The sequence below is a fragment of the Trichosurus vulpecula genome, chromosome 5, assembly GCF_011100635.1.
Source record: "Trichosurus vulpecula isolate mTriVul1 chromosome 5, mTriVul1.pri, whole genome shotgun sequence".
NCBI classification, from domain to species: Eukaryota; Metazoa; Chordata; class Mammalia; order Diprotodontia; family Phalangeridae; genus Trichosurus; species Trichosurus vulpecula.
In genome coordinates, this window is record NC_050577.1 from 194878759 (window position 1) to 195167116 (window position 288358).

The 288358-nt window shown below is 37.3% G+C and overlaps 1 protein-coding gene across 7 annotated transcripts; it reads right to left on the reverse strand.

Annotated features, from left to right (window-relative positions):
- Window positions 1-8373: 8373 nt before the first annotated feature.
- Window positions 8374-177497, reverse strand: LOC118852159 (activating transcription factor 7 interacting protein). Of its 7 annotated transcripts, none has more exons than XM_036761819.1 (15): window positions 177291-177497; window positions 87409-88451; window positions 81240-81317; window positions 80795-80943; window positions 77346-77483; window positions 63992-64057; window positions 47975-48051; window positions 47358-47446; window positions 45647-46285; window positions 42472-42536; window positions 32573-32651; window positions 26291-26446; window positions 23779-23967; window positions 20194-20306; window positions 8374-13745 (listed from the first exon to the last, which is right to left on the reverse strand). In XM_036761819.1, exons 2-15 carry the CDS (start codon window positions 88442-88444, stop codon window positions 13329-13331), a joined length of 3291 nt encoding a protein of 1096 aa, XP_036617714.1. In that variant the 5' UTR covers window positions 88445-88451; window positions 177291-177497; the 3' UTR covers window positions 8374-13328. The 7 variants fall into 7 exon arrangements, with proteins under 7 accessions (XP_036617714.1, XP_036617716.1, XP_036617713.1 ...); XM_036761821.1 differs by lacking the exon at window positions 177291-177497 and adding an exon at window positions 163340-163487; XM_036761818.1 differs by lacking the exon at window positions 177291-177497 and adding an exon at window positions 103492-103512.
- Between the last annotated feature and the right edge of the window lie 110861 nt (window positions 177498-288358).

Consider the following 288358-nt stretch of genomic DNA (forward strand, 5'->3'; position numbering starts at 1 on the left):
AAAGGAAAAGAAAAATCTTCAAGCTGTCCTCTCCCCTCTTATAGGGTTTTTGACATCATCAAGCTCCGCCCGAATGACCAGGGCCGATTGGTTCCTGAGTTGGCCCCTCCCCCTAGGGTAGAGGTTAACACCTCCCCTCAGCCAGCCCCATGACTCATCACACAGGAAGTTCTGGTCCTGCCCCGGAAGAGCAAGCCCCAGCGTCCAGGGAAGCTCAATGAGGCAAGCTGAGTCATTCAAAGAAAACAAAGGCCATTCTGGTTACACTCCACCCCTTGTTATAGGATACATAATCTAATCAGCCATGTATCCTAGAACATACATTGTGATTCAATTACAAAGGAAACTAAAACATATCATTCACAATAAAGCAAAACATATCATTCAGTGACATTCCCAAACATTGGTTAACGATTCAAATGCGATCCACCCCTAGATCCCAGCAAAATAATCTCTTCAATCAATCATCCCCAAAATAATTATTAATAATTCAAATGTCCACCCCTAAATCCTTGTATCCATTACATAGGATCAATAATATCATAACAATAAAACAACACAGCAAGGATAACACAAAATAAGTAAACAGAACACTATCATCATTTCCACCCCCTTTGAACGATTGGGGCTCAAAATCTTGGGGTGAGGGGTGAAGGTCTCATTTTCCATAGCTTCTTCATGCTGAAATTGGATGTAGAGATGGCCCTGCCCCCAAAAAGTCCCATTCCAGAGGTCATTTCTTTAACAAGCTGGCAGGAATTCCAAGAATGCTACATGCTTAGGCAGTCACCGGAAAGTGCAGGGTGCTTAAGCCTGAAGGAAACAAAACTAGCAACAAGGTTAGCCAAAACAAAGGACAAAAAGAATAGTCTGTGAATCTATTATTATAACCTATTCACGGTAAAATATATGGTTCAGGGGTACGATTTGGTAATTATTTTCCCCTGAATAGACAACTGTTACAGTGTTGTCCTTCCCATGGGCTATAACTTCTGCAGCCTTTGGAATATCATCTGGCTTCCGTTTTACCCATACCTTAGCTCCTGACTTTATTCTATCAATGGAGCAAGACCCTTTTGCCCCTCTAGTAGTTATTTTGGGAGGAGGGTCAGTTTTCACAAAGGGTATTTTTTCACAGGGGATAATAATGACTTGAACCATCCTATCATTTCTACAAAATTGTACAGGTTTTTTACCCATATTCTGGAGTGTCACAACAATTTCTTTTTGATAATTAGAATCTATCACTCCAGCCAATACATGTATTCCTTGAGCCGCTAATCCTGGTTTAGGTAATATCCGTCCAAGATGATTCTTGGGGATTCTCATACATACTCCAGTAGGGGTTTTTCTTATCTCTTTCCTATTTAACCTAAAATTCTCTATACAATGTAAATCATATCCTGCTGAACCAGGTGTTCCTGGACTTGGTAGTGGGACATCTTCCCTCACAGTCCAAAATTCAATGTTTTGGATCTCACATGTTTGCTGTTCTCTGATCTGCAGATTTGGGGTCATCATTCTGGCTAGAGGTGTACTCCCCCCTAAGGGCCTATTATTCAAATTACGTAAGGCAATAGACAAATTATCCTTCCAATGTCGATATGAATTATTTGAGCTTAATTTTCTCAGCTGTTCTTTCAACAATCCATTCATTCTTTCAATTAGCCCAGATGCTTGTGGGTAATATGGAATATGATATATCCATTCTATATTATTCAACACACAATATCTTTTCACTTCTTTGCCCTTGAAATGTGACCCATTGTCACTTTGAATCTGCATTGGGGTTCCATAATATAAACTTACAATATCTAGAGTTTTACAGGTGTTTTTCTGAGTTGCGTCTTTATAAGGACAAGCCACTAGTACACCGGAATAGGTGTCAACACACGTACATACATATTTACATCCTTTATCCTGGGGTAGTGGGCCAATATAATCTATCTGCCAAATTTGGGCTGGAACTTTTCCCCTTGCTATTTCTCCAGTAACTATCCTAGGAAGAGTTCGTTCTTTTTCTAATTGGCATATACAACACTCCTCTGTTATTTGTTTTAACAACGCATGAGAAATACTGATACCTCGATCCTGTGCCCATCGATGGGTGGCCTGGACCCCTAAATGGCCAGCAGTCTGGTGGACCCATCTTGCTAAGGCTGGGTCATCAGTTGGAGTCGGAGTAGGGACAATACATTCAGTAGCAATCTTTGCTAGTCGATCCGCATGTGCATTGTACTCACGTTCTGGTGTGGTCAGGGTTGCATGAGCATCAACATGAAAAACTGACAGATCTGTAACCAAAGACATGTCCCATATATTTTCCCATAACTCTTTACCCCAAACTTGTTTGCCATGAATCTCCCAATTCTGATTCCTCCATATAGGCATCCACGTAGCTAATCCATTAGCTACCGCCCACGAGTCAGTAAATATATGACATTGTCCTCCTTTCTCTGCTCTGATGGCCTGATGCACTGCCATCAGTTCAGCATATTGGCTACTTCCACCTATCCCAGAACTTTCCAGAGTTCTCCTTGTACAGGGGTTATAGGCTACTGCTTTCCAATGTCTCTTCTGTCCTAAATATTTTGCTGTCCCATCAGTAAACCAAGCATGTTTCTTCTGTTCTTCATTTAGTCCGTCATATCCATTATTCCATTTCACTAAGGATGGTACCATCTGTTGCTTAGATTCAAGGGGCTTTTCATTGCTCTCAGTATCAATGTTCGCCACAGATTCATGTAGAGCAGAAACTCCATTTTTGCCTGCTCTGGACCTATTCTGAATATACCACTTCCATTTGATTATGCTTGCCTCTTGTGCATGTCCAATTCTGTGAGAAGCTGGGGTACTCATTACCCAAGTCATAATTGGAATTCCAGGCCTTAATACCACTTCATGACCCAGAGTTAGTTGCTCAGTTTCTACTAAAGCCCAATATGCAGCTAACAGCTGCTTCTCAAAAGGTGTATATTGCACTCCAGATGAGGGCAGTTTCCTTGACCAAAAGCCTAAAGGTACACTTCGGCTTTGTTGTTTTTGCCACAGACTCCAATTTGCATAGTCATCTTGTACAGTCACTTGTAACTCCACTGGCCCATTTTGCATAGGCCATAAGTCTAGAGCTAATTGAATAGCAGCCTTTGCTTCCTCAAAAGCTCTACTTTGTTCAAGTCCCCAGTCAAATTCATATTTCTTTCTGGTGATTTTATACAAGGGTTTTAAAATCTGTCCCAAATGTGGGATGTGGTGTCTCCAATAACCAAACAGCCCTATGAACTTTTGGGCCTCTTTCTTATTGGTAGGGGTGGGAAAATCCTGGATTTTTTGTCGAGCTTGTGGGAGAATTTCTCGCAGTCCTCTATTCCACTGTATCCCCAAGAATTTTACAGTTTGAGCTGGCCCTTGAACCTTTGCGGGGTTGATTTCCCATCCTTTGCTTTTCATATGGTCAATTAATAATGCTAAACTCTCCTCCACCTCCTTTATATTCTTTCCCTGTATCATGATGTCATCTATGTAATGTGTAAGCTGTACACCAGGTAACTTTAATTCATCCAAATGTTCAGCTACAATCCTGTGGCAAATAGTTGGGCTATGAATATATCCTTGCGGCAGGCGTGTAAATGTATACTGTCGGCCTTGCCAAGTAAAAGCAAACTGATTCCATTGCTTGGGGTCTATTGGGATTGTAAAGAAGGCATTGGCCAAATCAATAACTGCATACCAAGTCCCTTCACGTTTTTGTATTCTCTCTATTAAAGTAACCGTGTCTGGGACAGCAGCATACAAGGGAGGAGTCACTTTGTTCAGCTGTCTATAATCTACTGTCATCCTCCATGTTCCATCTAACTTTCGGACTGGCCAGACAGGGTTGTTCCATTGAGTAGTTGTAGGGACTAACACTCCTGCCTCAACACATTCTCTTATAGTGTTGGCAATTTCATCTTGCCCACCTGGCACACGATATTGCCTCAAAGTAATTATTTCAGAAGGTTCGGGCAAAGTGATTGGATCCATCTTGATTTTCCCCACTAAGACTGCATTAATGCCTATTTTCCTCACAGCAAATTGGTATTTCCCTTCAGGTAAATTTAAGGTCATACCCTTCAAAATGTCTATTCCAATGATGTATTCAGGAATAGGCACAATAACCACACTATATTCTTTCTTGGGCAACTGTCCAATTTTCATCATTAATTTAACTTGCCTGGCTGATATTTCAGTCCCTCCTAGTCCTGTAATGGTAATAGGAGTTCCATGGCTGAACTTGTCTGGATTTCCATAAATAAGGGTGGCCTCGGCCCCAGTATCTATTAATGCCTCAGTTACCGTACTTGACCCATTTTTCCAATATATGGTCAAGTTAATGTGAGGTCTACAATCCAGCCTGTGTATTTCCTTAATTTGGGCTGGGGCCTGGCCTGTTCCCTAGTATTCCCTTTCATGTGATTCACTTGGGTATGAAGGTTCAACATCTGTAGCATTTGCAGGAGCAGTTCTGATTTCCCTATCTCTCCTGTTATCAAGGCCTTTATCTCTGTACATTCTATATAATTCATTGGTTGGAATTCCATCTATCATTTCAAAACCTACTCCTGCTCTCAATAAAGCAGTAAACATTTCTTTCCTTGTTACTCTCCTTTGGCGCCAAGTTTGCTGGTTATTCACCCTTCTCTCTTGAGGAGATCTATCCCTTCCCCAGTCACCTAAGTCATATAACTGTAAAATCTTATTTATCACTGTTGTAAGACGGCTCCCTACTTCTCCAAGTAATAAATTCAAAATTAGTTGTTTATAAGCAGGGGGAGCTGTCCTAATTATTAAATTCCTATGAGGCAGTTCCATTGAATCATTGTAATATTTGTCTGCAGTTCCTGTCATAATGGCAGTCTTCATTACCTCCTCCTTTAGTCTCATGATACAATCTCTAAGTGAATACCAGGGTCTGTGCTCAGTGGGCCACATAGAATCAGTAGCATATCTCTTATTGCATCCCACAGCGGCTAATGCCAACAGAGTAGTCCTGCTATCACCATCTCCTTGCTGATGATGTTCCCTAAAAGCTTGTTGAACTAGAGGATCATGGCTGATACCTATGAATCTCATGCAGTCTGTCCCATCTACTGATATTCCACCGGCCCCTTGATCACTGAGTCTTACCATCCAAGATATCAATGGTTCTCCTATTCTTTGGCTGAATCTACTCAAAATATCTGTGACCTCTTGTGGTGAGAAATCTTCCTGAATTTCCCTTGTAACTGAATCTTCACCTCGGGTTTCTGTCTTCCTCCTTTGTATGGGTCGAGCCCTTGTCTGATCATTTAACCATCTCCTATTCTCTGTGTGAGGCACATCCTGAACCCCAGTAGTGTTTTGTGCCTCAGCCCCTAACATTGTCTCATTCTCTCCCCACTCACTTCCTCTGCCACCATGGCTAGGACGAAGCAGGCAGTCAGGCTCTTTCTGGGCTGGGTTGAAATGCACTCTGGGCTTTTTTGGTCTCCTGTTGCTCTTAGCCACATTAATAGAAAAGTTCTCATTTGAGTCAGTTTGGTCTCCTGCTATCTGAGATTCCTCTTCTTCCTGTGGGGTAGGAGTGCCCCCATGTCTTTCACTTAATCTCAATCTTTCGTATACTAGCCGGTAGGCTGATAACACTATCCAGCTTTGCCTAGATAGTGATGCCCCTGACTGAATCCCAACTTCTCGTAAACACTTTTCCAAATCCCTAGGATCTCCTCTCCGTAGCCTTGGTTCCCAGTTTTCACAGGGTCCAGCTTTTTTAGCCAATTCTTTTGCTAGGGAGGAATAAAATGGATCCTCCCATCCTGGGATATTCATCTCTTCCTCTGAAATTGTTCTGCTTCTAAATAGAGATCTTATACCTAGCGATCCTGTTCGTGACGCCAAATGTATTAGGAGTGCCGAGTTTATAATCTCAAAGAGGATCATAAACATGTCTGAAAGGTTCGGAACCGCCGGATATAAGAAACTCTCAAAGTAGAAGGCAGAAGAATCAAAACATTTATTTAGGCTCCACAGTAACCAACCCATGAACCAGAAGCCCCATTTTGATATGTTGATCAAAATCTTCCAGGCCCAATAAGTACGCCTTGCAAGAGTAACCAGGAGGCTACAGAGAAGCATGATTGCGTAAAGCAAAATCATGTTTCCCCCTCGATGGTAATAAGATTACCCACTGGCCTGAAGTCTTTGTTCAGCTTCCTCCCGTAGATCAGCTCTGCTACTGGCAGCTCCTGCCTCAGCTGTGTCTGTGTCTGTAACTGAAGCTACAACTGTAACTGACGATGTAACGGTCGCTGTAACTGACGATGTAACTGTCGCTGGCTCCAACCGGAAAAGGAAAAGAAAAATCTTCAAGCTGTCCTCTCCCCTCTTATAGGGTTTTTGACATCATCAAGCTCCGCCCGAATGACCAGGGCCGATTGGTTCCTGAGTTGGCCCCTCCCCCTAGGGTAGAGGTTAACACCTCCCCTCAGCCAGCCCCATGACTCATCACACAGGAAGTTCTGGTCCTGCCCCGGAAGAGCAAGCCCCAGCGTCCAGGGAAGCTCAATGAGGCAAGCTGAGTCATTCAAAGAAAACAAAGGCCATTCTGGTTACAGCTGTCAGTGGAGGTAGGAAAAGATTATGGGATCAGGAAGGGGAGGGGAAGTATAGGAACAAAGATTAGGTCTACGGAGGTGATGAGGGCAGTACTGACCCCTATTAATAGGTCTTCTTCATAAGGAAAAATAGATGTATTCACTTCCATTACTTTAGGAACCCATGTATTCCTAGATGCTGGCTGTAGAACACATTACCCCAGAAACGGTTCCATAGCTACTGTTTTGGACTTCTGCCAGGTCATTCGCTGAATTTGTGGCAATTACCACCATCTATATTGAGCATAAAGTAGAAAGATTTGGAATTTCGCCAGCTTTGCCCATCTCTTGCCACTCAAAAAATCCTTACACATTAGAATAACCATAGAGAGAAGTAGCTGGAGCATTAATTTATGTACGTTCATGGTCTATCCATGCACTGAGCATAGATTTGATGAAATCACAAAAAGGGAATAGAGATGGGCATTTGCAGATGATTTTCTACACCAGGCCAGATCCTTATGGTCACACCACTGTAAACAATGGTTAAGATCAAATGAAGTATAAGATAGGGAGGAGTATGCTCTCATAGAAAATTTCCTTCGAAGAATCTATACTTCTCCCTGGTGGAAAGCTGCAAGGTAGGCTTATCTAGACTGCAACATGCTGCCAAGTGTGACTTCCACGGGAGATATGACTTAAGAGGGCACAGGTGACCAGAAAGGGAAGTTTGGAGGATCATAGATCTCGGGCTAGAAGGCATCTCAGAGGACTTCTAGTCCAACCTCATTTTACAGATGAGGAAACTAAGGCCCTAGGAGGCCAAGTGTCTTACCAGAGTTGGTAAGCATTAGAGGCAACATTTACATCCACTTCACTCCCTCGATATTGGAGCCAGCCCTTTCTACTGTACCACACCGTGTCTAGCTGGGGATGAGACAACAAAAGGTCCACACGCTGGCATCTTTAACTTGCAGGATGAAACTAGGGAAAGGCTTCTAGGATGTGGACTCTATGGAAAATCAAACTAAAGCTCTGTAAGGTTGATGAAGTGTTTCACTTCTTATTGGATCCTGGTTACAACCAAGTGAAATCAATCACAAGATAGAGATCCTATCATAATAACCAAATTAACTGAATGCAAAGGTATATTAGAGTCCATTCTACAGAAATGGAAGCTGAAGAGGCTTAGAGTGGTTCAGAGATCCATGATCATGCAACTGAGATCTGAACCCAGGCCCTTCTTTACTTAGAATATATGGTTCTTCCATATACCACACGGCCTGTCAAGGACATGGACAAGGATCACACAAGATCAAGGATCCATCAAAGTATGATCCCAAGAGTCATTTGTTCACTAAAATTTGTCTAATCACACAAACTTTCTAGAAACGTATTTTAAATTCAGACACCAATTGTATTTGTCACGAACAAATTTCTAGCAAATGAATTGTTCAGTAAAAGAGAACTCCCATGTATCAAGAGGTTGTGTAAGCTATCAGCTAGATTTCTTTCTGATGGTCAGTCTGTACCATTTTGGTCTTTTCTTTATTATAAATTACTCCTTAAAGGCTGAAGTAGGGCATCAATTCTTAAATTATCAAGTTATGCAGTGGATGAAAGGCACTTACTGAGCTACTTGTACCAGTGAAGGATGGAGGGAGGGCACAGTGCGCTGAACAAATATGATCCTTACAAAGTGATTATTTTCAAAAGCAAGCAACACAATGGCTCAAGACAACCAGAACCAATCACAAGAGGACTCAATGTTAAAAACCCAGTAGTTTATTTCAAAGTATAAATTTCAGGCTTGTTGGACAAAACCCCACTACAGATAACACTTGTACAGACACTAATCTATCAAACATACAAAAACAAAACAAAAAAATCCCCAAACCTAATAAAAATAGGGACAGCTTGCAGAAGCCCAATTTACAGTGGGCTTTGGGTAGGTCCTACATTATATTATTTACACCTTCAGCTGCAAAAAAGAAAAAGAAGAAAAACAGGCTCCAAGTTTCCTACAAAGTATTTATTCTTATATTTAATTTTTAAATGGCTGATAAATTACTAAAGCCTGGATCCCCAAATGTAGGATGGTAGCCCAGAAACTTTATTTACAAACAAAATTCTTTAAAACCAGACAGCATTTAAATATAAAAAGTGAGTACTCAGCCTACATATACAACAAAAGAGAAAAACAAGGAGAAACTGATTTTAACATGATAATGACAAAATAATTTGAAAATGAGAAGACAAAACATTTCATTTCTGTTCTTGAGTTCATTTTTGTAGCACTTGGACTCCCCATCTGCTGGCTCGAGGGGATGAATATTGATTAACATGGCTGTCATACTAACAACCTCGTCTGAACTCCTTTAAGTTGCCAACACTTGTATTTACCCCAACACCCCACCAAAAGATAAAAAGACTTTACAGTTTCCTAAATGTAAATACTTAGGAAGGCAGGTTCATAGCTTTCTTTTGGGTAGTGTTATTTGCAATTATCTATCTAATACTGGGACATGGTTATTCTGGGAATTAGAGCAAAACTAGGTTCACACACAGATCTGCATCATAATGAGAAATCACAGGATAGATAGTGATAGAAATGGCCCAATGAGAAGGGAAGCTGGGAAGAGAACACTTGGAGGTTTGCAATAACTCTATGTAAAGATCACAGTGTGCAGAGAAGGTGAAGGATACCACAGGCATTACTTTTTTTTCTCTTAATTTTGTACAGTACTGGAAAACTTTCAGAGACCAAAGATGATGAGCACATTATAAAGATCATGCAGTACTACTAACACTACATAAATGGTAGTAGGTAGGACTTGCTATAATTTGCCTTTTCCATTGTAAATTACAGAAATTAAAAACCAAAACCTAAGTTAACACTTAATAGAATTGAGGAAATTGTATAAAGCAATCACGCCCCTTTTGGAGCAGCTTTGCATAAAGGACACATGTACCCTAAGATTGCAAATTATCTCAAGTTCCTTGGTTTAAGAGGTTTCTTCAGAGGTACTTATTACCAGCTATCATAAAAAGGGAAAAAATGAGTGAGGAAAAGAAAGGGTCACTCCCAGTGAACAGTCAGCTTCCAATAGAGAGGAAACTTTGCCACAACTCCACCATAAACAAATTTTTTGGAAAGTATCACAGTATGCTTCATATTAAGAAATGGAGGAGGGTTAAAATTATATTTATGAATAGATGGAGTCCATGTTCCATTTACATATTTACTGGCAAGAACAAAATTTTTGAAAGGAATAATCACACTTAAAACAGGGTGAACCGTTAATTAGACAAAGTACAAAATTAAAAAAAAAACAGCACTGCCACTTTAAAAGTCAACTAAACTTTTACTACATTTCAAGTTAAAATCCTTAAAATTCTCAAGATTTCCAACAGGGCAACACTAGGGAGATATTGTCATACTAAAAATGTAGCAAGCTTGCATTCCCATAATGTGAAAATCCAGCTTATAATACTCTGTGAAAAGGTACCATGGAGTAAAGAGGTATCATGGAGTGTAACTCTTAACCAGAGCAGAACTGTTCAAAGTGGCTACTTGTAGTCATTTGTGATCTCAGCTTTTCTCTAAAAGTAACATCAAAAGCCCAAACTCTCAAAGTGAGACTAGCCAAGAATGAGAAGTGCTCTAAGTTTTAGCCTCGACCCCTTTTTGCACATTCAATCAGCTGCTGCCTCCAGACCCCACAGGGGTACTAGTTTGAGGGATGGCTGCAGTTAACAGACTTAAATGTACTATCAATCCACTGGTTATGTCTAAACACTTGTAATCAGACCATTAATAATTAAAATAAAATTACACATATTGAATATTGTTCTACATGAGGACTAACCATAATTTGCCATCTCCAAGTTGTTGCAACTCTCTTTGCAACTTCCTTCCACTGTCTGGAACAAGAAAAAGCTCAAAGTATTATTTTTGCCCTATTTTATTAAGGGAGACAAAATTTTACAAAGTAATTTTCAGGATCACCATTTGAGATTTCCAATTGTTTTCCTCTGACAAAACACAAAATGGGAAAACAGGCTAAATAAAGAAATCTATTTTACTTGCTTGGCTTTGCTACCTGACTTCTATGTCTTTGTACTAGGAAGGCTTTCATCACAAATATTAGTGCTGATGAATGGAGAGTCATACTGATCACTCTAGGCAATGTATTTTTTCTAGCAAAGTCAGCAAATAGGTGGGTGTCACATAACCATTAAACAAGCCAATAAAGAACATTGTCAAAGATGGGCATGCTGTAGTCGGGAATCATCATGAAAACATAAGCAACTCTTCTTGATTGTTAAAATTTTTTGTATATACATGTAGAAATATGTATATATTTATATACATGTATAAAATAGGACATCTCTTCCAAATGAAATTTCTATCCCAATGTTTTGCGGTATGACATTGGTAACTGCTTTACCATCACCCTTAAAAAATGTTCTAGAATGACTACAAGGCCCATAGTTGGCAAGAACTGGCTCTACGCAGACTCACAATAAAAACAATAAAAGAACTGATTGGCTTTATCACAACACTAATTCTCGTTTAGTCTTATTCCTGGAAAGGGAAAGGAAGGCATCAGAGCATTACACTATTGGCAATCAGTAGTCAGAAAGGCTTTGTTCAGCACCAAGCCTATAATGTTCACACTAACACAGATTACATCAATCTGAAGTGTGAACTCTATCAGAAGATAATTTCCTTACAGGCCCAACTACAAACCATCAAAGATATACAAAAAAGGACAGGAAGAGAACAAAGTTAGCTCCCTCCTATGCTTTAAGAAAAGTTATAAATCTCAGAATTAGATTTTTGAAAATGAGATGGCAGGAATAAAGCCACCAACATTGCAAATTTAGAAAGCTATTTCACAGACTTCATAAGTCTTTTATAACCCTCTCCTACCTCTTCCAACTTATTCCAACCCTCCCATCCCCACCAACATATCTATTCCCAATACCTGTTGAATACCAATATGGTTAACATTTAAAAAACAAATAAATCATGATCTAAGGCTGAATCCCTTGGAGCTAAATTATGATTCCCAGAAGTTTAAATAAAAGTATGCTAAATAAAACAACACAGAAAGATACATCTTTAATTCTGACCAAAGTGTATGTAGAATTTTATGAGGGCAGGTCTAAGTGTTACCTTGGCACCATCAAAAGATAAAAAATCCTTTATTTGCATGACTGCTTAGAACAGATCCACAAGAATGATGTGAGAAAAGATGTGAACCATTCTCTACTTGATTTATTTTAACATAGCACACGGATTGCTCCAAACCACTGAAACAGTAAGATTAACAAGTTTATAAAGCTAACTTTGCCTTGGGTCTTAGTTATTGGAAAATGATTTTGCTACTCTAAAACTAAAAGAATATTAAAAATTTATGGTAATGGCAAGCTAGAATTGCCTTGTTAATCATTGTTGCAAGTAGGCAATGTCGATGCCAAAAGATGGCTGAAGGATGATGCTTTTAAAATATAACCTGGTAAAACTTCAGTCCACACACTGCACGCAGTCAGCTAAACTAGAAGTAACAATCAAAATTCTGGATATATTATAAGGAGGGAGAGGGAAGACAGCTTATTCATGAACTCTGAATAGACCTAATGATACCATGGGGTAAGAATCATAAAAGAGCCTAAGGTTTTGTTTCCCTTAACCTCAAAACTGTCTCATAGGAAAAAAAATCATGTTTTGAAGTTAGGGAGAAAATGAAGATATAAAATAAAAATTTCAAAGGGAAAAAAAGTAAACAGCAATAGAGATATGGCCATGTTTGTTTTTGTAGTTAATCTTTAAGGCACAAATAAATTTAAAAGAATTGGTAGGAAAGACAGGAAGGGCAGAGGGGGTCTGTTAGTTAAGCAGGTATTAAATGGCCTAGAGAACATATTCTCAAATCAGGCAGGAAAGTCTTTTTATCTTTACTATGTTCTTTCACTAAAACTGACCAGAAATAATGTCCTCTTCCTTCATTAATGTTTGCATTTTGAGAACATATCCTTAGCAAAGAGAGTGAGTAGTTCGGAAGAAAAATGTTTATTTTTTTTTCCAGTCAAAACTTAAGCAGATACTAGGAAAGGGACCCAAGTTAAGAAAACTATTAGGAAATCTATATATTTGAATTAGCCTACTGGAAAATTAGTTCGCGTGTGCTTTTTGTTTGATTGTTTCTTTGGGTTATGTTTAGCTTCAGTTGTGTAGTGCAAAGTATGAACCCACCCTCATTGAGAAGCAAAATCCTAACTGTCCATGCTCTTTTCTCCTTGACCTTTACACTCTATACTGGAACAGAGGTAAATTGGAGGATGTAAAGAGGAGACACTGCTGCAATGAATCAAATAAACAAACAAATAGGAAACAAACACACACACACATATACATTCTCTCACACTCACACGCACAAAATGTCCCCCAAATCTCAACACTAAAAGGAAGGTGCACATTTATATTTCAAAATCCTGAAGGTTGAAATGTCCAGGAAAATAGTTCTTGCTTTGTGGACTGAGAGTTTATTTTACTTCTGGATATAAATGTATGTAGTGTATTACACACATCTGTCCAAGAAATCTTGCAGAATGTGGATTTTACAGTGAATATCATGCACAAGATTAAAAACAGGACCAAAAAAAAAATGGAACTCTTAAAAGAAAGACAGATGTAAAGGCTCCGAGTGTTTAACTGCTCTGGGAAGAGATCACATCCGTTGACTGGGGATCACAGAAAGGTCCAAAACGTCCATAAATGTCCTTGGCTCGGACAGCAAAGTAGTATTTGCTGCCAGATACAAACTGAGTAAGAGTACATGCCATAGGCAGAGGAAGTGCTTTTACCTCCCCAATTTTCTTCCACTGTGATGGCATTGTGGCACTGGGATCCTCATGGTAAGCATAGAGGTGATAACTATCTACGCTGGCACAGCTACGGTCCACTTCCAGGACACTCCAAGACAGCACAATGCCATTCTGGCTTTGCACCCGAGCTAATTTCAAGTGTGGCTTCTGAGGAAGGGAGGTACTGGCAGCTTCTGGGGGCAGACGTTGTGGTTGAGGGGCTTCTGGTAGCGGTGCTGGGTGCACAGGGCGAGATGGCTCCTAAAACACAAAAGAAAGTAGAGACAAGATTAGAGTTGCAATAACCAAAAAAAAAAAAAGGGCTCAGGTTCATATTTTCAGAATTGGAATGGAGCTTAGAGATTAGCTAGTCTAACATGTTCTATCTGGTCTCACCTTAGAAGCAGGATTATTACAGCAGAAAGAACACTCACTCTGGAGTCAGAAGACCTGAGCTAAAATACTGCCTCTTTTAAAAAGCTTGGCAAGAGACTCCACTAAACAAAGTCATCCCCAAAACATTGAAGGATGAAAATGGAGGGATACTTGATAGAAGAAAAATGGGAAAAGATCTATAAAGATTTACCATTTACAACCTTTTTTCACCATAAAAGGTAGTGGAACTATTACACTTGGATCCTAACATCACAGTCCTGGATGTGCTTTTAGAAGAAGCAGAAATGACACTAAAAAGAATACAGATAGGAAGAGCACCCCATTGTGATTATCATCTGTTGATGAAGCATTGTATTCATTAGAGCAAAATGCTTCCTCAGTGATTCTTTTCTAATAAGATGCCTCTCATCCACACATCAAAATAATCAAGTATTCCTAAAAATCATGATAGAACCACATTCCAGAACTATAATTATAAAGATTACACACGACATAAAACGAAGATTTATGCTTGCCAAAGGAGTTCACTGTTGGGATGAAAGAAATTCAGTACAAAGTGCAAGTTGAAGAGGGTTTCTCTGTGTTTGATAAGATCTTCTAGTTGCTGCGGTTTTAAATGACAATATTCTGGTTGTATCAAGTCCCTGAACGTTACAGAGACCCATAGAAGAAATTTGTAACCACTCCAAGAGTGATAAGAGCTTGACCATCCATACAGGAAAGACTTTAGTGATTAAAGAATTTCTCTTCCTCAGATTATGCTATGCATTTGGAAAGAAAACAAGGAGGTTGGACTAGATAGATTTGAGGGCCCACTCTTCCAGCTTTAATCTTTGATCCTACAAACTTACTCATCTTATAAATGAGTAAATTAATTGTGTTACACACTTCAATACAAGTATACCTTATTCTGATTTTGAATTATTTAAAACGTCAGCATTGCTACTCCCTCCACTAACACAGATCTCTATCCCTCAACTTGACCCTTACAATCCTTTATGATATCGATTCCCCTGTTTACCCAATAAGCTGGATGCTTTTCTCCATTTTGTATGGATACCAGTATTAGCATTCTGGCTATCTAGTTTTTTTTCTATCATTCTAATTTAAAGACCAGACAGTATCTCTTTCAAGTCATAAATATACTTGATTAGTCTTTTTCTCTACTTATTATAAACATCATTGCAGCCTACTTATTCCTAACAATTATTTAAATTTATTATTGTTGTTTTTCAATATTCAGCCATTTCATCTCTCAGAATACTGGTGGCCCTCTTTCATGGTAAACAGTTTTAATTACTGAATTTTTAGGAGTACCTCTAGACTTCCAAAATTTGGAGGTTCTAGTCCACAATTTTATGCCCAACATTACTGCAGCCACCAGTAGGAATGTCTAATTGTCTCGACTACTTTACAGATAAACTACTAATTTGTTCATTGTTGTAGGAAACAAGTCATTCAGAGACACACTGCTGGAAATTCTTAGAAAACACTGAGGCAATATTTCACTGTTTTAAAAATGAATGGATATGGAGTACTATGATACTATAACAATTAACAAATATGAAGTAGAAAGGGAAATAGGAAAATACTTAATGAAAAAAAAATTTTTAAAAAGCGGAACCAAAAGAACTGAGGACACAATTATTACACAGAGGATAAAGAATGAAAATAAATGGGTAGAGAAAACTGATGGCAACTTAATGGAAGTGGCTCAAAAGTTAAGACAATTTATGAATCTGATTATATTGATATTTAATACTGCTAATAGTATGGTATTTTTAAAAACTGGAGATGTCAAGTTTTTAGATTTCTATTGGACCTCTGATCCCATGGATCTGGGAATTCTCTCAAACACAATGTAGATCACAATGCAAGCTTGGCTTTCCTGTGAAATTCTTGTCTATATCTTTCTATAAATCTAAAACAGAAGGTTCACCCAACATGCTTGTGGCCTTCCTTGCTTTTTCCTAATATTGCAGAACTATCAGGAGAGCACTCTACTGATCATCATCTCTTACTCTTGCCCACATGGCCTATCTTCTCTTCCTTCCTAATATACATTTCCTCAATAATAACTTTTATTCCTATTCTTCTTTGAGGTTTCTCATTGGTTATAGTCTATAGCCTACTCATTGTTAGAAAAGATGGACTTCTGTTTCCATGAGAGGTTATAGACGTGTTGCAATCTGCCAAAGGCAAGCCATCTGTTCTTTTCTTCCAGGCTAACCTGGGTCCAATTCATTGTCCATGTTATGTCTATCACACACATACATACTAATAGACAACCAATGTTTTCTTTCCAAATGCATAGCATAATCTGAGGAAGAGAAATTCTTTAATCACTAAAGTCTTTCCTGTATGGATGGTCAAGCTCTTATCACTCTTGGAGTGGTTACAAATTTCTTCTATGGGTCTCTGTAACGTTCAGGGACTTGATACAACCAGAATATTGTCATTTAAAACCGCAGCAACTAGAAGATCTTATCAAACACAGAGAAACCCTCTTCAACTTGCACTTTGTACTGAATTTCTTTCATCCCAACAGTGAACTCCTTTGGCAAGCATAAATCTTCGTTTTATGTCGTGTGTAATCTTTATAATTATAGTTCTGGAATGTGGTTCTATCATGATTTTTAGGAATACTTGATTATTTTGATGTGTGGATGAGAGGCATCTTATTAGAAAAGAATCACTGAGGAAGCATTTTGCTCTAATGAATACAATGCTTCATCAACAGATGATAATCACAATGGGGTGCTCTTCCTATCTGTATTCTTTTTAGTGTCATTTCTGCTTCTTCTAAAAGCACATCCAGGACTGTGATGTTAGGATCCAAGTGTAATAGTTCCACTACCTTTTACGGTGAAAAAAGGTTGTTAATGGTAAATCTTTATAGATCTTTTCCCATTTTTCTTCTATCAAGTATCCCTCCATTTTCATCCTTCAATGTTTTGGGGATGACTTTGTTTAGTGGAGTCTCTTGCCAAGCTTTTTAAAATGGGTTTTACCCTCCAGTGTTTCTGTTTACATTGCTTTTGATCACAACCTCTCTCTTCCTGGAAAAATAAGTCAAATGTTTGCTAACTAGAGTGCTTTTGGGATCCTGTTGGAGTAAAAATTTATAACAGCTAAATTATTATGTAAAAATATTGTCATCAGTATTGATGTCATTTCTGATGTCCATGTCCTATTATTGCTAAGATAACTCACTAAATAGTTAGGTACTAAGCTGTTTTCATCACATAAAGGCATGAGGTTTCTGTGCAGTCTCGACAAGTCTTTGGCTTCTCTCATTCCTTTTTCCTGAAACATGGTTTCCTATAGGTAGTATTATGCAGTGCAAAGACATCTAGAGCAAGGGATAATCTGTTTTTGTGACATGAACCACTCTGGCAGGTCCAAGTAGAACTTATGGATCCCTTATCAGGATAATGTTTTCAAATGCATAAAATAAAATACACAAAACTCATGACCAAGGAAAACAACTGTAATGAAATAAAGATTTTTTTTCCATCTAAGTTCACAGACGATCTGAAATTATCTGTGGAGCCCTACTCTATCCAAAGATCCTAGATTCAAATTCCACCTCTAATACTTACAAGTCACCTTGAACAATTCACTCATCTCCCTAGGATGCAATTTTTTCATCTGCAAAATGAGAAGTTAGAGGTGGGATCTGAATCTAGAGTACAGCTCTACAGATCATAGATTTCATACCACCATGCCGTATAGAAATGATGAAGGGTCAATTAAGGAGAATCAGACATAATTTCTGTAGGTAGTACATATGGAGGGGAAGAGGGTACACAACTGTTCTAACTGGATAAATATAAAGTCATTTTATCTAACTTCAGGAGGGTCTTCATTGCAGCAGGGAAAATATTTTTCAAAATTTGCCTTTTCTCCTCCAGCTTCCTACACATTCCTGTTCCCTGCTGTCTCTTTAGCTAAGGATCTCACCTCTTAATTTACTGAGCATATGGAGGCTATTCTGTATGAACTTCTCTCTTCTCTTTCTTTCATCCCCAAACCCTTTGAAATCATCCCTCATTCTCTCCTGTTTTACCCCAGTCTCAGGCAATGAGGTAGCCCTTCTTGCCAAGGTCAATCCCTCTATATATGCACTTGATCCCATTCCTTCTTGCTTTCTCCTGCAGGTTGTAACCTCAATCCCCATATTTTCTCTTTGGAATCTCCAACTGTCCCCTATCTACTGGTTCCTTATCTACTGCCTTCAAACCTGCTCAAGTCTCCCCCATCCCTAAAAAATCCCTTTACTATTGGTTATCAAGTCTTATCAATTCTGCCCTTCTAAGATCTCTCATAAACAACTCATTCTTTTCTCTGACACTGCTACCACCCTGGTGCCAGCCCTCATCACCTTGTGCGTTGATAACTGCAATAGTCTGCTGGTGGGTCTGCCTATCTCAAGTCTCTCCCCGCTACAGTCCACTCAGCTGTCCAAAGTGATCTTCCTAAAAAGTACTCATCTGACCAATGTCACTAATCCTCCTTCTGTCCCCTACCCTCATAAACTCCAGTGGCTTTCTATCACTTCTAGGATCAAATATAAAATGCTCTGGTTTTTAAAGGTCTTCATAATCTTGCCCCTTATGCCCTTTTTAGTCTTCCTATACCTTACTCCTCTCTATGAAGTCTATTACCCAATGACACTTGCTGTTTCTTGCAGAAGGCACTCCATATCCTGACTGGGCATTTTCCCTGATTATCTCCCATACCTGGAATTCTTCAAGTGCTACCTAAAACCTCATCTTCTGTAAGAAGCTTTTCCTGATCCCACTTAATGCTAGTGCCTTCCCTTTGTGGATTAGCTATAATTTATCCTATGTATACACTGTTACTCATCAGCTCTACTGGGTTTAATTATGATATTCATGCAATGACTCACAGATATTTCCTTCCAAATGCTCTACTCTTCTAAACATCCCTATTTCCTGTTAAAGGCACTATCATTCTTCTAGTCCCCAAGGTTGTTAACTAGATGCCATCTCAATTCCTCATTCTCCCTCACCCCACATATCCACTCAATTGCCAAAACATCTCTCACAGGTGAAATACCTGAGTTCAAGCCCTTGTTACCTCTTGTCTAGCTTACTGCAAGAGCCTTCTCGTTGATCTTCCTTTCCTACAGCTCTCTCTAACTCTAGTTAATTCTCAACACAACTACCAACGTGATTTTCCTTAAGCCCAGAATCTGAACAAGTTGCTCCCCTACTCCATAAACTCTAGTAGCCCCGTATTGCCACTAAGATCAAACATAAAATGAAACTCTTCTCAACCCAGCCCTAGTCTATCTTTTAAACCTCATTCTTCATTCTTTCTCTTCTCACATTCTAAGGTATAGCTTCATACATAGGACTCCATCCATCTTTAGACCTTTGCACTCTGCCAGATCCCTTCCCACCCTTATGAAAGGGATGTATGGACTCTTTCTTCAGAGAATCTTTCTCTTCATTTAAGACACAACTCAAGCACCAACTTCTACATGAAGCCTTTCTTGATCCTCCCTTCTGTTAGGCTAGTGTCCTTCCTCCCAAACTGCCTTGTATTTATTCTCTTTATATTAACTCTGTATATACTTAACATATGTACTTTTCTCTCATATTAGAATGTCTATTCAGTGTGAATAGATCATTTTTTAATTTGTATTTATGTCCCTAGTGCCAAGCATAATGCCTGGCATATAGTGGGCGCTTAATAATTGCCTGATTTCTTTACTGTATCAATGTGGTTATTAAATTCTTCCCCTAGCTACAGTATGTAGTATTAGTATACTTTAAATAGTATGTAATAGCAAATTCTTTAAATATAAACAAACTATCAAAAACTAAAGGGAAGTCATGTGCTACTTCCAAATTACAGAGCAAATGTGAAAGAAAAAATCGCTTTCTACTCCACCCTAAAGTAATGAAGGAAGAACCAAATTCAGTTCAGTGGAATTAAAAAAAAAACTGTCAAGACATAATTCAATTCTTAGGGTTTGAGGGTAGAAGATAAAATCAAATCCTAAGCATCTTTGTGTCACTCAAAGTATTTCATCTTCACCACTGATTGAATTTTCTCCTCATACAGCAAAGACAAATTATCAAAATTAGCCTCTATGATCTACACAATTCAATACCCATTGAAAAAAAAATAGTTCCAATAAGTTACAACTAGATGTGAGGCACAGTATGCTTCTCTCTTCACATATGCTTCAATATAACAATGTCTAAGAAACAAATGCTTTGTATAGCTAAACTTATCATTTGTATAGTTAACAGTCTACTAATGCCAAGAAATGACTTACAGGATGCACCTGTGGGGGTCGGTGATGCACCGTCAGCTGGGGCCCTGTTGATCCAAGGGTTAGTCCATTATTTACAACGTATGTAGCTGCTTGAGGCACTCGCACTGTGACCCCTACCAGAAAAAGAAAAATGCATAATCACCAATCTATTCTAACTTCAGGGGCACCTTGATAAATGTAGAGCCAGTGAATCATATTAAATTTTAATTCATCAAATATTTTTTAAAAGCCAGAGAAAAGAATGAGGCTGAGAATGCTTTGATTCCTTACATATATTTATAGAATTCTGAGAGTTAAAAGGAACTTCAGAGTTCTTGTAGTTAAACCTGTACTTGCAAAAGAGTCCGACATCACATCTGACTAGGGGTCATCCAGCTTTTATTTACAAACCTGTAGTGAGAGGGAAGGCATGATCTCATAAAGTAGTCCATTTCACTTTTAGATAGCTCTGCTATTAAGTTTTTTTCTCACATCAAGCTTACATCTGTCTTTTTACACTTTCTAGCCATCTCTAGTTAGTTTTGCCCTCTGGGGTCAAGAGCAAATCCAATTCCTCTTCCATGTGAAAACTTTTCAAATAACTTAGAGCTGAAAGATTGAGCTAGAAAGAGTCTTGGAGACCACCAACTCCAACTCACTCATTTTACAGGTTAAGGAAAAGCTCAGAAAGGTGAACTGACCAAATGCAGTCCCCAGCTTATCCTACTTGTCTCCTAAGGAACCTATATGCAGGCCAAGAAGCAACAGTAAGAACTAAACATGGTACAACTGACTGGTTTAAGATTGGTAAAGGAGTGTATATTGTTACCTCTCAACTTATATACAGAGTACATCCATGCAAACGCCAGGCTGGATGAATCAAAAGCCTGAATTAAGGTTGCCTGGTGAAATATCACCAATCTCAGATAAATAGATGATACCACTCTGATGGCAGAAAGAGAAGAACAATTAAGAAGCCTCTTGATGAAGGTGAAAGAGGAGAGTGTAAAAGTTGGTCTGAAGCTTAACATCAAAAAAACTAAGGTCTTGGCAACTGGTCCTAACACTTTTCGGGAAATGGAGGGAGAAAAATAACAGCAGTGTCAAATTTTATATTTCTGGACTCAAAGATCATTGCAGACAGTGACTGCAGCCATGAAATTAAAATACACTTGTTCCTGGGAAGGAGAGCAAATCTGGAAAGCATACTAAAAACCAGAGACATCGCTTTTGTTGACAAAGGGTCATACCAGTCAAAGCTATGGTTTTTCCAGTAGCAATGTATGGGTGTGAGAGTTGGACTATAAGGAAAGCTGAGTGCCAAGGAATTGACAGTTTTAAACTGTAATTGCTAGAGAAAACTTTTGAGAGTCCCTTGGAGAGCAAGGAGATCAAATCTGTCAATACTTAAAGAAATTAAATTCAAGCTATTCACTGGAAGATCAAATAGTGAAGCTGAAGCTTAAATACTTGGCCACATAATGAGAAGACAGGACTCACTGGAAAAGAGCTTAATGTTGGGATAGATTGAAGGCAAAAGGAAAAGGGAACTACAGAGAATGAAATGGATAGATAGTTTCATGGAAACAACAAACATGAACTTGGGACAGAGCTCAAGAAATAGTGGAGGAGAGAAGGGCCTGGCATATTATAGTCCATGGGGTCACGAAGAGTCAGACACAACTGAACAACAGGTCCCTAGAGTTGATATAATACTCTAGGTGAGAGATTCTTAACCTGAGATCTGTGAAATTCACCATACTGCCAAAGAGGTCCATTACACAAAAATGGTTAAGAAGTCCTGTTCTAGGTGCAGTGCGACCAGGGCAGAGGAGAGCAGAACTATCATCTCCCTAGTCTTGGGCACTATACTTCTCTTAATGTAGTCACATACTTTACTGGCTGTCTTATCACACAGCTGAGTCATATTGAGTATTTGACTTAACACTGAATCCATTAAAAGTCTCAGATTTTTTTGGGTGGTTTACTACCTAGCTTCCCATCTTGTAAGCAGATTTTTTTTGAACCAGTTGTAAAACACTGCACCTGGATAAAGGGATCTGTGGCATGCTTCTCAAATTTTCAGATGACACAAAGCTGTAAGGAATAGTAAATACATTTTAACAAATTAAAGACCCAAAAGAATGTAAGAACAAATTGAATGAAACTTCAGAAGGATACATGTAAACTCTTAAGCTTGAATTTTAAAAATTAACTGTACAAATATAAGATTGGGAAGGTATACTTAGAAAAAAGTGTGTCCTTAGAGTTTTATTGAACCCGCAATCTCAGTAAGTGAATAGTGTGATATGGCAGCCAAAGTAATGTAATCTTGGGCTTCATTAAGAGAGGAAAAGCAGCCAAGACTAGGCAGGTGAGTACACTGTTGTGCCCTGGTCTGGGATTACCTTAAGTAGTTTGTTTAGTTTTGTGCATCCCACTTGAGAAAGAACTTTAATTAGCTATAAAAGTATAGAGCACCCAGACAAAAGAAACCTAGATAGTGAAAAGTCTCCAGTTCAAGCCATATGTGGATAGGAGAACAGAAGATTTAGGGGGAGACTAAGAGTTGTCTTCAAGTATATGAAGTACTGTCACATGGAAGACGGGTTAGATTTGTTCATCAGATAGCCAGAGAATGGAACTAGAAGCGATGGGCAGAAGTTGCAAAGGGGCATGTTAGACTTGATACATGAAAAGAAAAATAACAACTTACTAACAGTGATCTAAAAAATAGAGCAGACTGTATTAGGACATCTTTTAAACAAATGCAGTCAGGAATGTTATAGAGGGGATGGATTCTTGTTCAGGTATGAGTCTGGCTAGATGGTCTATGAAGTCCCTTCCACTCTGAGGTTCTATGACTCTTTCTTTCTAAAACGAAGTTTTAATCCTAAAACCACATCTCACCAATGAATGAGAAACACGTGACCCTTCGTTTCCCATCCAGTACAAAACAAAAATATAGAGGAAAGAGGAGGAAGAAATGAAAAGTATAAGGAGAATTTCTTTAATATTTATTTAGAAAAAGCCTAACATCATGAAGCAATCCCAAACATTTGTTCAGGGAACCTGAGATATCTGGTTCTTGTTTCTTTTTTCCCCACCCCAGAAATCAATTAAGACTTAAAATGTAATATGGCTACCTAAGTCTTTTTCTATATCTCCTTCCTTCTCATTTACTATTTTTCTCTTGAGACTGCAGAATATCCTACATCTTATCAGAGACTGCCCCCTATCCACCACAACACTACATCTTCTTTTCTGAATGTGGAGAAAGAAAAGATACTTTTAGCAAGAATGATCTCTGACAGTAGAGTCAGGCATGAACAAGGATATTTTTAGGATAAATAATGGACATTTAAATTTTAGTTTTGTGGTTGAATTAACACATCACAAATCAGTTAACCCAAAACTGAGTGAAAGACAAGCATGCAAATAATGTAAAAGACCAAATTACCTGTAGTTTAGTTCCCTGTTGAAATGAAAATGCAATTATATTGGACTTTAAAAATGGAGGTAATTTTGCTGTTTCATTTCTAAACATGGTATTCTTTCTTAAACATCAGTTAAGTATCTGTAACCATTTTAAATAGTGCCCCTTACCATTTGGAGGGTTGACCTGTCGTATAGGTACAGTAGAGTTTTGCAAAACTGCTCCTCTTACTGGAGCTTGGGCTGGTGGTGCAGGAAGAGTGGTATAAACCACTTGGTGATTAGTAGGAACTCTTGGAACAGGGAGTCTTGTAGTAGCCTGAGTCACTGGTCGGTGTGTTACATTCACGGTAGTTGGAGCTGATGGGAAATGGAAAAAGACATAAACAAGCATGCAACAAACAAACCAAAAAAAAGGTTTTACTATTGAATGAAGACAGCTTTTTATGTTGTACAAACAGAATAAAAGCCAAAAATCTTGGTATGAAAACTAACTTAACAGCATTAAAATGAGAGCACAGATAAATATGATGTTGAATACTTAAGGAACATAATGCAAGAATGCCCGAGCTAACCAAAATTCACAATAACTTTACATCATGTCTTATGCTGCTGGGTCATATATAAGTTTACAGAGAAATTCCAAGTTCAGTATCTTCCCTATTTTGGAAGAAGGACAAACATAGAATAATGTAAAGAGAGAAGGGAAATACCTTCAATATTTGGAAAGAAATAAAAGAATAGCAACCCCCATTCAACAGTTGCACAAATAACTCTATTAGTAGGAGGGGTCCATGAAGGCTTGTTTCCTACCTTGTCATAAATTTAGGCTATGAGCTCTTCATCAAGGACTCAATAACTAGAAGTCTTGATCTCTCCACTAATCAAGTTTATAAAAAGATATGGTTGGATTCCTTTTTCTTTGCTACTCTAGTTTACCGTTTATTTTGAACAAGTAGATTTTTCGTCCCAAAGCCCAAGACAACTAGCAACTACAACCTTATCTCCCTTTAATGTCTCTGCTTCTTGTCCATTTCACTCTTTCAGTGACAGTTCTGCTGAATTTTTTACTCTCACTAATATCATTCCTCTTTCTTCCACCTCTTTACTGTTGTTCCCTTGTTATCAGTCACTCCAATAGCAAAAGAGGAATCCAAAAAGCAAAAAACTAAAAGCTTAGATTCAATAAAAATTAACTGATAATGAAAAGGAAGAGATCTTAGAATTTTCACTATTTCCCCAGAACTTGTTACATGAAGATAAATAATCACTCATCAGACTCTCTTTATTAAAGCACTTACTTATGGCAGGCACCTACTGTGTTTGTGAAGCACTGTGATGACAAAAGAAGAGATATAAATGTAACAAGCACAAGGGCCTTGCCCTCAGTTATTGCTCAATAACTATCATATCATTTAAACATACTGCAGCACTTAAGTGCAAAACAAAAACAGTGAGCTACAAGTGAATTGGAGTGATCATTCTCTTGCCTGACAGAAGTAAATACAGCCATTAAATATAGCTTATTTCATAAAAACCTGACAATGTAGAATTGTCAGGAATAACTAATAGCTGATTTTTCAGTAAGCAATTTACTATATACTATCGCATTCACATTTTAATAAGTTAATGTTATGGTCTAGTGAGTTGTAACAATACTGGAGGGATTATACTGGAACAGTGGTGGAAGTCATTTCATTTGTAATCAAATATGTAGCAGCAGGAACTGTTTTAAAAGTCATATTTTATGTGTTGGTACTGATGACCACAAATGAAAGTAAACCTACAGAAAATGAACCACCAGTTCCTTACTTGCAGAGCTAAGGAACTATGGGTACCAAACACTCAATACACAGTCACATTTATTTGATATGTTGTTTAGGTTTATTGAAGTGTTTTTTTAATTCCTCTCTATTATTTTTCTTTATTTCTGGTTTTAAAATAGGGAAGATATATTTGGAAATGAAGGTAATATTAAACAGAGATATTAAATCTGATAAAAACTCAAAAAAAAAATCTCATGTCAGCACACAATCTTTTGTAGCAGGATCACAAAAGAAATGCTCCCTTCTTGTGTGGCTTTCATTCAGGTCTGGGTAGGCAGGTAAAGATCTTAAAATCCTGAGTTAAGTTAAAGGTTTCTTGAGATAAGAGTTTTTGGCATTACTGAATACCTCCTCTGGGGAAATTAAAGCATCAAGATCGGTTCAACATGTGGATAGCATATTGCATACTCATATAAACTTTTAAAAAAATCATCTGGCATATTCTAGTTATACCTAGAACTTCTTCAGATTTGTGTTAGGCAGAGAACCTACTTTTGATTCATTATCAGGAAAAAAAATGAAAATGTACAGACTGGGGTGGGGGTGGGGGAGCGCATGCATACAGTTCTGCTAGCTATCTTTACCTCTATCTATGAGAATGAGGTGCTTGGTTCATGCAGATTTCTGCATTTATGGTGAATCAAAGATCTACTACTTCCAAAAAGACAGATATTAACCAAATGTAATACTGACTACCTCATTCTTTTCAACTTTCTGGTTATTCCCCCTAGGTCACATCCCTCTCCAAGATGACTTCAAATTCCCTAAAAACAAATAAACAAAACAAAAAAAAAAAACAAAACCAAGATTTTATTCCATCCAATTAAAATTTAGTAAAGCTACTAAGCATATAATACCTGTAGGTAGTAGGTGTATGGTCGTTTGGGATGGTCCACTTGTTGGCACCCCGGCCTGCTGCAAAGGGGCAGGCTGCAAGGGTTGTAATGGACGAGGAAGAGGCTGAGCAGACTGACTCATCGTTGATACAGGTGTATGATTTACTTTTTTGGGATCTGTTAATAAAAGATTATTCACTGTCAGAAAACCAGAAGGCAGGGACAAAGGTGAGTAATTTCTTTTTAGGTAACGAGAATATAAGAATTAATTTCCCTCTGAGAGGTAAACAATTGTTTTAAATCACAAGCTAGAAAGTATTAACTGTGTTACGACTTCCATTTTACTTAACTGAAAACCAAGCTGTGATGCGATTAAAACAATAATTCCATTTAAATTCAAGAGTAAATTCTATCTCTTTAGATTAAAGCCAAGAATCAAACTATTATGACTACAACCTCAAGTCGAATTAAATATGTCTACAAAATTCTCTTCAACAAACAAAATGAATATTTTCAGCTGTTAATAGTTTCCCCAAGGGTCTTGAGCTTCAAAAGCAGATGCTAAATCTTGCCAATTCTCTCTACACATCTCTCGCTCCTACCTATTCTATCTGGCCCTTATAATCTCTTACCTAGACTACTGTGAAAACTTTCTGCCCTTCCTAACAGTCCTTCCACTCTCCAACATACTCTCTAAACAAGTGCTAAAATGATCGTGTGAAGGCATAGGTTTGATAACATCAGTCTTCTACTCATGACAGTCAGTGGCTCCATATTTTTTCTAGACACAAACTCTTCAGGCTACACTTTGAACACTCTCCACAATCTGGCTCCAACTTATATTTCCAGACATTTTATTTTACTCTCCCCTTCAGGCAATCAAATTGTTCTGCTAGCCTGGCCTACTAGACATTTCCCAAACTCAACATTTCATCTCCTATCTCCCTATCTTTGCATGTTATGCCAGTACCCAAAATGCAATGCTTCCTCACCTGGACCTCTTATAAAACTTACTTTCCTTCAAGGATCAAGTTCAGATGCTACCTCCCACATAAAGCTTTTACTAATCCCCTTTCCTCTCAACTACTTTATATCTCCGAGTAGAATAATTAAGCTCCTTGAGGGCAGGATTTGTTTCTGTTTTAATCCTTGCATCCTATATGCCTGGTAGCTGATAAATGTGTTGAATTAAACAGAACTGAATGCTACAATCCCTGCAATGTTTTCACTATATGCTTAGGCTTATTAATTGGCACTGGTTCTAACTGTCTTTATCAATCATCTTCTTAAGGTACATACCTGCAATGAGGTAGCCAACTCTTCCAGTACATCATCCATGTAATCATCTGTCTGCCCCAGAAAGAAGGGCACAAGCTTATAACTAAACATGGTGCAAGCTATGTGGTATGATTTGAAATGAAAGGATTTCCAAAATTATCTGTTCTTTTCAAGTGTATGAAATTTAGTCAAGAGGTATTTTTTTTTTAAATAAAGGCTTTTACCTATTACAGATCCCAAAGTTATAAATGCAAACACTACTGACTGGTGAAACCTCAGTGAAACTCAGCTTGCATTCTCTCAAAAACACTCATACTTTCTTAAAATTTTTATGAAGCTAAAACTAGGGCATATTACTTTGAAAGTCAAGTTATTCTAAAAAATTTCAGGAAAAACCAAATTGTTTGATTCTAATCCTGTACTAATGTCCCAGTTTACAAGAGGGAGAGTACCAAATTGTTACGAAGCAAGCATGCAGGCATCTAATATATATCTAATATGTGCCAGGCACAATGTTAGGTAATGGGTATACAAACACAAAAAGTGCAACAATCCCTACCCTCAAAGTGCTAATATTCAACTGGGAGAGATACTATGGAGTTTGAAAACTGGAGTAATGGACAAGCAGTCCAGCCATACAGTTAAAGTTGAGGCAGGTTATTAAAGGTCGAACAGAAGAGTTTATATAGGATTTTAGAAGTAATAGGAGGGAGCAGAACTGCATTTGAAAAACACTTGGGCAGCTGTGGGGAAAAGCACAGACTGGAACAGGGAGAGGCCTGAGGCAGAAAGACCAAAAAGTATTATGGCAACTACTGCAAGAGGTGGTGAGGTCAGAATTGAGGTGGTGGCAAAATCTGGCAAGTGACTGGATATGTAGGGTGAGGAGCACTGAAGGAAAAACACTGTCTTCAACAGAAATGTGGGAATCTGGTACAAAGATCTGAGAGAGATGGGAGATGACTGCAGCTGCAGTCTGCTGGAGAAGACAGGAGAAGATGGGATCAAGGGCACATGTAGACAAGCTAGCTTAGGCAAGAAGGTCTACCTCAGAGGTTCCCAAACTTATTTGCCCTACTGCCCCTTAAAAAAAAATTTTACTCAGTCCCCCTTGCCCCCAGAAATCTTTAACATTTTTTTCAATTTGTGTAATTTCAAAAAAAAAATTTTTCTTTTGAAAAAGTGATGCATCTTAAATTTAATCATTTATTGTAAATTCGTGGGTTTTCTCCTCCATTGAAATTTTGATGATGTAATATTGCATCATGTAACCATATAGTCATGTATTATAAACAAGTCATTACATTCACGTATTCCTGCAGATGCATGCTGGACTTCCCAACGATGCACGATACGCTTGCTTGCCAACACTTGCTTGTTAAGACCTGTCAGCAGACTTGACCACTGATTGGTTATAACTTTGCATTTTGTGTGTTTATTTGGAAAATAATGTAATAACTATGATTTTAGCTGTTATATAACAGATGAAACATGTATGACAGGTTTTCAAAATTTTCCTTCTCTCCTTTTGCTTCCACAGCCCCCTTATTTTTATTCAATACCCCCCTCCCCAATTGTACATGAGGCTACTACTGCTCTCCTGGATCATTCAAGGATTCCCCCCTGGGGCAGGGATGGGGGGGGCAGTACCACCTACTTTGGGAACTTGTGGTCTACCTCATTATCAGAAACTCGAGAAAAGGAGGAAGGAGTGAAGAGGGGATGATGTAGGAATTCTGAGATGAAGAGAAGCTAGAAGGTTTGGAATAGCTTCTGTAGACCAATCGATGGAAGATGGTGGGAAAGAGAAAGAAAAGAGCTACACTTTTGCAGGAAGGCCCAGCTAATGACAGATAACCTATATCTGCAGTGTTCCCCAGTCAGTTTAATTTTATAAATTCCTCCAGCTTTGCTGGGCAGCACTTTAGTGCATGAGACAGAGAGGAAGGAGTAATCCAAGGATGGAGTTTAACAAGTAATAAGCAGTAACAGGACAGGGGGTGAGACATTCAGCAGTAGAGGACAATGTAGAATTGAATTATTAACTACAGTACTGAGCTTGAGAAGAGGGGGGGAAAGTAAAGTCAGAGCAGAAGTAATGAATGGTCTGAAAAAGTACTGAGAGTTGGAGGGATTAAGAGGTAACAATGAAGGGAAAAAATAGGTTTAATGGAAGTCTAGGGAGACCTGGAATAATAAGGAGGTTAGGGTCAGATCGAGGAATATCAATTTTTGATCAACTAAATGAAACATTAATAGGTAATGAATGGTAAATCCAGAATATGAGCACCCCTGTGTGTAACTGAGAAGAGAGGAAAGGAACAAAGGTAGGAGGAAGCATTTATTAAGTGCCTAGTATGTTCAGGCACTGTGGTTAGTGCTTTACAAATATTATATCATTTGATCCTCACAACAACTCTGTGAGCTACATGCTATTATTTTCCTTATTTTACAGTTGAATAAGCTGAGGCAAACAGAGGTTATTTGCCCAGGGTAACAACAATTGGTAATTGTCTGAGGCCAGACTTGAACTCAGTTCTTTCTGACTCCAGGCCCAGTACTCTATCCATTGTGCTACTTAGTTGCCTCTAGGTAGGGTGAAGAAGTAGGTCATGGGATCCGAAGCATCTGATGAGCTGAGAGGTTAAGGGGGTTTCTGAGGAAGCAACAACCTGTATTGCCAAAGTCCCCTAGTGTAAGGGACAAAATTCAGAAGGAATGAAAGATAATGTACTGAACTCTTTGAGAAAGGAGGAAGAATATCATGGGAGTCAATACGTATCAGTCTGACACATCAGACTATAGACAAGGGACTACACATCTATACTGGGTGAAAAATTTAAATAGCATGAACTTCAAAGGATAAGAGGGATTAGATGTCTGCAGAAGAGAGTCTCAAAGTGGCAGTGGGGAGGAAGGGATATTCTGACCTTCCAAGCCCGATATATTAAAGGGAGGTGGAATGTGAGAGAGAAGAGGAAGACTAGGAATGCAATGTCACATGAGGAAAACAGGGTCTCAGTGAGTTTCTAGTAGACGAAAGGAGTAACAAGTGAAGAAGATGGGTAGATGAAAGAGATCCAGAATTAAAGGAAGTTTGTTAATTTCTGAAATGGGAATTCTAGAAGGCACAGTGGAAAAGATGGAGATCTGAGGTGGGATATGGTTGGGGGAGTAGGGTTGAGGAAGATAAAGATGAGAGAACGAGAGGTGGGGACTAAGTAAAGTTTATTTGTAGGTAGCCAATGATTAAGTAACACTAGGATAGGGACAATACCAGATGATGGAAGTCTGCTAAGCACAGGGAGTAATAATGAATAGTAAATGAATTTGAATGCCCTATCTTTACAGAATGATGCTGCAGGCCGCTGAGAAAGCTTGAGTATGGAGTTATAGGTTGTTTTTAGGCATTTATATAGTAGTGAATGTAAGGTCCATGAAGGCAGACTGTTATTCTGCCTTTATATAGTAACCTCAATGCCTAACACATAGTAGGCACTCAATAAATGCTTGTTGGATTGGGTTGTGAGGAAACTGAGGGGAACAGGAAAGCAAGTGGTTAATTGTGGGAATTGAGTGAACCACAACTGAATTCATCTTGTGACTCAATTCTGAAGCTGGTTCAGTTCCCTTTCTATTCAATTATGGGTCTAGTTCAATTTCTGTCTTGTGAGAAACCTTTATTTAATTGTGTGAATTGGGAGAAAATCTTATTGCATTGTTTAGACTCAGCCCTCCACGGTTGGGAAGCTGAACCACTTCTACCTCAGTCTAGGGATGCTTAACTAAGGGCCTTCGTCACACTGACCAGAAATCCAGTCAGATCCAAAGACTGATGAAAGGAGTTTTCTCACAACTAGGACTCTCTAGCAACCCACAGGTCTTGTGTGAAAACTGGCCTAGTAATGGTTAACAAGTTAGTGTTTCCTTGTTCCTTTGATTAATTACAGACATTCCGGGGAAGTAGGACCTCTCTTTTTCTGATTTCAGAGAATTGCACCTGCTTGCTCCCCCGACTCAACTTGCAAAATCCCTAATCTCTCCTCCAATTAGAAATCAGATTACCTAATTTTGTATCCTGGTTAATTGTTTTCTTTTAATTAATTGGTCTTATTTGATTAATTGGTTTTAATGTATAAAATTCTGTCTCCCCTGTATTCAGGGTCCAGTGCCAAAGCTGAGGAAGGCCTGGTTCCAATTTGTTGGGCAACTGGTATGCACTGCTTAATAAATGTTCTGCTCTGAAGACTGAACCTTTGTTTTCTCAGTCATTTTATCTTTCACCTGCCACAGCTGTTAGGTGAATATTTATATGCACACATTTGTCAAATGGAAAAGAAGTTTCCAGATTGGAAGATGTGCTAGAAAAACACCCTTTACTGTTTTATCATGATATCTTTCACTTCCTATTTATTTAAATTTTGTTTGTTTAGCTCTGGCCTCATGAATGTTTAAATAACACATAATTTAACTTGCTACTTCTAAAATATCATTGAAATTTGCCTAACAATTTAAGCTTCATGCATCATACAACAAGGATTTCCATTCTTCTATCAGACAAGAAAACTGCATTAAAGAAGTAGTTGAAAAATCAGCTAAAACAAGTTTTCTCTTTTGAACAATTAGTTTCCAATGAACATCTAAAATGACGAATAAGTCAGTTTTTTAAGAAGAAAAAAAAACTGAGGAAATAAGCAGATACTGATACATTATAACAACTAATGATCCTGATATGCTAAAGATAAAAAGGTGTTTTTTTCATGTAAACTGCTAATGTACATTTGTAGAATCAGTTTTCTGGTAGCACACATATAAGTTAACTCATTTGCAATATAACATTTTTATAACTAAAGTGGAAGTGGCCAAAAAGCCAAGAATCATCACACTTTTGGGCAAATGGTTCTAAGAACACATTCGTTATGTAAAATCTTGAAATGAAAGATTTCCAAGACCTATCAACAGAGACTATTTTAGTTCATTACTAAAGTGAAACACTCTCTAGAAAATGGAACTTCTATGACTTACCTTGTGCAGTACCAACTTCTTCATCATCCAATGTGAGATCAATGACACCTCCTGAATCACTGCCTGTGGCTTTTCCACTCTGAAAGACAAAACTTCTGCATTTTGCAAAGGCAACTGGGGAGACATGAAAGAAGAGGAAAGGGGGGAAAGGGAATACTGGGCTGAAGCAAAAGGGGGAGGGGAGTTGGAAAAGTCTAGATTAGTTACTAAATGGAAGGTGTAGGAAACTGCGATGAGGCACTGAGGAGCGAGGAAAAGTAGGTAATATCCAGACTTTTAAATAAATTATAAACCTTTAAAAGATGTCTGAGGAAAGGTAGGGTACTGAAGATCATTTTTATGAGAAATGGATTGGTAACTGTAGAAAGGATAAATCAATGAGGTTAAATGTATGAACCACACAGAAATGTATTGTTATTGTGCTTCCTATTAATGTCCTATTCAGAAAAAAAATTAAGAATGGAAGAGTGAATTAACAATAAACAGTATTTCAACTCTTCAAAATCTTATTCATAAGGAAAGCTAGTGACATTTCATGTTTTTCCTGAAACATCCAGAAATTCATTCTGTGGCAATTCTGAAATAATTACAGCAATCTACCTTCTAATGGAATTTAACTCAGGAAGTTTTCTTTAGGTTCAAAATTTATAACTGATTCATTTTAATACAATGACAACTAATAAGTTAAAAGTTATTTTCCTGTCCCAGAACTACTTTTACCCCTTGGTGTGCCAGATAATTTCTGTAAAGGAACAGGGGGAAAGTCAGAGGAGCTAGTGTTAACAAAGTGATTGATTTTTAAAAGCCCTGCAAATCATAAGTTAGGATATTGGTTAGAAGGAGTAGATTCACATGAATACATAGACACTCATCCAATAGCAATTCCTATCACCACGATGAAGATTCCTAAGAATAATTGCAATACAATCCTTTTCTCTTCCAATAGCACGATTCAATTAAAGAAATACTCCATATACAAGAATGCCAAGAAAACAATGAAAACCAAACTTCAAACAAAACAAACAGCATCTCTTGCTAACTGAAGACACAATTTCTGAAAAGGATTCTTTGTTTTCAAGCTTAGAAAATTTTCAGAAAATAACCTTATTAAAAAATGCTTAAAATATTGATTAACTGTGAGAGGAACTTTTTAAAAACATCTGTGATATGAATTATAAGCTACATGATGGAAACCTGAGGTAGTAATTTAAAGATGTAATAATAGATAACACTAATAGTGTATCATTACTCTAACAAATTACAAATTTTAGCCCAATTTGATTTAACTTTATAACCAGTTTTATAAATTTACATTTACTCAGTTTTCTCATTATTGAACTGCTAATGGATTTGTATTGAGTCTCTCACTAGAGCTGTTTAGGGGGAAAAAGCAGACATTCTATTTTTCCTAGACCTATGTCAAATACATAACACATAGCAGAAATCAGTTCTTACTTTAGAAAAGTGAAAATATAATTTTATGTGAAGGAATTGAGGGGAATAGGAAGGCAAGTGGTTAATTGTGGGAATTGAGTGAACCACAACTGAATTCATCTTGTGACTCAATTCTGAAGCTGGTTCAGTTCCCTTTCTATTCAGTTATGGGTCTAGTCCAATTTCTGTCTTCTGAGAAACCTTTATTTAATTGTGTGAATTGGGAGAATATCTTAATGCATTATTTAAACCCAGCCCTCCATGGTTGGAAAGCTGAACCACTTCTACCTCAGCTTAGGGATGCTTAACTAAGGGCCTTGGTCACACTGACCAGAAATCTAGTCAGATCGAAAGACTGATGAAAGGAGTTTTCTCACAATTAGAACTCTCTAGCAACCCACAGGTCTTGTGTGAAAACTGGCCTAGTAATGGTTAACAAGTTAGTGTTTCCTTGTTCCTTTGATTAATTACAGACATTCCGGGGAAGTAGGACCTCTCTTTTTCTGATTTCAGAGAATTGCACCTGCTTGCTCCCCCGACTCAACTTGCAAAATCCCTATCTCTCCTCCAATTAGAAATCAGATTACCTAATTTTGTATCCTGGTTAATTGTTTTCTTTTAATTAATTGGTCTTATTGGATTAATTGGTTTTAATGTATAAAATTCTGTCTCCCCTGTATTCAGGGTCCAGTGCCAAAGTTGAGGAAGGCCTGGTCCCAATTTGCTGGGCAACTGGTACGCACTGCTTAATAAATGTTCTGCTCTGAAGAGTAAACCTTTGTTTCCTCAGGCATTTTATCTTTCGTCCTCTACAACTCCAAGTTTTCATTTCAAATGTTTTAATGCAACCCCAAACGTGTGTTTCTCAAACATCTCAGAAATAGAAAACAAACTTCTAAACATTTTATAGTCTTCTAAAAAAGGAGATCACAGCATTAAAATAATGATTCTGTAGGGAACCAGTATTACACAGCTCTTCATGTGGTTAAGTGAAGTTCTAAGCAAATATATTTTGCAAGGTTCCCACGTGAACTGCATAATTTATCAAGTTATCATCATGGAACAAATGTGGACATTTATAATTATAGGTTCTATCACAGCTTTATCTATATTTAAATCAGTAAGGTGTAGACTCACAAACTTTCTATGATTTTCAGGAAAAGGCCAGTCTAATTTTAGGAAAAGTAATAATTAATGGAATTTTTTTTAAAAATGTAGATACTACTTACCTCAATAATTAAAAGCGCTGCCAGGACATATCCCAAGTAAAGGGCTCAATATTCTTTAGTGAATTAAATAACTACAATTTGTAATTAGTTACATAGTACGCAAAAGGTTATCTTCCACTTAGCCCTAAGTTACCACAAATCCCCAATTAACGGGAGTCAGAATGAGATATTACTACTTGGGAAATCTCTCACGGGGGACTGGTGATTAGAGATAAATAGGCAATTCTGATTCCTCACCAGCAGAATAAAGACTACATTAGCTGGTTAGCAACCTCCTTCTCGGAGAACCCTGCCCCAATCTGCAAAATCCCAATAATACTCCTGAGTTCTTTTTCTTTTAAATCTGAAGATTTAAGAGAAAGAGAGAGACCCTAGTAAGTATATGTATTCAAAACCAAAAGACCATTGGTTCTATTTATGACTCTGCCATCAACCTTTTGCATGAGTCAATAAACCTGTCTGAAGTGATTAGCTTATCATAAGACCACTCCCCCCCCATTATGCTCCTTTAAGATAAAGTTTGTAATAGATAACTTACGACTATTCTTTAGAGACCTCAGAGTTTATAAAATTTACAGACATGTAAGAAGAAATATTAATTTGGGGGTTCAGCTTTAATATGCCTACATCTATATTTTGGAAAGCCTACATATATTCTCAAAATTGGTTATGAATGATGGTGCTAGCTTGTTACTATACAATACCATGTTTTATGTATTTAATTTCAATCATTAGTTATTGTATGCTTTTAATAAAGAAAGATGAAAACTTCCTTGAAAATTAGAATAACAGACTCTAATGACTCCATGAGACATTGATAAATAATAAAAAGTTAAGAGACTGGGGTAGAGCCAAGATGGCGGCTGGAAAGCGGGGACTAGAGTGAGCTCCCCGACGAGTCCCTCCAAAAACCTATATGAAATAGCTCTGAATTTTAGAACTGCAGAACCCACAAAACAGCAGAGGGAAGCAGGGCTCCAGCCCAGGACAGCCTGGATGGTCTCTGGGTGAGGTCTATCCCACATGGAGCTGGGAGCTGGGAACGGAGCAGAGCAGAGCCCAGCGTGAGCAGTTCAGACCAACCAGACCAGGAGCCGGGCGGAGCGGGCCCTAGTGCCCTGAATCAGTGAGCTGCAGCAGTTACCGGACTTCTCAACCCACAAACACCAAAGACAACAGAGAAGGTTAGTGGGAAAAGCTGTGGGAGTGGAAGGAGTTCCAGGTTCGGCCACCGCCCCTGGGGCAGCAGAGGTGGGGCAGCTACAACTGCTGTTGCTTCTGGCCCCAGGCCCACCTGGTGGGAGGAATTAAGTGACTGATCAGAGCAGGAGTGCACAGTCTGCTGAAGATCTAAGCCCAGTTCGGGTTGGGGGTTCTTGGGGAAGGAGGAGTGCTGGTGCGGCAGAGCTGGCGCATCCCCCCCAAACGTGGAACATAGAACTCTTTAGTCTACAAGCAGTCATAGCCTGCTGAAAAACTCAAGGGTCAAGTTGCTTGGGAATATGGCCAGGCAGCAAAAACACATCCAGATTCAGTCTCAGACTTTGGATTCTTTCTTTGGTGACAAAGAAGACCAAAACATACAGCCTGAAGAAGTCAACAAAGTGCAAGAGCCTACACCAAAAGCCTCCAAGAAAAACATGAACTGGTCCCAGGCCATGGAAGAGCTCAAAAAGGATTTGGAAAAGCAAATTAGAGAAGTAAAGGAAAAATTGGGAAGAGAAATGAGAAGGATATGAGAAAACTGTGGAAAACAAGTCAATGACTGGCTAAAGGAGACCCAAAAAAATACTGAAAAATATACTGAAGAAAACAACACCTTAAAAAACAGACTAACTCAAATGGCAAAAGAGTTCCAAAAAGCCAATAAGGAGAAGAATGCCTTGAAAGGCAGAATTAGCCAAATGGAAAAGGAGGTCCAACGGACCACTGAAGAAAATACTACCTTAAATATTAGATTGGAGCAAGAGGAAGCTAGTGACTTTATGAGAAATCAACAGAGCCAAAGGAACGAAAAAATGGAAGACAATGTGAAATATCTCACTGGAAAAACCACTGACCTGGAAAATAGATCCAGAAGAGATAATTTAAAAATTATTGGACTACCTGAAAGCCATGATCAAAAAAAGAGCCTAGATATCATCTTTCAAGAAATTATCAAGGAGAACTGCCCTGATATTCTAGAGCCAGAGGGTAAAATAGAAATGGAAAGAATCCACAGATCGCCTCCTCCAATACATCCCAAAAAGAAAACTCCTAGGAACATTGTCGCCAAATTCCAGAGCTCCCAGGTCAAGGAGAAAATACTGCTGTGGAAAAACAATCAGAATAAACCAAGATCTGGCAGCTTCTACATTAAGAGATCGAAGGGCTTGGAATATGATATTCCAGAGGTCAATGGAGCTAGGACTAAAACCTAGAATCACCTACCCAGCAAAACTGAGTATCATGCTCCAAGGCAAAATATGGACTTTCAATCTTTCTCAGTGAAAAGACCAGATCTGAATAGATAATTTGACTTTCAAACACAAGAATCAAGAGAAGCATGAAAAAGTAAACAAGAAAGAGAAATCATAAGGGACTTACTAAAGTTGAACTGTTTTGTTTACATTCCTACATAGATAGATGATGTGTATGATTCATGAGACCTCAATATCATAGTAGCTGAAAGGAATATGCATATATATGTTTATGTACATATATAAGTGAATGTGCATGTATGTATATATGTATGTGTGTGTGTACATATATATATGTATATATATACATATATATATATATATATATAGAGAGAGAGAGAGAGAGAGAGAGAGAGAGAGAGAGAGCAGATACAGGGTGAGTTGAAGATGAAGGGAAGATATCTAAAAGAAATAAAATCAAATTAAGGGATGAGAGAGGAATATATTGAGAGAGGGAGATAGAGAGAGATAGAATGGGGTGGATTATCTCACATAAAGGTGGCAAAAGGAAGCAGTTCTGTGGGAGGAGGGGAGAGGGCAGGTGAGGGGGGAATGAGTGAATCTTTCTCTCATCAAATTTGGCCTGAGGAGGGAATACCATACATACTCAATTGGGTATCTTGCCCCACAGGAAAGAAGAGGGAAGAAGATAAAAAAAAGGGGGGGATGATGGAGGGGAGGGCAGATGGGGGTGGAGGTAATCAAAAACAAACACTTTGGAAAGGGGACAGGGTCAAGGGAGAAAATTCAATAAAGGGGGATGGGTTGGGAAGGAGCAAAATATAGTTAGACTTTCACAACATGAGTATTGTGGAAGGGTTATACATAATGATACACATGTGGCCTATGTTGAATTACTTGACTTCTTAGGGAGGGTGGGTGGGAAGGGAAGAGGGGAGAGAATTTGGAAATCAAAGTTTTAAAAACAGATGTTCAAAAACAACAAAAAAAAGTTTTTGCATGCAACTAGAAAATAAGATACACAGGCAACGGGGCATAGAAATTTATCTTGCCCTACAAGAAAGGAAGGGAAAAGGGGATGGGAAGGGAGTGGGGTGACAGAAGGGAGGGCTGAATGGGGAACAGGGCAACCAGAATATACGTCATCTTGGAGTGGGGGGGAGGGCAGAAATGGGGAGAAAATTTGTAATTCAAACTCTTGTGAAAATCAATGCTGAAAACTAAGTATGTTAAATAAATAAATTTGAAAATTAAAAAAAAACAACAAAAAAAGTTAAGAGACTGAAAAAATGAAGAAAATGTGAAATATCCCATAGAAAAACAAAACTGATCTGGAAAACAGATCAGAGAGGTAATTTAATAATCATTAGACAATCTGAAACCCAAAAACAAAAACAGCCTAGACATGTTTGAGAAATCATAAAAGAAAAGTGCCTATATCTCTTAGAACCAGATAGCAAAGTAGTATCGAAAGAATCCACCAATCCAATAAAAACTCCCAGGAATATTTTAGCCAAAATCCAGAGCTCCCAAGTAAAGGAAACTATATACTTCAAGCAGCAAAAATAAAGAACTCAAGAACTAAGGAATCACAATGAGCATCACACAAGATTCATCATCCACAATAAAGGTGTAGAGAGCTTAGAATATGACATTCCAGAGGGTAAATGATATGTTGGCTTATAACTAAGAATAAATGGACCCTTAATGATAAAAAGTGTTCCAGAGATTTTTAAAATATTGCTTTCTCATGTAATAAGATATAAGCTTCTCTAGACTTGAAATTGTATTTGTTATTTTCTGTGAAAATATGCTACAAAAAGTCAGGTGTGGTGGTGTGTATCTATAATTTCAGGTATGAAGGAAGCTAAGACAGGTGCATTGCTCCAACTCAAGCAGGAGGCTACCAGGTTGCCTAAGAAGAAGCAAATCTGCTGAGGTAGGAAATGGAGTAGGTCAAAGCACCTGTACCAATCAGAGTGGGATCAGGCCCTGCATTTCTGTGAGATACAGAGATCTAGTCTTTTTCTCTTCCTTTTCCTTCTACTTCTTTATCTCTCTTTTTTCCTCTTTTTATGTCCTAATTTTATAGAAACCAAGGTCATTCTACCTTTCTCAATTTAGATATTGTAGATTCTTGCATATAATAACTAATAGTTGCACTATTGGTCTCCTTTTTTTGAAATAAAACTGTGCTGAGTAAGAAAGCAAAATGTTATTTCCTTCCTCTTTAAAGAATACTGCTGTTCACTGTAGCTTAACAAAATTACTGTTACTATTACTGTTAAAAACACTAGAAAGCATAGTAAAGAAAGCTTTCCTTTAAATGATAAGTAGTATCTATCCTAAAACTAAGAGCCAGCATTATATGTTAAAGGGATAGGCTAGAGAGGCCTTTCCAATAACATCAATGGTAAAGCAAGCATATTTATTACCACCATTACTATTTAAAATTGTACTAGAAATGGTAGCTATAACAATAAGGCAAGAAAAAGAAATGGAAAGAATAAGCATAGGCAAAGAAAAAAGGATATAAGGAGAAAACTGGACAACACTAGTTGTCTATTTTTTGCCCTCTCAAAGAATAAAGTTTTAAAAATTTCTCTCCATCATTTAGCAAAATGTAATTGCAAATCAAACCAAATCTTGTTTACCACTACAAGCAGGCTCTAGACAATATAATAATCAAATACACAGTGGCCATGGGTAGATAAGGATGTGTTTCATCTTTCCCCTACATGTGTTGTATCTTCAGAGCACTGACCAATACAGTATTTACACTGTCAAATTCTGTGTGTTTCATCAGGCTATGCATGGTAGCTTAAGGTGCTGATTCTAACCACCATGCATAAATTTATTACACTAATTATTTCCACTGTATACTCAGTACTGTTATTGGAACTAGTTCAAAGCTAGGATATTTGCTATTTTTGATCAGCTACTGCTTTAATAGGTTATATACCTAGCCAGTCTTTTCTTTTTCTAATATTTTTTGGCACATCCTCTTCCTCCACGTCAAAGACAACAAACCCAAAGAGAAGTTAAGATTGATTTGTTCTCTCATTTCTTTCTGATGAAATTTATTCCTGTTTAATCTGGTTTCAAAACAATTTATCAAAGTTGTGACACTGCAGATGCTACACATATAAAGCACAAAGCAAACTACTTTCAATTTGAATGATAAGAGGCAGCAAAGTGAAAAATGAGATTTTGAGTCCCTTATATACGAAATAAAAGTGGGTGGCATTAAATGGATAATAAAATTTTATAGTTATAAAGAACTATCAAAAACATTTATAGCAGTTTCTTTTCATTTATTGTGTAACCAATGTATTAAAACCTTTAATACAACAAAGAGGGACAAAGTAGTATACAGCTTTTCATTATTATTAGCTTTAAACATTTAAATTTTTTTTTCCTTTCCAGTCTCGAAAATGTTATTTAGCATGTTCATTAACAATGCTACGGGGAATGATTTTTTAGGTTCTTTGGTTCAAGGAACATGAAATTCTAAGTATATGTTAATTTTGTACAAATGTCATTTAAAATCCCTGAATATTACTTCAAAATATTCTATACTTTATCTATATTGCATTTCTACCTAAACATCTATTTTAAATGAAGCTATAATCCAGGAATTTTCAAGAAAAGTCTGATATTTCCCCCCTTGCTGTCCCCATCCAAATCTTTCCTTTTTAACAGCATGTAACATAGACTGTAGAATTTGTATACACACACACACATATATACATATTTTCTAATTATGGCTAGTATTTAAATAGATTCATAAAATGTCACGGCATATTATGTATTTGGCTGAAATTCTATAAAGTGAAGGTCACATGATAATGGAAAAATTGTGACTTGTAAACTGCAGTGCAGAAAAAGAAATGTGCAATAAACTAATCATAAAACTATTTTGGTTATTTGGCTATACTACAAAACAATATATGTTCACTTGATGCATTTTTTAAATTAAAAAAACCCTCATAAAACAAAAGAAAGCATGCTCTAATCTATCCCTAAAAATTGAACATAATTAAGATTGAATGTCATTATACATAAGACTGATGTCCTAATTTTTCAAACACATCTGCCAGTCATTCCTTCCTAAAATACCAAAGAATTTTTGTATTTTTAGTTGTAGATGTTTTTCAGTGTGGATAAGACCTATGATATGCAAGAAGGAGATGTGCATATGTAAAACATAATACAAGCCATGCTCAATCAGAACTTCAGAAGGTCATGTAATCTAGCCCCATGTTATACAATGACTTCACAAGAAGATGACTATGAAAGAGAGAGAGGGATCCCATACCAGGTTTTTACTTAGGGAATGAGGTAGAAAGCTCATGAGTTTCATCAAACTGCTAAAAAGCTCCTCATTATTCTCTTAATGACTTTTCCTTTAAGTTGCAGCTGATGAGCTCTTATGAAGATGAATGATTAAAAAGCTACAAGTTATCAAGAAAAGAATTATTTATGGCAGAAAGATAAAAACCAGGTATTTTTCCTTTATCAAAGAGAATTCTTAGTAGTAAATCATGGTACCCAATCAGACTGCTCTAAGAATTCATGTGTATAATCAAAGTAGAGATTAGGCAATACACTAAAACAAGTACTATCTATGATGGAAAACATTAGTAACAGTGCCACTACAGAAGAATATACACCTCTTGCCAACCATTTAAGAGATAAAAGAAAGCATTTGAATGAACAGCTGTGAAAACTAATTGGTTAAAAAAAGTCATGAGAATAATTGAAATCATACTCCTGTGGATTTTAACCAAGATTTTATGATGAAGAATAATCCTACCTGTGGTGTATTCTCAGCTGTTCTCTTATTCACAGAAGCATCTGTGATTTTGTTGGTCTGGTTCTCTGAGGAAACAAAAACAATTTTCCTTTCAATTAGAGCTGCACACAACAGAACAAATGTTCCAGCAGTTACAACACTTTACAGAAAATAAAGAATTTCTCTTAAAAAAAATATTAAATTTTAATCCTCCAGGGTGGAGCTGATAAAATCAAAGTCAATTTAAATAATGATGAATTGCTAATCAAATGAATCATTCTTCTGGTGTGAAATAACTTTAATGTTTCTCTAAATTCATAACTGAATTTAATTTCTCAATATTTCAGAGTGGGCATTTTGGTTCTTTAATTTAGTTTGTTAATTACCACGTAACAAGAAAACTGAATAAACACACAAATGCTGAAGGTTCTGAAATTAACTGAAATAATTCCTAGGTTCAGGTTTCACCTCACTCACACACTGGTTGTATGACCCAAGTTGGGTAATGACCCCTACGTATGCCAGGTAACTCTCTAAGTCAAGTTCCAGAGTAGATAAGCTCTGTATTGGTAGAGGAGGTTTCTCCAACTAGAGTTTCCTAAATCAGTGGTATCACAAATCCATCACTCTGCCTCAGCCTTTCCTGCCTCCAAAACCAATTTCCGTGAAAGTACATAGAGAGAGTGACCAATTGCATAGGTTAATCAAAGATATTTGGGGGATGGTTTTGCCATACTCTATTAATAAAATAATAACCAGAAAAAATAATGCAAACTTTTACTTAACTAACATAAGACAGTAATATATTAAGTTTTCTTGAAAATAGTTATGATGGCTAAGTCACAGAAGAAACTAAAATTAATGAATACAACAGCCAACTTCATCTGCACCTTTTTCCTTCTTTATTCCACAATCCTTTTGGAAAAAGGAAAAATGAGCAAGTAAGGGGAATAGAAATTTTCCTTTTTTTTAAATTTCCAAAATATTTCTAAACTGAGAATGAATTAGCTGAATTAAAGAATACATTCCATAAGCATTTACTTTTGTTAATTAAGGCACCTCCTAAAGATGAATTCAACAATCTCAGATGAACATAGGTACTTAAGGAGCTTCCATCAGAACTCCCTGGTGTGACTTATGAAACAATATGGTAATAGCAGAAAGTCTGTTACACTGGTAGTCAGCAAATATCTCAGCTCAACTTCTGATATGCGATCATGGGCATGTCATTTAATCTCTCTAAGCTGTGGTTTCCTCATCTGTACAATGAGGATAATAATGACTTGATACAAGGTTACTGTGAAGATCAAATAAGATCTAAAGTACGTTTCATTTCGTAGCAACAATCAATGAATGTGGATGCCGATATCACAACCAACTCTTCTTTAAGGTTCACACCCTGACATCCTGGTACTGAGAAAAATGTCAAGAAATAGAGGTTTGGCTGCATGATTACATAGTTGGAGAACAGAGCATCTTGGTGGGTCCAACGTTCTACTTAATAATGTTAAAAGATATACTATGCATGGATCACTAATTGTAAAGAATTTAATTACATTAAGATACATGAAAACAAAATCAAAGGGACACAATTTAATCTTTCTCTGATGATTCAAAGATATCTTTTTAGAAGGTTACATGTGCCTATGTTTGGAATAACACTGATATATATAAAAAATACACATACATATGTGAAGTATCATCAAGATTAAAGACATCCTGGACTATGGATCTGTTTACATAGAACAATTCCTGTACATTTAAACAACTTGTACTCCAAACCCATTTATGACTGTATTTGCGAACATGCTAGCAATACTGAAAGCGTTCACAAGATAGGGATGCTATATCATAGAAGTGAACTTTCTGAACCTTGAGATGAGAATTCCTACTCCTGTCTTCATATACTTTATAGAATAATAAGTTAGCTTTTTTCAGCTGAAAATCAAAGTTCAACAATGTCTTTGCTTGTAACCCAAAGGTAAGATTTTTAATACCTTTTTGTAATGAATTATCTCACACTCAAACACACACACACACACACACACACACACACACACTGTTTGACTAGCTTTGTGCACTGACTGAGTTGATGATGAGTCTTGGTCAAAAAATTTAAACCGTGATTAAACAAGTATTTGGATCTTGAAATATCATTGAGCTCTACCCCAGTTTGTGTATTCATCATTACTACAAAGTAATGGCTAACAATGCTTAAAGGTGCCAAGAAGTAGGCTACTAAATATAAATAGGTCAGGTCACATATGCCTATGTATGCTCAAGATATCATTACCATGGTTACTAAAAAAGCAGATTATGACAAAATGCTTGATATTTTATCATTTTCAAGAGGTAGCTTTTAATTTAGAATCTATTTGAAAAAGGGAAAACTTAAAAAAAAAGAAGAAAAGAAAAGAAAAAGGGAAAACTTTACAACCCTGGAATCTGCTGCTTGACATCTTTGTCTTTTCAAAATAGTTTAAGTAGAAGTAAGGTCAGAAACACCATTTAAACATGAAGATTAAAGCAAAAACGTGGCTTCTTGAGAGTAAGAAGGTGGATTTTAAAGATTTCAGACATAAGTTGATTATATTGTAAGCATTCAATAACCAAATACTTTTATATCTAAATATACACTCTTAAACATGGTTTTGTACTGCAAAAAATTCTCAAAATAGCTCATTTCCTTGTTTCTTCACTTTCTCCTTCCCCACAACCCCCCAAAACACCTCAATTGCACTATAAACACTAATTAAGATTTTAGAATAGCCTTCTTCTTGGAGATACCAAGGGAAATAGAGATAAAGAATATGGAATTTGAAAACTCAAATCCACATGGGTAGGGACTTGGTATTATTCCTCCTCCTAAGAGGATTATTTCCTTTATGCAAGATACTTGTTCCAGAATCATTTTTGAAAAAAGTTAAAATAATTGTTTGGTATGCATGGAAGGTATGTTATTATTTAAAAAAACACTTGTAGTACACAATCTCCTTACCCCCGAATAAAACTCATAGGTCATTTTTTGTCCTGTTTATAGATGTGAAGGATTAACTGATTCTAAGGGAATTCTATTTACCCTGTTTCTTTAAGCAAGTGGCTAAAAATTCTAGCCTAGTCACTGAAATAAAGTTTTATTTTCCAAAGTCTATCTCCCTCACTGCCATCACTAACACTAAAACCCATGATAACTTACCAACTCTAGATGGAACTGCAGTACTGCTAGGCTCAGCAGCAGCAGTAGTAGTACCAAATGCAGCAAGTGGAATTTTCATCTGTATGGAACTTCGATTGCTGGCTGGATTATACAGTCCTGAAGTACCTACTGCAGGCAAAGAAGTCCTTGTGGCTTGTGCAATAGAGTGTGCTGCCGAAACAGCCTGTACCGCAAGTGTTGTTGCTAATGATGCAGCACTGGCCGGAGAGTTCCTCTGAATACTAGGACTGGGTACAGATGGGCTATTGTTTGGTTTAGTGGGGTTTGTTGATGGCAAGGGCGCTGGATTTTTGGTAAGACCACTAACTGTAGACTGACTTTGCACAGAAATAAATTCAACATTGCCAGGCTGTTGATTAGTGACCAAAGTCCCTGTGTGGCCCTGTAGGAGCTGAGGCTGGGAGGATACTGCAACAGGTACATGTAAGATCACTGGCAAAGACTGCAAAGATATTGTGGGTTGCGAGTTTCCACTAGACACCTGGGTAGAAGCAACTACTGGAGCTGTAGTTGGTGCAGGAAGAACTGATGCCGTCAAGGAACCAGAGGTTACTGGAGTTTGAGATTTAGGTTGACCACTGACCACTGTCTGAGGGGTGGCAAGGCTGGCTGAAGATACTATAAATAGAGAGAAGATTATTATGAATTTCTGTGAGCCACTTCCATTTTTAGTTATCAACTGGGTTAAAGTAATATAAACCTTCAAATATTAGGTTAATTTGCAGATAATATAAAAACTTTTGTAAACCACATCTAGACTTAAGACAATTGAATATTCAAAATAATTTCTGAATAAAATTATATTGCATTCATCAGTACAAAGAGAGCTTGAAAATGATAATTAATGTGCAAAGAAATGTTGTTTGACTAATAAAAGCCTGTTCTCTTGGACACAATGCCAAGACTTAATTAACTTCTGAGCAATCTACTAGAAAAAATAAACAACAAAGAAATAATAATGATCTATAGATATTTATAAAAACAATATGTAAACCTATAATTCAAAAGCCATGAAAATAAGAAATTCATTTCAAAAATTACTATCACCATTAACCAATATGATGGAAGTTATGATAAAAACTATTTGAATATCAGAAATTTTATTATTAGGGAATATTTATTCCTTGCAACAAGTTTTTCCTGAGTTAGCTAGGAGAGATAGTTAATGAATGCATAGCCTAATCAGTCCAATCCTAACGAGAATGACTTGGACCAAAAAGAATAAATGCAGATTAACACGAATGTGGCAAATGAACTGAACAGTGGATGTGGAGATGAAAATGGGACCAAAACCCAAAGCAAAGCAAAAGAATCAGAATATTATTGGGGTTCAGCAGTTTCTTTGATTTCTATACTTCTTAGCTATCATACATTCCATTTAAATGCTTGGAATTTCTGACACCAAGGTAATCAGCACATGAGTACAACATTTAGACATTTATCTACAACATAAAACTAAGCCAAAATGATACCCAATCTGAGATTTACTCATCTAAAATTTTAAGATGACTGCCTTACAGTACTGCTGACAATAGCATAATTTTATTTGGCGCTCTAATATAGACAAATGTACTCATATTTCTTTTCAGTTTCATTTCTGCTTGTAAATGCTTAAAAAGAAAAAGGCAAAAACATAGATCCTAAAACTCATTAAAATTCATTTTTATTTTGGTGAGGGAAGCTTTGTTACCTGCATTGACAGGGGCTTGAAAAGGTGACGGTGTACTTTCTCCTATGCTTCTCTTAGACTCCAGCATCTGTCTCACTGTGCCAGCATTTCTATAGAATAATGTTAACATCAACACTCCCAATAGTGCACGTAGAACAGAGAGAAATAATAATAAATAAAAAGAGAAAAGTATCAAAAGGCTGCAGAAACTTAGTTTTGTAGTAAAAACAGGATACACTGAGGCAGAAATGTAGAAGAACAAGGAGATATTGACTAATTCCAAAAAACGGTGGCCAAAAAAGCTGGGGGAGTGATTGTTCTGTTATTGACTGGTCGTTTCAATGTGAAGGCAAAGACTAAGCAGCTTCAAAAAACACAATCTAACAAAAAAAGTTTTCCCAATCATTTCTAAGCTATTTTAAATAATACTCTTTCACCTGATTCTTTTTACAATGATTTTTGGGGTAAAATTATTTTGAATTCAAATATGAAATTTTAGCAGCAAAGAAACTGAAAATAGAGAAAACATAAAAGATTAATTCAGTATACATTATATATGATTAAATTTCGTGTCTTCCCTATCCAAACCGAACTTCCCTATAAATGTGAATATTAGGCATAATGCTTTTCGTTCTTACCTATAAGTTAAGTTATTAATGCTGACAACTTCATTTGCAGATGACTTCCCTGGTGACACAGGTGGATTTGGTGGATTCTGAAAAGAAAAATATGAAATCATAAAAGTTTTCATGTCTCACACAATAATATAACAAACAAGAACTTCAGATATGTTGTCAACATGTTTCTTTATATACTAATTTCAATTTGGTTTTATTCTTATTCTATCAAAATCAATTAAGGATCTAGGTAAAAAAAAGTCATCCCAGTTTTAAAAAATAATCTAGCAAATTTCCCGAAATTCTGTAAAAATTTCCCAAAATGAAGTCTAAACAATTTTATTAAAAAAAATAAGATAAAATATAGAGCTTTGAAGGGGAAGTTATTGTGAAATTAAACAAGTGAAATCAAGACACAATGAAACAATTAGAAGATGCTGAAACAGCAAAATGAAAACAGCAAGTAGAAGAAATCTAAAGTATAACAGCTGTATGTGAGATAAGAGAAGAGAAAGGAATAGGTAAAATGTAGATAGAAACTAGATTCCTACAAAAGAAGCTCTTCTAGACATCTAAGGTCAGTTTCAACTTAAATGAAGGCTTCGACAAGAATCTAAAATCCATCTTATTCAAGATGAGGTACCTTCTATAGCTCTAATAATAAACAAAAATGATTTGATTCTTTAACCACCTGCTAGGCCTACCATAAAGGGAACAACTAAACTGAGTGGCAAGTCAGACAAGATGACCACCAATGCTGCCAGGATTCATGTCTGAGGGTGCTGAGTTTGATTATTATTTGTCATAATTCAGTATAGTGGATAAAGGAAATGAGATGTGATTAACTCTTAGTTGCTTCATATCTACTTAAGAGCTATAAAAAAGATATGTCATTTTTCCCATATTCAAGGGCATGATGTTTCAAAGCAACAAGTGATAAAAGGAGAAAGGCATCTAGTACTAGAGAGAGAAAGAAGAGATAAGTACTGGTTGTCAGAGTTTATGGTTAAGATGCTTAACTTAAAAGTCTACTGTGTTCCCAGGCTATGCATCTAAGACATGATAAAGTCTCAGGACAACATCTGACAAACCAGACAACCACTAACCAATTAACTAACTAGCATTTGGAAAATGTTGCTACAGACTATGAAATTCTGGGCAAGAAATAGCAAGCTTCAGTGTCATAAGTGCTGTTTTCATCATTCTTGTCAAAAGTAGAGGCTCCAAAGAAAAGTATTTGGATTTCTGGATGATGGCTTAAATTATGGTTTCAAGACCAGTTAGGGAATGTACCTATGACCTGATAAAGATAAAGTTATTTCATGTATGGAAAATATGATGGGAGGCTTTAAACTAAAAATGGTATGGAGGAGAAAACTGCCTAAATATAGGGGCCAAACTGAATAGCACATAGAGCAAAAGTACAATAAAAGAAGTAGAGAAAACCATTAATTCTGAGATATATCCAAGAATAAATAGAAAAATAAATTCCACAACCACAAATTTTTTTTGCACAAGTGTATAAAACATGAATAAATTAAGACTAACCAAAGGAAGCAAAGGAAGCATGTATGACACATGTATCACTGAGATTTGGTGAGATGGAACTCAGGACCGGAATATGGCTACGGAAGCAAATACCATGTGAAAAGTGAAAACATGGTTTAAGAATACTTAACACACGTGAAGGAATCCACAAATAATGTGTAAGAAGAACCAGTTACTAAAGTAAAAAATGAAGGGAACCTAAGGAAGAACTTACTAGAACCCATCTTAAAATCTGTGATGGGCAAAACCTGTGCATAGTCAGAAAGACCCTAAATTTAGCTGATGTCAAAGTATTCGAAAGAAGGTGGGCAGGTCTCATGGCCTGAAAGCTCTGAAGAATAAATGTCTAATGAAATAAGCACAAATTATTCCACAGAGAAAGAGGAGGGAGAAAAGGGAAAGCCGAGTAATATGGATGCATTCAGTGAACTCACTAAGCAGCTTAAATTTCAAAACAACATGAAAAGAACATGGGAGCAAGAACAACTAGTGGAAGATGAATTTAAAAAAGAGGGCACGGTATAAAAGGATAGTATTAGGATGAGATGGAAGAAATGTTAGTACAATTAGGTAGATTCAGAAATAATTAAATGGTCAGAACCAAAGAGAGGTAAAAAATTAGAATCAAAATGGAGGTTGTACTCTGAAGGGTCTAAGGGATCTGTCCTTGTTATTTGATTGATAAAAATGTTCAATATTTTCATCAGAGATTTGAATGAAGTCTGACAAGCTTATCTAACTGGCAGATGGCATGAAGCTTGGAGGGACAACTAACACACTGGATAAGAGTGTCAGGATGGCAAAGATTTTTCTATGCTAGAACAATAAGCCGAACTGAATTAAGATAACAGGGATAATTCCAACATGTGGATTCTAAAAATAAACCACATGAGCACAAGACAGAGAAAACAAGGCTAAACCACAGCTTGTCTTGTCCTACACTTTGTTCTTTGCTTCTGTCAGACCACAAATGGAGTTTTACATTCGGTTCTGGGAACTATATTACAGAAAGAATAATGAAAAATATGAGAAAACCCTAAGGAGTGACCAAGAAATTAAGGAGACAAATCATATGCTAAGCAAGAATCAACTGAAGACACTGTTAGGTAAACACTTAGCCTATCACAACAGAAACCAAGGTACTCGGAGGCACAGTTCAACTCAATTTATTGACAAAGTACAAATTTGCTAATAAACAGGGTTGTAGCCTTCTTAGAAAAGTTAAGATCCCAAGTGAGAGGGATCAGCTCTTTTATACACAAAAGAAAAGAGCATTCAGAATAGAAGGCAGCATCAAAGATAAAACAGTATTATTGATTACAAAGTGTGCAGCATCACAGGCATGAGGAACAATATGACTGGCTGGAAAATGAGAACCTTTGATCCTGTAGCTAAGAAATATACACTGTTGGAATCTACCTGCAAGGACAGTTTAGTGATAGTGGACCAGACTACTCTGGATGACAGACCAGACCCCCCGATATCTAATTGCAATCTTTAAGGATGAGATTTCTTTGAGGCAAGAATAGAATAGTGATTAGCAGGAGAATGAATTTTTAAACTTCGCTCAGAAACAATAAGTAACTTACAGAAAAGCTGAATCTCCAAACTTAACTCCAAGACAAATGAAACATGACTTAGGCAGTTACAAAAATGTTGGCAGTGATACAGAATGAAATCAATAACAAAACAGAATCAATTTGACTTTACCAATTTTCAAGTCCTAAGAAAGAATGATAGTTATCTTCAAGTATTTGAGGGCTATCATGTAAAAGGAAGATTAGTCTTGATTCGCTTTGGCCCAGTGGTATAACTATGAGCAATGGCAGCAATCATAAGTTGCAGAGAGGCAGATTTAATTAAGATAGATGTAAGGGAAAACTTCCTAACAATTTTAGCTCTCTAAAAGTGGAATGGGTTGCTTCAAGATGCAGTGGGTTCCCCACTTCAATGGAGGTTTTTAGAGAAAGGTTAGAGGACTTCTTGCTGGAGATGCTGTAGAATAGTTTCCCGAAAAGGCAGAGATTGGAATGGAAAGTCTATGGAGTCGCCTCTACTGCTAGGACTCTGTGACACTCTGCTAAAACGCACAGGTTTATCATGACATGGACAAAAAGCAAGTTATACTCTGTATCTAGATGTCAAAGGGAACCTCAAGACTTAGCAAATCAGACCACCACCACCTATATGCCTAATGATCATGGAGGTGAAGGGAAGAGGGAGAAAAGAAAAAAGTGCTAAAATGAGGCTAAAATTAATTGCTATCAGGGTAGATCTGTGAAGTTAGCAGCTACTTAAGAAGATGGTCTCTGAGATTGGTACCACATCTTAAAAATGCCTATATATAAAAACGTATGTATATATGAATGTGTGTATGTGTGTATGTGTATGTTAAGGGGAAAATAAACCTGTAAGCTAATTACAAAATTTACAAATATTACAAAATTTAAACTGAAACTGGAGGAGGAAAATTGCAGAGATACTAACACCTAAGCCAAACATTGCAGAGTGGCAGATTTGAAAGAGGAAGAACAGTAGAAACCCAGAGGTTACCAGAAGAAAATATCAAAAGGGGGGAAGGCAGGGCAATTGGGTTAAGTGACTTGCCCAAGGTCACACAGCTAGTAAGTGTGTCAAGTGTCTCAGGACGCATTTGAACTCAGGTCCTCCTGACTCCAGGGCCGGTGCTCTACTCACTGTGCCACCTAGCTGCCCCAAAACCCATGGTCTTAAATGTTTACAATAATATTATTATATCATAGGCAATAAGCAAAATAAAATAGAATCTTATACAAAAATGCATATTCAAATGAATCATTGAGAAAGAATAGAATATGAGTCATGACTGGAACATCATAGAGGAAAGATATCTATGCTATAGAAGTAAGTCCATGTTGTTGAACAAAAATAATAACAAAACAGATAAATAAAGATGAGAAGATACAAAATGCAATTACTAAACCTCCAACAAAGCTAGTGATGCTGAAAAATCAGAAATGGAACAAGGAAAAGAAATCAATATGAACTATCACAATTTCCTACTGGGTTTAGCCCATGTAAAGGAACCAGCACAATGGGTTAGTGAAAGGGAATGGGATAAGAACTAGACCTAGGTTTTCACTGGTATATGGAACTCCTGAGTGAGGAGAGTTCTTCTACCAATGAAAATTGGAAGCTTTTCTGCAATTTATAATCTTAAGAGAGTCACCTAGAGCACTGACAGGTCAAGTGACTTGTCTAATAACACACAGTCAATATATATCAGATAGGATCTGAACCCAGGTCTTCCTGGCTTCAAGATCAGATCTCTATATAAAAATCCCAAAATGACAAAGTTATGAACCAAGAACATAGTCATCTGCAAATGACTTTATACCATACTCACTAAATTTTTTCTTATAGAGTTGTTATCTACAAGTTCCAACAAATAATCCCATCGTACTAATTCCTATGTGAAATAAAATGGGAAATTTAAAAAAAGAAGCAACAGAAAAGGAACATGGTCTTACAAAAACACACATAAAATATAGAATATAATGGTTCCCAACCTCTAGGGCCATGAAATTATCATAATGGAACCTCAAATCCATATGTGAGCCAAAAATTTTAATTTTAATCTCTATTTAGCTCCAAAAAATATGCAGTATAACTCAGAATAATAAATAAACCCATCACATCTAGGGTAAATAAAAAATATTTCTAATAAATTTGACATATTTTTCAAATGTATGTAGATGATGTGATTTTTTTTGAACCTATGATTTCATTGATGCATGGAACTCTCTCAATGAAGAGTTTCTAAAGCAGAGAAATATTTGCTCTGCAAGGCTAAGTGACCACCTTGGAGTAACAAAACCACTATATTTATGACATAGGACTTGAACCCAGGTCAATCAATTAATCAATAAGCCTTTATTAAGTTCCTACCATGTGCCAGGCACTGTGCTAAGCACTGGGCATGCAAAAAGAGATAAAAGACAGCCCCTGACCTAGTGATCTCACAGTCTGATAGTGGAGCCAACAAGCAACAAACACAAGCTATATAGAAAATAAATAGGAAATAATTAATGGGGAAGGCATTAAAATTAAGAGGGGTTAGGGAAGGCTACCTGTAGAAGGTGGGTTTTTAATTGGGACTCAAAAGAAACCACTGTTTTTCACACTGTTTTAATTAAAACAATTAGAAGATCCATAGCATTTCCCTTACTCCTATTTCTGAATGAACAGGTACTAGTAGTACAACTATTATTATATGGAAGAATCTATAAATTTTTTCTGATGTTAAAAGGGCTCAAAGGGGTTCCTGATCTTTGAAAAACTTGGCAACTTGGGGCAGCTAGGTGGCACAGTGAGTAGAGCACCGGCCCTGGAGTCAGGAGGACCTGAGTTCAAATCCGACCTCAGACAGCTTACTAGCTGTGTGCCCTTGGGCAAGCCACTTAACCCCAATTGCCCTGCCTTCCCCCTCCAGAAAAAAACAAACCAAAACAAAAAACAACAACAACAAAAAAGAAAAACTTGGCAACTTAAAATAAGATCCATCAAGCTAAAAATAATGCATGGATAGAGAAACTGGCCCTGGAGTCAGGAAGACCTGAGTTGAAATCCAGCCTCAGACACTCACTAGCTGTGTGACCCTGGGCAAGTCATTGAACCCTGATTACCACTGCTCCCACCCCACCCCAAATAGTTACAGATCTATGATTTCATCAATTATTCCACTTATTGATATAGATGTTCCCTCTAATGACACAGACGGCCATCCATCCATTCTTATCAATCCTGTGATACAACATAAATTAGCTAGTGAAGTCCAGACTACCCAATATGGGAAGGCCCTTTCTCTGTTAAATCAGTCAACAAACATTTATTAGATAGCTGTTGGGTTCCAGGCTCTAGAAATAAAAAAGATAAAAATAAAACAATCTCTACACTTAAGGAGCTTATATTTAATCTAAGGAGACAAAATATACATAAGTGTAAGTGAAATAAATAAAACAAATGCAAGGTAATATAGGGAAGAGTATAATAGCAGCTTGCTAGAACTGGAAAAACTTCATGAAGAAGGCAATGTTTGAGCTATGTTTGAAGGAAGCTAGGAATTTTAAGAGACAATTGGGGACTGTATTCCAGGGTCAGAGGACAGCCTTTAGAAAGGCAAAGAGATAGGAAAGAGAATATTGTGGTATTTGGAAAAAAAAAAAAGTTTGCTTGGATTACACAATGTGTGAAAAGAAAGCTTGAAAGTGTATTTTGGAGCCATTTTGTGAAAGATTTTAAATGCCAAACAGAAGTCTGGCTTTGATCCTTGTGTTAAAAGGGAGTCAGTGGAGTTTCTTGAATAATGGAACGACAGGGTCAGATCTGGAATAATTCTAGTAGCTGTTTGAAGGATAGATTAGAGACCTGAGGCAGGGAAACCAATTACAGAGTTACTGTAACTGCCTACATCAGAAAGATGAGTGCCTGAATTACAGTGGTAGTTGTTTGAGATTATATGGTGGAGGCAGCTGGGTGGCTCAGTGGATAAGAGCCCTGGGCCTGGAGTCATGAAGTCCTGAGTTCAAATCCAGCTTCAGACATTTACTAGCTGTGTAAATTACTTACTAGCTGTCACTTAACCTGTTTGCCATACCACTTCAGCGTCTCTGTCAAGAAAATCCCACGGACAGTACCGGTGTGCTATGGTCTATGAGGTCATGAAGAGTATAACACAACCGAACTACTAAACAACAACAATAAGGTTACTATGGTCTTTTACTGTGTGCTTAATCTATTCCACTGATCTACCACTCAATGTTTTAGCCAGTAATGCATTGTTTTCATGATTATCATTTTGTAATATAGTTTTAAAACTGGAACTGCTGGACATTGTAAAAAAATTTAATTCTCTTGATTCTTGACCTTTGTTCTTCCAAGAGAATATTGTTACTATTTTTTCTAGCTTTACAAAATAATTATTTGGTAATTAAATTGGTATAGCACTGAATAAGTAAATTAACTTAAGTACTGTCATTTTTATAACACTGGCTTGGCCCGTGAGCAATTAGTATTTTTCCAATTGTTTAGATCTGTATTTGTGTGAAAAGTGTTTTGAAATTGTGTCATATAATCTCTGGGTCTGCCTTGGCAAGTAGACTCCCAAGTATTTTATATTGTCAGCTGTCTGGAAATGGAGTTTCTCTTTCCATCCCTTCCTGCTGGGTTTTGTTGATACAGAAACATCGATTATTTATATGTTTCTATCCTGAAACTTTGCTGAAGTTGCTAATTATTTCAACTAGCTTTAAAATTGATTTTCTAGTGTTCTCTAAGTATACCATCATATCAGCTCCTAAGAGTGGTTTTATTTCCTCATTGCCTACTTTTATTCCTTCAATTTCTTTTTCTTGTCTTATTGCTATGGCTAGCATTCCTAGTACAATACTGAATATTATTAACAGTGGTAACAATGGACATCCTTACTTCACTTGCTTTTGGTCTTACATAAATACTACTTATCATTTTTAAAAAGTCTCCATTGACCCCTATATTTCCTAGTATTTTAAATATGAATGTATGTTGCATTTTGTCAATGGCTTTTTCTACATCTATTGATATAATCATATGAATTTTGTTGTTATTGGTATGGTCAATTATGCTGATAGTTTTCCTAATACTTATCTAGCCCTACACTCCTGGTATAAATCCCACTAGTCATAATATTTGATTTGTGGGATATATTGCTGTAATCTCTTTGCAAGTACTTTATTCAAAAGTTTTGCATCAATATACTCATTAAGGAAATTGGTCTGTAAGTTTTCTTTTTCTGTTTTAGCTCTTCCTGTCTAAAGTATGCAAACTATATTTATGTCATAAAGGGAATTTGGCAAGACTCCTTCCTTACCTACTTTTTCAATTAGTTTATAGAGTGGAATTAATTGTTCCTCAAGTGTTTGCTAGAATTCACTTGTGAATTCATCTGATCCTTGGGATTTATTCTTGGGGAGCTCATTAATGGCTTGTATAATAATTACTTTTTCTAAAATAGGGTTAAGGATTCTATTTCTTTTTCTGTTTATCTGGACACTTTATGTATCTGTAAATACCCATCTATTTCACTTAAATTGTCAATTTTGTTGGTATATAATTAGGCAAAATACCTTCTAATAATTGCTTTAATTTCGTCTTCATTGGTGGTATTTGCCCTTTTCATTTTTGGTAACAGTAATTTGGTTTGTTTTTTTTTTTAACCAACAATTCATCTATTTCATTTGTTTTTTCATTAAACCAGCTCCTAGTTTTATTCATTTTTTTTCTCTCAATTTTATTATTTTCTTCTTGACTTTCAGGATTTCCAATTTTGGTATTTAGTTGGGGTTTTTTAAATTGTTCTTTTTCTTGTAATTTTAGTTGCATGTCCAGTTCACTGATATGTCTTTTTCTTTTTTATTGATGTATGAATTTAGAGACATACATTTTCCCCCAAGTACTGCTTTGGCTGTATCCCACAAATTTTGGAATGTTTCTCATTGGTGTCATTGTCTTTAATAAAATTATTGTTTCTACAAGGAGCTTGCTGAGAGGAAAAGGAGTGTGTCACAGGAAATGCTGAAAGAGAGCAGTTACTACAGTTAGAGCCAAGGGAAGGAGAGCAGACGTGTGATAGCTGTGCTATGAGTTTGCTTGTTGGTAACAAGGCCCCAGCAGGGGGCAGAGCATTGTGTCTTAACGCTCCTTGCTGTTATGACAAAGTGGACTTACTGGTGTAGGAATAAAACTGTTATTATGTTGGGATGGACTTATTGGTTATGGAATCTGGTTATTTGGTGTCTGAATAAATGGTTTACTTTTTCTACCTTCTATGTGGAGAATCTTGCATATTTTGCGATACAGAACTACATAGGCACTTTGACAATTATCATCTAAATTGTGATTACTGCCTTGCTGATATACCAATTGAGTATTTATATATATTTTCCCTTTTTGAATCAATTTACATGTAAGGTATAACTGCTCCTACCATTTTCCCTTCTACTGTAAAAGGTCTTCCTTCAGTACCTCTTTTATAAGAGATAATTTCTTCCATTCTTCCTCTCCCTTCCCTTTCTCTCCTAGGGGATTTTTCTTTCTGGGCTATCCAGTTGTTTTTTTTTTTTTAAACATCTTTCCAGCATAACTGACTCACTGCCACACCCTCATTCTGCGTAGAATCCTTCTACCTTAATGATAAAAATCTTATCCTCATTTAGTCCCTTATGATTTGTTTTTCATGTTTACTTTTTTATGTTTCTCAAGTCTTATGTCTGAAAGTCAAATTTTCTATTCAGTTCTGGTCTTTTTACCAGGAATGCTTGAAAAGTCTTCTATTTCATTAAATTTCCATTTTTTCCCCACTTGAAAGATTATTGTTAATTTTGCTGAGCAGGTTATTCTTGATTGTAATCCTAACTCTTCTGCCTTCCAAATATCATATTCCAAGCCCTCCACTCCTTTAATGTGGTAACTGCTAAATCTTGTGTGATTCTGACCAAGGCTTCATGGTATTTGAATAGTTTCTTTCTGGCTGCTTGAAGACCTGGGAGCTCTGAAATTCGGCTAGAATGATCCTGGCAGTTTCACTTTGGGGATCTCTTTCAAGTGATGATTGGTGGATTTTTTCCATTTCCATTTTATCCTCTGGCTCTAGGATACTGAGGAAGTTTTCCATAAGAATTTCTTTAAATATGATATTTAGGCTCTTTGATCATGGCCTTCAGGTAATCCAATAATTATTAGTTTATCTCTCCTCAATCTTTTTTCTCGGTCAGTTGTTTTTCCAATGAGATAGTTTATATTTTCTTCTATTTTTTTCATTCTTTTGACTTTATTATATTGTTTCTTGATGTCTCATGGAGTCAATAGCTTCCAGTTGCCCAGTTCTAATTTTTGAGGACCTACTTTCCTGAGTGAACTTTTGTGCCTCCTTTTTTCATTTGTCAATGCTATTTTTTAAGGTTCTTCAATATTTTTTGTGCCTCTTTTTTTGGGGGGGGGGTACAATTCAGTTTATTTATTCATTCATTTATTTAGTGCCTCTTTTACCAAACTATTATCTTTTCATTATTTTCTTCCTTTCCTTTATTCTTTAGATAGTTTCCTGTACCACTCTTATTTAATTTTGAAAATAATTTCTTAGTTCTTCCAGGAATTCTTAGTGGGCTTGTGTCCAATTCACATTTCTCAATTTGAGGCTTTGCTTGTAGTTGTTTTGACTGTGTCTTGATCTTCTCTTTCACCACAGTGGCTTTTTATGGTTAAGTTCTTTTTTGTTGTTTGCTCATTTTTCTACCCTATTTCTTGATTTGGAACTTTATGTTAATGTTGGGCTCTGTTCCTAATGTGAGGGGAGACAGGGACTGTGTTTCAAGCTTCGGGCTTTTTTTTTCCATACTGTTGTTTTCAGAGCTAGTTCTGGGGGTTTGTAAGTTTTCAGTGCTTCCTAGGTGGTGTGATCTGGGGAGAGGTGTGGTCACTGCTCTTTTGGTCTGTACTTCTGTCCTCAACCAGGAAGAGCAATCAATAACTATTCTTCAGGGTCCCTTGTCCTTTGGAGCTATGATAATATCCTTTAGGACTTTCACTCCCCTCTTGATTGAAAATACTCTACTCTGCCCTTAAACTATGACCAATAAATGAAAATAGGCAATAGAGTTGCCAAAAAGTGTCTGGTCCTAAATCCAGTGTTAACACAGGAGTACCTGGAATCTCTGGCCAGTTATCAGGCCCCCTTACTATCTCTGGCTTGAGAACTCCTGAAACTGCTTCCTCTTCTTTTGTTGCCACCATCTCAACCCACTGTGGTGGTTCATCTATGTGGGCTCTGGGCTAACCTCCACCCCCATGTCACATGAACTGCCAAGTTGCCTCAGTTTTATCTTTTGTTGGCTCTGTGACTCCAGAATCTGATTTGAGGCAATATTTTAAAGTTGTTTGGAGGGGAATGTTGGGAGAGCTTGGCTGAGTCCTTCTCTACTCCTCCGTTTTGACTCCACCCCACCCCCCAGTCTTGCAAAATTTGGAAAGGCCTATCATCAAGGTGACTGTTTAGTGAAGTTTTTTTTCTTTTATTGCTAAATAATTTCATGAAAAGAGTCTACTAATGAGTGAAGAGGTGGGATCAATGTTGATAAAAGAACACACCCAAAGTAATCAAAAATACTTTAGGGTATTTAAGTAGTCACTTGTATATAGCTTTTAGTTTAACATGCTTTTATTTGTTTGTTATGTCTTTAGAATTAAATATTCAGGCACATTTCAGAGCACTATATAGAAAACAGGTACTCAAATGACTTTTTGGGCATAAGTTTTTAGGACTTTTAGAAAGTGGGTGTAGGGGTTATAATAAAAGCTACAAAGTCACCAAGTTCAGGGCAGTAAGTTTGCATAGAAAGGCTCAAGAAAAAAAAGAAGCAAACTTGAGTACTACACAAAAAGTCAGAGATATGGAGAGAAATCATTCCAAACATGTCCATGGTAGCAGACACTATTTCTGCTTCAAGAGATGGGCAAGATTGTACTTCCAGGAGAGGAAAACAGAATGTATTAAAAAAGAGAAATTAAAAAGTAAATCACAAAGAAGCTAAGAAATTTAAGATCTATAAAGAAAGGTAAACAGAAACTGAGATAATTCCTACTCAAAAGATTCCTTTCTATAAAATAAAGCTAAAGTTCCTATCAGGTCTATAAGTCTATGAATTCATAGCAATCAGTCCGTCAAGGAAGATGATTCTATTGGAACACCACATTTCACATAAAACCTTTCCTAACTCTCCCAACCACTAGTGCCTGCCTCCCTAACAAACTTGTGTTTAACTTCCTTGTACGTATCCCATATGGGTAGCTAGGTGGCGCAGTGGATAGAGTACCAGGCCTGGAGTCAGAAGACCCCAATTCAAGACACTTAGTAGCTGTGTGACCCTGGCCAAGTCACTTAGCTCTGTTTGCCTCAGTTTCTTCATCTACAAATTAAGCTGAAAAAGGAACTGGCAAACCACCCAAACCACTCCAATATCTTTGCCAAGAAAACTCCAAATGGGGAAATGAGTAGTTGGATACAACTGAAACAAGTGAACAACAAAAAAATCTATATATACTTCAGAACTCATTTGAAAAGCCTCCTAATGCATGAGCCCATTCTTGGTGTCTCACACACACACACACACACACACACACACACACAAGAGACAGAGAGAGACAGAGAGAGAACACAACAGAGAAGTATATACAAAACAACATACACAAATATATACAATGTTGTCTTCTCCATTACAATGCGAACTCCTTGAAAGGAGGAATTGTTTTATTTTGTCTTTTTCTATCTGGAGCCCGGCACAGTTTGTGGTATATAGTAAGGAGCTTAGTAAACATTTATTGGCTAATTAATCACCGAACAACCACCAACATGTGAAGGGTGACTGAAAAATAAATCCTACAAAAAAAGAAGGATCTTCGTACATAGTAAATTAAACTCTTCTCCCTTTCTTAAAATCAAAGAGAAAATAGACCTAAACACAGTAGACGTAGCACAAGGAATCTGAATCTATTATAAGGGAAATTCCACAAGTTTCAGGGCCACATTATGTACATTTTAAAAATTATAGTTATTTGTACATCATGTCTCCCTGCTATGGAACAAAAGGCTGCAAACAAGAAGGGACCCATCTTATTTGATTTTATATCTTCCCTACAGCTAGGCATAGAAGCAGGGAGGGTAAGGAATAAACATCTACTATGTGCCAGGCACTACTGCTAAGCACTTTACAAGTATTATCTCATTTGATCTTCACAATAACCCTGGGAGGTAGGTGTTATTCTCCCCATTTTATAGTTTAGGAAATGGGCAAAACAAATTATGTGACTTGCCTAGGGTCACACAATTAATTAGTAACTGATTTAAGGTCAGATTTAAACTTAAGTATTCCTGACTCTGGGCCCGGCACACTATCCACTGCACCACCTAGCTACCATAATACTTTTTGCACAAAGCAGGAACTTAAAGAGGAAAGAAACTAGCATTTATTAAGCACTTACTATATACTAGGCACTGTGCTAAGTACTTTACAAATATCTCACTCGATTAATTTCCGAATTTAATGAGGAATCAAAATCATTAATAGAAAATGATATAAAAACTTAAATCTCTATAAATATAGATAATATAAATGTGGAGAGACTATAATTTTGTATTATTCTCTAAATATCTCAGCTGACATAGCAAATGTCCCTAAAATCTTACCGCAAGAAAAAAGGCAAGGACTCTCTACTTACTTAGGCACTAAATCCAACAGAGTACCTGAGGTAGTCAAAGCAAGCTAATTTTCTAAAGAAAAAAAAATATTGTACTGTTCAACTGCAGGTCAAAGAGGGCCATCACAATCATTCTAAGGCCATCAAGAAAGGTATAGGTTTTGAACTGGAAGCACAGAAGTGTCAAGTAAGTCTGTTCTAACTTCTGTTTTTTGAATTTTCCTAATAAAAACAATTAAAATATTTAAGCTATAACACTTATGTTCCATGGTTTCATGTTTCTGTTTTGTGGAGGAAAAAGCTTGAATAACACATGCCTTATGTAAATCCTTTCCAATATAGGAAAAGCTTAAAGATATATCTGAGTATGGAACTTTCAACAGATATTGAATCACATTTGAATGTTTTTACACAGGCACATTTTAATGAATCTTGGGTCAAGATTTTTTGTTGTTCAGAAAGTTCAACTGGGCTGGTTATTAATATAGAGTTATTAACAGTCCATAATAATGGAGAGGACTTAGTAATATTGACACTTAGCAAACCTTCATGGGTTGCCCTTCTTCCAAGTATTATCTTATTTGGCTACTTCCCATAGGTATTTATTTGAGTCAAGTAATCCTCTGGAAGAACTACTTAATAACTGAAACACCTAACAATGAGTCATTAAAGGAATGGCCTGTTAAGTGAGAGAAGTCCTGATGGTGTTAATGTGATAAGAAGCAGTAGGGATGAAAGCTATAAAAATGATGTATACAGAAAACATGGTAACTGAACATATACCAGGGTTTAACAGGTTTTTAACCTAGTTTCCATGAACTTGTTTTTTTTAAGCTGATAGTTATATAATTATTAACAATTTTAAGAAAGCCTGCTCCAAATCACTGATAGAGAAAACTAAATTAGTATAATTCTAAAGTTTCACCAAATGCTCAGCAAGTTACCAAAACTGATAAAAGATGGAAATAATCTATACTGAAGGAGCCAGGGTAGACAGGTAAATGAATGTACTATTCATAATGTACTATTATAAACAAATTTGAATTATGAATTGGTCCAAACATTCTGGAAAGAAAAAATGGAATTATGCTTAGAAAGTAACTAAAATGTTCCAAATCCTCTGATCCAAAGGTCTTCCTCTACTCCTAGATATACATTCCAAAGACAGAATAGGTCTCAACTATATCAATATTTAGTTTTGCAAACTCTTCTTTCTTTTTAAAATTTGTTAGAAGGGAAGGCTTGCTGAATAGGGTAGGGAGGGATATATTAAGAAACAATGTGTTCTTAAAACAAAGGGCATCAATTTTTAAAAATCTGATAGGAAAAAGAAGTAAAGAAAATAGGTACAATGGGAAACAATTAAAAGATATAGAAGTGCTCACTTTTTCAGTTGAAAATACTGGATTAGAAATAATTAGTATACGGTAATTGACTGTAGGCTGAAGATGGAACATTACATTAAGAACTATATGTTTACAGTCAGTATTTGCTTACTAATAGCCAAGAGAATAAATGAACTTCCTAAATGAGGTTGCAAAGAATGGGTAATGGAGGAATTTCAGGATACATACCTATCAGGGAAGACAAACATGAAGAGAAAAGAAAGAGGAAATTTTTTTTTTAAGATATCAAGGGAGTAGTAAGACAGACAGTAGGACAGCCAAGAAGAGTACCTCTTAAACCAAAGATTAAAGGAGAAGAAAAGACACAATGAAGTAAAAGGCCACAGAGAGAAAGATATGACACTTCTAGATATGTAGTAACTTTATAAGACCATAATCTTAGTATAATAAAGACGATAAAGACAAATTGCAGTGAATCCAGAAGGAAGGAAAACGTGAACACACTGAAGGACTAAAAGTGTAAAATCAGAGAGAATAATACAGTAAAATAAAATCCAAAGTAGTTGATTTAAATATAGACAAAAACATTTGAAGGCCACAGAAAAGAACTAAACAAACTTAAAGTTATTGGTATGAAACTATGAAGTAGGTACCAAGTTTACTAAGATGAACAAAAAAAGAGAACTAAAGTACAAAAAGGGTTCAAATTTCTGGAAGAGAGATAGAGCTTGGTCAGAAAGGGGATAAATGGATTAAAAGGATGATAGGGGTGATTTTAAGACCTTTAGAAAAATAAAATTTCCCATTAAACCCATAATTTCCCCCTAAAAAATTACCATTTAGTTCCCAATATTAATTTATAAATACTAATTCTTACTTCTTGTCTTTTCTTAAGGTCCTCTTTGGCTGCTCCGAAGCGTTTGGTCAACCTGGCTATTTTAGCCTAAAGAAAACAATAATAAAACTGAAAACAGTTTGCATTATGACATTCAATTGAAAGTTAAAAAGAAGTTAACAAATAGTCTTTAAAGAAGCATGTCGTCTTTGAGGTTTCTACTTTACCTATCTCCATGAGCCAGCTCCCAAATGGAAGCATATGAAACAGTGTCAAGAAAAAAGTAAACAGGAAATGATGGCAAAAATTTTCTTTAAGCTTTCTCAAATATTAATTTCCTGTGGTTTGCTGGGGTGGTCATTGTAGTACTAATATGACTATATTATGACTATATTATAATATGACATTTTTTTCATTCAACTACATAACAACTTTAAAATATAAGAAGAAAATAACTAAGTTATATTATTGTTGAAGGAAATTTTATATGAAAATAACAGTTACATATAGATGCTTCATCCTATCACTTATTCAAAGTGTACCCAACTTTGAAATATCCAAAGAAATCACTGGTTTAGTAGTCTCTTCGCTGCATATGTTTGGCTGAAATTCAAATCCTCTAATTTAGTTATTTGATTTTACCTTCAAAGTAAAATTATTCACTAAAGAAAGGATTTTTAATTAAGTTAAATACTAAAAGGGATACCAAAAATATACACAAACACAAGCCCCAACAAATTTACCAGCTGAATGTCTGAGTAAAAAGTTGTTTGTTTGTTTTTTTAATCTAGTGGGGGAAGATCCTAAGCTGTAACTTATTAGTAGAAACAAAGAAGTACCTGAATCTGTTAATACATAAAAATTGCTTAACTGCATTAAATTAAATGAACTTACTGCTCATTTGATTAATTTTCCTGGAAAGGCTATGAAAATTCAATTAAATGCACATAACAGAGATAAAATTATTCTAAAGATGACAGTTCAGATTCTTCAAATGTGATTTTTATTATCTTTTAGGGAATATTTTTGACGTACGAATAACTTTGTAGAGATAATAGAACTAAATGGGGAAAACACTTCAATCAATTCTTTAACCTAGTTGCAAAGAAATTGTACTTTCTAACTACAGTCTCTCTTAGGTTCAACTCTGACTCTACTCACATGAAGACTGTCATAATTGAGGTCCACATCACTATTCTCCAACAACTGTGGTATAGATTATGTAAGTGCTGGCTTTGGAGTCAGGAAGATGTGAGTGCCAACCCTGCTTCCGACACTAATTAGTAAAGAAGTCAGGTAACCACAGTCTGCTTCAGTTTCCTCATCTGGAAAATGGGAATGATAATAATAGCTACCTCCCAGAGTTGTTATAAGGATAAAATGAGATTATATAAAGCACTTCGCAAAACTCGAAGCAGTATATAAAGACTAGCTATCATCCTCCTCCTCCTCCTAACTGATTTCTGTATTCAGGCTTTCCCCTCTCCAATCTAGCCTCCATAAAGCTATCAAAATAATCTTTCCTAAGGCCTAGGTCTGATAATGCGACTACACTGCTCAAGAGGCTTTTGGCGGTGAGGGGGGGGGGGGGGCGCTTCCTATTGCCCCTAACATAAAATACAAGCTGACTTCTTAGACATTTTAAAGTCCTAAATAATCTGGGTTCCAACTTATAGGATCAAAAAACTAATAAATGTGTGAGATAGGATTCAAACTCAGGATCACAGATTTAGAGCAAGAGGGAACATTAGAGGCCAGCCCCATCATTTTACAGAAAGAAAAGTCACCTGCCCACATTCATTGGGGTTAAGGGGTGAAGGTAGGATTTCAATCCAGGTAACCTTAACTACAAATCCAGTACTCTTTCCATTGCACCATACTGCCTACTCTCCCTTTGTATCTTAGTACCATTCATATTGCACTGAAGACGTGACTTGGTATATGAGGCCATTCCTGACCCCACTATTCCTTCCCTCTACAACTGTTAGAATTCTTCCACCAACCCCTCAAAATTACTCTATACTTACTTTGATATCTACTTATGTGTATGCCTGTAATGGTTCTCACTTTCTCATCTTATAAACCACATTTATTTCTTTCAGAAATCCATTTGTTAAAGATTAATGAAATAAAATTTGTTCTCTACTTGATCAATTCTAGAAGTGTCACCATTAATTCAGAAATCTAAATCTAATTATTACAATTCCTTCCTTTAAAGGTATACTTTTATCAATTTAAGAAACAATTTAAGTATTATTAAAATTTAGTCACTTAGAGGTTATGGAAACAAATTTACAAATGGAAAAAAATAATGCAGATCTGGTCTTCTGGCAAAGCACTGAATTAAATCTATTAAATTGAGGTCTATTATGCCATACCTAACATCTCTCCCAAGAGATGATTTCTGGGGGGACAAAGCTGCATAAAATATGAGCATATACACAGTAATATATTACTAAACAATGACTATTTCATGTATTTTATATTTCCTGGTGGAAAGGTTGGTTGCCTAGAGCACACAGAAAACAAAAGAAATACCCACCCCATTCATCAAAAATTATTGCCCTCATATATTCCACCCAACTTTTCATTTGGGTATAATAATATTCCTTTTGTTAACGTTAAGTGTTTTAACAATTAAAGGCAGGATGACATTATGAAATGAAAGCTAGATAGGGAGTCAAAGCCTAGGTCCACTACTTAATAGCCATGTAATTATAGGCAAGTTAATCATTCTGCACTTGTTTCCTCATCTGTAAAATACTAATTCTTATACTGCCTACAAGGGGTCACTGTAGGGCTTACTTACTTTCAAAGTAACATAATAAGGGAACTTCACCAACTACCATTTAATAAAAGCACCACTTATCTAAGATTACCTCAATATGTACTGTTAAAGGAGTAATAGAAAACTTGAGGCACTTAATGCACAACAAATCTGGTTGAAGAGTAGGACTTAATGGAATATACTTCTGCCACTAAGGAAAAAATAGGTTAATATTACTCTTCCTTCTTTGAGATTTACTCCTTAGCCACTATAACTCAGGTGCTACTGTTGCTGAATAATACTTCAGTTAAAAGAATTCTTAACTAAAAATAATTAATGAAATGAATTACAAATTGTTGAGGTGACACTTTCTCTGTAACAACACAAACTTTGAGAGACTTTGTGATAATACTGCTCTATATGTAATGTGGTTACATCTTGAGTCAGGAACCTTGAGTTTTACCTTTCACCATTACTTCAACTTTTTTCCAAACTCTGCAGATGCTGCCTCACAAGTCACAAATTTTGAGAAGTAGAAAGGACTTAAGCAGCCATCTAGTCCAACCCATACTCCCAAATAATCTACACTATAATACACCTGATTAAAATCCAGCCTCTGCCTGAAGACCTCCAGTGGGGGAACCCACCGCCTATGAAGGCAGCCTATTCCACTTTTGGCCAGCTATAATTGTAAGGGAGGTTTTCCGACATCAAGTTTAAAATGGCCTCTCTGCAATTTCCACCCAGTGCTCTAGTTTTGCTTTCTGGGGCCAAAAAAAAAGTCTAATCCTTCCTCTACATTACAACCCTTCAAGAAACTGAAGATAGCTATCTATCCTGGCTGAGGCTTCTCTTTTCTAGAATAAACAGCCTCAGTTACTTCAACCAATTCTAATATGACGCAGACTCAAGGTCCTTATCATCCCAGTTGTCTGCCTTTGTTTTCTGTTATCAATACCCTTTTGTAAACTATGGCACTGAACACAGTATTTAAAATGTAGTCTCACCAGGAGAGAGCCCAGAAGAACTATCAACTCCTCATTCTTGGAAACTATACCCCTCTTACTGAAGTCAGAGATTTCATCAGCATTTTTGGTTACCATACCATATGCTAATTCACAGTAAGCTTCCAGTCCACTAAAACCTTCAAATCTTTTTCAGACAAACTGCTCTCTCACCATGCCTCTCCATATTCTGTATCTAAAAAGTTGATTTTTGAACTAAAGCAAAAGTTTTACATTTATCACTAATGAATTTCATCTTATTAGGTTTTGCCCAATGCTCTAGTCTAGGCCATCAAGACCTTTTTGTATCCTGTGTTAAATATTCCTCCCTGCTTTTCACCATTTTGCAAATTTGATGAGCATGCTATATGCGTCCTTAAGTCATTAATAAATTAATAAAAGAAAAAACAACCACAGGGCCTAACACAGACCCCAAGGGCCCTGCACTGGACACATCTTGCCACAATGACCATTCTTTGATTTTGCCATCTAAGCAGTTCTGACTCCACCTAATTATATTATCATTATCTAGATCTCATCTCTAGTATCTTCTCCTTAAGAATGGTCATGAGATACTTTATCAAATTCTTTGCATTTTAAAATTTAAGTAAACTATATCCACAGAATTCCCCCCATCTACCAGTTTAGTGACCTTGTAAAAAAAAAAAAAAAAAGGTTAGTCTTGCATGATCTCTTCTGGCTGAAGCCATGCCAGTTCTTGGGAATCACCATTTCCTTTACTACATTTTCAATAACCATCTCTTTTATGATGCATTCTAGAAGTTTCCCAGAAATGGAGGTCAAACCTACTGGCCTATGGATTACAAACTGTTGTCTTTCATGAAAACTGGGACATTTGACCTCTGAAATAGTACTGACGGTGGCTCAGTTACAACCGGTAATTCTTTATATGAGAATTAGTTAATCTGAGCAAATGGGTACACTCTTATCTCCTTACTTATCTTAGGTATTAACTCTCAGCTAATTTTGTTCTGCCATTTCCTGTGCAAAGATCATTCTTCTTGACAAAAGAAACAGAAGCAAAACAAAAACTTAATAACACCTCCTTCACTACTATTAGTTATCATCACCCCATTTACCACAATCAGAGATCCTATTCCTATTTGGGGTTTCCCCCCAAGTGCTCCTTCTACCATTTACTACCTCTCCATCATTGGTCTTAAGTGAACACAATCTTTCACACAGAAACTGAGTCACTGTACTTCTCTGTCCCTCATTCACTCTCACCCAATTTACTCCCTTTTGATCTTGCCAGTGATCTCCCACATCCTCTCTGTAATTAATCTAACCAACCCATCGATCAATCATTTATTAAGAATTTGCTAGGTGCCAGACACTGTGCCAGGCAATAGGAAGACAAATATAAAAGTGAGACAGACTACTTTCAAGAAGCAGAAATTGTCTTTTTCTTTTTTTTTTGGGGGGGGGGGGGGAGCAGGGCAATTTGGGTTAAGTGACTTGCCCAAAGTCACACAGCTAGTACATGTGTCAAGTGTCTGAAGCTGGATTTGCCCCTCAGATCCTCCTGACTCCAGGGCCAGTGCTCTACTCACTGCGCCACCTAGCTGCCCAAGAAGTAGAAATTCTAATATATATTCTACCTCCATCTGAAAAAAAGAATCACCTCTTCTCCATTCCCCAATTTACAAATGGTCAAAAGATATGAACCAGTAGTTCTCAAGGGAAGAAATCCAAGATCCAAGATCAACAACCACATGAAAAAAAATGCTCCAAACCACTACTGAAGAAATATAAATTAAAACTCTAAGGTGCCATCTCACAGCTATCGGATTGGAAAAAGATGACAAAAACAGAAAATGACAAATTTTGGAAGGAATGTAGGACGACTTGCACACTAATATGCTGCTAGTGGAGCTTGAAAATTGGTACAGCTATAGTGGAAAACAACTGACAACTATGCCCCCAAAGTCACTGAAGTATAAATATTTTCTGACCCAACAATACTTCAATTTTGATATCTCAAAGATGTCAAAGAGGGAAAAGGACTTATGTACAAAAATATTTATAGCAGCTTTAGTGACGGCAAAGAACTGGAAACTTGGGGGGAGGAAAGGACCTATCATTTGGGTAATAGCTGAGCAAATTATGATATATTAATGTAACAAAATACTACTACTCCATAAGAGATTATTAATGGGATAGTTTGGAGAAACCCTGGAAGATTACTATGAACTGATGCAGAAGGTTAACCAGTAACACTGGCCTCCTTGTTGTCCTCCTACATAAAACACTACTGTCTCCAGACTCTGAGCAAAATTTTCTCCGTCTGTCACCCAAACCTAGAATGCTCTCCCTCTTCATTTCTGCCTCCTGCCTCCTTGGCTTCCTTCAAGTTTCAGCTAAAATTTCACCTTCTACAGGAAAGCTTTCCCCATTCTCTTTAATCTTAGTGCCTTCTGAAACTAACCCCAACTTTCTGCTATATATATATATCTTGTTTGTACAAAGCTGTTTAGACCGAGCACTCCTTCAGACCAGAGACTGTTGTTTGCCTTTTTTGTGCCCCTAGTACTTAGCACAGTGCCTAGAACAGAGCAGCTGCTGAATAAATGTAGGTTCACTGATTGCCTGAAATGAACAAACTATGAGAACAAGTTATACAATAACAACATTGTCAAGATATATAACTGACTTTAGAACTATCATCAACAACATTACCAACCACACACCCAAAGGTCATCACCCAAAGTGATGAATCACTACCTACCATCAATTATCTACCCTCCTAAGAGGTAATATGCTCTGGGTAGAGAATGAGATAGACTTTTTTGGACATCAATGCAGATATTTGTTTTGTTTGACTATGAAAAATCGTTACAAGTGTTCTTTCTTTTTTATTCTATGGTGAGAAAGCAGGAGGTAGGAGGAAGAAAAAAATGCTTCTGTTAGGTGAAAAAAAAATCATCACTTCTTGGAAGCTTTCCCCTTCAGATCACATATAACATTTTCTATTTTAACTGCCTAACATAATTATCATGTAATCTTAAACAATACAGTTATTTATATAGTTCTTTCTCTCTTAATGGATGGTCATGCATAAAAGCAGGAATTCAGCAAGAACTTTGTATTCCCTCTGTTATCACTCCCACCCAAGCCACCAACCAGCATCAAGCAAATGCTAAATATATATTGTTGTAAAAGACAAAAAATTCCAAGTTTACTTTAGAGTAAGAGAATCTGGAACAGCAATTTTAAGTCCAATATACACAGAATTATGTTCCTGACAAAGGTTTTACTAGTTAAGATTCATGCTATCAAAATGCTGGTAATTGTGGATATAAACAAGCGTAGAAGAAAAAAGTAAATCACCTTCATTCTATAATGCATCTGTTCTTTATGATTCTACTTTATCATTAACAACTACATCCTAACTATAAATTAAAATAATGATGCCCTTTCTAAAGTACAACTGCCTTAGTTGAAGTCAATCCCAAAACAAACTAAAGTTTTGATTCCAGCAAAACAACACTGCAAAGGATTCCAGGAACGACCTGGGAGTGGAGTCCTGGGTTGTAACAATAATTATTCCCCTAACCAAGTATTCTGATGTTAGACAAATCATTTACTGGACCTCATTCTTCTCGTTTATTCAATGAGATATAGGGGCTAGATGATTTCCAGATAATATTTCTGACAGTAAAATCTTTTTTCTCAATACTTCTATACAAAGTACACTTAGGAGGAAGCAGTGGGAAAAGTAATAAATTAAAACTTCTGTCTCCTATCTATACATTTTTCCAGCACCTACTTGGATAACCTTTCTTTCCAAAGATTATCATCTGTATTTTTCCAATTAACAAAAAGGGTTGATAGAAAACTACAGACAACTTGGAAAGAATTAAGCTATTAATGAGGGATACCATCTTGCTTGTTTGTATCTATGCTCAATGTTTAGTACAATATTTGGCACATAGTTAGAACTTAATATAAGTTCTCTCTCTCCAGATCCATGTATCATTCCATAAGCAAAAATAAGAAGAAAAAAAAAAGGAAACCTAATTCCATAATTACAGACTCCTAATGGTTGGAAACACAAATATGGGAATATTACTTTCAAAAATATGTGAAGGGAGGGGTAAGGATGACTTTTAGTGGAACTAGAACTCTAATTTCTATTGTTGAATAAATTTTAGAACTCAATCTGCTCCTTTAATTTACTATATGTGGAAAGAAAGATTATTTTTAAGATTCATTAAGGACTTATATTTTATTTAGAAAACTTGTAACAAATTCTTTAAGGTGAAAAAAAAATCCCTTTAAAATAAACACTGTTGATTCTTCACGACTTCCACAGGAAATTTTCCTCGCAAAAATACTGGAGTAATTTGCTATTTCCTTCTCCAGTGGATCAAGGCAAAAATAAGTTAAGTGATTTGCCCAGGATTGCAGAGCTAATGAGTGTCTGTGGCCACATTTGAATTCAGGTTTTCCTGACTTCAGGCCCAGTGCTCTAGCCAGTGAACCACCTAGCTGCCCCCAAACATTTGTTTTATAAATTTAGTCTTTCTTGTATGTTTCATTCAAAAGGATACACTTGGTGGTGGAGGATTTACTTCAAACTGCCTTTTTCTACTACATTAAAGCAACGATTTAATTCTAACTTAGCCAATGGACTGTGTGTAGCACACTTGGTGGAAAAAGAACTAGATTCAATATCAGAAAATGTAGGCTGAAACCTTGTGTTTGTGACTTCCTACCTGTATAACCTTGAGAAAGTTACTAATTCACAGGGAGCACGGTGCAGTGGACAGGAGATTACATCTGAAGTAAAAGTACATGTGTTTCAAAACTGGATTTTCTAGCTGCTGCCTACATGACTGGGGGAGGGCGAAGAAATCACTGTATATTTGAGCTTCATCTAAAAAATAGGAAGAGAGATGTAAGACAGGGGATGGACAAAATGATCTCCAAACTCACTTCTAGCACCAAAACCTGTGATTTCATGATTCAAAAATACCAAACACTATCTGTACTATGGAGATTATCACAACATTATAAGAAGACATGATATGCTAAAGCACAGAATTTGTTCTAAAATTATCCAAAGGGTTAGAAAAACCAGAAATAACAGAATCATCTCATTAACATCAAAGTCTTACTTTTAATATTGTTCAGTAATATAAACACAAAGAGCCATTGACCATTTTAAATTCTATTCCTAATCAGTATTGTGACCAGGAGCAAATTACATGTCCTTTCTCAAACACGCCAAGTTCGCAGAACTACAGAATTGGAAGAGACATGGTGGCCCTCTAATCCAATAAACTCCTAAAACCATTCACTGTTCAATAGAACTACGATGGTTATCCAGCTTTTGTTTTAATGCTGAAGTCATTAACCTGTAATCAGTGAATTAAAAAAAAACAACTTAAAACTCCTTCAATTTTTGGCTTCTTGCGTAATCCTAGCATTTCATTTTGTATATTTAAAAACTTTATATCTGGAGAAAGAGTCCAAGGGCTCACCAGAAGGCCAAAAGTTTCCATGACACACGTAAAAAGGTTAAGGACTTCTGCTTTATTCTTCCAGAGAGGGAACCCATTAACTCCGGAGGAAGCCCATTCCATTTTACATAGTTTGTTAGGAAGATTTTCCTTATTCCAAGTCTAAATTTTCCCCCACAACTTACCCCTAGTGCTATTAGTAAAATTCTATGGGACCAGAAAGAAAAGGTTTTATCCCTCTCGTCTAGGTTACAACTCTTCAAATACCTGATAATTATAATACCAATCTCTTCCCTACTCCAAGTATGTTCTTCTCCAACATAATAATCTGCAGGGTTCCTTTAATCATTCCTTATGTGGCAAAAATTCAAGGGTAATCATCATCCTGGTTGTCCTCATATCATCTACTAGTGGATCAATGCCTACCCCAAAATTGAAAACAGGCTCCAGATGAACACTGAATAGCCCAGAGTATAGCACCTCCTTCTTGTTTGAAACTATGTTGCCCTTAAAGCAGACTAAGATACAAGGGTGGGGAACCTGGGGCCTCATGGCTGCAGGTTCCACACCCCTTGCTAAAGTATCTCATTTTAGGCTCAAACTAATTTTATACTCAAGTTCACTAAAATCTAATATCTTTTTCAGATAAACTGCTTTCTATTCAAGCTGTCCATATTTTTAATCGTGATGATTTTTCTTTTCAAGTAAAACCATAAGAGTTTATGTTTATCTCTATTAAATTACATCTTACTCAATTGTGTTCAGTGTTCGTGGCCAGTCAAGATCTCTTTGAACCCTGAATCTGTCATTCCATGCATTATCTCTCTTCCCCAGCATAGTCACACTTCTAGCTTTGATTAAAAAGTTATTTCAATGCCTGACAATTAAACAGTATGGGACCAAGAATCACATTAGAAATTTTGATAAAAAAGAAAATAAGGTTTATATGACAAACTATTCTTGATAAAGCCAGGATGGCTCCTTGTGATTGCTTCTTTTTCTATCTCTCTGATAATATGCATCCAAAAATTTTCTAATAAAGTACATCCATAACCAAAGTCAAGATTTTACTTTTCAAGTCTTCCCTTTCTTTTTAAAACGTGAAGTAAGAATTTTATCAATGAAGCGATCAATCAATCACAATTCCAGAGAACAGATGATGAAGAATGCTACCTCCAAAAGGGGAGGCGATGGATTAATGTGCAGAATGAGACACTTATTTTTGGACATGCCTGATATGGGAATTTGTTTTGCTTGACTATACTTATTTATTATAGGGTTTCTTTTTTTCTTTTTCTTTCTTAGTAGGAGGGAGAAAAATAAATTGTTAAGTGAAAAAGAGAATAAAAAAGAAAAAAAAAACCTTCTGCACTTTAAGTCTATTAACTCTCTGTCAGGCCATGGAAAATGTTCTTTCTCCTAGGTTCTCTGGAGACATGGCTGGTCATTGCATCGATCCAATTTCTTAATTCCTTCAAAATTGTCTTTATAATGTTGTTGACCTTATAAAAACTCATTGGAACTTGAGCCCCTTCTTTCTGTATGCCTTAGTATATCATATCATCTTAACAGTACTAATTACTCTTCTTCCCCCACCTTCTTTACAGAGGTTATCAATATTAGTATTATAACATATACACCATGCAAATACGATACATAATATAGGGAGGCCATTAATAGCTTTTAATATTAAAGGTTGTCAATATTTACTTCTAAAGTCAAATTTCTCTTCGTGTTAGGATCTTTAGTTCATCATTTGTGCTGCTATAGATTTTGCATTTTCATATATATAACCATGTGGGGCTATGATTTTTGGTTACTGGTTCCTTTCTTGGATTTTCTCTCTCTCCTTGTTACAACTCTCTGTGGTATCTATTTTAGTGGTGATACACAAGCCGTTTTCTCTTTGTTTTCCTTAATTTTTAGTTTAAAGCTCTTAAAACATTTATAGGACTCCAGGCCAAAAATAAATAAACTTTTAATTTATAATTTTGTTTATTCTGAATTTAATGAACACCTTTAGTCCTCCAAAAAGAACAGTTCGATTTACAAAGCAGAATGGAAAAAAGAGAATTATATATGGGAAACACCAAATGTCTATCACTTACAGACTGCTTTTTTAAATAGTGTATAATAAATTTCCCCATTTTACTTTTAAAGCTGTCCTGCTTGCCTATTTCCCCCCAATTTTCTTGTATTTTATTCTGAGCATTTTATTAGATGCTTTAATGACTTTCTTTTTATTTCTTTTCACAGACAATTCTTTTGTTAGCTTTCCCATCACTTCCAAATCTCTCCTCTTAAAATAAAATGGGAAAAAATGCAATCCTTGTAAACAAATTAGCATAGTCAAGTAAAACAAATCCACATATCTTAGGCCAAGTACATTGTTACAAGGTGTCATTAGGTACAATCCATTACTTTAAGCTGTCATTGTGAAATCCAAATCCCATTCTTAGATGCCATCTTCCTAACTTGCTGTTCACTTCCCAAATGGACTTCTTTTCTGAATTCCCTTTCCTCCAATAGACATCAGTGCTAAAACCATCACATGAGCCTTTATAGTATTCATTCAGTTTCTTGCGCTAAACTTTAACATCTTTAGGAATGCTTGCTATGGTCTTCTTGAGAACATCCTTTACAACAATGTAGGTCATCAGAAGCTAATAGTAATCATTTTTTTTGACAAGTATTGCAAAGTCCTTTGTCAGTTCAAAACACATTCCCAGGAGAACAGTAGTCCTCTCTATTGTGGTAGTTACTCAGCTGATAAACGTCTGCCACAGCACAATCAGCCAAGAGTCAACACAACCACTACTCTTCTCTTCTTCCTCTGTCACTTGTGTCAACTTTCACCTGATGGCACTTAGGGACTTACATGATCACTTTTAGGAGGAAAATTTGCTGCTGCTCCCTTAGAGAATATAGCTCCTTTCTTTTTCATGAAGAGTCCCAAGTTACATTTTTACCTCCAAGTGGCTCTTCTTCTGCTCCCCCACTGTATAAATTCTTTCCTACTCCAAACTCCCAATCACGTCAAGAATCAAATCTACCTCTGGTTAGCAGGGAAGCCCTTCTCAGAGTTTAAAAAAAAAACAAAAAAAAAAAAAAACACACCAAAATGTTAATTACCTTGTCTCTCATAACCCAGATCAGGGGTTCTTAACCTGAGGTCTGTGAACTTTAAAAAATATTTTAAAAACTTAATTTCAGTACAATTTGTTTCCTTTATAATTTATATATTTTACTTTATGCATTCAGAAACAATATTCTGAGGAGTCTGGAGGTTTCACAAGACTGCCTTCTCAAAGAAGTCCATGACTCAAAAATGGTTAAGCATCCATGACCTAGATGGTGAAGAGGCAATGACAGTGCTTCTTCCAACTTTTCTTATAGGAATGGAAAACCTGTCCTCTGAACACAGGAGTGGTGCCTGGCCATGAAAGAAATACAAACATCACATCCTCAATGCAGGTCCTAACAATTTCCCTTTGTACTAAAAGTGAGAGTCTCAGTGCTTATTTTAGTACTTCTCCCACAGTAGTGTGGCAAACTGCTAGAGGGCATTATTACAGATTTGGCTTTCTCCATCCCATTAATAGTTCTATATCATCTTTAACACTTCTAACAGCTTGAGTCAGCTCAAATTCTTTTCTTTTTTCTCCCTAACCCTCTTAAACATTATCTAGCCAAACAACAACTTTCTCTTCTTGCTTCTTCAGTTCCAGTCCCTCTCCTTCTTAACTCAAGTTTTCTTTGGGTCCTTCACTTCTTTCTGCTCTTCTTTCCTAAGATTCTACTCTTTAGCCTGAAAACATCTGCTCCTTTAGCTCAAGCCCTTCCCCTTCAATTTCTGCCCAAGTCCTCTCCAAATTTGTTCTCACAAAATTCAATCTCTGGCCTTCTTCCAAATTCCAGTGCCCTTGAAATCACCTTCACAATTTATATTCCTTTATTCAACTGTCTCCCTTCTCCTTTCTCCAAGAAGCTATTCTCTTCAGAGTTTGTTGTGTGAAGGAGCTAAACTATTTATAGAGTAGGTTCCTTTCAGGTATAAAATTTTATATTTCTATACTATGATCAGGCAAAAGTTTTTCCTTTCATTATGTTGTGTATAAAATTTAAGTTTGCATACATACCTGCAATTCAGTAAGAACAGTTTTATGCCTCTTATTACATTCAATCTTTTCCACGCGCATTTTCAGGTCTGCCAAGGTCTTATCAAACACGGCACACTGCAGAGCACTCAATTTTTCTTCTAATAGCCGCTGTACAACCTAACATACATAAAACAGTGTTATCCTATCAGAAAGTACAGCATATTAAGGACTATGCGTTATATCCATAATGATGAAAGTTTGACAATTTGTCAACTAATTCCATAGGCTGAAATGTATAGTAAGTAGTAATATAGTAAGTATATTGTAAGTATAGTAAGTTGTACATAGGACAAAATCTTTTTTGGTAACAGAAATGTTCTGCTGAGTCTATAGGGTTATGAATCTTAGAACTCTAAAACAGCATGATATAAAAGTTGCAGGAACAAAATATAAATAGAATGAGCTGTATTTTCCACAATGGTCTACGGGAGGAAAATGGCATAAGGATATTATCCAGGAACATATAATATGAAAGAGAAGTATACTACAGTTATGTAGGGCAGATGAAGGTTAAGAGATGAACATATCAAGTATCACATTGTTACTGAAAAGTTTAACGAGACCTGATAGAAGGCTTCTGACACACTGGTTAAAGTCTCTCAATGGAGGAGTAAGTTGCCAAAGTCTTCTCGATTCTACTTCCACATCTTACTTATATCAACTCACACTCTACTGCTGAGATCATACATCTATTAAAGTACTGACTTAATAAGTATTGAAGTCAACTAATTTGTCTTAAAAATAATTCAACAGTCGTGATGTATGAAACTCTTTATCTGCCACCTGCAGGTGCTTCATAAAGAACCTCAAGTAATCACTAAAGATGTACAAATTTTCACCAAAATGGCCATTTCTTATATTTAACTCCCAACATTTAATATGGATTTCTGAATATATTCTTTTTCTGTAATTTTCCTACCCTCACCAGCTCATTTTTTCCTGCATATTATCTCACCTTAGTCAAACACACCCACATCTACCAATACAGAAGAAAAAGGTTATATGACTTAACCATGTAAGAAACTGTCCCTGGGAAAATACAATGAGTTAGTCTTGGAGAACAGGATAAAACACATCCCCTTTCCTCTATGAAGAAACAGGAGATCAGGGGCACCAAACGCTGCCTAGGATGTTAAATTACGTGCAGTTGCTCTTTTGATTAGTTTTACTTAATTGTATTTCTTACAAGGGAAGACTCACTGAGAAGTGTGACATAGAAGGAAATGTTGTTGTTTAAAAACATGAATTAAAAAAAAGAAATACCCCTGGAGGAATATACTATTACTGGTGGGAACATTAATTTTTATAATCTTACTCCTTAATAATAATAAAAGACCATTATTATTAATATTCTGTAGACAAGAGGTCACATCTTTTTCTCTAAGCCAAAATCGGCTTGCTTGCAGAAAGAACAGAAGGTTAGTACTTAACAGTTTGTTTTATTTTTCCTCCTCCAGTACCAACTCTGCTACCAATAAAATATTTAACTATAAGAAAGTCATGTTATACTTCTCCAAATCTAAGTTCCCTGATCTATAAAATAAAGGAGTTGGACTAGCTTGATAGTTCTAAGTTAGTTACTCTAAAATTCTATGTAATGCTAAGCATCTCTATATAGCCTGAGAACTTACATAATTCACTTAGCCCTCAGAGAACCTCAATATCCTCAAGTGATAGAAAGTGTAGTTTGTGAACCAATGACAAGATCAGTACAAGTGAGACCTGTGCTCACAGCCTATTTCCGAGACGATAAGGCTATGTGTGACCATGGATGTGTTCTCAAGACAGGAAGTTATTTAAATCAATACATTACAGAGGAGTTGCTAATCTGTATCTCTGAAGGGAGTTTCCCACGATGATTAAATCACATGTCTAGATTCTCACTCTAACCTCAAGTTCCTACACCTCAGTTTTGTACAGGCATACCAGGAAATATAAAAAGTACTACAACAAACAGCAGGTAGTGTTATCTGTATTCTAGATTAAGAATACAGAAGTCATAGCAAACAAAGGTAGAAAGAAAAAGAAAGGGAAGAAATTGCAAATAATCACCCAGACGGAACAAACATGAAGCCCATCAACAGTCTTGAGTGTAGCCCAAACCAGATTAAATGCAAAATAAAAATATGATAAAACATAGACAGTATTAATATGTGGTTTTTCAAAGGCAATATACAGCCCTGTAGAAATCTTTATGTATGTAATGGTCCCCATTCTATTTGAGTTTGATATTATCACTCTAGAAGATCCCCTTTATCTTTCTATTCCTTTCATTGATCCTCCTAACACCACAGAATGATCTACTCCTTGAACTATGGACACTGTAAAATTTGTTCTTCACATATGTTAAAATACGTCTCCCCTCCATCATTCCTAATTTATCTTCTTTAGATGTTTGCATGTTGTCTCACACATTAGGCTGTGAGCTTCTTCAAGAGTAGGATTTTTTTGTTTTTCTTTTTATCCTCAGCATCTGTTACATTAATTTTTGTAAAATTAAAGGGGGTGGGGGAAGAGAAGTAATGTAAGTGTCTAAAACAAGTGTTTGACTGAGGGTCTCCATTTAAGGAGAAAGCCTAGCTCAGATATTTCCTCATTTCTCACCTGGCTGCCTTACTTTGGGATGTTTCCAACTTCTCTCCTCCACCCCTCCATTTATAGTTCCCTTCCATGCTTTAGCTTTCCCCCAAAGACTGTAAACTCTTTGAGGGAGGGATTGTCTTTCTCTTTTCATATCTGTATTCCCAGCATTTAGCACAGTGTATAGCACATGGAGCTTAATAAATGTTTAGTGACTATTAACTAGGACACCATCCTTTAGACGATGATGCTCAGACCTTAAATCTACAAATACTTAGCAGAAACCCACCTAAACTTTGTAATTAATGGTTTAGTAATGCTTCCTCTCCCCTAAAGTATATTAGAGCTCAAACCATTGTGGGGGTGGGAGCTGGGGACAGAAAAAGAAATGAATAAAAATCATTGAAATTTTTCTCTTAATCGTTACCTACTTTAAAAACTAAAATAAAGGGAGGACCCATGTAGCTCAAAACTAAAGGAAAGAGAACAAAAGAGAGTTACAGTTTTGTTTTTTTTTTACTGTATAGAATATTATATGATTGTGTATCTGTGAAAGAAGGAAATTCAGAAACAAGATGACTTAATTATCTAGGATGTTAATAGTGTATGTAACCGTCAACGTAAAATGTGATCTTTAAAATAGTGTTTCATTTTCTGTAGTAAAACACAAGCACAAACTTTTAAGATAACATATTGTTTTAATGATTATTTAACATTACTTCTATATTAATTAATATATATGTATATACTGAAAATTGTTAAATTTTCTACAAAGACTTGGAACACTAACTAAACAACTCAAAGCTTTCCATTCAAATCTCTGGTGCGTATGTTGTTTATTATTGTACCTTTTGGAGCTTCTGGTTAATGTCTCCTCTTGCTGTAATCTTTACTTGGAGTTCTGCTTCATACTCTTCTCCCAAATATCGACGACGTTTGGATTGCACATTATCCATATCTTCTGATTTGGACCGTTTTCTCCGTGATAACAATTCATCTGGAAGCATAAAATAAGATGAATACTCAGTTTGACTTTATTGCTTCCTATAAGGAATTATCTTCTTTACTGCTTTAGATCAGAAAAATTGTCTCATTCCTCATTACACAGTAAAAATAAACAAAAAATCTCTAAATATTAATCTGGTGATAGAAAGGAGACAGAGAAGAAGCCGTTAAGAAATAGAAAGAGAATCATCCTGTTACTATAACAGGAAATGAAGTGCTATTAATATATCTTCAATTTTTTTTTAACCTGCAAGAACTAGTTAATGTTTTTATTAGCACATGGCATACTTTTTTCAGGCCTTTCTTCTTCTTTATGAGCTTCCTTTTCTTCTTCTAATTTTGAATCCTTTTCTTTTGTCTCTTTTTCTGTTAAAAAAAAATTTTACATGTATAAGTTCAAAGTAATTCATTATAATCCTATTTTAAAAATCACAATAATTAACTGTTATCAAAATAACAAAAGTCAACTTCAACTTTAAAAGAGTAAAACAAGAAGGAACAGGAAGAATGACTACTAGAATTACCTTAAGAAAAGTTGCTGTCAAATTTTCTATTCATATTAAAACTGAAATACAGACCTTTCCTTCTTCCTTCTCTTTCTTTCTTTCCTTCAAAATTGAGTCTCCATCTTCCTATCTTGCTCAGGATAAAGTGCAGAGGTCACTCATAGGCTGACCCCACCACTGATTATGGACAATTTGGTGAGAGGCCCACTCCAGGAGGTTCACCATATTAATACTGAACTTATTTGGGACACCTGATGAGCATAGCTTACTACAGCTCTGACCTCCTAACCTCAAGAGTCTGGCCAGCCTCAACTTTCCGGATACATGGGATTATAGCTGTGTACCACCAAGTCCAGCTACATATAGATTTTCTTAAAATGTAGTTTATGTAGAAAACTAAAGTTACTGATGCCTTTAACCTTTTAATACCTTAAATTTGAGGAAAAAAAAGCTACTGTAACATTAATAAGTGCATTTCTTTAAGTTCAAAATAGTTGGCAAAACTGAGAATTACAAGCTGCTTACATATTGAAGGTCCTTTTACAAAAGCAAGTTTTACTGAAAGGTTTCAACTCTCATGTTTTCATAGCAACAGTATTAAAGAAAAGGAATAAAACAAAGAGAAACAGAAAGTGATACATTAGAAGTACCTAAGAAAATAATAAAAACAATGGAAAGTCAATGGCAAAATATGTTGGCTGAAAAGATCTCCCTCAGTTGACACTCAGATCTATGTCCCAAGAAGTATTTTGTACTATATACTAAGGGTGGAGAACCTGCAGCCTTGAGACCATAGGTGATGCTCTAAGTCCTCAAGTGCAGCCCTTTGACCGAATCCAAACATCACAGAACAAATCCAAATTATTAACATTTGTTCTGTGAAGTGTGGATTCAGTTAAAGGGTCGCAGTTGAGGACCTAGAGGGCCACATGTAGCCTGACGGTCCCAGGTTCCCCACCACTGTAACTGTACTGTAGATCAGGCCTGCACAGCCTGCCACCCTGTGGCATGTCAAATGATGTCAGGCGGCCTGAGGAAAAATGCAGAGGAAATTCTTTGGCTGGCAAGGGGCCCAAGGGCCTTAAGCAGCATGTTGTACAGGCTTGCTATAGATTCAAATACTAACACAATAATAACTGTTTAGAGTTCAATAACTTTTAGCAATAATTTAGCTAACCCCTTCATTTTATAACAGGGCAGGTGAGGTTAAGTGATTTGCACATGTTCACAGTGCTATTTAGTAACAGACCTATAGCCTATTATCTAATTATCACAGGTTCAAAGACTGGAGTTGGAAAGGAAGTCATTTAATACAACCCTTTTATTTTATAGATAAGGAACCTGAAGTCCAGAGAAATTAAGAAAATTGCACCCACAGTTACAGAGATAGTAGTGAAGTGACTCCACAGGTAGACAGGCTGGCAGAATTCACACTAAGGTTCTCTAACTCAACATCAAACTGCTTGTTCAGTAGTACACGCTGCACCATACCATAGTAGAAATAACTTCTGATTCAGCTCTCTTTTTGCCACACAAAACTATCACTTTTGAATTCAGAGAAATGGCTCAAAAGATTAAAAGTTCTATCTTTCTACCCAAGAGCTTAGAAGGTGATTTTTCTAAAGTACAGGGTCTGAACTTACCAAAAAAATTAATATTTTAAGCTTCACTTCCAAAACACACTGGCTGTGACTCTAGCAAATTCTCTTTACTTTTAAGTACCCTTAGGCAAAATGAAGATTGGGTATCAATCTGTATTGATACTTGATCTGCATTGGTATAAGAAGTTTACTTACAGGGTATCCCCTTGACCCTCCCCTAACCCACCTCCAAAGTATATTTTGTATATACTTATATAGACTGTTTCATTTCTGTCTTCAAATCCCCAGCATCTAGCACAGAGCCTGGCATAACAGATATTTAATTTAATAAATCCAGACAGACACAAAGACAGTTGGTCAATAAACATTTATTAAGGGCCTTTTATGACCTAAGTGCTAGGGAAAAGATGGCCCTGGCACTCTAGGAGCTCACAAAGAGAGGAAAAAGAGAATGACAAAGAAAGAGAAGAAAGCCCATGACCGAGCTTAATACTATTAGGGGGAAAGATATGGATCAGGATCCAATAATGATCGAAAAGAAAAGACTAGACAGGCAAGAGAATTAAGAAAGAACATTGTAACAAAAACCTAGAGAAGGGAGTCTCTGGGAGAAAAAGATAGTGAACAAAGTTTCATGTCACAGAGCAATTAAGGAAGATTGAGAAAATGAACCAAAGGATTTGTAGCTAGGTAGCACAATGGATAGAAATCAGGAAGACTTTAACATCTCAGTTTTAGTTTCCTCATCTTTAAAATGGGCATAGTAAGAACACCTATTTCACAGGACTGTGAAGGATCAAATGAGATGATTTATGTAAAATGCCTTAAAATGTAGATATTCATTTTTTAGCAAAAAAAAAAAAAAAGAAAGAAAAAACAACAACATAGACTATGTGTCACTTTGCGGAGAAAAGTTTCAGAAGAGTGGTGAGAGTGAATACAAGATTGTAAAGGGAACAAGGAATGAGTGAGAAGAGGAACTGGAGGCACCATGTGTAGACAAGAAAAGTTGTGAATACAGGCGAAATCTCTCAAAGGAGATAGGGTGGATGAGATCAAGAGTAGTAGTGGAGAGTATGGTCTTGGAAAAGAGAAACACTATTTCTTAATCATAGACTAGAGTAGAAGAGGAGGGAATGAGGGATGATATCAAGAGTTTTGAGGGGTAGAACAGAAGACAGAAGTCACAGTAAATATCCCCTTTTTCTCAGTAGAGACCAGAGATCTCTGGGGAGAAGGTAGGGTAAAGATATATGTGATATGGGAAGCTCAACTAGTACAAAATATTTGGAACCAGCAGAGGGAAATGGGATAGAGAATCAATTAAGAGGGAATAAAAGGATTTGCCTAGCTTAGGTGAGATTAGATAACAAAGATTCATCAAGGGTTTAGTGACATCCTTTAGTTGACACCTTTTTAGCAAAGAGGAGGAAGCAGAAAAGGTAGGTGGTAGGCATGATCTGGGATGGACATTTTGTAAGACAGGGGCAGTAACAGAATAACAGGACAAGAGATTTAAGACTAAGTGTAACTATAAGGTAAAGACTCCGAAGAAAGCAAGCGTTAATGGCCTCAAAGAGAAGTGAAAGGAGCTGGAGCGACTAAAGTCCATGGCAAGGATGAAGAATAGGCCGAGGAGGGGGGAAGCACAGGGAGAGACAGAAAAATGATGGTGAATAATAGTGGGATAGAAGAAATTCACAGTTCTTGATCATAAGAACACTTGTACATTCTCACTTGATGGTGAGAATGAGGGTGTGACCCTCCCTTGTGGCTGAGGTACAGTAAAGGAATAGGTCACAGGAACTAAGGCAATTAAGGAACTGGGAACACAGGGAGTTTGAGGCAACAACAATGTGTAAAAATGAAAGTCACCTAGTATAAGGGCAGGAGTTGAAGTGAAAAGGATGTAAGCTTATGAGTGAGGTACTGAATACCTTAAGATGAAAAAATGATGGCAGTGGGGGAGGGGTCTGGAGACAACTGACATCAGGATCCGGATTAAGTGATAAATCTAGAGAGAATGCACCTCAAAGGAGCTGCATGAGAAGGTACAATCAGTATTATAAAAGACCATCAGGGATAACAGTGTTTTCTGGAGGAAGCTAAATTCTTGTGGGTCAAGATGAAGAAGCAGGGAAGAAAAATGTCTAAGATGAAAAGGAGTTTGTTAACAATAGCACAGAAATTCCAAAGAGCACAAGAGAAAGACTGAACAGAGCTGCATTGGGATATGGAACGGCTGAGGTGGATGGGGATCAGAAAACAGAAGTGGGAGCAGTGAGCAGGGGAGTGGGGGATGGTTTCTGCTTAGGCACTTAGGGATTATGTTATCATTGGGAATGAAGAATAAGAGATGAAAGGCTGCCATATGAGATAAGGACCTTTTTAACTGGCTTCATACCCTTGAATCCTAAGAATGGTAGAGGGTACTTAGTTTTCTTTCAAGTGTTAAGAAAGAAAAGACATTGGGCTAGGGGATAATGATTCTTCTTGTAGAAGAGATCCTCACAACAAACGATAAAGTATCTGAGTTTTGGGTTCCAGGCTTGGGTCTTTGAGGCGAAGGACAGTATGTGGCATTTAAAGATAAGACTGTCATATTCTTTACATATTTTTCATTTGCAACAATCTGTCTCCCTCATCAGATCGATTTTAAGGAAGAGGCCACAGTCCTTGCACCCCCTCAGAGCAACAGACAGGTCTGTCTGGGAAAATAGAAAGCTTTCAAGTATTTGCTTAATGTTTACTGATTATTCTTCAGCAGTATTTCACATTTATATAGTACTTCAAAGTTTACAAAGACCTTTCTCTAAAATAATCTTGTGAAGCAGGGTATTTTTATTCTTACAGACAAGGAAAATGAAATTCAACCAGCTTAAATGAATTTCCCCACTGTCAATTGTAAAAAAATGGGGATTGAAACCTATTTCTCCTAAGAATCCACAGGGCCCTGGTGATTTAAGAGAGAGGGTTTGAGGAAGAGATAAAATAGTAACAGTTCATATTGTAGGGCTTTTAAAATTATTTTTCCACACCACAGAAGTGCCTGGTGGGTGAGAACAGGCTGCAACATAAAACCAACAAAAAATTTCTAACAAAGGTGGTAAAAGGTGTCAACAGGGAAACGAATAAAGATGAACTGGTCACAGGATTACAAGACAGGGATAGCTAGACTGCTCCACTGATAATCAAAAGAGAAATTAAGGAAGGTCTCCAAAATAGTAGGTGAATGCCCTCAGGCAAACTTAGGGGAAGATACTGAGAAAAGTCCCATAGGATGGGCAGGCATGAATTAAAATCTAAATCTCAGCAGAGAATATCCAAATCACTTATATCAGAGATCCATTTGAGTTTTCTCCACACCAACCCTTAAGTAGTCCAAATATGTTTACCTCTACTTTTTAATAATGAAACTGAGAGGTCAGAAAGGTTTTTCAATTTTACTTAAAAGTCAGAAAAATTTACTAAAAAGTTTCTGACTCTTAGTTCCTTACTGTAAATCAACAGCTCTACACCCTCTACCCAGATAACACAGAAAAGGAAGAGAAATAAATGGAGGGAAGAGATAAGAAGTAAGAGGCATCCCGGACAGTTGCTAGTTACCGATATCTAAGCCTTCTCTTTCCAAATGTGAGGAAAATAGACTGCAGTTTCTTAATTTGAGCTACTGCTGAGCAAATTTTTTAAAAACCAGTTTTGCTCTGAAAAATCCTTGTAGTGCTAATAAAACTGTTACTTCAAAGTAAAGCAAAGCAATTCTTTTCAAAATTTTCCTCTTTTCTTACTAAAAGGACATAAGAACAAATACAGAAGTCTTGAAATAACCGATACCCATACTCAAATACATTTTATTAAATACATAATACTGAAAAAGTTTTTTATAGAAAAGGAAACCACATGACTAGTCAAATTCAAAGCTATTTTATTGTGCTCCTTTTCTTTGACCTCTCTGAAGTATCTAACCCTAAGGTCTTCTCCCTCTCTTTGATTTTGTGAGTCTATTTCATTTCCTTCTAACTCTAAACCAACTCCTTTTCTGGCTCTTTCCCAAATATGTGCATTTCTCAAAGTTCTGTTCTCAGGCTTCTAATCTGCTCTTCTCCTGGCTTGTTTGAATCAGTTCCCAGAGGATGACTCCCAAAATCTCCAATTTAAAAAGTGACCTCAAGTTCCCATTCCATATTTTCAAGTGCCTAAGTCTAAGAGACATTTCACAACTTACGAATAATAAATTAGGCCTTTAACTAGCCAGTGAAAATTAGCTAAAATCTAAATAATACATGAAATATTATCCAATCTATATGTAAGAAAGAATATAGCATAAAACTCAAACCCAAACCCTCTAACCTGGAGAACTTGAGTCATTTGGCAAGACAACTTCAACATCTTTTTCACCAGAAGCTTCCTCTTCATCAGAGAGTACCAAGAAAGCTTCTTTCGGCAAACTCTCACTACTCTCTTGTTTGGATGGCGAACCTAGAGAATTTTCCAATTTTTCTCCCAAATCTGGGTTTGTCTCGTCAAGTGGAATGAGAGAAGTTTTCGAAAAGCTAAGTTCATCTTCAGCGGGAGCAAGCTTTTCCAAAATGGGAATAATTTCATCTGTCTCCATAGAGTCGGTGTTGTCTAAAATTTTCTCATTTTTATCATCTTGAACATTTTCATCAGTGGTTTCCGGAAGACCTGGAGATTTGTCATCTTCACCCTTTGCATCTTTGTCTATTTCCATGCTGCTAGATATTGCTTCTTCTTCAAAAGCTGATTCTATAACAGGATTTTCATCCATATTCTTCTCATCTTCAGTAGGAAGTTCAGAACTAATGGGTACATTATTTGCTTCCAGATTTTCTTCCTCAGTTTCAATATTATCACTAACTATAGTTTTGTCTTCAAGTGGGCTCTCTCTTTCTCTTTGGTCCAAATTTTCATCATCTGTGCTATTTTTTTCAAGGACATCATCATCATCTTTATTGCTATTAGGAACTATGTTATCAGTTTCAGAGACAGTGTCTTTTTCTGGTTCATAAACTGTGTTTTTAGGAGATGCTGTTTCACATTTTAGACTTGAATCTTCATCCTCTTCTCTTACATCAATATTTAAGAAATTAGGAGAGGGCTCCTTCAGTTCAGATTTCCTTTCTTCAATGTCCAAACAAACATCTTCTATGCCATTCACCTCCTTACCATCTATACAGTCAGTATTATCTAGTGGTGAATTTAGGTCAGAATCACCATTTTCATGTTTGCCATTTAACAGTTTGACATCAGTTTTTAGTAGCTCTTCTTTGACTTTGTATACTACCTCAAGTTGCTGACGGTCACTCACTCGCATCGTTTTTCGGGCTTTAAAGACTTTTTTCTGAGGTTCTTCTGTACTTTCCATTTTGAATCTTAAAAAAAAGAATAACTATATTAATATTTAATAAATTATATGAATAATAAATTTCACACACAATAAAATATTCTTAATAAACCATATTTGACAATGCAAAGAGATCACTGGTCTCAGCAGAGAAACTTACAGAAACCGTTGGTCTAGTATGAAAAATACTTCAATGCTTGCTACAAGCCCATCACTCTTCATGAGTTTTCCTTAAATACCATTATCAGTATACACTATGCTATACTACAATTTTAAAAGGAGAACACTTCTGTTAAGAACAGAAATACTGAGGGACAGTTAGATGGCACAATGAGTGGAGTAGGGGCTCTGGGGTCAGGAGGACCTAAGTTCAAATACAGCCTCAGATACATGACACACTTACTAGCTGTGTGACCTTAGGCAAGTCACTTAACCCTAACTGCCCTGCCTTTCCTCAAAAACAAACAAAAAAAAAACCAGAAATACTGAGAAATAAGGTGCTTACCAATAGTCAAGTACCTTCCCTTTTAAAAATGATTGCTTTCCTATCACTTTCACACTGTCTTTGCTAGTTTTGACTTTAAGTAGTAGTAATAATGTCAAATATCTGACATTAACACGTTTGCAAAGCATATTCTCACTTACAATTCATAAAAAAAACATGAAAAATGTACTATTGGTATATCACCCCAATTTTACATACTAGGAAACTGAGGCTAGAGTTAAATGGTTTGTCCAGTCACAGAGGCAACGAGATACAAAAAGTAGGATTTGAGGACAGGTCACTTCTGACTTCAAGTCCAGTGCCACCGCTCGTTAATTTTTAAAAACTAATGTTAAAGATTTTCAAGATTATAACTGAAGACATATTCTTCCACATTCTATATGATCATTTTAAAGAATTCAAAAAGAATTAGCAAGGCTAATATTTACATTATAAAAACTGAATTAAATTAAAATTTTCCCCTAGTTCCCAAGCAAATCAGACCAAAAAAAGTACTTCATATTTACATTACATTACTGACTTTTGCCTGACCAGTATTTTATCCTAAACCTTGAAAATAAAATGAAAACTTTTCCTGTACAATTACCTGCTCACTTTTACTCCACGCCCCCCCCATCTTATTTTGTAGACTGACTTTACAGTAAAACTGCCAGGACAGTAAAAGTATCTTCTGGGACTAAATAATGTTTTATCTTAGCATTGGTAGACAAATGATTAAAGAAGTAGTTCTTTATTAGGTTATGTGTTTCCAAATAGTCTTTCAATGAAATATTTTTAGAAGAACTGGCATATTAGATCTTTATTCCAATTAAGTAGGATAAACATTTACCCTAAGATTTATGAAACTTATAAAGTGAGTGAAATATCACATAAAAATCCCAATATATACACACCAAAATATTTATAGCTTCACTTTTTGTGATAGCAAAGAATTGGAAACAAAACTGATGCCCAAAGACTGGGAAATGGATAAATAAATGGTCGCACATGAATAAAATGGAATATTAATGTGCTTTAGGAAATGATATGTGTGATACAGTAAAGCATGGAAAGGTCTCTATTAACTGATGAAGAGTAGTCAGCAGAGTTAAGAAAACAATATACACAATAATTACAACATAAATGAACAACCACATACACCAACCAAAAAAGAAAAAAGATGAAACAAAACTATTAAGATCAAGCATGACTTGAATGAACGGATATGACAGGACATCTCCAACCCACCCCTTCAAAAGGTGGGAGGCCCACAGGAATTACATATTGCATGATTTTTGGACCCTGTCAATGTATTTGATCAGCTGTACTGTTTTCTTTCCTCTTTAAAAAATAATATTTTCTATACGGGATGGCTCTCTGGGAAGGGGAGTGAAAGGAACAATGTGGTAACTATGATGACATAGTAAAGATATCAATAAAAATTTATTTAAAATACTGCAGGAAAAGTAATAGAGAAGCTACAGAAATATCCTTGTGATTCTTATGATAATTTTACATACAGAAATGACACAAAATGGTAAAATCCTGGTGAGGACTTCTGAACTAGAGCAATCCTGTGAAATAGTGGAAAATTACTGTTATTCTTATTTTTCAGAGGAAGAAACTGAGGTTCTAGGTAGTTAAATGAAAGCCAGGTGGCAAAATGGATAGAGTCCTGGACCTGAAGTCAGAAAGAACTGAGTTCAACTCTGGCAGCCTCAGGCACTGACTAGCTGTGTGACCTTAGGCAAGTCACTAGACCTCGGTCTGCCTTAGTTTCTTCAACTGTAAAACAGCATCTACCTCCCAGGGGTGTTGTGAAGATCAAATGAGATAATATTTGTAAAGCACTTTAGCACAGTGCCTGGCCCACAGTAGGCATTTAATAAATGTTTGTTGACTTGCCCCTTCCTTTGCCAACTGTCACACAGCTAATGAGTGTTTGGAGTGGTATTCAGACTAGTTAGTTAAAATTAAATTCAAACAAGAGCAAAGATTAATGGAAAGATGTCAACCAAGAAAAGGATTTCTTGTGGAATGCTACAGGGCCAGTGCTCTCCTAAGTGCTATTTTTTTTTCAACACTGTGATCATGCATTTAGAAGCTAAAGTACTGTGTAGAGTTCCTTCATTATCTACAGATATGGAAACTCAAACAGAGAAAAACTCATCAAACCAATAGTAAGTAGCAGAACCAGCTTCTGAATACAGATACTTTTACTCCAAATTCTTGTTTGGTTTTTTATTTTTGGAGGGGGGAAGGCAAAGCAATTGGGGTTAAGCAACTTAAAGTCACACAGCCAGTAAGCGTGTCAAGTGTCTGAGGCCGGATTTGAACTCAGGTCCTCCCGATTCCAGGGCTGGTGCTCTACTCACTGTGCCCCTTTGCTCCCTTACTCCAAATTCTTAAGTAATGTTTTTAGAAAATTTGTGCAAGATTGGGAAGAACTAATATATTCGATGACAAAATCATGATCTAAAAACAGGCTATATATTTCTAGATTAAGTTTAGTAGAAATAAATAGAAAAAATTGAACAAATAGTTTAAATAGTTTAAAAACTCAGCTGGTACAAATATGGGCTTGAGAAGCAGTAGCTAAAAAGTAATTCACTTGAGAAAGAAAAACCTCAGGAGAAGTGGACTAAGTGAGCTGCAAGTCAGTACAGTCAGTTCTGTTATAAGTCAACATAGGCATTCTTAAAAACCATTGCACTAATATGACAAAAAAGGAAAATAATAAATGTTGGGAGGGGCATAGGAAAACTGGGAAAGTAATGCACCATTGGTGGAATTGTGAACTGATATAATCATTCTGGAGAGAATTAGGCCAAGGGCTTTCAAACTGGGCACACCCTATGATCCAGCAATACCACTGCTAGGTCTATATCCCAAAGAGATCAAATTAGGGAGGAAAGGACCTATTTGCACAAAAATATTTATAGTAGTTTTTTGTAGTGGCAAAAAATTGGACATTGAGGGAATGCATACTATTTGGGGAATGGCTAAACAAGTTGTGGTTTATGACTGTAATGGAATATTACTATGATGTAAGAAATGAGCAGGCTGATGTCAGTAAAACCTGGAAGAACTTATATGAACTGATGCAAAGTGAAGTGAGCACAACCAGAACACTGTAGATAGTAACAAGCAATACTGTACAATGAGCAACTATGAATGACTTAGCTGTTCTTAGCAATACAATGTTCCAAGACAATTTCAAAGGATTCATGTAGAAAAATGCTATCCACCTCCAGAGAAAAAAAAATGATGGAGTCTGAATGCACATCAAAGCATACTATTTTGCATTTTCTGCACTTTTTTCATCTTCTCTTCCCCTTTGTGTCTGTGTATTCTTTCACAGCACAACTAATATGGTAATATGTTTTGCATGATTAAACACGTATAACCTATATCAAATTGCTTACTGTCTGTCTTGGGGCCACGGGAAGAAGGGAGAGAGAGAAAAAATTTGGAACCCAAAACTTATTGCAAAAAATGTTAAAAATGTTAAAAATCATCCTTACATGTAGCTGGAGAAAAATAAAATTATTATTTAAAAATTTTTTATTATTATTATAAAATTATTATTTTAAAAAATTTTTAAAGACATTTATCCAAGAGATGATGATAAACATGTTCAATAGCCTGCTAAGTTGTCTGCTTTAATGGAAGACTATAGGTTATAATGAAGACTAGACTCAGGAAACGGACTGTTCAAAGATATGTTTAATATCTCATGTATAAATGTTTCATGATGAATAATTAAAGAATATATCAAAATCTTATGAACTCAATTTCAAGTCATATAAAACAAATGCCTGAAGCAAAAGGGAGACATATTACATATTAAGGCTTTTTAAAGATGTAAAAAATTGATTATTCTGTAAGTCAATAAATTTAATTTTTTAAAAGCACTACACTATACAAAACTGTGCAATAAAAACCACAGGGCACATAGGAATTATAGGAACACTTCCATTCATGGATGTTTCCTTTATTTTCATGGGTTGTTTGTCTCTGATGGTGAGCAATGTGAATTCCTTTATTCCTGTTGCTAGGGTGATTAATAAATGCTCTCATTTCTTTTAAAATGCTTTCTTATTTCAAACTTCTCCCCAGAACTTACAGATTTCCTTTTCCACGAAACATCCAGATTGATGTTTTTGAGCAAGGATGCTTAGATATGTTTTAATGAGTTTTTTTAAAATACATATAGAAAAGCTCACAAATGCGAAAGAAAAATACAACCTTGTAAAATAAGTCACTAGACAAGTGACTTATTGCTGTGAAAGGAGGTGGCAGGCAGATGTCTGAGGCATGTGCATGTGCGTTTTGTGTATTCTTATATTGCTCAGTTCAGTTAGGTCATTTTATGTATTCACCTGGTGTTTCTCACGGGAAAAAAATGGAACATAAGCAAAATGTGAAATTCAAATTATGCTCAAATTATTTCCTCATATATCAATCACATTAGAAGAAATTCACGTTTTCAAAATAAGAATTGTAGCAAAATAACGTTCAGTGTGCCATGGTAGCCAAAAAAACCAATTTAATTTCTGGCTGCATTAAGTTATGTAATTTTAGGATACATAACAAGGGACTTATATAATATTATTCCCAACCAGACCACATCTGGAATATTCCACACAATTTGGAAACTCTACATTTTAAGAACAGTGACAACCAAGAATGAGAGGGTCTTGAAACAAGAAACTTGACACAGCAATCAAGGAACAGGATAACCACTGTTGTCCTTTGAGAACTATATGTTATAGTTTAAGGGAACTTTGCAGAGAGAGGGGACTGCCCCCCGCCCCCCACCCCCTGTCCCCTACTCCGCAAAAGGAGCTTTGCTAGCTTAAAGGAATGATTAGGAGAATCTCAAATATGCTACTGGGGAGAAGCTATCAAACACTTGTCAGCAGAAAAAAAAAAAAGACATAAGTAGTGATGGTTGGTCACTCTGAGAGGGTAATGAAGCAGCTATGTGCTAAGGTGACATGAAAAATAAGGAGGGATATTAGCTTCACTAGATATGCATTCCATATATGCAGAGACTCCTGAGAACAGCCAGATGGAGAGCTATTACTTAATTCTGGTAATTCATCTAAGGACAAATGAGAACACTTGAAGGAACTCCTACTCCCATAGCTAGGCATTATGCTTGGGCATGAATCTGAACCCTCTAAGAGTGCAGGTGACATGTTTTCATCATTACTGCTAATTAAAGGTAGGGGCTTCAGGGAAAAAAAAAAGTTGTGAGTGATTTGTTAGTTAAGAAGGTAGCATCTGAGAAGGATATGTGGATTTCTGTAACAGTTTAAATTTGCCTGAAAACCTGCAATCTCACTAAATGGCCTTTAAGCAGAAAACTGAGTAAAAAAGAAACTGCTTACATACCATATGCCAGCTACCAAGCCATATACCACAATAATCAACAGACAAAAAAGAAAGTGGGGGGATTGGACTCAAAGGCCTTGAAGGCCTCTTCCAGATCTAAAATCTATGATCCTAAAATAGTGTCTATCAATTAATTATAGGCACTTAATGTCTTTCTGCTGATTGACAAATATCCAAGGAGAAGGGGGACTAAAGAAATTTCAAGACATCAGATGTTTATAAACAATTGTATAAATTCTGGGTGATAAACAAGAGATCACAAAAGTGAGACCACAAATGTAGCCAATCTAGATCAAAATGACATATTCCTGCAAGGAAACCCAAGAAACAGTGAGGTAAAAAAGTATGGTACAAAACAAGTATGTAGGAATTAATGAAAAAAGACATGTAAGAATATTACAGCCAACCACTTGATCTCCCTGCCCCCCTACTCCATTCATGTCTAACCAAATTATACCTTCCTGACCCCTTCTCACCCACACTCCCCATTTAAAATAAACTTCAATGACTATTACCTCTAGCATGAAATGTAAAATCCTTTATTTGGCATTTAAAAACCTTTACAACCTGACCCTTTCATACATTTCCACATACTTTAATCCTCTCCAAACAATCTAAAATTCTCACACATAAACCTCTATCTTCTGACTCAATGCTTTTGCACTGGCTATATCCCTCATGACTGGAATGCTCTGCCCTTTACCTCAATCTCTTAGTCTTGGCTTCAAGATTTAGCTCAAATCCCATCTTCTTGCAGGTGGCCTGTTCAGGTCCCTTCAGCTACTAAAGCCTTACTTCTTTCAGATTCTCTACATATACTGTTATTCCCTTGTATGTGCATATTCACATGTTGTTTCCCTTATTATAATATATGCTCTTTTGAGAGCAGGGGTTTTTTTTGTTTTGCTTTGTTTTTGCTTTTATTTTTGCCTTCCTTTGTGGCCTCAGCACTTAGCACAGTGTCTGGCACATTGTAGTGCTTGTTGCCTGGCTGTTCCTCTATGCTCAGAATGGTCTCCTTTTCTATTAGAATCCCTAATTTCTTTCAAGACTCAGAATAAGGCCTTTCCTACCTGAGAGCTACCAATATGCTTTACATATGTTTGAATGGCTATATATGTATATATGCCTACCCTTTTAAGATAAAAACTCCTTAATATCAGAAAATATTTAACTTTTGTTCTATCCCCAGCACCTAGCATACTGCCTGACACATAGTAGGTACTTAAGGAATAAATGAAAAAGCATTTATTAAATATTTAATGTGTGCCAAACACAATGCTAAGCCCTGGGGATACTGTAGCCAGAATGGCCTTTGTTTTCTTTGAATGACTCAGCTTACCTCATTGAGCCTCTGGACACTGTGGCTTGCTCTTCCGGGGCAGGAAGCCCAAAGAGCATTCCAGGAAGCAGACAACTTCCTGTGTGATGAGTCATGGGGCTGGCTGAGGGGAGGTGTTAACGGCTACGCTAGGGGGAGGGGCCAAGTCAAGAACCAATCGGCCCTGGTCGTTCAGGCGGTGCTTGATGATGTCAAAAACTCTATAAGAGGGGAGAGGACAGCTTACAGCTTAATGTATTAGGAGGGCAGAGTTTATAATCTCAAAGAGGATCATAAACATGTCTGAAAGGTTCAGAACCGCCGGATATAAGAAACTCTCAAAGTAGAAGGCAGAAGAATCAAAACATTTATTTAGGCTCCACAGTAACCAACCCATGAACCAGCAACCCCATTTTGATATATTGATCAAAAGCTTCCAGGCCCAATAAGTACGCCTTGAAAGAGTAACCAGGAGGCTACAGAGAAGCATGATTGCGTAAAGCAAAATCATGTTTCCCCCTCTATGGTAATAAGATTACCCACTGGCCTGAAGTCTTTGTTCAGCTTCCTCCCGTAGGTCAGCTCTGCTACTGGCAGCTCCTGCTTCAGCTGTGGCTGTGGCTGTAACTGTAGCTGTAACTGTCGCTGTAACTGTCTCTGGCTCCAACCGGAAAAGGAAAAGAGGATCTTCAAGCTGTCCTCTCCCCTCTTATAGAGTTTTTGACATCATCAAGCACCGCCTGAACGACCAGGGCCGATTGGTTCTTGACTTGGCCCCTCCCCCTAGCGTAGCCGTTAACACCTCCCCTCAGCCAGCCCCATGACTCATCACACAGGAAGTTGTCTGCTTCCTGGAATGCTCTTTGGGCTTCCTGCCCCGGAAGAGCAAGCCACAGTGTCCAGAGGCTCAATGAGGTAAGCTGAGTCATTCAAAGAAAACAAAGGCCATTCTGGCTACAGATACAAATACAAATGTGAGATGTTCCCTGTCCTAAAGCTTATAATAGAGAGAGAATATTCCCTTGCTGGTGGCCAGGAAAAGGTGTTTTTGTCTAGGAAGGGATGATGAATGAATGAAACAGTAGTGCATACCGCTGACAACCTATATACAAAGCTAATGGTAGAGTTAATTTGATTACTTAGAGGTGAAAAGTAAAAGATATTCGTAGCAACAGATCTGGAAATGGCCAGGGTAAAGATGAGGATGAATAAATGGGTCCAGGGAGTTGAGTGTCTTAGCTTCTCCCAGAAATGGTCTCTGAAGGTCTGGTTTGGAGGGTGGGTCAGCAGCAGGATGAAAAAGGCCAGTGTAAAGATGAGGATGCATGGGCTCATGGAGTTCATAACAGAGTGCTTTAGCACCTCCTAGGGATGGTTGAAGGTCCAGTGTGAAGCAGAAGCAGGGCAGAAAATGGCCAGGGTGAAGGTGAAGATACATGGACCTAGGGAGATCAGAGAGTGAAATGATTGACATATGATTTCTTGCTTGATTATGTACCCACAAAGAAGAAATGTATGGAGAATTTAGGAAACAGATTGTAAACTTGGCATTCTAAGCAGAACACAGTAATAAATCTGGGACTTGTTCATAGCTTTCCACCAGCTTTTTATTTTTACTTTTAGCATTCTTCACTTAACCAGGGTTTAATTTTTAAAACTGGCTGGGGAGTTGATAATTGATCATTAGAACACTGATAATCTAGACCCGATTTGGATCACTAAAGAGTAACTCATTGAAAAAGTGAACTCAATGGAAACCTTGGGAGGAAGTGACAAGTATCTCTTAAAGGGTTTGTGAAACAATTTAGTCTTGCTCTGGTTGGTGCTACACAGCAAAGGTGAGACAAATGAATAAAAGTTGCAGAGCAGGAATTTTGGGCTTTATACGAAGTAAAGTTCCTAACAAAGCTATCCAAAAGTTCAATAGCTTGTCATATCATGTGCTGAAGACATTGCTGGAATTCTTGAAGCAAAGGCAATCAAGCAAAGGCAATGTCAAAGAAGTTACGGAATGCTTTAGGTGGGACTTGTACTGGATTCATCTCCTAGGGTCCTTCCTTCTTTCTATTCTAAATCTTGTGAGTTACTCGCAACATCCCAAGTGAGAAGACATTATTTTAATGTACAGACAGCTTTTAAAATGACCCTCAATTACAACTATGAACTTGCCCAGTATCGTTCCACTAGATTTAACAACTACATAGTGTTTACAATAATTTACTTTTTCAGTTTCCAGTAATCCTATCAAGTATAATTAGAATAAATTAGAAAAATTAATATAACAAAATAAGATTAATTATAACAAAAATCCTTACTGTAAGGATTTAGGAGTGTGTGTGTGTGTGTGTGTGTGTGTGTGTGTGTGTATGGTTTATTTTTTTTATGTGAACTACCAATTTTAATCACAGTCTTAAATTTTAAAAACTGCTTAAACAATTGAGTATTTTGCCCTAAAAATCCTCAACATTTGAATGAGAACTTTTAGTCTCATAATAACAGGTAAACTTCAAATGAAAGTTGTAAAATAAGTTGTCATTTCAAGGGAGATCATCAAGGAAATATATAATGGGAAAAGGAGGCTGGTCAAGTCATGCAGTGAGGGAGGTAACACATACAACTTGTGTTGCAGTAATTATGAAACATTAAAAAATCTGAGGAACACATCCAGTAAAACTGGATAGGTATCTATCAGGGAACATAGAAAAGAATCATACAGGCTGACTGGGAATGAATGTTCTGTAATTTACACACACACAGGAAATCATAAATTCACTCTCAAGTGTGAAAATACTATTCTATTTTAGGACTTGGGCCCCCAAGATCATAGGATAATGTTCATCAAACATGAAAGCACCTATAAAACATCTGTTACTTGTTTCAATTATAACCTTCAGTCTTCATCACAGTTTTACATAAAATAGGCCACTTACCTATTATGGGCTTTTATTAAAGTAAATACTATCTCAATAACTATAGCTCAATTTACCAAATTTCACTGAAAAAAAAACTTAGGGAAAAAAAGGTTAAACCTCATTTCCCACCTTTCTTCATGGGGTAGGGGAGAAACAATGGCTATACATATACACTGTCAGACTTGGTATTCGGTTTGCTGAACTGTTTTTTTTTCTTTTTTTTTATTTTTTATTACAAGGCATGGTAGTAGAAAGTAGAAGACTATTCAGAAAAAAAGGTGACATAAAAACAAAATATATTAAAATTTAGAAAGAAAATACATATGTAATTTATATGTAGCCAGATATGAAGGGAAAAAGAAGATGGGTGGGCTCAGAGCAACAAACAGTTAATAACTTGGGACATGAAATTATGAAAAAGAACAAAATTATACAACACAAAATCTCAAAATTTTAAAGAGGAAAGATCTCAGAAGTTTCAGTCTGTTATGTGAAATGGACAAGGTAAAGAGGGATGATGCCTCGGGGACAAAAGTATAAATTCAAACTACATGTGGGGCAGGCATAAAATGGATAGTAAATATCTAAAATGCTCTAAGATTGAACACCTTATTTTGGACTTAGGAGACTAACAGCCAAGGACTTTCTAAATGTTTACAAAATATAAAACACAAAAAAGTGGTGTTTGTGGGTTAATCTTAAAATAAGGATGTTATGTTTTAAAGAATGTAAAAAGTTTTGTATTTTTAAAAAAATACTAAACACTTAAATGCATTCCCTATCATAAACGAGTTACCTATCCAGTATGCCTTTATTACTTCACCATAAGTAGAAGGCAGACGCAAACAAAAGCGATAGTCTAAGTAAGTGAATAGTCTAACTTTTACAAAATTTTCCAAAAATAGGGTTTATAAATAAACCATTCAAGTTAAGACACTCAAATTAACAGATGTACCTATACTATACCCAGTTGTCAAAATAAGAATATAACAGTCACTTTATAATAAAATTCAGCTGAATTAATGAAGTAGTGCCTCCATTCAAGTATCTTCTGGTAACAAAGTCTCTTTTAAGTAGACCATTTTTTAAAAGAAGCACAATATTCTTATATATTACAAAACAGTACTGGCAGAAATCCCAAGCTGTCAGTTGGTTTGCTTCTCTTTTTGCAATGCAAGTTTCCCAGAACAGCTTTGAAAATAACATTTTCAATTTGTTGTACAAATTTCCTCCCTTGCAAAGAGAAGAAAACTGTAGGAGGTGCAAATTCATGGATGCAAATGCAATTCTATTTTTCTGTTCTGCTCTCTATATAGAAATGCTCATTTTATTTGGTGCTAAGTGCAGAATTTATTAAAATTCCATTTAATAAATTTTTAAAAAGTAGGCTGTGGATGGAGACCAAAACAAAACATCACAACATAAATGGAGAAAAACACAAGCTTAATGATTATAATTTAAAAATGTGAATGGATTAAACAATCCATTAAAATTAAAGACAATGACAAAATGATAAGAAAACAAAGCCTAACAAAATGTGGTATACCAGAATGCATCCAAAGAGCAAAGACATATATAGAATGAAAATAAGAGGTGCGAACAAAATATGTTATCAGATGAATCCATAAAAGCAGGCATTGCAATTGTGCCAAGACAAGCAAAAATAAAAATTCACAGCATCAAGAGAGAGAAAACTTTTCATCTTTCTTCTCATATGCTGAATGTGGTGGGATTCTTTGAGATTATTATCCCTTGCACTTTCCTTTAAGGGGGATGGCGGTAAAGGGACAATTTCCCCTGGCGGGGGGGGGGGGGGGGGGGGAGGGGGGGGGAGGGGGAAGGGGATAAAAAAACCAAGGAGAGAGATCTTATACCTAAAGGAATCGTAGACAATGACCGTACCAGTTTTTTTAAAAGCCTTGATTAGTATGTACAGCATCTAAATTCATAAAGGAAGTTATACCTTTATTACAAAAAGACAGTAATAATATTTATAGGAGTCTTTAATGTTCTTTTCTCAGACCTAGAAAAATCTAACAGAAAGGGAAACTACAGAACTGAATACACTTGGAGAATTTAGAGCTGGAAAAGGGGATCCTCTGGATGTTAGCGTTCAAGATTGCAATAATTTTTCAATATTAAATGGTACCTTTATAGAAATAAGCCATGCGCCAAGGCACAAAGAAATAGTAAATAGATGTTTAAAAAGTAGAAACAAGTACATTATTTACTAATGCTAATGAAATTAAAAGGGATATAGACCTAACATGGAGACTTAATGATTCACTATAATGAGTAAGTCAAAGAATGTATTATAGGAAAAATAACTGTAAAAAAGAAAAATAACAATGAGACAAATTGTAAAAACTTTCATAAACGCAGAAAAAACAGTATTCAGAGGAAAAAATGTATTTCTGAGAACATGCATAAACAGAACAAAAGCATTAGTTAACTTCTTAGAAAATCAAATGGCACCAAAATTAGCAAAAAAAAAAAAGTATCTTAAAAATCAGAGAAAGGTAAACTAGAAAAAAATGCTGTAAATGATCATAAAATTTAGAAGCTAATTCTCTGTAAAGACTAACAAAATGAATAAACTTTTAGCTAAATTGAAGAAAAAAGTGTAGGAAAATCAAATTACTAATAAAAATGAACATGGTGAAATCACAAGGAAAGAAACTGTCAGAACGTACTATGCACAATTACATTTAGTCAGAAAGGCTGAAAATTTTAAAGAAATGAAGGATTTAGCTTATAAAAACAGAACACCAAACTAATTTAAAAAAATTATAATAAACTAAGAACCACTAAAAAAAAAAAAACCTATAAGGAGTCTTGACAGTCTTTGAGCTTCCTAATTTCCCTCTTTTAGACACTACCACCCTTACAGTTACTAGGTTCCTCACTTCCCAGTCTCTGTGTCTCCCCACCTTAGCTCTTGGCTCCTTCCCTGTCACTGACAACCAATCAATCATCAAGTCTCCCATATTCTATTTTAATATCATCCCTCACATATCTCTTTTTCTCTCTGCTCCTTTGTTTACCACTGTAGTTCCAGCTTTCCTCATTTCATTCCTGGCTCCCTAACTGAAGCCCCTACTTCCAATCTCTTAACTCCATTCAAGTCTCAGAATCAATCTCTCTCTCTCTCTCTCTCTCTCTCTCTCTCTCTCTCTCTCTCTGTATATATATATACACACATATATATGAAATTTCCACTCCTGTCCTCCAGGAAAATCTAAGCTCCTTCAGGAACTTGGTTTTTTGTTTTGTTTTGTTTCTTATTACAGTTAAGAGTTTAATAAATGCTTGCTGAATTGGACTGAATACATTAGTGCATTTAAGAAAAAATCTCTGGCAATTCAATACACATCAATATTGATACTACCTCCAGCTTCAAATACCAAGGAATTGAGAAAAAAGAATATTTAAAAGAGAGCAATCTACTTGTATCACAATCTAAAATCAGAATTGCTTCATATGATTCCCTGTGCAATTTACTGTTGCTTGGTTAAGAAAAACAGGCTAAAGGAGAAGTCCATAAAGGAAGATGTCCATAAAGGCTAAAATAAGTCTAAAGAGATGTATACCTCTGTATTAAAAGCCATCTGTAAAGGCACAGATAAGACACAAAGAAGCAAAACACAAAAAACCTCAGGCAAGCCTCCAACAACTGCTCCCTCCACTTTTCTAGCACCTATATTATGACTCCTTTGGGAAGTCAAGAACTGTACAAAAATTCAACTTTTATAAACACTCCACAGGGCAAAGGAGTGCCAGAGTGTCTAGCAGATAGGATTTCCTGGGGCTTGCTAAACAGGTAACTGTATTCCTGGGTTGGGTGAGACCTCTTACTTTCAAGCATAGGCCAGAGCCATTCTCACTTACAGCTCCAAAGAAGCTACAAAGCTTCCTACATGGTCTCTGGCATTACACTGAAGGATCTACATACTTAAGCTGGGGCCCTATGGTCATGTCATCATATGTTTAGGGATACTAAATTGGCCTCCATAAGAGCTAAGGGTCTTATGGCCCTGGGAGAGAACAGAAGCTTCTGGAAATAGATAACTGAGATAACAAGAAGGTGGAAGTTAGCTTGGTATAGTGAAAAGCATATGGGTTTTTAAATCAGGTTTGAAGTTTTGAGTCCAAATTCCTACAGCCCCTTAGCATGTCATTCTTTCTGACCCTCAGTTTCCTGACCCGTAAAATGGAGACAAAACTACTTGCATTATATAGGGTTACTCTAAGAAAATTGTTTTATAAAAATTTTTAGAGCACTGGAGAAAGGATACTGTGGGGGTAGCACAAACTGCTTTACTCTCCTGGACCCTGTTCTGCTCATCATCTACAAAAATGACTCTAACGAGGCTGCAAATGGCTCAAAGGAAACATAGAGCAGGAGGGCACTGATAATCAATGAAAGCAAGTATCTTGTTCTTGCAACTCAAAATATAAAACTAATTTGTAATTTGAAAAATTTGTCAACTGGATTTTTTAATGACCAAAAATCCTTTTAAGTAATACATGCAATAATAAAGCAAATAGGAAAAGAAAAGGCATTTTGGAATATGATTCTCACTCTAGAGTTATTACAAAAATATTACATACTCTGATAGCTGTGCACAATTAATCTAAAAGTAAATATATCTTCATGCCATTTAAAATACATAGTTAGCTTATTTATATCTACAATAATGCCACCAAAACAAAAATGTCATAAACAGGATGCTATTGCTCTAGGAATTTTTTTACTTGGTAATTTTAATATGAAATAGGAATTTATCTTCTTAATATCCAGAACAGTATAAAATCACAGAACATTAAATAAAAAGCAAATACAATCAAAAACTGTTATTAAATAAGTAGTTCTATCACAAAACTATTTGATTTATTAATAAATTGTTATATTGAATTGTAGAGAGAATTAAAGAATAATTACCATCCATACCCACAAGGGAGCATACTGAAGCCATTAACAGATCTTTTACAGCACTGAAGGCAACGAAAAACAAAGTCGAAGTAACAAGGAAGTAGTATCAGGCAAACCAGTTCAGACCGGTTTAGCCATATTTGTGCAAGCCAATCAGCTCTCTTGTTCTGGAAATCTGTTTTGCATCAATAAAAGGAATTCTTAGAGAGGCTACATATCAAAAAAGGGTGGCACCCCTCTCAGAGCTAAGCAATGCAGGCTAAATGCTAACAAACAAAATGTTAAAATGTTTTTAATAAGTATCATTTTGGATTCTTTTGTGCTGGTGACTTTTTATTATCATAATCATTCTACCTAAGAAAAATCACCATCTGGTTACTAGTATTAGCATCATGTAGTTTTTACATATCAAATTTTTTTCAGGATACAAAATGCTTACATTTTAGAATAGAAGATTGCTCCCAATGCCAGACATAAATATCCAAAAAGTTTAATCAACTCGTGCCTTTAGTTATTTTTGCTCTTATGGCAGAAACATGAAGAAATGTACAAATGCCATTTGATACAGCCATTTAAAAGATTTTTTAACAATTCTCTCTACCTGTTATGTATTAAGGCTAAAAATTACTAGAAACTTTTTGGAAATAATTTATCTCTAATTAAATATCTTACAGCATTAGCAAGGGTTTTTCACTCTACTAAAGGATTAAAATAACCAAGAGTGTACTGGTAAAACTAAAATTTCTCCTCTTAAGTAAAATTAAAAAGGCTGCTTCCTGTACCAAACTCTACATTTTCTCCTCTGTTCCTTTTTTTTTTTATCACTGCAACGAAACAACAAAGAGAAGTATTAGCCTACAATCTGCCATCTCAAAAAGCTCAAGAATTTTAAGAAGCTGTTCAAGAGCTGCTCACAAGTCAGCCAATGAGCAATCAGCTTTCTGAATCCTGCCTGGCAACAGGAGACAGACAATGAGAAGGTCACAGAGAAGGAGAGTTAAACAAAACAAAGAATCCAAACCAATGCTATGTGGTTCTTTGCACAATATAAGTAATCTAGAATACAGTATTCCTCAAAGTCCAAGTCTACTATTTGTACATAGTACAGATGACAGAAAATAATATAAATTGTTTAATAAGCCCTGTGTGGTTAATGAAAGCTATACTTAGCTTAATGACTGACCATCAATTTTTCTAGATGTGGAATGAATGGCTATTTAGAGAACCAAAGACTGCCAGAACAAGGTTATATTACTCTGGAAAACATCTGCAGTGTGAAAATGAAAATGCGTAAAAATTAAGCTCAACATTACAGCATTTATAAATAAAAAATGCAAACAAAAATTAATATTAAATTCAATATAAAAGGTTTTGTTTTGTCCAACTATACTATTCTAGTTCCAAAAGTTACCTTGTATTTTTATCCTAATTTTTTTAAAAGATTCCTATGCTTCTCTATGGTGTTTTACTGTGTGCTAAACTATTTTAACAGATCTAATTTAAAATTCCCAATTCCTAGAGAGGATGCATCTTGATTCTGCTTTTAAAATAATTTATGTTTTAAACTCATATAAATTCAACTACTTTAAATGTGGTCTACTTACTCCCTTGAAACAAGTTACGGAAAGATTTGAATCACCTCTTCCAAGCCTAAAGGAAAATGGTTTTATTTACAAAATAAGTCTCCATGTAAGTTGAGGAAATTTTCCTTTTGTTACATCAATTTCCCATTTAATATTTAAATTATAAAATAAATACGAGGGACTTTTATCACTGGAATATATTTTTTAAAATTTATACTCAATATTTTATAGATTAACCCATTTTTAAACCATTTTTTTTCCCTTCAAACACAAATAAAACTTGTAGTTTTTCAAACATACCCCAGAGGGAGCCTGCTACAGCCATATCCTTTAGCTTACCCACTCTCTCAACAGGAAAAATAAATCATTCCACGCTTCCCTACTTCAGTACTGGTAGGGAACTGATATTCACCCACTATCTGATTGGCTCTAAGAAGTAGCTGCCTGAAAACCAATAAGACACTGTTTCCACAAAGCCTGCCCTGCAACAAGGGAAGCATATGAGGGCAAGTACTAAACCAAGAATTCAGTCCGTCTGAGAACAAAGTTGAACTGGGCCTCGAGAGGAAAAAAAGGTATCTCAATATCACCAGATTTTTAAAAAAGATTAATGAATGGTATAAGAAATCGGTTTCTCTTTATTATTTGATTAAATGTTCCAAACTACAAATGTGGTGTCATTTTGCCATTTGATTCAGCAATACCTGTAATTTTATATGAGACCAGACTAAAGCAGACTAAAATCTTAAAGAGACATGAAAAGCATCTAGAAAAAAAAGCTGAAGAACTTAAACTATTTTACTGATCTACTTTTAATACAGAAGTTTCTATCCTCAATTATTTTTATACTATTATAGAATGTGGAAGGTGAATAATTCCCCTGATTATAACAATTTTAAATTCATGTTTTAAAATGACTAGGCTTGAAAGTACTCTTTCAAAATGTTTAAATAGGTGATCTGCAAACTTTTCAATCTACCATTATTTTATTTTGTAACTTCCTCCATCATCCTTAAAAATGCTCCATGACACATGTTTCTAGATATAATTTGCACTAAAACAAGCGTTTTCAGAATACCTGAAATAAGAAACAGTAGTATCTCATAAAAACACAGCTAAAAAGAACTGCCATACACAAAGTGGGTGACTGCTTTCTTCACATGAAACAAAACTGACAAAACTATTAAGTCACTTTTGAAGCTTTGCCTGCTCAAATTTGGTATTTCAGGGGTTTTTTTAGTCGAATCTTCAAATACAGTCTTTGCTGGTGGTCCACTGTTTTGTTAGTATATTTAGTAAAATATCACACCCATTTCTGGGAAAATGACACCCAAGAATTGCCACCATTACTTTGAAGCAAGGGACAACATACATGACAACTTCTGCTCAATTCCTTAATCTTCTTCCCTGATTTAACAATATAAAAACATCATCAGTTGCTATATTTGTCAAATGCTTATCTGTAGTGTTTTTAGGCAAGATGCAAAGTACTGGTCCAGCAGGTTGCCATTTAACATCTTACCCACTAATCTTTGTTCTAATTCATTTATTAAAATCCTTTATCCATTCATGATGGTCACAAATAAAAGCCAAAGTATGAATCCTTGGAAACTATAATCTTGACCCCACTATTTCTGACTTGGGAGTCAAGTCAATTTGGCTTTAGATTTCACCTCTAACATCATAAACCTGTGAAATCACTAAGATTTTCAGTGCCCCTAAGAATTTCAGGTCTCCCATTGATAGGAGTTTTCCTCATCACAAGCTCCCTAAACCAACAAACGTACATCCCCACGGAGAAAGGGCCCCAGTGGTTGGATTTAATACTCCACGGCCCATGGAAAATAATTTCCATGTCTTCACCAACAGCTAAGTACTGTAATAGACTAAGAGATGGCTGTTGGAACTAGACTATCAAGTAGGGGTATCTGAGTGGAGAGAATAAAATACAAAGAATGAAAAAACCCTACTTGGATGGTAGGGGTGTCCATTTTAATGGGGAAGGCAACAGGAACATATATAAATATTTGCAGAATTAATGTAATGAGTTTCAATACAAAGTAGCTAAATATATGGTAGTTTCAGGCACTAGCAGTAAAATCAGGAAAAACTTCAGAGGATTAAAAGCTATTTCAAAAAACAAAAACTCTGCTAGGTTTCATGAGTGGTTGTTAGATTAACATGCACTGCTACATAAAAAATTTAATATGTCTATTTAAAGTATAAACATTACAACTATGATGTCTGTTAAGTTATAATCAGAAAGTTCATCTCAAATAGGTTAACATCATTAAGAAGACTTCTGAGATTATTTGTCAGCAACAATGAAGCTTGGCCTGCAATTTCAATGGTATAAAAATGAAGAAAATCCTTCTAGGAAGCATGATGACATGTTCTCTAGTTTATAATCTTGGAGAATTTCCTAGAACATTGAATGGTTAAGTGACTTGCCCAGGATCACATAGCCAGTACAAGTCAGAGGCAAGACTTGAATCCAGGTCTAGCTGGTGTGTGCGCCAGACTCTATCCACTACGCCACACTTCCTTTTTTTTTTTTTAAACACCACCTTCCAAGTCACCCAGGCTCACAATCTAGGTGTCATCCTTGACTCCTAGACACAAAAGACTACCCTCTCCCCTCCATATCCAATCTGTTCCCAAGTCCTGTTGACTTTACTTTCGGAATATCTCTCCAACGTGCTCTGTCCTCCTCTGACACTGCTACCAGTGCCAGCCCCCTCGTCATTCATACTAGTGCATGGGACAGATATTTGTGAAGACTTCACAGGGTATGTCTAATGGAGAGGTTTTGGGATTTGGCCTTGTAATTTTGGAAGGCATGTCCTTCCCCGCCCCCCCCCCCCATGTTAGAAGATAATGAACTTCCTGTGAGCTATTTGTTCTCTGCTCCGGGAAGGGTCTCTCCTTCCCCCATCCCATTTCTCCACCTAGACTTTCACACGCCACTTTTGGCAGTTGAGTTCTGATAGGGAAAAACCTGGACGAACTGGTTCAACCTTGGTCCTCTGTGTAGTTTTCGCGCCTAGACTGTAAGCCCACCCCTCCAGCCAATGGTGAGAAGGGATAGAGGTGGGAGGGAATCCTTTTCATTAAGACTATAAATTAAGGCAGGTTCCCTTTTACCTCGCCTCCTCCCTTATGGAGGTGTGCCCAAATCTTGCAAGGTTTGTAGAATAAAGTTACTTTGTTTCTCTTAAAGATGTCTCTCCTATTATTTAAAAATTCTGTCCCATACACTAGGACTACAGCTATAGTCTGCTGGTGAAACTGCCTGCCTCAGATCCCTCCTTTACTCAGCTGTCAAAACGATATTCCTAATATGCAGATCTTACCACATCCTAATACTGTATTCAGTAAACTCCAATGGGTCCCTATCAACCCAAGGATAACCCAAATATAAAATCCTCTGGCATTCAAAGCCCTTTACAACCTACTCCTGTGCCCGTCGCCCATGTCTGAGCACCACCCCCCCCTTCTAATCTTTTAACAACTTAGTCCACACCTAAACCAAGTACTCTGTGAGAAGTGACACTGGCTCCTTGCTATTCCTGGCAGAAAACATTCCATCTCCAGATTCTGGGCATTTTCAGTTATTGTCCCCTAGGAATAGAATTCTCTCTTTCATCTCTCTGGGTTTCCCTTGCTTCTTTCAGCCAAAATCTCACCTTCTACAGAACTCTTAATGCTAGTGCCTTCCCTCTGTTAATTATCTCCAATTTATCTTGTTTATATCCTGTTTGTACCTGTTTGCATCTTGTCTCTTCCACTGAACTGTGAGTTCCTTGAGGTCAAGGATTATCTTTTGCCTTTCTTTGTATCCTCAATGTTTAGCACAGTACCTGGCAAATAGTAGGTGCTTAATAAATATTTATTGACTGACTGAAAATCTGGCTCCAGTTAGTCTTTCAGTAAATTAATTAATGGATAACTAAATGGGTGAATGGATGGCCATTTATAAAGCACTGGATATGACAATCACTGTGCTAAGTAGAACCCCACCTACTTAGCACAGAGCCTGACACATTATTAGGTACTTAATAAATGTTTATTGATTAACGACTAAAATATTTCTTAGATCAAAGATACTCCTTCCTGAACCAAAAAGGGGAATCTATAAACCTCTCAAAAGATACATATGCTAGCAATATCTTTTTAACCATATATTGCTTCTCCATTCCTTAGAAGACTAAGTAGTAGCATGCATTATTTACCAAAACCATAAAAACATATTATAACCATTTGTATACACATGAATTGCTAAGGTAGAAGTAAACATAAACCTTTCTTAAATGTACTGATGAGGTCCACAAGCCTGAGTTTTTTTTCCTGTTGTTAAAAATTAATAAAATATCATATTTTATAAGGAATCTATATCTGTTATACCCAAAAATGGAACCTCTTGTGGTTGGTCATCTTAAAGTCATTAGAGATTGTGGATTTTAACTTAATCAACTGATCAAATGGTTGGTAGCAGCACAAACGGGAGAGAAATTAAATTCTGCCTCACAAAAGCTTTTAAAATTTTACTATGAAGCCTTGGTCCGTTATGAAAATATATGCGTTACTAGCAGCAAAAAACATTCTTGCCTTGGATAAAATAAAGTAAAATAAAGCCTACCTGTTTATATGTCCTAAAACAAAACTGAGGAGTAGGGCACATTCAAATAATGTATCATAGTACAGTTAGGCTGTTCAAAAATTTTACTTTTAACAAAAATAAGGGAAAACTGAATTCAAATTCAAAACATTCTTCATTTTACCAAAGAATAACATTAAAGTCTCCACTATTCTCATTTTGTAATTCATATTTTTAACATGAGCAAAGTTGTCTATTTTTTTCCCTTCTAGTATTTCATAAACCAGAAGCATGTCTAGATAAAATTGCTTTGGTGCCTAAATAAACTAAACTGCCTATTTTCTGAATTAATCTCACAACAGGAAAACTGCAATTTTACCTAACATTGGACTCTGATAGCCATCAATCAAAAATGGGAATAATAACCACACACACATACACACACAAACATTTTGTTAAATATCTGAAATTTTAAAAGTAAGTTAAAAACAAAAGTAATATTTTATAATGACTTGATTCTTTTAGTCATCTTTTAATTTGCTGCGAGTCATATTTTTATTAATAAATACTGAGATGTACTACTATGTTTCTAAGATTTAAATCAACTTCTATGATCAAATTTTTCATATATTTGCTAACAAATAACTTCACACATGTAATTCTCTGGATTTTAATTTTTAAACCAGAGGTGGTTTAGGGAAGAAACAAGGAGAAAAGGATAGTCATTATAAAAGACAACAATGACACAAGGTAAGGCAAAGCCAAATAAAAAATACAAACATTTTTAAACACAGCATTTTCTAAGAAAACAGTTTTTACTACACTTATTGATACTGGGAAAGTGCCCAAAAAAAACCATATTAACAACCTGCTCCGATGTAAACCAAATGTCTTTTTGGTATCATTATTTTTCCCAGTGATGCTCTTTGACAAATGAATCACAGAACACAGAATTAAAACGGTAAGCAACCCCAGTGGTGATGGAGAGGCACGTGGTAGGCATGTGGTAGCACATTTGCAATGAAAAGAAATTAATTCACAAAGTAAGTGTTGTCAGATATATATACACACACACACATACATACATATATAAATGCATATATATACATATATACACACATACACACATATGTATGTATATGTGTGTGTGTGTCTTATCTACAAAATGTATGATCACAAAAGAAGACAGATCACTAACAGAACAGTTTAGTATTTAAAGTACTTCCATTTTGTCTACAAAATGCTGACACGCCTTTAGGAAGATTTCAAGGATAGAAAGAGAATCTATAGAAGACATATGGGAAGACAAAGCATCACATGGGCATAGGTTTACAATCAAAGTTTATTTAACTGTTGAAATAATTTTAAGCAATGAGTTTATAGTTTACTCTAAATGTACTAAGAATATAAAACTTATTTTAAGTTTAATTTTTAATTTAACTTAACATGTTTTAGAATATTAACAAGTTTTTTTTTTCTATTGTACCTATCTATGGCAACACTGTGTAGAACTGGGCATATGAAGAGGACCTAGATTTAAATCTTAGCTCTTCTCCTTATCATTTGAGGGAATTTGGACAAGTATCTATCCTTCAGTTTCCTCAAGAACTGGACCAAATGATCTAAAGGGCTGCTAGGGTGGGACAATGGATAGAATGCTGGGCCTGGAGTCAGGAAGACAAGTTCATATTCAGCCTCAAACATTTCGTAGCTGTGTGACCCTGGGTAAGTCACTAACCTCTATTTCAACTGTAAAATGGAGATAATAACTCTTACCTGAGAGGGTTATGAGGATATTTGTGTGATAATATTTGTAAAGCACTTCTATCTTAATACAGTGCCTGGCATATGGTAAACATTTAATAAATGCTTAATAAATTCTCTTCCCTTATTTTTTGAGGCAAAGTTCTTTGATTCCATAAGTTATATTTGGCATACTATATTTGCTAATGCAGTAATAAATCTTCCATCAAAAGTTTGCCTTCAGATATCCAAATTAACATATCCCTAGAGTATAACTAAGGTGGCATTATATTTAAAAATTATCCATAAAACAGAACTGTTAAAATTTCATGTTTCATCAGCACAGCTATAAATTAGTATTAGTCCAAAATTTCAAATGTTAACTGCTCTCAATGAACTAATCTTTTTTTGTATTATGGTATCCTGAGCTTAATTATTTTACATTCGTATGTTGTAGCCTATTCAATTCTAAAACAAACAACAAAATTACAACAAACAGATCTAGTTCTCAACTTGAAATACACAGTATTTCCTCTTTCAAAGGAAAAAAAATTAATAAACTTATGGCTATCTCTCCACACCTCCCTGATTGGAAATTGACTTTTTTTAATCAAATGTAAAACTTTATATTTCTCCCTATTTCATTATTGTTTAAGCCCAACGTTCTTGTGATAAACTCTGTTAGCTACTGCTCTCAGTTTTGCATATGTTCTCTCCTTCCCTAAAAAGTCATCAGTTTCCCTCCAAGTCATGTCTTCAAACATTAACTAGCACAAGAGTAAGCACAGATTACTGGGGTAACCTACCAGAGACTTTCACCAACTTGATATTGACCTAAAAATGAATATTCAAGTAAATACTGAGTCCACTTTACTATCATATTACTTAGCCTATCTTTCCATCTTCTTTCAGGACAGCATGAAATTCTCAAACGCCTTCCTTATACTTAGACAAATTTATCTACCCACAGATCATGTCTAACAAACCTGTCAAAAAAGGAAATGAGATTTTTTAATCCAATGTGTGTGATACTATTTTCCTCACTCAAAAACATATCTTTATATTCTATGTGCATTGATTTTGTTTAGTCAATGAGGCTTTTTAGTTTTAAATAATCAAAAATGTCTACTATGTGATTTTCTGGGGGAATCTTCTCTAGCCTGTTAGTTGAAGCACTATACCACCAATCAGATATTTCATTCTGGTCTCCTAAGACCTGATCTCTTATATTGAGATTTCTATCCCATCAAAAGCTTGGTGGATAGACAGGGTATATGCCAGTGCAATATCCACAGAAGTTGCTATGAATATGCAGGTATATTTCCAGGTTAGAATTGCAAAATATAACAGATTCTGTTGCTCAAAGACAAAACGAAGATATTTATTCAGATACCAGAAAGCCAAATCCCACCGCGGTAACAAAGAAGTCAGAACACATTACCAATGCAGGTCTCCTCACAAACAAGCTCCCTTAGGCAAAATGTCCCTCTCTCTCACTCACAGTAGCTGCTCTGTCTCTCTCTGCCTCCTCTCTCTCCCAGCTCCACCTCTCTTTCTCACTTCCTGCTGCTACACCCTTTCCTGTTCCACCCATTCATCCTCCTCCCACGCAGACTCCATGTGATTCAGGTTTCCATGTGATTCCAGGCTCAAAGCAGGTCACACAGGCCTATTAATGGGCAGGAAAGATCTTCCCATTCCATTAACAATGCACAGTGTAAAATATTGGTCTAAGGCTATTTTATGCCAAACTGTTTTCCCCCATGGTATTTCTTGTCCAAACTTTCCTCTGAAGTTTTGTGTTCTTGGGATTACAGAAGACTGAAGTATTATGCTGATTTTCTTCTATATCGTGTCTGTCTACCGTGTTCTATCGATTTACTTTTACTTTTGATCTACTTTTAGCCAATGCCAAACAATTTCAAAAATAAATGCTTTAACGCAGTTTGCTGATTTAATAAAGCTATGATACTCTTTCTCCTTGTCTTTTTTTCATTCTGTTGAGATCATTGACCTTAATTATTTTGAATAACTGTATGGTAGAATCTTTGCGATTTGAATATTATGGCATTAAATATATAAATTAATTTAGGTATCATCATTCTTATATTGCTGCAGCATAAAATGAACAAGGGCTATTTCAAAATTTATTTACATAAAGTTGTATTGCTGTAAGTCTTGAATTCATCTTGGTAAATTGGTAAGATATTCATTTTTGTAGTTAAAAGAACTTTACCAACTCCTATTTCTAGATTCTATTACTACATAAAGAAATGCTTATTTTATCCTATGACTTTAAGTTATTAGTTGTCTTGATTTTTTTTGTTTACTCTGTGGTGTTCCTTAAGTAAATGCTTATACTGCTTCCAATAAAGGTAATTTCATATTCTCCTTGACTAGTTCTTATTTCCTAAATTTAATTTCCTTGTCTTATTTTTATAGTTAGCATTTCTAACATTCCAGTATCAAATAATATTAGTAGTGATGAGCATCTTTACCCAAGAATGTCCTGGTAAATGTTTAAAAACCAATTCTCCAAGGAGAAAATGTGTGCAGTACATACTTTTAAGTTTAATCTGCATTAACATTATTCCCATCATTTTCTTAAGTCTAGGAATCAACAAAACAATAAATCAAGTCCTGATTTGTTGCATTTGCCCATTTCTCTGGTGTCAATGTTCACAATGAAATTTTGTCTGAGATACAAGTGTTAACACTGAAATTTTAACAGTTGGCTTGGCAGAGCTGGCTCAAGAAAACTTATTTTTACTCCTGATCTTAATAAGAAATCCTATAGTGTCTCTGTATTACAAATACTTAGGACTAAAAACTACACCCCAATAGATAAATGGAGAAAAGATAGAAGGAAACAGGTTTAAAAAAAAAAGTAAACTATCAACAACCATATTAAAAATGGTCTAAATAATAAGAGAAACATAAATTAAAAGAACTTTAAGATTTTAAGATATAATCAACAAATTGACAAACAAAATAGGGATAAGAACTGGACTTATGGTTTCACTGATCTGAAGAACTCCTGGATGAGGCAACTGAAAACGAGACATATACGTCATGCTACAGAGGTTGGCCTAATTATATTCACAGGAAAAATCAAAAGGATTAAATTGTCTATTGTCCAGATTATGATATACCAACGAATAAATAAATCTGTGTGTGTGTGTGTGTGTGTGTGTGTGTATATCTATACACGTATCTGAGACAGACACTACAAAAGGATTAATGATCTTGGCCTTGGGTTGACCAGGAATACATTTCTTACCCATAGCTATGAAGGGCATAATATTTACTTCTTAACGAAAAAAAGGATAAAATTAAGAAGACACAATGATTGCATGAAACTGAAAAGCTTCTGCACAAACAAAATTAATGCACCTAGGACAAGAAGAGAAACAGTCAAATGGGAAAAAAAACTTTGTATCAAATTTCCCTGATAAGGGTTTGGCATCCAAGATATATAAACAACACAGATACACACGTACACACACATATTATATGTATATATGTGCACCTCTCTGTGTGTGTGTATAGCAATTCCTCAGTAGATAAGTGGTCAAAGGATATGAACAAAAGTTCTCAAAAGATGAATTGTAAACTATTAGCAACCACATGAAAGAATTCTAATCACTAATGAAAGAAATGCAAATGAAAAAAACCCTAAGGGTTCATTCATCTTGAAAATTGGCAAAGATGACAAAATGGGGGAACAGCTGTTGTTGAAGGGGTTGTGAAAAGATAGGCAGGCTAGCATATTGCTGGTGGACCTGTAAATAAGTACAAACATTTTGGAAAGCAGTATGCAATTATGCAAATAAAATGACTAAGATGCCTATACCTTTGGACAGAGTTTCCACTTATAGGCTTATAAGTAGAATGTCATTGATAAGAATAGAGTTTCCATAAGTACCAAAATATGTATAGCAGCACTTTTTGAGACAGCAAAGAATTGGAAACAAAGTAGATGCCCACTAATTGGGGAATGTGGGAGAACAGCAGTTTCCTGACACAGCTTCTCTTAGACTCAACTTTCTCCCTATACAACTTCCTGGTGGCTTCCCTGGTAAAGCTCCACCCTTCCCTACACCCTGCCCCCAAATCCAGCTACTCTGATGCAGCTTTATGACTTAAGGCCAATGACAGCCCAAGGTAGGTGGGCTCCATGACCCTCAGACTTGGTGGGTGCCTATGACCACACAGACTGCTATACCCCAATGACTGAGTGACCATATAAGATGTGTTTCCAGATGGAGATAAGAAGGGTCTACTTCAGAGAAGGTATACTTGTATATCCTTGCGATGTTAGGGCAAAATAAACCTGTTAAACATAAATCTGCTCAACAACTAACAAGTGCCTCATTTCATCCCACCCACAACAGGGAATGACTAAACAAATTGTGGTAGATAAATGTAATGCTATGAGAAATTATAAATATGATGAATACAAAAAAGTATGGAAAGACTTACATAATCCAAGATAGTAAAATAAGTGGAGCCAAGAAACAATATGACTAGAATAATATAAGTGGAAAGAACCACAAAAAATTAAAAGTGAATATTCTGAAATTATAAAGAACATGACTCCAAAGCAAGGATATAAGACTATATTGCCAATGCAATACCCACAGAGAATGCTGTGAATATGCAGGCAAATTCCCAGGTTTGTATTGCAATACATAACAGACTGCCTTCATCTAAAGAGAAACCAAAACATTTATTCAAACACCAGAAAGCCAACAAAGAAATCTACACACATTATCAACGCAAGGGGCACCACCATCCCCGAGCCTTCCCTCTGTCAGCTTTCCCATAAGCAAGACTCCCCTAATCAAATTTCTCACACTAGCTGCTGCTGCCTTCTCTCTCTCTCTCATTCAATCTCTCTGGCTCTCAAAGCTGCTACTCCTAGCGTCTCCCACCTCTGACTCACTCCAACTTCCTGCTCTACCAGTTCAGCAAGCCCCTCCCACTGCAGGCTCATATGACTCAGACTCATGTGACTCAGGCAGGTCACAAGGGCTATTAATGGATGGGAAAGATCTTCCCATTTTCATTAACATAACAAAGACATGCACATACACCCACCCTCTGCAAAAAGTGGGAGAGGCTCATGGGTGTAATACAGTGAACATATTTTCAGAACTTTTTGCCATCTAGACAATTTTACTGATATTTTTTCTTTAAACAATATTATTATGTGAGATGGCTCTTTGGGAAGGAAAGGGGAGAAAATTGGGGAGAAATTTTGGTGATTTAAAAAAAAGATCATCAATAAAAAATATTTTGAGTTGAACAGGAGGAGATGAGGAGGCCTACACTGCCTCAGAAAATGACACAATAGTCAGAGAGAGAATTATCCTATTATAGTGGTTGCACTGCTCCTGGGTCCAGAAAAAAACTAGTATTGACAAGAAATTTCTAAAAAAATTGTCCATTAGAGCTATCTAGATACTTGAAAACAACAACTTTGTATTGAGTCCAAAAGACTTGGATGTCTACAGGAATCTCTCAATTACAATCTGATAATGATAGCAATGTCAATCACCTGGATATAACTTAGTCAATGTTTGTCACTTAGTTTATTTAAGCTAAGTCAAAAAGAATTAAACACCTGTATTCAATGTGGTGGGGAACACAAAAGATGTAAAAATCAAATTACCATTTAAAAAGACTAAAATATATTTTCATTACAAGAGATACATATGTATATATAATATATGTGAAACAGGGAATAACATAAGTGATCCATAAATACTTGCCAAAAAAAAATTAGATAATAGCAGAGAGTATTTTTAGCACCAATCTAAAGGCATGACAGTGAATGCTGGGCTGGGGGGAGACAAAAACAAACAAAATTTGGATTTTCTAACAGGTTTAGTTGTTTAGTGAACTTTAATTTTGTTTAGCATATGATGACTAGATAGAAAAACACTGTAAATTAATCAAAAGATAGAGTAAAAAAATGCTCCATCACCTAGAAAAGGCCTACACTAATTAGACACCATTATCATGTTCCTTCAACATCAAAGGAAGATCAGAAGCCTGAAAGAGAAAGATCCAGGTTAGGACCTTGTCCCAGGAGTCAACAGACATTTTACAAACCAGCAACAAAGTCTTTCCCAGCTTCCCTTCACAGCCACTATAACACGTCTGCATCCTTCCTCATCTACACCTTTGACTTTACTTGTTGGAAATGAATGCCTCAGCTTTCTGTCTAACAGGCCCTAATCCTTAACCCTTTCCTCAGCCTGTTAGCCCTCCCTCAGCAGAATTCTTGGGGGGGGGGGGTGTTTGAGGAGTTAGTACAAGTGCCCTTTTGAGATTCAAGTTTGTGGAGTAGAATTTTATCTTCAAGGTTATCAGAAGGGGGCACAGAGGCATTTTCTCTTAAAATCAGTGGGCTTAAAGATTTCTCTTGGTAGGTAAAATATTATAGACTACTAGCCTTCAGTGTGACTTTGCTTCTTGACTCCATGATATAACGACCACTCCCATCTTGAAATAGGCCTCATATCATTGTCCTGAGTCATAAAAGTTGGAAATGGGGGGGAGGGGGCAGGGAGGGAGAGAGGAGGGAAGGAAAGGTTCTTGGTTTTCAAAAAAGATTTCATCTAAAAACTTTATTTAAAATATTGAACCTGAAAGAAAATTAAGCTACCAGCTTTGCACAGTACCTGAAGAGTCAGCAATATCACCCTCTCTTCTTCCTCCTAATGCCAAATCATGGTGGAATGGGAATGCCATCTCCCCCAGGCAAAGCTGAGAACTGTGGAGAGGCTCCCTGGTTCCAGTATTCAGCTTTCAGGGAAGGTCCCTAGGAAGAGCAGAGTCCTGAAATGTGAGACATAAGCTAGGTAGAGAAAATGACGGGTGGAGACAGACTGCCTTTTGAAGGTTCATGATAGCTAAAGGGAAGGTCCTATAGTATATAGGCTTGAGGATCCTCAAAAAGTGGGCACAGATTAATATCAGTATTTCTTCTTGTCCAATTGTATCTGAATCTTTGTGACCCTATTCAGGGTTTTCTTGGAAAAGGTACTCGAGTGGTTTGCCATTTCCTTCTCCAGCTCATTTTACAGATGAGGAAACTGAAGCAACAGGGTTAAGTGACTTGCCCAGGGTCACATACCTACTAAGTGCCTGAGGCCAGAAATGAACTCATGGAGATGGGTCTTCCTGACTTCAGGTCCAGCCCTCTATTCACTGTGCACCCTGCAAAACTGTTTGTTCTGGGAGCCAAGATAGCGGCTGGAAAGCAGGGATTTGTGTGAGCTCCCCACCATGTCCCTACAAAAACCTATAAAAAAATGGCTCTGAACAAATTCTAGAACTGCAGAACCCACAAAATAGCAGAGGGAAGCAGGGATCCAGCCCAGGACAGCTTGGATAGTCGCTGGATGAGGTCTATCACGCACGGAGTGGAGGGGAACCAAGCTCAGCGTGGGAGGCAGCAGGACCAGCCAGACCAGGAACCGGGCAGAACAGGCCCTAGCACCCTGAATCAGTGAGCTGTGGCAGTTACCAGACTTCTCAACCCACAAACACCAAAGACAACAGAGAAGGTTAGTGGGAAAAGCTGCGGGGGACAGAGTTTGGGGTTTGGCCACCGCCCCAGGGGCAGCAGGGGAGGTGCAGCTACAGAACTACAGCTGCAGTTACTTCCAGCCTCAGGCCGGAATTAAGTGGTGGGAGGAATTAAGTGGCAGATCAGAGCAGGAGTGAAGAGCCTGCTGAAGATTTGTGTCAGGTCCGGGTTGGTGGTTCTTGAGGAAGGAGGAGTGCTGGGGTGGCAGAGCTGGCTATACAGAAATAGCTCTGAAATCAATGGCGCATCCCCTCAAGCTTGGAACAAAGTACTCTTTGCTCTACAAGCAATCATACCCCAACGAAAAAGTCAAGGGTCAAGTAAGTTGGCTGGGAACATGGCCAGGCAGTGAAAACGCACCCAGATTCAGTCTCAGACCTTGAAATCTTTCTTTGGTGACAAAGAAGACCAAAACACATGGCCTGAAGAAATCAACAAAGTGCAAGAGCCTACACCAAAAGCCTCCAAGAAAAACATGAACTGGTCTGAGGCCATGGAAGACCTCAAAAAGGAGTTGGAAAAGCAAGTTAGAGAAGTAGAGGAAAAATTGAGATGAGAAATGAGAAGGATGCAAGAAAACCATGAAAAACAAGTCAATGACTTGCTAAAAGAGACCCAAAAAAATACTGAAAAAAATATTGAAGAAAACAACACTTTAAAAAATAGACTAACTCAAGTGGAAAAAGAGCTCCAAAAAGCCAATGAGGAGAAGAATGCCTTGAAAGGCAGAATTAGCCAAATGGAAAAGGAGGTCCAAAAGACCACTGAAGAAAATACTACCTTAAAAATGGGACTGGAGCAAGTGGAAGCTAGTGACTTGATGAGAAATCAAGATATTATAAAACAGAACCAAAGGAATGAAAAAATGGAAGACAATGTCAAATATCTCATTGGAAAAACCACTGACCTAGAAAATAGATCCAGGAGAGATAATTTAAAAATTATTGGACTACCTGAAAGCCATGATCAAAAACAGAGCCTAGATATCATCTTTCAAGAAATTATCAAGGAGAACTGCCCTGATATTCTAGAGCCAGAGGGTAAAATAGAAATGGAAAGAATCCACAGATCGCCTCCTCAAATACATCCCAAAAAGAAAACTCCTAGGAACATTGTCGCCAAATTCCAGAGCTCCCCGGTCAAGGAGAAAATACTGTAAGCAGCCAGAAAGAAACAATTTGAATATTGTGGAAAAACAATCAGGATAACACAGGATCTGGCAGCTTCCACATTAAGGGACCGAAGGGCTTGCAATACGATATTCTGGAGGTCAATGGAGCTAGGATTCAAACTAAGAATCACTTACCCAGCAAAACTGAGTATCATGCTCCAAGGCAAAATATTGGCTTTCAACAAAATAGAGGACTTTCAAGCTTCCTCAGTGAAAAGACCAGAGCTGAATAGAAAATTTGACTTTCAAATACAACAATCAAGAGAAGCATGAAAAGGTAAACAAGAAAGAGAAATCATCAGGGACTTACTAAAGTTGAACTGTTTTGTTTACATTCCTACATAGAAAGATGATGTGTATGATTCATGAGACCTCATTATCATAGTAGCTGAAAGGAATATGCATATATATATGTGTGTATATGTGTGTGTGTGTATATATATATATATATATATATACACACACACACATACATATATGTCTATGTATGTATATATGTAGGTATAGATATATAGTTATATATACACGCAAAGGGCACAGGGTGAGTTGAATATGAAGGGATGATATCTAAAAAAATAAAATCAATCTAAGGGATAAGAGAGGAATACATTGAGAGAGGGAGAAAGCAAGAGATAGAATGGGGTAAATTATCTCGCATAAAAGTGGCAAGAAAAAGTGGTTCTGTAGGAAGGGAAGAGGGGGCAGGTGAGGGGGAATGAGTAAATCTTGCTCTCATTGGATTTGACCTGGGGAGAGAATACCATACACACTCAATTGGGTATCTTACACCACAGGAAAGAAGGAGAAAAAAGATAAAAAAGGGGGGATGATAAAAGGGAGGGCAGATGGGGGGAGGAGGTAATCAAAAACAAACACTTTCAAAAAGGGACAGGGTCAAGGGAGAAAATTCAATAAAGGGGAATAGGTTAGGAAGGAGCAAAACATAGTTAATCTTTCACAACATGAGTATTGTAGAAGGGTTCTACGTAATGATACGCATGTGGCCTGTGCTGAATTGCTTGCCTTCTTAGGGAGGGTGGGTGGGGAGGGAAGAGGGGAGAGAATTTGGAACTCAAAGTTTTAAAAACAGACGTTCAAAAACAACAACAACAAAAAAAAAGTTTTTGCATGCAACTAAGAAGATACACAGGCAATAGAGCATAGAAATTTATCTTGCCCTACAAGAGAAGCAGGGAAAGGGGGATGGGAGGGGAGTGGGGTGACAGATGGGAGGGTTGACTGGGGGCAACCAGAATATATGCCATCTTGGAGTGGGGGGAGGGTAGAAATGGGGAAAAAATTTGTAATTCAAACTTTTGTGAAAATCAATGCTGAAAACTAAATATATTAGATCAATTAAAAAAAAACTGTTCTTTTTTAATCAACCTGATGGATGGTCTCCATGAAGGAAAGGATCTTGTTTTTCTTCCTTAAAGGACTTAATATATGGAAGCACTCTGCGCAAGTAGGTATTTAAATGTTTTTTGAATTACTGATCTGCAAATCAAGACATACTACCATCACATGTCATCACAGTAAATTTGATTAAGCTACTACTACCACTACCACTACCACCACCACCACCACCACCGATCACAATGCAACAATGAGATTGGCATCTGGATTATGAAATTTTCAAGAGGGACTGTCATTTCTATCTGTGGCAGTAACAATATAAACCAGTAAATAGTAGATTGGTATAAAACCTGCCATCAGCTGGAAAAAAAAAGGATACTTAGGAAAATATTGTACCCATTAATGCAGACTAACTCAATCCAAGCAGTTTTTGTCAGTATCTTCAGACCAGTGAAATGGTGTAATTGTCAGAGAGCTACACTTGGAATGAGGATAACCTAATGGCAAATCCTACATAACACACTAGTCATGTGACCCCAGGCAAGTCACTTAAGTCTTCTCAACACCAGTTTCCTCCTATGTAAAATGAAGAGAATAAGAGTATCTGAAGTATAAATAATACTTCAGAGGTAAAGAGAGAATAAAATGAGGTAACGTATATAAACTGTTTCGCAAATCATGAAGTGATAAATAATAGCTAATATTATTAAAAAGGATGCCAGAGACACGTGGAGGACCCGAATTGGGCCTGACCTGATGTCAAGAAGACCCATCTTCCTGAGTTCAAATCTGGCCTTGGACACCTACTAGCTGTGTAACCCTGGGCAAGTCACTTAACCCTGTTTGCCTCAGTTTCCTCATATGTAAAATGAACTGGAAAAGGAAATGGCAAACCATTCCACTATCTGTGCCAAGAAAACCCCAAATGGTGTCACAAAGAGTTGGACACTACTGAACAACAACAACCAGGGATCATGGTAAAGGATGAGGCCTGGTCCCAGTCACTCAATTCAAGGTAGCAACATTAGAATGCAGTCTGAATCCAGGAACTGAAATTCTAGAAATGAGTAAACAAAAGAAAATTGTGAATACAAAGAATAAATACTACAGGTTAAGAGAAGCCCATAAATATAAAAAAAGATGACAGTAACTCTACAAATACAAGCAGAGCCTCTGACCATGGAGGGGAACCTGCAGCCTCGAGGCCACATGTGGCCCTCTAAGTCCTCAAGTGCAGCCTTTTGACTGAATCCAAATTTCACAGAATAAAGCCCCTTAATAAAAGGATTTGTTTGGTAAAACTAGGACTTGGTCAAAAGGCTGCACCCAAGGACCTAGAAGGCCACATGTGCACTTAAGGTCGCAGGTTCTCCACCCCTGCCAGTCTGACCAACCCCCTTCCTCCCATGGCTTGTCCCTCAGAACTCTAGAGTGGATGAAAGAAATGAAACAAAAGATCAAAAAATGAAATCATAAGTTCTTAAGGGGAAAAAAATGAATAGAGAATAAGTAGTAAAAAGGAGGTAGAAAATACAATCCAAGTAGTAGTCTGAAAAATTGAATGGACTATACAGGTTATTGATTCAATAAAAGACTGAAAAAGTAGAATACATAAAGTTATCAACTATCACAAACTGACCCAGAAAACAAATCAAGAAGATATAAATTAAGATTCACTAGACTCCCTGAAAACCATGACTTAACAAAAGACTTGGACACTACACTTCAAGAAATCATAAAACAAGAACTGCCCAAAATCTGTTAAAACAAGACGGCAAAAATGAAAGTAAAAGGAACCCATTCTTCACCTTTTGAAAGAAAGCCCAAAGTTAAAAACATGCCATAGTCAATATCCAGAACAATATCCTGTTGTCTTCTGCTTTCATTTCTGTTACTAGCCTCACCTTTTATGGATCCTTAGAAAAATCTGGTTTCACACCCTCATTTTTATAGAGAAAACTGAGACATGAGTCATACAACTAGTCAAGAGTCTAGGAGACTCTTGTAGAATCACCTTGTGCATACCATACAGGAAGAGTGTCGCTGGGTTAACAGTCCTTGGTTTGTGAAGCAGTATTAGTGTCAATGAGAAGGGGACAGGAGTTAGAGAATTTCAGTTCAAATCACACACTTACCTTTTGTGGCTTGGAGAAAGTCGTTTCACTTCTCTCCTAAGCCTATGTACTTGCACCATGATGTGGGAGTAGAATTAGAACAATACCACTTAGCTTTTTCAAGTATGAGGCTTCATTTTTAATATAAAAAATATGTTGGACCACCACAAGATAGCATGTATACTTTTTAGTATCAGTTGATTTTTAAAATACATGACAAAAAAACTATGAATTCAATAACACTTTTCAACAAATTTGTATTCTGCCAATTGGTTACCTGATTCATTAGCATTAATTAATGCCACCTATATGCCAGGCATTGTGCTAAATGAAGAGAATACAAAGAAAGGTAAAAAAACAATCTCTGATCTCAAGATGCTCACTGTCTAATAAAGGAGACTATATACAAAAATAACTAAATACAAACAAGATAAAGTACATGATAAATTGGAAGTAATCTCAGATGCAAAGGCAGTGGGAAATAAGAGATGGTGGAACGTGAGCTGAAGCTTGAAGGAAGCCAGAGAAAATAGAGGTTAAGTGTGGAGGAAAAGCTTTCCAAGCATGAAAGGTAGCTAAGTGAAGACACCTGAAGCTGTGAGAAGAGAGAATGTCCTGTGCGATGATCTTATCATTTACATATATATTGTACATATAATAGTAATATTTCTACACCAAGTTAGTTATTCAGTGTACAGAAGACATATTTGTCTTATGCTTAAAACTGCATTCATACTCCATCAGTTTTTTCCTCTGGAGGTAGACAGCATTTTTCATCCTAAGTCCGTGTTCTGGATCATTATATTACCAAGAATAGCGAAGTCATGTACAGTCGATCATTGTACGATATTGCTATTACTATTTACAATGTTCACGCTCACTTCACCTTGTGCCAATTCATGTAAGTCTTTCCAGCTTTTTTTTGAGAGATCCTGCTCATCATTTCTTATACCACAAGAATATTCCATCATAATTATATACCACAACATGTTCATAATTCAGTCATTCCCCAATTGATGGGCATACCCTCAATTTCCAATTCTTTTGCCACTTTCACAAAAAGAGCTGCAATGTTTTTGTACATATAGGTACAAAGAAAAATCTTTGATCTCTTTGGGATACAGACCTAGTAGTGGTATTGTTCAGTCAAATGGTATGCGCAGTTTTACAGCCTTTAGGCAGAGCTCCAAATTACTCTTCAGATTGGTTGGATCAGTTCACAATTCCACCAACAGTGAATTAGTGTCTGAATTTTCCCACATCCCTTCCAATATTTATTATTTTCTTTTTCTGTCATATTACCCAATCTGATAGGCATTTTTTGATTTGTATTTCTCTAATCGAGAGGTTCCCAAACTTATCTGGCCTACCACTCCCCGCTTTTCAAAAAAAAAAAAATTTACTCAGTACGCCCTTTGGAAATTTTTAGCCCTTTCACGGGTTGTTTTTTTTTTTTAATGTGCATCATTTAAATACATATATACACACACACACACACACACACACACACACACATATATATATACACACATACACACACACACACACACATATATACACTTTTTTTTAAAATGATGCATCTAAAATTTAAAAATTTATTGTAAATTTGTGGGGTTTTTCCTGCATTGAAATTTTGATGAAGCAATATTGTGTCACGTAACCATATAATATCGTATTGTAAACAAGTCATTACATGTATGCACATATTCCTGCAGATGCATACTTGCCAACACTTGCTTGTTAAGACTTGACACTGATGGGATATAACTTGCATTTTGTGTGTTTATCTGGAAAATAATGTAATCACTAGAACTTTAACTCTGTTATAATAGAAGAAACATGTACGAATAGTTTTTCAAAATGTTCTTCTCTTCCTTCCTTATACTTCTACCACCCCCTTATTTTTTTTTCCAACACCACCCTCCCCCAGATTGTTCCAGCACCCAGCAGGAACCCACTTTGGGAACTTCGGTAGAGTCTAAAAAATAATAATTTAGAGCATTTTTTCATATGACTATAGATAGCTTTGATTTCTTCTTCTGAAAACTGCCTGTTCATATCTTTTCACTCATCTATCAATTGGGAAAATAACTCATATTCTTATAAATGTGAATCAGAGTTCTCTATATATCTGAGAAGTGAGGCCTTTATCGGAGAAACTTGTTATAAATTTTTTCCCCTAGTTTGATGCTTTCCTTCTAATTTTGGCTACATAGGTTTTTGTCTGTGCAACATCTTTTTAATTTCTTGTAATCCAAATTATCCATTTTACATCCCATAATGCTATCTCATTTGTTCATACATTTTCCCCTCATTCATTGATCTATGATCTAACAGGCAAAATTTTCACACTCTCTTAATTTACTTATAAATATGATCCTTTATGTCTAAATCAGGCCTGTACAACATACAAAAATATAAGGTTGCCACTGCACACTCCCCTATTTGTCACATGACCCATGGCAACCATTGTCAGTCTGTCTCTAGTTTAAACTATCTGCAGCCCAAAGTTTAGCCTATTTTAATTTTGGCACCTACCTACTGCCAAGTTGTGCAGGTCTGGTCTAAATCATGTACCCATTTTGACCTTACCTTGGTATATGGACTGAGATGTTAGTCTATACCTAGTTTCTATCAAACTGCTTTCCAGTTTTCCTAGCAATTTTTGTTAAATAGTGAGTTCTTACCCCAAAAGCCTGGGTCTTTGGGTTTATCAAACCCTAGATTACTATGGCCATTTACTACTGCGTATTGTATACCTAATCTATTCCACTAATCCACCATTCTATTTCTTAGACAGTACCAAATTGTTTTGATGATTACCTATAATACAGTTTGAGATCTAATACTACTAAGACCACTTTTGTTGACACTTTTTTTCATTGAATCCCTTGATATTCTTGACCTTTAGTCCAAAGGAATTGTTATTTTTTTCTAGCTCTATAAAATATTTTTTGGTAGTTTAATTGGTATGGCACTAAAAAGTAAATTAATTTGGGGAGCATTGTAATTTTTCTTATATTGGCTCACCTTACCCATGAATAATTAATATTTCTCCAATTGTTTAGATCTGATTTTCTTTGTGCAAAAAGTCTTTTATAATTATGTTTATATAATTCCTGGGTTTGTCTTGGCAAGTAGTCTCCCTAGGATTTTATATTGCCTGTAGTTATTTTAAGTGGAATTTCTCTATCTCTTGCTGCTACATTTCATTGGTTATATATAAGAATGCCTATGATTTACATGTGTTTACTTTATATCTTGCAACTTTATTAAGTTTTTTAGTCAATTCTCTAAGATTCTCTAAGTCTACCATCATATTATCTGTAAAGAATGATAGCTTTATTTCTTCAGTGTCTATTCTAATTCCTTCAATTTCTTTTTTCTTCTCTTACTGTTATAACTAGCATTTCCAGTATAATATTGAATAACAGTGGTGATAATGGGTATCCTTGCTTCGCCCCTGATTTTACTTGGAAGGTTTCTAGCTTATCTCCATTACAGATAATGCTTCAGAATGGATGGATTATGATCTGTATCACTGCTGGGAACACCAATGTAAAGGGACTATCAAATCTATGGGATTATCTGAATGTATTCCTGGTGACTAATCCAGTGTCTGGCATGTAGTAGATGTTTAATAAATACTTGTTCAATCAAATATTAGCAAGCTCCAGAAGTATCTTTGTTCTCTGCATTTCAAAAGAAAATTTTAAAGCATTTTATTTATGTGTATATGTATATATGTATATATATATGTATATGTATATATATATATGTTACTGTTATAATTAAAATGAATTACTTTCCAGCATCTTTTGCACTGAAAGCAAGTAACTGTATCATCTTTTGCTGTTGGCAAATCCAAATCTGTCTTCACTTTATAGTGCAGAATGGATTACACACCAAATTGGTCTAAAAGATAATCTTGAACTACTTCATTTATCAAAACTATACAAGCACCAAGAACAGGAAGTACAAGGTCTCCAGTATCATGGTCATAACACATTTTTCACAGGCTCTGAGTGCGGGATTTATGGACCTTAGTCCATGGTCCTAGTCCTAGACCCCTGTGTCTTTGAAAAGCCACTGAACCTCTGGGATCAATTTTCTCATCTGCAAATTGAGGGGCACTGAATGAGACTGAGGCAATTAGGTGGCATAGTGCTGAACCTAGAGTCAGGAAGAGAAGGGTTTAAATCCAGCACTGGACACCTATCAGCTGTGTCTAACCTGTTTGTCTCAGTTTCCTCATCTGTAAAATGGGGATATGATAGCATCTACTGACAAGTGTTGTTGTGAAAATAAAATTAGCTCTTTTTAAATCAATTTGCAAACCTTAAAAGTGCAGGCTATCATATAATAATGTTAAATTAAAGTCCTTTTAAACTTTAAAATAAGATTTTTGGCAATATACTTATAAAATTGATGGAAAGGTGATGGGATGACAGTGATGTGAACTAAAACAGCTTGAAGAAAAAGCCTAAGTGTATAGATGGAAATTATACTGCCTATAGTTTAAACTAAACAAACTAATAATTGTACATCATGCTTCTAATATTTACATAGATGTTTTTTAGCCATTGTGATTCCAAAAAAATCATCTATGAAGACCTGGTATGGCTGTAAGATGCTTAGATGCAGGGAGAAACAACACCAGTAAAAGCAGAGAACTTTAACAGATAAGCAAATGAAGAATGGTTTTAGCTACACTAACGCATCCTTCTGAGAGACTATTTTAAATTATGCTAACCATTACACTGAAATCTACTGCTTCCTTAAAAGTCTACATATAAACAAGGAGGCTTTTATGAAAAGCTGGCACTTTCCCGATATGTTGTTACTTCTAATTTTTGAGTCTGTTTTTTTGAAGACTTAACTGCTCATTCAAATTCAAATGGCAGAGAAAGTCAGGCAAAAACCTTTCCTTCAATCTCAATTTCAATTATACTTCTGTTCCTAATAAAGACCCAGAAAGAAGATTTCACAAGTAGTCGCTTAGCAACAGCAACAGGACAAATTTAATACTCTCAGAAATCTGGCAGCCACTTGACAATGCATAATTGAGCCTAGCTAGAGCTTTCATAGTGGAGACAGAGGGAATTAGGAGGAATAATCCTAGAGATAATGCAACAGTAAAGCAATCAAGATGCCAGCTACAAGTAAGCTCTTCATAAGTGTTCAAAGACTGATATCAAGAAGAACATGAATTCTATCACCTTAAGAGTTTTTATATTTACAATTTAACTTGTCTTTCTTCAAAATCTGTTCTTCCTTAAATATTTTCATTATCCTTTTCTCTGTTGAGATTGAGGATTCTCATATGCTACAAGAAATATCAGGAATATAAATTAGGAGGAAAATACTTAATAGGGGAAAATACGCTTTAGCAGCAAATTTCTCTGATAAAGGTCTGATAGCAAGATGAAGAGGGAATTGACACAAATAGATTAGAACAAAAATCATTCACAAGTCAAAGGATATGAATAGGCAATTTCTAAAAAGAGAATGCAAACTCTCTATAACCATATGAAAAATGCTCCAAATCACTAAAATGAGAAATAAACATTTTAAAAACTGAGAGTCTACTATATACTTTTCATATTAGCAAAGACAACAAGAGGAAAATTGCCAACTGTTAAAGAGGGTACAGGAACTGTTACAAAACATTCTGAAGGGGGCAGCTAGGTGGCACAGTGAGTAGAGCACCGGCCCTGGAGTCAGGAGGACCTGAGTTCAAATCTGGCCTCAGACACTTGACACATGTACTAGCTGTGTGACCTTGGGCAAGTCACTTAGCCCCAATTGCCCTGCCCCCCCAAAAAAAAACATTCTGAAAAGCAATTTCAAAGTATAACCAAAAAAAGACAATAAACTACACATAACCTTTGACCTATATTTTCAATTATAGCCACTGTGCTGATTCATTTTGCTTTACTATTCTTATTAATGTGTTATAACAGAAGGCCTGGGGTGGGAGAAGGGCCTCCAGGTAGATTTTGTAGGCAGTGACAGAGATGGAAAAAAACAAAACAAGAAGAGGTATAGAAAGGGATATCAGCAGAACACAATGAAAACAAGAGATTCAAAAAGGTAAACAAATTGGTCAATTTTGTGGTGTCTTGTTTGATTTAAAAGTACACTTAAATAACTGTATGTAACAAAAGTACTTGATTTCATACACTATTCTCTTTTTTCCCCTTCATTGTGTATCAAAATGTTTTACATAAGTTGACTGTTGGGTTAATAATAATAGAAAATCTAAACAGTAAATTTACATGAGAATATCTTTCATTACCTAAAAGTTGGGGGGGGGGGGGAAGGAGAGGGATTCACAAATCAGAAATAATCTAAATTTATTACTATTAAAATAACACTCGCTTCTACCAGAAATATCAAAGAAAAAATTATTTCCCTTCAGTGGTGGGAAATTTCCTATCAATTTGTAGGTTTTGGTTGACAATGTAAATAAACACTACTTGTCTCTATAATCAGGATAAGATGCAACCAGATCAAAAGTAGTACCTTGATTATGTCTTCATCAAAAAAACCTATTCACTGATGTGATTAACTGAAGGAGAAATGATCAGTTTTGCATTTAACTATGTTTTTTTAAACATCTAATATACAACTCTTTTTAAACAGCAGAACATATTAAATAGCATTCCCAGTGACTATATTTTAAAAAATGATACAGGATTAGAACAATAGTTCAAAAAATTCAAATGCTTAGACATTTCACACACACACACTGTTTTATTTCCTAAACATTAATTTATCTATCATAGCTATGGTTCCCATGTAGTGGTTTACAAACTGCTTAGGAATTCCCAAGGATGGTCTAAAGGATTGATACTAAAAATTCTTTAATGTTGCCTTAAGCAGTTATAAAATGTCCAATATATTTTATAAAATATATTTTTCCTTTGTGGAAAAAAAGCATGTGCTTGTTTGAAGCATTATAGGCTTGTTTCTGCAGCAATCAGAAACTATTACAACCAAGCACATAATAATTATGGTGTTCATGTAGCAATTACATCAAATTTGGACCACATCTGAACAAATGTGTTCAGGAAGTTTCACAAGCTGTCATCAAATTGTTTCCAAACCTCCACAAGGGTTCAACATTCAGGCACAAACCAGATTCTCAAAAGATGTTTAGAGTATGCACATACTCTCACTTGAATTCTATACAATGCACCAGAGTAGTTTCTCTCATTTCCTCCTGCTACTCTGTAATTGTACCTCACCAGCTGTGTAATCATGTGATCAAGATGTTAAAAATGTTTGCATTCTTATAGCATAAATGTCAGGCTGTTTAAACACTACGATCACTGGGCATGCACATTACAGACCATCTTGAAATAATCACAGACTATCACAAAAGTTCTACTGAAATGAACATTTTTTCGTCTCTTGTGGTATTAGGGCTGTTTTCTGATTAAACTTATTCTCCACTTATGTTATTATTAAATGAACTGATTGGCAACATTGGTCAGTCATTCGATTGAATTTTTTAAAGAGTACAAGTGGCCAGAAGAGAAGAAAGTAACTTCTCTGAAGGGATTCTTTCTTTATAAAGGTTAGATTAGATATTAAGCACTGTTAAAAAAGCAATATATGCCAATTGAACTTTAAGTACATGTCATTTAATGCAGCATTTGTCATTAACTATTTGAAAATTATTTATATTATAACTAGTTATTCCACCATTTTCTACCACATATTTACATAAGCAAGCATTTTCTCATTTTAATCAAAATACTTTAATAAACATGACACAGAACCAAATTTAAAATTGTTTAGTGGTAAGCCAAGTTTTACAGATCTTTGTTCAAATAAAAAAGTAAAACATCACAATTAAGTTTACATGTGATTTTTATATTATGTTAAAACATCTTCCGAGTCGTAACTTACTTCTTTAAAAATGTTATTTATATTCGACAAAGTTTGTAAAATAAATTTAATGTGAAGTCTTGCAGATAACAGTAAGCATGAGGTCTTGCCAGGTAACTTCTTACAAAATGTCCCACATAAAATATTCATAATGATTTTTTAATTTTATAGAGTTTTCATAATTGTAGGATGAATGAATGAAAATTTCTATATTATAATCGTGATTACATAATAAATGTCATTTTGGAGCCAAAAGTTATTATTGTAGTTACTATAAGCAATAAACTAATTGAAAACAGTAGTATTTTAAACTACCCTAGAGGTCCACAAGACATTTTTTGTTGTCGATGCTGTTGAAAAGAGTTTAAGGAATAAAAATACAAGAAACCAACCTGTCAGTGGTCTTAGTCTCTCTCTAATTCCCCAGATTCGAGAAGAAAACTTACTTCATCCTAGATATTCTACATTAAAGTCAATTTTTCCTGAGATATATATGAGACTAGTACTTTGGAGAAGCTTTGCATTCAAAGTCATAGCAGGGGCTTTTCTCATTTACCAGTCTTCATCCCCGACAGCTAGTTCTAAATTATCACAGGTTTTAAAGGTTACCAAAAGGTAGTTACACTTATTGGGTGTCCCAGTCACCAACTGGGCTGACTTCTCTGTGAATGAGAAGGAATCTCAAGTGCTTCACTTACTCCAAGTTTCCCTCCACTCAGGAGCAATTCTGGAAGCCAACAATATAGTTTAAACTAACAGTTTGCATCAAATTTTTCCCATAGCAATCATTATGCAAGATTAGCTACAAATGACTTTTTATTTGAAAGCTATTTTCTCCAAAGAATTTAAGTTACAAACACTGGCTTCTGCCAGAACATTCACGAAAACTTAGCAGCTTTTTATAGCATGAGGTTGACAAACACTGCATAAGATATCAAGGCATGGACAGGATGTAATCTACATATTCAGAAGGAATTCCAGCAATTAAGGAGATCACAGAACTACAGAAATATTAAAGCAGAATTTTTCAACTATGGACTAGTCTACTAAATCTTGAAGATATGCTTAAGAACAACTAGTGAGCAAATAACCCTAGTGGAATGGCAGAAAGCAGAGGTAACAAAGAGCCTTTTAGAAAGAGATAAAACAAAAATCATTTCATTGGGGTCAGGAGACCTCAGAGAGTACTGGAAGGCACAGGGCTGGCTGCGGATAAAAAGGACTAGCCTTTTTTCCTAATGGAGAATAGGATAATCCCATCAAAATCACATGTAATAGTAAAATTGGTTATTCCTTGGTCTTGCTGTCCTAGAAAAGTAAAATTCAGTATTGTGTCCAGTTCTGGATGTCCTTTTTAAAAGCACACTAACCATCTGAAACATTCAGGACGGTAACTAGGATGGTGAGGAGACTGGAACTATGGCATATAAAAATCAATGAGTAAAACTGGGGAAGCCAGGGGAGTAATATAATCTCTACCTTCAATTATCTGAAGGACTGTGATAATTGGCCCCAAATAAGCATAACTAGGATCAGTGGGTAAAAATTAAAGGAAAACAGATTCCAGAACAATACTTTGATACTTCCATAGATCTATGATGGTTTCTCCAACAGTGCAGAACATAACACATCCACCCATTCTTAGTCTTTATCAAGCTAGTCAATATGTTACCATAAATCCTCCACGAGGTTCACTCAACATTGCTGGGGCCTTCTTCTAGATCCCTTGAAATTGCCTTAGATATAATGGAAACTCTCCACTGGTTATTTCTCAACTTTCTTACATGAAAGATTAACCACATTTTGCAGTCATATATTTCTCTGATACTATCTTTTATGCTATTTTTGAATAGTTCTTCCTTGTTAATGACTTGTAGATTATTCATATGTCTCATGCACTTGGTTGATTCTCAACTTTGATTCTTCAGTAACTGAATACCTTATGACTTGCACAAGAGAAGAGCCAATCTATCCACCTTTCTTCTTGCAAACGTGGGCTGACTCACTATCTACTTGTGTCTGTCTAAGACATGCATGTATTGATGGACTAGCACTCTGGCTTGTCCAAATGCATATCATAATCTGAACAATTAAGAACATTTCATCCACTTGTTTTTTCCTATGTGGATAGTCAGACAAAATAATTTGATTGCTCTGATATCTCATTTAGGTGGCTGTATATAGTGTCAGCACAATATCATCTCCAAACAGGAACATTATTAAGGCTTTGCAGTCAAGAAAGAATCCCCTACCATTTAGACAAATTAATGCATACCATCCATGGCAAAGGCAAATACTTTTTGGCAATTATGTCTACAACTGATATTAACAATCAGAAGGTCACTGAGTTAAGTTCTCTGGTTTTCTTTGTAGTCACAAATAGTAAGTACTGTGAGGTCTTACACTCTCCACACTTTTCAAATTGTATGGCTATCAAAATGCAGTAGTCTGGAGACAACTAAATGGCACAGTGGATAGAGTACTGGTCCCGGAGTCAGGAAGTCCTGAGTTCAAATGTGACCTCAGACATTTACTATCTGTGTAACCCTGAGCAAGTCACTTTACTCCAACTGCCTCAAGAAGGGAGGGAGGCGGGGGGAAGTGTAGTAGTCTGCTAAGGAATAGTTTTCAAAAGCCCAGCAGCTCCATTTCCATACTTCTATCAAGGATGCACTGTGCTGTGAAGATTAGTCTTACAAAGATTTTGCTCAGGTGGAAAACAAGCCATATGGAATAGTAGCTATACTTCCTCACTCTCTTCTTCTGATTAATAATCACAAAAAAGTCACATTGCCTGATAATGCTGGTTAAGAGGTTATTGTCATACTTAAAAGTTTTACTTGTTTTAGATATGCAACAGTTTACTGTAAGTCCCTGAAAGGATTAATGTAAAGATACAAACTGACCAAGATGTATCTGGGTTAAATAGGCATGGAAAATTATAGAACCTGAAAGCAACTATAAGCAGGCTATATAACAAATAATGTGACAGTCAAAGTCCATAAAAGGAGAAAGCCTGGAGGGTGGTGGTGAAAGTCAGAGAAGAACAAACTGGAATATAAACCAAAAATCTGCAAATAATAAGACCTGAATTGAAGATAAGGCTTCAACGTGTTCTAGTTGTGTATCCCTGGAGATGTCATAATGAATTTTAGAGCAGGAAGGAACCTTCAAGATAATCTAATTCAGTAGAACTATGCTTCAATTTATTCATCTGTACAAAGGGGTAACAGAAACTGCATTATTTATCTCAAAAGGTGACTGTGAGGAAAACACTTTATAAACCTTAAAAAGGACAAAGGTAGTTTATTATTACTATTATTATTTTAGTGACATATTGCTTAGAAATGCCATGTCCATTTCACAGACCAGGGAAAGGAGAAACTGCAGCAGATAGGAATCCTCACTTTACGTACTACTTGTAAAGATGCTAGACAAACCATTTAACCTTTGACAGCTTAGTTTCCTAATCTATAATGATCAAGTTTAAACCAGACAGCCTCTGAGGTCCCTCTATATCTATAAACCTAATAAGGTCAATGATTATTTGGTATACTCCTCTCCCAAATACTCCCAAAATCACGTAGCCTTAAGTGTAGCAGGTCTGTATACATGTTCTAAGCCAACAGCTTTTCACATCTTTGTTTTCTTTGGTGCATTTCTACTTCCTCGTGGAAAACATAGGGAACTATGATGCTGAATCTAAATGTGGTAGCTCTGCTGTCATTGATGGAAAAGTTATAGAAACCTCAACTTCTTTCCCTTCTTTTTTGTCTACTCAGCTTCCTGTAAGATTTATCCTTAAATTTCCTAGAAATTATAAGGATTACTTGGGTTTCTCACCAAGTTTTCCACATTTTTTTTTCTTCTACCTCTAGATGTTTTATAAGGTAACACTACTCAACCTTATACCATTCTTACATTCTAAACCCACTGTTATCCTTGGCTGCCATAACTTTATGCTTCAGGAGAAAATGATGTGCTTACTGTCCTCTTAGCTCAATATGACAACTGATTAAATGGTGATATAGTCCGTACTATGTCTGTTATTTTATCCATTTCTATTTGTGAATGTCAGCAGTTTGTTTAAATAGGTCCAGTTAGAGCTAACTCAACTGCAGCCTGTAGTCTCATTTTTTTATTCTTTCTTCCAATACTGATTTTCATCCTTGTACAAACAAGTCAATGGTTTGACTATACAGAGACAGCAGTTTCAGAAATTGCTCAAACCAGAAACCATCAGTTTTCTAACATACAATTTCCATTTTTGTAATATTATTCAGTGTTTTTCCTATCCAATAGATATGTTCTTGAACAAATTATTTATGGTAAGAAGCCAAACTTCTATATGGATTATAAGTTTTTGGCCATACTCATTCCTTACTCCTGCCACATGTCTTCCCACATATTTTTGCAACCCCTAGCTATGCATTTTTGCACTTAAGTCACTAATTATGAAAGTACATGAATTGGTCCTATCAAATTCTCCTTAAAATTTCTCTTCCTTCTCATCTTCTAACATCTTCAACAAGAAGTAGTTTAAAAAGTTTAATGAGTATTGTAATACCAGATAACCTAAAAATCTCATAAAACTGTACTTCCTGTTGCCTTGTGATGCATGATAAAAAACCTCAACAGCTCCTTTATTTGCTTTGTCTCTCCAAAGACATGTGAGCCATCTTTCCATTTAATTACAATTTCATCACTGATAGAAAAAAAAAATGTTAAAACTGATTGTAGCAACAATTCGGCTAGCAGCTGATGTGGGGGGTGAAAGACCAACACAAGCCCAACAAGAGCTGCCAGCACAGATTCTTTTGATCTGCTTTACTAAGGAAAGCAATGTTAAGGGGTTAACAATCTTACTTAATCCAACATACATATATCATTCACTTAATTCAGGAGGAAAAGCCAGCACCTTGAGCTTCAGAGCAAGTACAAACAAATTACAAACATAGATTAGAAACGACCAAATCATAGTTACCAGGAAACCATCAACATCTGGGTTGACCAGCTTGGGGAGCTCTTAATAACAGCTGGCCCAGAGTCACGGGCCACTCCTCCTGTGGCTGAGAGCCCCAAGCAAACAACTCTTTTCTCTCTTTTTATACAGTCCAATCGACTAGACCGTCAGGAGGCACATACTACATTGGCTCCAGTCTTAGCAACTCCCCTTAGGGCCCTGAGGGCTTCCCACCCATATTGCTTTAGCACCTAGTAACTAGGGGTCTGGGGCCTACTTAGGAGGCGAAGATCTAAGCAGACCTCCCTTCATTGGCCCCACCTGGAGTCCCACCTGAAGCCTATTCAAGTCGGGGTTGGGGGGGGGGATCTTCTCACTGATTACCTTTACACTGATATAGTTCCATTTCTCCAGGATCATGGCTTGACAAGAATACCATCAGCTAAATTTATATTTATTGATGGTATAAAAACTGTGATTCTAGAGTATATATAAAAAGTACCAATGTATCCTGAATTTCAACATAGTCTACCAGATAAAAATGCAACAAAAATAATTAGCAGCTTGATTTGCATTATCACACAATTAGAAAACCCTTTTTCTATTGAAGACCACAGACCCACAACCTGTAATACATAGTTGTTTGAATGTTGCCTCCTTGTTAGCCCTTGAAGACAGGCAGGGACTATTTTTATCTTACTTTGTATCCCCAGAGCTCATCTCAGTACCTGGCATATAGTAAGCACTTAATAAATGCCTATTGACTTTAATAGAAAAAAAAAATCAAACTAAGGATTTTTAAGTAAAATACAATCTCATTTATTTGGTTTTTGTTTTGTGTGTTCATTTAAGACAGATCATGAGAACGTAATTAGGAGCCAGGGCTCACCCAAGACAATGGTATGCACATATGCAGGTGCTCAAACACAAGATATTCATTCCATTTGTCCCTCTTTCTTTCTCTCTCTTTTTTAAATAGAGGAACATAAAATTTTATTAAAATACATTATATATTATATATATGTTATATTAACATATAACATATATTAGGTATCCATTTTTGCATTTGGAAACAAATGACTGAAAATTTCAAACTTTTAAATATATTAACTGTCTGCTAAGGTATATGATACACTAAATTATCTAACAATTATTAGACCATCCAAAGAGCAGCAGAAGGAAAAGCCCAGACTCTTAAGAATATATAAACCCTATGAGTAAAGCAACACAAACAGGTATAACTACAATGAGGAAAAACTGAAGCACACTGCCATGAAATAACACTGCTATTGTGTGGCTAGTGCAAATACTGCGACTAAAAAAGAACATAAGGAAGCTCATAAGGGAACACAGAGAAACAGAACAACTTTGAAAGTATAACATCTTACAATTTACTCTAGACTTTTTTAAAAAAATCAAATTATTATAGATAATAAAAATCCTCACTTTCACATTTTCTGTTCTACTTCCTACAGAAAAATGTTTATTGGTTGTTTTTTTTGAGGGGTTGTCTGTGAAGTTCAGAATTTTAAAAAATATTTTTTTTAAAAAGGAAAAAGAAAATACTGACATTGGGTTTTTAAGCTATGCTACATCTCCAAGTTGCATATATAAAGAGATAAACAAGCATGACACCAGGTGCAATTAAGCCTAGATGCCAGCATTCTTCCCCTCCCCTTCACCCTTTCAAGGATTTTTTGAATGTTGCTTTTAATTTTGTTGTTGTTGTTCTTAGTGGACATCACTCTGTTCTCTAAAAGAACAATTTGGGTTATTTGAATAAGCCTGGGGAAAAGATCACAAGTTTGGGTTCTTTCTGAATACAAACCTAAATTTTCAAAGGAAAACCTCAAAGTTACCGTTCACATAAGGAACTTATGTGAATTAATCAACTCTGAAATTCTTCCAAGTCAAGTCAATAAGCACTTATTAGGCACCTACTATGTGCCAAACACTGTGTCAAGTGCTGGGGTTACACAGAAAGGCAAATGACAGTTCTGGATCTCAAGGAAATCACGGTACAATGGGGGACACAACATGCAAACCAGTATGTACAAACAAGGTATATACAGGATGAATTGAAACTAACCAACACGAGAAAGGCACTAAGGATTATTAAAGAAGATTGGGAAAGGCTTCTTGTAGAAGGTGAGATTTTAAGCTGGGACTTGAAGGACAGGGAAGCCAGAAATGGAAATGAAGAGGGGGAGAACTTCAGGCATGTGGGACAATCAGTACAAATACCCAGAGAAGAGATGTGGAATGCCTTATACAAGAAACAGCACAGAGGTCAGAGTCACTGGATCCCAGCAGAACATGTATAGTTAAAATATAGGAAGAATAAAAAAGGATGTGAGGGAGAAGGGAGAAGAGAAGAGGAGGTCAGGTTGTAAAGAGCTTCAAATGACATGTTTATGAACTAGGGATCTCAATTTGGAGAGGAAGTCTGAAAGGTTATCCACAAAGGTTAGGAGGGCTGAATGAGGGTACAGAGAAAAGTAATAAAATCCTATTATGTTATTATATATATTAAGAACTCAAATATTTTCATCTAGAGACCAATATCAGATATAACAGACTTCCTCTTGCTTTAAAACTTTTAATTTTACAGAGCAATTAGTTAATAAGTCTAATACATTTCATTAAATCACCAAAAAGCAGTATTTTCTACTAAAGGCAATACTCTCGCTGGTCATTTTTTAAAAAGATAAATGGATTCTGTTCTATAGATATTATAGCCTATTTGTCTCAACAAATCCCAAACTATGTTAAAAAACATTATTCACTGAGTTCTACTAACCACAATGCTAAATTCTTAAGATAATAGCTTTAGAGCTTAAAAGAGAAAAAGAGACTTTAGCACTATAATCAACTCCTCATTTTATAGATGAGGAAACTGAGGAAGCCCAGAAAAGTTAAGTGACTGAATTCACAGAGATGACAGGGCAGAGCTAAACCCAGGCCCTCTGACTTCAAATCAAGCACTTTCTATTACACTATGGCTACTTCTTTCACCTCCAAAGTACAATCTTCTTGAGGTGCTTAGAGATTGTTTCATTCATTTCATTTCTTTGCCCAGTGCTTAGCACTTTGCACTTAGCACTATGCCTAGAATATCACAGGTGTTTAATAAGTACTTGATTAATTTTTCATTTCAATTTAACATTAGAATATAAAGACAGTTCAACTAATCCATAACTGTCCAGTTGCACCAAGCAACATTTTATAGGATGCCAACTGTCCTCTTTGATAACAGCTTGAAAAAGGATCATAGATTTAAAGATGGGAAGGAACTCAAAGGCCAACAACATACCTCAAAACATCTTACTTTCAGTTAATAACAGGGGCCCAAAATGTACCTCAGTCTTTTTGGATCTACCAAAGATTTCTGTCCACATCCAATTCCTTGGGTAATAATTTCCAAATGTCACTCATTAGCCTTCCTTTAAATTAACTGAAATTTACCTTTTTCAAGATTCAAAAGGAATGTCTGCTAGTTCTACTATACCAGAACTGGGAGCATGAATGTCTGTTTGCTACATGTATAGACGTATGTATCCATGTGTATTCTCTTCATGATTTTGCAGACTTCAATCATATCACATTCCCAGATTTCTTTTAAAATGAAAAAGTTACAGCCTTTATAATATGTTATAATATCCTGGACTGAGAAATTAGAGGGTTTTTTCCCCCAAATCTCAGCTCTGCTACTTACCATCCACGCTATTCCTTCACTGCTATGAGCCTCAGTTTCCTGAATTGTAAAGTGAAGTAGTGATACAGTAGACACAGTACTGGATTTTGAGCCAGGCAGACCCAAGTTCAAATCCTGCCTCAGTCAAGTATTAGCTGTGTAACCTAAGAAAGTCACTTAGCTTCTCCTATCCCGTTATCTTCATCTGTAAAATAGGGATAATAGTAACACCTACCTCCCAGGGTCGAATGAAATAATATATGTAAGCATTTGGTAAACCTAAAAGTACTATGTAAATATTAGCTAGTATCATCATTACCATTTAAGGTCTTTGCTGGCTCTGAATTTTGTGTGCTTATGATAAGAATTTGTTTAAATCAGAACCAATGTTACTACGAGCCTCCTACAAGAATATATACAGAATCTTCACTGTGCCCCTAATAACTGTAATGGGCCTTTAGACACAGTTTATAGTGTACCCAATATATGAGGAATTAAAGCAACAGTATGACACCTATGGAACTGGCATTATTGCTATTTCAACATATTTCTTTCCTCTACTTTTCTACTATCTCTTTCATCTCCCTTGCTGTCTTCCTCTGCTACTTTTCCTCAGAATCTTCCAGTGACACCAAAGGGCCCTGTATCAGTGAGGCAAGTGTCACAATATCGATGGTGACAATGAAAATGCCTGTATAGTGCTGCATCAAAGAATACAAGAGACACTCCATATAGAAGGCAGAACTAGTAAAACATTTATTCAGACACCAGAGGATCAAATTCCAAAACCAGTAACTCCAATTCAACGTAGCAGCAATTATACAACAAACCAGTAAGCCTACTTTATCGTAACAGCAAGGAACTTAAAACACATTATTACAACAGGGAGCTAAACCATCCCATAATCTCCCCTTCTGCTGGTGCCTCACTCATTCACAAATCTTAGCTGTCTGCTTGCCTGCATCCTTTGCTCCCTCAGTTCTGAAAAGGAGCTTAATGGCTACCCTCAGAGTACAAATATATGTATGTATACCCTTTTCAGAGTCTGAGAGCTTCACAACTCTTGATGACCTAATTAGCAAAAGCGTGTGGGCCTTCCTACAAACAAGCCTCTCCTAATCAAGCTTCCCTTAACTAGCTCCACCTGAGGCCTATAAAATGGGTGGAGAAGATCTTTAATCACATTAACACCATAGAACTTCCTGAGTCAACAAGTTCTGAATTGGAATTCCACCTCCCAGCACCTACTAGGTCTGTGACTATAAACAGGTCACCACTTCTCTTGGAGTTTCAGTTTCGTTATCTATAAAATATGGATAACAATACCTAAAATAACATACCTTACAGAACTATAGAGAGACTCAAATAAGATTACATGTATAAAAACTATATAAAGTCAACTATTATTATATTTGTTGCTGCTATTATTAGTCACATGAAAAAAGCTGGGCAGAAAGCTTACTTCTTGGATTAGGGATAGGAGCAGATTATTTAATCAGGGACAATCTCCAGGGAAACCGAACACTGATTAACCAATTAACAGATAGGAAACAATATGGTTTGATTAGGGGAAGGGAATTATCTGTAAAAGTTCTGAAGGAAACTGTGTGAGACCCCATCATGAAACACAAAGAAAGTACAACCTGACAGGAGGCATAGTGTTGAGTCTCATCTGTGCCTAATAATGTGACTCAGAGCATCTATTAATATTAAGGGATTGGATTAAATAAACTCTAGGGTCCTTTGTAGCACTAATATTCCATTATTCTGTATGTAATCCAACAGGTAAGGAAATAAGTTCTTAAAAATTCAAGCCAAGGGGGCAGTTAGGTGTTTCCACAATCCGGCTAGCAGCTTCTGCGGGGGTGTAAGATCCACCCACAGCCAGCACCCAGAAAGCTACCAACAGCACAGGTTCTTTTGATCTGCTTAACTAAGGAAAGCAAGGTGAAGGGGTTGACAAGCTTACTTTAATTCAGCATACAAATATCATTCACTTAGTTCAGAGGAAAAAACCAGCATCCTGAACTTCAGAACAAAATACAAACAAATTACAAACATCAACAGACAGACCTTGTCTGATTCAAATCCCAATACGTAGTTACCAGAGTTCAACAAAGTCTCAGCATCCGGGTTTACAAGCTGGAGGGCTCCTTAGCTACAGCTGCCTGGAGTTTCCTCATCAACACCATCTCGAGAGCCCTGCACAAATGGCTCTGTCCTCCGTTCTTATACGGCTGCAGACATCATCAAATGTCGTCAGAATGACTGGTTCTTGAGTTGGCCCCTCCCCTTAGGACCCTGGGAGGTTCACATCCACATAGATTAGGTTAACACCTAATAGGGCATGGCTCTGGAGTTAACACCTCCCCTTAGCCAGCCCCACCTTGGGCCCCACCCCAGTCACCAATCCATACCCACATAGGTTCCACACCTAATAGGGGTTTGGGCCTGGGGCTTAGCACCTAGTAAGGATTACTCAAAGAAAACAAAGGCCATTTTGCTTACCAACACACTAGGTGTCACAGTGATTAGAGCACTGGTCCTGGAGGCAGGAGGACTTGAGTTCAAATCCAGCCTCAGACCTTGACACACTTACTAGCTGTGTGACCTTGGGCAAGTCACTTAACCCCAATTGTCCTGCCTTCCCTCCTCCAAAAAAAAAATTCAAGTAAAATTAAAACTAATAATTGTAAAAAACCCATTTCTTTCACAATACCCATTTATATGCTCCCAACATATATTAGTACAATTCTGACCAGACAGCAAGGGAACTTGTTCATTTCAGTAAGCTAAAAAATAGTAGCCCTAGAAGAAAAAAAATGTAAAAAAAACCAGTAGCCCTAAGGAAAGGAAGTAAAGAAAACCAAAGCATAGCATTAGACTTAGAATTATAAAACAATGGAGATACTAGAATTGTGTGTGTACATACAGATAAACAGATATTTAGGTATCTATTTCTATCCCCTTAATATTCTGTCAAATGGGTAAGAGAACCCCTGTTTATCAGATTGGTAACTAGCATCCCATTTTTATTACATATAAAGGCATATCCTTCATAATAAATCACTTCACAGCAACTCCACAGAATAATTACAATATAGCTGTAGACTTTACTACATGAAGTGGTAGTAGTGGTGGTGGTGGTGGTAGTGATCGTGTTGGCGGTTACCAGGCAGCTAGGTGCCACAGTGAATAAAGCACCAGGCCTAAAGTGAGGAAGACTCATCTTCATGAGTTCAAATCCAGCCTCAGACACTTCCTATGTGACCCTGGGCAAATCAATTAACTCTGTCTTAGTTCTTCATCTATAAAATGAGCTGGTGAATGAAATGGCAAACTACTCTAGTATCTTTGTCGAGAAACTCCAAATGTGGTCACAAAGAGTCCGACACAACTGAATAACAATAGGATCTGTGGTTTCAAAGAAACATCTGTTAATCTAATCAACTCAACTAGCTTATGGTCGTGACTCCAGGCCCAGTGCACTATCCCCTATGCCATCTAACATGTAACAAACCACTGTATGACATTTAAAAGGAATCAGTATATAGCAAAAAAAATTACTCACAAATACAAATACCATAGACAAAGAAATTAAGTACTGGGGGAATATAATAACAACAGTAGTACCGAGCATTTACAGAGGGTCTATTATGTGCCAGGCACTAATATACATGTATGTGTGAACATATATACACACATATATATGCATATGTATATGATCCTAAAGACAAAGGAAGAGGAGATACAATCTGTTTATTTCCCATTTAAAAAAAGCAAAAGCATTCTTATCCTGACAGGATGAAACTATCCAAAGGAAACATTCCCTCTGAAAACTCCAAATTAAAAAGCAAATTCTGCTTGCTTATCTCTGTAAATTATAATTCTGACAGACAACCAAGAACAGTAATGACATTAATGAATCTGTGTTCTTTTTTACCAGTCATATAACCTTGCTTATTTTCTCATAAAACTCTCATGCTTTTAAAATTTTTTCCCCAAATCAATTTTAAGGTCCACAAAGGTAGAGATACAGAAATTACATCTTCCACATATTTCCTGCAGCCAGTAATTTTCCACATAACGACTGAGAATGCTGCTCACGCTTTAGAAATTACAAATTGTTGGGAGGACAGAATTAAGATTCAAAATGCCTCAACAGTCTGAACAAAAGACATAAACTAACTAGAAATTTCACAGGAACAAATGATAGAGTACCACACACAGGTTCAAAGCATCCACTTACAAGTAAATGTAACTTAATTGGAATTCATGTAAAAAAAAAGATGGTGGGATTTAAGTTCACTAGAAGTTCACTGAGTCAACACTATGACTAGGCTAAGAAATGCTTGTTATTATTTGACTTCATTAACAATATAACCTCCCAATGCAGAACATTATCTGTTCCACTATACTTGGCACTGGTCAGCCCATACCTGAAGTATTGTGAGTTAATGTGGAGCACCATATTTTAAGAGGATATTTTTGACAAACTGAAAAGTAACCAGAGGAAAGGAAAGATCTAGAAACCAAATCAGAGGAGGAGTTATGGAAGGAAGTAGAGATGTTCTGATTGAAAGTCTGAATATTTGTAGAAACAAGTACTTTTAAAACTCCTCTTCTGAAGGCATATTCAGTTTAAAACCTTTACTTCCAGATGAGACAAATTAAGACCAATGGGTAAATTAAAGAAAAATATCCTGGTTCAACAGAAGCTATAACTTTCTAACAACTAGATCGGCCTAAAAGTAGATTTGGCTGCTTCATGAGAAAGAGACCTATCAATATTCAGGCAGATGCTTCTGTTAGGCTACACAGGAAGGGAATTCATACTAAACAACTGTTAACAACAATGTGGCTAGCCAGCTGCTGTAGGGGTGTAAGACCCAACAAGACCAGCAAAAAGAGCTGCCAGCACAGGTTCTTTGATCTGCTCTTCTAAGGAAAGCAACTTTAAGGGGCTAACAATCTCACTTTAATCAAACATACATATATCATTCACTTAGTTCAGGAGGAAAAGCTAGCACCCTGAACTTCAGAGCAAATACAAATAGAACTTATAAACAGAAAATGTCAACAGATCAAATAACACAATTCAACAGCCAGGCTTTGTCTAATCAAGACATCACATACATAGGTACCAAAAAGAGAAGCACAGGGGCAGGTAGGTGGCACAGTGAGTAGAGTACTGGCCCTGGAGTCAGGAAGGCCTCAGTTCAAATGTGGCCTCAGACACTGGACACACCTACTAGCTGCGTGACCTTGGGCAAGTCACTTAACCCCAACTGCCCTGCCTTCCCTCCTGCCTCCCCCCCAAAAACTAAAAAAATAAAACTAAACTAAACAAAAAGGGAAGCACCAACATTTGGGTTTTCTTTAAAGGGCAGGGGAGGACTCCTAGTTGCCCCCAAATCCCAGGCGAGGAAACTTTTTTTTTTTTTTGGCCAAAGGAGACCCCACTTTTTCTGCAATTTACAATCTTTTTTTTTTTTTTGAGGAGGGAAGAGTCTCCATCTTCACATCTTCACACCTAATCAGCAAAAGGGTGTGGACCTGGGGCTTTACACCTAGTAAGACTTAATCAAAGGCACTTGATTACTGTAGCATTCTAAAAGAGAAAACAGTAAAAAAAAAAAAAAAAAAAGTCCCACCCTAATTACCATACAATGACTTAAAATTCTACCTTCCAGTTTTTTCCACAGTGCTATATAAGGTTGCTTAATATGTTGGCTAGATTAAGAGACAAACTGCATCTTTAACATTTCCTATTAGTATTATCTATGTGCTCTTTTCATTTTTTCATTATTTTAAATCTCTCTTCTAGAGTTTCCTATACTACTACCACCATGGTTCCTCTTCATCTTCATTTTTCATAATGCAGGTCAATATAAAAAATACTTAATGACTATTATATGTAAAGCCCTCCACCAAAATCCTATCTAAAAGCATCATCCATCATGTGTATGGATGATCTCAGGTCTGTGAGGCTATGCCAACTAAGCTGTCCATTCACATACAACTCTGAAAAGGCTCCAAAGTACAGACTCTATGTGTCATTAGAGAACCCTTGAGTGGAGAGGCTTATACCACCCATCAAAGAGTTGGCTACCCAAGGAGACAGAGAGAGAGAGAGAGAGAGAGACAGAGAGACAGAGAGACAGAGAGACAGAGAGAGACAGAGAGAGGGGAAATGTATGTAAAAATTGAGTTGGGATTTTTTGGTTTTTGGTTTTTTTTTGCTAAAGCAACCCTAAGGAGTCCAGCTCATTTGGTCATACATGCATTGGTGGAGAGGATGTCCACACCAATGAAATATATCTATGAAGTACATTCAAAGCACTATGCTAAACTACTAGACCAGATGAGAAAATAAACAAAACCTGTTTGCTAGCTTTCAATCTGAAAAGGAAGATAAAACATTTAGCCAAGTAACTATGACAAAACAGATGTATACAAGTATATAGTACTAGGAGAGCTTTTCAAGTTAGGAAAGCTAATTTCCTACTACTGAAAACACAAGGAAGAAAACTGTGAAATTTCTTCTGTCCCTATATTATCCTCTTTTCCTCTTATTTTATCTTTGTTATGGTTACTCCTTATGTGGTGGGCAAAAGTACATCTGTGTACTTTCTATTCTGATTGAATTATATCTCATATCTCTCCATTCATTGCTTAATGCTTTCTCCTATCTTTTGAATTGATCTTCCCATCCCTTTTATTAGTATTCTCCCCCAGGCAAGATACTTAATTCCTTGACTTCTCTCAATAATGCTGATTATTCCTAAAATATGTCTTTATTTCTGAAGACTGAAAATATATTTGTGTACTTGAAAGATTGACATGTACAACTGAAACACATACCAAAAACATCACATCAGAACACTCAACAAATATTGCAAAAGGCCATACATATATAATCCTAACAAGGCCACATGTGACTGCACTATTTGGCCTCTGTTCTTTGGGTGGTCAATATCGTACGGCAGTAAGCAAGCATCCCGTTTCCCATCAGAGACTTGGAGCTTCAGAATGAAATTAACACTTTTTTGCTGAGATCTCAAGTATAATAGTTCTAGAGTATGATGTCAAGTAAATTAAAAGTCCCATCGAAAAGAGTTCCTTTTCTTCTCTCTCCTTTCCCTTTACTCATCCTCATCAAAGTGATTATATTTAATTTTTGGCCACTTTGATACCAGTATCCTTGGTGCACATCAATATCTTTTATAAGCATACAAGCTCTAAGCTACAGCTTTCTAAACATATTATTACAATATTATATACAGATAACTATGGAAATTATTCATATATACGTATATATTACTTTTAAAGTCAATCTAATTGCTAAATTCATTTTGGCGTTGCATTTTAAAATTATGTTGCTAAGATCATTAATAAGGAAAAAATTTATGAATGATGAAAATGAGATAACGAAATACTAAGTATTTTAGATGAAAATACATATAAAAACCATATTAATCTGATCAATTCTAACTGGGAACACTTAAAATACAAAAAGTCTGCTTTTGAATGGAGAATGCTCTTTTAATTCATATTAAGTAGAATTATACCAAATCTTTAGAATCAAGAAAGATTACAAAATTTCACACCTCCACATACACCAGTGGGTGTCACTATACATGAGAATATAATCACAGAATGATGTCATGCCTTAAATTGCTTTACTTGTTTATACATACATGTATGCACACTCACATGTATTTTACACATGTACTCCACAGTAAGGATGAGTTAGTTCATTTTGACTTAGTCATGGTGACTTTTTATGAAACTAGACAATTACTCCTTCTATCCCAAGCATGATGCCACAATTTAAATATGTGCATCCAGAAATGAGTGTGTGTGTGTGTGTGTGTGTGTGTGTGTGTGTGTGTGTGTATTAAGACAGGCAAATTGTCCTAAAAAATAACATTTAATTACCAAAACCATCATTGATGATCCTAGTATTTTCAGACGTTAAAAACATCCCCTTTGGTGAGAGGTAGAGGCCTGAAAAGACTTAAGGAAAAAGAATGGATTCTTACCTGTGGACAGAGTAATACTGCAAAAAGAACTTCTTCTGTATAAACCAAACACACAACTTCATTTACATAAATGTCAAAAGCTCAAATGAATCTTCCAGGTCAGCCATTTTGAGCCTAAAAACTTTCTGTGTTCATATTTGCGCACAAACAGAATACAACAGATTGGAAAGACAGTAAGTTAATGCATTGCCTTTCACACAGTAGTTCACATCTGCTAAGTAACTTGTCCAGAAATTATATCTGACTAAGATATACAAGTCAACAATTACCAAGAAGGCAGCAATGTCAGCAAAGCTCACAAAAAACATGCACAGTACAGCCACCAAAATGCAACTGAATATCTAATATGCTTTCTGTGCCATCAACTATTCAAGTCTGCAGCAAGTGTGCCGTGAAGAACCTCCTACATACCATAAAACACTACTAACAAGCATAAAACTATTAAAATAGAGCACAAGGCATATAGATATAAATGAACTGAAACCAGCTCCTATACATTCTACACTTTCCATGTCCATATTTAGATGTCAAACTCATTTTCAGATCACTTCTATTCTTTCAGTCTAGAAAGGTGAATTCCTATGCACTCCAAGGAGAAAGTCCATTACACATGTTATTTGCTGCCCAAACCCAGCCGGGCTGTAGTTACAGCTAGCTGGCCTAGTAAGAACAATTTACATAAAGGCAACTCTCATTTCAACTAAACTAAAGCAGGATATTGCTGAATAAACCTTCCCCAGCCCACCCAACCTCTTTCCCCGCCCCCTCCAGGCAGTGACTACACTTTTAGAAAACAATATATTCATTTGTGTACTAATAATCCAGATCTAAGTCACAAAAGGAATCTAACTTACTCAATTACAACTGAAAAATGTTTTAAAAATTTTAATCCAAAGAGTATTTGGTTATTTAGTTCATTCCTGGGATAAGACATAAAGAATTTCCTAAAACTACAAAAAATAAGCTTAAATAAACATTTGCAATACAAATTGCACTGTACCGTGTCAAATGAAAAATTCTCTCTACATTACATTGAAGCGTATAAAATTAAAATAATCCTTAACCAGCCATTAGAAAGAAACTTCAATTGACAAAAGTAATGATTCTTCTGTTTTTATAACCAATATATGTAGTTGGGTTACATTTAGAAACTAGATTGCTTTCCTCTTTGCCAAATGCTAAGAAGCATAATTTTCATGAGAGCTTGACACAATTCCGCTTATCTTTTTAAATGCAAAATTGCATTTTTATCATTAAGATATATTGAACAATATATGCAAAAAGAAAATCTAGATATCAAACCAGATGATAGATGAATCTAACATCTGATGGTAAATCAAAATTAGGACACAACCTTAGCAACTGCAAATCCATATTTTAACTATTTCCTTTAAGCAATTTTCTTTTTATGTTTTGTGAAACCCAAACAAAAGGCCAAGAGGAGTAAAAGAAAAAAGACTATTTTATTTTCAATCACAAAGTGATGAATCAAAGACAGCAGTTTTAAGACTAGGTCTGAGAAAAAAGAGAAATAAAGTTACTTAAATATTAAAAGTATCCTATTTTCATAATATATTTATTAAGCATGGATGCTGGAGTTATAAAGTTAAAAAAGAAAGAGTAGTCCCCACCCACAAAAAGCTTACATTCTACTAGGGAATACAATATAGAAATAGAAAATATATGTAGGGATATCATGAAATGCTTCCTGCTAGAGACAGCACCTGAACTAAAGGCCTGAAGCCTGTTAATGATTCTAGCAGGCAGAGGAGAAGCAAACAGAATATTTCAGATGCCCCTTGCCCTTAAGGAGCTGATGCTATAGTGACTTAGAGAATATAAGGCTGAATGACCACCTATCAATGATCTTGTTTAGTTGTTTCAATCCTGTCCGCCTCTTCGGAGCCCCTTTTTGGGTTTTCTTGGCAACAATACTGGAGTGGTTTGCCATTTCCTTTTCCAGCTCATTTCGTTGTTTTTCAGTCATTCAGTCATGTCTGAATCTTTGTAACCCCATAGACTAGCACACAAGGCCCTTCTATTTTCCACTGTCTCTTTAAGTCTGTCCAAGTTTGTCTTCATTGTTTCCATGATACTATCTATCCATCTTTGTCTCTGCCGTCCCTTTTTCTTTTTGCCTTCGATCTTTCCCAACATCAGTGAGTCCTATCTTCTTCTTATGTGGCCAAAGTATTTAAGCATCAGCGTCAGTATCTCACCTTCCAGGGAACAGCCTGGAATATTGACTGACTAGACCTCCTTGCTGTCCAAGAGACTCTCAAAAGTCTTCTTCAGCACTACAATTTGAAAGTTTCGATTCAGCATCACTCAGCTTTCCTTACAGTCCAACCTTCACAGTAATACATTGCCACTGGAAAAACCATAGCTTTGACTATGCAGATCTCTGTCAGCAAGGTGATGTCTCTGTTTTTAGTACGCTGTACAGCTCTGCCATAGCTTTGTCAGAGCTTTCCTTCTAAGTAGCAAGCATCTTTTAATTTCATGGCTGCAGTTGCCATCTGCAGTGTTCTTTGAGACCAAGAATATAAAACCTGACACTGCTGCTATTTCTTCTCCATTTGCCAGGACCAGTTGCCAAGATTGTTATTTTTTGTTTTTTATGTTAACCTTCAAGCCAACTTTTACATTCTTTTCTTTCACCTTCATCAAGAGGTTTCTTAATTCCTCTTCACTTTCTGCCATCAGACAGCTCATTTTATAGATGAGGAACTGAGGCAAATAGGGTTAAGTGACTTGCCTAAGGTCACACTGCTATAAAGTGTCTGAGGCCAGATTTGAACTTGGGTCTTCTGGACTGCATGCAGGACTGGTCCTCTATCCACTGTGCTACCTAGTCCCCCACAATTCTAAGATTCTAATTTATACAACCTACAAGTTAAACTAGATGAGTTAACAAGGAAAAAAAATGAGGCCTACCTAGGGAGCTGAACCTTGGGGTTTGGAATCAGGAGACCAGGGGGTTGGAATCTATGACCTTGGGCACATCACATAACCTCTGTGGCCTCAGTGTTCTCTTTGGTCAAAGAATATCTGGACCCAATGACTCTAGGTTTATGACCAAGTCAAAGTCCGTACTAAGACATATAACTGAGAGGGCAGGATGACTTGATTATGAAATCAATATCTAAAGAAAGGATTTTTAACCATTTTCCTTTAATTTTACTAACTTTATTACAATAATTGGTTCCTTTTACAATCCTTTGTATTTATTTTATGTATTTAAAAACAACATTCTGAAAATGGTCCATAGGCTTCAATAGAATGCTAATGGAGTCCATGAAACAAAAATGATCAAGAATCCCTCATGTAGAAAGATGGAGAGCAAGTAGCAAAGAAAAATCAAATAACTGGCCATCTGATGCAGAAGTATTCCAATATGATTATAAATACATTACAACTACCCTTTGGACTGTACTGTTTCCCTGACAACATGAACCCTTTTGAGGGAGGTAGAAAAATCTCCAAGAAGCCTTTACTTTTCTAGAAGTATGTGATACATTTGTCCAAATTTTTGGAATCTTCTGAATATAGTGGTTAGCATTAAACTGGGAGTCAGGATAATCTGGGTTCAAATACTCTCAGATACCAGTTGTACAACCCTATGCAAGTCACTTAATCTCTACTCTCAGGAAACTCTCTTAGGATTTCGAGGCCTTTCTATCTATCTGCCTTGCAACTGAACCTCCTTTTAATGTGTTGCCTCCCATAATTACAATATAAGCTCCCTGAGAACAAGGACTGCTTAGCTCTTTCTATTTGCCTCCTCAGAGCTTAGCATACTGTGTACCAAGTTAAGTTCTCAAAAAAATGCTTTTTTCATTCCTTTGCACTTCATTTCAATAAAATGCAGGTAGTAATGTTTGCAGCATTTACGTTATAGAGTTGTTGTGAAGCTCAAATAAGATAGAGCTTCGAAAACCTTATGGTCAGTCCTGCAATCATGGTGATGATGATGTCTTAGTCCTTCTTAAACCTAAGATTGCCAAGCATGGTGGAAGCAATATCCTTTCCCCATCCAAGTTGGGCTAGTTTTTCCTTAAAAAGTATTAAAACCCAATTATAGTAACTTTGTGTTTGACAAATGTAAAGTTTTAAGTTTTGGGGATAAGAATACACTATTTAGTAAAAATCACTGGGAAAAGCAGAAAGCAATATGGCTTACCATTTACCAAGATAAGGTCAAAATGGATAAATGGGGGCAGCTAGGTGGCGCAGTGAGTAGAGAACCGGCCCTGGGGTCAGGAGGACCGGAGTTCAAATGCAGCCTCAGACTTGACACACTTACTAGCTGTGTGACCTTGGGCAAGTCACTTAACCCCAAATGCCCTGCCTTCCCCCCTCCAAAAGAAAAAAAAGGCAAAATGGATAAATGACCTAGATATAAAGGGAAATAGCATAAGTAAATTAGGAGAGCATGGAATATATTACCTATCATACTTATGGACAGAAGAATTTGTGAATAAGTAAAATAGAGAGCACTGTGAGAGGGATAATTTTGATTATATTAAATTAGACAGGTTTTATACAAATAAAACCAATGTAGCCAAGATTAGAAAGAAAGCAGAAATTGGGAGAAATTTTTCATGGACAGCTTCTTGGCTAAAGGTCTGACATAAGAAGTCATTCCCCAATTGATAAATGGCCAAAGAATATGAACAAGCAATTTTTTGATGAAGAAATTAAAGCTATATGTAGTCATATGAAAAAATGCTCTAAAACACTATTGATTAGAGAAATGCAAATTAAAACAATTTTGAGATATCCTCTCATAACTGTCAGAATGGCTAAAATGACAGAAGAGGGAAATGACAAATGCTGGAGGGGAATGTGGAAAAATTGAGACACTAATACACTACTGGTGAAACTGTAAATTGATCCAACCATTTTAGAGAACATTCTGAATTATAAAACTGTGTATACCCTTTGACCCAACAATACCATTATTACTGTTTCCCAAGGTGATTAGGCAAAAGGGAAAAGAACTTATGTTCTAATATATATATAAATGTATATGTATATATATGTATATATTACAGCAGCTCTCTTTGTGGTTGTCAAGAACTGAAAATTGAAGGGATGATCATAAATTGGAGAATGGCTTAACAAGTTGTGGTATATGATTGTGGCGGAAATGTGCTATAAGAAATGAGCAGGTTGGTTTTAGGAAAAAAAAAACTTGGAAAGACTTGCATGAAATAATGAAAAGCGAAATGAGCAGAACCAAGAAAACATTGTATACAGTAACAGCAATGTTGTTTAAAGAATATCTGCAAACAACTGTTATTCTGAATATTATATATATTCAAATCAACTACAAAAAAACCTATGAAGGAAGATCCTATCCACCTCCAGAGAAAGAAGTGATGTGTAGAAGTATATATACAATGATTTTACAGAAAGAGACATACTCACATACAATCAACAATAATCTCTAGTGCAGGGGAGGGAGGGGAGGAAGGAAACAGTTTAGAACTCATAATTTTCTAAGTATTAAAACTATCCTTGGGAAATGACTGGCTCAGAGGAAACTAAAGGCTCAGGCTATTTGTCATCATCTCCTGATTGCCTGAATACAAAATAGTCACAAGCTCTAAGCACTCTATGACAGTTAGCTAGTAGAAGATAGACAAGTCAGGCAAAGGAGCTTCACTCAGCTGAATCAACTCAAGGGGTTCTCAATGCATGTCCTTGTTGACAATGGCCGCCTCCTGTTCCAAAGACAAACTGGGGGTGGGGGATTGGCCTGAGTTAAGCCCAACTCAAAACATTTCAGGCTTGCAGCTGTTAATTCATTCCTTTTTCAGCCTGAGGGGATACTAGAAATATGAACATGAAATGCTAATGTAAGCACAATCTTCTCCTTATCAAATTCACCAATTCTGGCATATTTAATAATAGAAACTGGTGCCCACGATCAGAGTAAGACTGGCACAAACTCCTCCCAGAAACAATATTCATTCACTAGAAGCAGAATTCAACATGGCTCTTCCCTAGTTCTAAAGGGAATCAAAGTAATGGCTTAAACTTGGGGTAGTGGTCCCCATCGCCACCACACATTCTTGGTTATTTCTGGGCATGTTACATTCCTCATATTAGTGAACTTGCAGCACAAGGTGATATAGCTATTCTTTTTTGCTGCTTCAGGTCCTGAAATACTTACTGTTCATGTACTTATTGCTTGATTTTTTAAAATATATGTCTGAAATTTATTTTGGTTGAATGAATTGGTGTGACCACTACAACAGGTCATATTATTGCCATCTGACTTTCTGCCAAATGCCTACTTTCCCTCCCCCACCCACCTTTTTCATCTCTTATTTGAGAAACTGTAGTCAAATCAATTCTACTATTGTTTCTGGAAAGACCCTATCAATCAACTGTCCTATGGCTTCAGCTCCTCATTTCCATAACCTCCCAAACCAACACTATTCACTGGCACATAAAAATTCACTGACTGAATGATTATCATTCACAATTAGAATGTAAGCTTCTTTAGGGTGAGGACTGTCTTGCTTTTCTATTTATATCCCCAGGCACAATGCCTGACAACAGTAAATACTTAATAAATGCTTTAAAATAATGCTCCAAGAATGCTACAAAGTCCTGTAATAGTGTTTCCAAAATTAATGCGGCACAGAATACTTAGAGGTTTGATATATAAACAATGGAACCTGAAAGCACTAGCAGGGGCAAGGAGTATAGAATATCTCAGGCTTAAAAAAAGTAATTTTTAAACTTTTCTGATTTTTTCTTTAATATCTGAAATCTACTCCAGAAGAAATGCAATTTGATAACTCCCTCCCTCCAGCGATGCAGACTATAACTCATCTTTGCCTGCCCAGCCTTTGTAATTGTTGTCCCTATTTCACACGGGTCACCAAGGATTGGCCCAATGTGGTAAGGGCCTTCTTGTTACTACCTTAAACACTGCCGTCAACCAGTAATCCTTTACTCTCTCTACATAATTGGCCCACCTTCTAATTTGACTAAACATTTCTTAATGAGACACCAATTCATCTACATAAATCCTTGCCTGGAATGTGTTCTAGTCCCCTCACAACCTCGTGCCCCTCCACTGCTTTTAGGTAACTCTCAACTCAAAGTCAAACACCATCCAAAGAATATTGGTGTTAAAAGATATGGACCTTTATTTGGGGGGAGAATTTGAAGTCTTTAAACTCTACAATGTTCCAAAAGTAATCCAGTCAATCTGCTCCCTCCTTTCAATCCATTGCCCAGCTTATAACCAAAAAAATTGTAGCATAAACTATATGCAAAGATAAGGAAAAAAAGGCATCTTGTCAAAATCTGTGTATGTGACAAATATGGTCCTGGTACTGAAAGCAGGGAGATAAAAAACAGAAAAATAAAATTACACATACCAATATCATTAATATTGATAGACATATTAACTAAAATTTTAGCAAAGAGGCTATAACATTATACTTTTTTAAAAAATCATTAAATATGATCAAGTTGGATTTAGACCAAGAATCATTCAACAGTAGGTTAAAAACAACAAAAAGCATAGGAATAAGATCTATCTAAACCAAAAAGTTAGCATTGTTTGTAACTCAAACAGCAAAAATTATCCAAAGAAGACAAGAGGCAACACCCAATGTCTTCAAAATTACTTAGCATAATGGCAGAAATGCTAATTATAAAAATGAGATGAGAAAAATGTAGGGAATAAGCATAGCCAAAAAAGCAAAAATTACCTATATTTGCATGTGAGGATGGTTTACTATGAGAACATTAGCGAATCAATGGAAAAAATTAATCAAAACATTAGTTCCAATAAAGTAGAATGCAAAATAGAACTATAGAAGTTTGCATATATACATATTACTAACAAAATCCAAGAGGAAAAAGAGGAAAAAAATTACTTAAAATAAAATGAGTAATATATTTGGGTATTAACTACCAAAACATCCACTATAGTTGAATAATTATACACTCTTTAAAGAAATACTCTTTAAAGAAATAAAAGATTACTTAAAAAAAATACAAAAAATAATGTCCATGGTTAGGTTGTACCAATATTATAAAAATACTACCTAAAATTACAAATTTTAGAGCTATGTCAATTAAATTGCCAAGGAGTTGGCTATGTAAATGGATAAAAAGGTAACAAAAATGTCTAGAATCTCAATTGAAGTTATGGTGGGGGAAGAATAGTAATGAATGGGACCTAATATTACCTGATCTCAAATTATAACACAACACTAACAAACTATTTTATGCTGTTTAAAAATAGTAATGAAACTCTCTAAAACTAAATAAGCACAATTGAGAATCAATTTAACACAATAACACAGTAAATCCAGGAATACGAAACTACTAGGGATTGGATTCCCTAGAACCAACAAGAAATACTGGGAAAAGCTGGAAGCACTTTGGCAGTAGTAAGGTTACGACTAACACCCAACCTATACTATACACCACTATAAATTCCAAATAGATATATATTCATAAATATAAAAGATCATATCATTTTAAAAAACTGTGGAGGAAGGAACTAATGTTCACATTCATAATTAGTCAAGAATTCTTAACAACAAAAGTAACAAGAGGAGACAGATTAAAAACAGAAAATCTCAATTACATTAAAAGTAAAAGCCTTCCCCTCCCAAAAAAACACCCGAAAATATCAATGCAGCTGTAAGAGAAACTGTAAAGTGAGGGGGGAAACTTGTCAGCAAGTATTACTACCAAATATCTGAAATCTGTAGTATACAGGGAATTAACCCAAATATATATGGCCAAGAGCCTTTCTCCAATGGTTAAGTGGTAAAGAATATGAATAAAAGTTTTGACTATAATGTGTGACTATAAGGATGATGATGCTTTCAATCTCTTTAGGGTCATTTTTATTTCTTCATGCAGTATATACATAGTTGGGATGTTAAAGTCTAAATGTGGTCATGCTCCTCTCATTTTTGGAGAAATGAGTTTGTCCATATACCACTACAGATCTAGAGGTAGTGAGTTCCCCTTCCTTGAAGGGATTTAAGCAGAAGCTGGACAACCATTTGTTGGTTATATTAATAGCAGGGATTCCTTCTATACTTGATTTGCACTAGATGGCCAATGAAATTTCTGTGAACTTCCAAACTATGATTTTGTCCAAGTCTGCATGTGATCTTTTCCATTTTTTTTAATCTACTGATCTCCCTTCAGTTTTATCCTTAAACACATTTCATGATATGGTTTTGCTTAGGATTTATACTCTAAAGCAGCATTGCCCTAAGCTAACATATCTCTTTGCTGGAAAAAAAAGATTAAATCTTTGATGGCAGAGGTAGGCTCTAGACATTTTTGTTTATTCTCTTGTAGCAATTGATTATACTGGTTAAAAAATGGTAATAGTTTGGATTAATGTTTGCTCTTCTATTTTTTCAGTGTGAATACCTTGTTTAAATAGGTCAGGTTGGAGCTACAACAAATTCATTCCACATCTCATTTTTCTTTATTTAGGGTTTGTACTGCTTTTGACCTTTTAGTAACAGTGGACTGATTGTACAAAGGCAGTTCATTTGGAAATGAATCCCATGTTGATAACTTTTAGCTTTTAAAACATAACTAGCTTCATTTTTAATGTTATCTTGTGCTTGCCACTGTGCAGCACCTCCTGATTCATTTTGAAGAAAGTATTTATGATTCTAGTACTATAGCAAACATTAAATTACTTCAATGGGTATTTTCATCAGTTTAAGCCTTCCTTCCATTTGTGAAACTAAGCAAAATCAACTGGCAATACATGTATTTTATTTGGCTTATTTACCCATATGTACTCTAATCCTCTGGGAGAAGGGATGCATTATTGTTCTGTGGGGCCAAGATTAGTCTTTGAATTTAATCTGAATTCACTTATCTTAAGGCTGCTTTCCTTTACATTACTATAATCATTTTGTTTCGGTTCTGCTTTCTTCCCATTCCATTAGTTCATATAAGTTGTCTTATTGTGGTGTAACAGTTCATTATATTCTATACCAAAACTTCTGTCAGTCATTCCCTAGTCAATAGGCACTCATGTTTTTGCTTCCCCATTCTGTAATCCTTCAGCATTGTCCCAGGCCATCAACCTTGATCTGGATACACTCTGGACTACTTGTAGACCCCTTGGTGAACCAGATGAATTCTAAACTATTCTCTACTCTTAGGTCCCTTGCCACCCTGTCCTATCTCCAATTACATCTTTCCAAACCTCAACCTTGCATTAGACCCATTATGAACCTCCCTCCTTCCAACTCACAAGGTGCTGAACAGAACTGAAGAAAATTAAAAAACCACTGACAGACTCCAGTACGAATTTATGTTAGCTAATCCCAAATAGGCCAGGTGTACCCATTAGAATGCTTAAACTTCAGAAACGGACCTGTGAAGAACAGTGTTCCTCAGTTTGAAAAGAAAAGTATGACAACCCTAATGACACCAATGAAGCCGCCATACAAACTCCTATCAGCAGATTAAGAAACTGATGTAAAATGAACTAACCACCTGTAAGGTTGTTACTATCCATTATCACACCCAATGCCAGAAAAACACTCCAGCTTACCAGAAAGGCAGGCACATAGAGAAAAGAGAAAGGGTATACCCAACGCTTACATGCAAAAGATGACTTGAATCTGAAGAGAATGAAAATTCTGCGTCAACTTCACAAATACTGGGAATCCAAAAAAACTGACTACTCTACATAAACACACTCGCCCCTCTCAAGCTGGTGGCACTTTTGTTCTAAGTAGACAGACTCGAATCAAGCCTATAATTTAATAAGAAAAATATATACATATTTTTAAAAACCAGCTCCTTATAGACCACATTTTTAAACTCAAAGTAGATACACCAGGTCATGTCTAACTAGGCTAAGGTTTACAGGTCCAAGAGTAAAAGAACAAGAAAGAGTCAACAGGCTAAGAAAGAAGGTATCATCAAGACTGTCCAAGGAAAAGATCAAAAACTTATCACACACACATACCCATCCCCTCTGTATATAGTACCCTTCTACAAAGCTTATTCAATAAAACTTACCAAACAACAACAAAAAATTCTTAAGTGGGCCCTCACTATAGCAAAGCAATTCTACTACTTTTCCTTAACTGATTCTCTGTCACATTAACCACACTAGCTATTTCAAATCTCTTCTCTCCTCAAGCCTCTGGTAATACTCCTTCCCCTATCCTGAAAGCTGAAGACTAGCCTCATATTTAAATGAAAAAAAGAGGCCATTAGATGAGAGCTCTAACTTCTCCATTCCTTATCTCACATCTCTCTGACTTTATACCCCACTAGCTCCTCTTTCATCCTAGTCTCCAATAGTGAGGTGATCTTTTGGCTTGCCAAGGCCAATGGGCCAAACACCTCTATAATAACTCATGACTTCATTTCTAGCAACCTTCTCCAACAGAATGCCCCCACTCTCTAATCTCACCCTATCTATTGATTCCTTCCCTATAACCTACAAACAATCCCATATCTCCCCTATCCTTAAAAACAAAAACCATCCCTTCATCCTACCATACCCACTAGTTAATGTCCTACATCTCTCCTCTTCATCTCACCCTATATTTCTACTCCCTTTCTTCACTAAAGTCCTTGAGAAAGTCCTTCTTCTCTTCCACTTTTCTAATTCTAGAACCATATGAGATCAATACAGTCAATGTTACTGGAAAGAATGTGTCATTCCACTCCCCTATGGTTCCATTCACCATCACGGTAACATTCCAAATCAAAATATCCTTCCTTGGTCATCATTCCCCAATATATGTATCATTTCCTTTTTATTTATATCCCTTTTATTATGTGCTTAGCACATAGTAAAAAAAAAGCTTAATAAATCTTTTTTATTCATTGATTCATGCATACATTCAAACAAATATTAAATGCTTACCAGAAATTATGCAAATGGGATAATGTAATGGGATAGATGAACTGGACTTTTTCACTGCCCAAACCTTCTCATTCTGCAATTTTATAATTCTAATTCATGCCCCTCATTTTAGAGAGGAAACCAGCATGAACGTTAAGGAATTTTCCCTAATTAATTAATAGCGGATCCAGGACTAAAATTCAGATATTCTGATTCAAAGTCCAGTCTTCTTTTTACTACATTGTTATATAGGCAGACCATGTCTACATGTTTGTCTCTTACTGTAATCCTAAATGTGTTATTCTATACTATCTCTCCCAGCAATATAAGTTCCGTTCATTCCCTCATTTATTGTTACTCTTTTTGTTATCATCTAACTCAAGTTACCTGACATAGTAATTTTAACTGGAAAGGATCTTGGAGGCCAACTAAAAGTTCACTCAATTCTGCATATGCAAGGTAAAACACATTTATGTGGTAGTTATTGGCTAGGGTCCAGACGAAACAGATCAAGTAAGAAGGACTGATCCAAAAAGTGATCTCAAAGACAAAAGGCTAGGATAACTGCTCCCAAAGAATCAGTAAATCAGACTAATAGGCTGTACTAATATCACAAAGGTGACCAAGTGATACAAGGGTCACTTGGTTTGACGCACAGGAAACTATTCCCATTACTCAATACAGAGCTCCTAAGTATACTACACATGCAGGCCAATAAAGCAAACAAAAAACACAAAATTTTTTGGTTATGAAACTAAAGACGTGTTATCATGGAAAACATACAATTAGAATGAGTTCAAAACGCATACTGATATAGTAGTAAAAACAATTCAGGGCACTGCTAACCATCTTATGCCTGCTTTGAATTATATTCCTACTGCTTTTCTTCATTTTGCCAACTTGGATTTCCTTTTTCTTATTTTTCCTGCACTGAATGATTCTAATTTATTACAAAAGAATTTTACAATAATTATTATAACCAATAACATGGTACTTTACGGTTTGCAGAGCACTTCACATAAATTATCAAATTTTGTCCTTGAAATTAACATGTGACGTAAATACTTCAGATATTTTAGAGATGATAAAACTATTATTCAGAATCACACAAGTTTTAAAGGAAGGACCTGAACTCAAAGCCTGACTGACTTCAAGTTTAACACTCTAAAAATTATACCATATTACCTCTTTTATTAAAGAAACCAAAGTATGTTTTGGAATCAGTACAAATTCAGTTCAATGTCCTATATAATTTAAAAAACAATACAAATAATCACAATGACCCTGAGCTAGCCCCTCAAAAGGTTAAATTATATTCAGTTATATACTTGCCTGCATGGACTGCAACTGAAACTCCCCTGAAAAGCAGGGAAGAATTTAATACTTTTTAGATTTTCGTCAGAGGGTTAAAATAAAAGTATTGGTGATTAACTGCATATGGTTACTAGAATCATATAAGTATTTCAAAGTTTCAACTTAATTGGTAGAATATGAAAAGACAGGGATATGGACAAAATTTTGCATTTATTGAAGTAGTTGAACCTGAAAGGTTGGATAATAGGTAGGACTAGATGCCACTGAAGTTCCTTCAAATTCTAAAATTTTCGACTCCATGAAAAACTTGAATTCCTTTCAATAACCTCATTCCCCAACAATTCTGAATAACTGGAATTATTGTATTATCATTACAGTTAAATGACCATATAAACATTAGAAAGAGCAAGGTAATAATAAAATATTTTATTTTGATTATTTCTTTTAAATGTATATAAAGATCTAGGAAAATTAATGTCTAAATAAAAAATAAATTTTAGATAAATGTAAAATTTTAATTCACAATTAGCCTATGTAATGATAGCTTCAATTTCTTAAGTCTGTAACTTGAAAATACCAATGATTTTAGTTTGGGTCTCATCACTAAGGAATAAGTGATTACTCAAAATTCAAAAGAGGAATCATTTCACAAACTTTAACATAACCATATATGCTACATGTCTGAATTTTGGATCCAATTTAATGAGGTTTTTCTATACATATTCAAAACCAAGTGGAAAGATCAATGGATGAAAGGACATGGGTTCGAATCTCAGCTTATCTACTTACTTGTATGATCTCTAGGCCTCAGATGCATTTGTAAAATAAGGAGGATGGATTAAATAATCTTTAAAAGTCCATTCTAGCTCTAATCTTATAATTTGATGATATACATGAAGCCAATTAAAATGACAGATTAAAGTAATATTTATTCAATCCCAAATGATGAGGATTTAACCTAGAAATTAAAAATTAACCTAGAAAAAAAGGTTCTTAAATGTCAATAGGGCTTATTCTTATCTGTGAATATCATGCATCCAGGTGTTTCTTCCATGTCCTTCCAACATCTTTCCAAATTTTTTTAATGTTTTTATTTTCCAAATCCCAAAGCCAGATTCACACACACACACACACACACACACACACACACACACAACTTTAGCAGTAGAAAAACAGAAATTAGGGCCCAAGAAAATGTGAATAATTTCTATATTCAAGGTCATAAACTAAATGTTAACTAAATTTTAAAACTTGAATAAAAAGTTAATTTTTGGAGGTGGTAGGAGTAAGAGAACCACAAAGGGGGAAGGGATGGAATACAAGATAGAAAATGAACTGTCTATAACTAAGTGGTATAGTTCTCATAGATTAACATTTAAGCATAGACCTTTAAAAATCACTAAAAACAATGACTTTTTCCAAAGAAACATAAATCTTTTACTGTTCTTCAAAATGTAAGACTTAGAGTTTCATGTTTCTATTATAAAACCTTTAGAAAGTCAGCTTGGCTTAAAACACTTTAGGAAAAAACAACACAAATGATTCAATTTGATTTAAAAGATTTAAAAGTAATTAACATACAAGAAGTCCTGGCATAAACTAAATATTAACTAACTCAATCAAGGCCAGAAAAACACTGTTAGTGTGTCTGAGAGAAACAATTTAAGATAATGAAAATTTATTTCTGGTCTGAGAATTTTTAAAGAATTTAACCTTTGACCTCATTAATTTATATGAGTTTTTTATAAGCATAAAGGCTCCATGAGTAATTATTAATGTTAACTTCTCAATAGAGCCTATTCTTCCTTAATATAAAATTTTGGTTCCATAAATTAAATAAATTCAAATATGTTGGTAAGAATTAATTTTCCAAACAAGAATATTGTAAATGGCTTCTTACCTCTAGTCCCGATGCATGTGACTACAAAAGATTTGCTTATTAGCATACATTCAAGCTAAACTGCTACAGAGAACATTCAAGCAGCCATTTTGAGACACTGCACTGTCTCAGTTGCACTGAAATGTAATTAAGATGGCTGCAATGTGCACTCCAGAACAAGCACACAGTGAAAAATCAGCAATGTATCAAACAAAGCACCTCCCACTTTGTCAGCCTGCAGGAAACTGAATAAGCATTGAGACAACAGCTAATGCATAAACTGCAACAAACAATGCAGCTTCTGAGAACATAACAATAAAACACAGAAGGCAGGAAGCCAGTTTAGTAATGTAACGCCTGTGAATCAGGATATGCAATACAGACTTCAGATACTTCCAGATCCCAGATAGCTTTAACTCCATGTCATATATTAACAGTTACAGAGAAAGAGCCAAATCACACAGGGTAGGTAAATATTAGGGAATACTTTTCAAAGAAAAATCTACATTTCAGTTCAGAAAAAAAAAAAACCTTGCTCACAGCCATTTTATTTTTCATATTATATTTTCACAATATTTCCAATCTTAGAAATTTACCTTTCAAATAGTGCTGTTCTTTAAAAGCTATAAAAACCAAAATTCATTGTTTCCAGAAGACAAGAAAATGCTAGAGAATTTAATCCAATCCAAGCAACAAAATATCCAAATCTTTGCAAATAAAAAAATATTTTGCAGAGTATATGAGCAAATTGTGAAATTCACAAATTATTTTGAGTAGTCAAAGAAGTGAAAACACACTTAGAACTGGCAAAGTAATGAAGCTTATTTTAACTACTTAGTTTAAAAAAAATCTTCTCTTAACAAAACACTTACTGCACAAAAGCTGTAAAAACTGTAATTCTTTTCCCCTAAAATGGAGGAAGGCACAAAGAAGAAAATGTATCCCTGGATAGGAAAATGAACAACCACAGTCACTATACTCCTTTGGGAGCAAGGGTAAGTAGCACATCTTGTAAACCTTGTATGTCCCACTAGGTCTTAAGGGATATAAAGATACAACATATAGCTAACACATTTTAAAGGACATTTTGGGAAACACAAAAATGAGTGGCAATGTGGTGTCATGTAAAAAGGACTGTATTATAATAAACAGAGGTTAGTAACTGGGCATTACTGCCTGTGTGACCTTGGGCAAATTATTTAACCTCTCTGTCTTTTTCTTCATCTACAAATGAAAATGTTGGGAGTAGAAGATCTCCAAGCTCCCTTCTTGCTCTAAAATACTAGGATACCTCCTCAACCTACCAGATACTGTCTCATGATATCCACCACTCATGGGGAAGGGGAGGGGAAAGAAGGTGAGAATAGGGGAAGGTTACCCAAATTTTCTTTATTATAAAGACAATTCTGGTGAGATGTCAAAGTAAAATATGATTACAAATCCAACGTGAACTATGAATCAAAAAGTCTTTCTTATAAAAGATCAAGAGGATAAATTATTTTATAGTTTTAGATATATTCTTTGAAGTTTAAGAGTAAACTATGTTCAAGATACAGCGGCAGGCCTCAGTAATTTCAGAAACCTATTTGGTATATCTTTTCAGAATATTTTATCCATAACATCATAAATTACCAGAAACTTTGAAACATCTCACTCTTCTTCAATAATTTTTCCATGTGAATTGAAAAAGCAAAGCTATTTGCTTCTGAGTCTTTCTTTCCAGCAAAGCAGCTTGATCCTGTATTAAAAGCTACTTTTTCACTTTTTTTTCTACTGTGTCTCCAGCTTCTTGCACAGTGTCTGACATATTGCAAGCACTTAAGAAAGGTTTGCTGATTGGCTAATTGATTCACTGACAATTTTAAATGGGGGGAAGAGGGAGAAGCAATTGTTAAGCTCCTGCTCTGTGCCAGGCACTATGCTAATAAGAGTTTTATAAATATTATCTCATTTGATTTGAAGGAGATATTCTAGGATTTTCCCATTGCTGTTGTCTTTTTCCTACACCTACTATAGAAATATTAGTCACCATCTTGTTTTCACTACTATAATAGGGCACAGGATTCAATCAATAAACGTTTATTTAACCTACACACAGAGTACCTGGGGGGGGGGGGGGAGGGGTTCAGCTGCACACAGGCACAGTGTCAGTCTTGCCTTTTCCTTCTAAGCTTACAACAACCTAAAATTTGATCCTTACTACTTGTCAGACAGCCTTCCTGGTTGAAGGAAGGACATGATGCCTGCTGAAACAACTGACACCACTGAAGCATCTGCAGTTGTGCTGGCAAAGTGCCAGGGGCTGTGAAACCCTTCAGAGGGCTCAAACCCCAGAGGCTAGAACTAGGAACAATGGATGGAAGATGCAGAGAGGCTATTTTAATTTGGTACAACTAAAACTTCACAACAATTAAGAGCTGTCTAAAAATCTAAGGGCCTACTTCCAGAGGTAGTATATTCTCCAACACTAGAGTTCTTCAAGCTAAGGGTGACATATTATGGCAAAAAATCCAGAGGTGAAGATTAGGTATACGTAAGATACACAGCCACAGCATGAAGTGAGGGAATATATAACATTACTTTTTAATAAATGCACATTTTTTAAAATGTAAGAAAAATCTGCTTTCTGTGCTGCTGAGGTGTTATTAATATTTGATTACTATTTATTTATGGTTCCATGTGTTGTAATAAACACCCAAAACTTTTGGTTCATATATGGAGTGCTATTTTCAAATCTTGCCTAAGGCACAATAATGATCAGAACTATCCATTCTTAAGGGTTAGAAGGAATCTTAAAGGTAATTTATTCCAACCCATACCTGAACAATAATTCCTTTTACAGTATATAACCATTTGAACCAGTCCTGGTTCAAGGAACTAGGGATGCTTGTTTAGTTTAGCCTTGGGGGGAAAATGGGGGTAGGTGAGAGGGAGAGTGGGTTTACAATTACTTAAAGTAAAAATAAATTTAGGGTTATATGGAAGAGGGATTAGATTTGTTTGGAACCACAGAGCAGAAGCAAGAATAATCAATAGAAGTTAAAAGGAGATTAAATTCTGGTTCAACCCAAAGAAGAGCTAACTCCAGACATGGATTAAAAAAAAAAAAGAAGAATGGATTTCATCATCAATTAGTTAGTGCTTCATCATTAAAAGCGTTGAAGTCGAGGCCAGACAGTATACTTGTTGGGAGATGTCTATGTTTCAGGAAAGAGTTGGGTTATATGAACTCTAAGGTCTTCTATGATAGACCTCTAATGTTCAATCTATGATGTACAATGACAATGAGAAACAGGGCACTGATATCAACAAAACATCATCTCCTAAATCAGGATGAAACCTTGACAAATTTAGTAAGCTTGAGGCATCACATCAAATTCTATATGAAGAGTTAGTATACTACAATTTAGGTATTCCATACATTTTAAATTCCACTAAGTAGCCACTCTCCTATATTCTGACATGTTACCAAACTTACCATGCTTATTAATTTCACTAATTATTCAATTTTTTACATTTAAACTCAAATATATGATTATTTTAAAAACATTTAATAGAACTTAGAAATGTCTTACTCAGAAAGTTCTCTCTCACATGAACAATAATGGTTTTATAGATCAAACACATTAAAAATAACCAGAAAATGAAAAGAAATTAAATAAGTATCCTTGAACTGCAAGAGTATTTTATTCATAACCTTTTGGGTAAATCATTCTAAAATCAATTGCTCAGAAACAACTGGTCAGCAAGTTCTGTAATCGCTCACAATTGTTCAAACAGCAGTACTGCTAGGTAAAGCAGTAATCAATATCGATAAATATTTATTAAGTGCCTACTATGTGTCAGGTACAATGTTAAGGACTACGGATACATAGAGGCAAAAGCAGTACCAATTATAGCCAAGGAAAATATTAAAATGTTTTCACTTTTAAAACTGAATAATTAAGAAGGCATTATCACAAGGAGTTCCTGAATCCATGTATATATCAGTCATTGTTATTTTGATTTTTATTTAGCTTCAACTAAATATGAAGTGATTTATGATTTTTTAAATATATGTAGATGCTGGTATGATTAATAAAATGGATATTAAAATCATAATAGCATTTATATAACACTAAAGTTTGCAAAGAGCTCTATGTTTTTTCCCAATAGCTTTTGATCATCATTTATTTCATAAATCAATAGGTATGATCATTAAGCAACTGCTACAATAGGGTAAGGGGTATTCCATGAAATTTTTTGAATCTTCAAAAGTTCCTTACATTAAAAAAAAAGTTGGGAATGCCTGTGTCCTCTCTGGATTCAACCATAAAGTTCAATATGGTTAGGAATCTGCTTGGATTAGGGTAAATTACTGACAGATACCCTTTCTTCTTTCCCATTCTCCCTTCCAAATGGGTTCCAGCCCACTCATTCCATTATGGAAAAATATTTTACCCCAGGATGTTCTCTAACCATTTATTTTAGATTTCTAAAGGGTTCTTTTTTCTCAAACCAGATTCTGTCCACCTATATCTTGCCTTAGGTATTTTTGCTGGTTAAAATCGGTTAGCTTAGAAATTTTTTAAGTCAGTTTCAAAAACTAATCACACCATATATTTGTTCAAGAAAACCGTTGATTGCCTAGGAATAAAAGAGGTAGAAACTTGGTATAGTTGAAAGATCTACATAAACATAAATTAAGTAGCTGCCAACAGATAGTCAAGTGTTAAGAGACAAAACTTGAAACCAGTTTTTCAGTCTATTAGAGAACTACCACAGTACCTTTAAGTCTTCTAAGAAAATGTCTTTAAGATGAAACAACATAGCATCTAAAAATACATTTCAATTAGTTATCTAAACTATCTGGGAATTACCACTTATTCTACTTTTATATTGCTCACCTGTAAATTATTTACCTACCTTGCTTTGATTTAATAACCTTTATACTTCCTTTTGTTTATTTAAAATTTCCTAGTTACCCAAATTAATATTCTGTTGGTTCTTACTCAGAAAGCAAATTTCAACCTAGTGGGAACTGAATTAAGCGTTTATATCCTGCATTCAAGTCTACCAACCAAAATTCTTTTAAACAAACACTAAATTATTTCTCTCCCTCTCCTCCCCTCCCCCACAAGGAAGAAGTAGGTGAAGCCACATCAACTTGTGATGATTAAGTCTAGCTCTAATGTGTAATAAAGAGCAAGAAAAAATTAACAGGGAAAAATAGTACATTGGTTAGGAAAGTTCAAAGCATTCTGAATTTTCTTAAATTTTTTGCAGTGACTTTGCTTATTTTGTGTTACAGACAATCCCATGCTCAAATGTAAATACAAAATGCATTATAGAAAGGTTAATAATAGTTCAGCAAACTATACTGGAACTGGAGCATTATGAACTAAATGGATTGAAAAGTTTCAAAACAGAGAGACCTAGCAAAAGCTGAAACTACATGGGAACAGTATGAAACAAACAGCATCTATCTGTCATCCTGTTTGCTCTAGGGATTATCCAGAAGATGCTTTCTATATATTTACAGAAGATAATCTAGGCTATCATTTTGTCCACCAGCAAAATAGCAGAATATTAAGCATAAAATAATAACAGCAAGATAACAACATATCCTAGGACAGTTTCTCTCTGAACGCCATCAAACTGAGAACCGGTTAAAATGATAGATATTTACAAATTTCCTTAATCTGATTTGAGATAACACATAAATTCGAGGTCAAGATTAAGAGGCCACTCTCACACTTTCTTCGCTAAATCATTTCCAAAAAGGCATTTAAAAAAAATCAAGTTTATGCTCCCAAACCAGAGTAGGTGGCCCACTCTCCCCAGGGCCCGTTGTACCATTCCTGCACTACTTCCTATTCCAAAAAGATAAAGCTTCTCCTAGCAACTTTCCTTTCTTTCTAGCAAAGGTCTGAATGGAGCTTGTAACCTTCCCTGTCTAAACCTGTCTTGGATGATAAAAAGCACCAGGATAAAACATCTAGGCTCCATAGCAATAAGAAAATTACCTCTAAAAATATTTTAACCTTCTAAATTTATTCACATTTGATTCGATTCAACAAGTATAAGCTGAATGCTTATTATGTACTTAGGATGTTCTGTCTAGCAGAAAATTTATCATGTAAATAGTTTTATTATTTTTATGTACATAGTTTTATTATCAAATGTGCTTCAGCCAGGAAAACATGGCCTGTGTCTTAAAAAAAATTTACTGATTGCATTGGAAATTAAGACCAATGATATCCAAGGTACACGGATCTCTAAAAATAAATATAAGACCAAAAGCTATTCCTGAATAGCTAAGTGGGCAAAAGATATAAACAGACAATTCTCAAAGGAATTGCAAATTATTTAATAACCACGTGAACACGTGGCAAGATGATAAAATTAGAGAAATACAATTCACCTCACATCCAACCATTTGGCAAAGACTTCAAAAGATGAGAAAAGTCAATATTGAAAGAATTTTGAAAAAAACAGCACACTAATGCATCGTTAGTGGTGCTGTGAATTGGTCCAATTATTGTACTCTGGAAAAGAATCTGGAATTGTGCAAATAGACTAAATTATCTAGACCTGATGACATAAAACTTGCCCTGCTAGACACATATTCGAAGTGAGTGACAAAAAGCCTCGTATAACAAAATATTTAGAGAAGCACTTTCTGTGGTAGCAAAAAACTGGGGGAGAAGTCAATGACCATTGATTGGGAAACAGCCAAACAAGTTGTGGTGCAAAAATATTATTGCTGTGCCATAAGAAATTATTAATGTGATGAATACCAAGAAGCAGGGAATGATATAATAATATAAACATTAAAAATAACAATACCTAACCAATCAAAACTAAATGCTGCAAAATTACAATGACCATGAATTGGCCCCAATGAAGCATGAGAAGAAACTTCCCCTCAATTCTGCAGAAGTTGGGGACCACGGGTATGGGAGACTTTTTTTGATACTGAGTTTTGCAGAACCTTTTATCACTTTCTTAATAATTTATTACAAGGGATAGTTCTCTGGAAGGGGGTAGGCAGAGGTGTGCTGGTAAATATTTAATTGCCTCCAAGTTCCACACATTTTTAACTTTAATCTATATTATTAACATTTTTTCTATCACTTCCTTACAACTAGACAATCAATAAAACAATTAATCAAGCCCTCATTTGTAGCATTTGCTGATTTCTGAAGTGTAAATGCTCACACTGAAAACAGTTCCAATGGAAAATGTAGGTGGTAAAAAAAAAAAATCAATAAAAAAATTTTTTTAAAGAAAAATTAAGACCAAACCATTTAGTTCATTTGTTTATATGTCTAAGCTAAAAACAGTAACAATACTTTCACTTCTTTCAATAAATATAAACATAAGCCATGCTAGGATAAAATACAAACTCCCAAACTAGGGCTCTGCCCTTTAGCTATTAAAGTTGTTAGAAAAAAAAAACAAAAAACCACAACTGGCTCCAACTTATCTTTTCAGCCTTAATAAGAATATTACTACCTCTCCCACACTCTTAGATCCAGCCAAATTGGCCTTCTTCTGTTTCTCATATTGGCAAGTGATTTTCCTCATTTCATTTGCATCAACCATCTTCCATATACTCCCAGACCTCATAGAATCCTTCCCTTCCTTCGAGATATTTCAAACATCCACAAGGACTACTTTCCTAATCCCTGTTCTAGTAGGTGCTGGCGCTCTCTCTTGCTAAGTGCCTTGAATCTATTTTGTATCTGCGCACATGCTCGCTCGCTCTCAGCATTATTAGACACCTACTGTGTGCCAGGTGCTGAGGTATGTATTGGTGATACAGAGAGAAAAAACTTAAACATTCCATGTTTTCCAGGAGCTTCCATTCTTCCGGAGGAGAGAGGAAGGGAGGGAAGTGGGGAGAGAGGGAGAGGGGGAGGGAGGGGAAGAGGGGAGGAGGAGGGAAAGGGTGAGGGAGAGGGGCAGGGAGAGAGGGGAGGAGAGGGGAGGAGAGAGGGGGAGAGAGGGGGAGAGAGAGACAGACAGACACAGACAGACGGACAGACGGACAGGGGGGCAGAGAGAGAGACAGAGAGAGATTTCAACACATGTAGACAGCAACTCAAAAACAGAGTTTTCCTGGGGCAGGAAGACCTAGGTTCAAAGCATGCCCCCTTGTTAAACCTCCACCAGTTTCCTTGTTTGTAAAAAGAGGGGTTAGAGTAGATGATCTTAGTCTAAGGCCTATTCTAGCTCTAACATTCTGGGAATTCAACTTATCTACCCTGGCAGGCAGAGACTTGCCTTCTTCACATCCCCCACAGTATCTGGCACATGGTCTAGCAAAGAAGAAATGCTCAATCAATATTTGCTGAAGTACAGCAAGTCATTCAAAAGGGTTTTATAGAAAACCCAAACCATTGTGGCTGGCTCATCAGGAGTTAAAAGAAGGTGGGAAATCTGGGAGGGAATGACACTCATCGATCTTTATGGCTAGCAGGAAGAAGCTGGCCCTTTCACTGTCAAAAAAGTCAAAGGAGCTGACAGGAAATTGATTCAAATGCTACTGAGCACCAGTCATTTTTCTGCCTGGCTATGTCATAAGAATAAGTACATTATATTTTTCAAAAAAGCTTGCTGCATTGCCAGGACTATTTTTTTTTTAACCTACTCATTTGTTGTTGTTGGGAGGCACTTTTTAAACACCAATATTCTTTGGTGATACCTGGCTACAAAACATAGATACCACATTATCTGAAGAATCAAAGTTGCAGGTCACCCAATAGGCAATAAAGTGATACATTATGGTCTCCAGTAGGTGAAAGCATATTACTATCAAAAGTTTTATGCAAGAGATACAAAATATTATTAGATATTATCAGAGAAATGTGTGATGGAAAAAGGTAATGGGTTTCAGAGGTGGGTATGAACAGGCAGAGGGAAGAGGATAATACCATGAATAAGAATAAAACTGCAAATAAATAAATAAGCACACAGCTCATGTGTGTAAAGTAAGAGATAAGCATTGGCTGCATTGGTACATATGCAATTTCAAATAGAGGAAGACCTATTCAGCATCATACAGAACGAGAAAGCATGAATACATTGCCATCGATACCACTGGAAGAGGCATCCATTTTGCTAATAATCTTCTCATCAAAGCAACTTAAACCAACTCACCAAAATACATGTTCTACCCATGCCAAATCATGTTATGCTTTAGTAGATTATAAACTAATTAAATTACAATCTTAAGAAAAACTGTATAGAATATATAATTTAGGTATCCTCAGATATATAAAATGATATAATTCAGAGCAGAGTACCACATAACTACATATTTTTTAGGTCACTAATGCTGTTCTTCATCCTTTTTAAAAGACACAAATCAGTGTTTTTATTTCGGTCCAGACTTGTGATTTCCTAGTGAAGAGATTCCCTCTACTAGTACTTACCAGTAAGTAACTTCTCTACAACTTGAGAATTGAGTACCATACTCCATGCAATGTGCCTGACACTGTACTAAGCACTAGGGATACAAAAAAAGAGTCAAAGGGATACAAAGAAGAGGCAAAAGACAGTCCCTGCCCTCAAGGAGCTTACAAACAAATATATACAAAGCAAGTTATATAAAAGATAAATAAGAGGAAATCATTAAAAAGTGGGTTTGGGGAAGGCTTCAAGTAAAAGATGAGATTTTAGCTGAGACACAAAGGAAGCCAGGAAAGCCAATAGCGGAAGTGGAAACAGAAGAGGGAGAGTGTTCCAGGCATGGGGAACAGCCAGAGAAAAATTCCCAGAGCTGGAATACGGAGTATCGTGTCCTTCCTTTCTACCTTTCCTGTCTTCTTACACAGTACTTCCTTCCACTATACAGTCCAGCTAGCTATACTGGCCTACTTGCTGTTCCTGTTAGACAATGCTGTATCTCTCATCTCTATGCCTTTGCACTGGCTATCCCCCAAATCCAAAATTGTTCCTGTAGTCCCTTTTACCTATTCTATCTATCAATGAAGGTCAAGTTCTACCTCCTCCATACCAGCCTCCCTGATCTCTTTTGTCTCCTATGAAGTCTCTTTTTTATTTAACAAACATCAATCAATCAACCAACCAACAAGATTTTTAAGAGCTTTCATATGGGCTTTAGGACTTATTTTGGCAACTGTGTGGAAGATGGACTAGAGAGGGGAGAAATCAACTAGAAGGCTCCTTAGCCCAGATAAAAGAAGGGGGGGTGGGGGCCGCTGACTGTTCAAGTGAAGAGAAGGAGATCGATGTGAGATGCTAGGGGAAAGAATCCACAAAATTTGACAAATTACTTAATATGGGAGCTAGGGAGAGTGAGAAGTTGAGCATGACTTAGAGGCTTCAAAATTAGTTTTCTCTTAGACACATGAGATACCTAAAGGACAACCAGGGGGAAATATCCAAAACACAAATCATAATGTCCAGGACTAGAGAGAGTTTGTTGTTCTATATATGGTTTGGGAATCCTTTGCATAGAGATAAGGGCATACATGGGTCCTGATGAGAGAGTGCAGAGAAAGAAAATAAAGGAGTCCAGGGAAAGTCTTAAGGTATACCTACAATTGGGCTCAGGGCACGAATGATAATCAGCAATGTAGTCAGTCAGAGGGGTAGGAGGAGAATTGAAAGCAGTGTCATCAAGATCCAGAGGATCTAGAAGGAGTATGATTAAAAGAATAAAATGGTACAAAGAATGACAGACATTAAATTTTAAAGATAAAGAGAATCACTGTATTTCAGAGCAATGGAAAGAGGCTTTGGAGATTATCTAGTTAAATTCTCTCATTTTACAAATGGAGAAACTGAGATCCACTGAGGTGAAGTGACTTGTCTAAGGCCATACCAACTCAAAGCAGAGTTGGTTTTTTGAATCCCCTGACTCATAAACTTGTTGTTCTCTTTGCACTACAAAGGTCTGCTTTATAAACTCTGCAAATAAAATGAAATTCCATTTAGGCAAGCTAAGCATTAAGGAAAAGAACATCCCATCCTGCTGAAATGATAGCAATACACATGTATTTACTGAGCACACCAACTACATACATCGAAGTCCCACTTAAATTTATAAATTCCAGATCCCCAGTCCTTAAGACCCTCCCATAATCTGGTTTCACTCTTCCTTACCTCATACTGCTACTCCCTTTCACATACTGTTGTGCTCCACTACAAAGACAAAAATCAAACAGTCCCTGCTCTCAAGGACCAGAGAGGGAGGGGGGGAGGGAAAAGGCAGACAGCAGAGGCAGAGTACATATCTAAGTATATACAAACAAAAGCAAAGTAGTTTAGGGAAGGAAGGCAGTAACAGTAGGAGAGAGATCAGGAAAAGCTTCATGTAAAATGTTTGAGTTGAGTCTTGAAATACATAAAAGGGATTCTGAGAGCTAAGGAGGAAGATCATTCCAGGCATGGGAGAAACTGCACAAAAGGAACAGAACAGAAATGGAGTGCAGCGTGTGAGGAACAAGAAGGCAGCCTGGCTAGAGCAGAGAGTGAGGAAAAGGTTGTAATGCATACTGAGGCTGGAAAGATCAGTAGGTGCAAGGTCGTGAAGGGCTTTAAAAGCCAGGGCTAATTAGTGATACAATAAAATTTACTGCAAGAACAATCTCTTAATTGTTAAAATTTATATAAAATTATTTTCCTTATTCAAACAAAAATGAAAAATGTGTATGGCTTTTCCATATCAATACTGTTAAGTATATACTCCTTATATGTTTTAAATTTAAATTTTTGTGCGCTTTAAAATCAATTTCAATGTTAACCTAATATGCAATTGTTTCAAATATATTTTCAACTCTCCTAAAATATTTACATTTAAAATCACTTGTTTTTCTAGAAAATCGTTTTATTTCATAACTGGACACATTGCATACAGATTTATTTATATTATCTCATTTGGTCCTCACAACACTAAGAAAAATACAAGTGTTGTTATCCCCATATTACAAATAAGGAAATAAACTTAGAGAGGTTGTTTTGCAAAATAACACTACTATGGGTCCAGGGGCCAGATCTGAATCCAAGTCTCTCCTGACTCCAATAAAAGAAATGTAATACAACACAATTACTTATAAATCCAAAACACACATAGAAAGATTTCCCAAAATTCTGACAGATATGATTCAATACCAATTCTAATGGTAGAAGAAAGGAGGGGAAGGAATTTTACAGTATTGTCCTGTAAGTATAATTGAGCCCTAACAGAAGCTTAAATGTTTGTTGAATTGTTCTAAGAACAAAACAAGTTCCATTCCCATATTCTGCCAGCCACCTCTGATTTACTACAGATGACATCAATTTAAAATATACAGTCAGAAAAAGTTTCAATTTACTTTGCCTCTATTTTTCTATTTGTTTTAGGCACCAGTTACATCAGTTTTAATACACCACTTCTTTATTTAACACCAACCTGATAGAAACCTAAGTCTCTGCATATTAATTGGAGTGTTTTATTTTAAATTTGTTTACAAGATTTAGAATTACTCAAGGTATCTAAGATTAGTTTTCCACAATTTGGGATAATTTAATGCCCAGTGACAGTTCATCATAACAATGCTGCTATGTCATATTATAATATCTAATCTAAAATAATCAGCATTACATTTGCAAATATCAATTTCAACGCTTATTTCTTTAAGCTGTTTATATGTAAAAGCATTTAAAAATCTATTGGGATGTAGCCCAGTAATTACACTGGAAAGAGCCCTGGAGTCTGTGACTTAGGTTCAAATTCTGCCTTTTACTGTTACCTTGGGTAAGTCATTTAACCTTTCTGGGTCTTAATTTCTTCAACAATAAAAGGAAGAGGTAGGACAAGATGGCTGTTAAGGTACATTGTAGATCTAAATCTGATTTCTAAAACATCTAATTGATGTTCACACTGTACTTTCTTTTTAGAGACCCTGAGAGAGAGAGAGAATATGTGTGTGTGGTGTGGAGACAGAGAGAGCTAAAGTTTACAAAACAAATATGCCCACTGATACTTATCAGAACAAAACAAAATTGTTAACACTTAAAAATGTAAGGTGATCAAATAAAAATTACCTTTGGCATTAACTTTGGGTAAATGGTAAAAATGTTACATAAAATACAAGATAACCAAAAGTAAGAAATGATCAAATGTAACTTCAAAGGCAGCCAAATTAAGTAAAATGAAAACTTCAGTCATTTAAAACTATACAAATCTGGAAAACTCAGAAAAAAACTGGTAAGTTTTTTTTTATAATGCAATATTTTCTTAAAATTCTATTTTCTTCTTTTACATTTCCAGAAGAAAGCCTTCAGTCAGAAAATGCCATTTATTGGCACGTTTAAATAAACACTTGCAAAATTCTCAGTTCAAGTTGGTTTAAAAAAAAAAAACTACTTTTGCACCATGCATAACTATTTTCCTGAACTCATCCCACTAAGACTTCCTATAAAGAATAATGAAGAACACGTTTTTAAATTTAAGTTCAGTAATAATCCAAGAATTAAACTGTAATCTAGAACCACGTGTGCTATATTTTACAAGTCAGCTTCATTATTTCTAAAGAACTGGGGAGGGAAAAGGAAAATGAAATGGAATTGAGCCTTAGACAAAATGTAAAACATTTTCTTGAAAATGAATGACCTCAAGATAGTTCCTCATTTCTCCAAAGTCATCAAGAAACAGAAAGACAATGCCTCAGAAAAGCAGGGGGAAAAAAATCTAGAACCTAATGGCGTCTAGCAAAAAAAAAAAAAAAACACAAAAAAAACACACTAGCTCTTGAAAATGAACATTGCGCTTGCGCAGCCACCGCCCTAGCAGCTGCACAATTGCAGCTACGGCCGGACCCCGCAGGATCACGTGCTCCCATGCAGCGCCGCCCGCAGCTCCGCAACCGCGCAAGCGCAAACACTCCATCAGCGACCGCCATAATGCGGGAAGCCCTGCGAACTACAATAGTAATTTAAGAAAACTATGGTTATAACAGCCCCTAGGGTCCATATATACCTTTTGGGGCTGGAGATGCGGCAGGGAGGGCCAAACTCCTTCCTGCAGTCCGCCCCGCACTGGCGTCTCTCAAACTCGTCACCTCAGTCTCGCGCACACTCCCCTCTCTGCGCCGCCTGCTGCCGCCGCCGCCGCCGCCGCCGCCACCGCCTCCGCAGATTCAAAAACAAACCCGCTTCTCCCCTGCACGCGCGGGGGCCGTTATGCAAATGAAAGGAGGAGGGGCTCGTTCCTCCGGCTCTTGGCCACGCCCAGAGAGCTCCCAGCCAATGGGAAAATCGGCCGTTGGTTCGCCATGCAAATCTCCCGGTTTTTTATTTGAATGAGGAAGGCAATTAGCCCCGCCTCCTACCCTGTGGAGAGGTCGGGCGGTTATTGGTCAATAACCCAGCTGCCCGTCGGGCTATATAATTGACTTGTGCTTGGTGCTGTCGGGGAGGCGCTTTTGCTTAGCCCTTGAGATAGCTGCGAAAAGAAAGAGGAAGGGAAGGGGAGTTAAGGTCGAAGGCTGAGCCTGAGATCTTCAGGAAACAGAGCAACTGAAGTGGCTTAGTTCGTTGATCATTTACTTTTGCATTTTTCAGGGTATACTTTGAACCTCTACAGGGAACATAATCAGGAGTGGAAGGTGGGGGTGGGGAAAACCCCCAACTGCATCTTTGCCCAGTGTCCTGCCGTACAGAGGCTTGTGATTCACCCCGAACATCATGGCTACTTCTGCAGGCAGGTGGTGCCCAGCAGTGGAACAGAGCCGACCTGAGTTCGAGTTCCTCCACTCTGATACTTATCAAGTGACTGTGTAATTTGAACTTCTCAGCCCTCAAGTATGAAGCTTTGAAAGCCTTAAATTTCTATCTGTAGACATATACTGCATGTCATTATGTGTTGTTTATGACTAATAGTGTATATATAATATATTTTATTGGGTATTGCATGTAACATACTGTGTACATATTATATAATATATATTGCTGTACATATTATATTATTGGTAAATATATAATATATTGTATTACTGATAAAGATATAATATGTAAATATATTTTATGTAATGCATTGTTAATAAAGAAGTACTGTATTATTGATAAAGATACAGTATGCTGTATACAGTATATAATGTACTGTTATTTTTAAAGCTATAATATGCTGAATTATTGATAATAATACTTTGTATACATGCATAAAGCATATGTCACATACATATATATTCTATATATAATATACTGTATTACTGATAAATATTTAGGAATAATGTCACTGGCAATTTCTACTTTTTAATATCAGCTGTTTAATTGCCACATTGCTGTCCAGTTTCCTTAGGGAACTGGGTTTTTCTTTTTTTCAAAATAGGTTTTTACTGTATTATACCATTTATTATAGAATTGCACTATATAAATTGTACTAAATATTATATAAATGTGCTGTTAAAGGCAATTTGAGACCTCATTTATTTTTGTTCTCCTAATTATACCTTTAATTAGTGTTAGGGAATTTCCTGCATGTAAACCACCTTATGATATTCTATTTTTGTGAGAGGTGCCTTAGGCTTAGACACATTTTTACATACACACACACGTTTGGCTCTAATCCAAATCCATCATTTTATAATTATAGAAGCTCAGAACCAGAGAGGTTAAGTGACCTACCTGTGGTCACACAGCCACTATGTGTTAGAAAAGGGACTTGAACCCAGATCTTGCTGACTCCAGCACCAGGCTTCTATCCACTATTCTTTACTACTACAATTCCACAAGCATTTATTAAGGACATTTTTGTTGTTCAATCATGTCTGACTCTTTGTGACCCAATTTGGAGTGTTCTTGGCAAAGATTTGAACCTATTAAGCACATGCTATATATCCTATATGAGGCAGCTCGATGGTACTGGGCTTGGACCAAGGAAGACCTGAATTCAAATCCAGCCTCAGACACTCACTAGCTTTATGACCCGAGGCAAGTCACTTAACCTTTGTTTGCCTAATCCACTGGAGGAGGAAATGGCAAACCGCTCCAAAATCTTTGTCAAGAAAAACAGCAACATAATGCTCTATGAGGCACTGTGTTAGACTCCAGGGATATAAACAGTCATTGCACACAAACAGCTTAATTAGGGGGATTCACCATATACACAGATTAGTAAATACAAATGCTTTTGATCATTAAATATAGTGTACAACATTTAGTATATTTTCATGTAGTATATTTGTATATTGTATACATTTTATATATAGTTTATTTACATACACTAAATATAGCAAATTGTAAAAGTAATACAGTAAACAGCATAATCACAGTGCTCAAAATAAATTACATTATGAGTAAAAATCACTTTTTTCATTAAAAATGCACACTTTTGCAACATGGTAAAAGAAATTTCAAAATTAATATGATTTTTCTGCATTGAGGAGAAAAAGTTAATAATATCTCACCAAAAGCAGGGTTCTTATCTAGGGTCCATGAACTTTTTTTTTTAACATATTTTGAAAATTATTTTTCAACCTAATTGGTTTCCTTTGTGATCCTGTATGTTCTATGTTATGCATTTAAGAACATTTTTCTAAGAAATTCATAGGCTTCACTGGACTGCTAAAGGGGTCAATGGCACAAAAGGGTTAAGAAACGCAGATCTGAGGAAAGAGTTTAAACTCTAGCTTTAGTGATAGTAGGAACATCATTTGTTTCATTATAGCAGCCTCACCTTAACACTTCAGTGTATTTATGAGAAATAATATGATGTAGTAATTTGAATAGAGGGCTACCATGAAGTAAAAAAAGGTCTGAATTCGAGGACCTCTGAAATATATTGGCTATGTGATCATGGTTTTGTTGTTGTTTAGTCATTTTTCAGCCTTGTCTGACTCTTCCTGACCACTTTGGGGATTTCCTTGACAAAGATGCTGGAGTGGTTTGCCATTTCCTTTTCCAACTCATTTTATAGATGAGGCAAACTGAGGCAAACAGGGTTAAGTGATTTGCCCAAGGTCTCACAACGATTAAGTGTCTGAGGCAAGACTTGAAGTCTGGAAAATGAGTCTTCCTGACCCCAGGCCTGGCACCACTTAGATGCCCTGTAACTATGGACAAGTCATTAACCTCTTTGTGCCCACAGGTTGCTGATCTGTGGGCATTAGGGGAATTTCCAAAATGGAAGTTCCCTGAACTAGAAATCAAAGGTCCAGACTGTTGAAGAAAAAAAAAATACTTTACTTTGCATTTTTAGATTCAAGTCTGCCAGAAACAATTTATTTGGGCAGATAGATGATGCAGTACATAAGGATTGAATTGAGTAAGTGAAGCATTTAATAAGTGCTTACTTACTGTGTGCACATATTGCTTTGGTGATACAAACAATATGCTCTCAAGTAGTTCACATTCCAAGGAAGGAGGCAACACATATGGAAGGTTTCGTCTGTAAGTCAGATGGAAAAGTTTAATGGTCTCTGGGGTGCAACAGCAAAACAGATATTAATGCCTCTTCTCATTTTTTTAATTGTATTTTATTTTTAATTTATAGGATAAAACAAGCATTTCCATAACATAATTTTTTAAAAAGATGAATTGCAAACCTATTATGTACAACTTTCTATTCCTTTTCAATATATAATATGTAATAAATATTTAAATGTATAATAAATTAATATATAATATTCCCTTTAAATACATATCATAAATTATAAATAATATAATAAAAGTTATCACATAAATTTCATTTTCTTCCCTTCTCCACCCAGTGTTGAAGGGGATATGGAAAAATTGGGGCACTAATTCATTGTTGGTAGAGTTGTGAACTGATCCAGCTGTTTTGGAGAGTGGTATTATGGTGTTATTATAAGATTAGGCCCAAAGAATTACTGAGCTGCCTATGTGTAATATTAATTAAGGTGGGACTTTTTTACTGTTTTCTCTTTTGAAGCACTTATTTAATCAAGTGCCCTCAATGAGTCCAGCCTTTATTTCTTTGATTAAATCAGGAGTCTTTTATGACCTCCTTGCCTCAAGGGAAAGCCTAGTTTACGTGGGTTTGAGTCATACATTTGTGATGCCAGAAGCTTTTAGGCCACGTGGGTTTGAGTCACATGTTGTAAAGCCCTTTGACCCTGAACAGGGTATATAAACTCAGAGGCTGGCATTTTTCCTTTGGGGCTCTCACTCACTGGAAGAGTGCCGTATGACTCTGGGCAAATTGTTGGAACTGCGCCCTGGTTTTGCTAACCCAGACCCACTAGTTCTTCTCTGGTATTGTGATTTGGTCTATTTATATTGTCTCTGTTTGTAATTTATTTTCCTCTTGTAATTTTCCTCTTGAACTAAGTGAGTTATGTGTGTATGTTTAATTAAAGTGAGATTGTTAACCCCTTAAAGTTACTTTCCTTAGTAAAGCAGATCAAAGAACCTGTGCTAGCAGCTCTTGTTCCTGGTCTTGCATTGGTCTTCCAACCCCATGACAGCTGCTAGCCAAAATGTTGCTACACTATACCCTCTGGCCCAGCAATACTACTGCTAAGTCTGTTTTCAAAGATGATTAGGGAAAAAGGAAAAGAAGCTATATGTACTAGAGTATTTATGGCAGCTTTCTCTGTATCGGCAAAGAAGTAGAAATTGCAAGGATGCCCATCAATTATAGAATGCCTCTTCTTTAATGTCTTTATTTAATGCTATTATTCCCACAGCTCTTGGATTCAGAGTCTTGGGCTATCCCTACCATGATCTGTGGAGAGACGGTGGTCAAAATAGTGGTGATGGTTTGATTTGCCTGACACATACAATTTTCCCTCAAGGTGCCTTGCTTTTTCAGCTAGGCAGTTTGGCATACCTGTAAGTAGTAGTTGTCTGGCAGTTGGTATGGATGACTGTCCTTTTCTCCAGGCATCCCTACATGGAAGAGATGTCTGGAGAAGGGCTCCTCTGTCTATCTCCCTATTGGTGGCAATTGGTCAGCAGATGTTGCTGGTGATAAGGAAGGAATCCCACCCCCCCACACACACAACTTTTCCTCATGGAAATGACTGTGGGGACCAGACTGGAATTAGGTCTAGTAGCCTGCTATTTGAAAGTTCTTGAGTTTGGGATCCTGGGCCACCCCCATGAGGGGCTGAAGGAAAATGGTGACCAAGTATAGTGATGATAGTTTGATTTGCCTGTCTGTTTCTCACAAAGAGAGGTTGCCTTGCTGCTTCAGCTAGTCCAGCTTGCCTCTCCTTTATACGGCAGTTTGTTAGCAGCTAATGGTGATAGCCGGCCCTTTCTGTCCAAGAGCTGCTTCCATGAATGATGGCTGTGAGAAGTGGGTTAGAAGCAAGGCTGGTGGGGAGGGGCAGGGGGGTGGAGCCAAGATGGCAGCTGGAAAGCAGGGACTAGCATGAGCTCCCCACCAAGTCCCTCCAAAAACCTATAAAAAATGGCTCTGAACCAATTCTAGAACTGCAGAACTCACAAAACAGCAGAGGGAAGCAGGGCTCCAGCCCAGGACAGCCTGGATGGTCTCTGGGTGAGGTCTATCCCACACGGAGCTGGGAGCAGAGCAGAGCGGAGCAGAACAGAGCCCAGTGTGAGCAGCATGGACCAACTAGACCAGGAGCTGGGCGGAGCGTGCCCTAGCACCCTGAATCAGTGAGCTGTGACAGTTACCAGACTTCTCAACCCACAAACACCAAAGACAACAGAGAAGGTTAGTGGGAAAAGCTGTGGGAGTGGAAGGAGTTTGGGGTTCGGCTACCACCTTGGGGGCAGCAGAGGTGCGGCAGCTACAGAAGTACAGTTGCAGTTGCTTCCGGCCCCAGGCCCACATGGTGGGAGGAATTAAGTGGCAGATCAGAGCAGGAGTGAAGAGCCTGCTGAAGATCTAAATCCAGTCTGGCTTGGGGGTTCTTGGGGAAGGAGGAGTGCTGGTGCGGCAGAGCTGGCGCATCCCCCCAGGCGTGGAACATAGTTCTCTTAACTCTACAGGCAGTCATACCCCGCTGAAAAACTCAAGGGTCAAGTTAGTTGGCTGGGAATATGGCCAGGCAGTGAAAACACACTCAGATTCAGTCTCAGACTCTGGAGTCTTTCTTTGGTGACAAAGAAGACCAAAACATACAGACAGAAGAAGTTAACAAAGTCAAAGAACCTACACCAAAAGCCTCCAAGAAAAACATGAACTGGTCCCAGGCCATGGAAGAGCTCAAAAAGGATTTGGAAAAGCAAGTTAGAGAAGTAGAGGAAAAATTGGGAAGAGAAATGATAAGGATGCGAGAAAACCATGAAAAACAAGTCAATGACTTGCTAAAGGAGACCCAAAAAAATACTGAAAAATACACTGAAGAAAACAACACCTTAAAAAATAGACTAACTCAAATGGCAAAAGAGCTCCAAAAAGCCAACGAGGAGAAGAATGCCTTGAAAGGCAGAATTAGCCAAATGGAAAAGGAGATCCAAAAGACCACTGAAGAAAATACTACCTTAAAAATTAGATTGGAGCAAGAGGAAGCTAGTGACTTTCTGAGAAATCAAGATATTATAAAACAGAACCAAAGGAATGAAAAAGTAGAAGACAATGTCAAATATCTCATTGGAAAAACCACTGACCTGGAAAATAGATCCAGGAGAGATAATTTAAAAATCATTGGACTACCTGAAAACCATGATCAAAAAAAGAGCCTAGATATCATCTTTCAAGAAATTATCAAGGAGAACTGCCCTGATATTCTAGAGCCACAGGGCAAAATAGAAATTGAAAGAATCCACCGATCTCCTCCTCAAATAGATCCCAAAAAGAAATCTCCTAGGAATATTGTCGCCAAATTTCAGAGCTCCCAGATCAAGGAGAAAATATTGCAAGCAGCCAGAAAGAAACAATTTGAGTATTGTGGAAACACAATCAGAATAAACCAAGATCTGGCAGCTTCTACATTAAGAGATGGAAGGGCTTGGAATACGATATTCCGGAGGTCAATGGAGCTAGGATTAAAACCAAGAATCACCTACCCAGCAAAACTGAGTATCATGCTCCAAGGCAAAATATGGATTTTCAATAAAATAGAGGACTTTCAAGCTTTCTCAGTGAAAAGACCAGAGCTGAATAGAAAATTTGACTTTCAAACACAAGAATCAAGAGAAGCATGAAAATGTAATCAAGAAAAAGAACAAGTAAAAGAAATTGCAAGGGACTTACTAAAGTTGAACTGTTTCGTTTACATTCCTACATGGAAAGATGATGTGTATGATTCATGAGACCTCAGTATTAGGGTAGCTGAAGGTAATATAGATATGTATATAATATGTTTATGTATATATATGTATAAGTTAATGTGTATGTATGTATATATGTATGTGTATATATATTATATATATATATATAGAGAGAGAGAGAGAGAGAGCAGGCACAGGGTGAGTTGAAGATGAAGGGAAGATATCTAAAAGAAATAAAATTAAATTAAGGGATGAGAGAGGAATATATTGAGAGAGGGAGGTAGGGAGAGATAGAATGGGGTAAATTATCTCGCATAAAAGTGGCAAGAAAATGCAGTTCTGTAGGAAGGGAAGAGAAGGCAGGTGAGGGGGGAATGAGTGAATCTTGCTCTCATCTGATTTGACCTGAGGAGGGAATACCATACATACTCAATTGGGTATCTTACCCCACAGGAAAGAAGAAGGAAGAAGATAAAAAAAGGGGAGGATGATAGAAGGGAGGGCAGATGGGGGTGGAGGTAATCAAAAACAAACACTTCTGAAAGGGGACTGGGTCAAGGGAGAAAATTCAATAAAGAAGGATAGGTTAGGAAGGAGCATAATATAGTTAGTTTTTCACAACATGAGTATTGTGGAAGGGTTATACATAATGATACACATGTGGCCTATGTTGAATTGCTTGACTTCTTAGGGAGGGTGGGTGGGAAGGGAAGAGGGGAGAGAATTTGGAACTCAAAGTTTTAAAAACAGAAGTTCAAAAACAAAAAAAAAAGTTTTTGCATGCAACTAGAAAATAAGATACGCAGGCAATGGGGTGTAGAAGTTTATCTTGCCCTACAAGAAAGGAAGGGAAAAGGGGATGGGAGGGGAGTGGGGTGACAGAAGGGAGGGCTGACTGGGGAACAGGGCAACCAGAATATACGCCATCTTGGAGTGGGGGGGAGGGTAGAAATGGGAAGAAAAATTGTAATTCAAACTCTTGTGAAAATCAATGCTGAAAACTAAATATATTAAATAAATAAAAAAAATCATAGCATTAAAAAAAAAAAGAAGCAAGGCTGGTGGTCAGTCAGCCAGTCAATAAACATTTATTAAACTTCCATTATGAGCAAAGCACTGTGCTATGCACTGGGGAAACAAATTTTAAAAGGCAGTCCTTGTCTTTAAGGAGCTTACAATCTAACATGGGAAGACAGTACATAAAAGGAAATTGAAAAAGTGGGGTACACAGAAGATACCTTGCTTGGGGACATGATGGAGAAGTCCAAAATCAGTGCAGCTGGTGGGAAATGAGATTTTTCTGGGACCCTTTCTTAAATAGAGGTTTCGAAGCTCATGACTCTGCCCTTTAGACCAGAGGTTCCAAGACGGGATCCTCAATCCTATTTCTCTTCTCAATCTCTCTCTTACTTCTGACAACTCATATCCCAGATCTATGATAGCTTTTTTTTTTTCAAGTAGTCTGTCAAACTTTTGGAGAAAAGGCCAAGAGGAGAATAGATGGTTTAGACAATGAAATCTTTATTATTATGCATGCTAATGGATAAAGAACCTGTGTCAGTCCATCCTCTAACATACACTGATTGTATGACTCTTGGCAAGTCACTTAGATTTTTAGTACTCCAGGCAACTCTCTAAGAGTATACATTGCAGAGAAGGTGCCGATCTGCATTATTAAAGAGGTTCTTCAGTAGGCACTCCCTACACCAATGAAATAGCAAGTATAGTTAAAAATAAATGAATGGATAGAAAACCATGGTAGTACACACAAATAATCCAAAAGACATTTTTATTTTGTTCCATCACGTATAATGGAGATTCACAAGACTGCAAATAAAATATTGAAAAGTGATAACTTTGCAGACAAAATAATGAGGATCTAACTTAAAAACAAAAAACCTGGAGTAATCCAACTGACATACCTGTGTTCAGCTTCTCTCCATTTCAAGGCATATGATACTATGGTCCTTCAGCTTCCATATTTCTTGAGGGTGTCAAACAACATCATGGTTCTTGTCTCCTGATAAACAATATGTGACAACTCCCATTTTTTAAAAAAGGAGACAATATGGCATCCATTCATTCAACAAATAATTAACAAACATTTGTTAAGGGCTTACAATGTGCCAATCACCATGCCTAACAGAGGATACAAAGAAGTGAAGAATCCCTGCTTTCAAGAAGCTTTCATTCAAATGAGAGCGACAACAATTACAAATATAAGGGGAAGATTGGGCAACTGATTGGATCCCTGGGAGAATGAGAAGCTCAGAATAATAAGATTACAAAACTCGAACAGTACAAAAACGGTGATCCTTTCTATAGAAATGGGGACGTTGGAGGACTGGATTTAGGGAGAAAGATAAGTTATATTTTGGGCACTCTGAGTTTAAGATTTCTCTTGGACATCCAGTTTGAAATGCTTAATAGAGAAAACAAATATTTATTGTTATGGAAAGAGCCCTGGACTTGAGTCCAGATTTCTAGTTCTGATTCTGCTACTTCTGCCTTGTGCCAAGTCAGTTTACATCTCTGGGACTCAGTTTTCTCATGTGTAAAACAACAGATTGAATTAGATGATCAGTAAAGTCCCTTCCAGCTTTAAGAGTCCATTATTCTAAATCACTTTATGAATCTATGTGCATATTGCCTGTATCACAGGATTTTTGTGAAGAATCATTGAAGATGTGAGCACTCTCTCTAAACAATCTCATAATATGTACACATAGGACATTTTTACCATCAAATGATGTCTAAAGAGACAAGACTCTTCTCGCTACTACTTACACTGTTCTTATACTTATCCTTACACTGTTGCATGACGTGATTAAATTTATTAGCTTTTTGACCCTGGATAAGCCACTTAACTTCTGTTTGCCTCAGTTTTTTCAAATATAAAATGCAGATAATAATAGCACCTACCTCCTAGAGTTGTTATGAGGACCAAATGAAACAATATTTATAAAGCACTCAGCACAGTACCTGTCGAAGAGTAGGTGCTATACAAATGCTAACTATTATCATTATAAGCTCATCCACACTTTATTTAATAGAAATTTTGGTGATTAAAACTTGAATGTGTAGAATATTTTTTCCTGTTTTTTCTCTCCTGCTACTTTCTTTAGTGGGGCAAGCTATATTTAAAAGATAAATGGGTCAAATAACTAGAAACAAAGGTGTTCATAGATAGGGAAATGACTGAATAAATCATGGCACATATGAATTACTTGAATATTATTGAGCTATAAGAAATGTTACATAAGAATTGAAAGAAACATGGGAAGACATATGAACTGATGAATAGCAAAGTAAGCAGAAACAGAGTAATTTACATGATCACAATAATGGAAGAAAAACAATATTGGAAGATATCTACTTCTGATTAATGCAGTCACCAAACATGATTGCAGAGGATTCACAGAACAAAGCCTTCTTCTTGGCAGAGAAGTGGACTATAGGTGTGAAGTAAGGCATATGTTGTCAGATTTAGTCAATGTTTGTTAATTTGTTTTGCTTAGCTGGATATAATTCTTACAAGCGTAGGAGAAAAACTCTATCACCTACTATTTCAGGCAAAGTCCAGTAATTTTTTTTTGGTATATAAGTATAAGGGAGAGCAAATTTTTATCTATTACCCCCCTTCTCCACCTCAATGATGTAAATATGGGATGTAATTACACACGATGAGGAGTTAAGGTGGTGACAAATCAGTGATTTCTTTACATAGTTGTAATGGCAAGTAAACTGGGACTTTTCATTGTTTTTTCTTTTGGAGTGCTTTTCACCATTAAGGCAACCAAGTGCCTTTGATTGAGCCTTGCCCTTGATTGAATCAAGAGTCTTTGATGACCTACTGAAGTCACAAGAAAGCCTAAGTCACATGAGTTTGATTTACATGGATGTGACACCTTCTGATCCTAAAGAAGCTTATGTATACTCTGAGGTTAGCATTTCATTTTGAGGCTCACTCATTGGAAGAGTGTTCATGTGATTTGGCCAAATGAGACTCTGGGTAGCCATTAAGGAGCCCCTTGGCTTTGAAAACCCAGATGTTGGTGCTTCTCTCTCTCTGGTAACTATGTATGTATTGCTATGGATAGACAGAAGCTTTCTCTGCTTATTTGTGTTATTTGCTCTGTTTATATGATTTCTTCTTGTAATTTCTGTTTGTGTTTTCTCTGAAGTTCAGGGTATTGACTTTTTCCCCTGAACTAAGTGAATGATATATGTAGGTTTAATTAAAGTGAGATTGTAAACCCCTTAAAGTTGCTTTCTTTACAAAAGCAGATCAAAGAATCTGTGCTAGCAGCCCTCCTGTGTGCTGGTGTTATTGGCCTTGCACCTCCACAGCAGCTGCAAGCAACATTGTTGCTACAAAATGGTGTAGTCAGGCAGGATCTGCAAACTAAAAGGCAAGTTTGAGAGCTGAAATAATTGTTTGTTTCCAGTTGTGGTAGCTATGATTCTGTGGAGCCATGGAGCAGGAGGGAAAGAGGCCTCCAAGAATTCAGAGGAGACCTTCCAGGAGTGCAGAGGAGACTTTTGGAGAGTGCAGATGAGACCTCTGAGAACTCAGAGGAGCAGAGAACTGCCTGCTTGCCAACTTTGGTGAGGTGAGAGCCAGAATGGAGAGCTGCCTGTGTGTGAACTCAAGCAAGAGGTGGGAATAGTTGACCCTCAGAGAAGGAGCCATGGAGTTTGGAAGTCAACCCTGAGTCAAGATAAAAGAGGACTTTACTTGTACACTTTGTACTGACTGAGGAGATTGTAACTTGCTGTGACCTAGGGGTAGATGATGTTTGTATTTTCTGCTACCCCTTAAGAATGATATATCGAGGCTCTTTTTTTTGATCATGGCTTTCAGGTAGTCCAATAATGTTTAAATTATCTCTCCTGGATCTATTTTCCAGGTCAGTGGTTTTTCCAATGAGATATTTCACATTGTCTTCCATTTTTTCATTCCTTTGGTTCTGTTTTATAATATCTTGATTTCTCAGAAAGTCACTAGCTTCCACTTGCTCCAACCTAATTTTTAAGGTGGTATTTTCTTCAGTGGTCCGTTGGACCTCCTTTTCCATTTGGCTAATTCTGCCTTTCAAGGCATTCTTCCCCTCATTGGCTTTTTGGAGCTCTTTTGCCATTTGAGTTAGTTTATTTTTTAAGGTGTTGTTTTCTTCAGCGTATTTTTCAGCATTTTTTTGGGTCTCCTTTAGTAAGTCATTGACTTGTTTTTCATGGTTTTCTCACATCCTTCTCATTTCTCTTCCCAATTTTTCCTCTACTTCTCTAACTTGCTTTTCCAAATCCTTTTTGAGCTCTTCCATGGCCTGAGACCAGTTCATGTTTTTCTTGGAGGCTTTTGTTGTAGGCTCTTGGACTTTGTTGACTTCTTCTGGCTGTATGATATGGTCTTCTTTGTCACCAAAGTAAGATTCCAAAGTCTGAGACTGAATCTGGGTGCATTTTCGCTGCCTGGCCATATTCCCAGCCAACTAACTTGACCCTTGAGTTTTTCAGTGGGGTATGACTGCTTGTAGACTAAAGAGTTCTATGTTCCAAGCTTGGGGGGATGTGCCAGCTCTGCCACACCAGCACTCCTCCTTCCCCAAGAACCCCCAAGCCAGACTGGATTTAGATCTTCAGCAGGCTCTGCACTCCTGCTCTGATCTGCCACTTAATTCCTCCCACCAGGTGGGCCTGGGGCCTGAAGCAACTGCAGCTATAGTTCTGTAGCTGCCCCATCTCCGCTGCCCCCGGTAGCCGAACCACGAACTCCTTCCACTCCCACAGCTTTTTCCACTAACCTTCTCTGTTGTCTTTGGTGTTTGTGGTTTGAGAAGTTTGGTAACTGCTGCAGCTCACTGATTCAGGGCGCTAGGGCACGCTCCACCTGGCTCCTGGTCTGGTTGGTCTGCACTGCCCACGCTGGGCTCTGCTCCGCTCCACTCCCAGCTCCGTGCAGGGTAGACCTCACCCAGAGGCCATCCAGGCTGTCCTGGGCTGGAGCCCTGCTTCCCTCTGCTCTTTTGTGGGTTCTGCAGTTCTAGAATTGGTTCAGAGCCATTTTTTATAGATTTTTGGAGGGACTCAGCGGGGAGCTCATGCTAGTCCCTGCTTTTCAGCCGCCATCTTGGCTCTGCCCCCCTGATGTTATGTTTACTGCCTTACTGTTTGAGGGTGTTCGTGTGATTTGACTAGGTGAGACTCTGCATAGTCATTAAGGAGCCCCTTGGCTTTGAAAACCCAGATGTTGGTGCTTCTCTGTCTCCAGTAACTATGTATGTATTGACTGCTGTGGGCAGACCGTTAAAAGTCCAGTGTGTGGATTTGTGTTATTTGCTCTGTTTATATAATTTCTGCTTGTATTTTGTGTTTGTGTTTTCTCTGAAGTTCAGGGTGCTGACTTTTTCCCCTGAACTAAGTGAGTGATATATGTATGTTTAATTAAAGTGAGATTTTAAACTCCTTAAAGCTGCTTTCTTTAGAAAAGCAGATCAAAGAATCTGTGCTAGCAGCCCTCCTGTGTATTGGTGTTATTGGCCTTACACCTCCACAACAGCTGCAAGCAGTATTGTTGTTACAATAGTAAGAATATATATCTCAGAATTGATCAAATGGCTAGGCTAAAAATCCTGGGGGCTTTAAATAGCCTTGAAGATAGATCAGTTAGAGAACCAGAACTCAAGAAAGAACTCAACTCCTGGGGGGAAAGGAAAGGATTTTCTCTTTTCTCTCCATCCAAACTACATTCCCCTCCCCATCTTACTCCATTGGTCCTGATATCTATCAATGGAGTTACTAACCCAGAGTAAAACACTTCATACCGCATCTGAAGAGGTGGTTTGAAAGAGTTTTAGGCACAACTGAAAGAGCAGAGATACACACTTCAAACAGACACATATAGATAAGCAGTCACCCAGAGAAGGAAATAACTTCCAGGAGCAGGACATTGGGCAGCAGAGAAAAGAGCTACCTATGAATTCATGATAGAACTTCCCTGGCAATTTGGAGCCAAACTATTGAGAGGAATAGATAAAGAGATCCCAGGTGAACAACTCATGTAGCAGAGATGTTGTGCCCATGGGGAAATTTGTGAGAACTCCATACAGGAGAAAATGGACTTCAGGGTCCAGTAATATCAGAGTAGTATCAGTATCCATGGCCACATGTGTTCAGTGTATCAGTAGTATCAGTGCCCATGGCCACTGTCATTTTACTCCTAATTTTGTGCCTAGTCTTCCCATGGATGCTGTGTGCATTTGTGAAAACAGTAGGGGAATAATGTTTTGTAGTTTCTGTTCTACTATTCCATATTAGTAAATACCTTTGCTGTGTGCTAATCATGTCTATTGTTTGACTGTTAAGGGGAAGGATACTAGTGTGGGCTTGTATTACAAGTAGCCAACTACAGAATACCTAATAATTTGAGTTAGTTGCTATGCTCTGAGGATCCAACCCATCAATATAAGATGGAAGTCAGTGTCTTTTGCTATATTTTCATCTAGGTTATAACCACTTAATCAGTTGTGCCCTAGGGTTCCGTCCTATGTCCTCTATTCCATTAAAGAACCATTTTTCTCCTATAGGATTATGCTCAGTTTTGCATGCTAAGTTATTCTTGGTTGTAAGCCTCTTTTTGTCTTCTGAATTAGTATATTCAAAGTTCCCCTCTCATTTAAATGGAAGCTGCCAGATCTTGTGTGATCCTGACTATAATTTCTTGGTACTTGAACTGCTTCTTTCTGAATACTTGTAATTTTTTCTGTAATGTGGAAACTCTGGTTTTGGGCCATGATATTTCTGGAATTTTTTTATCTTTGGGATTCCTTCTGGAAAGTGCTTTGCACATAGTAAGCTCTTAACAGATGCCTTTTCTACGCATTCAATTGGCTCTGAATTCTAAGATCCAGCTACATGGACCTACTTCCTATTTCTTGTACATGACAATCATCTCCTGACTCTGTGACTTTTTGCTGGCTGTCCTACATACCTGAAATGCTCTCCTTCTTCATCTTCATGTCCTGAAAATTCTGGCTTCTATCAGAAATCAGTTCAAATTCTACCTTCTACAAGAAGCCTTTTTTGGTCTTCCTCTCTCTTTTCCCCCATCACTGCTAGTACTTTCCCACTAAAATTACCTTCCATTTCCACTATACACAGCTTGATTAGGGGAGGCTTGTTTATAGGAAGGCCCACACCCTTTTGCTAATTAGATCACAAGAGGTGTGAAGCCCTCAGGCCCTAAAAGGGGTGTACATACATACATACATACATACATACATACATACATATATATATATACATACACACACACACACACACACACTCACTGGAACTGCAAGGGCTCTCAGAACTGCAAACTCTCAGAAGAGAGGACTCAGAAAAACAGATAACTAAGATTTGAAAGTGAGTGTTTACAGGACAGTACCAGCAGAGGGGAAGGTTGGCTTGGCTCCCTGCTGCAATGTTGTGTTTTAATTTCCTTGCTGTTATAATCAAGTGGATTTACTGGTTTGGGGATACAATTGCTACGATGTTGAATTGGAGTTATTGGTTGGGATCTGATCCTCTGGTGTCTGAATAAATGTTTTACTTCTTTGGCCTTCTTTATGGAGAGTCTCTTATATTCTGCAATACAGAATGATAAAGGCATATTAAAGGTCACCATTGATATTGTGGCACTTGCCTTACAGATACACATGTACCCAACTCCATAAAACCTGAAAATCACATCAGACAATAAGAAAGGGTGATATCACCCTAGCCTGAGCTAGAATAGGAAAACGTGCCCCCTAAACAGTCAGAAATAGCAAAAGATGGTATAGAGATACACATAGCCTATAAGACTATGTCTGGAAACAACAAGCATGGAGAATTACCTTGAGAAATGAGGGTGATCAAGAAGCCTCAGGGTGTATGGAAACACACAGTAGTGACCTCAGAAGCCCTAGAAAGTGGAAGCAACTGATGAAGTTATAACAGGTGGGTCATGGCCAGCCATATTAGCAAGGTAATAATCACAATATAGATGATAATTGTCAATATGCCTATGTAGTTCTATATCACAAAATATAAGAGACTCTCCACATAGAAGGTAGAAGAAGCAAATCATTTATTCAGACACCAGAGAACCAGGTCCTAAAACTGATAAGCCCAATCCATCACAGCAGTGAAGAATTCACTACACAAAATTGCAGCAGAAAACCACTCCATCCCATAACCTTCCTGCCCCTTGCTACCAACAATCACTCACAGCACTGCTCTCTACCTCAGCTCTAACTGCTCTCTCAGCATTTCCTGTGACACACTTTCCTTTTCGTCTCAGTACACTCCTCCCACCACATGTGACTTAGGCTTCCTGTGATGTGAGCAGGTCACATGGCCTATTATTGGGTGGGAAAGATCTTCGAATCTAAATAGTCATTACACCAGTTTAGATACCAAAGCCTCTAAGTTCCCTAGCACTCTTGTCTGAGGTTCCATAGAGAACCCTAGAGGTCTAGAACTCTGACCCACAAAGATCAAAGCAGGAGGTCTAACCTAGGGAGCTGAAGGTCAGTGCAAGAACTGAGGCGAACCATGGAGAGAACAAGCAGGCCTCCTGATTACCCCATCCAAGAGTACAGCAGCCTACATAGCCTGGCCTTGGCACAAAGCCCCTCTTCAGAAACTAGCTGGGGAGATGAGTAAACCAAAGATGACATCAACCAATATAAAATTATTTTAATAGATATAGAGATGCCCTGAACCCAGCCTAAAAGGAGAGTAACTCCATAACAACTACAAGCAGAGGCACAAAGGGGAAAAAGTAGATTTTCTATAAGTACTACATAAATGAAGAAAATCCACAAATTTGTACTTTGTCATATAAGTACTACAAAAATGAAGAAAAAGAAATGAAGCAAGAGATTTAAAAAAGCTCTGGAGAAACAAAATGGAAGGAAAATAAATAGTTTAGAAGAGAAGTGTTAAACTTTACTCAGACTCCCTCAAAACTAAAAGAAGCCAAAAAGAAATCAATTACTCCATGTGACAGCAAGAAATGTCATAACAAAATCAAAACATTAGAAAAAATAGAAGAAAATGTAAAATATTTTACATCAAAGACATCTGACCTATGTTGCAATAGAAAATCTGAGAGACAAAGTTCCAAGCACAATCAGTTTATTAAGCTAGCAGTCACCAATAAATTGTGTCAGTGGCCTCTATGACCAAAGACCTCGAGTGAGGGCTGACAGGGCCATTTATAACAATTAGGAAGATGACAGAGCAAAATCTCAAACAACCTAGGTGTTTCTTCTTCTGATTGGCTATGGATGAAATAGTCAGAATTGAGATTAAATCATTTGGCTCTGCCTTCTACCAAAAACCCTCCATATCAGGTGTGATTCAGTCATAAGACAAAGGTTCTCAGACAACAGGAGTTGCTACAATAGTTTAGATCAATGAGATTTGATCTTTTAGGTTAATCAAGTTTCTCAGGTGGTGATAGGTGGAGTTACAAAGGTAGTAATTACAAGACAAAAGGCAAGTTTCTCTGGGAACCTGGATGGTGGGTGAAGTTTATACGGGGAAGGAACCAGAAAAAGAATATTAAATCTGGCTTGATTAAGTCTTAGAAAAATAGAACTAAAATCAATTTTTAATTTTATACCCAGAAAACAGGCCAAGGAGAGATAACTTAAGAATTATTGGATATGCTAAAAATTATGATTTCCCCCCCAAAAGCCCTGAGTATTTTGTTGTAAGAAATTATAAATGAAAATTCCAGAGATCTTTTAGAACCACAGGGCAAAATGAAGGCAGAAAGAATATACCAAGCACATCCTAGAAGAAATTCCAAAAAAAAAGTTCCAGGAATGTTGTAGTCAAAATCAAAAACTTATTAGGTGTGGGACCCTGGGCAAGTCATTTAACCCTGTTTGCCTCAGTTCCTCATCTGTAAAAATGAGCTAGAGAAGGAAATGGCAAATCACCCCAATTCCTTTGCCAAGAAAACCCCAAATGGGGTTACAAAGAGTCAACCATGACTGAACAACAACAAAAGGTGGCATCATAGATAGAGTACTGGACTTGGAGTCAGGAAGACTTGAGTTCAAATCCAACCTTAGACACTTCCCAGCTGTGAAACCCAAGTCAGATCATTTAAATATTGTCTGCTTCAATTTCCCTCATTTGTAAAATTGGGATGATGATAATAGCACTTACTTTCCAAGAGTTGTTGTGATGATAAATGACATGTTTGTAAAGTACTTTGCAATATAAATGCTAGGCATTATCATTGTTAAGAGGGGGAATTTTGAAATGTCTTGGATAGAGTACAGAATGTTTGTCTTTTGGCCATGGCCAGGTAACTGCTCTCTGTGCTTGAAGTATAGATTGATATCTGTCCTAGAAGAGAAAGAAAAGGAACTACCTGACAGGGTGTTGTGAGAATCAAATGTGACAATGAATATATAAAGTGTTTTAAAGTGTTTTGCAAATCTTAGAGCACTATAGACATGTGGCTTTTTTTTTTTTTTGCTATCCATGTTATTTCTTTTTTCTTTTTTTAAAAAATGGAAGAATAGCTTCAATGTAAAAACAAAAAAAGAATAAGAAAAAGATCCAAAGAAGTAGAGAGGAAGTCAGACCTGTGTCAGAGATGTTGGAGAGTAGAAAAACGTGACAGAGAAGGAAAATGGATCACTGAATGCTTGGAGCTAAGTAACAGATATGAGGGTATTCTCAAAGATGAGTGATTTGGACTCTGTGAGGAGGATGTAGCTGATGAGAGGGATCCATAGGCACCATCAGGTGAGAGGTCATCCGGTAAGGCTCAGAGGAAGAAGAGATGAATGGTGTTCATCAGTGACTCCCTACTGCAGAAGCCCTTTATTGTCCTTGCAACAACCAAAAGCTCCTCTGTCTTTTCAGGAAACCTCCCAAGGCAAGTAAAACCAGTTAATCGCTTCTCAGGTCTGATGATTCATAATGGAGGCAGCTAGAAAGCATTGCTACGGAAGAGTTGGGAATGAGACTGAAGACATAAAAAGCACAAATAGTGTTTTTATCACTGCGGCCAATTGAAGGCTCCAAAAGGCAGAGATAATTTAAGACGGTGTCTGAGAATAGGATTTATATTTCTCATCACTGCTTAAAATATAGAAATGATAGTTTCTTGGATGGAGTGTTCCTAAGGAGGGCTAGAAAAAATATTTGCCTAGGGTCATAGGAATCTCATCCCAAAGGCCTTAACCTGAAAAGGAAAGAGGAGGGGAAAACATGCCTACTTATTCTCCCCAAGCTGGATTACATAGAGAACAGCTGCAGTTTAGGAAGACATCCAAGAAAAGAGCCAGAAATAAAACTCATGGCCTCAGATGGTATCCGTGGATACACAAAATAGGAATAATAGTCAAGGAGAAATATAGACACCAATGCAGGGAGGCAATTTTAACCTCATATCACTGAAACATGGTGAATGGGAACCATAATTCTAGAGACAATAGCTTATCCAAAAGGAACATCCTAGGTAAAAACAATGTTGGGGGCAGGGCAGGGGCCGGGTGGTACCATTGCAACATTGTATATTAAAAAGACTAAACATGTGGAAATCGAGGAACCTGGGCTGGGGGAGTGTTTGGGGAAGCTTAGTGGAAAGCATTTGGATAAAGATCAGTACAGGCAGAAACAAAGGTGCTATTATAATCAGAGTATAAGATAGATAGACTACCTGGATATACAGGGGGGAAAAAAGAAACAAAAGAGCATTTCAGGAACATAGCACACGCAAGCCTGGCATTGAGGTAAGATATAGCGGTGACTGTTGTTGTCGTTCAGTCATTCAGTCACGTCTGATTGAGACCCCATGGACCATAGCACATCAATGTTTGTCTAGGAAGTTTTCTTGGCAATGATTTTGGAGTGGTTTGCTATTTTCTTCTCCAGTGGAGTAAGGCAAACAGAGGTTAAGTGACTTGCTCGGGGTCACACAGAAAGTAAATGTCTGAGGTCAGATTTGAACTCAGCCTTCTTGACTCCAGCCCCAGAGCTGTATTCACTGAGCCACCTAGCTGCCTCATATAATAGCGATAGGGGACTTCAATTATCCAGATAACTGATGAACCTCATTTTATATACAGAAAAGCTAATTTCTTGGATTACCTTAATGAGCAAGTGAGAAGCAGCATAGTATAGAGGAAAGTGTGCCAGATTTGGGGTCAGAGGACTGTTTTAATAATCCGACTAGCAGCTCCTGTGGGGGCGTAAGATCCCCCCACAGCCAGCACCCAGGAGGCTGCTGGCACGCTGGGAAAGCACAGGTTGTTTTTATCTGCTTAAACAAGGAAAGCAGGTGAAGGGGTTGACCAGCTTACTTTAATCCAGCATTCATTTAGTTCAGGGGGAACATACAGATAAGCATCAACAGACAGGCCAAATACAGATTACAGTCAGCTAGTTCAGGGGAACAAACAGCCAGCACCCTGAAGTTCAGATCATTCATTTAGTTTGGGGGAAAACAAAATCAGCACCCTGAACTTCAGAACAAAATACAAATAAATTACAAATATCAACAGACAGACCAAATACAGATTCATTCACTTACTTCAAGGGGGAAAAGTCAGCACCCCGAAGTTCAGAACATTCATTTAGTTCGGAGGAAAACAAACCAGCACCCCGAACTTCAAAACAAAATACAAATAAATTACAAATATCAACAGACAGACCCAATACAATTTATAGTTAGCAACATCTGGGCTCAGCCCGAAAGCAAGGGCTGGCCCAGAGTCATGCTCGCCACTGCTCCCACGCCAACCAGAAAAGGAAAGAGGGCTCTTCAAGCCGTCCTCTCCCCTCTTGTAGAGTTTTTGACATCATCAAGCACCGCCTGAATGACCAGGGCTGATTGGTTCTTGAGTTGGCCCCTCCCCCTAGCGTAGACTAGGTTAACACGCAATGGGGCATGGCTCTGGAGTTAACACCTCCCCTCAGCCAGCCCCATGACTCATCACACAGGAAGTTCTCTGCTTCCAGGCATGGTCTCTGGGCTTCCTGCCCCGGAAGAGGAGCAGCAAAACCGGCACTCAGCAAGGCCCAGTGAGATAAACTGAGCCACCCAAAGAAAACAAAAGCCATTCTGGCCACAAGGACCTGCATTTGAATCTGTCACTTAGGGGAAGCTAGGTGGTATAGTGAATAGAGCACCGGCCCTGGAGTCAGGAGGACCTGAGTTCAAATTTGGCCTCAGACACTTGACATACTTATTAGCTGTGTGACCTTGGGCAAGTCACTTGACCTCAATCGCCCTGCCTTCCCCCCTCCAAAAAAAAAAGAATCTGTCACTTATCAGCTGAATGACCTTAGGCAAGTCACTTAACCTCCCTGAGTCTCAGTTTCCTTATATGTGAAATAAAGAGGATTGGACTAGATGGCCTATAAGGTTCCTTCTAGACTTAAATCTTTGAACTTATAATTCCATAAATTTCAAAAAGTAGAGGATTTAAATAGGAGAACTATTATTATAGACCTGATTTTCACCAATGACCTTAGAAGCTATTTAATCCAATCACTTCATTATCACAAAGAGTAAGTGTTGGATGCCGAATAGAAGCCTAAGGTTTCCTGGCTCTAAGTCTAATATACTGTCTACTTTGCCTTGGGAAAGAAATAGCCAGTCCATTTGAAGCTTTGTGGCAGAGGGAGATAAAGATAGGTATGATCTGATTTGTACACTGGACTGTTGGACAGATTTCAAAGGGTTCAGAGATACTGTAGGTCGGATTCCATAGCCCAAAAGTCTTTAGGTAGATTGCTGAAAAGCTTTTTCCTCTTTCTTAGTCTATATTACAAGGGATGGATGGTAGGTACATTGGGGGTGAATATTTGTAAACAAAGGTGATAACAAAATATATCAATAAAAATAAGAAAAGAAATTACCTGTGTATAAGAAATAAGGACAAGTAAGATAATAAAAATATGGTACTGTTCTATAAGAAAAGTATTAGAAATGTTAAAACTATGAATGATGTTGAATGAGAAAGCTAATAAAGGGAATTTCTTGCCTCTTTAAAAGCCATGTTGGGGGAAATAGGAGTGTGAAAATAAAGATGAGCTTGGGGTTGTGGGTGGATGAGACAATGACAATATATAATGGGGAGAAGGTAGAACTAGTTATAATACCCCTTCTGCGCTACTCTCCCAACACACTGGCATTCTGGTTGGTGGTTGTTGTCCTTTGTTCTCAAAGAAGACCAAAATGACAGCACTATGCTAGAGTCAAGTTTAAATGTGTCCAGCTGTGGCTGATCAGACCAATACGAGCTTGGAATGTTTTACCACAGGTCAATGTGAACATTTGGAGTGGATTTTCTAAATTTATGCATCTTGTGTTTCTTTTGAGCTATTTCAATTCTGTTTTGCTGATAGAGCACATCACCTTCTCTGATGTGGGCAGTCCTGTGCCAGTGTCTCCCATGTCACTGGCATTCTACAGATGTGTAGAAAGCAACCTACCATTCCCTGGTTCTAGGGAGTCCTCTGTAGGTATTGTTGTTCATTCCTTTCAGTCTGTCTGACTCTTCATGACCCCATTTGGGGTTTTCTTGGCAAAGATACTGGAGTAGTTTGTTTTCTATCTCCAGCTCATTTTACAGATGAGAAAACTGACTTTCCCAGGGTCACACAGCTAGTAACTATGGTATGTAACTCCTAAAACCTTAGCTTATAAGCCACTAGTAGAATGTTTTCTATCAACAGTCAACCAGAAGGTATAATTATCACTTATTAAAGGCATTTAAAAATATGGAATAGCAAAAATGGTAGCAATAACCCCTACCCCTAACCTTCCTCCCAACCTGAGGTTTGCTCTTCCACAAATACACAATTCCTGGAAACGATATAATGGTAGTGATACTTATGTGTGGGAAATACATGCAAGCTAGGATACTTATTCCTCCACTTTTGTAGTTTCTCAAAGTCATTTGACAAATTTTATCTCATTTTTCCCCCATTTACATGTTAAAAGTTTTAACTTTTGATTTTTTAAAAAAAGTTGTGAGTTCCAAATTATATCCCCCCAAATTCTCTCCCCTCTCTGAGACAGTAAGCGATCAGATATAGGTTGTACATGTGCAGTCATGTAAAATATTTTCATATTAGTCACTTTGTACAAGAAGACTTGAATAGAAAAAAAAAGAATGAAAAAAAGGAAGTGAAAATAGCATGCTTCAATCTGTATTCAGACAACATCAGTTCCTTTTCCGGAGGCAGATAGTATGCTTCATCATTAGTCCTTTGGGATTGTCTTGGATCTTTGCATTGCTGAGAATAGCTAAAGTCATTCACAGTTCCTTATTGTACAGTATTATTGTTCTCCTAGTTCTGTTCACTTCATGTTGCATCACTTCATGTAAGTCTTTCGAGGTTTTTCTGAAATCATCCTGCTTGTCATTTCTTATAGCACAATAATATTCCATCACAATCATATACCATAGCTTGTTTAGTCAATGGGCATCCCTTTGGCTTTCCAATTCTTAGCCACCACAAAAAAGGGTTGCTATAAATATTTTTGTACAAATTTTGGTGCATTTTTTTTCTTAATGTCTTAAAGTCTTTTCTTTGTGGAGTACTATAGCTCAATTCTGGATTTCCAAGGCTAGCTCTCTTTTGAGTTCATAGTAGCCTCTCTTTTCTCCTGCCAGAAGTCCTACTTCTATAAGCTGCTTCAACCCCCAAATTACCATTTCTGTCTGGAGTATGTGTCTCTGCTCCCTCAAACTCTCTTGAGCTGTCTCCAGTTTCTAGATGGGGTATCTTCTGGGAAAATATGTCTACTGTTAGATATCCTGCATGAATAGGGAGGAGGGAAAAAGAGAAAAAATCCCTTCCTCCTTCCAAGAGATAAAGAGCTGGTTTCTTCCAAGACTACTGGTTTCTGCCTTCACTGCCTTGAACCTCAGGCTCCTCAACTGTCTCCAGGACTAGCTATTTAAAGCTTTGGGGAGTGTAGTAGTTCTTTTGGTCATACAATGGACATGTTCCTCTAAATTTTGTCAGAGAAAGATATCCACTATTCATGAAGAGATTACTGGATGTTAACACCTTGTTACTAAACTAATATCTCTTGATCTCTGATTACATTCTATGGTTACATCAACTAAGCTCAGGAAGGGGGAAGAGTTGAATCTCTTCCCCTTATATACTCAATTATTAATTAGCTTCTGTTTTCTCCTAAGGAGAATAATGTTTGGATTGGAAAGTAAAGAGCATAAATTCATAATAAGGAGTTAAAACTCAAGGAAGATGGTAAGAGAGCCCTTAATTGCCCTCTGTGATATTGAGTTATCAGGTTCAGATGAACTGCCTTTCTGGATAATGAGATAACTGATGGATGATATTGCTGAGCTACTGTCAATAATTTTTGAAAGATTGTGATGAACAGGAGAAGTGTTGTAGGACTGAATAAAAACAAATGTCTCAGTTTTCAAAAAGAAAGTAGATTGTGCAAATTATAGGCTAGTGAATTTGACTTCAATTTTGAGCAAAAACATAAATTATATTTTTAAAGAGATGTTCAGGGTACATCTAGAAAAGGAACTGATGATCATAAACATCCAAAGTGACAATATTACCAAGAACAAGTTATGTCAGACTAACCTCACTTCATGTTTAACTAGCATTATTAGACTGCTAGATAAGATACAGTACAACTATATTTTGGCAAATCCTTTAACAAAGTGTCTCGTGCTATTCCAGTGAAAAAGAAAGACGTAGGCTAGACAATTGTACTGTAGTTTGATTCACAACTGATAAGATGAAAAGCCCAAAGAGTCTGTTGGTTCAACATCAGGTTAGAAGTCTCTAGTAGAATGTCCCAGAGATCTGTGTCTGATCTTGTCGTAGTTGTTCAACCACTCCTATTTGGCATTCACTCTATGAACTTGTTATGTTGAACTATACGTTCTTATGTACAAGTTTTTCAGTATATATGTTCCTTCTCCATTCTGAGAAATACCATCAAAGTATCTATAATTCTATTTATCTTTGCCATTAGCTCTGAGTCCCCAGCCAGAGGGGGCAAAATATTTCAGTGTTAGCTCTATCTCTTTTTGTTCTCTAGAAAAAATTTCCCTCACCTGTGTCTTCCTGTTTCCAATAAATACTTACATACCAGTAAAGGCCTATGTTTAAAATTGTTTATGAAGACAAAGTAAATTACTAAAAACAAATGGTAAACAGACTTTCCTTGTACCCAGAGGGAAAAGTTTTTGTATTCCTTGAGAAAACTTGAGGTGAGAAAGGAATTAAAAGATTACGAACTTAGGAGGGAGGATTCTGCTACAGACCATTTGTATTGATCCTCTTTGAACTTTCTTTTAGCCTATGGCTATTCTGGTTTTTGGTTTGTTTTTTTTTTAGCTCCAAGTGGCTACTAAGAAATTCACTTTCCCTAGTCCCATGCATTTTCTACTTATCCCACCAGGCTCTGGGTTCTTCTTCAAGTCAGTCTCCAGGATTCACTAAACTGATTTTTAAAGGACACTCAGAAGTCAGGGTATGTTGGAGCTAACTCATACCAGCTCAAAAGTGGTGATTATTAATTTTTCATTGTGAGTACTTGGACCACAGAAATCAACAAATCTTACAAATCAAGGCTTCATTTTTTGTTCTGTTGATTGTTTTTAGATTAAAGAAAATGATGAAATAGGGTTAATAATACAAATTAAACTGTGTGTCATATATACAATTTTTTTTCTTTTTTGGAAAGCCATTTGTTAAACTTTTACTAGCATACCCTTGCCCAGAAATATGGCACGTCATTTTATATCTTGTGGTTGTTGTTTTCCTTCTGATTCATTCAAGTGACTTGTTCTTATCTCATAAAGATATCATATGAACTGACTTTTTTTTCTTTCAAATCAACACTTCATTATCTGGCTCCCTTTCCAAAATTAGGTTTGTGAAAGACCAACATTTCTTACATATACACCTCTCCATTGTCCCTCCTAGTGATCTGAAATTCCTGTTTCTCAGATAATAACAACAACAACGGCCGTAGTAATATTTATATGTTGTTCAATCATCTTTCAGTTATGTCTGACTCTTTGTGACTCCATTTAGGGTTTTCTTGACAAAGATACCAGAGTGGTTTGCCATTTCCTTCTCCAGTTCCTTTTATAGACCAGGAAACAGAGGCAAACAGGGTTAAGTGACTTGCCAGGATCATAAAGCTACTAAATATCTGCGGCCAGATTTGGACGGAAAGAAAGGAGTCTTTCTGACCCCAGGCCTAGCATTCTATCCACTTTGCCACATAGCTGCCCTAGCTAGTGTTTACATAGCTCCTACTATGCGCCAAGCTCTGTGCTAAGCACTTTCCAAATATCTCATTTAATCTGCTCAACAACCCTGGGAGGTAGGCACTCTTATTACTACCTCTATTTTGCAGATGAGAAAACTAAGACAAACCAAGGTTAAGTAACTCACCTAGGGTCACATAGCTAATAAGCATTTGAGGCTAGATTTGGACTCAGGTCTTCCTGGATCTACACCTACCTTCTATCCACTGTGCCAACTAGCTGCCTCAGAGACTAGTGGTCCATGATTTACAGCTAAATAGCATTACCAGAACAGCATTATAATTAAAAAGACACTTCAGGATAGGATACAGGTGGGCAGCTAGGTAGCACAATGGATAGAGCACGGGGCTTGGAATCAGGAAGACTCATCTTCATGAGTTCAAATGTAGCCTCAGACACTAACTCGCCATGTGACTCTGGGCAAGTTACTTAACACTGTTTGTCTCAGTTCCTCATCTGTAAAATGAGGTGGAGAAGGAAATGGCAAACCACTGCAGTATCTTTGCCAAGAAAACCTTAAATGTGGTCACAAAGAGTCAGATATCACTGAAATGACCAAACCACCAAGGGACAGAGGGTGATGAAATAGTTAATAAGGTGCAGGATTTGGAGTCAAAATTTGGATCTGAACCCCACCTCTGCTATTTAATGAATGATCATGGGAAAATTGTTTTCATGTCTTTGAACCTCAGTTCCTTCATCAGGAAAACTGATGGTGATATTTTCTAAGCATGTGCTAGCTGCCAATACACTTGTAATATCTCATAAGGTTGTTTTGAGGCTGAACTAAGATAAGACATTTAAAGCAGCCTGCATACTTTAGAGGGTTCTATAAACGTCAGTTGTTACCTCAGTCACTGACTGAATTGCACGATTTTCCAAAATGCCATTCTGCACATTCTCTTCCACCCAGTCAGTCCATTGGTTATTATTGTATGTCTTTCTGACTGAGAAGACACTTGAAACAGGGTCATGCAGTGGAAGGAACTGAATTTCAAGTCAGAGGGCCTAGATTTGAATTCTGGCTCTGATACGTTCTCCTATGAACTTGAGGAAATTGCTTAACTTTTCTGGGTCTCAGTTTTCTCAATTATAAAATGAGGATTCTGGACTAAATGACCCCTAGCGCTAGTCCCTTTCAGCTCTAAATCCATGCTTACATGCAACATTTAAGACAAAACATTCAAAATTAGAAATTAAAATAATCTACAGAACCAGAATGCATTGAAATGAACATCAAGGAGCTCTATTTTGAAATGTTTATTATTTGAAAAAAAACCCAACTGTAAAGACTAAATTGCTTTTGGAATTTCTGCCCTCAGGAAACCATTATAATAATAATTGTAAAAAGAGTTGGTTGATGTTAGACATCTGTCCCATCTTTAATTCTAAGGGTAGGAAAATTAGTGAGTAAAAACAAACAAAATACTCATTATCTCGTGTTTCTACGTATTTTTCTTTTCATACATGTTTCTCTCAACATTTATGTATCTATAACTATACTTTTAATGTGAGGTTTTGTTTTAGTTGGGCATAAAATAAATTTATAAAAATGTTTAAATTAAAGTTTTAGTTTACTCTTTTTTAGAATGTAAAAACATATGTTTGTGCCAATATAATTTGGATTGTGTGCTGTAGAGAACTTAATTATTTAACCAGTCTGAAGTATAGTTGAGTTGGGAAACATTACACAAGAGGATGTTGCTAGGGAGAATCAAAAGCGGTTACCCACTTGAAACAAATTGTTTTCATTGTTAATGTAACAAGTCCCTCCCCTCTCCTATCAGAACTATCCTCTCCCCACCTCTAAAAAAAAGTTTGCCCATGTCAGCCTTGAAACAACCCAACCCAACACCTCTTCTAGACAACACCCATCCAGACCACAACAGCCACAGGATTCTTTAGTTTAATTGCATTGGCAGACTGGGCCAATTTTGGCAGACTGGGCCAAGACAAACAAGACTGAGGAAGCCAGAAAATGGAAACCTACAATAGGACTGAGTCTACTGATTTTGCCAAAGCAGAGTATACAATAGTGTTTGAATTACTTTGAGCAGAATTAAATTAACTGATGTACAATAAATCATTCAGTGGTTTAAATCTTAAAAAAAAATTTTCGTATATGACATTTTCACTCGTTTTACATGGTCTGGCAGTGTTTACATGATTTTAACATTCTTTAATTCATCATGAATCACACCGCATGTAAAACATACGTTAGAGGGGCAATTCATTTTTCTAAGTCTAACCTTATAGCCCATGAGTTTTCAAATGGGGTTCTGAAGAATTCAACTAATAAGCAGGCTTTCATTAAACTCTTACTATATGCCAGGCATTGTCCTAAGTGCTAGGGAATAAAAGAAAAGCAAAAAACACAAAAGCAGTCCTTGTTTTCAAGAATTTACCTCCATTGCTCAGATAAATTCTTAACCTTTAGTGATGTGTGGCTTGGTACAAGATTGTGTTGCAGTAATCCAACTCCATTTGAAAATTTCTATAATATTTACCAATGGGGACATGGTTTCAAAGCCCACTGGAAGTAAAAAAAAAAAAATCTCTAAAATATTTTTAAAGGGTGGCTATTTTGGTCTGATAAAGATGCCCAGAACTTATAGGCTACCCTGGACTTCTGACAATTGTTTGAATATAACCTTGAATGAAAGAGGGAGCTATATCAATAAAACCCCACTTTTCCCCTTGATTTGTAGTACTCTAGTCTTTGTAGAGTATTATCTTGCTCATCACAAGCATTCATTTTCTTCATAGGATTAAGGTCTTAGCTTCATAGTGTGACAATATTTCCTGAGATTTAATCAGGATGCATCACCACAATACTGTGTAAATCCTAAGCTTTGGTTTTTTTTTTTTAATTTTTAAATGTACTTTCCTTCATGCTTCAACTTTTGTTTCATTGTGGACCTGAATTTTGGGGTAGGGGTGTGGGGGTGGGCAGCTATGTGGCATTATGAATTAGAGTGCCAGATGGAGTCAAAAAAACTTGAGTTCAAATCCTGCCTCAGACATTTCTTAGCTGCGTGGCCCTGGGAAAGTCATTTAACCTCTGTCTGTGTTAGTTTCCTTAATTGTAAAATAAGGATATGATAGCATCTATCTCCTAGTGTTACAGTGAAGATAAAATGAGATACTATTGGTAAGGCACTTTGCAAACCTTAAAGCACTACATAAATGCTAGCAGTTGTTGTTACTGTTATTTTTAAGAGATCCAATGATATCACAAGGTTGGGGTCAGGGTACAGTGTGTTCAGCTGATCAGTCCAATATGAGTTCAGAAGGCTATACCACGCATCCAGCACAAGCAGCCCGTTAGAACATTTGGGATGGAGATGTCTCTGAATTTGTGCAGATCACATTTCCTTTGTGCTACTGCTATTCTGCTTTGTTCATGGAGTATAGTGCATTCTTTGATGCCAGCACACCACTCTGGGAGGTCCTGTGCCAGGCTTTACCATGTCTCACAACTGATACTAAAGTTCTTCAGAGAGACCTCGAGATTGTCCTTGCACTCCTTCTTCTGACCATCATGTGAGTGCCTGCCTTGTTCAAGTTCTCCATAAAATTAGGTTAATAATGATGACCCTTGAAATACTTGACTCCCACGTATCATCTGCTGCAATATCCCAAACAGTGGTTGAACTGCACGTATTCTCTAAGGGCTACAACTTTTACATCTTTCCTTGGAGTAATATTTATTTTTCAAAACTACAGAATTATAAACACAGAAAAAAAATAACAGAAATGAACCACACTGACCCTTATTTTGAGACGGGGGTGGATAGAGGTGATATGACAGAAAGGGAGAAAATGTGGAATTTAGAGGGGTATAGTCACAGCTCTGAGGAGCAGAAGCTTTGAGAGGAGAGAAGGCCAAGAGGAGCTGTAAGCATGAACCTGTGGAAGCACAGTTGCCATGGAAGTGGGAAAAGTGCTGCAGAGATGAGATCACCAGTATCAGGACTCCAGAGGTACCAATAATGTTTAAACTCATAGGGTGGATCCTGTTTTGCTTTAACCCATCCAGATGGCAAGATCTAATGTTAATTTCTGCTTCCTTTTCCTCCCTTTCTTCCAAGATGGCAATATGCCTCTTCCCTGACTCTGCTTCTTAAAAGTTTGTATATCCTTCTGTTGGTTTAAAAAAAAATTGATAGTTTTGGTTTCACATTAAATTTCCCCCTGTATCCATCCTCTCCTCCCAAAAAGAGATCCCTTATAGCAAAGATTTAGAAAGAAAGAAAGAAAAGGAGGGAGAAGACGAAACCTATCAATTCATTGAAAAAAAATCTGATGATATTTGCAATTTTCCACACCCTTGGAACTCCCTACCCCAACTTCTAAAAGGAGAGGGGGAAATATAGTTTCTCATACGTCTCCTTTGGTGCCAAATTTGTTCTTTGCAGTTTTGCAAGATTTCTTTTTGATTGTTTTGTGGTTGTTGTTTTCCCATTTACATTGTTGTTTTGTTTTCTTTGCTTACTTCACTTTGCCTCTGTTCGTTTAAGTCTTTCCATACTTCTCTGTATTTATCATATTCATCTCTGTCTAAGCCAATAATTGTGATAAATGTGGTTAACCATTGCATTTCCGGCCTATAAGCATAGCTCAAAATGCAGCATAGAAGGGATAATTAAGGACCATCTAGGAGGAGAGAGATAGAATTAAAATTGCAACAACCTGCTGGCTAGGAGCTTAAAGATGAAAAAGAGAATTATTGTTTTAACAATGTCCCAGTGCCAAAAGAGAGTATTTATAGCAGGACTCCTTTAGGCAAGAAATGAGTAAGCTGTGGCTAAGTGGGAGTGGGGTGAGCTGGGAGGAGTATGGGGAAAGGGGAGAAGGCTGTGAACAGTGAAGCTGGTTTTAGGAAATGGTTAGAAAGAGTGGCTAGGAGAGAGAGAGTCACATCCAAGTGGGGAATTAGCTACACCCACACAAAGGTTGGGGCTAATGAGAGGAAGTGACTGACCTATTTGCTTGCATAGCATAGCACCACATCATCACTAAAAAGATAATATAAATCAATACTCGGTGGGAAGTTTTGGTGGGAGGGCTGATAGGGAGCATATGTGGTAGATATACATTTATTATGAATTGTAGAACATTAAATCTGGAAAGATAAATCCTCTTTTTTTAACATGAGGAAACCAAAGGGCAAAGTTGTAACTCTCAGGCTGTCAGAGACTTTGCTCCAGGGTGCCAATATGGGGAAGGAAAGCAGAGGTATCCTGCTTTCTTCTTCCCCATTTGGACTTCTGGCCAACCATCCCTGCTCCTCAAAGAGGATCATGCCAGGCAGGGACCAGGGCTCTCTTACCATCATCTAAAGATGCTATCCCCAGGATCCTCCGCATGTGGCACCTTTCTTCCCAGACTGGTCTCCTTGACTTCTGCCTTCCCCCTCCTTGCTGTCTTCACTCTGTATCTTTTCAAAGGTGGGTAAGCAGGAACTGGAAGCAGTTTTAAGGGGACATGGTTGCCTCCTCTCCAAGTGCTTTGAACCCTGGGCAGACTCCTTCATGGTGCAGTGACTTGTACAAGGTAACAAAATAGTAAATATTATATTTGGACTAGAATAAAGTAACATTTTCAGGAAGTAAAGCCCTTTCTAAATATTCTGAAATTGTTTACACATGTTTTTGCCTCTTTTTTTTTTTAAAAAAAAAGCATTAGCACAAAAGGTAAAACCTACCAATATTTTTCAAAAGGTTGAATATTTTAATCTTTTTTTCTGCATCTGGTTTTCTGTTTGAAAGGTCACAATGGTAAGTATGCAGTTCCTATTTTCTACTTTCAAGGGGAAGTGCAAAATGTGCAGAAAGTTTAAAAAAAAGTATCCCCAATTTAGAGACAAATCAGATGTCAAAGGGTTGGACAATTATATCTACAGTAGATCACCTCAGAACCAATCCCTAGCTTCTAATCATTTAAAACTTAAAGGGAGCCAAGGGAAGGGTCAGATCATTGTGGGATTGGTGCCACAGGAGTCAACAATAGCAACCTAGCCAACAGTCACTTAGTCACTTGAACTCTCCTCAAAAAGGAAACACTTGAGGTTGGGAGAAGTAGTTCCTACCCCAACATTAAGATTGATTCTAATGGTACCCCAGTTATACATTCAGGCCTCCACACTTATGGTACTACTGTAAGGATTTGGATCGCCCCCAAAAGGAAACAAATTTAGGGTTGTTAGAGAAGCAACCTCTTTTCTTCAGGAGGTTGGCACTGTCTAGGCCCTTCCCCTTCTTCTAGGAGTCTGTGTTGTAAAACTCTTAAGCCTGGAGTTTCTACAGTGACAATTCCAAGGCTTGAATGCCCCAAGAAATCTCCCTTCTCCTATTCGGAAGGCTGGATCCCCAAACTCTCCAGGAACTGGACATTAGCCTAAAAATTGCTCTTCCACTATCTAAGAGGCTAGCATTCAGAAACAGAAGTCCTCCTCTCCTCTCTTGGTACCATTTGGTTGAGAGTGTGTGCATCTTCAACATTCCTCTTCCATGATCTTCACAAGGTTGCATCCAAGCATTCTAGATTCTAGGAACTCAGGGTATAGGAAGTCTAGACCCGAACATGAAAGCATATGCGATTCAATCGTCCTGTTGGCACAAAGCAGATTAATAACACCTGTGTAAAAGACAGTGTGCATACACAGGTTCTCCTGTCCCCTTCCCCAAGACTTAGGTACACTCTTAACTTGGTCACTCTTATACTTTCAGTTCTTTCAGAATATTTCTAAAAAAGAGAAAAGAGCCTGACTGCCACTGCCATCCTTTTGCATAGGTTTAACATAATGATCTAAGTCAGTTCATTTATGCCCCTAGATGAGACCTAAGTAGATGTCCTCACCCATAATGAGGCATTCCTACACCTTCTATAAGATTCTTAAATAAGGGCTCCTAGCCCTTTAAGCTCATCAAGGGGATCAGATAATTCACCAGATCCACCCCTTATATAGTAATGTCAATCTAATTCATACAGGGAATGTAATGAGCAAGGAGGACACCAAAAATAACTTGCCTTCTAAGAATTCATGACCTTGAAAAGACGAAACATGAAACAATTTAATAATTGTAAAACATTATTTATACTGATTAGACTACCTTCTCATCTCAGGCCTACAAGACTGGTGAAGAAAAAAAATCAGATAAGTTTTCTAAGCTACCCTCATAATTATCTTCACTGTTATCATGATAAAAATCAGGTATGAACAGCTATTATGAAAAATGCTCTTCTTAACAATAGACTTAAAAGATGATGATATTGATTAATAATAATAATAATAAAAATACCAATGATGTGGATATAGCTAACATTTATGTTGGTCAGCTAGGTAGTTCAGTAGATAGAGAACTAAGCCTACAATCAGGAAGACTGGAGTTCAAATTTGGCCTCAGACGCTTACTAGCTGTGTTACCCTGAGCAAGTCACTTCATCCTGTTTACCTCTATTTCCCCATCTGTAAAATAAGCTGGAAAATGAAATGGCAAACCACTCCAGTGTCTTTGTCAAGACAACCCCAAATGGGGTCATGAAGAGTCAAGAACGATTGAAACAACCAAACAACAACAACAAAAACCAGGGGTAAGGAAACTGTGGCCTGGAGGCCACACGCGGCCTTCTAGGTTCTCCGGTGCGGCCTTTTGACTGAGTCCAAGTTTTACAGAATAAATCCTTTTGTTAAGAGGATTTGTTCTATGTAATTTGGATTCAGTCAAAGGGCTGCACTTGAGAACCTAGAGGGTCAAATGTGGCCTCATATCTGCAGGTTCCCCTCCCCTGAAAACCTTTATGTAGTGGCTAGTATGTGCTCAGTACTGCACTAAGCACTTTACAAATATTATCTATTTTGACTCTCACAGCAGCCCTATGAGACAGGTTATTATCCCCATTTTACAGATGAGTCAACTGAGGCAAACAGGCTAAGTGACTTAACCAGAGTCACACAGCTAGTAAATAGAGGTTTTCCTGACTACAGGTCTGGCACTCTCCACAGAGCCCCTAAAGCTCATCTTAAGACCCCACCAACATAGCACACAATCATGTGAACTATCTTAACAATTCAAGGGAAAACAACAAATTAATCTGTACCATTCAGGTCTTATTTTGCTCCTTCTGATTTCCTAGGGTACCCATGTAAGTATAAACAGTCTTCGGAGAATACTCTTTTATTAGGAATTTAGGTTTATAAGCTCAGTCTATAGAAGTAAACCGTATATCAGCTTCCTTGAACCAGTTTCCCCTAAGTTCTATTTTCAATTCATCCATCAAACTACTCCCTTAGCAATTTTCCTATCATATGACTCTATTCAATGATCTTCAGTAATTTTCTATCGCCAATTAGTGACATCCAAGGCCCTCCACAATCTGTCTCTTCTCTAACTTTCTAGCCTTATTGATATATTATTTCCTTATTTCTAGCCTCATGATTCTTTTTAGGTACTCGACATTTGAGCCAAATTTTATGTGCTCTGTTTTTTGCCTGGTTTATCCCATCTTCTGCTTTCGTTTATATTATTCTGCCCCTCTTCCCAGTGCCTGGACTGCACTCCTTCCATCTGAATTTCTGTCCGTAGATGTTTCTCCCCTTCTTTAAGGCCCACATTAGATGCCATTTTATCCAAGAAACCTTTGCTGATAACCCTTAATATCCAAATGAAATTTCTCTCTTCCTCTTTGTATTTTTTTAATAACACTTTACTTGGACCCATGCTTTGCATTCTCCCTTATACTACAGCAATATTGTCTACATGTATCTTCTCCCCATCCCCATTAGTTTATAAACTCCTTGAGAACAAGGACTATGACCCTTTTTATAATCATAGTGCCTAGCATAGTGGCTTGCACATAACATGTTAAGCCATGCTTATTAATAAATTCAAGTTTAAGGAGGACAGTAATCTGGGTACAGTAACAGGAATTCAGAGCAAAGGTCACCAGCTGTAGCATTAGTCTAGCTATAATCTTCTTAAGACCATTTGAAACTATTGCATAGTTTGCACAAACCCTGCAACTAGCTGTAAAGGTTATAATCATTTGCAAGATGAAAGAGATTTGCTCACCTAATTTAATGTAGAAGATACTTGATATTAATGCAGAGGAGACAGCTTGTTGGAAAAGAAAGATCTTGACCCAAAGGGTTCTTTCTAGGCTGTCTTGGTGCAGCCTAGGGTGAATAGCCAAAGAGCCAAAATGTGTTGATTATTCCTAAATTTGGGCAGTTCATGAAAGATTGATAATATTCTCTTTAAGGAGAATAAAGCTCCATTAGTGAAACAGAGTTTTAATAAATTGCAGCTGGCTAGCAAGAAAGCAGCTGAGAAGTAGGGAGCAGCAGTTCAGCAGGAGCACAGTAAACATAAATTTCAGAGGCAAAATAGAATGCCATCCCTAGACATAAAACAGAGCCACAATGAGTTGCTGTGAGATGGATTCCAGCTGTAAGGTAACCCTATGATCATGCATAAGAAATATTCCCTCTACCAGTGGTAGCATGGGAATTTTAAGATTATACCCAACTTGTGCATTGGGAACTTCTGGTTTTTATGTACTCTGATACCATCTGTAGCAGTTAGGTGGGAAGAGGCACTAGTATACACATCTTTTCCTTTCTCTCTGCCCCTGACATAAGCCACCAGACTTCATCCAGGGAGCCTGGAGGAAGGAGATACTAGTGGAGTTTTATTCCCCAGCTTTCCTCTACTCTCTTTAAGTGTCTCCATAAAGGAATTTAGTCCCTTATGATTGTTCACATTTATTTACCTTTTTATGTGTCTCTTGACTCCTGTGTTTGTACTTTAAAGATCCTATATAACTCAAATCTTTCCATTAAGAATGCTTGGAAATCCTCTATTTCATTAAAATCCATTAAAAAAAATTCCTGTAGGATTATACTCAGTTTTTATTGATAAATTATTCTTGGTTTGCTTTCAGGAATATCATATTCCAAGCTCTCTTCTCCTTCAAAGTGGTGGCTGCTAAATCTTGTGTGATCCTGAATGTGGTTCCTCAGCACTTGAATTCTCTGTTTCAGGCTGCTTGAAGTTTTGTTTTATTTTGTTTTGTTATAATCTGGAAACTCTGGATTTTAGCCATCCTGTTCCTAGGAGTTTTCATTTTAGGTTTGCTTTCAGGAAGTGATTGGTGAATTCTTTCTATTTCTACTTTGCCCTGGAGTTCTAAAAAAATCTAGGTAGCCTTATTTTGATTTCTTGAAATATGACATCTAGGCTCTTTTTTGGGCCATGAATTTCAGGGAGTCCAAAACTAAAGACTACCCCTTAATGTGAGATTCCTACTATGGTTATTCTGCTACAAAAAGCCTGCACAACTTGTGCCCTTGGCCTGTGGGCATGCCAAAGGGTTTCAGGCAGCCCATGAAAATTATAGAGGATATTTTCCTCTACATTTTTCGTGGGCCTTCCAAAATCCTTTGGTGGGCTTCAGGTTGTGCAGGCCTGTGCTACAGGTTTCAGACTAGACAGGGAGCTAGAATTGAGAGCCTTATTTGCTCCTGGGATCAGAGCCATGTAATTGTTGCTTGTTTTTGAATTTTATGCTGCCCCTAGGTTCAGTCAGCCCTGGCTATGACCTGGAACTAGGTGATGAGAAATAAAGAGTTGGCATCTATTCCTGAACATTACATAAATTTAGGTCTCTGTATGTTGGATTTGGGATCTCTTCTTGCTCTGGCCCACAACCTCTCCCTGGGCTGGGATGGTCTAGGTGATTTTTCTGCCTAGTGTCAGAACCCAGTATCCATAGATCTCTATGTTTATCTCCCTGTGCTGACCTGGGCTGGAGAAATGTCTCACTAGAATGTTGCTTTTTTTCCCCTCAGATTTCCCAAGCAGGACCTGATCAGATGAATTTTCTGGATCTGTTTGGAGGACTTGTGGGGTAGAACTCTCTTGTACTTATTCCTGCTATCAGTTTCAAAACTTTTCAAACAGGGGTGAGCTGGAGCCAGCTTGAAGCCGTTTACTAGATTGTTTAATTCATTTTGAGTATTTACACCCTGGAAATTTGCAAATGATACAAATCAGGCTTAATTTATTGTTTTATTGATTGTCTAGACTTAGGAAATGATGGAGAAAATGTTAAAGTGCAGATTAGACTTAAAGTGTATTATACAACTGATTTTTAAACATTTGCCACCATACCTCTTCATGACAACTATACCTTCTACCACATCCCAGTTCTTGGTGACAAGGTCTCAAGGACTTTTAGAGGGCTTTCAACTAATTAAATTGTTTTAGTGGTGTTCTTAGATAGCTCTGATCTTAAGAATACAAGAAGCCTGGTGTAGACAACACTGGAAGAAGAAGAGCTTATTTCAGGTAAAAGAGACAAAATCAGAAAGATGGCAATAATGGCCTTTTGGAGGAGTGAATGAATACAGAAGAGAATGAAGATAAAAAAATTCCAGGCTTCACCTCTTCCCTGCCACTCCCCCAGAAGCACTGAGTCCCAGATTCTAAAAATTTGCTATGTGTGGTGAATTCTGCAAGGTATTTGAAGTTAACAGTGAGTTTCCTGTTATGAACTGGTAACATTATAAAAAAACTAGTACCAGGAACATCAGGACCACAGCATTAGATGATGACACTTTAGGCACAGTCATTGATCCCTCATTGTGGGTCAAGGTCATCCTTAGTAGGAAGATAAGTAGTGATTATCTTTTGGCATGCAGGCTGTCTTTAGTGCCAGTGTTGATACCAACACTTGCTCTGTACCACCATGCCCTCAATGTTCTTTGACTGTTAGGACCATGACTATCTCCCAGAGATACATACACGTGCACACACACACACACACACACACACACACACACACAGAGCTGGCTTCTCTGACCCCTGTTGTGATGGTGAAAAGGTGATACAAATACAGAGCATGGGGTGACTAGATGTGACTGGATGACACTATGGTAACTTGTGGCATGGTAGTATATGGAAGAGAAGGGAAAGGAAGAGAATAAGTATTGATATGGCACCACTTTGTGCCAGTCACCATTCTAAGTGCTTTACAAACATTATCTCCTTTGATCCTTACAACAATTAGGTGAAAATTAGGTGCTGTTATTATCCCCATTTTATATTTTTATAAAAATTTATCTATATAATATTATTGTCCTCATAAAATTAAGATTTTATATCAATACATTTATAGTTCCATACCTATATATTTATGTTTATATATTTGTATTTTGAGGAAACTGAGACAAACTGCAAAAAACAAAAGAAACCTGGAGTTGTGGCCAAAAATATCATATGCAGCAAAGTTAAGCATAATTCTGAATGATAAAAATGGATATTCAATGAATTGCCAGACTTTCAGGATTTTATTGCAAAAAGACCTGAACTTAATAGAAAATTTGACTTACAAGGTCCAAGAGAAATATAAGGTATACATTAAAGACTAATTAAAAGGGACACAATAAGGACAGACTGTTTACTTTTTATATGAGGAAATGTAAGCTCTATGTGTAAGGTTGTAATTATTAATTGGGTAGTTTGAAAAAAGATTGGCGTAGAGCTGAGTATGATGTGATTCTAAAAAGTAATATTGTCTAGGAAAAGATAAAAAGAGTAATTATCTTATACAAATCAGGTGTGAGAGGAAGATCTGTACCCTGATCCATCCATTCTCTATCTGGAGGAAAATACTATGTTTGGCATGAGTTCTTTGGAATTGTGGTATATAATTGTGTTGATCAGAGTTCCTAAGTCTCAGAATTGATTGTCTTTACAATATTGATATCGTAAAATTATTCTCCTGGTTCCACTCACTTTACATCAATTGCTACATCATTCGGAGTTTTCCTGAAATCATCAACGACGTGATTTGTTTTTTCTGAAAATAGTATTTGTTTTTTCCAATTACATGTAAAGATAGTTTTCAACATTCATTTTTTAATAAAATTTTGAGTTCCAATTTTTTCTCCTTGTCTCCCTCCCATCTCCCCTACCCAAGATGGCAAGCAATCTGATATAGGTTATACATGTGCAATCATGTAAATATATTTCCACATTAGTCACGTAATGAAAGAAGAAACAGAACAAAAAGGAAAAGGCCAGGGAAAACAAACAAAAAAAACCTCAGACTCCATAGTTCTTTCTCTGGGTATGGATAGCATTTTCCATCATGAGTCTTTTGGAATTGTCTTGGATCATTGTACTGCTTAGAAGAGCTAAGTCAGACATAGGTGATCATCACACAGTTATTTTTACTGTGTACAATGTTCTTCTGGCTCTGCTCACTTCACTCAGCATCAGTTCAGATAAGTCTTTCCAGGTTTTTCTGAAACTACCCTGTTCATCCTTTCTTATAGTACAATAGTATTCCATTACATTCATATACCACAACTTGTTCAACCATTCCCCAACTGGTGGGCATCCCTTCAATTTCTAATTCTTTGTCACCACATAAATAGCTGCTATAAATATTTTTGGATACATCGGTCCTTTTTGCTTTTTTAGGATATCGTTGGGATACAGACCAAGTAGCTATATCAAAGGGTATGCACATTTTGATTGCTCTTTGGGCATAATTCCAAATTTCTCTCCACAATGGTTGGATCAGTTTGTAACTCTACCAACGATGCATTAGTGTCCCAATTTTCCCATATATTCTCCAACATTTATCATTTTCCTTTTCTGTCACACTAGTCAATCTGATAGGTATGAGGTGGTACCTCAGAGTTGTTTTAATTTACATTTCTCTAATCAATAGTGATTTAGAGCATTTTTTCATATGACTATAGATAGCTTTAATTTCTTCATCTAAAAACTGCTTATTTACATCCTTTGGCCATTTATCAGTTGAGGAATGATTTGTATTCTTCCAAATTTGGCTCAGTTCTCCATATATTTTAGAAGTGAGGCCTTTATCAGAAATATTTGCTGTAAAAATTGTTTCCCATATTTCTGCTTTCCCTCTAATCTTGGTTGCATTGGTTTTGTTTGCACAAAACCTTTTTAATGTAATATAACCAAAATTACCCATTTTGCATTTCATAACATTCTTGTTTGGTCATAAATTCTTCACTTCTCCATAGATATGATAGGTAAACTATTCCTTGCTCTCCTACTTTGCTTATAGTGTCAGAGGGTATGATATTTTTAAAGGAAATGGGTTCATTTGATTAGACATATTCTACATCCATCACCCTACATGTCCTATAAGCATCATACCTTGAGAGAAATTATTTTCTATTATAACCAATTATTAAGTTAGAATTGGGTTTTTTTCCCTTTCTATTTCCTCATTCAGAGACCAGTGTAAACAGAATCTAATCTAGGTGAATTCCAGTCCTAAAACATTAGGCTCATGTCCTTGAAAACCCCATTGTTCAACTTGAGTGGTCTAGGTAGAGATGGAGGTTGATCAAGTCACTTTCTCAGCAGGAGGAGCTTAAGACTCATGTTCCACTCCTCATTAATATGTCCATCCTTTCATTGATTGTTCACCAATCTGGGTTGATCTCCGCCTGTCAGGGTCACCCACTTTTCTTCAAAGGCATTCAGTGATCTCAATGGTCTTTGTCTTTGGTTACAAAGAGAGACCACTGACCATCAATTTATTGATTATTTGCTAGCCTAATTTATAAACTGATTATTTTTTTTTTAAAACATCATAGGATTTTTTATTTTTATTTTTTTTTTGCTTTTTGGCAGGGCAATTGGGGTTAAGTGACTTGCCCAAGGTCACACAGCTAGGACATGTGTCAAGTGTCTGAGGCCAGATTTGAACTCAGGTCCTCCTGACTCCAGGGCCGGTGCTCTACTGACTGCACCACCTAGCTGCCCCTATAAACTGATTATTAATTACCCAGAAATGGTAAAAATTGGGCTTTTCATTCATCTCATTCATCATTCATCTCAGCCTCCAGGAGTAATTAAATGTAACTTTATGAAGCTCCACCAGAATGACCTTAATGGCTTTAACTATGGGTTTCCCCCACAGCTACACAGATATGAGCCAATCAATTGGTGAAATCTAAGCAGAAGTTCTGGACAACAGTGGCAAAGGTGAAAACTGCTATCGGTGTTAAGAATAAATGCTCTGGGTATGGAGAGAGGAGGCACAGAGCCTGATGCTCTGCTTGGTGGGCAGAGGGAGATGACACTGTTCTGGAGGGAGCTTTGGATATGACTTTGGAAAATACAGGGTCAATAAGAAAGCAATTGATGGCTTACCTATAGGGATGCTAGTTAAACTGTACCATGAAAATCAGCATTGTATGTAACATTAGAGGCACTCTAATCCCATCCATATATAAGGCATCTTATATATCCCCTGCTACATTAGGATCACATTTGGGTGAGAGGGATCAATGTATCACTAAGAATGAGGAAGACATTTCTATGAGATAAGAAAAGGTCCAGTAGTTTCTTAGAACCAACCTCTAGGAAGATTTACCTTATAAAAATGAATACTTCTGGACAAAATTCTAACTGATTTTCTCTGGTCCTTCTTTATTTCATCCTTGGTATAGTCTCCTGGACCTTGAGGTTCTTGTCACCTTAGAAGTTTCTCTACAATTTGAAGAAATATCTCAGGTCCCCATCAATTGATAGAATTACTTTGCCTTGGGATGGATCAGGTAATGCCTTCCCAGAAATAGCTTGGGAGACCAAGGGATAGGATTATTGAGAAGTACCTTAATTTCTAACAGCGTAAGAAAGCAAAACTCTTGATATATAACTATGGTGAATAGGTATTCATATTTTAAAAAGGGGGGATCTCTCTAGTTTACTTGTTGGTAATCTTGAGTTTATATAATCCAGAGCTCCCCACTGCTCCTTACACATAAGTTCCTGCATGAAGGTGAGGGAGAATCCCTATCTAGTCCCTGTGGAAGAATGGGGTAGCTTTTTCATAGAGTCTTCTAAATGGGTAAAAATTTGGAATCATTACTCTCATGGGCATCCTTGGGAGGGAAGATTTGATGACTGATCCAGGGAACACGGAATAGGGAGTACCTCAACTTAGACCCCAAGACAGGTTCTATGCAAGAGGTTTATGAATTCTTAGCCTAACAGAGATGACCCTCACATGTGATGAAGGATTTGTGACTATGCAGGAAGTATCATCATCTGTGCTATGACCCTGTTGTTCTTGGTGATTCTCCTGCCTATCATCACTGCTTTATATTAGGAGAAGATTTTGTGATTGTGCTGGAAGTATCATTATCTGTGGCTTTATGTTCCTGGTGCTACTCCTGCTCATTGTTATCTTCTTACCCCAAGAGATCCACTGTGAACTGCAAAGGCTGGGTATATTGTTGTTGTTCCTTGTTCTCAAAGAGGGCCATGACATCAGGGAGGTGATGCCATGACATGACAGTGAATTGGATTTAGGTGAGGGAGGGCTGTGCAATGTCAAAGGCTCCTCCAGAGTCATCTGGGTCCGGTGGCAAGATCAGGATGACTGGAGATGGCCCTGGATGCAGTAGGAGACATTGGCCTTTTTAAACTAAGGTCCTTCACATGTCTCAGTTTGACCAAGACAACACCCCATCAGTGATTAAGGCTAGGTAAGGAATGAGGCAATGAATGGCCTCTTTTACCTTGTAAAAAAAAAAGTCAATTGGGGAGGGGAAGACCACAAGGATATGATGATCATAATGATCTAAGATTTCATTCTTCTGAAATAGGGGGAAAAAGGCTGTGGTTTCCGATCTTCAGACTCTTTCACATTTTTAGTCAATGCTTAAAGGAGCCATTAAATTTTTTGTTGTTGTGAATCTCCATTTTTGCTATTTTTTTGTTTTTGTTTTTTAGTTTGGCTCCCTTTCCAAACCTTTTATTTCCCTTAGGACTACTTATGCCAGGCTCCTCACATTCACAAGATGAGAATTATTCAGGAAAAACCCTGAAGTCATTTAAATGGTAAAAGGTCCTCTAGAAGATCATTAGGACCTTGATACCAAGGGATGGGATGTGATAGGACCACTATCTGCCAGGGTTCCTCATACCCTGACACACCCATGGATGATGCCAGTGTTTTCCCTGAAAGGTAATAAAGCTCTTCCTTGGATTTGATTGAACTAGGGGCTGAGGTTCAAGCTGTGCCTCCCTTGATGTAGCTTTCTGATAGCCTCTGGCCATATTAATGGGCTTCCTTGTCACCCAAGGACATTACAAAGACTCACCCATATGGAGTTGGGGCCCTTCAGATTTGGGGTATGCCCTAAGAACACTTAAGTCCCACACCCTCTCTACTGAGCAGACATATTTTTATGTGGTCATGTGGAGATTGGAGTGGGTTGCATCTATGCAAACTAGGTGCTGTAGTACCACTTTTGAATATCCTTTACATGCTAAGTAAACCTCCATTTATTAACTTTTGAATGACCCATGAATATTTCATTTTGTTCTAATGCAAAACTAAACTAATAAGGTACCTGCCTGAGTCAGGTCAGACCCAACCATTACACTAGTCCATCAACCAAGATCCCCTTCTCCATGGGAGCATAATGGTGAGGTGGAGAGAATAATACTAAATTTATATTTGTGTTGAAGGTCTTCCCTTGGCACAAGTTAAGATGTAAACATACTTGCCCAAGCAATAAACTTCTGAAAATTGGAATGGGTAAAACAGAAGCCAATGACTCCACAAGACATCAAGAAATATTTTTTAAAAGTCAAAAGACTGAAAAAATAGAAGACAATGTAAGGTATCTCAGCAAAAACAACTCACCTGGAAAATGTACTGAGAAGAAAACATTTGAAAACCATTGAACTACCTGAAAGCTACGATCTAAAAAGAGTCTTTGTTCAGTCATTTCAGTCATATCTGACCCCCTCTTTGTGACCCCCATTTGGAGTTTTCTTGGCAAGGATACTGGAATGGTTTGCCATTTTCTTCTCCAGCTCATTTTACAGATGAGGAAACTGAGCCAACATGGTTAAATGACTTGCCTAGGGTCACACAGCCAGTAAGTATCTGAGGCCAGATCTAAACTCAAGATGATGAGTTTTCCTGACTCCCAGCCTGGCCCTCCATCCACTGTGCCACCTCCTAGCTGCCTCTAAAGAAAAGCCAAGACATCATATAATAATAATAAAAGCCAACATTTACATAACACTTATTATGTACCAGACACTGTGATAAGCATGTTCCCATTATTATCTCATTTGATCTTCACAACAACCCTGAGACATATATACTATTATTATCCCCATTTTATAGATGAGAAAATTGAGGCAAATATAGGTCAAGTAAATTGATCAAGGTCACATAGTTAAATAAGTGTCTGACACTAGATTTGAACTCAGTTATTCCTGATTCTAGACCCACCATTCTATCTATTGTACCACCTAGGTGCCTCTATTTTAAGAAATGATCAAATAAAGCTTCCTAGATTTTTTTTTTAGAACAACACTGGCAAAGTGGAATTAGAAATAATCCACCAATCAACCTCATGAAAGAAAACCTAAAATGAAAACTCCTAGGAACATGATGGTCAAAATCCAGAGCTTCCAGATAAAAGAAAAAAAACTTCAAGCAATCTGACAGAAAGAATTCAAGTGCTGAGGAGCCACATTTAGGATCACACAAGATTTATCAGCCACCACTTTGAAGGAGCAGAGAGCTTGGAATATGATATTCCTGAAGGCAAAGGATATAAGCTTAGAATCAAGAATCATTTATCCAGCAAAACTGAGTATAATCCTACAGGGACCTAAAAATGGATTTTAATGAAATAGAGGACTTTCAAGCATTACTAATGAACAGATCTGAGTTGAAATATGAACATAGAAGTCATGAGAAACAAAAAGGTAAATTCATGTGAATTCAGTATAACTACTTGTATTCTGATGTGGAGAGATGATACATGTATCCCTCTAGGACCCTATCATCATCAGGGGTCATAGAAGGACTCTAATTAGGCTTGGGAATGGTTATGTTTTGATTATTTTTAAAATTGTATTTATTAATTTTTAAATTTTAATATTCACTTTTAAAAGATTTTGAGTTCTAATTCCCCCCCTTCCTTCCTCTGTCTCCAAGACATAATCTGATAGAGGCTATACATGTATAATCATATTAAAAATATTTCCACATTAATCGTGTTATGAAAGAAGAATCAGTAAAAAAGGGAAAAACCACCAGAAAGGAAAAAAAAAAGATAAAACAGTGTGCTTTGATCTGAATTCAGACACCATAGTTCTTTCTCTGGATGTGTATAGCATTTTCCATCATGAATCTTTTGGAATTGTCTTGGATCACTGTATTGCTAAGAAGAATTAAGCCTATCAAAGTTGGTCATTGTACAATGTTGCTGTAACTGTATACAATGTTCTCGTGGCTCTGCTCACTGCACTTAGCGTCAGTTCACATAAGTCTTTCTGGATTTGTCTGAAATCTGCCTGCCCATCATTTCTTATGGAAAAATAACATTCTATTACATTCATATACCACAACTTGTTTAACCATTCCCCAAATGATGGGCATCCCCTCAATTTCTAATTCTTGGCCACCACATAAAGAGCTGCTATAAGTATTTTTGGACATGTGGGTCCTTTTCCTGTTTTTATGATCTCTTTGGGATACAGACCTAGAAATGGTATTGCTGGATCAAATGATATGCACAGTTTGATTGCCCTTTGGGCATAGCTCCAAATTGCTCTCTAGAATGGTTGAATCAGTTTGCAGCCTCATATTATTTCCAGCTTTCCCAGCAATTTTTGTTAAATTATGTTTTGATTGTTTTAAAAGAATGGAGAGGGAAGGAAGAAGGAATACAATGGGGGGAAGAGAGGAAGCATGGGGAAAACTACCCCACATAATTGGAATCCACAAGTAAGAGTCTGAATAAACAAGGAGGAAGGTGGGGGAGGGGGGAGAGATGCAATCCTTGAACCTCACTCTCATTGGAACAATGAAGTAAAGTGAAAATACTATATGAGATATGCTTACTGTCTCTTAACAGCAAGTTGGTAGACTAGAGTTATGAAATGAGGTATTTTTGAACATGACCAATTTGTTTTATTCCACTCTATTTCCTTGCTACAAGGGAGAGTTCTATTGCAATGGAGGGTGGAATCTGTTGGGAAGTGATGATAATGAAAATAATCAGCAAAACAGTATAAGCTGTATTAAAAAACAGATGGCTACATACCATGAGTTTCTTTGCCTATGAATGTACAATGTATATCAGATATTGGACAATTGTTTATTTCATCCACTCAAAATAAATACTTAGTAATTAATCAGTGTAACAACATTTGTATAACACTTTATAAAACACTATATTAAAGACAGAGAGTGTCTTTTTTTTCTTGTGTACACTGAACATCTGCTAAATAAATGTTTGTTGAATAAAAATCACCTTGCCTATTTTCAAAAATATTTTTTGAAGCATATCTGTTCTTACCATTTGAAGGGGACTATTTTGAATAGTCCTGTTCAAAAATCTTTCCATAACTAGACATCTAGCTGAATAAATATAACAACTAAAAATCTATACTTTTAAGTAAAAACCAGAAATACTAGATAGTAGCAAGTCCACCTATGCAATTTTAGCTCCTACTAGATGGCTACAAATAGAATAATGGAAATTTAAATGAAGGAAACATATCAGTAAAGAACCTAGAAATCTTAATAAAAAACAAAAACACAGCTAGACAGGAACAATTCCACTTAGAAAGTTCAAATTCATGTTGGATTGCTTTAAATAGCTAGAATATATCAGTTAGAAACCCAGAAATGTAAGTAAAAGGCAGAGATACAATGAGATACTATGATAAATGGATAGCTAGATAGATAGCTGGATAGATAGACAGATAGTGCTAAATCCTGTAAGTATTACTAGAGATTTCAAAAACTACATCCTACATTAAGCCTTACTACCTTTCAATTCACACATGCCCTACTCTCACCCACATCGGATAGCATTTCTGTTACATCTTATGTACTTATCATATATTAATTATGCTAATTATTATATCATGTAGATGTGAATTGTAAACTTTGTAAAATTTGTTTTATCTAAATTTTCTATCTCTCCCAGCACTTCACATAATTCTTTCTTCACAGGAAGGCTTAATAAACATTTGTTAAATTGAATTGTTGGTGACTATGCTCCTTCAGCAATTATGCTATTAATGATATAGCTGCCAATACAGTCAATGACTTTTTATTATACTGAGTTTGAAATGGAAGTTTTTTTTTCTTAACTGTCTTATAGTCAAGAGCAATCACAAGTTAGGAATTCTGCAGTTTACTAGGAAAACAAAAAAGAAAGAGAAGTGTGATTACCCATTATGATATAGTCCTATTTACAAGGAAAAGAGTTCTAGGAAAATATCTTTTTCACTCAAGGTCACCCACTACATCTTGAGTCATCTCCAGTCTGATTTCTGGGGAATGCTTGTGTACTTCTCCTCCTCCTCCTTCTTCTCCATCTCCTTCTCTTTCTTCTCCTTCTATCCTCTTCTTCCCTTGCCATTTGGTCCCTCTCTCTACTTGGGGCATGTAGTAACAATTTGGCTAGCAGCTGTTATTGGGGTGTGAGACCCAATAAGACCAGCAACAAGAGCTGCCAGCACAGGTTCTTTGATCTGCTTTACTAAGGAAAATAACTTTAAGGGGTTAACAATCTTACTTTAACCACACATACAAATATAACTCACTTAGCTCAGGAGGAAAAGCCAGCATCCATAACTTCAGAGCAAATACAAATAAATTACAAACATCTGATTCAAATCTCAATTCATAATTACCAGGGTTTAACAAAGTCCAAACATCTAGGTTTACAAGCTGGGCAGCTCTTAACGACAGCTGCCCAGAGTCTCTTCAAGTCATATGATACTCTTCCAAAACAAAACACCTGGGTTTTTTGGGGGGGGAGGGGGACTCTTGACAATGGCTGCCCAGAGTCTCTGCATCAACACTCCTCCAGTGAGTGAGAGCCCCAGACAAACCACTAACTTTTGAGTTTTTATAACCCGTTCAGAACCTGAAGGAGTCATACCTAATCAGCAGAAGGGTGTGAGCCTGGGGCTTAGTACCTAGTTAGCAAAAGGGTGTGGACCTGGAACTTTGCACCTAGTAAGGATTAATCAAAGGCATTTGATTTCTTCAGCATTCCAAAAAGAGAAAACACCAAAAAAAAAAAGTCCCACCTTAATTACCAATACAAGGCATCATACCCTACATGTAGGTGCTCTGTCCATAGGAATATAACTTTTGGTGGCTTATATTTTGTAAGACATTAGGGAGCTATATTTATTTTTAATTAGTTATTTATTTTTATTCAATTTTGTTTTCAAAAAGCTGGGGCAATTTACCTTTTGTCTTGCATAGTGTTCAGTTTTGATTTCTTGAAATATAGCTCTTAAAAAACAGGCTTTAAAAAAGCCTGTTGTAATTCAAATAGAACTACTTAACTAAACCTTTTAACCCAAATCACTATAGCTTTCATTGAATGGTCAGTAATAGCCCCAGCCCAAACCTCTGTAGCTCACTGTTTAGATTGTGATGGCTTAGAATATAGAGGATAAATAGCAATTGTTTTCTGTTCTTACCAGAAACTCTGAGGGTTTCCCTCCCGGAGGGATGCTTTTGTGATGGCAAATTAGACCATCTTTTGAATCAATTTTTTTTTGTATTACAATTTTATTTTATTTTCAATTCATGGGACAAAGCAAGCATTTCCTTAGTGCTGTACAATTAAAAAATATGATCATGCATGAAACTGCAAATCTACCATGTACAACTTGCTATTCCCTCCAAATATACAACAAAGTTATCATGTATGTTTCATTCTTTTCCCTTAATGTTGTCTGTTACTTTTAGAAGGAAGAGACTTTTTAATGTGTTCTCTTGGATGGATGAGACCAAGGTTAGGAGGAAAAATAAATTCTATCATTTTAAATTAAGTATTTATTGAAAGGATTTTCATAATCACATCTCCATCTTGATTCAATTCAAAAAACATTTATTCAGTGCTTACTGTGTACCAGATATTGTACCAGTTCATAGGGATAAAAATACAAAAACAAAACAGTCCCTGTCTTTAAGGAGCTTATAATTTACTGGCATGAAGCAACATGTTCACAGTTTGTCTCAATTCTTACCTAGCCCTTAGTGTTAAATGGACATTGACTGAGACAAAGTGAAACCTGGGAAAGACCTTAATTTAGAAAGGCCAAAGTTACTCACTGCTCCATAGTTAAGTATCTCCTGGGCTCATGGTGTTTACCATCAGCTTTTTGTGAAAGGGGACTTCTGGTAGAATAATTTATCTGACATACTAATTACAGGGAAGTTGTAAAAATGGATGACTCTTATTTGTCAAAAGCTGATATTGCAACCAAAAGAACATTAATTAAGAAAGGATCTCATCTTTGCACAAGTTAAATTCAGGATAAAATGCCATTTCAGGGGGCAGACCACAGAACATTTGAACTCCCCATGGCTGGTAATTGGACTTAGGGACACATAAAGGCGAAAAAGTTTCAAGTCACTCATAATTTGATGAGCTAATGTGTTAAGAATAATGAATGCATTTTATGTTAGGAGTCTTAGAGAACCTGCAGAAACTGGGGAGTAGTACCACTGATATGGAACTAATATCCATCCACTAAAAAGGAAAATTAAAGTTTTGTTTCCAGTTCTTCTTCACTTTTCACCTGATCCCTGCACCTTGAACAACAGAAAGGCAGGGGAAGTTAGCTGGCTGATTTGGAGTCAAATAGAAAACAATTCTAAATGAATTTAGGGACTCAGCAATCTAATTAAACAGCTACTTCCAGGATATGGTGAAGTGACAGGTTTGAAATGATGGTAAGCACAGCTTTAAAACAAAAATGGAAAGGAAAAATCTACTTCCACAAAAGACTGGGTGGTAAGGTAAGGATCAGTGTAATACCAACCCTCTATTCCTTCCTACCTCCTGCATGAGGGAATAGGAGCCCTGCAGGAGAAATTAAAGATGAAAAATCATTTTAAAAAATACATTTAAAATGCTATTAACCTCCTTAATGCTAAATGAAAGATAGTGAGGACAGCAAAATTCCATCTTCCCAATTATTAGTGAATTGAGCATAGTTCTAGGCTTCATGGCAGAGAACTAGTTTAATCATAAGTGATATTTAGGCATATTAATTATTAGAAAAGCTAGTCATAGACCAAGAGGAAAGGAAACAAAGGAATGGTGCTGTGAAGAAGTTTGGAAGTTTTAGAGAGATTATGGCTTCAGAAAGAATGAACAGAAATGGTTCAGGGGACCTGATCTTGGGAATTTTGACAAGCAAAGGGGAGGATTTAGTTCAGGGAAATTCTATGGGTTGAATTTTTTTTTTTAATGGAGCTCAGAAACTTTGAGAAGAGCTTTCTTATTCTGGGATGAAAATGTAAGCCTGACATCCCTTCCAATTCTCAGGTTCCATTAAAAAAAGGTGTAATTGGAACCAAACATAAAATGTTGAGTTTTGTATGATTCTATGACAAGCTCAATTAAGTATTATGAGATTAAATTACTTAATGAATGAGTTCTAAGTAGAGCTATCATGCAGGGGAAGTTTTTCTTTAATACCCTCTTACCTCCCTTTTCAGTATACCTGGTATTGTTTGGACTTCTTTGTTCCCTTGGACATCTACAAAACTCTGTTTTCAGAAGATATTGCTAAATGAGGTGTTACTTCTTCCAAAATTTTTGATGTTTTATTAGAGGAATTTTTTGAAGACCAGAAATAATAACAACAAAAAGCCTCAAAATTCAAAAGAATGAAGCTTTAATGGTTAATTTTCAAACACAGTAACAGGCAGTAGAAGTTATATTTTTGGGCTGAAGGCTGTTTTCTTACGTTGTGTTGTTATACTCTCTCACAAAACAGCCTATACATATAAACAGCTTTCCTGAGGCTAAAGTGCGAATTAGGCATGGTCTGTGAGTACTTATTGTATTTGTATCCCCAGAGCCTAGTATGTTTCTGGCACATAGTTGGAACTTAATAAATGCTCATTGATTGATTGGCTACTCTAGCCTCCCCTTTTGAATTGTATGTTCCCTTCTTTAGTGTCCCTTCAGATATCCATCTTCCTTTTGTTTTCTAATCAATTTTAAAATTCAATTTAATCAAATAAATCAATTTTAATTTATTTTTTTTTCTAAACACCATTTTAAAAAAAGGCTTTTCATCATTTATTTAGGCCAGAACTGAAATACATTTAAATTGTGTTTACCTCCCCCAGGCTTAAGCCTTTAATCTCTCACGGAGAAATGAAAGGCTTTGTTTCCCGTTAAAGGAATTTCAAGCAGCCAGGAAGAGGGAGGAGATTGCTGGGAGTGGGGGTGGGTAGCAAGATTCTGAATATATAAAATACCTAAAGTAGGCTTTAATCTACTCCATTTGTGGCTTCTAGTAATTGGATCCAAAGGTATAACTGTGATCTTCACCATTGTCCTTCCTTTTCCTTAAACCCTGTCCCTCACCCCCCCAGAAAAATCGTGCTTACCTGGGGAAGACTTCAGGCTAGACAGCTGCTATTAGAGGCTTAGTTATAGTATCTAACTAAATAACAGAAAATTAGAATTGGAAGGTAGACCTAGAAGACACTCTTGTGTAACCTATGCTTGAATAAGGGTGCTTTCTCTAAAATCCCCTATAAGTAGTTGGTCAAACAGCCTTCAGATAAAGATTTCTAGGGAGCAGGGAAAACTCACTAAAGAGCCTCTACTTTTGAATAACTAATTGTTAGGAGATTTCTACCTGTTCTCCCTAGTTTTGCCATCTGGGGCCAAATAAAACAAATCTAATCACTTTTCGTTCAGTCAGCCAATAAACCTACTATGTGCCAGGCACAGGGCTAATAGTGTAGTTGGGGGAAGTTAGAGGAAGCTGAAAAGGAGAAAAGGGGAGGACTGTGTTAGGCTCCTTCCTTCAGTGGAAGTTTTGGAGCTCATGGCTCTGCCTTCTAGGCAAAGGGTCCAAACACAGTTGCAAAAGACACTGATGAGATATGAGTATCAAGGCTGACTTCATCTTTCAGAAAAATGAAATTTCCCAATAATATGGTTCCTGGGGCAAGAAGGCATGAAGTTCTCCTTCACGTCCAAAAGCAGTGCAGCTTCCACACTTCCACAGCTCTGTCTGTTGTTCAGTTGTTTTGGTTTTTTTTTTTTTTCCACAGGAAAATCCTTCAAATACTTCAAGACAGGTAGGTATAGGGCATCCTGAAGTGAACATAACACTTTAAATTTGGTCTGACTAGAACAAGAAAGGTGGGACTATCACCTCTCTAGGCACTCTCATGTCTCTCAATAGAGCCTAAGATTGTACTGTGTTAGCTTTTATGGTTGCTATATCACACTATTGACTCATCTTGAACTTGAAAATCCGATAAAACCCCCAGATCTTTTTCATAGAAATTGTTGTTTGTTGCTGTTCAATAGTACCTGACTCTACATGATTTCATTTGGAGTTTTCTTGGCAAAGATATTGGATTAGGATGCCATTTTCTTCTCCAGATCATTTTACAGATGAAGGAACTGAGGAAAACATTATTAAGTGACTTGCCCAGGGTCACACAGCTAGTAAGCATCTGAGGTCAGATTTGAACTCAGTAAGATGAGTCTTCCTGATTCCAGGCCTGGCACTCTATCAACTGTGCCACCTAGCTACTTTCTACCACCCTGCTGTCTAGCACAAACATTACCCTCTAGCAATGCCTTTCCCATTCCCACTTCTAAAGGTGATAGCTTTTAATCCACAAACAGAACCATAACTAGGAATTTTTGTGCCTGGGGCAAATAGCACCACCAATTCCCAAGGCTTAGAAGAAAGGGAAGGTGGAGAAAAAGCCTCAGGACACAGAGTAAAAGGTGTGAGAACTTTGTGTGCCCAAACATAACCTAACTTTATGGGGCAGAAACAATTTTCTTCTGGTCCATCATCTGTTAGCTTCTTATTTTAACTCATTAGCCTTTCTATTTAGGAGGTAAACTCTATTGTTTATATGCTACTGAAATATTCAAAGTGTTGACAGTACCCTTTAAATCTGGGGCAAAGCTCTGGTCGTTTCACCCTAGCTACATCTCTTCTCAAAAGTCGTGCTTTACATTTATCCCTTTTTATATTTCCTCTCTAGAGGCAAACGACATCATAAATAGAGGATCAGCCTTGTGGTCTAGAAAAACTATGTTTAAGGTTTTTTTGTGACATATAATAATGGTGTGACTATGAGAAGTCACTGAATCTCTCTAACATGTTAACTTATAGGAATTGTAGGGAATTTCCACATAGAGGAATTTCCTGTACTGATAAAATCACAGATCTGGGGGAAAAAACCCTAAATGTTCTATTGTGTTGTGGTCATAGACTTTTCAGCAGAAAGAGGCTAGCTGTGAACTACTTTGCAGCCAAGTGATCAGTCAGTTTTTAATCAACTACCTCTAAGGAGGGTAATCCACTGTATTCTGAAGGAAACCATTTCCCTTGCCACAGCTCCTGCCGTCATTCACTTAGAATGATGTCCTCTACTCAGTGATGAACATTCTCATCCTTGGTCATACTCTTCACATCCCAGCAACTCTGAACACCTGTAGATCATCATCCAGACTACACTCAATGCTCCCTTTTACTTGATTCCTTATTCCCAACCCCCTCAACTCTCCCTCCCCAACATTTCATCCTAACTCTACTCAGCCCTTCCATTGTGCCCTCATAGGTAACACATTTCCCTTCATCTTAAATCTATTCTTCTTCCACTCCTTCCATCTACTGTCTCTTACTGAAACCTGGCTTTCCCCTGATGATATAATCTTTCTGGCTACCTTTTTCAATACCGGTCACACCTCTACTCATTCTTATTGGCTTTCTGGTCAAGGTGAGGGAGTAAGAATACTCCTTGCTCTCCATTGCCATGTCCAAGTTTTCTCCCTTCCTCTTTTACTTAATAACTTCTCTTCCTTTGAGATTCATGCTATTCATATCTACCACCCAATCGAAATCATGCTAGTCATCGTCTACAAACCCCCAGGTCACTCCCCTTCCTTCTTCAATGAGTTTGATACCTAGCTTGCAATTTTTCTTTCCTCCCCAATTCCTGCCCTCATACCAGGGGACTTCAACATATGTATTGATTCTCCTTCAAATACCCTAACCATTCAGCTCATCAATCTACTTATCTCCGATGAGCTACTCCTCTGCCCCACATCAGTCACACATAAAAATCGTCATTTTTCTGACTATAATCTATTGGCTTTTCACCTCTCCCTCTGTCATCTCTTCCATAACCCTACTCTTCATCCTCATTGTGACCTCCAATCCCTTGACTCCTCAATTCTCTCCCAGGCCATCTCTCTTCTTCGTCCCATCTTGACTCCTTGGTGAACCAATTTAACTTTACACTGTCCTCTTCTCTTAAATCCCCAACTGCCTTATAATATTGCTGAGTATGCCCAGTCTCCCACTCTCCACAAAAGCTTTTCCAAGCCTTTTCATCCCTCCTCAAACCATGACTCCTCTTCCCCCACTCTCTCAGCTGAGAACCTTGCTTCACATTTTACAGAAAAAATTGAGGTCATTTACTCTTGACGCCCTCTTTTCACCTCTCCCTCATCTCCTATCACTCATGCCTTCTGCCACTTTCTCCTCCTTTACCCCTATTTCACATGATATAGTAGCCTTACTCCTTACCAAGGTTAATAATGTACCTGTTCAAGTAATTCCATTCTATCCTACCTCCCCCCACAAATTGTCCCCTCTGTCATAAGACTTAGATTTAGAGAAACATAAGTTCAAATGCAGCTTCAGAAACTTACTAATTGTGTGACTCTAGGCAAGTCACTTAACTTCCATCAGCCTCGATTTCCTCATCTGTAAAATAAGGATACTAACAGAACCTACCTCTCAGGGTTGTCGTACAGATCAAATGAGTTTAACATACATTGTATTTTGCAAACTTTAAAGTGCAATATAAATGCTGGTTATAATAATGACAATAACAACAACAAGGAGGACAAGTTAATTTGTCTACTGTTCTGCTGTACCCTAGATAACTCAGACTTTATGGTAAGAGATCAGAGTGGAAAGTTGTAGTCATACAGAACTTTCCTTCACCACCTCAAAACACTAAGAAATATAACAAAGAAAAAAGCCCAACAATCTAAATAAAAGAAAGAAAAGAAAATACTTTTTAGGTGATTACTAAGAAAAAAAAACCAGTAACAGAAGGCTACACTATCTACTCCTTACCCTGCTTTAGATCCTGCTGGCTTGCCCCTCCCTTCCACTTCTTTTAAGCCCAATGCCAAGGAATTCCCATTGTAGTAATTAGCATCAGGACAAGGCTGATTCACTAGCAAAAGGTGGAGTAAAACAACACCAAGGGTCTTTTCCCTGTTTGGTCAGTTCTCTGTTTCATTCTGCACTCTGAATTACATGCCCCACTGTACCTTGCTCCCATACTTCAGGGATGTGCGTGGTGGTTGTTGTCCTTTGTTCTCAAAGAGGACCAAAATGATATCACTATGCTAGAGTCAAGTTACAGTGTATTCAGCTGCGGCTGATCAGACCAATACAAGCTCAGAATGTTCTACTACAGGTCAGACACAAACAGTCCATGTGAATATTTGCGGGTAGATTCTCTAAATTTCGCCTCCTGAGTTTCCTTTGAGCTGTTTCAATTTCATAGAGCACAGCATCTTCTCTGATGTGGGCACACCATGTTGAGCAGTCCTGTGCTACTGTCTCTCATGTGCTTTCAAACTGTGGCACTGGAGAAAACTTTTGAAAGTCTTTTGGACCGCAAATCAGGCAACACTTAAACTAATTCAAACTATTTGCTGGAATGTTAAATACTGAAGCTGGAGCTTAAATACTGTGGCCACATAATGAGAAGATGGGACTCATTGGAAAAGACCCTGATGATGGGAAAGATTGAAGGAAAGGGGGATAGCAGAGAATGAGATGGATAGATGGTGTCATGAAAACAATGAAAATGAACTTGGACAGACTTTAAGAGATAGTGGAGGATAGAAGGGCCTGGTGTGCTATAGTCCATGGGGTCACTAACAGTCTGACAGGACTGGATAACTGAATAATAACAACAAAAACCAACAGATGGGGAAATTAGGCACAAAGATCTAAGAATCACTGGTCTCTCAGAAAAGTATAATCAAAGAAAAAGCCTGTATACAACACTAAGAAATCGTAAAAATTACAATACTACAATAAATATGGAAAGCAGAGGGCAAAGTCCAGATCAATATAACCTACAGAGAGAGACCCTAAGTAGCAAATACACAGAAATGTTATTGGCAATCTCTAGGGTTTCCAGGTGAGAGAAAAAAAATACTGAAACAATATAGGAAGAGACAGATTACATATGAGGGAAACCCAATCATATTCAGGGAGGGTTGTACATCAACAACAAGAAAGGAAAGAAAAGTTTAGAATATGATATACTTAAAAGCAGAGAAAAATGGTATGTACCCAAAATAATGATGAGGGTACAGTTTCTGGGAACCCCCTTGAACCTGGAGTACTGTCTCTGGGAACCCCCTTGAACTCTCCTTGAATCTTCCCACTTGATCAGGCCTTGGCCTTTCATTATCATTAGGCCCAAATCTCTACCTAGTCTTGACCTTTATTATCCAGCTACTTCCTACCCTTGATTCTATCACTATCCATGCCTTCAGCTACTTCCCACCCTTAATCCCATTCTCTTGGTTCCTGGAGTCTAACCTCATCCTAGTCCCTGGAGTCTGACCTCATCTCAGTCCCATCAAGCTCCTCTTTAGACTCCTCCTCAAGACCCTCCCTAAACCCCTCCTCTAGTCACCCCACCACCTCAGTCCCTCCCATAGTCTTTGTGTATATAATCTCCATCTTGCCTCCATGAAGGTGCTCAGATTCAATCCAACTCCCCATTATGGTGAATCCCGAATAAACTTTGTCTTTTCCCTTGGCTGAGAAGGCTTGAGTCGAATTCTTTCTGCAGGAGTGTAGGTATCTTGGGGTCCCCAGCACCCCTAGAAACCTATGGTTCCCTACCATCTATTTTTTCTTTAATAACACTCTTCAAATGTGAGCATAATATTTGAGGGGAATTGTACTTTTAATAGAATTGATAACTTCTCTGCATTCCAGTTGCCTGAACCAGAATGGGGAAAAAATCTTTTCAAGGAAATCTCAGTAGGCAAGTAAAACTTCAGAAAAGTAAACAAATTTGAAGAACTCTGAAAGGCTAAGTTAGGATCCAGTGCTTATATTCTGAAAAAAGGAAAAGATATCATTGACGGTCTAGAAACCTACCCTGTCCAATAGTCAAAGAGGTAACAGAGAAAGACAAACTATGGTTCAAGTGTTAAAAAAAGATTAAAAAAATACCTAGGAAAAGAGAGTAAGCAAAGAGGTCAGCCTGGGGAAGGAGGAGGAGGAGGGAGGAATCCTACTATGTTTTTGTACGAGGGTGCTAGGGAAAATTATTCTAAAGTAGAGAAGAGTGTTGGGGAAATTTGAGCTATGATGAATCTTGATTTTATTTGGCTTAGGCAGGGTAATGTTTAAAAAAGGGAGGAGGAAAATTAGAGTAGTAGGCGTAGAATAAAACAAACAAGAGACTGGACTAGGCCTGTGAGGGGTAGGGGTTTGAAACCAAGAGAGGGGTAGGAGAGTGGATTGCCTCAGGAGAAGGAAAAATGTGGGTGTGGGCATCTCACACACAAGTAAATATTTGTATACAGAAAGAGAGAGAGAGAGAGCTAACTACGAAAGGAGAAGGAAAAGGGACAAGACCCCATTATTCCTATTTAGACATAAAGAGGAGCAGGTAGGATTAAGTCTTTGATCAAACTGTTCCAAGAAATATTATGTAGAGTTACCTAATGCTGATTTTTGTCTTTTCTTCTTTATTTTTACTTCTAAAAGAAGTGAGGAAAAAACCTTTTAGAATTTATTGGAGAAAAAAATAAAGAATAATTGTAACATACGTGTGAATGGGTTGAACTTGCCCATGAAAAAAGGGAGAGCAGAAAAATGCACTAGAAAACAAAACTCAATGACTTTCTCTGTGTAATATGGATTGCTCTGGTCCTCTTTCCCAGGGCCAAGCCAGCTAAATCTCTTCCTCCAGATTCTCAGGTATTTTGAGGGGTTTGGGACATGAAATGAAAAATTGATTCTTAATCCTATTTTGCTAAAACTTAATCAAGCTAGATTTATTTCTCTTTGCTGTTCCGTGTGTGTTAGTAGAGTGAACTGACCTTTTCCCTGGCCTTAGACATAAACTGGCCACTAGTCCTGGCACTCAGATTGGTAGCAGCTGCCCTGAGGCTATCTTGAGCTTGGTGCTGTGATAGCAGCCTCAAAATTAAGGGCTATAAATTGGAATGCCTTGGATGGCCAGGAGGGAACCCCTATTAGGCCTTCCTGGGCTTTATTTAGATTTATGAGGTGAGAACCAGGTCTGTGATTAGGCTCCTGAAGGCAAGGGCCAGGGGAATCAACCAAACCATGTGACCCCTTGGACAGGGATCCTTGGGGAATGATTAGACCCTAGTAGTATGGCCTGTTGTTCTTATTCCAGGGCAATCCTGGAAACCATGTCTTTATACATTTGGTTACACAAATCTTGCAACTGAACTGGTCCTAGTTTGCAGAAATTTATGAGGTTTTAAGCTAATTTAAACTTATTAGGAACTAAAATATATGACTGAGATGTTGGTTCCTTGCTGCTTGTCTAAATTATGAATTTATTATGTTTGTCGATGTCGTACCTTTGTGGTACTTCAAAATTGTAGAGTTCGTTTTAGGAGAAGAAAAGATTACATATAGACTGCTGTTATAATTCTAGTGAGGGAGGTTTTTTGTCATTGTTGCATTGTTTTAGTTGTGTCTGACTCTCCGTGATCTCATTTTGGGGGTTCTCTTGGCAAAGATACTGGAGTGGTTTGCTATTTCCTTCTCCAGCTATTTTACAGATGAGGAAATTGAGGCAAAGAGGGTTAAGAGATTGCCCAAGGTCACACAGCTAGTAAATGTCTGAGGCCGAATTTGAACTCAGGTCCCCCTGACTCCAGGGCTGGGGCTCTCTGCACTGAAAAGTCAGCTTCAACAAGATTTCAAAGACAGTTTATAATCTGTACTTTCTTCTTGACCAGGGGTAGGGAGCCTTTTCATGTTGGAAGGCTGCATTAATATTTAGCTCTAATCAAATAAGCCTGCATTCAAGAAACTTCAATCGCGTATACTTAAAAATATACGTTATTTTGTAAAAATCTAACTACTATGTACTTGATAATTTCAAAAAATGAGAACAATTTGTTAATTTTAAAGTTAGCGAACCTTTTCATGACTTTGTTTTGTCTGCTTTTTGTTGGAAAGCATTTAAATGTTTGGTTGCAACATGGAGGTCCACACTTTCAGCACATCCTCCAGATGGGTATCAGTCATTTGTGACCTGAAGGGTGTCTTGATTTGGGTTAGGTAGGAGAACGTAGATTCACAGCAATAAGTGGTTGAAAAGCATGTTGCCGAAGGCGTGGGTATTCTACTGTATTTTCCATATTTCAACTGGATCTTTCTTAGCACCAAATAATGACTTTAAAATGTCGTCTACTGAGAGATCAATTCCAGCTGTAGTTCTTTAGGTGCCTTGGTGATATCAACTAGGTGAGACTGAAATGCTAATTTGAGTGATTCTCAAAGTCAGTGAACCTTTCACTCATTGTATTCTCCAATTAATAGGTCTATGATAACTGCATATTCTTCAAAAGAGTCACATATATCATCCTGCTTATCAATGACCTTTGCTAACTGTGGAAAATGTTAATCTGAAATTTCCTTTTGAAGTAGAAGAAGTGCTTTGAAAAAAAAATAGCTTTTTAAAAAAATGCTTGGATTTTTTGCCACATATCATATATGGACTTAGTTTTACCTTGCAAAGAAATATTCAAGTCATTTTGATTTGACATGATATCACACAAAAATGTGGCATTCTTATAGAAATCGTTCAATAATTTGCATCGCTGATTCTGTTCTTCGTAAAATTTAGCTATCTGTTCTTGCAGAGATAAAATTTTGGCTAACACCTGTCCCTGAGATAGCCAACACACTTTAGAATGATATGGCAAATTAACACTGAATACCTCATCATTCAACTTCAGCATGTTATGAAACTGATGCTGCTGTGTTGCATTTGCACTAATGTAGTTAAACAGTATGTATAACATGTTGCAAAGTGTCACTTAAAATTGTAGCTTTAACACAGAGATTTTGCTGATGTAAGATACAATGAAAAGAAATGAGAGAATCTGGATCTGTTGATACTTTTTTTATTTGTGCAATAAACCCTTCATGTTTTCCTGTCATGGATGGTTCACTGTCTGTATATACACTCACTAAATTTACCAGATTCAGTTCAACTTCACGACATTTATCTTCAAAGTTGTTGAAGATATCTATTTCCCATGTTCTGTTCAGAAGAGTGCCCAAAGTGAGTAACTCTTTACAAGAAAGAAAATCTTATGTTATGACCTGAATGAAGTATAAAACCTGCATCGAGTCAGTAGTATCAGTTGATTCATCCAAAGCAATTGAATAATATATATTTTCATTTTAAAGTGTTGCATGAAGTCATTCTGTTAAGTTGAAAGCTAATTCATGCTGCTCACCAGTTATGGTTCTCCTTGAAGGACGCAGTTGTTTGTACTTTGAAATGTTATCTGGGTCTAAGCATCTTACAGCTTCGATAATGCATTCTTTCACAATTTCTGCATCATTGGACTGCTTCCCTTTTTTCCCTAAGTAGATAAGCTACTTTATAAGTTGCTTCAGTAGCATTATTTCCAGGTCTTATTGCTGCCTTAAAGAATTGTCTTTGCTTTTGCATTTTATCTTTTAATTTCTACACTACAACCTTTCACATTTCTTCCTCCAGTTTAAATTATCTGTAGTCCTTATGAGTGTTACAATGCTGATGAGCACTGAATTTTTTAATGTTGATATTTTGTTTCAACAATTTGGCTAGCAGCTGTTGTGGGGGTGAAGAGACCAACACAGCCCAACAACGAGCACACTGCCAAAGCCCATGTTCTTTTGATCTGCTTTACTAAGGAAAGCAATGTTAAGGGGTTAACAAGTTTACTTTAATTTAGCATACAAATTCCATTCACTTAGTTCAGAACTTCAGAACAAATACTAACAAATTACAAACATCGACAGACAGACCAAATATAATTCAGTTACCAACATCTAGGTTCAGCCCGGGAGCTCATAACAAGGGCTGGCCCAGGGTCACGTGAGCCACCATGGCTGTGGGTAAGAGCTCCAAAAAAGAGAAAGAAAACCCCTGGTTTTATATCTTTTTCAGGTCAAGTCACACATGTGACTCACCCACGTGACCTAAAATCATCACAAAGAGGCTACTTAAACCCACATGGTCTAAAAGCCTCTGATGTCCCGAACATGCCGCTCAAACTCATGTGTAAACTAGGCCCTCCCCTGAGGCAAGGAGGTCACCAAGGACTCTCAATCTAATCAAGGAAACAAAGGCCAAACTCTTCAAGGGCACTTGGTTGAACTGAGTGCTAAGAGCCCATTTTGTTTACCAACACAATATTGCAGTATCACAAAGCAGGCAAATTATCTTATCTTTAGCAGAAACAAGATGTATTGCAACTCTCAATCCTCATTAAAAAAATCTGTTTTCTTCCTTTAGTGTTCTCTTGATCTTCTTTGACATGATGGACCGTTAAACAGACAGAATTAAAAAATACTGTGGAGCTGAGCAACTATTCACAAATTCCACTTCAAACAGAAACAGTGCATTGTTGTCAAAAGCTGATGACAGAACGGTGTACTCGACCCCTATAAACTCTCACCAACAAGCCTCGTGTGGTAGTGGGTCAGTCAGCCTGGAGAAGTTAGAACTAAGTAATGAGCATAGCAGCTGCCAATTTAGCCCTTATGGCTTACTAATGTTCTAATTGTGTCAGTCATTCGGGAAGGATATTTTTCATTGAAACTTATTTTATTTGGTAATTTAAATATGTTTATTTTAAAAATAAAATGAAAACATAGAATATGAACAAAAATGTATTAATAAAAATAAAAGGATGTGTTCTGTAAAATTTGGATTCAGTCAAAAGGTCTCACTTAAGGATCTAGAAGGCCACCTGTGGCCTTAAGGCCACAGGTTCCACACCCCTGTTCTTGACCATGAAAGGAGAGAAGTTTGCTTAAATCAAGGAGCAACTTAAGTGTGAGTGAAACTTAATCCTTATTTTTAAGTAGCTTAGAAAGATTGATTTTAAATATTAGAAATTATAAATCCACATTTAATTAGACTTTGAAACTAAATTTTGTAGATTATGGCCATTTGTACAATCAATTCCAGAATCTGAAGTATTTTTCAATTTCCAGAAGAAGTTCCTAACTGCTTTTAAAAAATAGATTGTGCAAAGATGCTAAGTGTTATACAGGTCTAAATTCGAGTGATTCATATGATACTTGAATTCTCAATCAGAAATTAGGAAGTTTTTTTAATTAAGATTTTTTTATTTTTTATTTTATAACACTCAGTTCCACATGATTTTGAGTTCCAGATTTTCTTCTCCACCTCCCCCCGCAAGATGGCATGGAATCCGATATATCTTCTACATATAACTTTGCATTAAAATTATTTACACAATAGTCAAGTTGTAAAGAAGAATTATGATCAACTGAATGAATCATGAGGAAGAAGAGACAAAACCAGAAAAACAAACAAAAAACAAAAACAAAAGAGAAAAAAAATCAAAAGGAAAGCAAATAGTTTGCTTCAACCTGCATTCAGGCTCCATAGTTCTTTCTCTCCATCTTGAGTCCTTTGGAGTTGTCTTTGAACCTTGTATTGCTGAGAAGAGTGAAGTCTATCAGGGTTAGTCATCACAGAATCCATATATCTGTGGTTGTGTATAATGTTCTCCTGGTTCTGCTCCACTCACTCAGCATCATATCATGTAGATTTTTCCAGGTTTTTATGAAGTCCATATCTTCCCCATTTTTTATAGCACAACAGTATTCCATTACATTCATATACCACAACTTTTTCAGCCATTCCCCAATTGATGCCATCCCCTTGATTTCCAAATTTTTGCTACTGCAAAAAGAGCTGCTATAAATATTTTTGTACATATGGGTCCTTTCCCCACTTGTGTGATCTCTTTGAGATACAACCCTAGAAGTGGCATTGCTGGGTCAAAGAGTATGAACATTTTTATAGCCCTTTGGGCATAGTTCCAAATTGCTCTCCAGAATGGCTGGATCAGTTTACAACTCCACTAGAAATGCAACAGTGTTCCAATTTTCCCACATCCTCTCCAGCATTTATCATTTTCCTGTTTTGTCATTTTAGCCAATCTGACAGGAGAGATGTGGTACCTAAGAGTTGTTTTGATTTGCATTTCTCTAATCAGTAGTGCTTTAGAGCATTTTTTCATATGCCTATAGATATCTTTAATTTCTTCCTCTGAAAACTGCCTGTTCATATCCTTTGACCATTTCTCAACTGGGGAATGAGTTTTGTTTTTTTAAGAATTGTCTTGAGTGGTGGTGAAAAAGGAATTAATGAGTTAAAAGAAACAAGCCAGTATGTCTATGAAGGAAAAGATAAATCTAAGTCTGCAGCCAAGGTTAGATGTTTCTACTGTCTGAAAGAAAGTCATATTGCTAAGAATTGTAAAAAGAAGAGATGAGTTTGTTTATAGAATGGATATTGCACAAAGAAGAAGGATTTGAGGAATAAAACCTTTAAGATAAAACTAGTTCTGGGGAATATTAGATATGGATTATTGCTGTGGAGCTTAATTTTTAAGTTGTCACCCAATATTTGACATCAGAGCAATATGTTTAGAAACTGCAAAAATAAGTTTTGTCTTTAAAGTATAATTTGATAAAGATTTCTCCCTATTGGCCTTGAATGCAATCAATTTAGAATGTCAAAAATTAATATTTTAAAATGTATGTTATTATAAAACCACTGTGTATGAAATGTTAAGAACTGAAAAATGCAACTGACTTGATTTGGAAATTAGAAACTATTATCATAATTTAAAGACCCTACCAAGCATTTGATTGGGTGTTTTAAAGAAGGAAGGGGAACAGTGAATCTACAGAGAAAACCTGTCTAGAGTGAAAAGTGAAAAATGGCTCAGCTTTTAATCAGTCTTTCCCCAGGGAGTAACAAGTTTACTGTTTTAAAGAGGGAAGAGAAAAAAGGGAAATGAGCCTGTTTGTAAGATTCAGTAAAAAGAGGAATTGAAACTGCAAACAGCTCTTGAGTATCACTGAATTTTCAGGAGCAAGCAGTTTAAATTTATCTAGCTCTAAAGAACTACCCCTAGGAAAAGAGAAAGTCTTGTGACCATCTTAAAAGTAAGTAAACTTCAGTTTGCAAGAATGTTTTGTGGACTTAATTGTTTAATCCAGAGACAAATATCTAAAATATATGGATATTTAAAATGGAGATTTTTGTATACATATGAAGGCAAAGTATTTTAATGTAATGACAACTAAAGAGAATAACTTTTATTAAATGGAACTTACATCAAGTTCTTTACTCAAATAGTAGTGTCTTTCTTGGTTGTCAATAAACTGGCCATTTAACATATTGTTGAAACCATAATGAGTATTTTAAAATTTATTTGAATAAAATATTTTATTTAACTTTGAAAGGTACTGAATATATTAGGACAGAAGGGGGTAGTCTGTTTTAAAAGCTATTACTCAGTGTTAGCTCCACTAGCACTTTGTTGCAATAGCACTTTACACTTACTATTGATCTTGTTCATTTGTGTCCTATTCTTTGCCCACCTTTTTGAGGTTTTCTTGGCAAAGATACTGGGGTGGTTTGCCATTTCTATCTTCCAGCTCATTTTACAGATGAGGAAACCAAGGCAAATAGGGTTAAGAGACTTGGCCAGGGTCTGAGGCCAGATTTGAACTCACAAAGATGAATCTTCTTCACTCTATCTACTGTACCACCTAAAATTAGAAGTTGATCTTCTAATTTTCCCTAAACCCATTAAGGGCAATATGCCATCTAAACACAATATTGTTTTATTAACCATATGAGCCAGTTGGTGATTTAAGTTAAGTTTTACCTTGAAACTAATTTAAGGTGAGCTGTGTTCCCTTATTAGGTTAATTGTAGTAGATTAAAATTCAATGCAAACTGCAATTGCTATTTGGCATCAAGAAATTTATTGATTGTGTGACCTTAGGCATATTATTTTGCTCCTATCTCAGTTTGTTGATCTGTAAAGTGGATAAAAATAGAATTTACCCCAGGTTTTTTGGGAGGACCAAATAATATAATGATTGTGAAGTGCTTAATTAGTGTCTAATATAAGTTTGGCACATCATTGTATTGGAAGTGTTGTTACATTAATCTGGATATTCTTGGACTACAGAGTCAGTTGTTAAAAGAATGATACAAACATGTGAAAACTATTTATTTGGAAACATAATCGATAATGGTGATCGTTTTCTGTGAAATTCAGTATAACAAAAGATCTCATAAGGTGTCCTAATATCTTATCAGCCCTGTTAGCAGTTTAAAGTGATTAAGTTTGAGGAACAGTGTTGGAGTTTTACAACATGCTGGTAACTCGGCAAAACTTCAGTACTTTAAGATTTCAAGAACTAGCCAGACACTCAGGCTAGACTGTGGTAATTTATTTTAGTTGGAAATAATAACAATATGTTTTAAGGTTCCCCATGCCCATAAATCACAGATCCATTCAGAAATTACAAAGAGGAGAGATTCCATTAATGTTTCTGCCCATTATACTACATTGTTCTAAGAGTCATGAAACCTTAACTTCTTAGTATACTAGGTAATTATTCTAAGATGAAACTACAGGGTAAATCTTGCTAATCTGTGGAAGAAGCTATTTGAGACATTTGACATTTAAATCTACCGATCTCATTAGTTAAAGTGGGAGACATTCTGATGATAGAACACAGTAACCTTCCTGCTTCTAGCTCATTTCTAAGAAGCACATTTTAACCTTAATTAGAATTTTGTATGAGAAACTTCACATTAACATTGATATGTTGACTTGAAATAAATACTAATAGATGGTTACCAATCATATCCTAGGCCTAAAATGGTTTTCTGAGAAGCTACGGGAGAACTCACAAATTTGCTTATAGCATAAAAGTGACTTGATAATGATTTGTAATTATGAAAACAAAGTTAACTATCTTAGACCTGAACTGTGATCACTGAATTTTTGCTATTCTCATGGGACTTTAATTCAATATTGTTTTAAATTTTGATTTCAGATATTATTGTCTAAATTGCTGTGAAGCCAATACTCCATCTTTGCAAAGGAAATGTCAGTACTGCTCAAAGGGAGCACAGTCTGAGGCCTTCCATAGGTGAATGTTTGTGCCTGGGACAGTTGATGGGATGACCTTTAGAAGATGAAAGTAGGAGACATAGCTTCCACTATGATATTTCTTCTCTGGACATGAAATTTTCCCACCTGACTACTTCTGAGCCTGGCTTGCTACCCTGTGAATATGGTGGAGCCTACATGATTCGCTCTCAATTATGACTCTAACTAGATTAAAACAGAACTGGGGGTATGTGTGTGGTATTTCCCCCTGCTATAAATATGTTCTTCCTTTTTCCTTTATATCAAACTTCTGTGGCAGAGCAGGTGAACACTAAGACATCTAGGTTACTAAGGGCTCATATTAAAAACACTAAAAAGCTGGTAGGTAATATCAATTCCATATCCTAACCATCTAAATATTATTTGAGCTTGTCACTTGAAAATAGGTTTTTGAGGTCTCAGTTTTTCAAGCTGATATAGTGATAATATCCTCCTAAGGGGAAAATTAGATTTAGATAAATATACGAAATGAAGATGTAATATAAAAATTTTTCAGAATTGAATGGAGTGGAAGATTCATTTTCAAAGCTTAACTTAAAGAGTTTCAGTGCCCTGACTTCTGAACTACCCAATTACTAAGGCTTTCCTTTTATATACCCTAGCTTATATGTCTACTTTATCTTTATCTAGAAAGGCTCATCTTATAAGTCAAGCCCTAGTGGATTTCTTTTTAAGATTCTCCTTTTGAAAATAGAAGAGAAAGTGAAACATCTTATAAGAAAAACAACTGATCTGGAGAACAAATCAAGAAGAGAAAACGTAAGAATAATCAGACTACCTGAAAACTATGATAAAAAAAAGGAATCTTGATACAAGAATAGAAGAAATAATTAAAGAAAATTGTCCTGCAGCATTATAACAAGGAGGGAAAGTAGAAATAGAAAAAAAAAATCCATAGATCACCATTGAAAAGAGATCCTATGAGGAAAATTCATAGGAATATTATAGTCAAATTCGGAAAACCCCAGGTCAAGGATAAAATATTAAGAGCAACAAGAAAAAAAACAATTTAAATATGATGGTGCCACAATTAGAATCACACAACACCTAGCAGAGGAGACATGAAAGGACCGCTGGTCTTGGAACACTACATATTCAAAGAGCAAAAGAACCGGGGTTCCAGCCCAAAATATCATACCCAGCAAGATTAAGTATAATCCTGAATGATAAAAAAAAGGACATTTGATCAACTGTCAGACTTTCAGGACTTTGTTTAAAAAAACAAACCTGACCTTAATAGAAGATTTGCCAAACAAGAGCCAAAAGAAACATAAGGTACATACCAAAGACTGATTACAAGGGATTCAATAAGAACAGACTGTTTACCTTTTATATATATAAAATGAAAAACATATGTCTAAGATTGTCATTAGTAATTGGGTGGTTGGTAAGAAAGATTGGGGTAGACCTGAGTATGACATGACTTTAAATAGTAAAACCATTTAGGAACAGCTAAAAAGATTAATTATTTTATACGAATGAGCTGCAAGAGGAAGAATTGATACAGAAGAATTAGATGGGGGAGGAGGGCTGGTAGTTCTGGTAACCTGCTTTCATTGGAAATGGGGTTAAGAGGGAACATATATATATATATATATATATTTAGGAGAGTATAAAAGTCTTCTAAATTCAGAAGAAATAAAATGGTAAGAAGATAGGGAGAGGAGAAAGGATAAGGGAGGGATCTCTAGAGGGGAGGGTGAGGGAATAGGTTAAAAGGTGGTATAGAAGGATGTTCAGATCAATAGGGATGGGAGGATAGGGGAAAGATCCTTGGGGTGGAGGGTGGGCTAAGTAATAGGAGAGCAAGGTAGAAGGTAGAAATATAGTAAAGGAGTCCGTAGAGATAGGAAATAAGAGATACACACAAACATAAAACAAAGATCAGGAGTGGAATTTGTTAGGGAAAGTATATGTCTACGTATGTATGTATGTATGTATGTACGTATGTATGTATAAGTATATATCTATATCTAAAAACATCCACACTTAATTGCAGCCTGGGTGGGGGCGCGGTTTGTGTGGAGAAAGGGGAAAAAAGAATAAAGTAAAAACTACACAGCAGAGAGCAGAAGAAAACTTACAAGGAAGAAAAGAAAGGATGGGCAGCTTTCATCAAGATGTATAGTAGTTATTATACAGGCTTTCTTGAAATGAAAATTTATCACTACATATTTTGAATCCTTTCTTATGTTCTGCTATGCACATGACATTTTTTTTCTTTTCTTACTTCATATTTAAGTTTCAATATTTAAGTTTATGATTTTTTTTTCTCTTCTCTATTTTGTATTTGTATTCTGATGTTTGAGCCTAAAATAAATAAATAAATAAATAAATGACTGAAAAATAAATAAATGGATAGATACATAAATAAATAAATAAAACTTTCCTTTTAGCCTGTTGATAGCAGTGTCCATATCAGATACAAGGTTTAGGTAACCATTGGTGAGGGGTAAAACAAATTCTCTGAAGTTTGGGGTAAATTATGAGTTCCTGATCCCTGAGCTGATTATTGAAAAACCGGATGTAGGAAGCTGTACTAAATTATATTGAGGTCTGTTTTGCAAAAGATTATAGAAGAAACATCTAAGAAAATTTGCAAGTAACCTGAGCCAGAGAAGCAGATCTTCCAGGAGAAACTTCTCCCTTCAGAGTTCCTCTGAAGTCAAGCCTATTCCAGAATGCCCAAGAGGAGATGTTTTCAGAAACCAGATGACTGCATGAAATATCTAAGTCCTAAGATATGATATGCTGATGAAACAGACATAGAGAATGAGTTACTAGGACGGATACCTAATGTTCACCCTTCCCTTCCTTTCCTTCTCCCTGTGTTGCTGCCTCTGTAAGACCAACTTACTGAAGACAACTGCCCCAATGGAATTTGTCAACGAGTTGGTCAAGGATGGTGTCAAAGACCAAAGGGTAAATTGTTATAAAGTTAGGTCTGATGGTTTTGAGGCCATCTCCTCTCAAATTAATCTGTTAAAGTAGAATATTGGGGATAAATTTTTTTTTAAATTTATTTAATATATTTAGTTTTCAGCATTGATTTTCACAAAAGTTTGAATTACAAATTTTTTCCCCATTTCTACCCTCCCCCCACTCCAAGATGGCATACATTCTGGTTGCCCCGTACCCCAGTCAGCCCTCCCATCTGTCACCCCACTCCCCTCCTATCCCCCTTTCCCTTCTTCTCTTGTAGGGCAAGATAAATTTCTATGCCCCATTGCCTGTGTATCTTATTTCCTAGTTGCATGAAAAAACTTTTTTGTTGTTGTTGTTGTTTTTGAACACCTGTTTTTAAAACTTTGAGTTCCAAATTCTCTCCCCTCTTCCCTCCCCACCCACCCTCCCTAAGAAGGCAAACAATTGAACATAGGCCACATGTGTATCATTATGTAAAACCCTTCCACAATACTCATGTTGTGAAAGATTAACTATGTTTTGCTCCTTCCTAACCTATCCCCCTTTATTGAATTTTCTCCCTTGACCTTGTCCCTTTTTGAAAGTGTTTGTTTTTGATTACCTCGTCCCCCAATCTGCCCTTCCTTCTATCATCCCCCCTTTTTTATCTTTTTTCTCCTTCTTTCCTGTAGGGTAAGATACCCAATTGAGCGTGTATGGTCTTCCCTCCTCAGGTCAAATCCGATGAGAGCAAGATTTACTCATTCCCCCTCACCTGCCCCCTCTTCCCTTCCTACAGAACCACTTTTTCTTGCCACTTTTATGCGAGATAATTTACCCCATTCTAGCTGTCCCTTTCTCCCTCTCTCAATATATTCCTCTCTTATCCCTTAAATTGATTTTATTTGTTTAGATATCATCCCTTCATATTCAACTCACCCTGCACCCTTTGTGTATATATATATATATATACACACATAGACACACACATATTATATATATGTATACACACACACACATACATATATATGCATATTCCTTTCAGCTACTATGATACTGAGGTCTCATGAATCATACGCATCATCTTTCTACGTAGGGATGTAAACAAAACAGTTCAACTTTAGTAAGTCCCTTATGATTTCTCTTTCTTGTTTACCTTTTCATGCTTCTCTTGATTCTTGTGTTTGAAAGTCAAATTTTCTATTCAGCTCTGGTCTTTTCACTGAGAAAATTTGAAAGTCCTCTATTTTATTGAAAATCCATATTTTGCCTTGGAGCATGATACTCAGTTTTGCTGGGTAGGTGATTCTAGGTTTTAATCGTAGCTCCATTGACCTCCAGAATATTGTATTCCAAGCCCTTCAGTCCCTTAATGTGGAAGCTGCCAGATCCTGTGTTATCCTGATTGTTTTTCCACAATATTCAAATTGTTTCTTTCTGGCTGCTTGCAGTATTTTCTCCTTGACCTGGGAGCTCTGGAATTTGGCAACAGTTCCTAGAAGTTTTCTTTTTGGGATCTATTTGAGGATGCGATCTGTGGATTCTTTCACTTTCTATTTTGCCCTGTGGCTCTAGAATATCAGGGCAATTCTCCTTGATAATTTCTTGAAAGATGATATCTAGACTCTTTTTTTGATCATGGCTTTCAGGTAGTCCAATAATTTTTAAATTATCTCTTCTGGATCTATTTTCTAGGTCAGTCGTTTTTCCAATGAGATATTTGACATTGTCTTCCATTTTTTCATTCCTTTGGTTCTGTTTGATAATATCTTGATTTCTCATCAAGTCACTAGCTTCCACTTGCTCCAATCTCATTTTTAAGGTAGTATTTTCTTCAGTGGTCTTTTGGATCTCCTTTTCCATTTGGCTAATTCTGCCTTTCAAAGCATTCTTCTCCTCATTGGCTTTTTGGAGCTCTTTTGCCATTTGAGTTAGTCTATTTTTTAAAGTGTTGTTTTCTTCAATATTTTTTTCGGTATTTTTTTGGGTCTCCTTTAGCAAGTCATTGACTTGTTTTTCATGGTTTTCTTGCATCCTTCTCATTTCTCTTCCCAATTTTTCCTCTACTTCTCTAACTTGCTTTTCCAAATCCTTTTTGAGCTCTTCCATAGCCTGAGACCAGTTCATGTTTTTCTTGGAGGCTTTTGATGTAGGCTCTTTGACTTTGTTGACTTCTTCAAGCTATATGTTTTGGTCTTCTTTGTCACCAAAGAAATATTCCAAAGTCTGAGACTGAATCTGGGTGCGTTGTCACTGCCTGGCCATGTTCCCAGCCAACTTACTTGAACCTTGAGTTTTTCCTAGGGGTATGACTGCTTGTAGAGTAAAGAGTACTTTGCTGCAAGCTTGAGGGGATGCGCCATTGATTTCAGAGCTATTTCTATACAGCCAGCTCTGCCACCCCAGCACTCCTCCTTCCTCAAGAACCACCAACCCGGACCTGACGCAAATCTTCATCAGGCTATGCACTCCTGCTCTGATCTGCCACTTAATTCCTCCCACCACGTGGGCCTGGGGCCAGAAGTAACTGCAGCTGTAGTTCTGTAGCTGCACCTCCCCTGCTGCCCCTGGGGCGGTGGCCAAACCCCAAACTCTGTCCCCCGCAGCTTTTCCCACTAACCTTCTCTGTTGTCTTTGGTGTTTGTGGGTTGAGAAGTCTGGTAACTGCCACAGCTCACTGATTCAGGGTGCTAGGGCCTGTTCTGCCCGGTTCCTGGTCTGGCTGGTCCTGCTGCCTCCCACGCTGAGCTTGGTTCCCCTCCACTCCGTGCGTGATAGACCTCATCCAGCGACCATCCAAGCTGTCCTGGGCTGGATCCCTGCTTCCCTCTGCTATTTTGTGGGTTCTGCAGCTCTAGAATTTGTTCAGAGCCATTTTTTATAGGTTTTTGGAGGGATGTGGTGGGGAGCTCACGCAAGTCCCTGCTTTCCAGCTGCCATCTTGGCTCCACCCCCGGAAGTCCAGAGACCATTCTTGAGAGAAGGCAAAAAGGAACTATTGCTTCCCCATGAGATAGGACACCACCCAAGCGGGGGCGCTTTATTTATGTTTCACATTTATTTGATCTGAATAAATGGGCTGAACAGAGTACAGGAGAGTACAAAGGACTCAGATGCACACCAGTCCCTTTATAGACTCTCCCATTGAATCTCCTGCCAGGTTCTTCATTGGTCAAACAACCTCCTGACTGCCTATATCATGCCCTCCTCATATGGCTTGTTTAAGCATGCATCGATAAAATTTCTTTAATTTCTACTCCCATATATTGGGGTTACAGTATTAGAACAAGCAGAGATACTAGCCTACTACATGAGTCCATCAAGGGGCCTGTGCCATGTCATAGGGCTTTCCTAGGCCTCATAATTGCCTTTTGGCTTTAATAAATTGATGCCCAAGAAACTCATGGTAGTTCACACAATAATTCACATTTCTTATTCTTAGCATTTTTGCTGTTGTAATCATTACTTCAGCTTTATTAAACATTATGATAGACATACATTTTTTTTATTTGTAACTTTAATCAGGCTAAATGATTCATGGAAGTATGGGTCCCCAAGAATCAAAGGGAGGAATTGTGAATGGAAAATTGATTTTAAATTCTACTTTGTTAAGACTTGACCAAGCTATTTTGTTGTGACTAAGAATTGGAAGTTGAGAGGATGCCCATTAATTGGGGAATAGTTAAACAAGCTGTGCTATATGATTGTGATGGTATATTGATGTGCTATAAGAAATGACAAGCAGGATGATTTCAGAAAAACCTGGAAAGATTTACATGAACTAATGCAAAATGAAGTAAGCAGAACCAGGAAAACATTGTACATAGTAATAGCAATACTGTACAATGAAGAACTTTGAGTGGCTCCGCTATTCTCAGCATACAATGATCCAAGACAATTCCAAAAGACTCATGATGAAGCAAGCCATCCACTGCCAGAGAAAGAACTGATACTGACTGAATACAGACTGAAGCATGCTATTTTTCTCTTCCTTCCTTCCTTCTTTCCTTCCTTCCTTCTTCCCTTCCTTCCTTCTTTCCTCTCCTTTCTTGTACAAAATGACTAATATGTAAATATTTTACATGATTGCACATGTATAAATTATATTGAATTGCTTACCAACTCAGGTGAGGGAAGGGGAGGAAAGGAGGGAGAGAGAGAATTTGAAACTCAAAACTTTTTAAAAAAAGTTTTAAAAATTCTTTTAACATGTAATAGGAGAAAAAGTTAAACATTATTTTAAAAATGCAAAAAAAAATCACACTGCAGGTTAAAATAAATGAGACTTGACCAAGCTAGATTTAATATTCCTCTTTGCTGTTATTTACTCTTGCAAGTTTACTAAGGTTACTAACCTTAGGTCACTTGGGTCACAATTCTATCCTTATGATTCAGGTAACCTGAAGTCACTTGGGTCATAATTCTATTCTTGCCTTGTGACTTGTATCTCTACCCTTGTTTTTTGACTTGTATCTCCACCCTTGTAGCTCCACCCCTCACTCACTTTCCTGAGAAATTTGCTTAACCTAAAGGTCAAGCTGATTCAATCTAAGGTATTGTGGTTAAGAGTGTTTCAAAAGAGGTGGTCCAAATGCTGTAATCTCAGCTAATGTGAGAGGTTTTTACTTTTTAGCCAATCAGAAGAAGATATATCTATGTTGCTGGAAATTTTACTGTCATCTTGTTAATCACTGTAAAAGACCCTGACAGTTCTCACTCAGAGGCTTTGGTCATTGAGAGGCCATTGACTCCATTTATTAGCAATTGCTAGCATCTTGCTGATAAATGGATCGTGCTTGGAACTTTGTTTCAGATTTCTCCCATGACAGAGGGTATCTTTACTCTTTTGTTATTGGTTTGAGCCCTCTCCTGCTACACTGCCCCATTATTAGGGGGCCTGTGACTAGCACCTCAGTTCCATTTCACCATTTAACATTGATTAACTTTTACAAAAGGATATTTTCTTCAAGGATATAGCAAGAACAAACATAGACCCTTCCCACAATTGCTCAGGGGTATAATCTCCCTTATAGTACCTAAATCTCTAGGGAAGTTGGCTCAAAACTTAGATCAGTTTTTATATAGCATTGGTCCCATGAAGTTCATGTCCTGTGCCCACAGTGGCGTGATTTTATGATGAACTAATTGGCACAAAAAGACAAAGACATGGGGCTAGGCAAGTTGTATAGACAAGCTATAGACTAATTTTAATGGAGTTATTGACAGTATTTTATACAGGTTAATTGCGGAGTCATCCTGACTTCAAAGAAGAATACAATAAAGCATTGGTTAAGTATTTTATCTCCTTGTTCCTGGGAGTGAGACACTATTTTTCCTCAAGGCTAACCAAATTGAAACATTTATGTTTTCTCGCATATAGATAACCAGACTGAAACATTTCTGTCCTCTCCCATATAGATAATCACCTACAAAGGCAGGTTTTCTTTGCCAAGTCTTCTTATCCTAAAACTGGCCTTGCTGTGCATAGACCCATTCTCAATTGACCCCGCCTTGCAGAGGTCTAAGAGGCCTAAACAGGATATAGCTGGCTCCCCACAACGTCCAAAAGTAATTTCTATGCTACATGAGACCTCATCTCAGCTTCTGATTGCCGGTGAACCCAAAAGTCATTCTGAAGATCACTCCTTGTTTCTCAGAATATTAGTGATGGACTGGATGCAACACTCAGCCTGGGCCCTGACTTAGATTCCTGTGACTTGCACTTTCACGTTTTCCAAACTTCCCTTACCAGAGGGAAGGAGTCACTGAGGCTCCCCAGAAGTGAATGAGGCGGTGATGGTAGGTACACTGACAATTCTTTTTGAATGCTTCTGAAGTCCAAAGACTCTCCTCTTAACACTTCATTAGCCAACTGGAACCAGTTAGAAAATGTCTATGTATGCTCCATAGTCTCTTTAGGGCACTTACCTTACACTTAATCACAATTCTCCCAGAACCAGCCTTCCCAGTTTCTCCATCTGGAGAGATATCATCTTGGGTGCTATGTATGCTATGTACATATGCCAGAGTCCTCATCACTTGTATTCAAATATAAACCCAGCTTAAATAGCCCCATTGACCTTGGATATTGTCACTGCATCCTTAAGAGAACAGGAATAAAATCTTGAGGACTGACAATTTAATTATTATTTTATGGAGATGTCTGTATGTGAGGTACTGGGAAAGGATAAAGAGAAACTTTCTGGAGGATTTGAAGAGTTAAGTGTAATGGAAAAAGTTTTAAGAGACAATAAATAGATTCATCTTTTACAGATTCTGGGAAAATGATTTGGGAGAACTGGGCTGCATCTCTTATTCTTTTGAGACAACATTCTTTATATGTAACAGAGGGTCATCATTTCATATTTTCTATTCTTTGTATTTTAAAATACTCACGTTTGTTAAATTCATGATATAATGGGGTGTAACAACAGTGTTACTTGCAGCTACTGTGGCTGCATAAAGCCAATAACACCAGCACACAGGATGGCTGCTAGCACAGGTTCTTTGATCTGCTTTTCTAAGGATAGCAACTTTAAGGGGTTTACAATCTCACTTTAATTAAACCTACATATATCATTCACTTAGTTCAGGGGAAAAAGTCAGCACCTTGAACTTCAGAGAAAACACAAACAGAAATTACAAGCAGAAATCATATAAACAAATCAAATAACACAAATCAGCAGACAGAGCTTCTGTCTGTCCATAGCAATATATACATACATAGTTACCAGAAAGAGAAACGCCAACATCTGGGTTTTCAAAGCAGAGGGGCTTCTTAACGGTTACCCAGAGTCTCATTTGGTGAAATCACAGGAACACTTTTCCAATGAGTGAGCCCCCAAAGCAGAATGCTAACCTCAGAGTACATACACACACACATACACACACACACAAGATTCTTCAGGGTCAGAGGGCATCACAACCATGTGACTCAAACTCATGTGACTTAGGCTTTCTTGTGGCTTAAGCAGGTCATCAAAGACTCTTGATTCAATCAAAGACTCAATCAAGGGCACTTGATTGCCTCAGTGCCAAGAAGCACTCCAAAAGACAAAACAGGAGAAGTCCCACTTTGCTTGCCATTATATGGGGATTCATCAGGAGAAAGTCTTTCAACTGCTGGACTTTAGGCCATTTCTATTGGGCTATGTGTGTTCTATTTCAATGCTTAAAAACTTGTTGCTTTGGGACATTCACCTCTTTCCTGCCCCTGTGACAGCAGTGAGGCAATGTGTCAGTTAAAAAGAAAGAAAACTTCCAATATTTCTTTCACTTTTCTTTCTTCACTCTGAGACCTATGGAGTGGAAATCCCTCTTTGGTCCTTTCCACGGGTTGGGGGGTGGGGTTGGAGGTACTTCTCTCATCACTCCTGGACTGATATATGGCAGCTACAAGTCCACAAGCTACTTAGGTAAATCTGAATGACTTTTCACTCATCTCCATGCTTTTCTGCTTTCTTTATGTTTCCTTCCCTGACCATAGGTGAGCAAACAGAAATCACAAGAGATGGATTTTTGGGAAATGACTACCTCATTTGGGAATTCCTCAGTTCTTCAGTCAGAATCAGTTGCATTTTGGAAGGTCCTCCCCACCCTGGCACCCCCCACCTGCACCCTAGCAGCTATTACAACGCTTATCAGAGAAAATGACCACCAGCAAAAGAATGAGCTCAAAGCTTGGCCTGACTTGTAATATATACCAGAAGACATGAATTTGAAGAGAGTTGTTCAATCAAGGCAGAGCCAAAGTAAAGTGGCAATGCCTATCCAATAGCCCCACTAAATGTTCCTTGTTTTAATGTTTTAAGTATTTATCTCCCAGGAGAATATATATTAAAATATATAGGTTACAGTATTGTGTTTAAGTCTTAGTCAATGAAAGCATTTAAGCCTTTTGTGTTTTTAGCATTTCTTTCAACTGGAAGAAATAGCTATCCTATATCTGAAATCTTTCTACTTCCTTTTGGGGGAGACCCTAGACAAAAGTCCAATCTTAGTTTTAAGTGATTTTCTCTCAGAGCTCCAGTGTAATGGTGATATAAAGAGCCAGAGAGTTTGAGAAAAAACAGCTTCCCTTTAGGGGCTAAGCTGCTCCAGGAATGAACCCAGTTCATGTGTGTGATCAAGAGCTAGGGGCCCCTTTAGAGGGAAAGAGCAAGTACCCAAGTTCCCCCATGCCAAGAAGTTCTGTGTTATTACAATAATAAAAAGGTAATTTTATTAAAAGAAGACATTCTGTGCAGATATCCTGAGAGACTAATTTCCAACCTGGAAGAGCTGAATTGTTGGAGACCTGCAGTGTTGACAAAGAGTTAGCAAATGGTGAGAGGTGACTCTGGCAGTGCCCTTTAATATGCTGTGACAACTGATGCACGTTGAAACGTGTATCTATTTCTTTGCATTATTTGTTACTTTCAACATATCATATATCCAGCACCATTGATGTTTGCCTGGAACTGTGAGTTTGAGAATAACAAAGAAGAGAAAGCTTATGTAAAAAGAGATTTCTGTGTTTTTTGTAATTATGGTACCAGCTCAGAGTAAATTGATAAATTATTGAAGTAAGATCTGTTTTTGTGAGACTTTTTGAGGAAATATCAGTACATACCCCTTGCTTGTCTTTGAACATAATGTGGAAGAAGGAACAAGTCTGCAGCAGGAAGGGAAATGGGAGGTTGTCCAGGAAAGTACCTGAGAAGTTTTCCTCTCAACGTACCGCACATACCCACATGTTCATCCATGGCATTGCTTTAGACAACGTGAACAAAAAGCCCGTTACACAAAAACTACACAACATAGGGAGTTTTATCCAGAGTTTGAATAAAGGGTTAAAATACACTTTATTATGCCTCAGCTGAATCCAAAAAAATAGAAATGGCTATCATGATTTAAGACAAGGCAAAAGCAAATACAGTTAAGAGAGGAAGGCAGGATAATGAGAAACAAGCACATTATGCTTAAAAGTACTATAGACAATGAAATAGTATCAGTATTACTTACACTTTTACTGAATAGCATAGAATTAAAGTACTAAAGGAAAAATCAAGTGAATGACAAGATGAGGCAGATGGCAGAAAATAATTGGTAGGGACTTCAGTGTCATGGTATCCATAGAAGATCTACATCTATAGCTCAGAGGCCATTTAATCCAGACTCCTCACTTTAGAAATTAGGAAATTAGACCTAGGAAGATTATATGATTTGTCCAACTTCATAGATACAGTATTTGAACCCACATCCTCATACTCCATTCAGTATACCATGGTCTTTCAGATTTAAACCAATCTAACAAAATGACAAAAAAAAAGAAATAAGGATCTGAACAAAATATTTTTAAGAGTTATAACAGACCTTTGTTGATAATTGAGTATGAATCTTAAAGTATATGCCTATTTTTCATCCTTGTCTGGCACTTTTACAAACACTAACAGTGCTGTAGAGTAGTAATCTTAAAAATTTTTTTTAAATTATTGACAGTATTATTATTTTTATTATTGACAGTAAAAGAATTTTTAATAATGCAATTCCATATATTTATATATGGTAGTAATGATCATATGCATTGTAAAACTTACACAAAAATAGAAATGAAAAAAGATGAGACATAAAATAAATATTTAATTCTAGAGTCAAGAGGAAATAACTGGATTTCATTGAGTAGAAGAGCAACATGATGAGACCTGTTCCTTAGGAATATCAATTTGACAGACCAGTAGACGATGAATTGGAAAAGGAAGAGTTTGGAATCAGGGAATCAACTTAGAGATTACTGCAGTAGTCCAGGTGATAAATGAGAAGGGTCTGAACTTCCATAAGTGAATAGCCAAAGATGACACTGAGGTTATCAGAACCCAGGAGACTAGAAGGATGGTAGTACCCTTGAAAGTGATATGTAAGTTTGGAAGAGTTATAGGTTGGGAGGTGGGGAGGATAACGTAATTATATTTGCAATGCAGATCACAAGCCAGCTGTGTCTGCTTATCCTGTGTCACTTATTCTGTCACACCCAAGAAGAAAAGGGTGGGGCACTGCTTTTACTCCCTGATCATCATTCTGTGAGTACAAAGTCTGGTCCCCAAGAGTGCCTGCTACAGCCACGAAATAATCTGGGGGGCAGGTGGTGGGGAAAATGTTCCCCATATGAACAACTGATGCTGTGGGGTGGCTGGGAGCCCTGAGTGGCTAATGCTTGAATAAGTAAGGGGGAAATGAGAGATTGAACAAAACAGGAGGTTGTTGGGGAAGTGCTGGGGCATAAGGGTAGATGTGCTTGAGCTGGAGATAAGCCCACCATTGATTACCACAGAGAGAGAGATGTGACCTGTTGTCTCACTCTCAAATTGATTTATCACATAAGTGGGTCAGTCTACACAGTCCCTCTGGGGTATGATCACAGTCATCCCGAGGGCCTAGTCCCTCACTTTGAAGACCATTGTACTAGACCATAAAGAACTCATAAATAAATGCAGAAATTTAAATTAAGTATACCCTTTAGAGATAATAATACAATAAAAGAATAATCAGTGAGGAAATATGAAAATGTAAACTTAAATATGGAATAATATTATCCTTAAGAATGTATGAGTGGGCCAAAGAACAAATAATAGTGATGGGGCTTAGACTGTGGGAGCCCCCTTGAACTCTCCTTGAATCTTCCCACTTGATCCAGCCTTGGCTGAGGCTATAACCTTACATTATCATTAGGCCCAAATCTCTACCTAGCCTAGCCCTCTATTGTCCAGCTGCTTCCCACCCTTAATCCTATGAAAATCCCATTCTCCTTTCTTGGAGTCTTGACTTGGAGTCGTGACTACCTCAGTCCATCAAGATCCTCCTTAGACCCCTCCTCAAGACCCTCCCTAAACCCCTCTTCTAGTCACCCCAGACTACCTCTCAATCCCTCTCACAATCTTTCTGTACATAAGATCCATCTTGTCTCCATGAAGGCACTCAGATTCAATCTAGCTCAGATTGAATATGGCCCGCTTGTGAAAACAAGCATCACAAAGAGTGAGATTTCTTAAGACAACCCATTATGGCGAATCCTTAATAATCTTTGTCTTTTTCCTTGGCTGAGAAGGCTTGAGTGCAATTCATTCGGCAGAACCCAGCATGTCGGTATTTTGGGGTCTCGAGCACCCCTAGAAACCTATGGTTCCCTACCATCATTTTTCTTTAACCTCATCAATAGAACAATAATATTAAAGAAAATTATATGAGACAACATACCAACATTTGTAAGCTGTAGCTAAAGCATTCCTCAAAGGAAAATTTATATTTCCATATGCTATATAAACAAAGAAAAAAAAAAGACCAATGAGTCACACATACAGTACAACTAAAAAATTAGAAAACTGACAAATTAATCATCTCCAAACAAGTTTCAAAGTAGAAATAATAAAAATCAAAGAAGAGATAAACAAAACTGAAAATAAAAAGCCGTGACTTGCTTGCTGTTTCTCACAATACTCCATCTCCTCTACCTTTTCCCTGGATGTACCCTAAATGATGATTGTAGGGAACTATAGGTTTCTAGGGGTGCTCGTGACCCCAAAATACTGACATGCAGGGTCCTGCCGAAAGAATTCGACTCAAGCCTTCTCAGCCTAGGGAAAAGAGAAAGTTTATTAAGGATTCACCATAATGGGTTGTCTTAAGAAATCCCACCCTTTGTGACACCTGTTTTCACAAGCAGGCCAGATTCAACCTACTGAGCTAGACTGAATCTGAATGCCTTCATGGAGGCAAGATGGAGATTATATACACAAAGATTGTAGGAGGGATTGAGGGGTGGTCTGGGGTGACTAGAGGAGGGCTTTAGGGAGGGTCTTGAGGAGGAGTCTAAGGAGGACAAGATGAAGTCAGAGTCCAGGAACCAAGAGAATGGGATTAAGGATAGGAAGTGGCTGAAGGAATATCAGGGTTGGGAAGTAACTGAAGGCATGCATATAGATAGTAACAATAGAAGGCAAAGCTTAGGCAGAGATTTTGGCCTAATGATAATGTAAGGCTTATGGGGAAGGCCAGATCTAGTTGGAAGATTCAAGGAGAATTCAAGGAGGCTCCCAGAGACTGTATTCCAGATTCAAGGGGGTTCCCGGAGACTATACCTAGAATGCTCTCTCTCTCTTCAATTCTGCCTCTTGGCTTCCCTGACTTTCTTCAAATCTCAGCTCAACCCCAGCTTCTACAAGAAGCCTTTCCTATTCTCGCTCTACCCCCACCCTACTTCTCCCTTACGGGAAATGCCTTTCCTCTTGGATTATCCCATTTATACTGTATGTATCTTATAGGTACATACATAGGTACATCTGGTTCTCCCCTCCCTCCCATTACACTAAGGACAAAAACTACTCAGGGAAGGCCCCTGCTCAACTGTTCCCTTTCCCCTTATGACATGAACCACTGGAAAAACTGAAAAGTCGCTTGGAAGAAGAGAATTTTAAACTAGCATTTATGAAATATAAATAAAATAAGCTTCAAAAAGACAAACACCTAAATTTTTAAAATTACATTATCAAACAAATTAAAACAGAACAGAAAGAAATGCTTCTCACAACTATGGTTAAGGGTAGGATTTGCAACTAAACAAGGCATAAAAGTGATTTTTAAAAGAGGAGAAAAACAATGTAGAGTATATAAATTAAAGAAAAAAAACTTTTCCCAAAAAAGTGTTTAGATGTTATTGATTGGGGGGGGAAAATGATCATTTCTACCCCCATTTCTGGTTAAAAATTCTTGTAGCCATGTTTGTGGAAGATATTTGCTTCTATTTTCTTCCAGTTAAAAAGAGAGTCTCACTTTATATATTTAGGTTTTTATTCATTTGGAACTGATAGTGGTATATGGTAGGGTATGCAGGTCAATCCATGAAAGATATAAACTAGGTGGGAACAAGACCATAATTAATTTTGGAGGAGCAAAGTACTTGGGTAAATGGGTAAAGGCAGAAGAGACCTCAAAAGAAATATTTTATGATTGGCTGAATGAATCATATACATCTCTGGACCTATCTATAATATAGGAAGCAAATTTAAAAGCATGTAGTATGTTAGCAAAGCAGTAAATATTAGGCACTTTTCAGGTTCAGAGGCACCATAAGGAATCATACTGAAAAGCACCACGGGGAGAAGGGCAAGGATTGAGCCCACAGGGAGTGTTCTGTTCCTCCTCACTCTCATTGCTCATGTCACTGGAAGGACTGAATCAGAAGGAGAAAATACATGCAACCAGGAACTGAGAGGTATATTGAAGGCATACCTAGGACAAGAAAATTCAGGCCTCTATAAAAGCACTGACCCTTGGAACTCAGCAGAGTGTTACATACACCTAAGGGGAACTTCATGAAGATTCTAAAAAGGAAAAAAAAAAGATTTTTAGTAATGAGGAGTTATGTACCCCTTTGCCACGTTACCATTGTACTAAGTTTAAATCCACTTTTCTATGTACTTATGCGAGAGTGTGCCCCGGATTTGGGGGGAGAAATATTTTATATCAACTATTCTTATTATACCATCTTAGCAAATATCCTTTTAAAAAGCTAATTAAGACTACTGGTTGATTGTGTGGGATGAAAGACCCTCACCAATTAAATTTATAATAAGGAGCCATCTCAGGGTGGGAACAGAAATAAATTTTATTCAGTTCCTGAGAAGTGGGCGTCCTCTGCTAGCACAGAGCAGAACCAGCAAAGGAGGTGCTTTACAAGGGGCAAAGTACCAATAATTATACCTAACACAAGAGAATTCCTGCCCACCTCTGACCCCTCTCACCAGTGACTGGGAAGTGGGCTTACAATCTGAGCACTAAAGCTAGACAAAGAACCAGGAAATTGAGGCACAGAAACTCCCATTCCCATTCCCTTAGTTAATGATTACAACTGAGGGGACATCTATAAATCTAAAGAAGGAGAATAGGATAAGGGGAGGGGGAGACCCTCTCCATTCTCTTAATGTATATATTTTTTTTTTGCAGGGGGGCTTTATGGTGCTTTTCTTAACATTTTTTTTTTTGCAGGGGGGCTTTATGGTGTTCTTCTTAACATTTTTTTTTTGCAGGGGGGCTTTATGGTGTTTTTTTTAACATTTTTTTTTTGCAGGGGGGGCAGGTCACAGTGACCCTATTCTTACTGAGCAAATCTTTAAACCAGAACCAGAAGAAAGAACAAACAGTTTCAGGGTAAACTTTCCCAGAGGCTGAGCCATCAGACTCTCATGGCCTCAGACTTTTTTTTTTCACTTCCCTATTTCTTGATTTTTAAACATTTCTTAGTACAAATATAGATATATATATTTATGCATATTTTCCCTGTGAAGTCTTCACATTTTATTTACCTCACACATTGATAATCAATAGGAAGTACACAGGTAGGGTCTTGTGAGTAACAGTACTAGAAACTCCCACAAATTTGGGGGTTACCTTTAGAACTTTGATGGAAAAGTAGCAATTACTCTTCAGGTACACAGCCTGCCAACAGGTGTGGGAGTTGGGGGAATGGCCCAAGAGGGGATTTAATATTACATCTATAATGCTAAATCCAAGACCTTTTTTCAGTCCTTATCCTTCTTGATTTCTCTGCTCAATTTGTTGACCACCTGCTTTCTGATAGGAACAATATCTTGACCCTTCTGCTTATATAAATTAACATTTTTTTTTCTTAAGAGGCATTGGGACCATCCTTGAGTCTTGGTTGGCTTAGGGCACTAAAGTTTCAGATTGTCGACATCACTTCCCAAAGTACAAAGCAGCCAAGAGGAGCTCCAGATGACTCTAATGATTGGCTGGCAGATTATGATGAACAGCTCAACAAGGGAGCTCTCCTAAACTGAATCAATTTGAAGTGTCTTCAGTGCCTATCCTTTCAAATATCCTTCTCCTATGGATATGTAAATCTTTGGTAACCGTGAATGACATAGAAGTGTCTCATTTTATTACACGATCAAGCCAAAATCATCAGGAAATAGCCCTGAGTCAGGTGCGGTCCAGAACACTCTTCTGGATCCTCTTTCCCCCTTGAGTTTTTGTAACTCTCCTCTACCATATTTCTCTTTCTACCTGTTTGATCAATCCTTCTCTATCTCCTTTTACAGGTTCATCATCCATGCCTGATCCCTGTGAGTGTATCTCTCTGTACTGTCTTGAGCCCTTTTTTTCTCTCTTTACAATCTTTCTCAGTGAACTCAGATTCCATGGATTTAATTATCCTTTCTATGCAAATGTCTCTCAGATCTCTATAGCCCCATTTCTCTCCTCAGCTCAAATCCCAAAGCTCCAACTGCTTGCTTGACATCTCCACATATATGTCCCATAGACATCTCAAATTCAACTTGTCCAAAAGAGAACCCATTATCTTTCCCCCTAAACCTTCCTATCTTCCTAATTTTCCTGTTTCATTTCAGGGGCATCACCATTCTTTTAGTTAAAGAGTCTGAAACTTAGGAATCATCTTCAACTCTTCAGTCTTCCTCATTCCACAAAATCGTAGAATTTTAGATTTAAAAGGGATCTCAATGGTCATTAGTCTAACCCATACCCTAAAGGAATCTCCATAATATATCAGCTTTTGTTTGCAGACCTCCAAGGAAGGAGAACTCACCAGTTCTCAAAGTGTTAATATTTTCCTGATATGAAACCAAAATTTGTCTCTTTGAGATTTTCATGAATTGCTCCTGCGGACCAAATAAATCTAATCCCCCCTCCAAATGATAGCCAAACTTGAACACACATTTCATGTACCCTCTCTGTGTTCTCTTCTTTAGATTAAATAGTTCCTTCAACCAGTCCTAATATGACAGGCATTCAAAGCCCTTTATCATTCTGAATGTCTTCCTCCTAACACTGCAGTTTATCAATGTCCTTCTTAAACTATGGCACCCAAAACTGAACGCAATACTTCAGAAAAAGTCTGCCCAGGGCACGCTACAGTGGGATTATCACTTTATGTTTGAAAGCTATTCCTTTCTTAAATGCAGCCCAAGATTGTGGTAGGTTATTTGTATTTACTGCCACATCACATTGATGAATTATATTGGGCTAGCAGCCCCCTGAAACCTCAGATCTTTGTTATAACAACTGCTGTTTAACTATGTCTATGTTGTACTTGTAAAATTGACTTCTTGTGTCCAAGTATAAGACTTTACATTTCTCTCTGCCTCTCTCTCTCTCTGTCTCTCTGTCTCTGTCTTTCTGTATCTGTCTCTCTCTTTCTCTCTTACTCCCTCTCTTCAACCTCCAATTAGGTGCTAAATCATTTCAGTTCTACCTCTGCAACATCTCTCATATCCATCTCCTTCTCTCTAGTCACATAGTCATCAAAATACATCACCTCTTACAGGGACTACTTCAATAGCCCTCTCATTGATCCCTCTGCTTCCAGACTCTCTCCTCTCTCCAATCTATCCTCCACACAGCTGTCAATTTGAAATTCCTGAAAAACAGGTCTGACCATGTCACTCCTCTTTTAAAGAAACTTTAGCAGCTCCACATTACCTTTAGGATAAAGTACAAACTCCTCTGTTTGGCACTTAAAACCCTTCACAGTGTGACTCTAGTCTATCTTTCAAGCTGATTACTCTCCCTTGTGCACTTTATATTTTAGCCAGATTGGTCTTAATGCCGTTCCCCTTATTTAATAATCCCTCAGTTTTCCCATAAACATGAAATGAGCTCTTCTGCCTCTTGAAACTTCTAGCTCCCTGCAGGGCTCAGTTCAAAGAAGTCTTTCCTGATTCCCCCGATTGTTTGTAACACTCCTATCACTATATATTTTCTTTTTTGTGTGTGTGAGGCAATTGGCGTTAAGGGACTTGCCTAGGGTCACACAGCTAGTAAGTATCAAGGAACTGAGGTCATATTTGAACTCAGGTCCTCCTGACTACAGGGCTGGTACTCTATACACCTAGCTGCCCCTGTGTATTTCTTCAGTTATCTTGCATTTACTTATATGTGAACATCTTGGATGCACTAGTAGAATGTAAAAACGGAAACTGTCTCACTTTTGCACTTATATCTCCGTTATCTAGCATAGTTCCTGGTATATAGTATAGGGTATTAATAAATACTTGTTGATTTATTGATTCACTGGTGACTTTCACTCATGTTCATACCCTTTGACACATAGATCCCATTGCTAGGCATATATCCCAAGGAGGTCAATGATAAAAGGAAAGACCCCATGTGCCCCAAAATATTTATAGGAGCACTTCTTGTGGCAGCAAAAAACTGGAAAAAAGTAAATACTCATAGATTGGGGGATTACTAAACAAGTTGTGGTATGTGAACATGATGGATATTACTTTTCCATAAGAAATGATAACTATGATGAAAACAGAAAAGCATGGGAGGATTTACATGAACTAACGCAAAGTGAAGAAAGCAGAACTAGGAAATAATATGCACAATGGCTACCACATTGTATATGGAAAGGACAACTAAGTGCTATTCTCTTCTTGCTTATTTTGGGTTCAAATCTTTATTAGCTCTCTTTGTTCTGTCCTTTCCAGTCTAAAGATAAATCTTGTTGGCAAATGTCATATAAGCAAAATAGGAGTTAGGCAACTCCTAATCTCTGTCAGTTATCATCCTACCCTCTTCCAGAAGTTGATCAAGAATTTCCTTTTTGAGTTCAACTTCATGAGAACAGTGAACCTTTTATTGAAACATTTGATAAGGACCTCCCATAGAGAATACAAACATACATGTTGATACCTTGTTATAAGAAGACAAAAGGGAGTTTAATTGATGTGTATTTTTATTCTATTGTAATTTTTTTTATTCTGAGATTAATTTTTATAGTTTGAGGTTTCTTTTTAAAAGTTAGTTACTCTTTGGCAGTTAAGAATTATCTTAATTTTGAAAACCAGCCATAGAATGTAAAAGCAGACAACATTTTTCATTTGATATGGAAAAACACAATTTCAATTTTATGTATTTGATATAAATTGGTTTTAACATTTTTAATTAAATCTTTTACTATTGACCTATTCCAGAAATGAATTCTGTAATTTGAAAAATTCCAGATATTTACTTTATCTTTTTCTTATGACTTAAGTCTAGATTACTTGTGGGGAACTACCCAATCAAAGTAAGGGACAACATGGAAGGAGAGATCTTCTAGTTTGAGAAAGGTGGTAGGGAATGATGAAAAAGTTAGGAATGGACCTACAGAGGAATGAGTAATCATTGTTTCATATAGCACAGCAATATTCTTATGCCACAATTTGTTTAGCCATTTGATGAGCATCTACTTAGTTTCCAATTCTTTGATACTGTAAAAAGTGTTTCTATAAATATTTCTATAAATATGTGGGACTTTTCTTTTTGGGGACAAGTCTAGATAAGTAGAATCTCTAGGTCAAAAAGTATAGGCCAGGGGTGGGGAATATGCAGCCTCAAGGCCACATGTGGTCTTTTAGGTCATTGGGTGTGGCCTTTTGATTAAGTCCAAGTTTTACAGAACAAATCCTTTCATTAAGGGGATTTGTTCTGTGAAGTTTGGATTCAGTCAAAGGGCCACTCTTGAGGACCTAGAGGGCCACATGTGGGCCACAGGTTCCCCACCCCTGGTGCAGACATTTTAGTCACTTGCCTAGTTTCATTCCAAATTGCTTTACAGATGCTTTCGGTCACCTTCAGAACTCCAGAATGGGTTTTTCAAATCAACATCTCCTCCAATAATACTTTAGTTTGCCTATCTTTCCACAATCTCTCCTATACTGTCTTCCCATCTTTTATCACTTTACCAATTTCTTTGTTACCAGATGAAATCTTGAGGATGTTTTAATTTGCATTTCTTATTATTAGTGATATTGTTGTTAATAGTTTATAATTCTTCTGAGAACTCTTGGTTCACGTCTTTTGACATCTTGTGATTTCTTGAAGCTTTTCTGAGCCACAAGATAATTTTCATGGTCTGATCCTATCATCCCAAGATAGTAGGGGATGAATCATACTCAGAAGGTATACCCAGAAAAAGTCTCCCATTTTTGAGTTCAAGGAAGTGCAAACACTCTGTGACTAAGAGTCTCTGGTGAAGTTGATCTGAATCTCTGTTGGATAGGAGTCCCTATAGTTCCTCTGACTTTGCAACTGTACCATGTATCCCTGGCATTCTTGGGAAACATAGCTGATGCATTCATTGCCTTCTGGTTCACAGGATTATAGGACTTACGGATGGGATACTGAGCACAAATAGAAACAGGGGCCACTAAACTCTATATAAGGATCTCTGTGGGTCACATATAGATTTAGAAAACCACACATTAACATTATCTGTGTTCTACTGTATTCTGTTAAATATTTCCCAATTACATTTTAATTGGTTTCCAGCTTACAGCCCACAATATGGCTCCACAGGGTGTTTGACACCCCTGATGTAGTCCAATCTCCTTGTCTGACAAGGAAACTGAAGCCTAGTGGTTAGTAGTAAATAACCAGGAAGTAGCAGAATCAGGATTCAAACCTAGGTTCTCTGACTACAAATCTAGTGTCCCTTCTACCATACCATAACAGTCTTTGAGTTCCAAGCAGATCCATCAGGTATACCAAATCCCAGGTACCAAAGTATTAGAGACTCCTAAAGACAGGAGGGCTTACAGATTATCTATTGAAGAATCTGCCATCTTGGGATAAGACTAATTAATGGCTGTTACTGAGAAGTCTAATACAACTCTGAGGACCTCAAACTCAGTTTATATTGATTCAAATGCCTTAACAGATGTCACCTCCACCTATGGCCCACATTTGTCTTTTATCTTGTATCAAATGTTAACATGCCTTTATAAGCAAGTCACTGAAGAAAGGATACTTGGGACTGATAAGTTTTATAGGAGGTGGGGGGAGGAAGGACTGTGCACAATACTACAGGTGTACCTGGGAAAGGCAAACATAAACTTCTTCCGGAGTTTCTGATTCTGTTTTTGAAATGACAAGTCCTACTGGAAGTATGAGTTACACATCCTGTGGAAACAATGTTGTTTACACTAACTCTTTCTACCACTTTCTGGGGGCAGCAGTGATAGGGGACATAAATTCATACCCTTCATTCCTTAGGACTCTTGAGTAGAAGCAGCTTCTAAACTGCCTGAGGGATTTGGGGGGTAATTTAGGAGAGAAGCAGACTTGAAGTGGCTTGGTAGACATTTTATTGTTTTCTTAGCTGTTGCTTTCTTCTCATTATTGTCTAGCTCTTTGACTATCAATTTTATGTAAAGAGTAAACATTGACTTAAGTATCTAAGAATATGGTCCCTGCTATTGTGGAGAATCAGTTTCGTTATGCCTAGATCACGTGATTAGAGCTTACTGAAATGCAGCCAGTTCAGAAGAGAAACTGGCAGAACCTAAGAGTTTGTAGGGGTCTCATATGGTAGGGCTCACCAGTGGGTAGGGGCTCAAGAACTGAATTCTGATTGGGCAAATCCACATACCTATTGACAATGAGACAGCATTGCTCCAGAAAGAGAAGCAAAGTTGAGGGATAGAAAGTCAAGAATTTAGCACTATAGAGAAAATTTACTCACTCACCACTTCTGCAGGAGGGCATGCACAGATTACCAGGGTGAGTGTAGGATTCCCTAGACCCAGATCTTTTTTCTGAACCAGAGCAGGTCAAAGGCTATCAATACCACTTGGTAATTAAAGAAATAGTTTCTGATTATAACAAAACAATGAATAATTCTGAATAAAAGTGTTTTCTCTGTTCTCATAAAAATAATTCTTCATAAAGTAGATGCATTTCACATTAGATATAGGAGAAAAAGAACAGAACAGAGTAGTAGAATTTTCAATACAGTGGATTTGCATCATGTGGGCATTTAACTTATACAAATTAAACTATACTCGTTCAGCAAAAAGAGACACTCAGAAATTAATAGCAAGTTAAAGAATATCTGAGGTTTTGCCTGCCCTTCTACTCAATGCGTGTATAGCCAGGAGTGAGTTTGAGAAGGAAGATGGAAAGCTGCCCTTCCCCCCATCTCCAGCTCCAGATGTAGTTTCCCCCTAATAGATGCTGCTTCTAGAGGGAGGAGGGGGTCAGAAAGAAAGAGTAGGGGAGAGTGGGAAACGTGGGGCACCAGCCAGGGGAAGAGTGGCTCCTAATTCATCTTGGATTCTGAGCTCCTCTTCGAACCCAGTCCTGACCAACAGAGCCCTGAAAGCCGAGCCCATCCTTTGCTCGAAGTTAACTGGATCTGGGCTTCCTGACTTCCCTTACCTACAGTGTTCCAGCTTGCTAGAGGCTGCTCTGGGGGTAGTGGGGGAGGGGTGAAGGGAGGAGGGTGAGTGGAAGGGGAGATGATAATTTTGAATATGTTCGATTTTGCCTTATGAATTTTGCTTTTGGAACTTAATCCACAGTAAAATGTGACTCCATTGTAATTCATTTGCCCTTCCATCAAGGAGCAGTTGACCTCTACTCCCTTCACCTCTCTCAGTCTCAATTATCTCAAACGCAAGAAAGAGAAATCAATCTTAACCCTTAAATCATACACCAAAACTGAAGCACTGATTATACTAAGGAGCTGGAACGAGGAAGGGATTGGGGTGGGGCTTGATCTCTCCCTCTTACATCACCTCCCCCTCTCACTTTCCTCCATTCTCCCCTCTCTTTTCTCTTTCCCTCCCTCTTCTCCTGCTTTCCCTTCCTTCCCTCTCCCACTTCCCAAGCTTCCCCCACCCCCAGGTTCTGAGCACTTCTTTTCATTTGTTAATTTATAATCCAGAGGTAGCAATCAGCTCTCTTTCATCTTCTGATTCTGATACCTAGATTAGTTTATTTCTATAATGAATTCATCATTTAAAAAAAAAATACCACCTCAACTAAAAATGTTTTGAGTGAGAGGGAGTTTTTAGTAGTGAGATTTTATGTATAATACTAATAATTGCCCCTCCCCCTCCCCTAATAAACCTCCATAATTTAGAGTGGTTATGAGATTGATCAGCATTACAGGTGTTGAGCTTCCATTTTGATGTAGGAGAACAAAGGGGCATTTTCTACTAAGCTACAGGCTTAGCAACTGAAGTCCCACTCTCTATCTCTACTCCTACCCTGCCTGTACTCCCTGAGGTGACTGGCTTTGTTAGCTATGAAGACAAAAGCCTTTCCAAAGAGTGATTTTTACAGGTGGAACTATTGTCATTGGATAACTAGGGCAAGAAAAAATTCAGCAGAACTACAGCTTCATGCTCCCAGGCTCTGCTGTTTTTCCCTGCCCCCTTTCCAAGCTCAGGAAAACAGAGGGGAGAAAGGAACATTCTTTCCCACTGCCAAAGCCCTCCACGTCCTTTCTTTGCTTTGGAGAAGCCGTCTTCATTAGTCAGAGAATTGTATAGTGTTGTATGAGACACGTGTGCAACACCCATAAATATAAAATGCTTTAAACATATGATGCACAGGCTTAGTTTGTTGTGCAACATGTGTAAAGGATGCAAACTGGTTTGTCTTCTTCTTTAGTTGAGATGCGCATAAACTTGTCCTTTAACATTTGCAAAGGCTCTAATTGCATGTTATTTCTTCACGTCTGCCTTTCATACGTTGAAGGAGAAATGACATTTTGGTATCTCTAAGGCTGATTGATAGGTACACTTGGTAACTCAGTCTATCTTCTTCCTGGACAGTCTGAGTAAGCCCTGGCCACTTCTGGAGTGGTTTTGAGAGCTTCAGGGACATCCAGGGAACATCCTCTGGGACTCAATTTTCTCAGAGATTCTTCTTCTCAATCTAAAAGAGGCCATGGCAGGGGATGGAAGACACTTATGGGTCACCCCCATAGGAATTCTATAACTAATTTTGGTGACTCACCGGGGAAAACCCAAGATCTCAGGCTTCTCTAGACACTTCACCCATTTTGACTTTAAAGCTGTCCCTGAATTTCCTGGTCCCCCCAAGGTTCTCTGGACCCCAGGGACTTAAGGCAAGCAGGTATTTCCAGCTTGTTTTGAATTAAGAGTGGGTCGCCCGCACTTACAGGCCCAGGCTTTAGGCATCCATTAGCTACCCAGCCACACTCTGACCAACATCAGAATTATGTCTGATTATAGCTTGGGAAATCCTGGAACCTGGGAGGAGGAAGAGGGGGGAGGGGAGGCTGGAATATAATACTACCATTGTGTAATGCACACACGACTTTGCCATGTGTGCCTCTGGGTTTATATATAGATAAATTTTGGACACACATGTGAAAATAAGCGACGTGCTCCTCACACAGCATGTGTTTAGTGTTCCATGAACTATGAACATGTGTGGTTAGTATGTGGGCCACTTTTATGTAGCAAGCTCAGAGAATGCAGATGTGAAGAGGCTGGGGGGGTGTGTGTTATTAAAGTGTGCAACAAGAAGTCTGGTGTGTCACAAGGTGGTGTGAACTGCCAAGGTGTGAAGGCTCTCATGCCCCTTCTGACCCTCCTGGGCATTTTTTTTTCATTCCTCTAAGAACCACAAGCCTCCCCTCCCCCAATCCTGCTTGCTTTCTCTCCCGGAAAGCTGATACCCAGAGGCCCTTTTCCCTTTGCAAGCTATAATAAGGGGCAGCAAGAAGGAAAATGTGGAATGGATTCCAGTACAAAGGCTGGCCTGCTTCTCTTTCTCTCTCTGTAGTGGGCTATTCCCTTCCCCACTCTCTGTGTTCCAGGCCTTATATTTCATCTGACTTTGCTTCTCCTGGAAACTGTTTTCAGCTCCTGAGACTCCAGCCCGAATCCAATTTCACTGTAGAGAATCCAGTTCACGTTTTCTACCCAGCCCTGGTGCAGTCTCAGCAGCTGCTGTTGTCTCATTCCAGCCATGAAAACTGGCTCAAACCGGCCTGAACTGGATTCTGGCTGTTGGGGCAGTTAGCTACTGCCTCTTTGTTTGGGCGGATCCACCCTCATTCTTTTTCAGGCTCCCTCCCTCCCTCCTGTTTTCCCAGTCAGCCAAAGCACTCTCCCTCCTCCTTCCTCCCCAGTTTGGATTATTTTTTTTTACCCTTTCCTGGTCCAATAGCCCACGAAGTTTCAACTTTTCTTTAATGGTCTAGGGCTGAAAAACTTAATGCTTTTATTCCATTAAGTATTTAGTTCTGCTTTTTTTCATAACTTTGTAACTTAATATAATTAGTTGACATGGGAGCCTTAAAATCTGGCATTTGTTAGGCTACCCTAAAGGGATTAACGTTAATTTTAATTTTTGGTGGATGAAGCCGCCTGAAAGGAGCAGTTTTTATTACATCTCATTGTTACTTTTCATTTTGTGGCTAGAATTAATTTAAATTAAATTTCAAGGCCCCTTTGCTGACAAATGACAGCTAGTATCCATATAGGAAACTGCAAAGCAGACATTCAGATTGGAATGTCTCATGAATTATGGAATTTCTGGAGAAAGGCCTAACCCAAGAGAGGAGATGTTTTTGGTCTTTGAAGATGCAATCTCAACCCTGAGAGCAAGCTCTGAGGACTGTGTAGGGAAGGAGGCAGAGCTCAATGGAGACTGAGCCTACGCTTGCGCCGAATGCAGGCGCAGGCTGGATTTCTCTTTCTGTAGATAAGGAAGAAAAGGAAATAGAAGAAATGGTGATTTATAAAAGCAGTTTGACACAAAATGACTTATTTTTAAGGAAAAAATTTAGCATTTTTCTGTTAAAGTGTTGCATTTTTTTTAAGGCCTTGAAGAGATGCTACGTAAACAATTATAGTCTGGGTGGGGCTCCCTCGTGGAGTTGGAGACTCATTTGTCTCCCTCTGCTGGCCAAATTCTGCAACATTTCATTATTCTCGAAAGAATACAAACAAGCTGTCTGAATATGCAAGGTGAACATGGACGACACTCTTACTAGAGAATCTGTTTATTATCATTTTATGTATATTTTATTTCCTTTGATTAATTTGTCCCTATCTTTGCTTTACAGTGAAGCATAGACCTTTTTCTTCTGCAGTATTGTATCCTGTGCAGGAGAGTAATTAAAAATTAACTATTTAGATTTAACTTCAAATCCTGACATACTTAGAAATCTCAAAAAAGGAACAAGAGGGAAATTGCTTTTTCAAGTGCTTGATTTCAGTACAGGGTAAACCTCAGGGGAAAAATGCAACCATAGCAGCAGGTCTGGAAAAGAGATGTTTTTATAAGCAACATAAAAGAGTCCATGCTTTGATGTTGCAAATTACAGATTTGGCTAAGAGAATCTTTACAATACAATAAGACATAATGTAGGAAGTTGGGGACCTTTTGATTGGCCTTGTTTAGTTTTATTATTTAGATTAATCTTGTGCAGTTATCAGGGAACTGATGACGTCAGATTTTCCAACATAGGGGGAGGGCGCTTGGTGTAGTGAAAAGAGACTGGGGTCAGAATACTTGAATTTCAACTAGCTTAGATTTTAAAGACATCTATAGAAGATGAGAGGAAGAAGGTGAATACTATGGTGTGTCAGGATCTTGTAATAATGGTGGAGTTAATATCTGCTTTCAGGGTTCTCCTGACAACCATCTGGCCACTCCTCTCTTTCTTTTGCTGAATCCATATCCCTAGCCATGCTTGATTGATCATCTGTAACCTGAAAAGGCTCTGTCCTGGGCCGTGAAGCAGGTAGGTGGTACAGTGGATTAGATCACTGGCCCTGGAGTCAGGAAGTCTTGAATTCAAATTTGACCATAGATACTAGCTATGGAACCTCACAAATTACTTAACCTCTTCCTGCCTCAGTTTTCTTAATTGTAAAATGGGGATAATACTTTGCAAGATTGTTGTGAGGATCAAATGAGATACTATTTGTAAAGCGTTTAGCAGGATGCCTGGCATATAGTAAGTGCTTAATAAATGCTTGTTTCCTTCCTTCCAATTCATTACCTTTCTCTCCAAACCTTCTCCTTTCCCTACCTTCCCTGTTACTGTGGATAGCATAGCTATCCTCTCAGTGACTAAGGCTAGTTGTTATCCCAATCCAAGCAAACCTCCTCTCAGCTGCCAAAGTCATCTTCCTGAAGTGTAGGTATGAAAATGTCCAATCCCTACTCAGCAAATTCAGTGGCTTCTTAGTACCTGTTGGATCACATATAAAATCCTCTGGCTTTTATTTTATTTTATTTATATATATTTTAGTTCAACATTTACTTCATAAAATTTTGAATTTTAATTTTTCTCCCTCTCTTCCCCCCTCCCCAAGACAGTGTGCAATCTAAGTTCTACTTATACATTCATATTAAGCATATTTTCACATTAGTCATGATGTAAAGAAGAATTAGAACTAATGGGAGGAACCACGTGAAAGAAGAAACAAAGGAAAAGGAGAGCATTCAGACTCCAAAGTTCTTTCTCTGCGTGTGGATAGCATTTTCCATCATGAGTTGATTGGAGTTATCTTAGATCCTTGCATTGCTGAGAAGAGCTAAGTCTGACACATGTTGCTGTTACTAGGTACAGTGTTCTCCTGGTTCTGCTCATTTCACTCAGCATCAGTTCATGTAAGTCTTTCGAGGTTTTTCTGAAGTCTGCCTGCTAATCATTTCTTATAACACAATAGTATTCTATTACATTCATATAATACAACTTGTCCAGCCATTTCCCAATTGATGGGCATCTCCTTAATTTTCAATTCTTGGCCATCATAAAAAGAACTGCTATAAATATTTTTGTACATATGGATCCTTTTCCTGTTTTTATGATCTTTTTGGAATATAGCCCTAGAAGGGGTATTTCTGGGTCAAGAGATATGCGCAATTTTATAGCCCTTTGGGCATAGTTCCAAATTACTCTCCGGAATGGCTGGATCAGTTCACAACTCCACCAACAATGCATTAGTGTTCCAATTTTCTCACATATTCTCCAATATTTATCATTTTCCTGTTTTATCATGTTAGCCAATCTGATAGGTGCGATATGGTACCTCAGAGCTGTTTTAATTTGCATTAGTTTTACAGAATCTCTGGCTTTTAAAGCCCTTCACAACCTATCTCCTTCCTATCTTTCTAATCTTCTTATACTTTACTCCTCTCCACACATTCTATGATCCAGTGATACTAACTTCCTCACACATGTCATTCCTGACTCTATGTTGTTCCTTTTCACCAGGTAGGCAGACAAATGGTGCGGCAGTAGATCTGGAGTCAAGAAGACAAATTCACATCTGGCCTTAGATATTTACTAATTGTGTGACCCTGGGCCAGTCACTTAACCTCTGCAGACCTGTTTCCTCATTGGTAAAATGGAGATAATAAAATAGAATGTCCCTCCCAGGGTTGTTGTGAGGATCAAATGAGGTAATACAGGGGTGTTCCAAAGATCTTTGTGCCGTTTTAATCCTTAACAGCTTTAAACCGCACAAAGACTTCTGGAAGCACTATGACTTGAAAGAAGCTAGGGAAACAGGGAGATCAAGCTGAGGAATGAGAGCTTTCAAGGCACGAGGGATAACTAGTAATAATTATGACTAGCATTTATACAGAGCTTTAAAGTTTGCAAATCAATTTAGAAATGCAAAGTATACCAAAGAGTTTTAGCTTTTACAGCTTTAAACTTCACTGAGACTTTTGGGATGCCCTGTATTTGTAAAGCAGTTTTTAAACTTTATAACGCCACGTCAGTGCTAGCTATTAGTATCATTACTGCCTGTCCCCATACCTAGAATGCTCTTACTTCTTATCTTTGTTTTCTTGATTCCTTGGCTTCCTTAAAGTTTCAGTTCAAATGATACCTTCTGAAAGAGGCCTTTCCCAGTCCTCCTCAATGCTAATGCTTTCCCTCTGACACTACCTCCAAGTTACCATATACACATGTATGTGTGTGTGTGTGTGTGTGTGTGTGCATTTAGACTGTGAGCTCTTTGAGAGTAATGACTGTCTTTTGTCTTTCATTGTATCCTAAACCCCTAGCACAGTGCCTTCACATAGTAGGCATTTAATAAATGATTGTTGGCTGATGATGACATCATCAGTCTGGACAAAAAAAAAAGGTTGTGTAGAGCACCAATTCACACATAATTAGGATACAAAAAGGAGTAAGACTGCTAGTCTGATCTTATAGCTCAGGTCTGATATTGGAATGAAATGAGATACTCATAGATCATTCAATAAATTAAGGTTTACTTAGCCCTGGAAAGGATATAGCACTGAAGTCAAATAGAAGTGTCCCTTACCTCCTTATTTCCATAAGAAATGTGTAAGGCAAGGTGTGGTGACCCACTTGACTTTCAGATATCCTTCAGGTCTAAAGGGAAAGAAATAAGCATTTATATAGAGCATACTATAGATATTTTTTTTTACAAATATCTTATTCAATCCTCACAACAACCTTGTGAAGTAGATAGTTATTAATATCCTCAATTTATGGTTGAGGAAACTGAGGCAAACAGAATTAAGTAACTTGCCTAGGATCAAATAGTGTCTGAGAAAAGATTTGAACTCAAGACTTCCTGACTTCGGACCCATTGTTCTATCTATTGTACCACTAAGTCTTCTATGGAGTCAGGACTCTTATTCCAATAACTGTGGACTACTTTTGTGCCTTTGGTGATCAGAACGCTACATCCAACAAGAAGCTGGGTTTTTAGGGAAGGAACTATCCTAACTTAAGTGATGGGAGTAGAGACAACTCCTGGTAGATGTTGAGCCTATCACATACCACCCCTTGGTGGCTAAGTCTTAATGGTTTTCTAGAGGGCCTTCCATCACTTAAATGGCTTTAGGGTTATGGTAGGCACAACATCTCAACCAATCCTCTCATGCAGATTAAGCTAGTTTTTCCTTAAAAGGTATTAAGAAATTCCTTGACCCTTGGTCGATTTAGGAGACTAAAATCCCAGACTGTTGACATCACTTCCTCTGTGTTGGAGTTCAGAGCAGCCATGAGGAGTTAGAGGAGGTTTGAGAATCTTGGCTAGTGGATCACATGGGCAATCCAGGCAAGGAAAGTTTTCTTAGCTGAATCAACTGTAGGGTATCCTCAATGCCTATGCTTATCAAATATCCTTCTCCTGCTATGGGGAAGTAATTTTTTTCTTTTTGTAACTACTGAATGACCTACAAATGTATCATTTTGTTCCATTATCAAACCAAGCTGCCAGGGCATTGTCTTGAGTCAGGTCCAGCCAAGAACAAAAACCTTTATGGAGAAGCTTAATCTCCTTCTTGTTTGTCCTTCGTTTTTGAAGAGGACTGATGATATCACAGGGTGATATTTTGACTTGCCTATGAATTACGAATTGGATTTAAGTGTGGCAGAATTGCATAAAGTCATCAGCCTCACTCTCTCTTCCAGAGTCATTAGAAGTCCAGTGGCAAGACAAAAGTCAGGATAACTGGAGATGGCTGGGATGCAGTGGATGATGTTGGCTTTTTTTGATGCCTGACTGAGCTCTAAGCATGCCACAGCACCTGCCTTAGCTTCCTCTATGGGCATTGAAACAAATTGTCCTCGTTTGTCTATTCTGCCAGAAGGAGTCTTCATATTCTTGAGGTAAACATCCCCCTAACTCACTGACCAATTTGAGGCCTTGATGGTTTAACTCATCTGCTGAGATGGGTTTTTTTGGGTATGGCCGCTGCACATGCTACAGCTTCTTGGAGCCACAGGTGAGAGTTGGGTGAGAAGTGATCACAAAAGATGCATGAGTTGTTCTGAAAAGGGCTCAGGAAGTCCTTGTACCAGAGGTGCTAGTCCTCCCTGAATACCCCGTATACCCCAGCCTGATCTGAAGAGCCTAGTGTAGGCAATACTGAGGGAAAAAGAAGAAAAAAAACTGAACTAAAAGGAAAACAAAAAGAAAACAAAGAAAAGCATTTGAAGGTCCTTTGAAGGAAATGTGAAACCCAATTTGGAAGGACTGAATGCCTCCATGTGGTGGATGATGCCAGATCTTTATAGTTTACGGTAGAACTTCTGTTGTATAGTAGTGACAGTGAGTGGGAGCAACATCAGGAATATTAGCATAGGTGGTGCCACTTTTGATATAGTCACCAGTTGGTATAGATGAATTCTTCATTTGAGGTCAGGTAATCTGCAGTAAAGTAAGTTGTCATAAGCCCCTTGTATTCAACCGATCCTGGAATCTGAGTTGATACGAAGGCGCTTTTCATACGGCCAGTCATTTAGTGTTTCCTAGATCACCAGGAAAATCTCTCAGGGACTCCTGTCACAGAGATGACACCGAACTTAAACTAAATCTAAACTCTACAGGGGAAGCCCTTTAGAGAGCTCTGCTGAGGCAATTCCCCTTTCTTCCTCAGGAGGCTGTTAAGAATTCCCCTTTGCTTATACCCTGGGACTCAGGACTAGCAACAAGTTGACTTAGTAATCCCCTTTCTTCCTGGAAAATTTGTTATCACTTTGGTTATGCAGAGATGATTTCAGCTCTATGATGTCACCGGACAGCAAGACTCCTCAAAACAATACTACCTTTTTCTTCCACGAGCTCCTTCTATGAAGGATTTGTCCAACCCATCTGTAGCACCAATGCGATTATTCACAGCACCTATGGCGGCTATGAATATGCTGGCATGGGTCTGAATCGCAAAATATAACAGACTCTCCATGTGGAAGATAGAACCAAAACACTTAATTCAAACACCAGAAAGCCAAATCCAACATAGCAACAAAGAAATCTATACACAATAACAATGCAGGGGGCACCGCCATCCCCAAGCCTTCCCACAAATGAACACCCTCAAGCAAAATCACTCCCTGGCTCTCACTCAGCTAACTGTGGCTCTCTGACTGCCTCCTCTCTCTCCAAGTTTCAATTCCTACCGTCTCTCTCCCAGAGCTGACTCACTTCCTCTCAGCTCTGCCCCACCCTTCCTGCTCCACCCCTTCCTGCTCCACCCCCTCAGCAAGCTCCTCCCACCACAGGCTTCATGTGACTCAGATTCATGTGACTCAGGCTTTCATGTGACTTAAGCAGGTCACATGGGCCTATTAATGGATGGGAAAGATCTTCCCATTTACATTACCATTACCCCATTCCAGAGAAAAGAGTCCTACCAATTGAGGGGGACTTGGACTGTTGCCCCCGGGTATATGGAATCCTCTGAGGGAATAGGGTTCAGGTGCTTCTAAGGAAAGAAAAAGGAAGGGCTTGAGTGAGTTGATAGAGACTGTCAAAAAGAGAGATCATCAGCCTCACTTTCTCCTCCAGAGCCATCTGGATCCAGTGACCAGATATTTATCAGGATGACTGGAAATGTCCCAGGATGCAATGGGAGACCCTGGCCTTTCAGGCTAAGGTCTTTTCAGGTTCTCACTTTGAGTGAGGTAACACCCATCCAGTGAATAGACCTCTTTTAAGAAGTTAATCAAGGGGTGGTCCCTTTCATCAGAAAAAAAAAAAATCAAACAGGGAGGGGAAGACCCTCAGGGTTCTTGGCCAAAAGAGAAATAGTTACTATTTAGTATTTACATTCACTCTGTGCTAGGAGGGCAGGGACCTATTGTCCAGTCTATGAAAGGGCCTATATTGGTTCCTACTTCCACAAACTTACCTGTTTACACAATATACTGATCCAGATTAGCTGTGATCCAGACTAAGTAGTCTATCCACTTTCAGTCTGACTAAGGAGTTTCTTCCAACAAAACCTTCAACAGCAGTTGAAGTACGTACCTTTTGGGCATCCCTATGACGTGACAGTGGTTGCTAATTTATTTTGCACCTCCACCCCTTGCTGTCTCAGGTATATGGCCTTCAGTCCCCTCACAGTCCTACAGCCAGGATGATGTAAGGTACTGGGGAATCTTGAGTTTGGCCCCAGGGTCACCAAATTTCCTCAAGACTAGATAAAGAGACTTGTGGTGATTCAGGACTGCAAGACTAGGTAAGAGCTTTTGAGGATGGCTTAAACTTGAGTAGAACAGAAGGACCTTTATAGTCCATCCTGGATGTTGCAGTCCAGTTTTACTGGACAGTCCATAGGCCAACTATTGATTGCATCCCCCTCAATCCCATGTTTAAGGAGCTTCAATAAAAACTCCCTCAGAAGAAAGTGTCATTGCCCTTTGTCTACCAGATGGCCATTATGCCTCTTCTCACCATCTCTAGAGCATCTATTTATACTGACAACTGTATTTGTGCAGGTGGCTGCTGCTATCCCTCTGTCACCAGTTGATTTGCTCACTTGTTTATGGTTGTATGGTGGGAGAAACCCCTAGATAAAGCCTGAGCCATTCTTGTGGGGGTCCAGCTAGAGAGGGGGATTCTGAGGACTTAAGTTAATTCTGCCATGTTCTGAGACAATTTGAGGAGTCTGGATATTGTAAACAGTGAACAGCTTTGTGGACTGTGACTCCTGTGACTCTGTCAGAAGGCAGAGAGGGCAAGGAATTTTTCTCTCCTTTCTCTCACCCTCAGTGGCCATGGTATCTTGGGGTTGAGCTACTTGCTCAGTTGGTGATACCACATAAAACAGGGAACAGAGAGAGACAAAGACATAGTGCCCAGTTCAGGAAACAGCTTCAAGGAACATGACTCCAAGCAGCAGAGAAGAGAGCCAATATTGATTAAAGAGAGAACTAGCCCTGGCTGTGGAGTTGAACAAAGAAGAATAGACCTAGAGAATATAGTAAAGATTATGTATTGTGTGTGTGTGTGTGTGTGTGTGTGTGTGTGTGTGTGTGTGTGTGTGTGTGTGTGTGTGTGTGTGGAGCAGTGTGAGGCTACCTAAGGAAGAAAGTACTTAGGGGCCATGTAGTGCTGTGAACTACCTTGGCCACAAATGTTTGCTACATTTGTAGCTCACCATCATTGTACTCTAAATGTGCGCCTCTTCTTCCCACAGAAGCTCTGTGTATTTGTGGGGAAAAAAAACTAAAAATAAATGAAATTTTTAAAAAAAGAAAGTAAACTCTAGGTTTGTCAGGGAATGTTTTATAACTACTGTTTTTATGATAATGTGTTAGTAAATAGTTGCCTTTGTTTTGAGCTAATCGTATCTATTAACTGAAATTCAGCACAACATAGGGAGCTGTAGTTTTTGGATTGCAGGCGCATCCAATACACTTAGGAACCTTGAAGAGTAGTCTCCCCTCCTTGGGAGCCAACCTGCAAACCTGAGTGCTAGTGTGAATTGGAAGCAGGTAGCCCAGGAAATGTGACACAGCTAGTGGCTATGGCAAACTGCCTTCTCTGTTCTGAGTTACTATTTTACATCAGTGCCTGGGTTAATGATAATTTCAGGGCAGACAAAGGGAACTTGTCAAGAGCACTAATGTTGATAATAATATTTTTTCTCTTTCCTCATGTGGAATTAGGGATCCTATGCTTTCCTTGGGGCAAGAAACCTCTGGACATGAGGAGGGAAACTAGATCTGGATGCAGGCCTCACGGAGAGACATCCTGCCATTCCTGTTCAGTTCAGGAAACGCAGAGAAACGAGTACTTTTTTTGTCATCTTGTCCTTGAGACTGAGAACTTCTGCAAGAGCCCTGTAGCCAAGAGCAGTGATTAAGAATGCTGCTGACTACCGCTATGGCCTCGGCACCCAAGGTACTGTTTACTGAATGATGGAAACTTCTCTGAGGCTAATGCTCTCAAAGGGACAGCAGAACAATCCCAAGGTCAAGGATGTGAATGACTAGTGGGAGAGGCAGCTAGGTGGTGAAGTAGATAGAGTCTGGGGCCTAGACTCAGGAAGACTGCAGTTGAAATCTGGCTTACGAGACTCACTAGCTATGTGACTCTGAGCAAGTCATTTAACCCTGTTTGCCTCAGTTTCCTCATCTATAAAAGGAACTGGTAAACCACTCTGGTATCTTTGCCAAGTAAACCCTAAATGGGGTCACTAAGAGCTTGGACATGACTGTACAGCAACAATGGGAGAGAGGTAGAACTAAATTGCTGCCGCTGTGACTCTTGCCAGATGGGGGAAAGACAGTGAGCCACTTTTTTTGTTCTTCCACTGTTTCTCCTTAGCTTGCAGAAATGACTTTATGTGGGTTTCTGATATGCAACTCTTTTTTTCTGATCTTTTCCACGGCCTTAGGCAAGAAAAGGAGTAAGTTAACACTCTCTTTGCTGTCCTAAGAGGGAATGTCCTCTGAGAGCTCCCTGAGAGGGAGATTTGAGAAGGGTGAAGTGCTCCATGGAGGGAGCACTTAATAATTTTCTCTTCAATTTTGCTATGCTTAGTGAATGACACAGTTATAGAAGGCAAGAAAGAAAGTCAATTGCCTGTATTATATAAATGCAGAGCAGTGGTCACTAATTTTTTTGGATCATGCACTCTTAATAGGAAAAAATAAATTTTGAGCACTGGTTCTTGGAACAGCCATAATAAATTATAATACAAGTGTCTTGGAGAGACTTTGAAGCATGTGCTGACATTATGTAACTGCTAACCATGTGGTGAATGAGAGACTCTTTTATTAGCTTCAGTTGTGGAACTGATACTCTCCATGAAATTTTCAAAAGTCCTCAGTTGGCCTCAACCTCTCTCTTGGTTGGACCTCTTCTCTTGGTTTGACTCCTTTATTGATGGCATATAGTAAGAGACATTGATTTAGGGGCCAAATCTCCTCCTGTCTTCTGAGACCACCATGTAACCTCATGAATGTGGGCCCTGGTTCTCTTCCTCCATACTTGTTTTTACATTTTAGGTAAAGTTAAAGGCTAGGACTTCACGAGTTTTAAAAGAGCAGAAGACTGAGCTAACTGGAAGTCTAACCGTCCAGGAGTTTGGGAGGCTGAGAGTTCAGGAGTCTTGAGATTGGTCCATCACGGCCATTGCAGTCAGCAATGATACCCTGGGGTGGGGGTGGGGGGAAGAGGTGGTGGTCAAATAGTGACATTTGACCTTTGGGACCCAGCCCAGGGACAAGTCATCTAACAGTGATGCTGCATTTGAACAGAAATTGGGTGGAAATAATGCTGTGCAGAAACTGTACTAAGTCTGAATCCACTCTCCCTAGAGACTGAGGTAGTATAGGGAGAATTTGCCCAGAAATTGGGATGAGAGAAATGCCTGTACTTCTATTCCTTCTTTATTCTTGAAGTAAATAGTCCTTTCTAAAGGTTAAGTGGTCAAACAAAATTGAGGTGCTAGTCACTGGTGTTTAAAAGTGGGGGAATATACCTAGAATAGCGGCTTGAGCCAATAACATTATTAGGGAGGAAATGTAGCCATTCTGGTTCTGGGATAGTGAGCCAGAGTGAACTTGCCACACATTTAACTACTGATACAATTTGCTGGGACACTGATATTTAGAAATCAGAAAATAGAGCGATTTGAGAAACTGCTAATTAGGCAATTCACATTTAGCCTCATCTTGGGACTATCCTTAAGATTACTAGTAGAATGGCCAGGTTTGTGTCCCTCTTCAATGCAGAGTATTCCTTGTCACTAATCAGCTCCAGTCAGAAAGGTCCCAAGACTTCCTTCTCTACCGTTCAAATTCACAAGGTCATTTTCAAGCCTGGACATATCCATCTAGGAATATGAACTCACCTAAAATTGGGGGGGGGGACCAAAAACAAAAGAGACAAAAGCAGCCAGAGGCACACATGGAAACTTGTCTGGGCAGGACATGTGCTCACAGCTGCTTGGAGGCTCAGTGGGAGAAAGGCATTCTCCCCTTCTCCCACCCAACTTTTTGAAACAACTCCAAACAGTCCTAACATGCTTTTGATAAAGAGAAAAGAGAGAGTCAGAGAGGCTGGTTGATCTTTTTTGTGAATCCATTTAGTTCACTCCTCCAGCTCAGTAGTGAATTAGGAGACTCTGCATCATCTTGTGGTCCAAATACCTTGACGATGAGTGAGTCATACCTGACTGGAAGGTAGCCCCAAAGCTCCAACTCAGTCCACCAAAGCCATGAAGGACAACTCTAATTATATCTACTGTTTGCCCATTTTTTTTGCTTATAATTACTAATTTAAAAATAATTTACGCATGTGCCACTGCACTAATAATTATGTACATCATATAATTTACACAAAATAAAACTTTTTAAAATGTGGGATAAAGATGAAATACTATTCAATCCTATAGTTGATAGAGAATCACTGGAGCTTATTGAATAAAGGAGTGACTTTGGTAACTTAGTGGAGGATGGCTTGAGAGGAAGACAGATCTGAGGTGAGATGTAATATCCTAAACTAGAGTTGTGGCTGTGTGAGTAGAGAGAAAGGGACAGACACTAGAGGTCTCGTGGAGGTAGAAACAAGATCTGGCAACTCTTTGGATATATGGGATGGGGGAGAGTGAAGAGTCAAAAATGGCAGCGAATTTGTGGACTTGAATGATTGGATGTCCTTGTGATGGGTAACTTTAGAAGTCATTTGGGCTTTTGGGGAAAGACAGTATAACGAAATTAACTCTGCAGTTCACCCCTCATCTGTGCAGGTTCATCCTGTGTGACTAACTCTGTCTTACCCAAGAGGAAAAGGGGAGAGGCTGCTCTCTTACTTAGCAGTCCTTGCCAAGAAGTGCAAAGCCTGCCCTCCAAGCAGCACTTAACATAGCTACTGGGTAATGGGTGTGGTGGGGGTTGGTGGGTAATGGGAGTGGGGGAGAAGTGTCCTAGAAGTGGGGAATTTTTCCGAAGGCACCCACATAGCTACTGTTGTTGATACCCAGAAAGTGGTTAGGATATTGTTGCCTGAGAAGATAACACCCAGCTCAGAAAGGTTGTGGAGTTGGAGTCTGCACAGTAGAGGGATCTGAAGAGTTAATAGGGTACTGGAGGATAAGGGTGGGTATGGTTGTGTTGGAAACAAGTCCCAAGACTGGCTTCTATGGGGGGAGTGTTTTGAATGTTTTGAATTGTGGGGGGAATTGTTTTGAATGGCTTTTGGGAAATGACAATAAAGAGGGCTAAAACCTCTGATTATTTGGTCACATACTCCTACTCTTTAGAGGCCACTGATATAAAGGGTTGCTACTGAGATAGGCAAAGTCATATTCAGGGGTGGGGATTCTAGAGCCATAGATTATCCTATTTTTAGAATTCTAAGCTTATGTGTATACAGAATGTAGACCTGGTGGGCCATCACAATCTAAGGGAGCATTCCCATTAGTCCTTCACCTTCCCTTCAGGACAAGAGTCAGTGGAAATGTAAACACACCCTTTATGCATGCCTGTGATCCCAAGCAATATTTTCATATATATCACCAGGCTAGAAATCTAGAAACTAATCAACAAGTGTTTCCATCTTGCCTGGAAGTCTTGTGGTATAAGTAGGCAATGTGTACATGCTCCTACAGAGGAAATCTTCTTTCTGTGCATGTATCAGAGATAGAACTACTAGCCTGGGGAACTGAGTATAGTGCTCTTTATTGGGCAAAATATATATTACTGGTGTATTAATTGTAAAGTGATACCATGTCTTCCTGTGGGTTTGCAGAAAATAGTATATGAACCATTATGGTTGAAGTACCTTGGCTTACCCTGCGTTACCCACTGAGTGCACACTCAATGTGTGTAACATTTCACTGTTACATATTCTATACAATGGAACACAGTTAAGTACATAAGAGTATTATAAGCAAGAATTATGCAGGGACTAAAGAAGGAGAGATTGTTTTGACTTGGGGCAATTAGGGAATTTACCTTCAGAAAGTTTTTGAGCTAGGTTGTAGGATTTCAACTGGTTGAGATTGGGATGATGGATATTCTGAGAGTGGGAAAAGAGGGAGGAAGGGTAATGTGAGAGTAAATGTAGTAGTATTGTCTTTCCTGCCAGTGGTCATCTTCTTAAATACAGTAAATTCCTGCCAACAACTGTCCCCACTGAGGGACCCAGGATCTCTTGACATCTCAAATTTACAAGGTTTACCCACAAGATTAGGAATGTACAGCTTAGTATCACCTACCTCTGCTCAAGAAAAGACACAAAATAAAACAAAATGTCACAAAATCAGACTTATCTCATCCAGTACATGTGCTCTGTCATTTCTGCCAAGTAGCAATAGTCAGGAAGAAGGTCCCTCCCAGCTTTAAGGGAGTCATATTTATATGCAAATGGTGAAAGAACAGTTGTTTTGAATAGCTTTTTGGAAATGACAATGAAGCTGAATCTGTCCTCAGTCCTATAACTACATGAATATAGCCAGGCATTGGAATATGGCATGAGGGATCCTGATAATGAGAGAATGCAAAACAAAGGAAATCCCTGCAATTTGAGGATATCTTAGCAAGTGTGCGGGAGGAAAGTGTTTGAGTTTTGTTTGTTTATTTTAATTTAGCACTTGTGAGGCCAACCAGAATTGGCTGGTGACTAAGTGCTACAGGGGTGTGCTAGAGAGAGAAAGAGAAAGAGAGAGAGAGAGAGAGAGAGAGAGAGAGCACTGAAGGGTGGGAAAGTGAGAGCTTGAGCATTAAAATTCACAGCTCATAGTTCAGAGAAGAGAGTGTAAATTGTAAACTTCTTAAAGCAGCATCCTAGTTGTCCTCATCAAATTATCTTGTGCACAATTAGCACATTTGTCCATATCCCCAATGCCATATATCAATTCTCTGGATTTCTGTAAAGGATTAATATTGGAGAGGCACAAGATTTATCCCTTTAGAAAACCTTATTCTCTACTAGGCCAAACCAGCATCTGAAAGACATTGATGATATTGAGATTGGATTAACTTTCTCCTCAATCCTGTTCAGACCCCACCCAAGTGGGGAAATCCATTGTGTTCTTCTCTGGTTAGAATGCAGATAAATTCTTTGATTAGATTGCCCGAGGCAGGAGTGATTTGGAAGTACGGAAATGATCAAAGTCAAGTCCCCCAGCTCCTCATTAGAATAGGTCCACCTCTCATTATAATGTTCATTCTCTCTCATTACTTGTTAACAGTCAGAGATGATTGCTACCCTTAGGAACAGCTACTCTTCCAAGGGCATACAAGTGTTGAATGGGTGCCGTGAGGGATCTTTGGCACTAGAGAGTGTCACTGACCCGTTTTATTAATATGTGCTAGCAGGATTAATAAAATGATTAATTGCCCAGAAATTATGCTTCCCAAACTTTTTATACCTCACAAGTGCCCACAGATAGCTGTCACATGGGGCCTTTTAAGTAAGGTTGTGAGCTCTGAGGAAAAACAGCAGACCATAGACTTCCCTGCTAGGTGTGTGTCAAATAGGCTGAGTATATTGGCCCTGTGACTTAACAATAAGAAAGCCATGCTACTTTGCCATCACCCAGCAAGCAATTGATAAATACTTTTTCATTCATATTACACTGTAACATTTGCAAATCACTTTACATATATTATCTCATTTGAAGCTCATAACAACCCTGTCAGGTGGCTGATATATTGAAAAGGTGGACTGGCCAATGAGAATGTGAGGAGAGTACTGCTGATGCAATTCCCCAAGTGGAAAAGGCTGGGGAGCTTGCTTCTAGGAGAATTGTGTAATCCAAATGCCTTGGAGAGACTTTGGAGCATGCATAAACATTCCATAATTGGTTCTGGTCAGGTGAATAGGAGGCTTTTTTATTTGCTGTGGAACAATTTAAAAAAGGAATTAGTCAGCTTCCATTTGGCTCTCTTGATTGAACCTTTCTTTTTCACTGGACTTCTTTTTAGGTGACTTCTTCCTGCTAGACAGCATCTGGTAAAAGACGAAGCTGTAAGTGGAGAAGTTTCCAGCCCCCTGCCTGCCTAAGGCCAGCATTTGGCCCCCTCAATATGGGCATCAATTCTTTGCCTGTCTTGAAGTTTGATTTTATTGTTTTAGATTAAGGAGATTCATCTGGAGGTGGTGATTTTGAGAATTTCCAAAGGTCTGGAGAGGAAGCCATCTGGGAATCCAGTCTGAAGGGGTTGTCCATGACAGGTTTTGAACTAGCCCAGCCTTTATGGCCTGAGGACCTTTGGAATCTGGTCCAGGAAATTAGGACTGATCCATAGCAGTGCCACATTTGGACATCAACTAGGTTAGGTGGAATCAATGCTTTGTAGGAAATGTGCTAAGTCTGAGCCCATACTCCTGTAATGTTGATGGGATAAGAAGATCTTCCCTGTCCATTGATAGGCCTATGTGACCTGCTTTGAGCTCTGGTCCAGCACAGCTCCTGAGTCACAGATCCCATTGAGGGAGGGAAGCTTTGCTTAGGGGAGGCTTGCTTCTAGGAAGGCTTTCACACCTTTGGGTACTAAGTTGATTAGGTGCTGAGTCACAAAGGTTGTGGTGCCTTCTGGCTCTAAGAAGTGTATATATACTCTGAGTTGGTATTTTGCTTTGGGGACTTGCTTATGAGGATCTTTTGATTTCCTGGTAAAGACTCTGAGTAACCATATGTTTAGAGCTCTCTGGCTGTTCAGATGTAAAGGCTCTCTAGATCCAATAATGTATGTAAAGTGTGTAGCAATATTGCTTTGATCAGGCAGTTAAGAACCTGTCTGTTGGTCTTTATGCTAGTTTCTCTGCTTGTATTTTCTCTGACATTCAGGGTGCTCACTTTTCCCTTGAACTAGTGAATGTAATTAAAAGTAAGATTGCTAACCTCTTTTTGAGCAGTCTTTCCTAGAAAAGCAGATTAACGAACCTGTGATAGCAGCCATCCTGGGTGTGCTGGTGTGGTTGCTGTTAGAACTCCCCTAGACATTGAAGTATTATAGGGCAGAATAAGTCTCTGAGATACTGGGAAGAAATGTACTTTCTTTTATTGCTACATCTTCTAAGAAAATGTCCATTTGTAAAATCGTAGTGGTGGTGGTTGTTCAGTCATGTCTGACTCTCCATGACCCCATTTTGGGGTTTTCTTGTCAAAGATACTGGAGTGGTTTGCTATTTCCTTCTCCAACTCATTTTACACATGAGGAACTGAGCCAAACAGGGTTAACTGACTTGCCCAGGGTCACACAGCTAGTGTCTGAGGCCAGATTTGAACTCAGGAAGATGAGTCTTCCAGATTTAAAAGTGCAGTTCTCTATCCACTGTGCCACCTAGGAGTTTTATGAAAGCTAATTGATATTAATTGGTTAAATGTAATTGAGATTTTAGTCTGTTGATTAACCGGCAGGGAACCACACTAGAATGTGGTCTTAAGTTGATAGCATTAGAGAAGTGACTCCCCAATTCGTCAGAGATGTCTAGAATGGTGAGAAGACCGGCTTTGGGAGAGTAAGCCCAGAGTGCACTTTCTACCATGTTATCATTCTCACATTAGGTGAGGAAATTGAGACTTTGGAGAGATTAAATATTCACAAATTAAGAGTCAGAGGTGGAAATTGAACCTACTTCTTCCTAATGCCAAGTTCAGTGCTCTAACCATTATGCAAGATGGCATCCCAAAAAGATATTTAGAATTTAGCTTGTTCTTGCCAATTAACTTCTCCTT

Excerpts from the sequence above, each read along its gene's own strand:
- LOC118852159 (XM_036761815.1), bottom strand. The coding sequence starts at position 96,955 with ATGCATCCTCATCTTTACACTGGCCTTTTTCATCCTGCTGCTGACCCA. Across the intron at positions 80,944-81,239 it reads AGAAGAAAGGCCTGAAAAAA|ATGAATTGTTATCACGGAGA; the intron begins GTATGCCATGTG and ends TTATGCTTCCAG. Across the intron at positions 48,052-63,991 it reads ACCTTAAGAAAAGACAAGAA|AATCCACCAAATCCACCTGT; the intron begins GTAAGAATTAGT and ends TTTTCTTTTCAG.